The following is a 288,358-nucleotide window of genomic DNA, read 5'->3' on the forward strand; positions in this document are numbered from 1 at the left end:
TCTTTTGATAGTTTGCTTAGTGATATTACATTAATACTATGAAATTATCTGGTAGTTTTCTATTGGTTCCATTTCTAAATTAAAATGATTTCTGTAGTAAACAGAATTATTCATGCATATTTATTATTTTCAAATAATATTGAAATTATTGTTACAATCAGGCACAGAACCCTCTATAGATGTGAATGAGGAACATTTGTCATTCTATCTCAAAATAAAGATAAAGAGTATGCAGGGGCTTAGGAGGCAATCAACCTGAAATAAATCTATTCTTACAAATATATTTTCCCACCAAAGAAAACTGATTGGTGTTTTAGCAAATTCTTAGCTAGACTACTTCATCCACACTCACACAAAGTTTATTATTTAGAAAATATTATTATTGTTTTCACTGGATTTTTCAATATTATTAAATATGTGAAGTGATACTGCTCTCTCTACTTTATAAATAGTATTTTGTCAATTATATTAAAACAAGGAATTTATGGACATATCACATATTGGTTTTCAGCACTCCAGCCATTCTTTAGGAATAATAAGACTGCTGTGTTAAAAACAACAAGATTGTATCCAGAGCATGTTGATTTTATAACAACAGAGATGGATGAAAATAATTTCATGAACAAAATCTGCATCGTCGAATTTGTTTAAAAATACTAGCTAGCCTATACCAGACTAAACTTAAAATTGTGTGTAGGGGGCAGGGAGCTTATGATTCATTTCATTTTGATTAGTGAATAGATTTCTCAGATTTGTCAACAGATAGCTGCAAAATTGCAATCCACGTGAGCAATTAATTGGATGGTCTTGTCATTTTCCTACCTAACAGGAATAAACAAAGGACACCTGAAATTAGGTGGGATAAATAGGCTTCTTTTTTTAACAACTTACTAAAATTTTTCTGCTATTTTCTTTTCAATTAACATGTAAATGAGAATAGCCTCCCTAGTGCTATAAAACAAAATTTATAACAAAATAAAGAGGGATTCAGTATGTTTCTAGGTGTGCACAAGAAATATTGTAATTTTTACAACTTAGAGAAAGTAAAGGTGAGGTTATATATTCCCCAATTTTAGTACAAAGATGTAAGAAGAGATCAATAAAATTGGTTTATGTTATATTCATTCTGAAATGTTAAAATGCAGAAATATTCTGACTAATATCTTTTATTTAATAGACAAATCTAGAGCATTTTGATTTAAAATACTTTCATGAAATATTTATTGATGAGGTGTTATTAGAACATTGCTGTTAAAATATACAATAACTAGTGCCCAATTTATTTTAAAAAGGACACTTCATAAAAATACTTGTTGAGGAAACTCCATAGAAAATTAATTAGTTACTACCTGGACATAATCTAATAACTTTTTCCATTGAAATATAACACAGAGAGACATGTATCACCTAATGACTGGAATATATTCTGAGAGATGTATCGATATGTGGGTTTACCCTCATGTGAACATAACAGAATACACTTACACAAACATAGATGGTATCCCTACTACACACCTAGGCTGTAGCCTATAGGCTACCATAGATAGTATAGCCTGTTGTTCCTAGGCAACAAACCTGTGCAGAATGTTTCTGTACTGAAAACTGTAGACAATTGTCAGAGAATGGTATTTGTGTTTCTAAACATAGCTAGACATAGAAAAGGTACAATAAAATATGGTATACAGTATTTTATATGATTGTTAACAAAATAGGTTTGTTTGTACCAATATCACCAGAAACATAGGAGTTGCATTGTACTACAATGGCTATGTCTCCAGGAGATATGAGTTTTCAGCTCTATTATAATGTTATGGGACTACCATTGTATATCTGGTCTGTCATTGACCTAGATATCATAATGGGGTTCATGACTGTATATTACATGTTATAATTATCAGTATTCTAGTGTTCCTTGAATAGACACAGTTGAATATCACCTGCCAAATTAATGTGAATCTTTAAATAAAATTTTTTTTTCATTTGAATTATTAACAGTAAAAATGTACTTACAATAAACATTTCCATTAATTACGTATGCTCAATAGACAAAACTGATAGTAATAATGTTCTTGAGAATGAATCAGCCACACTTTTCTATTTTTAATATTTTCTAGGTCACATAGTATTTATATGTATGAATAGAAATTATGAGCACATTAAGAAAATATAAAACAACTTTGGGCCATAATTATAAGCATGTAGATGCCAAAAGATGAATATTTATTTGTGACCAAAACTAATTACAAGGGAACCTTTGGCCAAAAGAGCAGAACCAATTATGGCTACAAATACAGTAGCAGATGCTCTGTGATCAGAGCTTCAGTTTTAAAAATGAAACACTGGGGCTATGAATCTTTTAGTCTTGATTCATATTGCCAAATAATAGACCCTAAATAAATGTATTTCAAAGCAAGCATAAATGAGTGGATGAAAGCTTGCCTACTTTTTTCAACTATTAACATAAAATAAAGTTCCAAAATCATCACAACTTACATCTATTATTTTTTTCTGTTAATAGTTGTAAGACCAGACACATGGGAGAAAAACCTAGCCAATCTATGGAGGAACAGAGCAAACAGCCAACAGTACCCCAGCATATATGAAAATAAGAGACCAAAAATTGTAGCAGACACTGAAAAACCAGACAGCAAGGAAAGTACTTCAGGCCTCTGAGGAAGACCTGGATCCCACACCCAAGGTGCCAGGGAAAGGCACCAGACTAGCTCTAGGGAGAGTTCACCCAAGACTGGCTGAGTGAACATCAGCAAGGAAGAAAAGAACATTGGCCATTCCAATCACCCCTCAGCCTGCCCCAGCCAGAAAGACCAGAAAAACCAGTTTGGCCTGTTTGAAACCAAGAAGAGTTTTTGTTTTTGTTTTTTTAATAATCTTTTACTTTTTTAATTTTTACTATTGTTTCATTTTTCAAGACCTTTTCCTCTTTCTTGTTTTATTCCATCTTCCTTTCTTTCCAATTTTATCTCTTCTTCCTTTCTTTTCATGCCTTTTTTTTGTCAAATACCCACAAGTGAGACAAAAAAATCTGGAACTGTGAAAAGACCAGCATTGGATCTGAAGAGGGGGCATGCCAGTGGTTGAGACAGTGAGACAAATCTCATTTTGCTGTTACAGAGGACCTGCAAGTTACTGCATATTTGTATTATTATTATTTTCATTTTTCTTACATCTTTTATTTGAATAGTATTTTTGTATTCCTCTTTTTTCTGTATAGTCTTCTTTGCTTGGCTGGTTATATTGTATCATTTGACAGATTTCCCCCATTCTCTCTTTCACAGTGTATTGCTAATTTACTTCGTCCATGTTACCTGTTTTCTTTTAGCACGCCATTCAAGGTTTTATGCCCCCTATTCTTGTTATCCAGATCATATAGATTCTGTCATATGATCATTGCTCTAATATTATTATAAATAATAGCTGCTCCATACAATTGTAAATACTTCAAAACACCCCTCCTGGATCTTAGCCCACTTCACAGTTTCCTGACCTCTATTACTGTAGTGGTTAACTCTATTCTCTCACACACTACACCTATTTACTATCTTTTACTCTGACCTTACCTCAGAATCTGACCTCCCACAACCTCACTGCTTTCTAGATTCAACTCACAATCCTTCCCTCCACAACAAGAGTCTTACCTTCTTTCCATCCTTTCTAAAAAGTGGCTAGTTGAGTGGAAGATCACAGTTAACAGTAGATATAGCCAAAGGATCTCCTATCTCTTTTCTATTGGCTGCTACTGTAAATATTATAGAATACTATCTTGCTGTCTTAAATCATTTTGTCTTCCCCTCCAACTGATCACAAAAAAAGACTAGGTTGAAGTGGTGAACACCAGGATACCCAAAGGAGATTGCACACTGGATCATACAGGTATTCTACCACAAAAGTTCACACCATAAACCCAGGGAGCCAGAATAAATCAATTTAATAAGCTGAAGCTAACAAGAAGAGTGTCACAAAAAATGGGAAGACAAAGAAACACTCTGCAAATGAAAAGAAGGAAGAAGCCTCAGAAAAATGCTAGATGAAAAAGAGGCAAATCAACTATCAGATATTGAGTTTAAAGCAATGATTATTAGGAAGATCAATAAGCTCACAATGAGCTACAAGGAACTACAAGAAAATTACAATGAACTCACTACAAACTATATCATCATGAAAAAGGAAAAAGAAATTAGCAACAAGGGCCAAGAGAAAATGAAGAGTACAATTTCTGAACTGAAGAACACAGCACAAGGAATCAAAAGTGGGATAGATGAAGCAGAAGATCGGATCAGCTAGTTGGAGGACAAAGTAGGGAAAAAAACACCCAGAAAGATCAAGAAAAGGGAAAGAGGCTCAGAAAGAATGATGAGGGATTAAGAGAAATGCAAGACAATATGAAATGTAATAATATCTGAATAATAGGGATACCAGAAGGAGAAAAAGAAGAGCAAGTGATAGAAAACCTGTTTGAAAAAGTAATGATGGAAAACTTCCCTAATTTGGTGAGAGAAAAAGTCACACAAATCCAGGAAACACAGAGGATCCTAATCAAGAAGAACCCAAAGAGGCCCACTTCAAGACATATAATTAAAATGGCAAAATTCCAAGACAAAGAAAGAATCTTAAAATCAGCAAGGGAGAAATAGGAAGTAACATACGAGAGAGCCCCAATAAAGTTAGCTGCTGACTTCTCAATGGAAACGCTCCAAGCAAGAAGAGAATGGCAAGAAATATTCCAAGTAATGAGAACCAGAGGCCTGCAACCAAGGCTACTTTACCCAGCAAGGCTCTCAATCAAGATAGAAGGCCAAATAAAGAGCTTCCAAGACAAAAGAAGTCAAAAAGAATACACCTCCACCAAACCAGCTCTGCAAGAGTTGCTAAAGGGACTGCTCTAAGGAAAAGAAGGAATAGAGAGAGACAGAGAGGAACACAGGTACAAAAATGGCAATGAATAAGTACCTATCAATAATAACCTTAAATGTAAATGGATTAAATGCTCCAATCAAAGGACATAGAACAGCTGAATGGATAAGAAAGCATGACCCACACATATGCTGCCTACAAGAGACCCAGCTCAGGACAAAAGACCATCACAGACTGAAAATGAAAGGCTGAAAACAAATTTTCCAAGTAAACAGGGGAAAAAAAGCCAGGGTAGCAATATTCATATCAGACAAAATAGACTTTGAAACAAGGGCCATAAAGAGAGACCCAGAAGGTCACATCATAATACTCAAGGGAAGAATCTACCAAGAAGACACAAACATTGTAAATATATATGCACACAATGTAAGAGCACCCAAATGCATAAAGAAAACCTTAGAGGACTTCAAGAAAGACATGGACAGCAAAACAATTATAGTAGGGGATTTTAACACCCCACTGTCAAAAATGGACAGATCTTCCAAACAAAATATCAACAAAGATATTGTGGCATTGAACAACACCCTAGATGAAATGGACTTAACTGATGTATATAGAGCCCTTCATCCCAAAGAAGCTAAATACACATTCTTTTCAAATGCAGATGGAACATTTTCAAAGATAAACCACATAATAGGACACAAAACGAGCCACAACAAATTCAAGAAAATTGAAATCATAACAAGCATTTTCTCTGACTACAAGGGTCTGAAACTGAAAACCAACCCCAAAGGAAATAACCCAAAATACTCAAAATTATGGAGAGTGAATAGCTATTTGTTGCTATTAAACAACAAATGGGTCAAAAATGAAATTAGGAGAGAAATCAATAAATTTGTGGAAACAGAGGAAAATGAACTCACAACAACCAAAACCTGTGAGACACAGCAAAAGCAGTCCTGAGAGGGAAGTTCATAGCAATACAGGCTTACCTAAAGAAAATAGAAACATTTCAAACAAACAACCTAACCCTATGCCTGCAAGAACTGGAAGAACAACAACAAAGACAGCCCAGAGCAAGTAAAAGGGAGGAAATAACCAAGATCAGAGCAGAACTAAACGACATAGAAACTAAAAGCACAATTCTAAGGATTAATGAATCCAGGAGCTGGTTTTTTGAAAAGATAAAAAAATCAACAAGCCTTTAAGCAGGCTCATTAAGAAAAAAAGAGAGAGGATCCAAATAAACACAATCAGAAATGAAAGAGGAGAGATTACAACTGACCCCACAGAAATAGAAGGAGTTGTAAGAAATTACTATGAAGAACCGTATGCCAAGAAATTTGAAAACATAGATAAAATGGACAATTTTCTAGAAAAATACAATCTTCCAAAACTCAATGAAATAGAAGCAGAAAACCTGAACAGACCAATAATAGCAGATGAAATTGAGGCAGTAATCAAAAAACTCCTGACACACAGCAGCCCTGGACCAGATGGTTTCATAGGAGAATTCTACAAAGCATTTAAGGAAGAGCTAACCCCTGTCCTTCACAGACTATTTCAAAAAATCCAAAATGATGGAAGTCTTCCAAACTCTTTATATGAAATTAACATCATCCTAATCCCAAAACCAGATAAAGACACAGCAAATAAAGAAAACTTCAGGCCAATATTGCTGATGAACATAGATGCTAAAATCCTCAACAAAATATTGGCAAATCACATCCAACAATACATTAAAAAGACCATACACCACAACCAAGAGGAATTCATCCTAGGGATGCAAGGATGGTTCAGTATTTGAAATCAGTAAATGTAATACATCACATAAACAAAAGCAAAGACAAAAATTATGTGATCATATCAATAGATGCAGAAAAAGCATTTGATAATGTACAGCACCCATTTATGATAAAAATACTCAGCAAAGTGGGAATAGAGGGAGCATTCCTCTACATAATAAAGGCCATATATGAGAGACCTACAGCCAACATAATACGCAATCGGCAAAAATGAAAAGCTTTTCCACTAAGATGAGGAAGAAGACAAGGCTATCCACTTTCACCACTTCTATTCAATATAGTATTAGAAGTTCTAGCCACCACAATCAGACAGGAAACGGAAATAAAAGGCATTCAAATCGGAAAGGAGGGAACAAAACTGTCACTTTATGCAGATGACATGATAGTGTACAAAAAAAATTCTACAGACTCCACCCCAAAACTGGTTGACATAATAAATACATTCAGCAGAATAGTGGTATACAAACTTAATATCCAAAAACCAAAGGCATTTTTGTATACTAACAATGAAACAACAGAAACAGAAATCAAGAAAAATATTCCATTCAATATAGCAAATAAATAAATAAATAAATAAATAAATGAATAAATTACCTAGAAATAAACCTAACCAAGGAGATAAAAAAGCTGTATGCAGAAAACTACACAACACTGAAGAAAGAAATCAAGGAAGACACAAACGAATGGAAACATATACCGTGTTCATGGATTGGAAGAATTAACATCATCAAAATGTCCATACTACCCAATGCAATTTACAGATTCAATTCAATATCTATTAAAGTACCAATGACATATTTCATAGACATAGAACAAACACTTCAAAAATTTATATGAAACTATAAATGACCCTGAATGGCAGCTGCAATTTTGAGAAAGAAGAACAAAGTAGGAGGGCTCACAGTAGCTGATACCAAACTATATTACAAGGCCACTGTAATCAAAACAGCCTAGTACTGTCATAAAAACAGACAGATAGACCAATGGAACAGACCAGAGAGCCCAGAAATAAACTCAAGTCTCTATGGTCAATTAATATCTGATAAGGGGGTAGCAACATAAAATGGAGTAAAAATAGCCTCTTCAACAAATGGTGTTGGGGGAACTGAACAACTATGTGCAAAAAAACGAAACTTGAGCACCAACTTACACCATACACAAAAATAATTCAAGGTATAAAAGACATAGATATTAGCCATAACACCATTAAAACCCTAGAGGAGAACATAGGTAGGAAAATCTCAGATATTTCATACAGGAACATTTTCACTGATATGTCCCCTAGAGCAAGAGACATAAAGGCAAGAATAAACAAATGGGATCTCATCAAAATAAAAAGCTTCTGCACGGCTTAAGAAAGCAGTATTAAAATAAAAAGAGAACCGATCATATGGGAAAACATATTGGCTAATGATATGTCAGACAAGGGTTTAATCTCCAAAATATACAAAGAACTTACACAACTCTACTCTAAGACAAGCAACCCAATTAAAAAGTGGGGAAAGGGGGAAAAAAAGTGGGCAAAGGACTTGAACAGACACTTCTCCAAGGAGGACATACAGAGGATCCAGAGACACATGAAAAGATGCTCAGTATCGCTAGCTATCAGAGAGATGCAAATTAAAACCATGATGAGATACCACTTCACACTGGTCAGAATGGCCATCATAAACAAAGAAACAAACAACAAGTGTTGGAGAGGTTGTGGGGAAAAGGGAACCCTAGTGCACTGTTGGTGGGATTGCAGACTGGTACAACCATATGGAAAACAGTATGGAATTTTCTAAGAAAACTAAAAATGGATCTGCCTTTTGACCCGGCAATTCCACTGCTAGGATTATATCCTAAGGACCCTGAATCACCAATCCAAAAGAACCTATGCACCCCAATGTTCATAGCAGCACAATTTACAATAGCCAAGTGTTGGAAGCTACCTAGGTGCCCCATCAGTAAATGAATGGATCAAAAAACTGTGGTACATTTACACAATGGAATTCTATGCAGCAGAAAGCAAGAAGGAACTACTACCCTTTGCAACATCGTGGATGGAACTGTAAAGCTTTATGCTGAGTGGAATAAGCCAGGGGGTGAAAGACAAATACCATATGATCTCACCTTTAACAGGAACCTAAACAACAAAACAAACAAGCAAGCAAAATATAGCCAAAGACACTGAAATAGAGAACAGGCTGATAGTGTCCAGAGGGCAGAGGGGTAGGAATTTCAGGGGAAAGGGGGAAGGGTTTGCAGGAACAAGTATAAAGTACACATGGACAAAAACTAGAGGGGGTGAAAATGAAAGGGAGGTGGAGAGCACTGGGGATTGGGCTGGGATGGGAGTAAAAGACAAAACTGTATTGAACAACAATTTAAACAAACAAATAGCTACATACATACATACATACATACATACATAAATAGTTGTAAGACCAAATTTAATAAATATAGAATACATTTGTAAATTTGGAAAATAGAATTTTATCCACAAACTCTTTCTATTATTTGTTGAAAAAAGTGATGTGGCATGCTGAAGCTTATATATGCAGCAGATTTACCAAAATAATTGCATTGTATTCCAGATGAGCTATGTAAAAATACAAAAAAACGAATGAAAAAACTGGCATATTGGACAATCTCTGAGAGAGTTGTGAATAGGGGCTCTTGAATTAATATTCTCTAATATAAACATAACAAATAAGAGGTCTAGCCACTACTTGACTTAGTGGTTAGTCAAGCAGTGGTTAGAGACTTCTCATTTAGACAAGGAAATAAGAAGAAAAATTCAGAAACAGAATTGAGGTTTCTGAAGCAGCACTTGGGCTGGCCTTTCAACTGTACAAAATCTTAATTCTATTTGTCACCTTTTGATTTTGTATCTTTGATTGATTTTCCATGTGTGTGTTTGATTGACACCCAATAGGTTTTATGTGGTAGACAATAATGGACATTATGGCTGGCAATAAGATGGGTGGGGGTATAATAAGTCATAGTAATAAAAAATAACTGAGATAAAGCTTCAGCCTCAAATTAAAGGACTCCAACTATAGGGCATGAGGCATGGGGAGGAAGACAGCATGAGACAAGCTGACCTCCAAAACATCAAGGCCTGGGTTCAGGGCAAGGCTCTATTATCAAGGAAAACCAAAATGTAAATCAGAAAAGTGACCTGGCTGGTGTAGCTCAGTGGACTGAGTGTGGGCCTGTGAACCAGGGCATCCCTGTTCGATTCCCAGTCAGGGCACATGCCTTGTTTGCAGGCCAGTTCCCAGCGGGGGACACACGAGAGGCAACCATACATTGATATTTCTCTCCCTCTCTCCTTCCCTTCCCCTCTGAAAATAAACTTTTAAAAAAAATTTTAAAAAAAGAAAGGTGAGACAAGCATCAATGTCTTGTTAAAATTATAAGAAAATGGGTCCTGGCTGGTGTGGCTCAGTGGATTGAGTGCCTGACTGCAAACCAAAGGATCTCTGGTTTTATTCCCAATCAGGGCACATGCTTGGGTTGCAGGCAAAGGTCCCCAGTAGGGGATGCATGAAAGGCAACCACGCACTGATATTTCTCTCCCTCTCTTTCTCCTTCCCTTCCCCTCAGTCCAAAATAAATAAATAAAATCTTTAATATATATATATATATATACACACACAAAATGGAAATAAGACTTGAAAATTCTCTGAGCAGACAAACCCTCTCAGCCACATAACTTTATTCTGTAAACATAAGTAAAACATTGATTATTTTACGAACACTCAGAGAATCATCAACACAACAGAAAATGTTTCTCCAAACTGTCATGGAGTAACCACTTTTAAACAGTTCCCTATCCCTAGAAACACTCTGATCCTCTAGCCATCATTGTAAAGAATAAACAACGTTTGTATTTTCACTGTGTAAACTGTCCTATAATAATTTGCCTGTGAGCCTCATTCTCTGGCTGGCTAAAGAACTCCTCCTTCAAGTGATGCTCTTATATGCATGGTAAATGCTTACTAAATCCTATTCAGTTGACCTGGTGCTTTTAATTTTGCTACTTATGGATTTTTACAGTATGGATTAGGACCAGAATAGCGGACTTCAGGGCTGCTACTACCCTATGATTTCCACAGGCCCACTGGATACCTGATCTGCCGTACAGGGCTAATGCCACGTGAAAATCAAAACTCACCCAACAAAACCAGAGAGATGAGATCCCAATGCACTTCTTGCCTGATTAGAAATGTTTAAGGAGTTTGGAGTGGTAGAACCAAGTGCAATGCTTTTTGTGGTTCTAAACATCAAAATGATATTCTATAAAATGCACTTTATTTCATAATGAATCAGCAGCTGGAGTTACTAGTTAGTCCCTCTGGGATCTGTTAATAGTTTGGAGTTCAAGTAATTTCTTCTCTTCTTCACTTAGCAACACTGTATCATGAAGTAATTTTAATATAACATTGTGAATTTGCAATTTATAAAGGAAGGAACAACACTACCTGCATCAATAATAGTGTTACCAAAAACAGAAGCAGTAAAGTGATGTGAAAATCCATTCTAAAGTAACTTTCCATCTAAAAAGAAACATATCTTAGGGTTTTTCTTAATGGCCACATAATTTTGCATTATTTGTTTTTCTTACTATACTGCTTTCAAATTCATAGGAACACAAATAGGGAATGTTTCTTTCTAGAGCTGTTATTTACATAACTTACTCAGCAAGAAAATGTGAATTTGTTTTTGTGGGTCGCTATTGCTTTTTCTTTTCGTTGTCTTTTGCCATAATGGGAAGGAGTGATTACATTTTTGCCTTAACCTCTGTGTGATAGCGCTATGAGAAGAACGCTGGCACTGGGCGACAGAAGTAGTAACAGACAGCTGCCATTGCGCTCTCAACAGACCCGAACAAACCTCTTACGTAAGTACGCACCGCCAAGAGGGTGCCCTTGACGCTTACCATCCTGGAATAGCAGCGTTGTCAGCCCGCTCTCCATGCTGAGATTCTGTTTGTGAGACCTTCTAATTAGACAGTAGGTATATTTTATTCAATTACACATTGGCAATTATAACCCTTAACTCTAAGCTGGAAAAAAAGGAAATAACTCATGGATGTTTACATATTTTCTCTCTTGTTGAAAGCTATGGTCAAGATAATGATCTGAACACAAGCCTATCTTTTTCTTTCTCCTCTGGAATTTCTGCAGAGAAAAAATAATCAACAGACATTTTAAAATACTATGATCGAAATCTTATAAAGAATTGAGAAGCATGTGACCTTTTGAAATTAATTCAGAAAATAAGTGTCAAACACTTTAAAATATCTAATTGATGTTGTTAAAAGGATTCAAAACAATTAAAGGGAATCCATAGATGTATACACATGCGTGAAACACATACATACACATACTCATTTTCAGATATATTTGTAGTAATGATAATATAAATATACGAGGAAAAAAGTAACAGTATGTAGAAAATAGGAGTAAACTTGCAAAACATTCTGAAAGTTAAGAGAAAAAATTTTTAAGTCATTTTGTTTTACCTAAGATTTTGTACCATTATTCTTTAAACTAATATTATGGATTCTAAAACCTAAAGAAACTGGGACATCATAAATTTTAAAGGGATCCTTATATCAAAATGTTACTTTAAAAAGTCTCTTAGAGTCAGTTTAATACAGTAAATGAAATGTACGTTTTTCATGGGCTGACATCAACCACTTTCACTTTATATATATAATGTAAAGTATATATTATATATAATGTATGTGTATAATAGGTATTATATCTATATATTGCTATGAGAACAAAATATTTTTAGATAAATAGTTCTGAAATAAAAATTGTTTAATAAAAATGCAATGGGTTTTGAGACAGAATAACAATTAAAACAGGTTTATCTTACTAGAAGCATATATTTGATATAATGATTATAGATATGTATAAATGATAGAATAATTATAAGTGGGCACTATTACAATAAGAATAAGCAGTGAGAGGTAAAATAAAATAAAAGCAATGGTCACAAAATAAAAAATAGTTGGTATGAGAAATAGATATACAAGGAACATACCATCAAACTTTGCTGTGACGATAAATCTTTTAAAAATTATACTAAAAGTGGATTCATCCAGAATTTTAGAAGACAGTGGAAGACACTGACATAAAATTTCCTTTGTTGAGCGTTCATTTGTAGTTTATTTTCTGTGGCTAGCTATAGCAACAAACATTTCTCATCCTATATTTTATCACTCAGAATGTAGGTGCACCATGAGATAATTTGCACTCTCTTACATTATTTTCCTTTATACCTCCCTCTGTTTAGTAGTTTGCAAATTCTTTCTCATGTGACTTTCTCTATGGCGTCTCTATATCACCTCTGGGAGAGAAGCCAGGGTCAACTGAGCAGAACTCCAGATAGCCCAGCCATCTGCTTCAGTCAGAGGAGTTCTGCGTATGTCTGCTTCACACTCTCACTCAGAGAACATAGAGAAATTGACCTGCACATAAAGATTTGAGCAGTATTACTTAACAAGGCAGAATATTGGAATTCAGACTATATTCCCATTTATAGTCAGTAGTCTATTTTTAACTGAATGGTAGTCAGAAATTTCACAAGGCTATGAATTTTCATACAGAATCAAGAAAGAAATCTTGTTTAATGAATAAGCATAATGGAGGAAGAAAAAAATACTTTATTAAAAATTACAGCCAATAAACCTTGTTTGTGTTCAATATGGCAAGAGCCTCTAATGCAATGACTGTTTTACCAATTAACAATTATGGGAAAGCTGTACAAATTTAATGTGCATTGTTGCTATTGGTACATTGTCATTTTCAATATAACTACGTGAAAGCACATTCATCTTGATTTTATTGCAGTAACTATAATTTTTACCCTAAACTGAAAATATAATTTTTAAAATATTGGTAATTTGTGTCTTTAAAATAATGTCATGTAATTAGAGTTTCAGTTCACCCGAATTGTAATAAAGTATGATATTTTGAAATTGAGTCTCACACTTTAATTGAAGAACAGAAAACTAGAGAGTTTGTCTTTGTAATTTTGAGTGAGGAGACACATAATTGAATTTTGCACTAATGCTAGTGTCACCTTCCATAAAAGAATCAAACATTTACTTTAGAAATAATTTTAGAGTTTATTGCACTTAACCCATCTTGCAATTTAAAAACACGAGAAAGCACATTTCATGGAAAGACTATAAAAAGAGGGAATTTGAATTAAAAGTGAATACACGTTTCTTTGGTGACACATTTATGAGCATGGTTGACAGTTCTGGACATACAAGTACTTGCAGAGAGTATTCTTGTACCTTTATTGAATGCTGAAGTGTGTCGGCCACCATGCAAAATATAGGCAATATTTTTTTCAAGTTTTGGGCCAACCACGCAACTTACTTGTAGGAACTTGGGATTTTGAGAGGGATGAACACCAAATTAGTAAATAACAAAGTCTTTTAAATTCCCAACTCCAAGACCTCTTTGTAACAGCACAAACTTCAAATTATCAAATTCATTAACACTTGCTATGGAGGTCCACATAACTCTATGCAAAGAACTGTATTGCACTAGGATAACTGTTTTTAAGAGATAGAGTGCATTATTAGTTATAGAATACCAAGCTATAAAAAATTAACTTTAACACATATTTATGTTTATGTTCTCCCATTTAAAAAATCCAGCAAGGTTAGCATCTCTAAAATACCCATATGTGTTACTGATGCCTATAATTTAGCAATGGAACATGTGTTCTTTCCAGGGAGACAAAAATTTTATTTTATTCATTGATTTAAGCCTTGGCTCTAGAATGAAAGACCCAATGTGGAATTTAGCATATCAAGCCTCCCCTTGGAAACATAGTATCTGCAGCAGCATGCTCTATAAAATGTCTCTTTAATAGTCAATAAAACTGACAAGAGTCATTGCTTACTACCTGATAGCTACTAGGTTTTCAAATTATAGAATTCATTTGTCACACTCCACTTAGCATATCTATATCTTTCCAATAATAAATGCCATCTTCAAGCAGTTATTTTAATGACTGAAAGATTAAATGCTAAAATAAGAGGTGATAGAAGGGAAACATGAAAGGCAATTACATCCTGTCTCTTAAGACAGAAATAGGAATCACCTGGAGGTTCATAACTGTGTTCTCAAAGACTTTATTTAGGAAGACATAAAAACCTTTAAAAAATAAAGAGCAATGCAGTAAAGGCAGACATGGGTTCAGATGAATCTCTGGATAAGATTTTCACTGTGGTAGTGAGTATTTATTATAATTAATCTTAAACAGCACATAAGGACTAAAGAGGTGATCGTTATGATCCACTGAAGCAACTCTTACATCTCTATGGAAATGGCAGCTCTCGCTTTTCCGTGCGCACGCTAAAACGAATCTGCCAAAATCCTTCAGTCATTTTAAATATTACTAACCTTTGCTTTTTATTCAGTAATAATTAAATTTTAATAAGTATTAAGGCTATGTACATTTTCTCAGAGCAGTTATGTCACTCACCAGACATAAAGTGGGACAGAAATGAGTTCGAGTCCAGAGCATAACAAAGTTCTGGAAATAATGAAAGTGGTTAAGCACTAATAGTACAGTTTATTCTACATTCCTGGAGGGAATGTTCTGAGTTGCCCTACTCTGACAAAATTGTCATCTAGTGAGAAAAAATAAAATAACAGAGAACAATATGATATTAGAGCAAGCGTTGGCATTGTGTTGGAAATCCTTATCATTTTTAGGCAATGAAACAAACCAAAATCAAAGATGAACAAGTTATCTAAAATAGATCCAAAATAGGCGGTTTCTATGGACTAGAACATTCAGTAGGATCTTATCTCTGTGCATTACATTTTTAAAAAGCATTTTAAAGTTTTTATTATATATGAAAATACTTTCTTTACAATAATCACATTCCTGTCATTGAATTTTAATTGATTTTTAAAAAATTATCAGTTGTGTGCGCATTCTTTCCACCAAATTCCATTAGGCAGTGGTGGCTTTGTTCTTAGAGTTCCTCTGTGACTCAGGATTTCAGATACTTTAAGGACATGTGAAGTGTCTGAAAATCCTTCCACAAGATATAAAGTCTTTTAGTCATAGATAACTATCTGAGAACAAGTGTTTATTAACAAAAAAAAAAACATGGTTACTAATGCGTGTTTCAAGAACCCTGATTTTATTTTAGTCATCACAGGCAGGTTGTGTCTGTGGACTCAGTCACAGTAAGAAAACAAGAGAGTCGAAATAACTGATGAATGAAAAGGGCCAGTATTAGAATATTTGTTATATTTTTGGAAAATGGATGAGTGACACAGCAACTTGTCTGAGGGCCAGGTAAATGAGCAGAGTTGGAAGCAGAACACACTAAAAGAAGTTAAGTTGGCCCATACCAAAGATAGACATTTGGAAATACATTATGTAGTCATATTGGTATCATTGAACTTAGTCCCAATTATTTTTTTGACCTTGTAATATAATTACATTTCTAGTCCATGATTCTAATGCAAATACTGAACACAGGCAAAATTATTTTGCCTCTCTCAGCAATTACTACTATCACAACCTAACAAGAACATTTTCCCCACATTCTTTAATTATCATTTAAAACCTGAAATTTCAACTAGAATAAATATATAAGTGATTCTTTTTGGCTCATGAAACTTATTTCTATTACTATGGTGTTCTCTAAAGTTTTCCTGCTAGGTTGATAGATTTTCAAATTCACTCATGTACCTCCACCCACTGATTATAGGTAAACTACATTCTTTAAAATGGGTCAAAAAGAGGAATCTGAATCTCTTTAGGTTTCTTACATGTATCTTTAACAGCAGCTTAAGTTACATATTTAATATTCAAAGAGGAAATAAAAATAAAAATAAATCAAAGTTATTTCTATATATGATACTAATTTAGCCTAATACATCCAATATATATTCCTTTGAAGCAAATAGTATGTTTTTTTTGTTTTGATTCAGTTCACTAATTATGTACTCAAAGCTATCAGTGAAGGACATGTGTACCTGTAATTCAAAGGGCCTTAAAGACCCTTTATAATCAAGAAAATATCATGCTAGAGCTTATCCTCACCTAATGCAAAAATAAATTACACATTTTATGAGAAAATTGGATTCTTAGATAAACATTGCAAATGGAAGCAAATTAAAAAAAACCTTATTTCCATGCATTTTTACATATGACATCAGACTTATAGTAGGATTAATAATGTATTCATCTATACATCTAATATATTATCAAATAAATGTAATCTATTTAGTTGATATTGAATATTTTCAGTAATTTAATTAGAAATTATTCACAGGTATTAAATGTTTTATCACTCAATCTTTAAAGTAGGCAAACATTTGGCAAGTTTATTTGGAGGAATTTGTTATAGGAATTTGACCTTGCACAACTGTGGTAACTGCTCAGATATTCTCTGTGAGGTGTTGGCTCATGTCTGATGCTGGAGCCTGGAGTCTGCAGGGCAGATAGTGAAGAGAAAATGTATAAAAAGATAAGTAGGACCCCATAAGGATGGACTGAAACCCATATCAGCTTCTTCTGCCTTTGATATTGATGGTATGGCTGTCCTAAAGAACCTGTTACCCTTTCCCATGGAGCTCAACACCCAGTCCAAAAGTTGACAAAGCTGAGAAGGATCCAGGGAACCATGGAACAGTTACAGTCTTGACTGTAGCCTCATGCTAAGGAGATGAGCTGGCAGACAAGTAACAGCATATGTGAGCTACGTGCTGGCTGCTCCTTCCTCTCAGCGCTCCAGATACTGCACAAAAGTCTGCTCTGTGGCTCATCTTCAGCTGAAACATTCAAAGAGAGGAGATCTGGGAAATACAGATCACCAAAGCCAAACTGTCATACTACAAAGCCAAGTCAACTTCTCATTCTGTTTCTTAGTCCCTCAATACTAATCTTCAAATCACCTATTTCATTAGTGTCAATTTCCTATTATTGTTCCAACAAAAATGTATGCAGTAACCTATTTGCTTGCAGTTATTTTATGTTGCATGCAAAGATTGTCTTTTTCTAACTCTGAAATTGCCACCAAGTAGACCTTCACTAATATTTACTAGGTAGAGATGATTTATACAATGTTTGGGTAGGCATGAGAAGAAAGGTAATTATGGTTTTCACTGATTGGTGGGTAAGGTAGAGAAAAATGTCTTCTTTCTTGAACAAAGAACAAATTTAAATAAAAAGAATATGAAAAGCTGAGAATAATGGAGCAGAAACTTTTTATTATTCATGTCTTAAATGATCTGTAAAATAAATTTTAAAATTATGCTACTTCTTAAATTCATAATTCTATCTAAGTCATATATGCCATGATTCATTACCTATCATTTTTTTCAAACTAGAACACTTACTGTATATTTTGTAATAATTTTTATTTTCAGATGAAGTAAGTGCCATAGGTTTCTCAGTTTAAAAGTTAAAGGAGTGCTTCTAGTTTTTGAAGGGAATATCTATTATATTCTCTCAATGATATTATATTGATCTTGATGATCTCTTATATTATATTCTCTTGAATATTGACTTGATGTGAAGTATTTGACACACATCATAGAAAGTTACTGTTGAAAAAGGAGCTTATTTTTTGTGTGTGTCTCTACACCATTGAAGAAGTCTCATCAAGGCTGATGTTCATAACTTATCCATACCTGGAGAAAATTTTGAGCTTATAAAAAACGTCAAAACTTACATTGTTATCCTTGTATTTTGGAAAACCAAGTCAGAATAATAATCACACATACCAATGTTTAAATTATTCAATGTTCTCATCAGTGTGTGAATAAAACAAAGACGCAATGACATTAAGTTCCACTGTTGTCCTCCACTGAGAATTGCAAGAAGAGCTGGCAGATAAATGACAGTGTGTGTGAACTACATCTTGGCGGCTGCTTCCTCTCAGCTCTCCAGATCTCGCACACAAACCTGTCTATGTCCCATCTCAAAATGAAACATTCAGAGAGAGGAAATTTGGGGAATTAGATCCGCATAGCCAAATTGACATATTACACAGCCACCACAGCCAAAACAATTTCTGATTTGGCTTCTTAGTCTGGTTCTGATTCAGTATGTAACTGGGAATCCCCCAAAGAGACCCTGGTATGATCTCAGAAAGCAAGCTGGGCTTCTGGAGGGATAATTGCTGGCCTCAATTGCTTCTATTTTTGCCTTTCAGTCCTTCTCTGGCCTCTGGTATCTCAAGATTTTCTGTCAGCACTCAGCCTCAGCTCACTGCTCTGATTTCTGACTCCACCAAGGTAAAGATATCCTCTTCTGACCTCAACTAGAGACAAACTCAAACTGTTGTCTCTAATCTTCATGAAACCAAATGCCAGGAAATCTCTTATAAAGAACTGCAATCAGGTACAGATATCCCCATGAGATTTGTCATAGATTTTATAAAATTATATGGGTAAATTACCCAGAAACTACAAATTAATATAAGATTTAAAAAATATATTTTTACTACCTGATAGAAAATTAGTAAGGAATTAACTATATTAGAAATGCCATAATTCCAAGTTAGTTATTCCACTAGACCAAAGTTTATACAATATGAAATTTTTAGTTCTGCATGGATCAGATGAAATACAATCAGATTTTCCAAATTACTTCATATTTCAATAAATTATTTTATGTTTTACTGAAATTTATGATGTTATACATTCTAAGTGTGTGAGTACCTAATAAAATATACTTCTTTACTTTTATGAGTATTGATTATTTACTGAAGGAATTTGGATTGTTTTTACAGTATGAATTAATGACATACTATTTTGTTATTGAAATATGTATTCTCTAAAATGATAATTGTAACAAAAAAAGAAGAAACCTGGGAATAAATTTAACTAAAGAAGTATAAGAACTGTACTCAAAAAACTATAGAGGTGCATATATGACCTATGAACATATAGGCACATATATTCTTTTGAATTGGTGTTTTGAGATACATTCCCAGAAGTGGAATCACTGGATCAAAAGGCAGTTCCATTTTTAGCTTTTTGAGGACCTCCATTCTGTTTTCCACTGTGGCTGTACCAGTCTGAATTCCCATCAACTCTACACAAAAGTTCACTTTTTTCCACATCCTCACCAGAACTTGTTGTCTGTTGATTTATTAATGATGGCCATTTTGGCAAGTGTGAGGTTATATCTCTTTCCGGTTTTAATTTGCATCCCTCTGAAGACTGGTGAAGTTTAACATTTTTTCATGTGTATATTGGACATCTGTATGTCCTCCTTGGAGAAATGTCTATTCAGGTCCTTTGCCCATTTTTAGATTGGATTATTTGTCTTCCTGGTGTTGATTCATGTAAGTTCTTTATGTATTTTTGGTGATTAAACCCTTGTCTGATGTTTTTTTAGGAAATATGTTGTCATATATAGTGGGTTCCCTTTTCATTTTTATGATGGTTTCTTTAGCTATGCAGAAGCTTTTTAATTCAATGTAGTCCTATTTCATGATTTATTATTTTCCTTTCTTTCCTTGTCCTAGGAACTATATTAGCAAAACTACTACTAAATGAGATATCCAAAATTTTACCACCTATCTTTTCCTCGAAGATTTTTAGGAACTCATGACTTATAATTGTTGTGTATCCATTTTGAGTTTATTCTGGTGTATGTTGTGAGTTGGTTTTCTAGTTTCATTTTTTTTTCTTTTGCATGTACCAATCCAGTCCTCCCAACACCGTGTTTGATGACTGTTTTTACTCCATCGTATGGTCTTGTTGCCTTTGTAGGTGTTGAATATTAATTGACCAAAAAGGTGTGGGCTTATTTCTGGGCTATTTATTCTGTTTCATTGATCCATGTTTTTGTTCTTATGCCAGTACAAGACTGTTTTGGTTACAGTGGCCTTGTAGTATAGTTTGACATCAGGTGTTATGATATCTTCAACTTTTTTTCTTTTTCAAGATTGCTAAGGCTATTCAGAATAATTCTTGGTTCCACATAAATTTTTGGTTATTTATTCCAGATCTGTGTAATATGCCATTGGCATTGTAATAGAAATACTAATGTGTTAAATCTGTAGATTGCTTAATGTAATATGGGCAGTTTAATGATTTCTAATGAGCAATGATTTCTAGATTTCTAAGTAAAACCTAATGAGCAAAATAAACTAATGAGAGAAAATAGAATCAGAGGCATAGAAACATCTAAGAGACTGGCAGCTGTTAGAGGGGAGGTGAGAGGGGGGGGTTGGTTGAAAGAAGGTGAAGGGATTAGTAAGGAATATATATTAGTCAAAGAACCATGACCCATGGGTATGGACAATAGTGGTGTGGATTGACTGTGAGAGTGGGAAGCAGGCTGAGCAAAGGAGGAAAACTGGGACAACTTTAATAGCATAAACAAGAAAATATATTTTTGAAACTAGTTCCAATTTAAAGAAAAACAGATTGAAGAGGATTGAATAATAATGACATAATAATTACAGTTGATATAGTTAATTCAATCTGCTAGGAAGTGTACTAATCCAAAAGAGGTTTAGACTGTCATTTACAAAAGATAATATTAAAAGACACAGAATAACAGGGACAATAGGGTAAAGTATGTAATTAAGCTGGACTGTGTTTATTAAACAGCATTCATTTGAAACTAATCTTCCATTGTTTCTTAGCATCTAGTGTCTGTGTTTCTCCAGCATGAGTCATCATAGTGATTTTTCTCTTGAATCTTTACTAAGTTATAATGTTACAAAAGTTCTCCAAGATAATGATGAACAGTTAATCAATCACTCTATCATCACCTTGCAAGTGTAAAGAGCCAATTTTACAGTTTATCTAAGATTTGAATATGCAAAACAGATTAAACTTCTTTAAGAAAAAATCCATTATAATAACTTTTTGACTCTGTTCATATCAGGAAAATTAAAACTACTGCGACTCAAGAGCTCTATGAAAGTTAGTGTAATTTCTGTTGCATTTATTTTTGAGTTGGTGGCATAGTCAATGATTACTTTTAGAAGTAGTTTTGTCGCTATATAAAGTTTTTTAACCTAAGTGATACCTAAATTTGTTTTCTTAGAGATGAGCATCAGTTTGAGAGAACCAAAGACCATAGATATATAGCAGAGAGCTAAATGCCCATAAAATAACAAAAAATATAGAGGTTGGCAAAAGTAGATTTATAGCTGTAAGTACACAAATACAGTTTAATCTTGTATTATGTATTTATTATTGCATTATTAATATGTATTATTGGTCTTCTTAATATTATAGTTATTATTGTGTATGCTTACTTATGATTTATCTTTTAGGTAATGATGGTGGTAATGGTAATACCATTACCACCATTATTTTTGCCCATTCCTGTATTCTTCCTGTATAAAAGGATATTACACAAAAATGTAATAGGAGAGAGTATAGCTATTTATATATAATTATTTACTGAGTGGTATACAAAGTGTCATTGTAATTTCAAAGAATAAAAGGAAAAACTAATATTAGTCTAATTACTACTTGAACTGCTTAGAGTAAAGCCATTAAAAAGTCAGCAAATATATATATATATATATATATATATATATATATATATATATATATGAGAGAGAAAGAGAGCATGTTGTTGGTTTGGGTCCCAGGAGAAATCAGAATTCACATTAGGTAATTCAAACACATGGATTCCAATAAAGCTAACATTTTCACAGGCAAAAGGCAGCTTAAGGAAATAAGCAAGAGATTGTGAAGTAATCAGTAATTAGCCACAGCAGAAAGCCCAAAACTACCCCAGGTCTGAAGGGACACAGGGAAGAGCCAGGTTCACTGCAATGCTGTGAACCGCAATGCTGGTTCACTGCAACACTGGAGTCAAGGCTGCAGTCTAGGAGGGACCCAGGTGTTGCTAGAGATGCTGGGCAGGAGCAAGAGGAAACAAAAAATTTTTAAAGAAATCTTGCTTTCCTCTCTGTGCTTCCAATATTCTATAGGTACTGCTCACTGCCTGATCTCCCAGGAAGCCCCCTGGTCAGGAAATCCTCATCATGCTGTCCTCATGATGTAGCCTCTTAGGTGCAGTACAAGGCAAAGAAATTTGGGGCAAATGGGGTGTGGGGGATGACTAGCAGAGCACCCTTACTGGTTTCTGTTGCATTTAATGATTTCTCTCCCAACATTGGAATTTTGGATTAGTCACTTTGATGGTAATTTAGAAGGGACAGTAGTAACAAAGAGTGACTTAATATCAGTATGTAGGATAAGATGAATTCCCCTCCCCAACACACATATTTTTCATTCTGAAAAAAAAATGCCCTTATTCATAATTCTCTTTCTGTTGGATAGAAATCGTATCAATCACTTTTTCCCTCTGTTTTAGAATACTGCTAGAAGTACTATTCAGTAATTGATTGACATGGTTTTTACATATCACAAAGCTTCACCTGAAAGCATATATACAGGAGTAAAATTAATAAGGGTTTATATTTTACTCTCTCCCTCTTTTTTATTAAAAAGATAACTAGCATGTATTGAACATTGTTATGAGCCAGGCATATAAAAACTGTATGCCTATTATTCAATTTAATCATCTCTACAAAACACTGATGTTTTGGGTGTCCTCTTATCCCCACTTTATGGGAGAGGAAACACAAATTAACAAGTGGGTCAAGGATCCAGTATGGTCAGAGGACAAACTATTTCTTGAACAAAATCAGACTAAAATAAAAGCTAATCTTCTTAAAAATATGCATGGTTCTGTAAACTGGGCAAAAATGCTGCCATAGAACATATTCTGAGAGAAGACAAATGTGAATCAGGCTTCAGTGTTTGTTGGGAGCCGCCCTGCCTGGTTTCATGAGCTGTAACCCCCCCACCCCAGGGCTAAGGCTGAGTGAGCGACCTTCGGACCATAAGCTACTAAGGAGACAAAGCTTATCTCCCAGGCAGGAGCGCCGCTTCTGCTCCTTTTCTTATAACTGGCCTCCAATGCTTGATCAGCTTAGCCAATGACAGGCAAGATTCCCCAAGGGAGGACAACCTAAGACAGGCATGATCACGTGGAGGCCTCAGGAAAGGACTTGGGGGACTATAGAGAAAGGGGGTGATGGACACTTGCCCCTCATCTTTGACAAAGCCTGACTCCCCTGAGTCTGAGAGAAGTCTGGGAAAATTCCTTGGCTATCTGCTTCCTCTGCCTGACTGAAGCCTGAAACAATGACAGAGGGCAGTGCAGCCTGTGCTAGAAAGGGCAGGCTCCCCAGGGTGATCAAGCCTTCACACATTCTGTGAAGCCTGCTTTGCTAAGAATGTTCTTAGTTAAATGATAAAGGCCTGAGCAGGAAATGAGTTTGTTTCCCAAAGTTTTGTAGCCTTTTAGCTGATAGACCGTGACTCAGAAGGAGCCATAATAGTTCTTTGTATGCTATCTATCGTTTGATCCTTACTGCCTGACAATGATTAATGAGCTGTGCGTGTATTCCTGTGCAAATTAAACCCAATAAAAGCGTGTCTAGGCAAACTCCCCTAGAGAGAGTTGCCAGGCTGCTCTGAGGCATCCCCCCCTTTCAGGAGTAGCCTTGAGATCCCTTTTCCTCCACAGGACTCGGTAGTCATGTGAATTTGTCTCACATCTCATCCATAATGCCACAGACACTGCAGGCCAGTGCCTGTGTCACAGGACAATGAGAAACACTAAAGAATCTCTTTCAGAAAACTACAAATTGTACAATCCATAAAAGCATTGGGATGTCTATTGAGAACACACCCTTGCTACCAACACCTATGGGCGGGAAAAGAGTGCAGTGTAATACAGGGCAGGTCCAACCCCCTGTGCTTTTCCACTTCCATTACCCAGTAAGGGCATGACCTTGAGCAAGGGCGTTCCCTGTAGCTGAGACTATCCTGAAAGTTCTAATAGCTGTAGGGTGTCAGCAGCCAGGCAACACTCTCATCCTTGAAGGGCAGTCTGGGCTGTACCTCTCCATATCCACACATGTATTTATCTCCTGATGGACAGAAACTAACTTTCACAAAATTATGAGCCTTAGTATTCATGCTTCCTAAACTTGGGTTTATTTTTCCCTGGACGTACCAAGTCATGTGATATGTCTGCACTTTTTGATATGTCCATTCAACTTGTCTTCTGGTTAAACATTAATTCACTATATGCATATATATGGTTCAAATCAAGTTTTGAATTCTTAAATTACTCAAATATGTCAGTTACAAATTACAAAAGCTCCTCTTTCCTTTTTGCATTTACCAACACCAGCAGTGATAACAAAATCCATGGTGGGTTTGTGGTAAATTTGTGGTTTGCAGTCAAAGCATCATTTACTGCAGGGCAACAGAAGGCTGTTCTAATTATTGGAGCCTGAAAATACTATGCACCCCTTTTAAAACAACATGGTTTCTGTTTAGTAAAAGTTTTTTTTCACTTACTCTCTCTAGCCAGCTGAAAGAGAACACAACTGGGACAGAGAAATCTGCAGCTCAAACAAGAACTGTATTGTTATGAAGTTTAAAGGTGAATTTGTACAAATATCAAAAACTAATTAAGCAGGACAGGTGATATTTAACTATTTTGAAACTCTGAGAAAAGAAAATTGATTTTTGTCTCATTGGATTAAATTACATTTTCATGTTGATTGACACAAAGTGCTTCTGTTACTTCTTTTCCCCACAAGGTAAATACACCAGCTGCTATTTATTCATGAAACTCTGTCTCTCAAAATTTCAGAAAAAAATTATTCTAGCATTTTATTCTTTAACCAATATTTTGACAGGTGGTAATATTTTAAAAGATAAACAGAAATATACATCCATCTACTTCTATTATGTAATCTTGACCTAGAAAAGAAGGCATAGAAGTGGTAGAATGCATTCACAGGTCAATTCTGCCTGATGGAGATGAAGATCAATGGAATCCATAAAGCTTAATTAAACCTTTAACCATTTAATATTTTTGTCAGTCATAAAACTAAAGTGTTGAGCTAAGAACTTCTACTGTTTCTGTAATTATTCAATTTCCTTTACTTTTCCAAAGTTCTTAATGACTAAAGATAAACACATAAACCCCATGGAATAATCAACCTACTAGAAAGTTATGAAAAGTTTTCTAAGAAAATAAGGCAGAGAGGAGGAGAAGACTATAGAATACTTATATTCTGACCAAAAAATATTCCCCCCTCATAGAAAAACACCTGTTTTAACAGACTTGTTTATTGTACAGTTTTGTTTTGAGCAGTAAATGTTGTTAAGACTTGCTTGGGAGGAGGAAGAAAGATTAGGGAAACAATTAAAACTTAACTTTGAAGAACAAAATGATTTTTAAGACCACTGTTCTAGTGGGAAGTATGAGCTGAAAAGGGCATGGGATTTTTTTAACGTTTGAGAGGATCTGTAATGGCTTTATGGATTAAGATTCAGAAAAAAAAAAAACAAAGGAGAAAAACTGATACAACTGCAATGGTATAAACAATAAAATGTAATTTAAAAAATTATTAATCTAATGAAAAGATTGCAGCTTTCTATAGGGAACTTTATTTTTGTTCTGTTTTGTATCCTGAAACCATGTTTAAAATTTAAACATCTTTCCCTCTTATTCTGAATAAAATTTAAGATACTTAATAGGCCCTTAGAGGTAATGAATGACAATACCCCTGATTAGCATTGTGATCCCATTGCTTACCAGTGCCCTATAGTAGTTTATTCTGCTCTAGCTACACTGTCCTCATTACAATTCTGGAAATACTCCAAATACACTGACAACACCAGCCCACTGTCGCATCAGTATTCCATGCCCCAGATGACTTGCTCGCCACTCCCTTCAGCTCTCTGATCAAACAGCGAGAGGCTCTTCTTTGACGGTCCTATCAAATATCATCACCCTTTGTGATTTTTTTTTACTTTGCCTTAATTTTTCACAGCTATCATCTTTTGTTGTTTATTTGTTTATGTATTTATTCATTTATCTATTGTTATTGTCTATCTGCCCCCCAAAATTCTATCTTCTCAATGAGAGAGTAAAGCTTGTTTTGTGTACTCTTACACCCTAGTACCTGAAGGAGATTCAATATGCAATTGTTGAATGAAGGAATGGATCTCCTGACCTCCCTACGTGATTCTTAGTAAACAATAAGCTTTCATTTTTGAATTATGAAATTGGATACTCTTGGGGCATTGAATGAAGGGGCATTTAGTAGAGGCCTCAGGTCATTGTAGGTACTCTCGGCTCATAGCTGCCGCCATGATGATTGCTGAAGTGGTCAGTCAGTCACTCTGGGAGAGCAGAAAAGCACCTCACGGAGTTGTTTCTGTCTTCGTGGCAGTGAAGTACAGAAAAAAGGACCTGAAATATTGTGTGTACTGATTATTTATTAAAATTATATACTACAGAGGAGTTTGATTATCCCCATTCAATGGATACTAAAAGTATGATTCAGATACACGGTGGTTTTACAGTAATTTAATGTGACCAAAAGATAGAACCTAAGAGAACCAGATGGCATAGCAGACAAACTGTTTATCAAAGGCATCCTTTCTTCCTGGCGAACTTTATTTTTGTATGTTTTATCTGACTTTAATATAATTCTCCTCTGGTGAACTTTTCTTAGTAGTTAAAGAGCAAATGACATAAGGCTACAAATGCTGTAACATGTAGAATTGTTTTATTTTTTTTCAAAGAGCAATTATATCTGGTTTATTAGACTTTAAAATCTTATAGGTCAATAGAGACAATTATTAAATTCCAGGCTACCTTTGCTAATTTTCTTAAAGGCCCTTAAAAGTATTATTTTCCAGAATAACAATAAAAATCTAGTCTTATTTATTTATTTTTTTAATTGTAGAAGGGCAAATTTGCTATTAGACATGCAGATGACTCTCAGGAAATTAGACTTTCTCCTATGGGCCACTAATGTGCCATTGAATGAGAAAAAAAGAAGGAGAATCACTAAGAAAGGAAGGCACACTTTACGCCAGCCCGTGCGGTAAATCTTTGGTTTCAAGTATCGAATAAAGAACAGAAGTATCTTATTGTCCTGGACTGTGATGGCTTAACAGGTAAGGTGTTTTAGAACAAATTTGAAAAAGAGCTTTAATTCATTTCTGAATCTGAAGCTTAAACCAAGCAAACCTTTGGCATGTAAATATATCTGTTCCCTATTCTTTCCACATAGATGATAACAGGGCTTATCACACAGGGCTTTCAAAAGCACGCTGAACGGGGACTGAACGAACAAAGTCAATGTCTGTCTAAATTAATGACTAGGAGGGGATGTATTTTAACTTCTGTTCTATTTATATTGACAGAGAACATTCAAAAGTTAAGAGACAGGCAATGCTTTTTAGATACAACATCAAAGACAGAACCCATGAAAGAAATGACTGATAGGCTGGACTTCATTAAAATTCAAAACTTCTGCTCTGCAAAAGGCAATAATAAGAGGATGAAAAGATAAGCCATGACTAGGAGAAAATATTTTCAAAAGACACAGTTGATAGAGGACTCTTATGCAAAATATACAAAGAACTCTTAAAAATCAACTATAAAAAAACAACCCAATTAAAAAATGGGCCAGAGACCTTAACAGACACCTCACCAAAGAAGACAAATAGAAGACCAATAAGCATATGGAAAAATACTCCACATAGTACATTATCAGAGAAAAGCAAATTAAAACAACAACAAGCTACCATTACCCACCTATTAGAATGACATAAATCTGGAACATTTATCAATATTAGATGCTGACCAGAATATAGAACAATAGAAACTCTTATTAATTACTAGTGGAAATGCAAATTATTTAAACCATAGTTTGGCAGTTTCTTACAGAACTAAATATACTCTTACTATCTAATCCAGCAATCACATTCCCTGTTATTTACCCAAAGGAAAGAAGAGTTGTGTCCATACAGAACCCTTGACCTGAATGTTTATAGCAGCTCTTTTCATCTATGCCCCAACTTGAAAGCAATCCAGATGTTCTTCTGTAGGTGAATGGATAAATAAATTGTGGTGAATCAAGGCAACAGAATATTACTCAGCACTGAAAAATGTAATGAGCTGTCAAAACATGAAAAGACATACAGGAACCTTTAATGCATATGACTAAATGAAAGAAGGCAATCCGAAAAGTTCAAGTATGATGTGATTCCATCTATATGACAGCTGAAAGAGGCAAACCTGTGAAAATAGTAAAATAATCATTTGCTGAGAGGGATAGATTGAGGGGGAAAGAAACAGGCAGAGCACAGGATCTTATTGTTTGATACTATAATGATGGATATGTCATTATACTCATATATTCACCCAGACCCATAGAATGTATAAAACAAAAAGTAAGCTCTAATGTAAACTGAGGATTTTGGTTGATTACATTGTGTCTATGCAAGTTCAGTGTTGAGAAAAGAGTTACCATTCCGTTAGGTGATTTTGATAATGGAGGAGGCTCTGCATGTGTGGGACTAGGCAATATATAGGAAGTGTCTGTACCTCCCTCTCAATTTTGTTGTAAAACTAATAAATAGTGCTTATTTAAAATAAAACATGGTCTTAAAACATTAAGAAATAGTAGTATTAATATGAAAAACTAAAATTATACTGAACATTTTGAATCTTTCTGATTTAAATGAAGAAACCTGGCTTGATATCTCAACTGAAATGTCTTTAATACTTTTCCAGTGGAACCCAATTAAGAGTGGTGACTATCAAATGTCAAGTCATCAAATTTCTGCTACGACCCGGTGTCACAGTGGAAAAAATTTGAAGTAGAAAAGGAGTGTTCTAAATCAGTAACATTTCTTAAAATGCGATCTGTCGACTGCATGCATAACATATAACCGAGGAGACTTTTAGTACACCTTAAAATGCTGACTTTCAGCACACCTTACTTCTTCCATGCTGCAATATTATTCTGTGGTACACACAAAGCCCAAATCACAGTAGCTTAAGCGAAGAATGATTATTTTATTCACCTTCAAAATCTAATATGGTCATCATTTCAGGGGAGACCTCTACCAACTCACTGTGAGGGAGCACAGAGCACATTGAATTAAGTGCCACCGCCCAGCGTGTTATAGTTGTTACATCTGGTTGATGAGAAACAGTGATGGTATTACACTTTAATAGTGTAAATTTTGGTGTACCTGGAATAGAGAGAAAAAAAAACAACATAGAGGAGTACAACTACAGAATCCAAATCTTTGGGTAAGTGGACCAAAAATATATATTGGCCCCTATATTGAAAATAACAGAAAGTATATTCTGTTACTTTTAAAAAATAATTTCCATAAGCATAAGGAAATTCCGTAACCATAGTTACCAGGTCTAAATCAGTTTCACTGTAAAGGTGTCAGAGAAATTTGTCTTGAACTAGATCTTTTCATTTAATTTAGTAATTTGATTTAAGATGTTCAGTTCATCACACGAATATAATGTTCTCCTGACTCTCAATGTCTCTATCATAGTAAATAAAACAGAAGATAAATGAGATCTCTTCACTAGTTTGTTATTCTTGGCATCTACATCAATACAACATTTTCCACCCCTGCGATGGACTGTCTAAAATGATGGAATGAAAAAGTCCAAGCAGAAGAAGCTCATTCCCATTCATGAAATTCCTAAAAAAAGTGAGTTATGTGTATGGTATAGTATCTTTTGGGTGTTCATCTTAATTACCTCAGTAAGTTGAAAAAGTATCATTGTTCTCATTTTGAAACTTTCACATTTATGTTTACAGAGTTGTCTCAGGACTTTTAGTTTCCAAGAAACCAAAGTGGGTTTTTAGTTTGTTGCATCGTTTGTTTGTTTGCAGCTCTCTTAGACCTGAATATTACAACTAAATAGACCTACCAAAGAATTGAGGCTCTATAAGAAATAGGGCCCTTTGATAATTTAGTGCCATCTATGAGGTCATAAGGTGGGTCTACTAATACACAAGCAAAAGAAAACTGTGAAAAGTACCTAACGACTTTTAAAATGAGCCTGATAGGAATCTGCTATTATTTAAGATGAATAAGAAAAGAAGTAAATGTGTCATGGAAACAGCTTTCTGAAACTCTTCAGAGGGAATTACACATCTCGTGATTGGAAGCATTTCTCTTAGTGAACAGCACATTGCATCGCTGTTTTGATTGAGCCATTTGACAGGCTAGATGGCAGGTCACTCTAAAGAGACAGCTGGTGTTAGGCACCACCCATCACTCAAAAGACAAAAGTATCATGAGCTTAACTTTTCAATGCTCCAATACACACTGATTAGATTTCGTATCTAACATTGGAACAGGAAATAGAACAGGGTGTTTCAGGGAGTGAAATGGAGTATGTCAACATCACATTTGGGTTAGTTTGGTGTAGGTTGTCAAAATTAAGTTTCCCCCAATGAATTGACTAATGCTGACAATCTTTTGAATAATTCAGATACTATTTAATATGAATGAGAAGAAGATATCAAGGTATCCAAGTTAATTGATTTAATTAGCCTGATGATTGTCAATTTTCCCCCACAGTTTATTACTTTGTTTTGGCAATTTTAGCTCAGTGAACACTAATTTCTGAATAATGAAGACAAACACAAATATATTAAAAGAGAGATTGGCATGTGATATTATTTTTTACTAAAACTGATCATTATTTTTATCCTTTTCATTTTGCTTAAGAGTTTTAGTATTTTACCGCCATTGATTGGTTTATTTTATTTTTTTATTTCTAACGTAAGCCATGATGTTATCATAGCTTTATTACTATAGAGAATATTTTAGGAAAAATATATATTTTAAGAGCTGTTTGATACTTTCACTTAGAAAGGATAAAATCATAGTCTATAAAAGATAAAATGTTGTTTATTAAGCAGATTTAAAACTACCATATGGCTTGTTATGAGTTATTTCCTTTGATAGATTATCCTCACTTTGTCAAGCATAAACAAAGATAAAAAAATGGATTTTTGCAATTTTACTTTGCAGGTAGATGGTAGATAAATAAGCTGTCATATATTATCAACATTGTTAAAGTTTAGGGGAAATACAACCAATTTTATCCACATATAGATGCATGATTTTAATCATATATGGAACAAAATTTATATATATAATATTTTAGTGAAATATAAAATACTAATTTTGTAGCTGGTCTTTGCTAATATTTCAATCAATTATCAATTCAACTATTTGACATTAATTTTATGTTTTATTCATTATATAAAATCATTTGCATCAGTGCACTTGTATTTTACTTAGTAGATATATTATTATTTACAAACCTGAAGAGAGTATGTACTTAAATGCATTGATAAGATGATTCATTGAAAACTGTATGCAACTATGTTGGAAGAATTAATGTCATTAGTGAGAATACGGTAACAATTTTCAAGCCCAAGCAATTACTAGTGCACATTAAAAACACAGGTGTAAGTGTTGAATTCATAATTACTTTGAGAGTCTGTTAAAGAAATTAATCAAATAAATTTTTGCACTATGGATCAAGGATAATTTGAAATTGCTTGGAAAAGGTTATTTAGTTGTACCATTTTTTTATAATTATTTTTCCCCTATAATCTCAAGATTTGCAATTAACTTGTCTCATTATCATGTATATGGAGACTGCTCCCTTCTGATGACAGTTACAGAGAACTAGTATTGGAATGTGTACACTGAACATTGAAGCTAATTTAGGCGGAAAAAGGCACAACTTTCATGAACGACATCCTAGCAAAATTAGTGTCATGAAATTTTCTAAACAAAGGGTTGCGGTTTGATTCCCAGTCTAGGGCACATGCCTGGGTCGCAGGCCAGGTCTCTAGTAAGGGACATGCGAGAGGCAACCACACATTGATGTTTCTCTCCCTCTCTCCCTACCTTCCCCTCTGTCTGAAAAAATAAATAAATAATGGGGAAAAAAGGTTTGGAAATCCTGAGAGACACATCCTTCTATATCATTGGATTTCACTTGTGCTACCACACAAACCATTATTATAATTGTTTTAACTCCTCTTCATTAACTTGAAGGGTCTTGATATACACCTAAATTAGTGAAAAAGTTTTGTAATAAACAAGCAATAGAATAGCCTTAATCTTAAAATTATACTACCAATTGTTACTTAAAGTATTGTTCCTCTTTTGTTGTTTAAAGTTAAAATTTTGTTATTGAATTCACAAATTCTTGTTTTCTTCTTTCATTTTCAAACTGCATTGAGTCTCAAATTAATGATGCTTAGAACCTAAAAATGGAAATAATATTTAAGATTTTAGCTTTTTTAAACTTTTGAAATAAGTTTAAACTTAGAGAAAATTGCAGGTACAATACTAGCAAGCAGACAGCTCAGGGCGCCAGGCTAGAGGGTAGGGGGATCAAGCAAAAAGGGGAAAGGAGTCATGGACGTGGACAGCAGTGTGGTGACTGTCGTGGGGCTGGGGGCGTATGGGGGCTGAACAGTAATGGAAAAACAATAGAAAGTATTAAAATAAGTAATACAAAGAACTTCCAAATACTGTCATCAAGATCTGCCCGTCATAAATATTTTTTACTGTATGTGAATCATTCTTAATCTCTCTCTCTCTGTCTCTCCCACCCTCATAAATACATAAGATGTCTATTTTTACCATCATATTCAGAACCACTTGAGAATAACTCTCAAATTTCATAGCACCTTTCTACTAAGTACATCAAAGCATATTTCCCAATATAAAACAATATTTATATAATTATAATAAAACTATCGGAATCAGAAAATTTGACAATGCAATATTATTTTTCAACCCACAACTATACTCGAATCTGCCAACTTTGCCCCAATATTTTCTCTTAGAATTCTTCTGGTACAAGATTGTACACTGCATGTATATTTCATGTTTCTTCTGTCTGCTTTACTCTGGATGATTCATTGGTCATTTTTGTCTCTCAAACCTTTGATATTTTTAAGACCGTAGAATATCTGTTTAATATCCATCAATTTTGGTGTGTCTGATGGGTCTTTATTGCTTAGATGAGATATGCCTTTTGGACAGTAAAACTTCTTAAGTGATTTTTCTTTCATGCCACAAATCAAGACACATATGATATCATTTGTCCCATGTTGGTAATGTAAATTTTGATCATATATTTAAATAGTATTCTCCAGGTTACTGTGTATAAATACTAATATTAGTTGTATAATATACAATCAGAAGTGTTCAACTTTGGACATCTCTCTCTGAGCCACTCTGAAAGAAAAAGAGTTGTCCTGGGCCAACCATTAAACACATAACAAAACATAATCACAAAAAATCTTATTTTTTAAATCATTAGTTTATTGTTGTTCGAATACAATTGTCTCGATTTTCCCACCACTACTTCCCCCTCCACCTCCCACCCTACATCCTTCTCGTCGTGATTGTTGATTGTTCTGCTAATTTCTCAGGTTTTAAAATTAATGTTATAAATTTATTTATTAATTTTACTTAACCTTCTCCAAAATGAAAGCATTTATTGCAGAGCTTCTTGCTAGAGAGTTGTATATGTTTAGGGCTCATTCCGAAGGAATCCAAATGAAATGAACATCTTTGGTCAAACTAAATTCATCATTGGGAAATCTATAAACTTATTCTAGTGATTTTTTTTATTTTTATGTAATACTCTGACAATTGCACTACAAAAGACCTAAAATATTTCATTTTAAGGGTGAGACAAATAATTTATATACTTTAAAGCCATGCAAGCATTTTCAATAATTTGTGAGATAAAATCTTAATTTCTAAGCTGTAGCCTCTCCTTTCTTTGGTCTCCCTAATGGAAAACTATGATCCATGTCACTGACACTGTGGAGTTTATCACAGTAAAAAAGGAGGAGACACTTTCCTTATCAAACTAATGTTGGGCAGTGCACTGACATTGAGACAAGGTGTCTCTCAACAGATTCCTCATGTTTCTCTTCCAATCCAGGAGTTGGTTTAGCAGATAGGAACCTGTCACAAAGTGTTAGCAAAAGAAGAATACACGAGAAATTCCAAAGAAGTGAAAGTACTCTTACAGTAGCATGCTAATGTTTCAGGGAAAAAAGTCATTTCCCTTTGGTATTTAGAATAAATTAAATGCTGTAAAATGATTGGGCATATTCTGCAAAAATCAGAAAGAGAATAAGAAAGTGAATGGCAGTAAGTCTTACTGCCTTTCAAATAGATTTCTGTGAAAAAGGATAATTTTTTACTATTAAGTGATTAATCTACCAAATAGAATTCCATTCAATGACTCCAATATCTCTACATTTTATCATCTATTTTGTTTTACTTTTAATTCTGATTTCTGTCATAAACCAACCTGATTTCTAATTACATTTTGGGAAAGTCTATAAAGGTGTCTAACTTACTTCTAAATAACATAAGGTCAAATCTGTTGAAAAGCAAATTTAATTTTATAGGTAGTATAACAAGTGAGAAAAATTAGCCATTAGAAAATAAACTCAGACTTGAAATATTCATCTTAAAAAATACTAGATTTGTTTGTGCTTTGTATTTCTATAGGTAAATCTTCCATACATGTTGTCAAATTTCTAGAAAACATTTCTTCTTACAGCAGTTTATTTTTACCCCCTTCAGTTTTATAATATTAATCGTTAAATTTTTACTTCACAAGCAGAACTATGCATTTTGTGATTTAATATGCCAAATGCAACTTAGTATATACTCGAAGTTAGCTGAATAGAATTTAAATTTATGCATTAGTTTTTCAGATTGAACTGACAATATGATTTCTATGGTCCCAGAATTCCTCCAAATTCTGGAATATAAATTATGGCTTAATTTATATACATTTTGTACCCTATGTGTTAATCCATGCTAAGAAAAAAAATGAACACTAAAACAAATGGTCTCTACAAAGATTACCCTGTACCCCATATAAAAGTTTATAAGTTGTTTACATAAAAACATAGATTAGCTTTTAAATATTTTCAGATTTTTGAACTGGAAAAGTGTATTTTTATGCAAAAGGCAAGAGGGAAACTTATTCTCTGTTACGTACATTAAAGGGAAGGTCGTCTGAATGAATAAGCTGCAATTATCAATGCTGATACAACAATACTATTTTTAAACAAACAAATCACATACTGATTAGTGCCTTCCAAAAAATAGAAACTGAAAAACATACTTCAAAGTATCAGTCAAGCACAATAATATACTTTTTTCTATTGCAATCACTTCCTCAGAAAAACATAAGAGATACAACCAAGTTTTCATTTCTCACCGTCATTTATTGTAGTTAACCAAAGAGTTATACACGGGGAGACACTTCTGTCCTTATCTTTAAACGTGGACTAATCCATGCCCTTTCAGGTTCATGATGACCTACTTGTGGTTACCTTATAGCAAGAGTCTGTCTGAGTAGATGTAGAGAATAACTTAGAAAAAGTCATGCTAGTTTTAAAAAATTTCTTCAAACATAATGCTTCATATTAGCTTCTCTAATCTTGTAAAGACAGGAGTCAGTAAAACAAAAGACACCTTTGACCAACAAAGGTAAGACTTTCAGGCCTCGATGGGACAATGGAGGCCATACACCATGCCTAATGGCGTGTCTGGGTGTGACCCTCACTGAATAGGCGTTATATTTATCATATGGAAAATGACTGATTGCATGCACATGATGGGAAGTGCTATATGACTATGAGCTAGAGGCCATGAGTTCACACCTTTGTCGCCTGTTTATTATGTGGCCTTGCAAAATCATTTATCTTCTTTTTGTCTGCTGCTCAATTTTTAAAATACATATTATATAGTGCTTAATTTATTTATTTGTTTTGAAGATTAAGTAAAATAATACAAGTAGATGATTTAGAATATTACAAAACAAAATAAATATGCAGCATAATTATATAATTTTAATTCACAGAACAAGAATTTGTCTTTAATGGTGAGTTCTTCACATGCTCAAACACTACTGGTTTAAATAGTAGAAATTTCTCTTAGTTTCCTAGGACAGGAAAAAGTAATTTGTAGGAAGATTCTTGATAGAATTAGAACTGGTTTTTGATTATTTTGGTATTAATTTGCATTGCTTTGTATGGTTTCATTTTGATTTTGATTTGCCCAGGAGGAACAATGAGTCAAGAAATATTCAAAGGGAGAGAAAAAAAGTTTGTTTAGATAAAATAGGATGCTGTACCAGGCTTTTGGAGCTAACGTGCAATGAATTTATAAAATAATAAAGGGAATAGCACAGACCTTGGTTTCTGCTTAGCCGTAATAGTACTAAAATCTTACTATGTAAATGGAATGTTCTCAAAATTTGTATATACTTCTCTACTGAATTTTTTTCTCAATATGTCATATAGGGAGAATTTTAATTAATTTTGTCTGCTGGTTTATATTTTGTTTTGTTTAAATTATGAGATTGTCTTAGTCATGCCAAAAAGAAACAATAAAACAGACCTCATACAATTTACATTTTTAGTTTTTTTATTTTTAAAACTAATTTTACAGTGTCATTGATATATAATCCAATACCATAAAATTTGCACTTTTAATCTAAAATTTGGTATTTTATTAATATATACACATAACTGTGCAAACATCATTACTATCTAATTTTTAATCAAATTTATTGTGGTGATGTTAGTTAATTAGATAGTGTAGGTTTCAAGTATACACTTCTGACACATTACCTGTATACTGCACTGTGTGCCAATCACCCAAAGTCGAGTCTTCTTCCGTCACCATATAGTTGATCCCCTTCACATTTCACTACTGCCTGCTCACTTCCTTCTGGCAACAACAGTACTACTGCCTGTGTCTATGAGTTTTTGTTTGCTTATTTGTTCACTTCGTGTTTTTGGTTTTATATCCCACATACAAGTAAAATTATATGGTGCTTAACTTTTCATGTCTAACTTACTTAGCTTCATGTGCTATTCTCAAGATCTAACCATGTTGTGGCAAATGTCAGTATTTCATCTTATATTCAGTTATATACATGTGCACATCTCCTTTATCTAACAATCTGCTGAAAGACACTATGGTTGTCTCTATGTCTTGACCACAGTGAATAATGCTGCAAACAGCCTAGGGGTGCATACATCTTTGCAAATAAATGTTTTCAAGGTTTTCAGGTTGATACCCAGAAGTTGGATTACTGGGTCATATGGTAACTCTGTTCTTAATTTTTTGAGGAACCACTGTATGTTTTCCCTAGTGACTGTACCAGTTTACATTCCCACCAGCAGTGAATGAGGGTTCATTTTTCTTCACATTCTCTCCAACACTTGTTATTTTCTGGCTTATTGATAATAGCCATTCTAATAGGTGTGAGTTGGTGTCTCATTGTAATTTTGGGTTACATTTCCCTAATAGCTAGTGAAGTTAGCATCTTTTCATATATCTGTTGGTCATTTGTATGTCTTCTTGGGAAAAGTGTCTGTTCAGTTCCACTGTCCATTTTTTAAGTGGATTGTTTGTTTGGTATTGAGTTATATGAGTTATTTATAAATTTTGGAAATTAACCCCTTGTCAATGCTATTAAAAAACTTTTATCACCACAAAAGAAACTGCATATGCTTTAACAACTACTACCCATTTCCTCCATTGTCCCTCGACTCTGCTAATCTGCTTTGTTTATGATCCAATATATGGATCATATATTGTGGATATATCGTGTAAGTGGACTTATACAGTATGTTTTGTTTTGTGTATATGACTGGCTTCTTTACTTAGCATAGTGGTTTCAAAATTCACTTACAACATGCATCAGCCCCTCATTTTGTACTGCTAAATAATATACTATTACAGTATATACCAATTTTTATTTATTGATTCATCATTTCATGGCAATTTTCTTTGTTTTATTTTTGGCTGCTGTGAATAATACTACTCTGAATATTTATGTGCAAAAATTTTGTATAGAAGTATGTTTTTATTTGTCTTTGATATATAACTAAGAGAAGAATTTCTGAGTCATATGGTAAGTTTATGTTTAATATTGTGAGGAAAAGTCATTTTTGATGGTGGCTAGAATATATAAATTTGCTAAAAAACAATTTATGGAAGTTCTGATTTCTCAACACCCTTGCCAACATTTGTTATTATGTCTTTTTTTATTACAGTCATTTTAGTATGTGTGAAATTATGTCTCATTATGGTTTTAATTTTCATGATTCTTATGAATAACTGAGTTGAACATCTTTTCATGTACTTATTGATCATTCATATAACTTCTTTAGAGAAAATCTCTGTTTAAACATTCTGCTCATTTTTAAATTAGTTCATTTGTCTTTTTAATTCTGGATTTTTAGCATCCTTTTCATAACAGTTATAATTGGTGTTTTGGTGTGTCAGGGGAAATTTTGATAGTAATAATCAAAGTTGAAGTAATAAGCAACCTATAATGAAAAAATAAAATAACTACACATTATGGCAAATAAGTGTACATATTAATTAATTTATTCAACTCCATATTTAAGGAATATCTTGGTTTCCCAAGATGCTGATGTAGGTACTGAGATGACACTGGACATTTGTCTTACAAGGCTGATGTTGTAGACAAAGAAGGCAAAACAGGAACAGTATCTAATCAATTCCTGATGAGCACCTAGAAACAAACAGATGTCCTGAGAAGGGATACCTGAGTGAGCAGTGTTCTCTGACGAGATTGCAAAAGTCTAAGACCTTAAGACATCAGCCTTTAAAGAGCAGAGAAAATTGAAGGCAATGGCAATAGCAAAACAAAAAAAGTCCCCAGGGCAAAAAAATAATCGACAAGTTTAGGAAGAAAAATAAGGGGGGAAAAGGAAGTGGAAAATCAAATATTACTTGTGTCTTTCAGATAGAAATTTATATTTCTTCTAGTGACATGCAAAACTATTTAGAGAAAACTATCACACATTTGGTAAATGGCCAGGGAAAGACAGAATAGAAGCAAATAGGTTATGCAGAAGATTCTGGCCCTGAACTCTGACGGTAAGGGTAGCATGTGACAGTGTGGGCAGCTTTGGAAGTTCTTCGGGAAATAGAGCAAAAGAAGCTGCTGATGAGGAGAGAGTGTGAATGGTGAAGAAAATAGTGCGAAGGAAGGAAGGGAAGAAAAGGCCTAAATGAGAATTCTTCCTCACAAGTGTTACTCATTTATGTAATTAGATAGTAAACTTTCTAACAAAATATTCTTGCATCTGTTATGTCAAAGATATCTAAAGAATTTATGTAGAAGCCAAAATATTTGCTGTACTATGCTTAATTTGAAGCTTCTAAATCTCTTTGTGTACACTAATTACACTCTCCACAGTAGTTTTTTTTTTTTTTGGAAAAGTAGATGATAACTATATTTCTTTTTTACATATGAATGCCCCAGAGTCAGAGACTGTAAGTGACTTTGTAAAAAAAATCAATAAATAAGTTGCTCGTGTATGGACGTAAGCATTGAAAGTAAGGTTGGACACTCAGCCTGTCTCTTTAACCATCCAGCAGCTACTCCTTCAGCAGGAAACCTGGCGACCCAGGCCCTCGGTTTCTTCCCACTTAGTCACCTGGAAGCAGGTTGGACTCTGAGACCAATTACCTCCGGACGTTAGTTTTTAAATCTTACATTTGACACGTTATAAAATATCTGAATCAAGTAAAAGAAACGTCTTTACTGTATTCTGTGTTGATAAATCTATGTTAATAAGAGAAATGAAATTTAGGCAATAAACGAAACATAAACTGCCGTTGTAAAGTGTATGAGTGTCCAGAAATTGATTTTGCCCATGAAGTAAAACCTCTTTCTTGTTTTTCTGGAACACCTCTTTGGAAGGGAATGTTTTAATCACATAAATAGTGCATTAAAAGGTATCTATACAAAAGCAAACTTTATAAGAACTCTCTAAAATACTGCAACTGTAAAAGCAGACTTGTAAATCAAATCAACATTAAACAAATGTGACAAATGCATGTGTAGCACTTAGTTTACGGACCCACCTTGGCACTGTAACATATTTTAGAATGGCAGCCCCATGGACTAGGAAATCTAGAGAAAACAGTTACAGACAGTTGCCCTGGGAATATACATGAGTTTCAAATGTTAATGCAGAATTCATTCTGAACTCCAAAAATTTAATATTGTTTTTATTTTAAAAGAGAAGTTCAATGTTTATAATCATTTTCTATTTTCTGATCATGAGGAATATTTTTTGTTTGTTTTCAACTAAGACGTACCAAAATCCATTCAATTGAGGTCTAGAAAAGTTCTCATTAACATATGCTGATTATAAATGCTAAACATGACTACATTTTAATATATTTGACTATATATGATTATAGTAATTATGTATAAAAGCCTAATGAGAGAGTTAAAATATAATTTGATTTCAATTTAACATAAGCCATATTTTTATGTCGTTGAGTTGCAAAAAGTATTGATTTTGAAATTAAAATGAAAAAACACCTGTGTTCAAATTGACTCTCTGCCAGTTGTTCGCTATGTCATTTTGAGCAAATTAGTAAACCTCTCCAAACCAAAGTTTTCTGATATGCCATATGATGAAAATATGTCTTATGAAATTTTTATGAATTTGAGTAAGAAAATATATGTAAATAATTACCATAATGTATTGTATGTGGTAAGCATTCACCATTCCTAATTTTAGTCATCCTAACTGATTTTACTTCAATTTTTTCATACCCAGGAAGAAATACACAGTACCAACTCAATAAATCATCTCAACTATTGTGTTGTAACATACATATTTTGTTACAAAATAGAATTTGTATAAAACCCAATATCCCTTTTTAGGGATAAAAATGTGGGCACATAGAGACCCGAAAGAACTCTACGTGTGGAGTGCTATAATGAAGGCAGATTATGGAAAACTTTGTAATCCAGAGGCCAATATTTAAATTACATTCAGAAAGCAATAAAAAGCCAAAATATTTTCTTTAGCTAAGTTATGAAGTATGAGTTTTAAAAAGTCATGACTTAGTAAAAATAATGACTATTTTAAAATATTTTATATGAGTCAGATACCATGTAAGTGTCTCCCATTTATTATTTCACTTGTATGTGCAATACATATATGACCATCCTTCTGGAAATGAGAACTCTTTGAGTCACAAAGTTTTAAATAGTCTTACAACCATACAGCGGTAAGCCGCAAGGCTGAATCCTCAACCCAGACATTCGGTCTCCGGGACCCATATTCTTTCCCGAGCCACACCACTTAAATACTGACTTGTCAAAGTTAAGCATTTAAGAAAAGAGCAGCTATTGCATTCAATCAAGATCCTATATTCTTATTATTAGCCTTTTTTGTCACATACCTAAACTTCTTAAGAAACTTTTCATATCCCTAAATTTTTATTGTTCCAAAATGCCAAAAACTGTTTTAATCTCTCTTTTTTGCTTTTCATGTTTGTTTCTCTTTATTTTTTAAATATTGTTATTTTTTTAGATCTTTAAGAATTTTTATTGTTATTTTATAACAATTGTACCATTTTTTACCCTTTTCCCCCTCTACCCAGCCATCCCCCACCCTCCAGCTCCCACAGTCAATCCCCACACTGTTGTCCATGTCCAGGGGTCATTTCTCTCTATTCTTTGACCAGTCCCTTTCCCTCTTATTCTACCATTATCCCCTTCCTTCGCCCCTCTGGCCACTGTTTTAATCGCTTTATTGCACTATTATTATCCTCAGTGTAAGGTCAATATTCAGATATATTGAAACACAATTGTCCTGGGGGGAGTGGGGACAGTTATAAAATTTAAATATATACAATCGAAATCCAAGTCAAAACAATTTTCTCTTAGAATCTCTCCTGGTGAGAAAATGTATTTCCTGGAGTTCTTTCATTTTTTATTCCTGTGATTAAGGTGAGAAAAAGATACCTATGCGCCCACATTTTTATCTTCCTGCCTTTTATCTCCTCTCTTTTCATCACCATTTCATACTAGAATAATTATATAGTGCATTTCATGACTTTTTTCTCTTGATATAGGAAAAATCATTACAATGATTTATTTTCTATTTTATCATTATCGTAATTTTTATATCATTTGTATTTTTTTTTGCCACTACCATGATTTACATTACAATGTCCATGAGCAATTATATTTGGGAGTATTTGAATTTAAAAGAAAGCCTATTGTGACAAGCAAAATGATTAAATATCTGATTTAACTTAATTGGATAATTTTTAAGTTTAGATTGTACTTCATAATTGATACTTCCCTATAAAGATCTATTCTGTTTATGCGGAAAGCTGTTCTTTGTCTATTTGTGAATTCTATCCTTTGGATATTTTTAGATCAGTATAATTAGATAGGGCAATGTCATATAAAAAACTTTATCAAAGTAATAAGCTTCTAATATATTTTTCAAGTATGTCTTTAATATAATTAAGGTATTGAATTCTGCTCACAATTAGTGAAGAGAGAAATCCAAAATAGCATTTTTATAATTTCCTTTTAACTGCCAGGAACAGGCAATGGTATTTTCTGTCCAATTAGACAGGAGAAATTATTTGCTGTGTAACTTCATATTTTCTAAAAAAAGTGCTGTAAAAGGTCAAAATCAGCCTCGGCGTAATATATGTATCAGTGTTGTAATAACATATAATATAGAAACACTTGTTTTTTAAAAAGTTATTTATAAAGTAATACAATTAGGGAATGATGGCAGAGAAAATATTTATATGATTCCTGAAAATTATTTAAAATCATATAAAGTGAAATTACATTTTTCAAACTTACTTTGGAAAATGTGTTTGGACAAAGCTACTAATTTAAGAACATTATTTGTTAATGGACAAATAGAGTATAATGTTGCCTAAAAAAATTCAATATTAACATCTGCACTTTTAAGAACATTTTTCAGTTAGTTGTATAGTTATCTTAATTTAGAGCTATATAAAAGTTCTATAAATTCTAAGAAATTTATCTACACAAAAATTAAATATTATCTTCTTTAGCTAAATAAACATTAATGAAGGATAAATAAATTGCTTATTCAATTAGTCAAACAATATCAATGAGGTACAATTAATAAGAGCTATGAGAAGATAGCTTCAAAATAAGATTTAATGTGTAAAATGATATATGATTCATATTTATCATTTTAATCTTTTTTGATAAAAGATATGCCTTTAATTGTTTGGAAACTTTAAAGAGTCGCATGACATATCCACGCCTACTACACTGAGTAGGGACTGAGACATTTCACATGTATGTGGTAGTCTTTTAAAAAGTAAAACTACATTATGTGAGGCAAACAATATGTAGCATTGCTTTATTCTGTCTTCATTTGTTTTTTTGGTTATTATTATTTGCCATTTTACTCTCTGAAAAAAGATGATTAAAATAGACAAATGAAGAGATATATGGTAAAATTGTATGTTACTCATTCTTTCACTTATCCTTTTATGTTCAAAAATGAATGAGTGACCATTACTATCAGATAATATTATAGGTCCAGGGGAAACAGACAGTCATTTCAATCATAGAGTCATATTCTAGAGCCACAGGGAGGAGCAAACAATAAACACAGCAAGTAAAACATATATCAGATGGTAATAGTTTTCACAAAGATAAATAAATAGATAAAAACATAGAAATGGAGAGGATAGCAATTGTCCATATATAAAAAAAAGTGGCTGGAGAAGACCTTACTAGAAGTGGATGCTTAATAAAAACTGGAGGTAAGTAAGCAAATCACAGAGATGTAGAATCATAATTCTCCCAACACATAAGAAAGTAAATGCAAACATCCTGAGAAAGAGATATAGCTGTTTGTGGAAAGAACAAGTTTAGTTCAGCTCATGCAAAATAAGCTGGAAGGAAATTAATTAATTAAGAAGGTGTCACAGATGTATGTGGGAAACCAAATATATACTGGCTTTCTACTTTCCTCCAAAGTGAGATGAAAAGCATTGAAGAGTTGAGAGAAGAGAGATAACTTTCTACTGTGCACAGTTACTTTAGAATATATTGGAAGGAGAGAGATTATTAGTGGACTCTTATAATAATTCAGACTACAAGAAGTTGTGTCTTTTTTTTTTAAGATTTCACTTATTTTACTTTAAGACATAGGGGAAGGGAGGAAGAAGATGAGAAACATCAATGTATGGTTGCCTCTCATGGGCCCCTCACTGGGGACCTGGCCTGCAGCCCAGGCATGTGCCCTGACTGGGAACCAAACCATGACTCTGTGATTCACAGGCCAGCACTCAATCCACTGAGCCACACCAGACAAGGACAAAAAGTTGTGTCTTAATCCAGCATACTGCTCTTTAGAAATTGAGAAGTGGTCAATATTTTTATTATAGAACTGTCAAGACTTGCTGATAAATTAATTGTGAAATATGAGAGAAGTGAAAAATGGCTCTGAGCAACTGAAAAGAGATTTGCCATAACTGAAATGGGTATGACTGTGTGGGGAGTTTAAAAGTCAGAAGTAAGGGTGGGAAGAGAGATTAATTTTGGATGGTGTTTTTGAGACATGTATTAGGAATGCAGGAGACAATTTAAAATAGTAACCTGTTGTTGAGTTGAGAGGTATGCATCTGGGAATCACCAACACTTAGCCTACTGAAAGTCATCTAACTGCTGACAACTAACGAAGAAAATGAAAAGAGGTGTAAGCACTAAGAACGGCAGTGCCCCAACAATACGGAGTTCTGTTTAGGAAGATGAGCTTGCAAAGGAAACTCAAATATAAGTAACCAGTGAGATAGGAGGAAAACAGGAGAGTGTGATCTTGGGAGGGAAGGCATCATTTCAAAGGTAAGATAGTGAAATGTGACAAATGCTTTCTTGGGTTAGAAGATTCGATTTGATTATTGGAATTAGCAAATGCATGTTATCAGTGATTATGACAGAGCTGTTTTATAGAGCAGTATGGGCAAAAGTCAGACTAGAAAAGGTTGGAAGAGATGGTGAAAAAGGCAATATAAAACAGTGAACATTAACAAACCTATCCAAAAGTCTTACTCTAAAGCAAGAGTTCTTAACATTTAAACAAGATATATAGGGGAATTTTAATATTTACTCTAATTTCAACATGATGGTGAGTATAAAAGATATTATTGTAATGTTAGATGATATAAATGGTAAAATACTTAGTTAACAGTAATGCTATCTGTGGTAGTTTGTTCAATATGCAGAATTAAAAGACATTATGTTCAATAAGTAAAAATACAAAAGTTTTTGTAATTTTTGTATTACTGTAGATTGACCCCCTGAATTCCATCCACACTTCTGTTACGCGAAGTCTATATTGAGAATCCTGCTGTAAAAGGAAATTTACACCTAAAGAATGAAACCTCCAGGTAAGATTGGTTTATCTTTTCTGTTTTTGTTTTTGTTTTCTGAGGATATTGGCATCATGGATGGAAGAAATCAAATGTAGAAAGATCACATTTTTTATGAAAGACACTGATTTTGGGAATGGAGGTGAGAACTGTTGGAACTTTATCCTTGAGTAGAAAAGGGGGAATTGGAATAAGGCACTTAAGGGAAGAGTCAAGTTCATGGGAGCACAGATAGCAGTAATTGGAAAAAATGCAAGGGAATGTGGGCAAAGATGAAAGCTAGTGGTAATTAATAGAATACTTTTCTGATGTGGTTTATTTTCTCTGTGAAATAACAAGCCAGACAAATAGTGGAAAGTGGAAACTGAGAAGGAGGTAGGTATTAGAAATTCAAAGAGGAAGGACATTAAAAAATGGTCTTTGAAAACAATAGGAGAGTGAAAAGACTAAAGGAAGAATACAGTGTGTGTGATATTAACAGATTTAAATTGAGAATAATCTTTAGGTTTCTGTGTTTCCTTCAGCTAATTTAGGCTGCATGGAAGTCAGTGGGGAATGTTTAAAGAATTGCATTTAATCAAGGTTGCCTATTTGGAACTATCACCCAATCATTTGTTCAAGAAATACTACTTAGATACCTATTATATGATGGTTATTTTTCTGAACACTGGGCATGCTGTTGTAAAAAAGAGGATAAAGCCTCTGCTCTTATACAGTTTGTAAACTGTGGGGAAGAAAATTAGCCAAGAGCAAGTTGAAGTTGTGATGATATGAATACCATGGGAAAGCAAGACTTTTCCTACATAGTAGTATAAATATCACCAGGAGTAACAAAGATGTGAGGAAATTAAATTCTTCAAAATTTTAAAAGAGTGCATGGTCATTAGGGTAAAATACAGGGAGAGAGACAGAGGAGCAAATATATCTAGTTTGTGTACTTTTAATATCCTTCTGGAAGTTGCCATACCAACTCTTTTAATCTGACTAAATATGATATTTGTTTTAATAATTTTGAGAATTTATATAGAAATATGATAAATCTTTTACCTAATAATTATTGTCATGTAATCACCAAAACATACAATTGCTTTCATGTAATCACCAAATCAACTATCTACATTTATTTTAAATGATTTATTTGTTCTGTATATATTCACCTTCCCCCAAATATAAAATCTCTTCAGCTCTGGGGGTGGGTCTTTGAGCAAGGTCTTTGCTTATGTGTATTTTATAGCACAACAGACCTACTCATGATTTAATTCCTATGGCAAATTTATTAGTTAAATTTTCTATCTTACTTATTTGATATTTGCTATGCTTATAAGTTATTGACGTACCGTCTGCCTCCTCCCACTGAAATGTAAAGAACAAGAACCAAGTCTCTCTGTTTCTGACTGTACCCTGAGTTCCTAAAACTATTCTTGACATAAAATACTTAGTGTCCTTAACATCTACTGAGTGAATAAATGAATGACACAATGATGAATGAATAAGTGCATGAGTGAATGAGTGAACAATATTCAGACTTGGTATTGGTGAATATAGAATCAGATATTAGTAAAATTACCTTTCATCCAGCTGAGATGAAGAATTTGTTTTGTAGAAAAAAATTAAAAACAGAGTTCGTTAAACAAAATGAAGGCAAGTTGTTCCATAGGATTGTTTGTTTAGGCTGCAGAGCTTCTGTACAAGTGGTGGATCTCTGAGAGAAATACAAGTTTGTAAGTATGTGAATGCAGGGGTTGGAGCACCTACTGTGTGTCCACAAGCACGTACAAGGAGCGTTCTTCCACTTATCCTTCAGTGATATTACTGATGCTCTAGCATTCTTATAAGTACTCAAGGAGAGTTACACAGAGCCATTGGCTTTTAATATCATGCTGTTATTACTATTATCCTTGTTTCCATGACTATTCTAGGTATTGGTCCATTTAATTTTGTTTGTGGTTTTTCTCTTATATTTTGTCTAAGTGTATTTGTTTTCCTAAAGATAATTTATCGATATTCTGAGTGGTGAACATACAAACATTTGTATGGTTTTCTGGAACTCTTAAGGGAAGATGTTTCTCTTGTTGCAGTTTATTACGTCCTGTTAATATCCTGTGAACAACTACTCCACTACACCTCCTTTAAAGACTCTCAAATCCTTAACAATAATCGTTATCTCTTGTATATACATGCTTAGAGAGAAAAAGCAATGTATCAGAGCTCAAACTAAATTAGTAAGCCAAGGCACTATTCTTTGTCATTCTGTCTTGTTATATAAATGCTTCCGAACAAATGCTGTTTAAACTGCTCTAAAAAATCTAAACATGGCATCTCTAACATGTCCAGATCTTGTAGCCATGAAGAAATTCGGACACTTGGAAATTCCCAAGCCTAGAGAAATGAAATGTCCTCTTAATAATCTGATAAGAAGTTCTGTAAAACTGCATGAAAGTAGTAGATTACAAATGACTGTGCAAAAGTATGGAGTAAATAATTGATGCAGAACATACTACTAGCCATGCAAAAACATCAAGAAAGGATGCATTTGTCTGATATCCTCAGCTTCTATGAAATTTTAATCTATATAGTAACACATGTATTTGGATACACTCACCGTTATGCAAGCATCCCTGATGCAGGAGCCATGGCTGAGCATAAAATTTAAAAAAACCAATAACATCAGGTGAGAAATGTAGATTTTGAGGAATAAGAATCATTTGTTTTGTCAGTGTTATACTCTAATGGTTTGTACCTACATTTAAAATTTAGTTTTATCTATTGCAATGATATTTTTGTATATTTTGTACTAAATCACTGCTTAGAACACTGAATTTGCCTGAAGAGGTTGAAAGCTCTGAAGGTCATGAACTTTTCTCGTGGAATTATTTACTCACAAACGACAATTAATTGAGTTCATAAATGCTCAGTCTTTGAACTGATATGCTTACACATTATTTCTTCCTCAAATGCTTCTTTACTTTAAAACGTAGGTGTACAAATAAAAACATGACAAATATAAGTAACTATAATTATCTAAATAAATCAGAGAAAAAAATTTTCATAAGTGGAGAAATGCAAACGTTAAAAAAATGGGAGAGATTATAGAGGTTAAGGAGACAGCAACTAAAAATAAATGGAAAGAGTAAAGTTGATCAAAATAGAAATGAAGGAAACACAAAACGATGATATATTGTATAAAAAGATGACCTTTTAATACTTAATAACACTTTTAGTGTTGTTAAAGAAATACTCCTTTCTCTGTAAGCTACACAGGGTTTTCACACATCTGTACCTCTGGACTGAACTCTTTAGAAGAGGGGAAACTTAAGTGGGAAAATTACTCTTTGGTCTAGATTGGCGTTGAGTCCATTAAAATTCCTGGTTACTCTGCCATACTTCTCTTATCTCTGATTCTTCCTTTTATCCCTTTGAATAGTATTTTCTTTTTAACTGGGAAGCAAATCTGAAGATCACCCAGCATTTCCTGGAACACTTCAGACATTTTTTGGCTGCCAATCACTCTCCTCTCGACCTGGCAGAAAAGTCACCATTATTGCAATGCACTTCAGTCATTGCAGTCCTTTCATGAGGCCAGAAAATTCAAGACAAACGGTAAATAAACCCTTAAATATTTTAAGCCTTTGTGATCTGCCTTCACAGCTTCCAATAAATTTTGCTTTAAAGAAGCTTGTAATCTTTCTGAATACCTTCAAATCAATGACAGGCCATGGGTTATAAAATGCGTAAAATAATTACAATTTTATATAACGATTTAACTGTAACAAAAGAGAAAAGATTGAATACTAGAAAATAGTTTTTGAGACATTGTATTTGTAAATAAGTTTAAAGTTTTATTTTGAATAAACTTCTCACTCTAGTTAGTGGTTTTTCTACTGTCGTTAGTGAGCTGTACCTTATTACAATTATTATCAATACCCACGTAAATGTCTACTGGAAACTACAGTAAGTAGAACAGGTGTGGGCGGCATTTTTGCTTTGTTTGAGCGTCCGAAAGTGCTGGAGCAGAGCTGACATCTAGTGGAAGAAGGGCAGCACTGGTAAGACAAGGACCATCTGGTTGAGGATGACAGCTGTGCAATTAATGTCCAGAGAACTTCCACTGCTGAAATCTATGAGAAATCACGATAATACTAATTAGACAGTATTATCGCTGTGTACCTTATTAGACGATCTGTCTTCTTCGAGATTTGTGTGTGTGTCTGTGTGCTTCTGTATGTTTGTAAGCAAAACAAGGGGGGGGGATGTGAGAATTATGGTTATCATTGAGATACGTAGATTCAAATTAATTGGACAGGTAATAAGTATTTTGTCAAGTAATAAATTTAAAATAACACAGTATCCTATTTTTACTTTTAGCATTTTTATCTTTGTCAGAGAGTAAAATTCTTTTAAGATCCCCCCAAAGAGTGAAGTCTAATGTACAATATTGAAGAGCCTCTCTTCTCATCTTAATCATTAAACGCCCCTACCTACACTTTGAAGGGAGTTTTGTTAAAGAATAAGGTGCTCCTTTCAGAGTCTGAAAACGAGTGTGTGGACCTGATGGCAGCTCCTCAAGTGTGGGAGGTGGTTTATTCACCTGCAGTCCCAGGGCATACAGGTGGGAAATAGGAAGTGATCACTGCTTCAAGAGGCTTTATAAAATGCATATATTATGAAACAGCACATCTGAACATCTATATTAGTGTGATTTTTATAGATGATATGCCAAAGCCCGTGTATTATCACTTCTTTAAAAATATAAGATTTCTGGTCATTTGTCCGATTTTAACAGCATTTCTCCTAAATGCTGTACAATTATGATGTTTCATAATGACATGGTGAACAAATATCACAATTGTTATAGCTACAATAAATCATATAACACTCTTTGGAATTGTGTTTGTTTCGTTAAGAATGATTGTACCTAAAAACTGAAGAAATCACATGCTAAGAAATTTTCAGGTTAAACCACTTGGGAATTTATAATGTTATTCGGTATCAATAACTGCTTGTGAATTTTTGACTCTTCCAAGCCATCAATTTTATTATAAAATGCAGTTACTTGAATTAAATTGTATCTAAAAAGAAATGCAGACTGCTGTACCTTCTTGCTATCACTATGATTCAATCTTTTGTAACCCCACCTGGATGTTCTATACTTCATCATATAATCTCCAATGGCCCTTCATTTTGCATAGAATCAGGGACACAGTTTTTGACAAACCATGCAAAGGTTCTCATCACTTGACCCCAAATTGAACCCCAGCCCCCTAACCTGCCCCAACCCTAGCCACGCATACCCACAATTCAGCTCACAGAGAGTTCTCTTCTTTAGACCATGCTCCATCTCCTGCTGTGCATTGATCCTAGTGCTTTCTGTGTTCTTGACCCTTGTCTCTCCTCTTTTGGGAAAAACTCAGGATTCTCATGATAGAAAGAAGAGGGGACATTGAGATCAACTCAAAAGGAAGCAGGTTCTTATCATCGCTTGACTTTTTGTAGTGATGTGTTATCACTGTCTCAATTTCCTCATAATGTTTAAACCATTGAGAAAAAATAGTGTTTATAAAAGGCTCGGCAGAAAATAGTTGCTCAATGAATAATTTTTCCCTTGAAAACCTTTTTTTTCAAAGACATTTTCTTTGAAAACTGTCCCTGAACTAGCCAGGATTATTAAATTATTTGGCCACACATTTACTATGACACTGATTACATTATATTATACTATGATTCTCAGAATTTTTTAGCCTAGATCTGAGCTTGAGGATAATATCTCCAATCACTTATTCAACACTTTGGAAATATATAAAAGGTACATCAAACTTAAAGTTTACAAAACATAGTTATTTATATCTCCCTTCAAAATACGCTTACTTCAAATTTTATCTTTGTAGTAGATGTGTTCAGTATTCATCCTGTTTCTTAGATCAAAATTCTATTTTTCCCTTAGGCTCTCCAAAAGTATTCCATCACCAAACCCTTTCTTCTTTCTGACACATACCTCTAAGCTCACATTTACTAACTTATTCCAAGTCATCATTAGGGTTTTTTTTGTCCTTTTTTATTGGTGTTTGAATACAGTTGTCTCCATTTTCCCACCACCACTTTCCTACACCCTACCCATGTCCGTCTCCCACCCTCAGTCCCACCCCTCCTTGGCTTCGTACATGGGTCCTTCATTCAGGTTACATCCCTTTCCCTTCTTTCCCACATTATTTCCCTCTCCCATTCCCTTTGGTTACTGTCAGTTTGTTGTCTATTTCAATATCTCTGGTTATATTTTGCTTGCTAATTTATTTTGTTAATTAGGTTCCACTTACAGGTGAGGTCATATGGTATTTGTCTTTCACCACTTGGATTACTTCATTTAGCATAATGCTTTCCACTTCCATCCATGTTGTCATGAGGGGTAGGAGCTCCTTCTTTCTTTCTGCTCTGTAGAATTCCATTGTGTAAATGTACCATAGTTTATTGATCCACTCATTTACTGATGGGCACCTGAGCTGTTTCCAGCACTTGGTTATTGTAAATTATGCTGCTATGAACATCGAGGTGCATAGGTTCTTTGGAATTAGTGTTTCCAGATTCATAGGGTATAAACCCAGCAGTGGAAATCCTGGATCAAAAGGCAATTCTATTTTTAGTTTCTTGAGGAAATTTCATACTGTTTTTCACAGAAGCTGCACCAATTTGCATTCCCACAAACAGTGTTCCCTTTCTCCACAACCCCTGCAGAACTTTGTGTTGATTTGCTTATGGTGGCCATTCCAACTGATGTGAAGTGGTACCTCATCGTGGTTTTAATTTGCATCTCTCTGCTGGCTAGTGATGCTGATCACCCTTTCATATGTCTCTGAGCTCTCTTGTCCTCCTTGTCATCATACGTTTTTGACAAGGATCTTGTATCAACATCCTCACTCCTATCCCTATCTACATTAACTACATCTAATTCAAACAGCCCACCCCAATTCTTGTGAATTTACTAACTCATAAATTATAGGACTCAAACCAATATCTGGCCATTCACTACAATAATATCCAAATTTCTGATTCTAGGCAAAGTCAACATGGTTTGTCCTGCCTCCTTTTCTAAACTCCTATTCTGCCAGACTCTCATTGTCCATAATCAAGTCCAAACAGTCCCCTTAATGTCTTTTTGAAATGTGTCTTAGTTCATTAAGACTGCTAGAACAAAATTACACAGTCTGGGTGGTTTAAACAACAATAATTTTCTTGCTTAGATTTCTGAAGGATCAGAAGCCCAAGAGAAAGGCATGGGCAGACGCTGTGTGTTTATGGCCAGCTTTCTGGTTCATATATGGCTATCTTCTCTTTGTGTCCTCACGTGGCAGTGGGCCAACGAGCTCTCTGGAGTGCCTCTTGAAAAGATACTGATCTCATTCCTGACATCTCCGCATTGTGACCTAGTCACCTCCAAAAGGCCCCATGTCCTATTATCATCAAATTGGAAAATAGAATGTAATGTTCAATATATGAATTTGGTGGGGGACACAACATTCAATCCATAGCCAATCTCATTCCTAACTTGGCTTTTGAATCTGTTACTTCTTCTGAAAGGAACATTTTCCTACAGATATTCAAAAAATTTACTCCCTCAGTTCTCTGCTCAAGTGGAAATGGCAAATCACTGCCTGCTACCTTATTTCACACACCTAAATCTATTTGTTTATTTATTACTTAGGTATTTTTACCACTCCACCCTTCAAATACAATATAACCTGCTTAGAAAAACCTTGAATGTACAATTTCTATCCTGTTATCAGTGGTTAACAAATGTTAGGAGCTTAAAAAGATTAACTTTCCTTTCCTGTATTCCTTTACAAAAATAGTGCCTCCATGTGGCAAGAGGTGTTTAGAAATACATTTTTGGAGTATTAAAATTGGTGATGAACTTTGCTAACAACAATATGAATTATAATAATATTATACAACAATAATAGTGATTAAAATTGTAAAAAACACTAAAGGCTTTACTTTGTGAGAAAATTTGAAACAGGTAGATCACAAAATCAAAGTGTACTTGAACTTTGAGACCGGCCTGGTGCACCCATTGCCCCACGGAGCTTCCACCTCTAATGTTGAATAACAAACATCATTTGTTTACAGAACAGTGACCTCAGGCTCCACTCACTGCTTTTCTCTTTCTTATTATTTTTGTCATTTTAAGTCAAGCAACTTTTGATTCCCAAGTATCAGATCCCTATTTCTTTTTAGAGTTGTGTTCCTATAACATTAAATTTAGTATTTATATCAGCTTTCTGCCTCCTGTCATCTAACTTCTCTTTTGAAAAAAAAGTCCAGATCATGTGTTTACAAGACTAGCTGTCCTCATTCCATTACACTTTTTGTTGTGTTTGTGCCTCTGGAGGCTAACGATTTTTATCCTGATCTACGATCAAGTATTCTTCGCAGAGGCTCTTGTCATCTCAAGGGCTGGCATAAAAAACAACCAAGTGTTCTCATTAATATATTTATACTTTAAGGAAGAACCCTGCGTGGTGGGTGAAGCTCTCAAGTGGAGAAATAGCACCTCATTGTGGTAAGAGCTTGAGCTTTGCTAATGGTACATCATCTTGTTATACCTTGATGCCACAAATTAAACAATAAAAAATACATGTAACATGTATTGTATAATGCCTGGAAGTTAGTGTGTACATGGCTAATGTTTGACAGGGTTATCATTTAAATTTTCATGAGTTAACCTTAATTTTTATCTTAGAAAATATGTATGTTAAAACATAGCTTTTAAAAACACCATCAAAGATTACTTTAATCATTTCACTTGTTTAATATTACAGAAGATAAAAAGATTTTCAAGATGTTAACAAATTTCATGATCACTATATACCCTGTATTAAGTAACTCATGAGATAAGCTGAGTACATAGTAATATGCTATTAAAATTACCGAAAAAAGAGAGGTTTAAAACAACCTAATTATCTTATAAAAAAATTCCAGGTCAACAGTAGAACCTAATTTTTTATACTCTTTATAGCCTAGTAGCTCAAGTTATTAGATTTTTTTGGTGTGTCTTGATTTTTAAAAAAATGTAACGTCATTTGATGGATAAGATAATGTGTATTAAGCAATTATTCTTTCTGGCAGTGTTCAATATAATTTCAATATATGAACTCATTTATTCTCATAAAGTCTAAATTACAAAGTAACTGGTTTTGTTATCCCCATGTTATGGGTTGAGATTCTCCAGAGGTTAAGTATTTTGCCCAAGGTCATAGAGCCAATATGAGGAAAATATGAGATATGAGCCAAACAATCCAACTGTAGAACTCAAACTTTTAAGTATTATATTTGGCAGCTTATCATAAACACATGGAAATGTTATTTCCCATGTTAGCATTATTTGAAATGAAACATTAAATAATAGAACTTAAACCAAAACATTGAATCATTTGGCAGTCTACAACAAAAACAAAGCAGTGATAATTTAAAATAAGCTATTTTAAATTGCATGCGCAAACTATGAGTTTATGATTATAGCCCCCATTTGAGAATTGCCAATTTACAGATCTGCGATATGCTTAAGTACAAGGCTATCTTTAAAAGTAGCTAAGTATTATCTGCCTTTTCACAGTGGCAATTACTAACTACAATAGTGAGCAGTAATTCAAATGCAACTGCAGGGTTATCTCATGATAACAAAGCCAGTAATTCAGGTCTTCAGTCACTCGGTGGATTAAAAAACAAAGAATAGAGCGAATACTCTGGGGGTGTCTTGCATGTGCTGTTGTCTAGAAAAGAAAAGGTAGAAATGCTGCTTATGAACCAATACCATTCATTCTATAAATCAAATGACTCACCATTTTGGGTTTGAATTATGCAGTTCATAAGTTTTCACTGAGTACAAACCTGACAGGAATGGAAATATGCTTGAATCTGACAATCAGCAGTTCTAACTTGTGTTTCCATGATAACTGACAGAAAGTGGAAAACAGTTCCTATACATGGATAGAACATCGCTATTAAATATATAAATTTTAGTTCACAATTATCAGAGTTCTTAAGTGACTCATATGAAGAATTTACTTAGTATTCACCAACTATCCCCCAGATTACTATCTCTGTTTTCTGGAAAGATAAATTATGTCTTCAAATAAGAAATAATACACAACAATCAACAACAAAACTGAGGTCAAGCAGCTGGTAAGTAACAAATATCTGACCCAAATCTGTCTTCCTGTTTGAAGGGCCACCTTCTTTGTCAATGCCAAGTACTATCCAACCCATAGGAACTCTGCTCTGCCACCCTAACAGTGACATCCAAAAGATGAGGTGGCTGCGTTGAGTATCAGTGTAAATGATACATTGGTCTTTAGACCTTAAGACTTTATATTTTAATTGACTACAAGTTTAGTAAAAGCTTGAAATAATTGTTTTTGCTTCATTAGTTATCTTGAATTCTTGAATTTTTATTGTGTTTTATTCAGTTAATTAATGAGAATATTCTTTGGTTCGCAGGCCCACGCTCAATCCACTGAGCTACACCAGCCAGGGCTAATGAGAATATTCTAATGCCAGAATTCCCGGAGTAACAAATTAGGAATAAAAATTAGTTTCCATCAATATATATATATCTGTCATATATATATGACAAAAATAATGCTAAAAAAGTTGTGTATATATAGTTTCTATCTTTCATGTTTCTCTTGAACAAACAAACATCAAAGTTATTTAAAAATACATTTTTAAATTCTGTCATCTTCCAGATGCCTCATACTTAGTAACAATCAGCAAAGCCATAGACCTTTCCAGGATATCTGCAAGCATTCATCTGAATTTTTAAGTTAAATGTAGTCAATCAGTAAAAAGCCAAAGGAAGAATATATTCCACATGCAGATGAAATAAACCATGAATGGTTTTAGTTCGCACCTATTTGCATGAGGTGTGAAATACTCATGTGATTGGGTTGGCGGGGGTGGGGGGGAGTGGGGGTGGTGGTGGTAAAAGATACTTATATCAAGGGAAACAAAGATTCCTGTCTCAGTGCAACAGGATTTGTATACTAATTCATGTAAAGCATAAGTCTTAGTTTTCAAACACAGAAATTGTAAACAGAAAAATAAAACATTTGGGAACATTTGTGCATTCTAAAAGGTAGTAAAATTTTGATGAAAGAATAAAGCTTTGAAGGTTGCCAATGATTCAAATATAGGTTCTGGGACAAATGGGTTTTATGACATTGAGAAAATAATTAAAAATCTGTGAGTCTCATTGTTTTCATCCCTTAAATGGAGATAATAAGTTTCATAGATGGTTGTTGTATAAATTAAATAAAAACAAAGTTTATAAAATGAGCATACAATGCAAAAAAATTGTTATTTTTTTCTTCTTCCTGTCTTAAGAGTTGAGTTGTCTGGATATAAAAAGGATTGCAAAATGCTTCCTAGAAATTGAAAATTAACATCCTTCTTCATGGTTAAATCTATAGAAAATGACTAACTAGGCAAAATTAAATACAGTTCCTGAGTTTTTTCTTCCTGAAAGGAAGGGCACCACTTTCTTCACACAACAGGCTATGAAGCACTTAGAACATCTTTTTCTGAGATAAGAGAAACTTTAAGAATAATTATATTTAGCTTTAATAACATGATACACAGAGGCATCTGGGCAACTAAACACTGGACAATTACGCACTAAATTCACAAGGCAATTTCTAAAGAAAAAAATAATAATAATAATGAAACCTATACAAATTTGCTGAAGGCTTATCATTTTCTAGATGATCTAATTCTTCTTAAAATATTTGAATTATGTTTTTCCATTACCATCTGTCCCCCTTGTATTTCCTTCCCCACAGCAGTCACCACTCTGTCGTCCATGTCCATGAGTCCTTTTCCCTTTGTGCTCGATCCTTCGGCTCCCTAACACCCGCCCCTCATAGATGTCGTCTCTGAATTTGCTCTCTGAGTTTCTCTATTTTACTTGTTAGTTCAGTGTGTTCACTAGACTCCACATATGAGTGAAATCACATGGCATTTGTCTTCCTCAGACTGGCTTATTTCACTTAGCCTAATGTTCTCCAGGTCCATCCACGGTATTGCAAAATGTAAAGTTTTCTTCTGCTTTTAAAGCTGAGTAGTATTCCATTGTGTGAATGTCCCACAATTCTCTTACCCACTCAGCTACTGAGGAGCCCTTGAGCTGCTTCCATATCTTGGTGATTATAACGCTGCAATGAATGTAACAGGGGGCTTATGTAGTATACCATTAAACTAATAATATTATAATAATGATAAAATAGTTATAAAACTGATTAACACAGTTTATATCTTACAAGATAGTAAACCATAAGCTTTGAGGTTATATTTTCTGCTATATATAAGTCATTTACCAGACAAAAGTCTATAAGTAACATGCAAATTCACCAATTCTGAGACCTTTAATAAACAATAAGCAGGGCATATAAGCACATTTTTAAAATAATTAAGTTGCCCTTTGGTGGGCTGCTGTTCATGTATATCCATTCACCTTTTAGCCTTATTTTTAAGTTCAGATAACCATTCTTAACAGTATTATTACATCCAGTGTTATTACATATTTCAAGTAGTTAAACTGAAGTTTAGATTGTTTAGGTCAATTTTTCAAGGTCTCATACTTTATTAATACTGATGCCAAGTTTAAAAACTAGGTTTTCTTGATTCATAACTTAACTGTTTACTCTCATACTTATTTTATAAGCTATTGGTAGAATTATTCATTGATGCGCTTTAGTTTCCTCTGTCTCTTACAATCCTCCTTTTCTTTCCAGTCCCAATGGGGCTATGCATTATTATATACTCATTAGCACCTGGTAAATAAAAACAGAAACTTAGCCTAGTGTTTCCAAGCTGTGCTCAGTAAAATAGTAAAGATGCTAGTTTTTCTATAACTGTTGAGTGAAAATCTTGTCCTAACTCCAAAATACATGGCATAACAATCTAACCTGAGTTAACATAAAGTTACCCACAGATTTTACTAATCTCACTTACTGTGAACTGTTTGTTTTGCTTTACTATATAACTCTGTACAATCAGATTAGAGTTCTAGTTGCAATACTGAGTCTCTATTTCTAAAAAAGCAACAGAAAATTTGGATTTCAAGACCACATCTAGTCCCAAGGTTATAGGTAAATATCTGTACTATAGTATGGAGATATTAAAAAGAGGGGATTTCCAGATGAACTGTTTTGCGACTTCCCAATAAATCATAATCTCAAGGAGGCCATTTCTTGCCCACTCTATCTGAAATATCAGTCTCTTCTCCATTGCCCATGCTCTCACTTTTCAGCTCACTCTATTACACACACACACACACACACACACACACACACACCTATTGCTATCATCTGTCTATCTGTCAACTATCAGTCATTGTCATTATGGTCTGTCTCAGGTTGGAATAGAATCTTCATGGCAATAGAACATTTTTTATTCTTACTGCTAAATTCACAGGAACAACAGACATAGTTGTTAAACAGTGGTAAGTGATAGAGTCCATAATAGTGTGTGTCTTTCTTGAAATTGATCAATGTAATCTGTTTGATTTATTTGCATGAATTTGTTTATAGTATTTCTTTACTATATTTTAACAACTCTTGTGATGACAATGATATTCCTGCTTTTCAAATTTGTTTCTTTTCTATTTTTTTTCTGGTCAACCTGACTAAACTTTGTCAATATTATTGAACTTCTTAAAGAAACCAGTTTGGTTTATTTTGTTCTTCTGTTTTTTTTCTTTTTCTCTTTTCTATTTTTGTTGATTTCCATTAAGTTTTTTTTTATTATTTCTTTTCTCCTACTTACTTTGGGTTTCACTTGCTCTTAATTATTTCAGTTTATTAGCTGGTGTACAAAGTCACTTATTTTGAGGTTTTTTCCCCTTCTAAAATAGGTATTTAGTGCTAAGTTATATCCCTACTCTTCTAGCTGAATTCACTAGTATCAATGTCATGCTTTTATTTTCTAATTTCTGTTTTAATTACATGTGTGAACCATAAGATATTTTGTATTATGTTACTCAATTTTCAAATATTTGGAGATTTTGAAGTATCTTTCTATTAAATTCTAATTCAATTCAGTTTTGTTAAAGGCAGACTTTTGACTTTTTTTACAGATTCTATGACTTTTTAATCTGCTTTCTTGACATTTTATCTATAATTATTTCTGTTAACAGTCATTGCAATGGTGTTTTTTATCTATAACTTTAATGTGTCATGGGCTACTCCTAGGGCATATCACAGTATTTCATATATAGTGTGAGAACCTTACAGCCTACACTTTGGCACGGGAACTGTTGTTGACATATATATTTTTCTTGGATCCACTGTTTAATTGTCCACTTAAACTTGGAAAATATTCTTTAATTATTTTTTAATATTCTTTCTATTGTCTCTCTTCTTCTTTCTTTTTTTGAGTTCCCCAATTCCAAATATATTAAGTCACTTGAAACTTTCTTAGAGCTCAGTAATGATCTGCTTTTCATTTTGATATGTTTTCATTTTTTTCTGTTATTTTTTTGCAAAAGTTCTCTTTTTATGTATGTCTTTAAATTCACAAATTTACTAGTACATTCTTTAGCAATTTCTAATCTGCTGTTAACACCACTCAGTGTATTTTCAGACATTGTAGTTTTAACCTATGGTAATTTAATCAGAGGCCTTTTTATATCTTCCATATTTCTATTTAACATGCACTTAATATCTTAAGCATATAGAATTCAGTCATAATAATAGTTTAATGCATTGTCTGCTATTCTACCATATCTGTTATTTTTGAGGTTGGTTTCAATTGGTTAAGAGTGGGTTAAATATTACTGTGTTTTTATATAACTGGTCATTTTTATGGCATATTTAATAATTTTAATTATATTTGATAGGCACTGGACACTTTGTATTCTCAAAATAGTAATCTTCATTTTTGGCCACAGTTACGATCATTTTGGACTTTTAAGAATTATTATTGGGGTACAAAAATGCTTAGTTTAAAATATCTCCATTACAGAGGCAAACTGGGAACTCTAATTTTCCAAGAATTGCAAATTCTGAGGCTTTTCACTCTATCTGATGGCAAAAGGAAACTATTCTTGGCCTTTTAAGCTATAGATATTATTATCTCTACTCTTTTGAAACTGCCAGATACATTATTATTTTTTTAAATTGTACTTTGCATTTTTTGAATTTTACTTGTGAATATCAGTCTTCATACTTCTGTTAGAGTAAGAACAATTCTGGGTTAGGTATAGAAATAATTACATATTTCAAGGTAGATAAGAAGTGTAAATAATTATAATTTATTTTCCATAAGCATATACTTATGAAGAACTTCTCTAAACTGTTAAAATTGGATGTAAGAGAAGGGGTTTGAAATCTTTGATATATAAAACACACATTAGTGGACTACTTAAAGTGAAAATAAAATAATCAAATTTCTTTTGCATTATATTGTCAAAAATAATTTTACTGCTTGAATGATGCATCTTAAGTGTTTTTCTTCAAATAATGAAAAAGAAATCATAGCAAAACCTCTAAACTATTTAGCACACTAATTTTGGGTGTGTTTGTTTACTCGTAGGTAAAATGAAGAATGAAGCCTCTGAGACTTTGAAAGATAGGTAATTAGAGCTTGCTTTTTAGAAACCAGAGTCTTGAGAATTGAAAAGAAAAAAATCACAAACCAATGTTCTTCTCTTTTGTCTTTGTTTCTATTCAATTTCCTTTTTTTCTTGTTCAGATGTATTTTTGTTTTTTGTTTCATTTTATAACTTTCTATAGGCTTTAAGTGTTTTGCCTTCTTTAAAAAATTGTTCCTCTTTCTGCCTCTGTCCTTTTCTTAATTTCCTTGCCTCCTGTCCATTCTTTGAAGATCCTCATCCTATTTTGTCTAATTACTGTGATATCATCATAAAAATCAATGAACTATTATCAGAAATAATGCACTGCCTTAAACATTAGCTCCAAATATTAAGAATCAGATTTAACTATTTTAGTGATAAAAATGAACCCACTACAGGAAGCACATTAGCCATTATCTCTTCGTGTTTGAGTTAATGAACCTGTGGTAAAGTACAACTTTAATTATTAGCTCTTTCAAGCATCAAAAAAATTATCAATTTAAAACAAGGCAGTAATGGAATCTTTACTCAAAACAAGCAAGCCAAAGATAGTAGATTTAATATTTACCCCAGAAGTTCTTTAGCTATTTCTTATTTGTTCCATTCCTACAGATGGCGGTATTCTCTTGTAATCAGCCAAATTTAGGAAGAGTAATAGAAATGATGAGAGTTTTAAGCAATATTCTCTGACAAAAGTAATTTTAAAATACATGTAAATTCCAGGATGAACTAAGATCTTTGTCTTTTTATAGAAGAATTCCTACCAGTTTGGCTGTATTGGGAAGTCTTTTTACCATATATTCAAATACTAATAATAATATCTAAACATTATAATAGCCATAATAATAAGGGATGTGTCTTACTCTGTTAAGGCTGCTATAATAAAATATCATAGATGGGTGGCTTAAACAACAAATGTGTATTACAGTTCTTGAGCATGGAAGTCACATAGTCAACTGTTGACACATTTGGTGTCTGGTGAGAAACCTTTCCAGATTTGCAGATGACCATCTTCTTGCTCTATCTTTACCTGGTCAAAAGGTAGAGAGTATCTTCCCAGTGTCACTTTTTATAAGGAAGGATAGTAACTACTTTCATTCATGAGGACTCTGTGTTCATTATTTATTTACCTTCCAAATACCCACCTCCAAAGATCACCATATGGAGATTTGAATAGACAAAAACATTCAATCCATAACAAAATACAATTTAGTAACAAGTTAATATAAATTTCTTCTCTTAAAAATAAAATATTTACATATAAGATGAACAAAAAGTTAAAACAAATTAACAGAAACAACATAGAGAAATTCAATTTTTGTTATTGTTTCCTTATGCACACTTGCCATTTTCATGCTTAGATACAACAACAACAAAAAATAAGTTAGTTCCTAGGTTTGATTCACTGGCATGTGTTTAACTTATCTCTTTTGTTCCTAGATTATACTTATTTTGAATTTTTCGAAAAGTCATAGTGAGAAGTAAAATAAATAATTATTGCTCAATGAGTGATTATATTTCAGTTAATACAGGTAAAATCTTCATCTCATTTACACCTACTACAAAGCTAAGTAATTACTCCTTTTTTTTTAAAGATTTTATTTATTTATCTTTAGAGGGGAAGGGAAGGAGAGAGGGAGAGAAATATCAGTGTATGGTTGCCTCTCCTGCGCCCCCTGCTGGGAACTGGCCTGCAACCCAGGCATGTGCCCTGACTGGGAAACGAACCGCGATCCTCTGGTTCGAAGGCCTGCGCTCAATCCACTGAGCTACACCAGCCAGGGCTAATTACTCCTTTTTAACTCCCAGATTACTCAGGACAAATGCCACGAACTCCACCTGACATGAAGCTATGGAATGTGACTGTATTATATGGGAGACCCATGAATCAAGACTTGAGCCATATGGGATAAGAGAGGAAGTGAATGGGTTGTTTTCACATTCACAGTGTTTCTTAAGTTTTAAACTAGGAAGATTTTGAAATTTCAAAATCAAACTATTATGACTTGTAGTATATAGATTTTTATATGAAGCTTTGACTAAATAAAAAAGAAAGAAAGAAAGAAAGAAAACAGAATTATCCTAAAAGCAGTTCACCCGGAACTGGAGTTGAAGTTCAGGATTAGAGATGACAACACAAGACTCTTCACCTCTAACAGGAATGTGTCAAGGAGAGGAAGAGAATCTAGAAAGTAGGTTTAGAATGAAGAATGAGGGTATGTATATTTATAAACAAACATTGAAGTATGTTCTGAGAATGAAAGCATATTTAATAGAATCAGAGAAGAAAATAGAGAAATGTGGTGGCATAGTCATTCACATAAGACACATTGGCAACATTTGTTGAGTTATGTAAAATAATTCACTTTACTCTGGAAGACTTTTCTCAACATAAGGAAGTGTAGCAGACCTGACTAACACATGTTCTAGACACTCATAAGGAGAACAGAAGATAAATACTCTTTTAAGGACTAAAATAAAATTTACACCAAAAATAAACAATAATTTTATAAACATTACCTGCTTTTTAATGTAATAAATAGTTTTTTAAAAATTTTCCCTTATTTTTATTGTTGACACTATTACAGTTGTCTCCACTTTTCCCCTTTGCCCACCTCCACCCAGCACCGGTTTCCCCCTCCCTCAGGCCGTCACCACACCATGGTCCATGTATGTAAGACCTGCTTTTTAAAGACAACTTGATATTTAAAATTTTTTAGGCCTTGGTTAAAATATTGAGTGATTGAAGGAAGTATTCAGTCAGTCCCTTCATCTTGCTGAATTACCACATAATGATCTCTGACAGGATTAGCAAGTTCTTTCCATTTCTGTGCCACCATTATCTAGAAGAGCCACCTGGAGGACTAGATCATTATCAGAATAGAGAGAAGAAAGAAAAAGAAGGCAGGAGTAGACAGAGAAAAGAAGAATGTGCACATGGCAGGGCTGGGGCCCAGGGTCAGTTCCTGAGGGATTATCTAGCTCTGCTCTGTGGCAGAGCCGATGCTCCTTCTTCAACACTGGCTAGCGAAAGTGTTCACGGGAATTTTGTTTTACCTTTCTCCTGTATGTTTTTATCGGTGTCTCATTCTAATGAATAAAACCTATACATATTTTCACCAATATCCTTATCAGCAATAAAAGGAATGATAATCATCCTACATTATATATATTAACATTTAGTCAACTCAAAAAGTAACTGCAATTTAAACAGTGAGTAAGACTGATGACAAAATCTATATAATTTCCCTGAGCTACTGAATTAAACTATGCAAGATCATATCACACTATTTATTGTATTCATAATTCTCAGAAAACTACATTAGCATTAGCGTTCAGGTGAGTGCATGATTTTCAAGGTAGTTAAAATCATGAAAACAGATTTAGTTTCTGTAACAAATGATCTGGATTAGCACTAGTTTTGAAAACAATTATCCTAGGTCTTGGATGCATAAAGGAAGAAGCCAACTCAAGAATTTCAAAGGTACTTTTTGAAATAATATGCTTGGCAAATGTAGTCACTGGAACTATAAGCACGGTTTATCCCTAATACTGATAAAATAAAAAATTAACTGACTGACTGTTGAGGATGTTCTTGATAACGTAGGGAACAACAAAAGTCTGTGTGTGGTCAGCTTCGACAAACCAAGTATCTGTCCTTCTTCACTATTCATCTTGTTGGTGAAGAGAAGGGCAGATTAGCTGAAGAATATCTTGGTAACACCTACAGGAAAAATTTTGCCTCTTCATGGCTCAGGTGGTTGGAGCATCATGCCACACAGCAAAACGTCTCCCGTTTGACTCCCAGACCGGGTACCTGCCTAGGTTGTGGGTTTAATCCCCAGTTGGGCCACGTACAGGAGGCAACAGTTCAATTTTTCTGTCTCATATAGATGTTTCTCATACAGATGTTTCTCTTTCCCTCTGTTTATCTCTCTCTTTCTCTCTTCCTCCTTTCCTCCCTCCCTTTCTCACTTCACCTCTCCCTCAAATGAGAATAAAATAAATCTTTTTAAAAAAACAAAGGTCTCATTGCTTTCTTTTTCCAGCCATGCTTATTTACATTATGATCCCTGGAAAAGTTTAGTTTTGCTGGGACTTCTAAAACACTAGTGTGTATTGATATTAATTTTCTCTTATTTTATAAGGACATGGCAGCAAAATGACAGTTCGAAGTTTAAGGTTTTGGGGCCTATTTGCTAGTGTATAAACCTCAATATATCCTGAAGTTCTTTGACTATACTCAAATGCAAAGGGCAGATAAAATTCTCTATGTGGTAGAAGAGAATTACATGAGATTAAAATCGTATTTTGGACTTACACTTTCAAAAACATGTCATACCAGCTACTCTGAAGGTCCAGCCCATAAAATCATAATTTGATTCCCAGAAAAAAATACAACAAGCAATTTTAATACTTTCAGGTCTCATTGGAAAGAAAAAAAGGAAAAACAGCTCACTTCTTCCATACCAATTATTGTCTTGGATACATTACTCCTGAAGTATCAATAAGAAATATTTAAGGTGTCATGTTCTAATTCATCCTACAACAAACATGACATCTATTTATCAATCTAGGTATTATTTATCTACTTATCTGCTTATCTACCTTAAAATCATAACATCCATAATACTGGAATAATAACAACTTGCTATCAAAAATATCTCTCCTTCATTTTCAACATTCTTAATAACATGAAAAAGTAACAATACTTTTATTTTTATTTTTTTTAAACATGTTATTTTTTTAAAGATTTTATTTATTTATCTTTAGAGAGGAAAGAAAGGAGAGAAGGAGAGAAACATCAATGTATGGTTGCTTCTTGTGTGCCCCCTGCTGGGAACTGGCCAGCAACCCAGGCATGTGCCCTGACTGGGAATCGAACTGCGATCCTGTGGTTCTCAGGCCTGCGCTCAAACAATACTTTTATATGCCTGTGTCCGGTCCTTTCTAATTTGCATGCTTGCTTGAATGAAAAGAGAAGAAAGAGAAGTTCCATATGTGATTAAGTCAAAGCTACATCACATTGTCAGGGTGAAAGGGCTTTACATTTCCTTCATTCAGACTGACACATTTTAGGTACATTTGCTTAATTTAGTATTCCAAATCCATTTTTTTAACTTTGGGATATGCATTTTATTCCTGTCATTCATAAATGACTAATAGCAACATTTGTTCATCCTTACCACATACTTATTAAGTCTAACTTAACTTAAATGGAATCATTTAGTAATTCCTTTATAAATAATGCACTGTAAAATAAAGTTAATTTAAAATTTATAATCCCCGTAATTATCAGTGACATAATATTTCTCTTGACTTTTGTTGGTAATTTCCATAATGCCATTTAAATTAAATATTTTAACAACAGAATACCTTCTCTTTGTATATAGGGGTAGTTCAATGATTACCAACTTCAACTCAACACATAGGACCTTGAACCTTAGGTAATCAGCTTTATTTATTTAGCATTAATTGATGTCCTTTAGGTATTACATACATCAAATTTTGTCAAATATGCAACTTGGAATTCAGTTTTCAAGCATGAAATAATATTAGTGTGTGTGTGTGTGTGTGTGTATCCTTAGATGTACATATCTTTATCTATTGTGCCTTCATAAGATAATTTTTCTATTACTTGAATTAGACATAAATGTATAGGATTCTTTTTCACAGCTCAAAAATAAAGTGCTAGATATGTATTTTTCACTTTTATATGGCCATATTGTCATCTAACTTTATATCCTTAAATAATCTATTATAGCTAATTTAAGGCTTACTAGAAACATGAACTGTAAAAGAAAAAATAGTTATAATTATTATTTAGTTGCCATTTTAAGTTTAATAATATTCTCATGACTTTTATTATATATTTATCAACTATATATTAATAAAACATGAGGTAGCTTAAAAGATTGTTAACACAAAACAACCTGGTCACTAGAATTTTGATAAATTATTAAAATATTAAAATTTTAATTGAAGTATTTTTGCTTCAGTATTTGGAGAATGTAGTATGTGTCTGAATTCAGAATAAAAGGAATGAGATCATTTACAATTGTTTGAGAAGAGATTTTTTGAAGTATTTTTAATGGATTTTATGGGTATTAAATTATTGTGGCCTTTAGACCTACATTACTGCATTTAAAATTATGATGTACAGGATTTTTGTGTCTATTAACAATAAGTTCATGAAAATTTTTGTGACTGTTTAAATGTGATAATTAAAAACTTTAGCTGCACACTTAAAAATATACCACCTCATTTTAAAGTAAGGTGTTAACCTTTCTAAATATCTTGGGGAAAAGCAATAAACTATCTATAGCTAATTTTTTATCACTCCCCAAAGAATGTGGCCTGACAGAAAAAAAAATTAAATGCATCCGCATTGGCTAGTAGGAATACTGGCTGCATAGAGGACTAATAAGAAAATGTGACATGCGGTTCCCTAAAACCTGACAAAACTGCCTGACTACATACAGTTCTTTGTCACAGAATTGAAGACTGATAAGTATATGTTGAAGAGCATGAAATAAAAATGAATGTGCTGCAAAAGCCCCCATGAGGCTTTATCTCTCTGCTTCAATTCAACACTAGGGTACGTGAAATCCTGTGCTACTTGGTATATAAGTGGATGAATTTTGATTGCCCTGAATTGAGAAGCCTGTTTAATGCAAAACCGTGGAAAGAATGGACTTTTTTGGGGAAGTATGAATATTTGTATTAGTTTATTGGGTAATTCTAATTATGTTTATTTATATAGATATGATACCAAGTCTCTAAAATCAAGCTCCTGTATTCTCTATTTGTAATAACCTTGAACCTTCAAGCAATCTCTTCTATAGGACTGACCTAAATTATCCTGAATTATATCACTGGTCTAGAATCGTACATGAATTATAAAGATATAATTATGTGGCTGTGTATACTTGGACATATTCTGTGTAAGGTTATTGGCAAAAGAATATGTTAAGTCAATAGAATCAGAAAAATTAAATAAAATCAACAAGATATAAGGAGAAACATTCTAAAAATAAAGCTGTACAATGTTTACATTCTTACAAATAAAGTAAATAAGATTAAACAAGTAGCTGATATTTGACCAAGTAGAACAGCCTAGTTAGATCTAAACCACACAGCCACTAACTGACTCCCAGCTGATCTGGTTAATGATTTTCTCTTCACAGATATGACAACACTGAAAATACTCCCAGGGGGATAAAGACAAGAGACCCTGGCTGAATTCTAGGAGCCTAATAGCATTAACACGGAGGAATAATTGTGCTGAAGGTACAAAGAAGTTTGAGCAAAGAACCAAGAGCAAGACTCTATGATATTGGATCCCCTTCTCCACCTCATTTGCAAGCTTCTAGACACCCTGGCCTCCTTTATACCCATCTCTGACATCTACATTTTTTGGTCTGTCTGTCTCCATGCTCTTCCTCAAAGATTTCTTTGACTTTCTTTACAGTTTTTAGCCCATATGTTGAGACCTCCTTTGAAAAGCCTTTCCTCATGGCACCATCTAAATAAATACAGCCAATTTCTAATCCCTTGCCTTGCTTTTTTCATAGATCTTATTACTGTATTTATGTATGTAATTATCTACCTGACTCTCTATCTAAATATCTACCATCTATCTATCATCTATCTATCTCTATTTCACTAGAATTACATTTCAGGTGAACAGAAATCTTGTCTACTCTGTTCGCTCCTATAATTATAAACTCAGTCCATAGAACACTGCTTGTATAGAGAGGGCTTTTGAGAATTATTTGTTTAATGAATGACTGACTATGGTAGAAAACACAAATAACTTTCTAAAAAGATTTTTATTTATTTATTTATTTTTAGAGAGGGGAAGGGAAAGGGAGAAGAAGAGAAACATCAGTGCGTGGTTGCCTCTCAAGAACCCCCCACACTGGGGATCAGGCCGGCAACCCAAGCATCTGCCCTGACTGGGAATTGAACCAGTGACCTTTTGGTTCTCAGGCCTATCTACTATCTACTGAGCAACATCTGCCAGGGTAGGAGTTTTAACAAGAAAATGAAAAGAATATTCTGTTAACTCAAAACCTCTATCAAATAAAGGAGAAAGGTATCATATATATTACATATACATATATGTATATGTATATATATGCATATATATATACATGTATATAAATTTTAGATTTAAGTGGATTAGGAGAAACAGGATGAAGTAAAGATTGTTTTCACTATTTTAAAAGCATGGTGTCAGCCCTGGCTGGTGTAGCTCAGTAGACTGAGCACAGGCCTGCGAACCAGAGGATCGAGGTTCGATTCCCAGTCAGGGCACGTGCCTGGGTTGCAGGCCATTTCCCTGCAGGCCAACTCCCAGCAGGGGATGCATGAAAGGCAACCATACATGGATGTTTCTCTCCCTCTCTCCTTCCCCTCTAAAGATAAATAAATAAATTAAAAAGCATGGTGTCAGACTTTTTATTAAACATAGAGGGTGTTTGAGGACAATGAGAAATGGACAGCATTTGTATATATACCACAGAAATCAGTTGCCTTTAATGTTAATTAAGAATATTGATAATCTAAAAAAGTCTTAAAATCATAATAAGCAAAATAAGAATATAGAAAATGTAGTTTTGATTTTGAGAATAAATTACATTGTTTTTACATGCCTTATTTATTATATATTCTTTTTTAAATTCACTTTATATTTTTTAATCCTCACCTGAGGATATATTTATTGATTCCTCTATGAGTCTTATGGTTTTGAGTCTTACATTTAAGTTTGAAATCTATTTTCAGTTTGTTCTTCTAAATGGTATAAAAGATAGTCTAGTTTCATTTTAACATGTATCTGCCCAATTTTTCTAGCATCATTTATTGAATAAACTGTCTTTACCCCATCGTATGTTCTAGCCTCCTTTCTCTACTCATTGGATTTAATAGGCATAGATTTATTTCTGGACTGTTCATTTTGTTACATTTATCTATATATCTTATTTTATGTCAGAACCATGGATACTATGGCCTTATAGTGTAGCTTGATATCAGGGAGCATGATTCCTCCAACTTTCTTTTTTCTCAAGATTGCTGAGGCTCCTTGGCATCTTCCGTAGTTCCATTTTTTGATTATTTGTTCTAGCTCTGTGAAATACACCATTGACATTTTTATAGGAATTGAGTTAATCTATAGATCACTCTTGGTAGTATGGATATTACTATTTAATGATGTTAATTATTGCTATAATAAACACAGTATGTGCTTCCACTTAATTGTATCTTCTTCAATTTGTTTCTTCAGTGTCTTATAATTTTCCAAGTACAGATCTTTTACCTACTTTGTTAAATTTACTCCTGGACTTTATTTTTAATAATTGTAAATGGACTCTTTTCTTAGTTTCCCTTTCTGATAGTTCAGTATTAGTGTATAAAAAGTCAATCAATTTCTGAATAAGACGTTTATATCCTGCTGCTTTGCTGAATTTATTAATTAATTTTAGTAGGTGTTTTTTTTCCTGGTAGAACAGTTAGAATTCCCTTTTCTAAAACTCTAATATGTAGTCAGGAAATGAAGACATAAAATTGGACATGGCCACATAGTGAAGCGGAGACAGATATTAAACAGAGAAGCAAAGTATATGAAAATATTGTACTGTCCTAAATCTCGCATTTATGAAGATATTTTAAGTCAGATTACTATTTACTCCATCATTTATTATTTCAATAGTTTGTTTATTTGTTTGTTTGTTTATTTATTTATTTCCTAACATATTCCTAGATTTATTAATTTAATATGCTTTTTATGACTCCCCATGTGCATACACTGAAATTCCCACCAGAATGGCAAAACAATATGAGTCATCATATTCAAACTGTAAGACACACTGCTATAAAAAGAGAGTTTGGTGTGAATGAGTATTATAATACAGATAAGAAAATAAATGATTTAATACACAAAAAAGTAATGATGTGATGGAATCTGGAGGATTTGGCAAACTGTTTGTAAAGAAGAAGGAAATTAAGTTAGATACTGAACAGTGACTTCCATTATATGAAAGCCCCTAAAAATTTATATCTTAAAAATCTGATGTGTGATGCAATGATCAGAGGTGGAGACTTTGCAATGTTGTTAAGGCATGAGCACAGAGCTCTCATGAATAGAATTAGTGCTTTATAAAAGAGCTCCAGGGAGATCCTCGGCCCTTCCACCATGTGAGGACATAGCAAGAAGCTCTCATTCTGCAACAGGTAAGAGAGCTTTAACCAGAACCCAACCATGCTGGCACCCTGATCTTAGATATCCAGCCCCCAGGACTGCAAGGAAATAAATTCCTATTGTTTATAAGTCATCCAGTCTCTGATATTTTGTTATAGCAGCCTGAATAGACCAAAACAGTTACTTTCTATGTAACATTGTGAAATAATAAACCATGTCAAAACTTAGTGTCTTAACAGAACCATTAACCATTATCACCACCACCACCACCAACAAAAAAAAAAAAAACAATAATCAACGACCAAGATCTTGAACATGCAAGTTGGGAGGTACTCACTAGGGAAACCTCATCTCTGCTGCCCATGACGTCATTTCGGTGGTTTGACTGGGAACTGGAAGAATCACCTTGAAGATGATTCTCTCATATCATTTTCAGGCTGCTCTTGCCTACCTTCTACATTGTGTCTAGGATCCAAGAGTGAGCATCCAAAGATAGCCAGGTGGGTAGTATTGCATTTTATTGTGTGACCTTGGAAGTTGCACAATATACTTCAGCCAGAGGCACAGACCTGCCTAGATCCAAGTGGAATGCAACAGGGCCCACTCCCTATAGGAAAAGCATATCACATCTTTGTGAAAATAGCCTGCAGAATGAGAGAACAGGCTTTTGGGAGTCCCGGAAAATAAGTTCTGCCACACAGGAGCAGCTGAGGTTTTTTATTGTTGTTGTTGCTGTTTTGCCTTGTTTTCAGATAAATAAGGTAGATAAAAATTTCAAGCAAATAGATTAGCATTATTTGAATGTAGATATATTTGGAAAACTAGATTTGTCAAAAAAAATATTTCCAATGTTTTTAATCATTATTTGAAGACACCCCAGTATTTTTTCTAAAAAAAAGAAACCTTCATATAGCAGATGGAAGTATAAAGAAAAATAAGCAAATATAATAAAATAAATGTATTCACCCTCTTTCCTAGTAAATGCATACTTAGCAATTTTTTTCTTATTTTACAGTGCAATTTTATTAAGGGGAAAATAAAACTTTGATGAAAACCCAAAGGAAAAATGGAAACAACTCTATTTAGTAAAGAAGTATGGATTAACCTGTTTCAAGCATGGATTTACTTTAGAGCAGTACAAAAGACAGTTAGCAAAGTGGAACATTTGGAAGTCTGAGGAAGTATAATTGGACTTAGAAGAGAAGCAAAAGTGCTACTGATCTTCCTCAGTTCACGTAGAAAGGGCGTCTGTCTGTAGAACACGTGCTACTGTTTGTAACTGCACTCATTCCCTGGGTAAGCAACGCACGGAGGGGGTATTCGATCATACTGTGGACCATATTTATCCAACTTAAAATTTGAAAATTATGTAGTTAATGATGCAAGGAATCAGCCAATTGTTGGCAAATTTACATTTTCTTTAGTTATTTAGGACATGGTAAAATGTGGGAAAGAAAAAAATAAATTAGTACTTTGGCTTCTTTCCCTGTTTTCTTTTTTTTTTTTTTAATTTTAAAAAGATTTGAAATGCTGTGAGAGGTTGAACTACATTAGCTTACGTTTTATTTTTACTTGGCAATCATTTATATGGTAAACCTGTCAAAGGATTGTTTTTTCGCATATGTATTGTAACAACACTGCACTAACACACACACACTCATGCAAGTAACACACACTTCTGTTCAATGGCAGAGCTTCTGTCTGAGTCCTCGAGGGCTTCCAAGATAGGATTATATATGATTTCACTTATGTGTGCAATCTAAAAAACAATATAAACAAACAGAACAGGAGCAAACTTAGAGATGCAGAGAACAGAATGATAGCTGCCAGAGAGGAGGAGGGTTGAGGAACTGGGTGAAAAAGACAAAGGGATTGGGAACTACAGATTAGTAGTCATGAGGAAGTCACAGGGATATAAAGCACAACACAGGGAAAATAGTGAATGGTGGATTTTATACATGTAGCTACTGGAAATATCAGGGGGATCGCTTTGTAAAATATATGATTGTCTAAACACGATACTGTATACCTGATATTAATACAAAATAATACTGAACATAAATGGGAATTGAGAACATTTTTAATTGTTTAAAAATTTAAAAAGAGACATTGAAGGAAACTGTAATAAAATGTAAAGAAGGATAGCTTTTAGACTCTAATGCAGGCCTGGTATCTGTAACAGAAAAAGATGAAAAATTGAGTGGGAAGCATCTCAGACTTCAGCACGATTCTGAAAAGGTTGGTGCTGCTGATGTGGAGACCAGAGCCAGGGTTATCCGTCATGCAGGTCTCCTGGCCACCAGAATGAGTCAACACGAGCACTGCGGCTGCGCTAAATTACTGGCTCCGAAGAATGAACAAATGCCCTTGTGGATCAGGAGGGGCAGCACCTGGAGCTGCCAGTCATCTCTGCTGTAGAGCAGGAGATCTGAGCAACGCACCTCCACAGTGCCACTGGGAAACTTAATAAGCAGACAAATGGTAAATGTGACACTAAAAAGTCCACTCAAAACAACATTATGACTGTTGACTTGCCCTCTCAAATTTAGAGTCATCTGTTTTTTTAACCATGCCCCTACATAAGTAACAAAATATCTGAAAATAAAGATATAAAAAAAGAATGACCGCCCTGGCTGGCGTAGCTCAGTGGATTGAGCACGAGCCTGCGAACCAGAGGATCGCGGTTCGATTCCCCGTCAGGGCATATGCCTGGGTTGCAGGTTGGTTCCCTGCAGGCCAACTCCCAGCATGGGACTCACAAAAGGCAACCATACATTGATGTTTCTCTCCCTCTCTCCTTCCCCTCTAAAGATAAATAAATAAAAAATCTTAAAAAAAATTTCTAAAAAAAGAAGGATAAATATTCTAAAGTAGGTATTCACAATAACTGAGTTCCAGAAACATTAACAAAATCCAAGGACATTTCTGGCAACTAAAACATACAAGGATAATGGCCACTGTTAGTCGTGAGATGGGGATTCAGTGCCATGGTGAGAGTCATCAGTAGCTATGAAACCTCTGCCCTGCAAAGCTGGCAGCGAGCTATAGAGTTTGGAACCAAAGGAACTGTGAGCAGAGATTGCCAGGTGGACATGAGAAAGAAAACCAAAAGATATTAAAAGGTTTCCCTCGGTTCCATGGACTCTGCAAGACCGAGAAGTCTTGAGTTACAGACTGGCAGTAGCAATGACCTTTCCTGAGAGAGGAGTTTAGGGAGGCTGTGTCCTGATTGTAATTGCTGAAACAATGGAGTTTTACTAACTGTGAGGAACAGCAACAATTAGAGTTAGAACAATTTTAGAATGTGTCTCTTCACACAGAAGGTTTTGCCAAGGTACCCGTGCATTTGGTTCTGCCTCCTTAGTTGCATCTCTTCTACTCTGAGCTGTCTGTTTCCGTCTCATGAAACTCATGATTATGCTGCGCCATCAAGATAAACTAGGGTAATCTCACCACCTCACCTACAGAGTCCCATTTGCCATATAAGGTAACACATTGACAGGTAATAGAGATTAAGAAATAGGCATTTAGAAAGAGGGCCATAATTCATTCTCCCTTCATGATTTCCAGGTAACTTGAGTGCAGACCAGTACAAAGCACAAAAATATTTATATGACTACGAAAACATCTGGTGACCAACAAAGAAAACTCGACAGTTGCTTACATCCAACAAAAAATTGCTAGGCATAATAAAGCAGAAAAAAATACAGCCCATAGTAAACCCATGTGGACACATCAATCGAATGAAATAAATCTAGGAATGAATAGCATGTTAGAATTATTAGCAAAGCGCTGTAAAGCAATTATTATAACTCCATTCAAAATGTTTGAGAAGTTGAATGAGTCTTTGAGTGTGTTTAGTGAAGATAAGTGAAAGAAAAACTCATATTTAAATAATAGATATAAAATCTCTAATGTCTGAGAGAAGAGAAATACACTGAATGAGATTAATTGCACATTAGACCTTTTAGAAAAAGATCAGTGGTGTCTAAGACATTATAAATTATCCAACATAAAACAAAGGAAGAAAGCTGAAAATAAACGAGCATCACTGACTCACTGAAACAAGATGAGAAACCATTGTTCAGGGGAAGGAAGAGTGAGTAAGGAAAGATGGCATTCTGGGCCCTGGATGGCTCATGAGTCCCCATCGCCCATAGTGAGCCGGCAGCTGCACTGACTTCAGTGACTGCAGCGAAAAGTAACCAATGCATTGTTTTTTGTTTGATCACAGTCTATAGGGTAAAATTAAAAAACAAAAGTAAGCAATGAAATGTAGGAATGACAGGACCAACTCCTGAGAAGTTGGCTCATGGGTACATAAGGAAATAAGAAATAACAAGACACAAGCTAAGCAAACAAACCCTTGGTTATTGCATGTCTAATAACTGAAAAAAAATGCAATTAAAAGAAAAGTGTTGGGGTAATTCCTGTCACTGAGTTAAGCTTAGATTTCGATGAGTCGATATGCTAAGGCTTCTAGCCTCAGGGCTCCTTTCAAAGTGAAAAATTAAGTTGAAATCACACATAGTATCACTATGACTTATTGTCATTCAGACCATATTCCACGGGGAAGGAGGCTAGGGAGAAAAACAACAACAATAAGAAGAAATTCCTGAAACCACAAGACACCATGCAAAGGAGTTGCCTTATTTGTAAACCAGTGTTATCTGCTTTGTAAAGTACTTCATTAAAACGGATTTGGAGAGTGACTGAGTTAAGAGCAGTCTCCGTGGGTTTGAACAGTGCAGAATGGAGGTGTGCATTTGGGCTGATGCAGAACCCAAAGATCACTATTGAACAATCACAATCTTCTAACCATGATCCAAACAAGCAGTAGGCTGTTCCCCAGGAGACAGTGGCATGGTAGACCGTATAAAAGCTTGAATAAAGTTTTCTACCCTGAGAAGGGAAATTAGTCTTTCCCTCCTTTGAAAGCCAAGTCGAAATTCCCGGATGAAGCAGCTGACCTGCTGTGCAGGCAAGCCATGCTGGGTTGACTTTCTGATGATACAGATGTTCACCCACTTATCACGTTCTTTTCCCAAATCATAGTAAATAGTGTGATTAATGGGATCCCCTTTGCAAGGGCATTCCATGTGTATTCGTTTGCTAGGGCTGCCATAAAAATTACCAGGGACTGCGTGGCTTAAACAAGAGAAATTCATTGTCTCACATTTCTGTAGGCTGGAAGTACAAAATCAAGTTATTGGTGGTATCAATGCCTTCTGAGAGCTGTGAGGAAATGATCTGTTCCAAGACTTCCTGCTTGGCTTATACGTGGCTGTCTTCCACACATGTGCATTCACATTCTTTTCCCTCTCTGTGTCTCTGTATCCAAAGTTCCCCTTTTCATAAGGTCCCTAGTCCTAATGGATTAAGACCATCCCCAATGACCTCATTTTAACTGAACTACCTGTGTAACCACCCCGTTTACAAATGAGATCACAATCTGAGGGACTGGAGGTTAGAACTTAAACATACACATTTTAGAGGGGAAAGACACACACAATTCAATGCAAACACCACGTAACCTTAATACTGAAAAATCAAGCCTTGGTCTGAGAAAACCTATCAGACTTGTTGTCTCTGATCCCCCTTTTGATTATTTTGCAGGCTAAGAAAACCGGAGTGATTTTACAGAGAATGAGAAATGGCAATGTAGGCAGTCATAAATTTCGTTCCATTTGGGTGGCAATTGTTAAATAGTTATGAAATGCAATGAGTAACATAGTCATTGATGGGGTTGACACAAAGGCCTAATGCAATATTGTTAGAGGTTTGCTGAATAAAGGGATTCCCTTCTTGGCTCTTCAAGCCTACATTGAAATCATTTCAAAAGCTGGGAGGCAAAGAGGGCAATGAGAAGTCTGACTTCAAATTGCTGGGAATTATAGATCAGTAGATTATATCAGGATGGAGACTGAGAAAGGGGAAAGAGTCACCGGACTGGAGCCCAGGCTATTTGGATACCTGTGGCTAATATAGCCAAAGGGTGGAGAAGAAACTGTGTGGCTCCTCAACACGGGAGCTCAGTGCACCGTGATTCCAAAACTTGTTGGCCAAGACTTAACAGATACTACAGTCAGATTGGGAAGATATAGGATATATCATTGATGGGATTAAGAAGTAAATTTTATGGAAATTAAAAAGTTTGAGTAGAATTTATGTGAAACAGTTGATTCTTCTTTACCTAAATGTATTATTGTCATGGATGTTATGTCTGAATAGGGAACACATTCCCTAACAGTATTGTCAAATACAAGGCATGTACGTTTGCCCTTAGGCAAACACTGTATAAATTGGACATGCTGAAGTAGAGCCTGTAGAACTGCCCCGACCCACACAGGCTGTTAAAGTGAAACAGCAGAAAATACTTGCTGGACCAAAGGAGGTCGCCATTTTAATCCATGACGTATAAGAAGCTGGAGCATCACACCAACAAATTCTCAGTACGGCAGCCCCAAATGGCAAGTGAAAAAAGGTAGGTGGCTCATAGATATCTAAGAGTACATTACTAAGATGTGAGTAAAGCATATTTAAAATATTCAGCTCCTGGTTAAAATATGTATGTGATTTTTTTTAGACCTGACCACAGGCAGTCACAAAGGCTTACCCGTCAGGCCTTATGGGGAAAAGCTGCCCTCCCCACACCAGGCTGGGTGTACTACTAATGCAAAACATAATGTGCCAAAACACTAATCACTCAGAAACATCAATAATAATGTCACACGACAATTAGGGGATAATGAACCCAGGTGCCAGAGTCTCGATATGCAGGTCCAGAAGACAGCATGGTGAGCATGGGGGAGGTCAGTATCTTGCAGGAAAAGTCTCCGGAGGCAGGTGGACACTGGAGCAGAGGAAATCTTCAGTCCAGCAGGACAGAGCTTCTGGTGGCCAATGCCAAGGGACATTGGCATGGTGTGAAAAACACTCTGGTGTGTGGAGCTCAGCTGTCTCAGTAGTGGCCTGAAGCCTGCCTCAGTTATACCCTTGAAAGTGATGGACTCCACATCCCTGGGTTTTTTGATAAATGTCTTGGCACCCCTGATGCCAAGTGGGGGATTTCCCCAGAAGCCTATTAGTGGGTGGCCCTGTTCTACAGATACGGCTGTTCTGGTCACACACGCAGATGTATTAGATGTGTCTCCTTGCCAGATGTGTCTAGCATGACTTAGGTAGTTTCCCTCTTGAACCAAAGCGTCATGGCTGATTGACAGCCATCTTGGTTGACATGACTGACTCCACTTTGTTTTATAGACTTTATGCTATTTTGAACAGAACAATGACATTTTATTGGTTCTGCTCTCCACAGGCTGCTGGGCATGTGGCTGGTAAGGCCACATGCCTATGGAAAGAGAACACATGCGTGCACAGTGTGAGCTCATTCCCTAGTGGGCGAGAGAGAGAGAGAGAGAGAGAGAGAGAGAGAGCTTCTTTTTCCCTCTGGGATTATATTAGCTTGGGTTTGGGATAGACCAGGTACTTTTTCTTAAGAATGCATCAATTTACCAAGTTTTTCTCGGGTTTTAGATGGGTCTGCACCCCATCCGTAGAGCTTTGATATAAGGCCTCTATGGTCCAGCATCTCCCCTTGTGTTCCCCAACAATCCGGCAACAGAGAGGAGGAGGAAGGAGAGCTAATGAATTGGGCCAGCACAATGCTGTAACTCTGGGGTGTGAAGTTGTAACTTCCTAGGAAAGCAAACAGGTTCCTATTTCCCAGTTTATTAAACTCAGTGTCTGCTTTCTTTTGTTTCTCTTTTCTAACTAAATATAGAGGGTGATATCCACACAAAGAAATATGTACATTAATATTCAAATACATTTTTATGATAGCAATAACTGAAGACAATTTAATTATCCAATAATGATGAAAAATTTAAAAATATGTAGTATATTCAGTCCTGGCTGGTGTGGCTCAGTGGATTCAGTGCTGGCCTGTGAACCAAAGGGTAGCCAGTTTGATTCTCAGTCAGGGCACATGCCTAGGTTGCAGGCCAGGTCCCCAGTAGGGGACATGCAAGAGGCAACCACACATTGATATTTCTCTCCCTCTCTTTCTCTCTCCCTCCCCTTCTGTCTAAAAATAATAATAATAAAATATTTTTAAATGTTAAGAAATACATAGTATATTTATACAATGAAATATTACTAAATAATTTTAAAAGCAATATAACAAAAACAAAATGGCTGTTGATCAATGCAACTACATGTATTAATATTAAAATTATGTGGAGTAAAAGATGCCAGAAATGAAAACCTACATAACATATGATTCCATTTTTATAAAGTTGCAGACAATGTGCTCTAACATAATAATAATAAAAACCAGATCGGTAGGTGCCTGGAGCCAACAGGACTATGAGGAGACAGGAGGGAAATGATGGAAATAACCGAATCTTGATTTTGAGGCCTCTTAGATAATAAAAGTCCAACGATCACTTTGATTACTAAGCACAGTCTCATTTTAATAATTAAAGTGTTCAGCCCAGAATCCTAGTAACATGATTCCATACACTGGTCTAATGGAAAGCTTCTTGGCCCCCTGCTGTGCCTGCTCCAGGCTGGAAAACCAGCCGCGGTAGATAAGGACGTGGGCAGCTTCTTTATTTTCCTGGCAAGCATATGCTTCTCCTTTACTGTAACATCACAGTCTGTTTCTGGCTCCTCTGGGATAAAGAGGGGAGAAGATAAAAGGTAGGAAAGAACTTAATTGCTTGCTGTGCAGCCTAGCAATTTGAATGTAGCCTAGCATGGTTGGCTCCTGGGTCAGGCAAATTCTCAATGATAATTCTTTTCAGACTGATTCAATGGGCTCTTCTAAGCCAGCCCCTCTGGGTCCTCGATGGGAGACTTTGATTTGGGTAAGCTTTGATATGGGTAATGCTGCCCTTGAGCTGGCTTCTTTAAACATCGCTCTCAGCTGTGCATGTGATACTTGATCACCAGTCACCTCTTGGTGAGAAGGCCTTCTGGACTTGTGGCTTTTTTCAAAAGAAAGTGGAATTCAAGAAAGCGGCAGTCTCGCCTTATTTTCAGAGGATATATAGTAATTGAAGTGCAGAGACAAGGAAACTAAGCCATAGCCTTCACTGTTCATTTTGGGTCCATTCTTTTTTTTTCTATTATGTTCCATACGATAGCCACTATCCACATATGGTTATTTAGCACTTGAAGGTGGCTAGTGAGACTGAGAAAGTGAACTTTTTAAAAAATTATTTAATTATTTTTAAAGTACATTCTTAATACTAAGCCTCTGAGATTCCTTAAAATATTGGGGAAGGTGTAAACACTCTCCAGTGGCTTTACATTAATACTCTCTTACTTGTTTTGATTTGAAGGAGGTATGTCACCATCACCATTGTGGAAATGAAGGTATTAAAAAAGCATAAAATCTTATTAACCATCTCCAAAGAAATCCTCTTCACCTCTTTAAACGACCCTATTTTAAGACTTAAAGATGGACTTCAGGCACAGTTAACAGGCTGTCTTCTTAATTCATACATTTGAATATGGTCGCATTTGAATGTATTTTCTTAGGCCATTAGAGAATTGGCCATAATTAACACAGTAGCCCCCTGCCACATACACAGGAGATGTTTCAATACTCCAGGTGGATGCCTGAGACTGGGTAGTACTGAACGCTTATATGTGCTATGTCCCCCCACCCCCCAATACACACATACATTTTCACTTCGAGGAAAAAAACTTCCTTCTGGGAAGACTTTGGCATTAACCCCTGTCACAAAATCTCATACAGCAAAATGGGAATATTAGGGGCTTCCAAAGCCTGTACTGAATTTTCAAGAAATTTTTGCACATACCTATCTGTTAAAAATCGTTCTTTTAATTTTTAGCCAAAGTAAAATACTTATTACAATGTTAGCCCTGCAATGCATTTAAAATTTGTACATTCTATCTGGAGTTTTAATTATTTTTTTCAGAGAGAATATTCAAGACACTTAAAAACAAGTTCCCATAATACAGTATTTCTTTTCTGTGGTGTTTGTCAGCGAAATTTGCTGATTATAAACTTTTCTTTCAATTCAGTAAATAACATCATAGGAGACAATAACAAAAAATATGAAATGTGAGGCGAAGTAAATTATATAAAATTTAAAAAATCCTTCTCCAATTTCCAGGAAAAAAACAAAATTATTTTAGACCTGCGGAGAATTGTCTTGATCTATTTGAGATGCAACAGTATTACAATACCACCCTCTAGTGGATATAGGTAGGTATTTTATCTTATTTTTTTCTTCCGTAAAACAGTTCACACCCCATTTATTATTTAAAAATACTTTTGTTATAAAAGGGAAAAATACAATGCAGTATAAAAGATTGACAGCATCATCAAGTTTATTACACAAATTTCAACCTATCAGAAAGACAAACAAATCACCGACAACGGGGTATTTTTTCCTTTTGCTTGGAGGTGAAAAAGTAATGATTTATATTGAGGTTAAAATGTGTTTTTCAGTTCCAGCTATTTGAATTTACCCAATACAAAATATTTTTTCTTTTTATTTAATTCTATATTTAAAAAGCATATTTAAATACATATGCAAACATTTTGCTGAATAAGTTAATTCACATGAGTAATAAATTATTTTCAGAGTTTTAACCCATTTAATACTTTTCTGGTGTTTGCAGTCCGCAGTCTTACTCCTACCCCAGACAGCTGACCTTCCAACTGCCAAAAAACTCATTCTATGAATCACTTCTGCTTATTCTGTTAGATACACACTATCCACAGAAAACTTTATAGTAACTCTCTCCATGGAGCGACATTTGTTTACCTGCACGTCTTATTTTCAGAGCTCTGTTATTAGATACGAGGATAGTAATTAAATCATTATTAATGAATTCACTGTGTGCTATTTTAAAGGGGAGATTTTTCCATTTTGATCATAATGCCTTAGTTTAAAAAATCAAACTTTGGAGTTTCTCAATTTGAATAAAATGCAGTATGACTTAAATACGTAAAGAAAGTATCTGTGTATGAAGTGAAATGTCTTTAAAGAAAATAATTTATGAAACAGAAATAGGAAACTCAGTAAAGTGAGGACATGTCCTGCTATTTTCTAACTGAATGTTTTTGGACAAGATACTTGACAGCTGAATTTTATTTTTTGTTCATTTTTGGATTTAAAATGTTGATGATATTCATCTTAAAGGGTTATGAGCATTAAATGACATAACACATACAAACAACCTAGTTCAGTGCCTAACACAATCTCCTCCTCCTTCTATAAAATCGAGATCGGCTCCCAAAATAAAGACTGTTTGGTCGTTAGATAGCCACAAAAAACCTTTGATTACAATTCATAAGCCTGAAAAATGAGGATTCCTCGTAAAGCCTTAGAAAGGTAGAAGAAGCTATCTACCGCAAGTGATGTCTCAGTCAGTTTGGTCTGCTCTAGCTAAATACCACAGGTTGGTTAGCTTACATACAACAGAAATTTATTTTTCACAGTTCTGGAGATTAGGGAGTTCAAGATCATGTTGCCAGGAGACTCGGTGCCTGGGGACGGCTTCATAGTTCATAAATGGCCCTCTTTGGGCTGTTTCCTCACACAATGCACCTGGGGACCTCTGTGTGGTCTTGTTTATTAGGCACTAGCCCCGTTCATGAGCACTTTACTTTCATGATTTAAGCATCTCTCAGAGGCCCCAGCTCCTAACACCATTAAAATTAAGGATAGGGATTTCAGCATCTGCCTTTTGAGAGGGATATAAACATTCAGACCATAACAAGTAATGTGCCAGAATTTGAAACAAAAAAAAAAAAGCCTAATTAAATAATATATGTTGAAGCTCAGTATATTTTTAAGTTGCATAAAGTTAGTATTGTTTTTATGCTCTTATTTTAATAAATTATGATAAAATTTTAATAGCTTTCCCAAATAGAATGACTGTGGACACAGTAACTAAAATTCCAGACATTTTTAAAAATGGTCATTGTTTTCAAAATCAAAATCTTTTTCATTTTTCCTCATAATGATCTATATAATAACATCTAATGTAATGGTGCTTTATAATTAAGTGTATTTTATTAATAATGCTATTAGAGTTGTCCCATTCTTTTCTTCCTTTTATTCCCCTCTGCCCTGCACCACCCCACCCTCCAGCATCTCCCCCCTTAGTTCATGTCCATGGGTGGTACATATCAGTTCTCCAGCTTCTCCATTTCCTACACTACTCTTAACCTCCCCCTGTCTATTTCATGCCTACCAACTACGCTTATTGCCTGTAACTTTTCCTTCATTAACCCCTCCCCCCTCCTTGCTGATAATCTTCCATATGATCTCCACTTCTGTGATTCTATTCCTGTTTTATTTGTTTCTTTTTTTGTTTTGTTTTTTTAGATTTAGTTGTTGATAGTTGTGAGTTTGTTACTGTTTTAGTGCTCATAGTTTGGATCTTCTTCTTTTTCTTAAATAAACCTCTTTGACATTTCATATAATAAGGGTTTGATGGTGATAAACTCCTTTAACTTGACCTTATCTGGCAAGCACTTTATCTGCCCTTCCATTCTAAATGATAGCTTTGCTGGGGGGAGTAACCTTGGATGTAGGTCCTTGCTGTCCATGATTTGAATAATTCTTTCAAGCCCCTTCCCGTCAGCAAGTTTCTTTTTGAGGAATCTGCTGATAGTCCTACGGGAGCACCTCTGTAGGTAACTCTCTTCCCTTGTTTTTAAGATTCTCTCCTTATCTTTAACCTTTGGCAATTTAACTATGATGTGCCTTGGTGTGTTCCTCTTTGGGTTCAAATTCGGTGGGAGCTCTGAGCTTCCTGGACTTGTATGTCTATTTCCTTTTTTAGGCTGGGGGAGTTTTCTTTCTTGCTCTTCTTCTTCTCCTTCTGGTACCTCTATGATTCAGATGTTAGACTGTTCAAAGTTGTCCCAGAGGTTCCTAAGTGTCCCCTTATATTTTTGAATTTTTGTTTCTTCATTCTGTTCTGTTGAATACTTATTTCTTCCTTTTGGTCCAAATTATTAATTTGAGACCCAGTTCCCTACCCTTCACTGTTAGTTTTATATATACATGTATAATTTTTATTTTTTAATTTTATTTATTTATTTTTAGACAGAAGGGAAGGAAGGGGAAAAAAGGAACGAAAAATCAATGTGTGGTTGCCTCTCACTCACCCCCTACTGGGGCACCTGGCCTGCAGCTCAGGCATGTGCCCTGACTGGGAATCCAACCAATGACCCTTTAGTTGGCAGGCCAGCACTCAGACTACTGAGCCACACCAGTCAGGGTATTTTTCTTTATTTCACTGTGTACAGCCTTCACGTCTTCCTTTATTTTGTAGCTATATTCAATCAATTCTGTGAGCATCCTGATTACCAGGGTTTTGAAACTTCTTCATCTGATAGGTTGGCTATCTCCTCATCACTTAGTTCTTTTCGTGGGGTTTTGATCAGTTCTTTCATTTGCGCCACATTTTTTTCTGTCTCAGTGCACCTGTTATGTTGTAAAGGGTGGAGCCTTCGATATTCACCGGGGAGGGCCAAGCCATTTGGCCAGGCTGTGGAGCTGTTGGGGAGTGGTCAGAGAGGGAGCAATATTGCTTGATTTTCTCTCACCCCTCTTTCAAAAGACTGACAGTTTCTCTCACTGCCACAACCCCCACAGGTTTTTACAGCCAAAGGTTTTGAGGCTTTATTTTTCCCACACTAGAACTCTGGGTTGTGCAGCCTATCTTGCTTCCCAGTTATTCCTCCCGGTTTATCCTCACATGAATGTTTGGTCACCCAGTCCCCCAACTTGTAGGGCATTATCTCCACCCTAGCTACCCATTTCCATTCCTCCTATCACTCTGGATGAATGTTTTTTCTTCATCTCCTTGGCTGTCAGACTTCCATACAGTTCAGTTTTCTGGCAGTTCTCATTGTTTTCTTGTTTTCAAAATGATTGTGGTTTTTTTTGGCTGTGTAAGGACGCAAAGCATACCTACCTAGGCCTCCACTTAGCTAGAACTCCTTAGTGTAATGGTTCTTTCAAATGCTGAAAAGTTTTCAGCAAAAAGTTTCTTTAAAATAATAATAAAACACTGGTTTAAAAAAGCAGTTCACTTACAAATAACTCACAGTTTTCAACCAATGTTTATTAGTCTGTTATGACTAATGTGAGAATAGCAGGAGCTAAAACAAAGCACATTTGGTAGGGGCATCTCAAAAAAAACCCTTTAAGCATATTTCCAAGCTCAGTTTAAGATTAAAAAATACTACACTGGATTTATCATTTCCTGTGAAAATATCTGTAAATGAAACTTCATCATATTTTGACCAAACCCAATAATAAATTTGACACTTAATGAATACATTCATCCTTATTACATATCATTGAAAAGGGCAGGGAACTGTCCACATATTTTATTATCATTGATTGTGTTAGCATTGTCTCAATTTCCCCCTGTGCCTTTTTCTGCCCAGGCCGCCCCCCACTCCCACAGTGAATCCCCACACTGTTGCCATGTCCACAGGCCATCCACACATTGTCTTTGACTGACCCCTTCCCCTTCTTTCTGCCATTGCCCTCCTGCCCCTTCACCTCCAGCAGCTGTTAGCCTGTTCTGTGTTTCCGTGTCTCTGGTTCTGTTTTGCTCATTGGTTTATTTTGCTCATTAGGTTCTTCTTATGAGTGAGATCATATGGTATTTGTCTTAAGCTAGCTACTTATTTTACTTAGTATAATATTCTCCAGTTCCAACCATGCTGTCACAAAAGGTATGGATTCCTTCTTTCTTTCTGGTGTATAGTATTCCATTGTATAAATGGAATACAGTTCTTTGATCCACTCATTTACTGATGGGCACTAGTTTGCTTCTAACACTTGGCTATTGTAAATTGTGCTGCTATGAATGTAGGGGTGCATAGGTTCTTCCGAACTGGTGTTTCAGGATTCTCAGTGTATATTCTCAGCAGTAAAATCACTGAGTCAAAAGACAGTTCCATTTTTAATTTTTTGAGGAAATTCCATATTGTTTTACTCAATGACTGTATCCGTCTGCATTTCCACTAGCAATGCACAAATCATCCCCCTTTTTTTTACATCCTAACCAGCACTTGTTTGGTGATTTATTAATGATAGTCATTCTGACAGGTGTGAGGTGATATCTCATTGTGGTTTTAATTTGCATCTCTCTGATGGCTAGTGATGCTGAGCTTCCTTTCATATATCACTAGGCCATCTGTATGTCCTCCTTGGGGAAGTGTTTATTCAGGTCCTTTGCCCATTTTTTAATTGGATTGTTTCTTTTCCTGGTGTTGAGTCATGTGCATTATTCATATATTTTGGAGATTAAACCCTGATGTGTCATTGGCAAACATGTTCTCCTATACAGTCAGTTCCCTTTTCATTTTGCTGATGGTTTCTTTAGCCTTTCAGAAGCTTTTTAGTTTAATGTAGTCCCATTTGTTTATTTTTTCTTTATTTTTCCCTAGGAGATGAAAGCTGTCCATTTTAATACGAGGAATCTAAAGCACAGAGGATTTAGAAAATAAACCAAATAGATATTAAGTGATATTAGTTGATAGCGCTAGAAAAGTCTGGACACAGAGCATCTACAGCCAAATTGGCTTGCAGCCCAATTTTAAGGTGGAGTTATCAGCTCTCTATTATTGAATAATCTCACACTGAGTTTTCAAAAGAAACAAGAATGCATTAGACATTTTAACAATTTTTATCTGCAACATAGACATTTTTTATCTGACAACTATGGTAGTTGAATACATAATAACAAAATCCCATACATTATTTACCATGTGTATCGTTCAACAACACAAACTGTTTCTTTAAAACAGAACATGATGCTTTGTTAATATCCTCAAGGACACTGAAATAAACTTGTTTCAAGAGCTTAGAATGTATTTCAGTGCTATGTTTTTTCTTGCTGTGTTATACACGGTCAGACCTGACTAACAAATGTATTCATATGTATTTGTCTTGGTATTTATTCTTATTTTAAATGAAGTAGATAATTGCATCTGGTTTCATTCTATTTTGGATCCACCCACGAATTTTGTAATCATGTAACTACATTGTCATTGGGATTAAATATTTCTGTATGGACAGTTTAACCATTGTCGAGATTTGTGGACTCCATAATATTCTGCTTAATTAAATAATTCTATGACTACATCTTTAACTGGAGTAAAGCTAACTTCTATTTTAAAACCTTTCAAGTGAAAAATGGTAACTTTTAAGAAATTGCACAATTTAGTCTAATAGATGGGAAGATATGTAGACATCATTCAAAAAGTGTCAATGTCACCCTCAAACATATGTAAAGGCAAGTAGCCTTTATATGTAAACTAAATAGATAGTTAACTTTGTAAATAAAATAATAATAATAATAATAATTTAAAGAAAATCTATAGAGGTTAATGCATACATTGATTTTAGAAAAAGTTAATAATCCCAAAGCAATATTATTTAAATTTAGAATCTAAGGATTATGCAATATCTCTTTTCTATAAGAAACCAGTATTTTCATGAAGTGCTTAAGTTATATGCAAAACAGTTCAAAAATAAATCCTTTTTCTGTTTATATCATGCTTGGTGTGATTATTAATCCGTTATCTCCTGCTTGTTCCCAAGTCACTTTTTTCCTGTCTATACTTTTCCTTGAAAATTCAGGGCTATATTTTTTTACTTCCTTTCAGTCATAAAATGAGGTAGCAATGTTAAAATTATGCTTTCAGGAATCTTAAATCTTCCTCTTTTATCACCCTGTGAAGAAATCCAGGATAAAGGTGACCCCCAGCTGCCTCAGCTGTTCCTACTGAGTGCAGCGCCTATTCTGCACAATAGCACAATTAAGCCCAAACAAACCCCTTCAAACAACTCAGGCCACCCATGGGGTCATGAGAAATAACAAATCATTGCCGTTTTAAGCACTTAAATAAACAATATGTGAGAAAGAAATTCTTGTTTATCGTTGTAACACACGGATGATGTGTGTTACACCATTTCTGGGTGATTTATTGTAAAGCATTATTGTTAATATATCTTATTTACAGAAGTTGTCACAAATGTAACAAAAATTTAAAATGTGTATTAATCGACTTAAGGAACCAGTTGTAGACAGCATGACAAATGCTAGAGAAATTTGGAAAGTTGTTTTTCACGTTGAGTACTGGCAAATATTTGATGACCCACCTACCTTAACTTTATTTTTATTTTTATTTTTTGCTGTTCAACTACAGTCGTACCCATTTCCCCCTATTACTCTGCCCTGCCCTGCTCATCTCCCTTCTCCCACATTAGAAAACCCATCTGGCTTTAGTGCTGGAGGAAAACTGTGTGGCAGAATGTTGAAAGTCAGGTTGTTAACTGACTGTATTTGATAAAACACTAAAGAAAGATATAACGCCACTGTGTCAGCAGAATTTAGTGAGCATACAGAGTTCAGAAATTGCATAAAAATTGGAAAAAAATTTTTTTCACTAAATCGAACATGTGGTCGTTAGCACACAGATTTAGGAAAAAAACCAATTTAAGCTGCTGCACTGAAACATGGTGTCAGAGCAGAGACCCAGACACACTTAAAAGAAAGATTTATTTATTCATTTCTCTTTAGCAGGGAAGGGAAGGAGAGAGAGAGAGAGAGACATCAATGTGTGGTTGTCTCTCCTGTGTCCCCTGCTGGGAACTGGCCTGCAACCCAGGCATGTGCCCTGACTGGGAATCGAACCATGATCCTCTGGTTCACAGGCTCGCACTCAATCCACTGAGCTACACCAGCCAGGCCCTAGACATACTTTTAAAAGAATTCTGCTAGGGTCAAAATTGCACTTATTAAATCTTTTTAATTGGAAATAAAGGTTCCTGCAAAGCTTAAAGCTACAGTCTCACAAAAGTCAATTCACTCAAGATACATACGTATAGAGAGAAAATCATATTCCATATGCATTTGAAGGGGACAATTTATGCGTAAAATTAACTGCAATCACATGCATGAAATATCCACAATTTGCCTGAGACAGTGATATTGCAAATCATTTCTAGTTTGGAATGTAAGAAACCAAGATTATTTGAGGTATTAAAAATATTTATGGATCTCCAAATTTCAGTGGACAGAAAATGATCTGAAAAACCTACTAGGCTGCAGAAGAATGGGGAGGGGTGTCCTTGTGCAGTTCCCTATTTGGAAGTGACTAAGTGAAAAGGTAGAAAACGCATCTCCAAACAGCAGAACCAAGAGGTATGGAGACGATGGGTGGAATAGGGGTTCGCAGGAAGCAGAACTGGGGAACTGTGGCTGCGCAGAATTCCACGTGTGCTGTCAAGTACCGTTGTTCACTCTGTGTCTTCTATTCTTGGTCTTACAAATACCAATATCTATTGTTGCTGTCCTACTCTTCTTCTGCTCTCGTATAAACAGAAAGTAGGAAAGAGTTAACTTGCTTATCTAAGTAACTGCTGTCTGAACCACAAGAAGTCATGTGGGGAGCTGATGTAGTGATGATCACAAGATTCTCTAGCTTGAGTCTGTTGCAGTCATCAGATGATGCATAGAAGGTGTGTTGAGTAAGCGCAAAAATATGTGCATTTTACAGAGAAAAATGACATGACAAAGCTGTGCATCAGGAAGAATAAAGAGACTGAAAATAGTGATGTGCCAGGATATTAATTGTAGTGAAGCCCAACGAAGGAGGGAAATGAAGGCAGAAGGGTGGATGCTTCACGTGGACCTAGGATTAGGAGATGCAGAAACCTGAAAGGGAGGTTTTTGTGCTGGTACAGTATTGACAATGACATGACCATCAAGAATATAACCATGGGCCCTGGCTGGTGTAGCTCAGTGGATTGAGTGCAGGCCAGCAAACCAGAAGATGGCGGTTCGATTCCCAGTCAGGGCACATGCCTGGGTTGCAGGCTGGTTCCCAGCAGGGGACACATGACAGGCAATCATACATTGATATTTCTCTCCTTCTCTCCTTCCCTTCCCCTCTAAAGATAAATAAATAAAATCTTTAAGAAAATAATATAACCATGGGAGACGATGATTATGGGTTTAAGAAAATAAAATTAGAACTAGGTACCTGAAAGTCTAAGGTAGATTTTGGCTAAAACCACCAGAAGTAGTGAAGACTATAAATGAGGAAAAATGTAGAAAAATTGCTAGAGTTTTTCAGGAATGAGGTGTATGACAGATAACTATAGATGACAGTTCTTACCTTATATATTCGCTCTTGATTTTGAAAATAATATTTTTGCAAGACTCTCTGGGAAATATTCCTAACTTCTAAAAACAATGAACTATTCTAATATGATTTTAGGCAAATGCACAAACATTTATACCCACACAGAGAAAGAAACAGAAGCTCATAAGATTTTTTTCCTATAATACAATAAAAAAGTGACTAGAAAGCAAAGAAAAAATGTTACTTACTTGCTCTAATAAATTTGTGATATCCTCTAGTGACTCAGGTAAAGTATTTTTTAAAATCATTTTGAACTCTGTTATTCATTTGAATCACAGGTAAGTTAATAATTTACTTTGATTTCCAGAAGAGAAAAGTTTCTGTTTTAAGAGAAAGACAAAGGAAAACTGAATTTTTCTAAATCTCTAAAACTCATGTACTCTAACCAGTTTACTATAACTTTAATATATTATGACACAGACATGTTACCTAGGAACATATTGAGGACTCTGGTACTATTTAAGATTCTATTTATAAATTTTATTTATCAGATTAATTTGTTAATGTATTCTATCCTTTATATTTCACAATTATGTTACTCTACTAAGTTTACTTGGAAAATATTCAAAAGATAATATTTTATTTATGGAAAAAAACAAATAATTCATCCACTGATGAAAGGATAAAGAAATTATGGCATTTCCCCTTAAAAAAGGGAAATTGTATAATAACATGAATGAACCTAGAAAAAATTATGTTAAGACAAAAAAAAGTCATAAAAAGATGAATACTGTGTGACTCCACCTGTATACTACACCTAAATTAGTAAAACTGATACAAATAGAAAATAAAATGGGGTTATTAAGGACTGGGGAGAGAAAAAGTAGGAACTAGTTGTCAGTGGGTATAAAGGGATAGTTATAGAAAATAAATAAGCTCTGGAGACCTGTTGCGCAACATAGTACACATAATTAGCAATACAATCTTGTACACTATAAACTATACTAAAAGGGTAGTTTTCATGGTGTGTTCTTACTACAAAAACAAACAAAACACGCAAAAAACACAAGAAAATTTTGGAGGTGATGAATATGTTTAGCACCTTGATTATGGTGTGTACACTAAATATGTTCATTTTTTGTAAAAAATTAAAAAGTAAGTGCATTTAATATTGTATGATCGAAGTAAAATGTGAACCAAATGTTGAAAGTTAGACTGTAATAATGTGCTGTTCTTACCATCATTAAGCACATTGGTATCTATTGCACAGAACAAAGATTTGATCAAAGTAGATCCACTTGTGAAAAATCAGACGAACAAGTGAAAAAGCAAAAGGGCCATTATGAATGTTCAGTAATTGAGAAGCCTCTGGGTTTGTGCTTCCTGACAATTTATTCCTTTCTGGGAACTATGGGTGGTCCCCAACATTGAAAAGCTGTGAGAAGAAAAAAGGAAAACCAACCAACATACTGCTACCCATCAAACAAGGTATTTTATGTTATAATGCAAGCATTTTAGAGCAATCATGTTAAGAGTGTGATAAATACTGACTAAAATGGAAAAGGAATCAAAGAAGGCTTTGCATTTAAGCAATCACTAAGAGGAATTCTTCTATTAACACACTGGAAACCAACTTACCCTTTGTCCTGGGGAACCCCAGACCTTCTCGCACTCCTTGTTTCCCTTTATTTCTCACTTAGGTCTGGACACTCCCGTAGCTCTCAGCTTTCTCACAAATCTGTTCATTTTATACTTTTTAGGAATTCATTAACATTTCATTCAGTCTAAGATGACATAAAATAAAGGAAATTTATTTTTACTACAGAATTTATTTATGGAATACTGTGTATGAATAATTTCTCTTTATTTGGTACAATGCTGAGGAGGAACATAACATTTGGTTCAAATAAATATTTAACTTAATGTTTGAAAATTGTATTGTTAAAATATTTGAAATGCTTTTAACACTCGTCTCATTTTTTAACTTTTATTTATTTACTGTTAGAGAAAGGTGAAGAAGGAGAAACAGAGGCACAGAAACATCATTGTGAGAGAGAAATGTCAATTGGTTGCCCCCCGCATGCACCTCACCGGGGACAGAACCCACACCACAGGAATATACCTTGAAAGGTAATCACACCAGTGAACTTTTGCTCTGCAGGGTGATGCCCAACCAACTAAGCCGCACCAGTCAGGGCTGCTGTTTCCATTTTTAAGGCACTATTTTCTCCCCCTTTACAGTGGAACAAAGAAACTTACACAGTGAAAGTGATGATAAACTATGGATTCTTACAGAGTACTTGAGGTATCTTCTTGAGCAGTTCAAAGTTCTATGGGTATCATGGTCAATATACAGTATACAGGTGGTATTTGAGCATGAAATCTATACCTGTAAATTTCTCTTAAAAGATAAAATTTTTGACCCTCTAAATGTTCTTTCTGAGAAGATATCATACTGTGTTTGATATTTTGTTCCTTTTCTTTCAAAAGATGTTCAGTCTTTATCTTTCAGTCATATCGTGTGTGTGTGCATGCATGTTTATATTTCAGGCTTGAACTGGTTAACTGAGATGCCCAGAAGTTGACCTTCAGCTTAATGGGTAATTATGTTCAGATTTGAGATTGATTGAGTCAAACGCAAATATAGGCAAGAAGGTAAAGGTAGGCTAAATAGGCAAAGTAACATTAATGATCTAAAGAGTGGTTTAACCACTGCAAAACACAAAGAACAAAATCATAGAAAGTTGTAAAACTCACTTCAGGAAGAAAGCAAGTTTCTAATAAAGGGCTGAAGACCAAACGACTTCGGTATACAACGTCATTAAAGGTAATGCATGTGGATGCAAAGTCACCACTTCCAATTATTTTAGTAGCAGGTTGATGACTATCCTCTTAACCTGTGGCTTCATAATGAGGATCTTTCCACCTTTAAGATAATCTTGAGCCAATAAGTGCATCTGCAGATAATAACATTTGCAAGGTAAGATAAAAACATTCCTGGAATCGTGGAGGTTTAATTGAGGAGTTCCGCCATTAAATACCCATTACTGTGCAATGAGGCTCTACAAATTACCTAGAAGAAAATGAGTCATTTCAAGGTAATGAAATAGTACATTTGATGGGTCTTATCGATATTAACATAATGGATTTTGAAAATAGACATTTAATTAGGTAGATATCTAGAAGAAGAAAAATAAACTTTATCAACAGAATAATATATGTCATATATTTGAAGATTGCCTTCGTATGGTAATTCCTAAAAGCTTTAGATCTATTTGAGGGTCTGTTTTATTTTTTTATTTAATTTTTTTTATTTCATTTTTTAAAATTATTTTTCAAGTACAGTTTTCTGTCTATTACTTTCATCCCATCCCACACCCTGTTTTAATGACTAATAATTTTTACAGATTAGAGTAAAATAACTAAAAATCTTTCAATGTATCTCTGAGTATAAATTGTCGATATTATCTTTCTAATTTTTTTAAGCTGCAGTGGCAGAAAAAAATACGTCTCTCACAACTCAAATCCACATCCTAATGCCTGAATCCTGAGGCTTCCTTACATGACAAAAAGAAGACTGATTACATTAAGGGTGGTGAGATGGGGAGATTATCTTGGATTCTTTGGTTTGACTTGTATTCTCTGGCTGGGCCTAATGTGTTCACAATTGTCCTTATAAGAAGAAAAAAGAAAGATCGGAGAAGGAAATAAAAGGTAGGTAACAGATTCTCTCCAGAGGGATGAGAAATAGTGTGGTTCTGCTAACCCATTTTAGACTACAAGTCTCCACAACTATAAAATAATAAATCCGTGTAATTTCTTACAATAGCAAGAGGAAGCTAATATAAAATTGGATAAGTAGAATATACTTGAGTATGTATATATATGGACATTTATATGTGTATTTATGCAGTAATATATAACATATATTATTTATCATAAATATATATACTTGTCTCTAACACTTAAGATATGAGTATAGTGAGAGCTTAGTATACCCTTTAAGTATGTACACATTATAGGTCTACTATGTATCATGTTGACTTTTGTATGCAAATTTTAATGTGTATATTAATAGTTTCTCCTCCATAAAATACCAGTTTTTATGGTATTTTATTAGACTCCCTGGTGAGAGTCTAATATTACTTCTACAGTGACATAGATACATAATTCCATTCCGAGATGTGAGAAACTCATGTTTTTCTATTGATGGGAAAAAAGGAAGTTTTTCTCTGACCTTTTCTTCCTGACCAGGTAAGAGCAGGCAACTCTTCAGATTCATGGTTAGCTTCCTGATCTTGTCCAGGGGATGTTTCAAGGACTAGGACTTGGGAAAGAAATTGAGTCTGGAACACCTATGCTTTCAGATGGGGGAAAATAAGCAAAATAAAAACCCTGAGCAGTGAGTGAAAGATTTAAAGTGCATGGAATTAATAGCTGTGGAATTTGAGTCTTCCTGAGTTCTTAGTCAATCCCCTTGATCTGCTTGCCACTTACATCAAGAGCCATACTTCTTTTCTCAACAACCCGCACTACAACTGAAGCAGTCTGTCTGAGCTGCTAGAACTAATCATAGAGACTGGGTGGTTTAAAAACAGCAAAGATGTATTTCTCACTGGTCTGGAGGCTGAGAAGGCCACAGCAAGCCACCAGCAGATTTGGTGTCTCGTGGGAACTTGCTCCATGGTTCATTTACTACTATCTTCTTGCTGTGTCCTCACAAGGTGGAAGAGGCAGGCAGTTCTCTGGAGTTTCTATCTTAACATCACAAATTGAATTATGAGGGTTGAACCCTCATGAGCTAATCTCCTTTCAAAGGTCCTCATCTCCTAATGGCATCACACTGGACATTAACTTGTGAATTTTGGGAGAACATAAATATTCAGTCTATAAAAATTATTCAACTGTGAGTTCTTCCCTAAGCAACACAGGAGCATTCTCCTTTTCTCCACTGACAACCTATATAAAATAATTTAATATATTCTTTTTATGGACAGTGAATTAATCTATTATTTCTTGATGAAAGTTAGTGATAAATATAGACAGACATTTGGAACTACACAAAAGAATTTTAAAAAACAGGAGAAATGGGAAATATGTGGGTAAATACAGCTTTTTAATTTTTTAAATGGTCTTTAAAAGACAACTGACTGTTTAAAGAAGAATGATAATAATGAATTGCCATAGTGTAAAGTATAAAGAAGTAAAGTGCATGACAAGAAGCCAAGGGGAAGAGTAGCATGAATAGAAGAATGTTGTTTTAAATTGTTACATTATAGTTCTAAATTGTTATATCATATGAAGTGGCTATGATATTTAGTCAAGGTAAACTATAACAAATTGAGGATGCAGATTCTAACCTACAGTGTAATCAAAAAGTAGAAAATATGCACAAATAAAATGAACATAAAAACAAAATTAAGCACATATAACATGATAGAAGAAAAATAACAATAACTGATGCAAAAGGAAGAAGAAAAGATGAAGGAACAAAAACAGATGAGATAAGAGAACACACAGAGAAAATGTCAGACTGAAACACAACCATATGAAATACTAGATTGAAAGTAAATGGAAAAACACAACAATTAAAACCAGAGACTCCTGATTTGGATTATATGAAAAATGAATCAACAGTTCTTTTCTGTAGAAGAAAGCAGTTTATGAGTCTAATATTATTTCTGTGATAATACACACAGAGATTCCTACAACAAGATGCTAGAATTTCAAGCCACTTTTAGGAAAAAAGAGTACATGATATTTTTCTCCCTCTAGACTCTTCTCAGGGTGGAGTTGCAGTAGAAAATTCTGCAGGTTCAAGGCCCTGCCTTCTCCCCTCGTTAGCCTTGAGTAGGGGGTGTTTCAACAAATAGTGCTCCCCCCAGGGCTAAGACAGATGTTTGTTTTGATAGTTTGGTGCTCTAGGTTATATTGGAGGTCCAGTTTCAATATAAAGACCCAGACAGGTTAAAAAGGGAAAGAGGAAGGGTTGCACCGTGCAAAAACTAATCATGGGAAAATCTGAGTGGCTGTATTAACAATATTCAAAAGTAGATACCAAGACAATGGAGGTCATCAGAGAAAAACAGACCATGTAACAGTGCTTCAGGTTCTCAAACATTCTTTAGAACGATAATTCCTGGGCTCCTAAGAGTGGTGCCGATTCACAAGGAAGTAATGTCTTCATAGAATGCAGTATTTAGTTAGGAACTTTCAGTGTTTAGACAGAAATGTAATTTGAAGTGTCTGATCACACAAGTTCTAGTTATAATGTTATCTGCTATTCTAACTTATAGTCTAACACAACACTTATTGCAAAGCTACATGTCTTACAGTACTTGTGGCAGCCTTTGTAAAGGTTAGTGTTGACCTTCAAGAGCCACATAAAGAGTTCTGGTCGCACTTGATATCTCCAGAATCCTTTGCAGTGAATTATTAACTTTGGGTTGGACTACTAGGTTTTCAATATTCTATGATGATGTACAGTACTGCTTCTACTACTGTGTAATCCATTTTGTCTTTTAATGAGGATACTACTTAATCCATAAGTATTCAAATGAAGTACAATGGGTAAAAAATTGTTTTGATATCATCCAGGTGGTATAATAATTCTGTCTCCCTGTTTTCTATTTCATTGGTGAGACTTTAGTAGCGATAACATAGTGATGCTCTAACTAAAGCTTATATTTAATCTCTTAGCTTATGTATATTATAAAAATAATTTTGCTATTTTCTCTAGCTTTTTAACACTATTGCAAGAATCATACATTAAAAAGCAAGTGCAGCACCTTTGTTGAGCTATGTAATTAGTACTGAACATACATTATATAAAATCTTTCAAAAGGTACAGTACATCATACACAGAGTTACTTTTATTTACTGCTATTTTAACTAATTTAGTTTTGTGACCACTCTGATATTTCCCTAGAGCATACCTAGTATGAAAATGACACAAATAATTTACTACTCATTCTGGACAATATAAAACAGCTAAAGTGGCTAAAATGATTTAAAGACACATTTTACAATAATAGAGGTAGTAAATTATGTTACAGGTGCATGTCTATAATGTTTGAGTAACAATGGCAATTGGCATTCTGTGTTTTTTCTTTGGTTTTTGATAAAGAACCATAGCCTGTTTAACATATGTGCCCTCTAGTGATTTAAAACAATAATGAACAGTAATAATTAAAACACCATGAAGTTCAACCTTCCAAACTCATACTAGTGTTTTATTGGGGAGTCTTATAAAGAGTATAAAGGTTTTTGGATGATTATCACCAATGCCAGCCCATATTGGATTAACACGTAAATGAGATTATAAATCTCTTGGGGATGTTCAGTGAACTGATGCCCCTTGCAGGTTTAACTATTAGAGAACTATACATAGACACTGATGAGCCTCACAAATTACTGGAAGTAATTTCAGGCTCTTTATAAATATAAGATAAAATTCCACTGGAGCAAGTTAGCAGGCAGCAGAGTTAAAACTCATTAACTTGCTCAATCATAGTAACAGGTTTCATAATTTATAAGAAGGGTTATTTATAAAAACCCTTATAAGAAGGGTTTTTGTGTAGTTCAAATGTTTTCAGATAGTTTCAAAGGCACTAGTGAAAACAAATCTCCATCTTGCATAAGTTATCCTTTCCATATAGTTTCCTAATTTCTCAATGTAATTTTGAAGGTCAAATCATCAACTAAGGAGGTTATCATATAATATGAAGTGGATTTAATGGTTAAAAAAAGTGTCTATTTACATGAAGTTATTTCAACAGGAAAATGGAACTCCTTAGAAATTATTTAAAGTAGCCAAAGTAAACCAGTAGAAAACTGGGGAGTAGTGATTAGATTAGGTTAAATCTATCATCAAAACTATTTGGTTAAATGGCTGCCTTACAAATAATCTGTTGATGATAAGACTAACAGAAAAGTACATAAAAGATAGGAACATTCACTTTATAAGTAAAAGTATGTCATAATCAGGATTCTTAGAATAAAAAAATGACAAAACTTCTGCTAATGTTAACTGAGGAGGATTTATTTGAAATATAATGGAAATAATTAGTATAATAAACAATTAAAAATTTTCCAAAGTCAAGTTTTTCTCATTAATTAGCAAATAAATTTTATTTAGCACTAGTCATAATCGGTGACACATTTTTTCCGAGTATGGTTTGTTTGCTAATTGTCTTGAGGTGAAATTCCAGTGTTTTATGTTATTTTATGTTACCAGTTTTAAGTTAATAATTTTGTACATTTCTGTGTGAATGTAAAAAAGTACATGCAACTGTCTTTAAGATGATGTATTCTTGTGCCAGGAGCTATGCATTATAATACAGTTTAATAAGAGAGTCGTAAATCTGTAGCCATTATTTTTCATAACCTAACAAGGTTATTTTGCAGGCAAGTTGGGACAGGCAAGAAGTATTCAAAGTGATGAAAAGCGAGGACCCTCAACCAAGATTACTCCAGCAAAGCTGTCATTTAGAATGGAAGGACAGACAAAGTGCTTCCTAGACAGTGTAAAGCTAATGGAGTTCATCATCGCCAAGCCTTTATTATATGAAGGGGTTTATTTAAGAAAAAGAAGATCAAAATTATGAACATTAAAATGACAACAAACTTATTACTACCAACAATTGAATTAAAAAACAACAGCAATAAACAATGAACAGGAACAGAATCACAGAAATGGAGATCACATGGAGGGTTATCAGTGGGGAGAGGGGAACAGGGAGATTGGGGGAAAATATACAGAGAATAAGAAGCATAACTGGTAAGTACAAAACAGACAGGGTTATATGAAGAAAAGTGTAGGAAATGGAGAAGCCAGAGAACTTATATGTACAACAAATGGACATGAACTAAGAGGGTTATTTGCTGGAGGCAAGGGGGGTTCCAGGTGGAGGGGTGCAAACGGAGAAAAATTGGAACAACTGTAATAGCACAATCAATAAAATAGACTTTGAAAATTAAGCGAATTTTAGCTGATAGAACAGAAAAAGAAAACAACCTCCACAGAGAAAAGAAACATTCTGGTAATTTCGCACTTAGCATAGCATGATAGCCAGTCTTGTTGCAATCTTTTGGTGTGGTTGCACTCTTTGATAGAGGAGATTAGATGACATTTAATTTTCTCGGTTTTTCCACTAGTAGTAACTGTTTAAGGCTTGTGTTCATTCTTGTTCTAAATCACTTATTGAAAGTAGCCACCACTGAGTCAGCTTCGCCTTCACTCTAAAGCTGTTTGATTCAATCTTGCTCTACAGAAATATGCCCTGAACAAGCATGCTTTCATTCTGATTCGAGTCCTCTACATATTCTTCTGAAAAACGTGATTGCATTTATGAAGTAAAATTGGGTTTTAGAATTAATTTACGTTATTAATTTTGAAAATTAATGAGATGTTATATGTAAATGCATTCTAAATGGAACTTGCAAAAACCAACTGGGTTTCTCTCTCTGTTAAAGACGGTAAAGGCTCCCTATTGTTTTCTCTCTCTTCCTTTGTTTTTCTTCATTTCTCCTTTCTCACTTAGTTTTTCTTTCTCTTTCCTTTTTCTTGCTAGCCTAGAAAACCTCACTCTGTCTTAATTAATAGTTGTACATGATTTAGTATTTTAGTAGTTATTTGTTATTTCTCTAACCTAAAGAACATTTTTATTTAGGTTAACCACAAGCTAAATTCAATTTACCTACTAAATACCCCAACTTTTGCTGTACACATGAAGATCTCTTTTGAAAAGAGACAATTAATTCCAATGAACAAAGTATGTGTTAAAAATGGATGTGCAAGGACAACTAATTTTAATACAGGACAATAATTTGCAAAGTTATTAATATATAATAGATTATTTTTTAGTGTAAGGTGATATTATGATCTCAATGTTTGGAAAACATCTAATTCTTCCAACCAATCATTTGATATTTTTGATAAAATAAAAATTCAGACCTTTGAATTTTCTCAAATGCTACAAGCATATTACACAATTACATGTCTTGTATCCTTTTAGTGTTACCTAGGCTAAAGAAATATTATTCTATCTTAACATATTTTCTTTTTTTTAAATATTTATTTATCTTTAGAGGGGAAGGGAAGGAGAGAGGAAGAGAAACATCAATGTATGGTTGCTTCTCGTGCATCCCTTGCTGGGAACTGGCCCTTGCTGGGAACTAGCCTGCAACCTAGGCATGTGCCCTGACTGGGAATTGAACCGCGATCATCTGGTTCGCAGGTCCGCGCTCAATCCACTGAGCTACACCAGCCAGGGCTTTCTTAACATATTTTCTTAAATAAAGCATGCTATTCTCTGTGAAACATAACAGGAATATAGAAAATATGTCTTCCTTTTAAATTAAGTATATATTAACTAACACCAGAAAATTCAGAGAATCAAATGGTTATGTTATTACTTCAGTTCTGTTAAAAAAGACAACTTTCCTGAGGAAAGACTACTGAATTATTGTTTATTAATAGTTATACCCCAAAACTTTTTCTTAAATTAATGGCAAGTAAAATGAATAGCTGACATGATTAGTTCCCAAAGAATCAGACTCACAGCACTAAACGCACTCACAACATCAATAATACATACCGTACATCCTCACTGACCAAAATTCCTTCACTGAAACCTACCTATTTATAAGGATACTGGAAAAAATAGACACCATTAGAGAAAATGTTACTTCATTCTCTTTTTAAAAGTTTACTCTTCAAAATTTTGGTGAGTCCTCTAAAGGTCTTATCTACTATGTACTAATTTGGCCTAACTTATATTTTATATGTGTACATATACAAGTAAGTAAAATATGTGGCTAAAACAAGTAGCTAAGAGTGATTCTGCATGAAATCCATATTGAAATTATTTAAATCTCTTTATAACTAACTATAATTTTTGGTTGCAAAGTACTACTTATCACCTGTATGATATCATCAAAGGAAAATGCCATAACACCTCCACAGTATGCTTATGCAACTTACAAACCCTTTCAAAAATAGAAATTCTGAGCAGTCACAAGAGGGCAGTAGTGTAACAGTAAAGTTAATAACATCATTCGTCCACCAGAAGGAAACAAAAGCTTTGAGTTTCTAAATAGTGAAAATACCTTGAAATATTAGCTATGGGAGTAATGCCTAAATATAGAAAACAATCAGAAAAGTAGAAAAATGATATAAATATAATATATTGTGCCTCGGGGAGGCAGCCTAAGTGCCATGATTTTTTTAAATATCTATTTATTTTCTACTGATTTGTGTTTTTCATGAGGAGGTGACACAAAAGAATTTCCTTTGCTTTCTGCTTTCCTGAAAGCTGGCTGGAAAGAGAATTAATTCTTAATTGATTCTTTACAATTTATTTTTTACAATTTTTTTTACAATTCAAAAAGGCGTCTAAAATTACACATGAACCCAAAACATAAAAATTATATAGATACATTTTTCCAAATATTGATAGACTGTAGAAGTGAGCAAAATCAAACAACACAGTTATTGGGATTACACAGACCCATATATTTACAGTGGTTTCCTCGCATTGGACTTGTATCTCAAATTCTCTAAGCCGTGTTTCCACAGTCATAACATGAAATTAGCAGGATCCCCCTTCAGAAAAACCTTGAGAAACAAATTGCACACGACTGTTAGTACTGTCATTGCCATTAATACTTGATTCATTTGTACAGAGGACACATATATTGAAGCATTTTCTATCAGTTTCAAATCGTTTCAGCAAATATAGGAACCATATTCCTATATGGTTGGGGCCCCAATCCACTGCATTTTCCCCATGTGTTGTCACAAGTGGCAACACTTCGTCTTTTTATGGCTGAGTAGTACTGCACTGTATATATGCACCACATAGTTTGTCCAATGATCAGACAAGGAAAATTAAAGTTGTTTCAGGTTTGGGGCTGTTGTGAATAATGCTGGTTGTCTTTTCATTTTAGATATTCTGCAATTCAGTATGTCCACAATCGCAATTCAGTATGAGTTTTTTAGAATATTTTTAATAAAATATTTCAAACGCTTAGAAAATTGGAAAGAACTATACATGTAACTCTCTTATAGTCATTGCATAGACTCTACAATTAATATTTGGCAGTCATTTTCTTCAAAACGTATCTATACACCAATAAATCCCTATAACCATCTATAAACCATTCTTAATTTTTTTAATGTTATTCAAAGTAAGTTATGAACATCATCTTACAACCCCTAAACACTCTAGCAAGCCTATCACAAACTGGAGTTTGCTATTTGTTTATGTCCTTTTCATAGAGAAAGTAAAAATAAACCAAATCTATACCTTAAGTTTATCGATGGATAAATTTTGACCAATTTAGGTATTAGTCAAAATCCTATAAAGATACAGAAGACTACAGTCATTCCATAAAGTGCCCTCATCCCCCTTTCCAGTAAGTCCAAGTCCTACACCATCCCATAAGAGTCAACGATTGGTTTACCCACTACGGAATTTTAAATAAGTGGAATCATATGGAGAATATTTTTGTGTTTATCTTCTTTGCTCTAACAAAGTATTCATTAAAGCTTTACAGATGTATAATTAATATAAAGAAATTGCACATAGTAAAACATAAAACTTGGTAAGTGTTGGCATATTCTCTAGTACGTATTTACAATTGCTCCCTCTTTCCTCTCCCAAATTTCCATACCTGGGCAACAACCAAATTTAATTAAAATGGAATCATACAGCCTGAACTACTTTTTTACTCTGGCTTCTTTTACTCATCATAATTATTTTGAGATTCATTCATGTTTGTGTCTTTGTTAGATTTACTTATACGTATTGATGATGGACATTCCATGGTATACATATACCAAAATACATGTATTCATTCACAATTGATGGGCATTTGAGTTGCTTCCACTTTTTGTTTATTACAAATGAAACTACTATGAACATTTATGTACAAAGCATTATACAAATATACTTTCATTTTTTATTTATTCATTCTGCATGTGGAATAGTTGAGTTTTAGGATAGGTGCAGATTTATTTATTTATTTTTTATTTATCTTTAGAGGGGAAGGGAAGGAGAGAGGGAGAGAAATAATGTATGGTTGCCTCTCGTGCGTCCCCTGCCAGGTACCGGGAACTGGCCTGCAACCCAGGCATGTGCCCTTGACTGGGAATCGAACCGCAATCCTGTGGTTCGCAGGCCCGTGCCCAATCCTCTGAGCTATACCAGCCAGGGCAGGATAGGTGTAGATTTAAATAAGGACGTAAAATATTTTTCAAAAGGATCACAAAATTTTAATTCTAACTAGAAGTGTATGAGACTGGTTGCTCCACAACCTCACCAAACTTTGGTATAGTCACTCTTTAATTTTAGTCATATATATACACATGTGTGTGGATATATATATATAGTCATATATGTATGCATATATACATACATACACTGATAGGGAATTATTTCATTTTTCTAATGATTATTAGTGATAAACATGTTTCCATGTGCTTATCTGCCATATGATAGCATCTTTTTTACTCGCTTTTTAAAATTTATGATTGACAAGTAAAAAGTTGGACACAGTTATGTATACTCAATAAGTCTGACAGTAAGTAGCATCATAAAAACATGGCCGTCATAAAGGTCATGAACATATTCATGACCTCTCAAAGTGCTCTCCCATCATCCTGATGATGACGATGATGATGGTGATGATGTTTGTGGTAAGGACACAACACAAGATTTACCTTCTTAGAATTTTAAGGACACAGTATAGCACTGTTAGCTATAACTACTATTCTGTATAGCAGATCTCCAGAGCTTTTTTATTTTCCAGAACTAAAAGTTTGCACCCTTAATCACGTTCCCATTTTCTCTTCCTCTACCCCCTGGTAGCACTCTACTTCTATGGATTTGACTATTTTAGATTCCATATATAAATGAGACATGCAGTTTTGTCTGTGTTTGGCTTATCTCATTTAGCAGAATGTTTTCTAGATCCATTCACTTTATCACAAGAGCAGAATGTCCATTTTTAAGCCTGAATAATATTCTCTTGTATGTACATCTCAGATCATTTATGTTCAAATCATGTGTTTGTTTTTCTGTTTCTATATTTTTGTTAAGTTTGAAATACACTTTAAATATTCTAGAAACTCCTTTTTCATCACAACTTATAATATTGTATCTCAGTTTGTGCATCTTCAATCTATTTGTCTATTTTTGATGCCAATACCATACTGCCTCAGTGTAGTTTTATAGTAAATATAAAGATAGTATAAGTCAAAAGCATTTCTTCTTCATTTTGCAATATTGTACCTGTTGTAATTTAAAAAAATAATGAAAATTTCAAATCAGCTTCTCAGTTTCCAAAAACAAGTAGAACTCGGATTGGAATTTAACTGAGTTTATGTCACATATTTTGGATAATTGATATGTTAATATTACTGATCCTTCAGGTAATTTAACATGACATATGTCCACTTGCTTAGGTCTTCTTTAAAGTCCCCGAAGATTTTTCTATAGTATTCAGTATACAGGTCTTAGACAGTTTTTTCAGACATTTCATAAACGTTGTATGTTTTGAAGCAAATATAAATTATTAGTTTTTGAAAAATTCCACGCTCCTGGGCAGAGGGAAGATGGCGTGACGAGGAGGTTGGAGAGACTGCGGGATGCCGAGAAGACAGCCCTGCTGCAAGACAAGAGAAGGAAGGTGCTCTATTTGTTTACAGATGGGAAGGAAACGGCTGGAGAATGTAATGAGAAGACGAAGGAACTCCTCCTAAGAAAATGGCGTGTAAAAAGTGCCCTGGGAGCCTTGGGCCAGGGGCAGATTGAGGTGGGAGGGCCAGCACCCCTTGGAGCAGGGAACCTGGGGCCTGAACTCAAGGAAAGCAATGCAATCCCATCTCCATGCGCAAGGACACCAAGGCGTGTTTCCAGTGGCAGATTCGAAACCTCCCCTACCCTAAGGATGTCTATCGTGTCTCTGTGGACAGGGAGGAGCGCTGCATCGTGGTCAGAACCATCAACAAAAAGTACTACGAGAAGTTCTCCGTTCTGACTTGGACAGACACCAGCTGCCATTTGGACGATTCTTCGCGGTGCTTTGCTTATGCTAACTGCACCTGATCACCTCTTACCAAAAGCCAAAGGAAGTCCTCGTGGCCGAGTCGGAGCTGCAGGAGATGCCGAAGAAGGTAAAGATGATCCACAGCAGGGATGGGACTGCAAGACCCAGCAGTGGACCCTGAGCCTGCACCTCTGGCATGAAAGGTGGGGAGGCTCTTTTTGTCAGAGGGCAAGATTTCGCAGCCTGGGCCTTTCCTACTCAGGGGCGGTCTCTTCACGTCCAGGCTCTGCAAAAACTGGACCTCCGGGAACTCCTGGCCCCGGTCATGCCTTATCTCCTGAGTAAAGTTATTCTGATTCACACACACACACACACATTTCATCCTCTTATGTGTTCAATGCTAGTATATAAATACACAACTTATTCATATATAAATGTTAAAACTTACAACTTTGTTAAATTCATTACATGAGTCTTGCAGATTTTGTCTCTGTCCAGTGAATTTTTCAAAAAGATCTTATTTATTTATCTTTAGAGGGGAAGGGAAGGAGAGAGGGAGAGAAATATCAATGTATGGTTGGCTCTCCTGCGTCCCCTGCTGGAAACTGGCCTGCAACCCAGACATGTGCCCTGACTGGGAATCGAACCGCAATCGTGTGGTTCGCAAGCCCGTGCTCAATCCACTGAATCACATCAGCCAGGGCTACTCCAGTGGATTTTATATACAGATAAATTTGCAACTGTAAATATAGTTTTATTTTTTTATTTTTCAATCATGATAGTTTTTTTTCTTTCTGCTTTATTGAAATGGTTAGAATCTCCAGTATAATACAGAAAAGAAATGTTAATAGTAGATATCCATGCTTTGTTTCTGTTCTTTGATAGAAAATACTCAGCTTTCATCTTAAATATAATGTTAACAACTGATTTTTATAAGGTGAGGAAATTTGCTTCTGTTCCAAGTTTGTTGAGTTTTTTTAACTTGAGAATCCATATAAGATCAATGATATGTACAGGGATGATCATATGGATATTCTTTTTTAGTCTGATAATGTGGTGAGTTACAGAAAATGATTTTTCTGTAACCTTACCTCTGCAACTACCCCTCCCTTCATGGGATACTACCCACTTAATTTAAATATACTGCCGCTTTGGTAGCTATGTTGTACAAGTTCAGTGTGAACAATGACTTAGCAGATACTAAACCTTTGCTGCTAGAGAAATTGCAGTTAGGTTCCTGTGAGCCTCTGGTCACAACATATACATTAACCCATCAACACATGAGGTGTGTCCAGAAAAAAGTCCAACCATTGTTAACATAATGAGAACAGTTTGCATGACATCGATGTAACCTGACAGCCAAGGAGAGTGGACCAGAATGCACATTCACGAACAATAACAACTTCATTCCACTAGTCAGTGGGGAGCAGTAGAAGCTGTTGAATAAGCATGTGCAATGTATGGATGTCACATTCAAAATGACTGAGCGAGTAGAGTGACGAATCTGCATCAAATTTTCATTCATGCTTGAATGTTCCACTGCGGAAACTATTCGGATGATTCAGAAGGCTTTTGGGGATGACGCAATAAGTGCAGCACAAATAAAAGTGTGGCCCACATGCTCAAAGGTGGTCAAGAATCTGTCGAAAGTGATTCACATCTGGAAGGCCTGCACCAAGCCAAACACCTAAGAATGTTGAACAGGCTGCAATCAACAAAGACCAATGACTGACAGTGTGAGAACTAGAAGCTGATCTGGGGGCTCAAAAACTACTGTGTCCGAGATTTTAATGTAAGGGCTAAGCATGAAACGCATTGTGGCAGTGGATGGCAATTCCAACAAAGGATTTAGCGGAGTGTTTTCATTTGGGAAAAGGTGTTGGAAGAACTGCGTGAGATCCCAGTATGCTTATTTTGAAGGGGACTAAGGTGTTGCTGTTCTATGTACAATGTTTCTTGTACCTTCTTCAATATATGTGTCTGTTTTTCATATTACATGGCTGGATACTTTCTAAACAGGCCTTGTATAACCTTCATTAGTGTTTGTGTAGAAACACCTTGTTTAATATATATTGTTGTTATATTAACATTGAACTCATAGCTAACAGCATCGTAACACACACCTTAATAAAACTCATCTAATACATGCATCCCCCCAACTTCCTTCTTGTAGTGAAGGACCCAAAACAGTACTTCAGTACTGCCCTCAAGGTTTTTAAACAACAAAACCACCAATAAAAATGTTAAAAATGTAGCAGTAAATAGACCAAGTGTAACACATGTTTTTACATTATAAGAGCTTAAGTAAAAAGAGTATATCCTTATTTAATATCAGTAATGTGTCAGGTGACTCAAAATATCACTCACTCTGTGCATGTCTGCAAATTACTGTGATAATCCTACAAATAACAACTTTGAGGTTACAAGTAAATTTTAACTGATAGAAAAATTAGTAAATATAAATTCCATGAATAATGAGGATCGACTGTATATAATTTTCTTTTTTGTTTGATTTTATTCGTTATTTCAAAAAAACTCTGTCATCTTTAGATATATTTGTAATGTAATGTTTTAAATATGTTTTCTTAACTATGCATCAGAGTAATATTAACACCATAAAAGGATAGAAATGTGCCCTCTTCCTCGATTTATGAAGCATGTGTGTACCATTTGTGTTATTTCATTTTGTAAACAGATGGTGCAATTCCAGAGTAAAGCCATCGGCCCCTGGAGTGTTTTTATTGTTTTTATGAAGGTTTTAACTACATACTTCATTTCTCTAACAAATGACCTATTCATGTTATCTATTTCCTCTTGAATGAGATTTCATAGTTTATGTATTTTAAAATACTGCCATTTCATAAACGTTGTTATGTATTAAATTTATAAAACTTCATAATATTTCTTCTCAGCTTTTTCATACCTGCAGAAACTATAACAGTGGAAACGTACCTGGCGTGGGCAATTTGCATTGCCTCTTCTCTTCTTTCCCTTCTCAGTCCAGCTACTAGTTTACGGATTTTGTTGTTCTCAAATTACAGGGCTTATTTTTCGAATTGATTTTTTCATTATTTCTATTTTCTACCATATTGATTGTCAGTCTTGTACTATTTCTTACTTTGTTTGGTAATTTAGGTTTCTTTGTCCTTTCCCCCCTTCTATTGCTGGGAATGGAGGTTGTTTGAGAGCTTTCTTCTTTTCTGATGTAAGCATTCGGTGCTATCGATGCCCTCTAGCCGCTGCTTTAATGATTGCCCATGGATTTGGGTGTGTTATGCTTTCATTTTAATTCAGTTCAGGTGCTCTTTCATTTTCTTTTAAAATTCTAAAAAGAAACATGGTATTCACAGGCTGATTGCGTCGAGCCCCACTGGATTTGTGTGTTAAAACCCCTAACCCACTCCCCTGAACCTCAGAATGTAGTGACTGTATTTGGAGACATTAGGAGCATTGACAGTTAAATGAGATTATATGTGTGGGTCCTATTACAATCTGGTGGGTGTCCTTATAAGAAGAGAAATGTGTACACAAAAAGAGACACCAGGGATACGTGTGCACGGAGAAAAGGCCATGTGAGGACACAGTGAATACGTGGCCATCAGCAAGCCACAGAGACTGTCCTCTGAAGCACCCAAACCTGCCAACACTTCATTCTTGCATTTCTAGCCTCAAAAACTGAAAACATGTTTTCATTTTCTTTAAGCTATCCAATTTCTGGTATCTTTGTTATGGGTACACTAGCCAATAGGCAAAAGTTATTTAGAAGTGCATTCTTGAGCTTCCAAATATTTGGGAATTTTGTAACTATCTTTTTTGTTATTAATTTTTTTTTAAATTTAAGTCCTTTGGAGTCAGAGAATATACTCTGGATGACTGGAGTCCATTTAGGATTATGAGTGCAGTTTCATTGCCCAGCGTGTCACAGGTTACGACAGCAATTTTGTTTTTCAATGTGGAGGAGAACAAGACATGTATTCATATTTTATGGGGAGTACTTCATAAATTTCATATAAGCCAGGTCTGTTGATAGCGTTGTTTGGTCTCCCATATAGATGTCAAATCTCTTTGTACTTGTTCTTTTCGTTTGAGACAGAAACGCTGAAATCTCTTACTACAACTATGCAATTGTCTGTGTCTTCATACCGCTCCTTTGGTTTATGCTCTGTGTACTCTAAAACTCCACCCTAGATACAGAATACGTTAGGATTATTACATTCTCCTAATAATTTGCCCCCCATTTATGATATATTATAGGCAATTGACCTTGTCTATAAAACAGCTTGCTATATACATCTATTACTTTGGGATCTGCTGTGAGGTGTAGAATTCTCAGAATTTTGTGGTTTGCTACATTGCCATAGATCAAATTTAGTCAAAGAAAACAACAAAATTCATCAAGTCCAAAGTGCAGATAATGTGCTGTCACTTTATCATGACAAAGTAACCACTTCAACCACAGTGATTTTTTTTTTTTACTAAAATCTACCTCATATGATATTAATAGAGTCTTCAGGTTCCTTTAGTTTGATGTTACCATAGTACACCTTTTTCATTTTGTTTACTTTTCTGACATTTATGGCTTTATTATGCAAAATAATTTCCCTGTAGCAGCATATAGTTGAATTTTGCTTTTTAGACCTAATCTTAAAATATCTGCCTTTTATTATATTTATATTACATACATTAAATGTGATATTTGATACTATGAGTTTAAAACCAAGTTTCTATTCATTTTTATTTTTCCAACTATTATTTGTTTCCTTTTCTCTGACTTCTTTTGAAAACATTAAATTCATTTATCTCCTGCTTGTCAGTAATCACTGTTCTTTCTTCCTACTAGTTCACTGCATAAGAAATAGTTGTTTTCTAAGTCTTATCCATTTTTCAGTTGTTTCAGCTGAAACAACTAAATAGGGACAACTATATATTCAGTCCCTATTATTTTATCTTGTCAAGAGGTGTATGTCTTCCCCGACAATGATTTAAAGCATCTGTTATCAATATATTCAAGGATCCCAATTGATAAATGACTACTATGAAAGAACAGATAGAAATCATAAGCTGAGAAGTGAAAGCTCTATAAAACAACTAAATGAAAAATGTAAACTTGAAAAATTCAATATCTAAATTTTAAAAATGAACTGGGTGAACTCTAAGCACTTTGGAGATGACTGAAGAATGAATCCAATACATTGATGCTAAAATCAACATACATTAAGCAATCTAAAAGACAGAAAAAAATGTTTGAAAACAAAACACATTTCCTTAGAGACCTGAGGTGTTACATCTAACAGGCCTAAAATATCTGTGGTTGGAGTCTTAAGAGGAAACTGATGTATGGACTCACTTTCACTGTCATGTTCATTAGCTGCTATTTTGGATACACTTTTGTGAAGTTCATATTTAGGTACCTTGGCACCTAGCTAGGTTGTCTCTGTTTGCTTATTGATTTAGAAATCTTTATATTCACTGATACAGGCATTGGATTGGTTATATGTGCTAAAAGCAGTTTCTTCCACACTGGTTTTCTTTTTCACTCAATCTGTTATAGACTAATAAATATCTAACATTTCAATAGGTACAATTTATCTCTTTCTCCTCATATGCTACTGTGTGTGTGTGTGTGTTTTTTTTTTGCCTTGTAAGACTGTTTTTACTCCATTGATTCCTCGAAAGTGTTTTTCTTCTCAAAATTTTATTTTTTTTTACTTTTAGATATACCTTTCACCCTAATGTGTTTCAAATGCTGTGAAAGGTGTCATTTATTGAAAAAATATTTTCCCCTATTTTTGTATCATTAATCAAGTGTCCTTGTACATATGCACCTATTACTGTCTCCTATGTTTCCCCATGGGCCTATTGCCTATCACTAAACTAACATTAAGTTAGTTTAGTGATAAAACTTTAAAATTATAAAACTTCTTTAAAGTGATAAAACTTTAAAACTTTAAAATGAAACCAAGTTTAAAATAAGTCTTGGTGTGTGATAGGGTAAGTCCTTTAGTTTTGCTCATATATTTTCAAGATGTTACCTATTTTTAGCAATCTGTATTTCTACGTAAACTTTGATTTGGAGATATAAATTTTCACCATACAGATTCCTTGGAATTTAAATTGACTTTGCACTAAACTTTAGATATATTGGATATAGTTGCTACCTTTATAGAATACTGAAAATTATTGTTTCATTCTGCAACATGGCGTATCACTTTTAAATGTGTTTTGAGTTAAATACTACCATTATCAAGGGAATAAAATAAAATGTGAGCTAAATTAAGAATAAAAATATAATTAATTTTATGAATTTGTGGGTTAACAAATATTCTTATTTTTCAATTTATAGTATGTCATCACCTATATTATTTTTGCTATGATAATTTTATGGTAATATTTTCTTGGACAAAACATTAGTTAAATATTTAGAATTCCAATTCCTCAATAGTATGCACATTGCACATTTTATTCATGATTCTCTCTTTCTTATATAAATACTACGCACACATATATAAAACAGTTATGAGGCAAATAATAAAAAAAGAGTGTGCTCTCTTAGCACATACTTATGTTTTTTCTTTTACCTCTGAAGTTTTTATTTTAATTTAGTTTATCTGATATGTTCTCTTTAAATTAAATGCAGTACTATAATTGTTCCCATAATTGTTTCTGAAATTCTACAATTTCTATTTCATTTTGTGGGGGTTATAATAAAGAGTTTTTCAGGATCATTGGAAAAGTATCAAATTGTATTTTCACATTTAATATTCAATCCAATTTTCATTTCCCTATTCCCATATATTTCTCTCATGTTGCACAGATATTTCTACCTGAAGTGGTCTCAAAGGAATCAATTATTCTAGATAATATTCTTGGAGACTAAATAAAGTGGCCGTCATGTCTTCTCTTGGTATTTGCACATGTTAACATACAGATTCAGATCAATATCCACATTAGAAAAGCCTTACTAATTGTTAATATATATTGTGTTAAAATTGATGGACTAATTGTGAAAGCATGGGATTCTTATTTTCTCTTTTATTTATTTTCATTCAGAAAGTTTGAACTATTATTGTGATAAATAAAAAATGTTGGATCTTTTTTGTAAAACCACAGAGTGGCTCTGAAATGATCTGGTACATTTTTTCAAGTGCTTAAATTAAAATCCATCACACTCTTCTTCCATGTTTTCTCTACACCACTAACAAGATGAAAACTTGGCATCAATATACAATTAAAATTATTAATGATAATAATACCTAATATTAAGAAAATACCTGCTATGTGCCAGGCACAGGTCTAAGCACTTAGTATGTATTAATTTACTTAATTCCCACAGAAATCCCATTTGGACAGCAGTAATATTATCAGATTACCAATTTTACTTCACCGATGAGGAGATGGAGACAGACCGCAGGAAGGTAATTCCCCTCAAGTCACACAGTTTGAAAGTGACAGAGGCATGACTCAAACCCACTCTTATTCTCTGTTTTCTGCTAGGTTTCTGAAGTTTTTAATTATATTAACAGTGACCCAAAATCCTGTTGTTATATTGAAATGTGAATGATAACATGCCATGTCGGAAATTGGCAGCGACTTTGCTGTTACATTTTGTACCAGACTGAGATACAACATGTGGATTTTTTACTGTGAGAAAAAGAAAAGTTTCTGTTGTGTATTTTTACTATATACCTTCAGTTTCCAGAGAGATTATCTTAATTGAGAATTGTTTTTAATAGATGTACACTGATCATCCCAGTAAAGAAAATAACGAGCTACTTGTACAATATTTTTGTTTCCCCATCATGCTACTCAATTATACCACAGTATTTTTTTAAGAATATGATGCTATAAAATTAAATTCTCTACTTCATATTTATAATAAAAACTGATAGTTTCAGATTTGTCCTCAAGTGACCCCAAAAAAGATGGTTCAGTAATGAAAATGGCCTATTTTATAAAACAATTTATAATGAAAAAACACACCCATCAAATTGAATTGTTTTTGCTCCTAAATCATTAAAATAACTCTGTTTATATGGGTGGGGTTTCATTAATCCATTGCCTTCAAACTTAACAATTGAGTTTAAGATGTTTGTTTTTCAAGCTATACTAAATGTCTGATTTAGTACTTTGACAAAGTACTATAATGACAAATGACAAAACACTTATATACAATATTATTTATAACTATTATTGTATTCTTTCTAAAATTTTAATTTATTTTTTAAAGATTTTATTTACTTCTTGTTAGAGAGAGGGGAAGGGAGGGAGAAAGAGAGGGAGAGAAACATCAATGTGTGGCTGCCTCTCACATGCCTCCTTACTGGGGACCTGGCCCACAACCCAGGCATGTGCCCTGATTGGGAATGAACGGGTGACCCTTTGCTTCTCAGTCTGGTGCTCAGTCCACTGAGCCACACCAGACAGGGCTCTAAAATTTTATTTACATAAGGCAGTCAAATACAAACAGAAACACTAAATTGACATTGATCGGGCAGCATGGTTGTGAGGAAACAGTTCTGAGCTACATACAGTACATGAGTTTTTGTTTCCAGTCAGTTTTGTCAATCTCTCTCCATGTAGATGTGAGGAACATGGGTTAAACTCTGATCTTCCACTTCCCTGTTTAATAAAAGACCTCAGGTAAATACTTTCTACAGTCACTTCAAAACCTAAGCTATTATGATTTAGTATTCTAAATTTCCACAAGGTTATTCATCCACATCTTGTTTTTAGAGCTCAAAAATGTATTTCCTTATACCCATACATTCTAAAACAAGAGCAACTAAACATTGTTTATGTCTATGTAAAATTTTAAGCTAAAACTGAATTGCTCATTCATATCTAAAACAAAATCATCTTCCCATTTAACTGAAATCCCACTATCAGCGATCTTGTCTGTAATTTGTTATCATTATTACAATCTCTCTTATATAAAACCTGAGAAGTTGCCTCAAGTTTGTTTCTCAATTTTGAGTTACCAAGTCTTGTCGGTTCTTTATTCTATACCAGTAGGTAGCTTTCCCCTTTCCGTCAACCCGCCGTATCTGCTCATGCTTCAGAACATTGTCCCATGTTACATAGGTTCTATCCCTGTCACTCTACCAAACTACTTTGGAGAATATGCCCAGCTAAATAAAACTTTTGTGAATGTATTGGCTTCATAAATTCTAAAATCATACATTTCCATTTTTCCTTCCTCAGCTTCTCTTCTTATATATTTTATAACACTGGATAAAACGTACAAAATAGTATTTTTATGTTTAATGTAGATTAAAGGAACACAGATATTTAGGATATTTCAATAATAATATAACATTCATACAGATGTACATTTTACAATAATTTTATGGGGCAAATTTCAACATTTCACTATGCATCACCCTTGCAAATGACCACAACCCTTCTGCATGTACGCCTAAGATGTTGCTTCAGGGTCACTTTCAGAATGATTAACTCTGCGGCTTTTTAAAATCTACAAGCTTCATAAAATCTACTTTCCATAGAAAGTTGATAGCTTTTAGAATAAAAGGACAACTAACATAAATGATTATATTCTTCCCAAAAAACTTGGGGGCTATTTTAACTTAAAAACTCATATTAATAATGTATGCTGAATGATAACTATTTTTCAACAGATATAATTAATTTAACATAAAAGCTATGCTAAAATATCAAAAGGAGGCATTTATTTCTTCAATGATGCACTAATGTTTCAGGTTTATAGCTATAAATAATGTGAATGTTTTATTTTTAATCAGTGGTGATATTAAAAATAAATATCTGTGACCAGATCATTTACATTATAAGGAGTCATATATTTTATGTCATTATTTTTCACTTCTAAGAACAGAACACAGTAACTACCCAACATGTTAACCAAATGAGATGATTGTATAAAACACCCTGACAATCTATTCTTGTTCACAATTTTAAATTAATAGCTTTGTATTTTTAATTAAGTGTAAACAAGTATGTATTGAGAACTTACTATATTCAGGACAATATGCTAAAAAAGTTTAAGAGTTGATGTGTTATCAAGATCTGACACAAATGTGCTGCCCTCTTGCAAACATTATTTAAAATTGAAACCCTATGTCCATGTTAGCATGGAGATGCTTTTTTTTCTATTAACACTGAGAAAACAATGTATTGTTCTTACTGATTTTTACAAAGATAAGTATTTTCTAATATATTTCTTTAAACTATCTTCTTATTTTTAACAATTTTATAGAGGTCTTATGTGTATATTATGTTTATATCCTACATAATTTGGCTATTTTTAATATAAATAGTTACGTGATTGTTTAGGATTTGGTATACATTCACTAGGTCATATTTAAAACCATAAAGTAATACTTGTTATGTACTTGTCTACTTAATTACATTAGATTTTCAAAGCCTCTCATGGTGTTTATCTCATAAAAGCTTTTGAATATTCCAGTTTTGACTCTACCATCACACACACACACACAAAAAAACCCCACACTCTCATGGTCAGAGTGCATTCAGCCTTTGTGAGTAGGTGGTCTTAATAGTTGTATGAACTTATTTTGACAGAAACGTTTTCCCTCTTGCTTTTTCACTTTATAGAAAGAAGACATATTTATATTTGCAAAGCAGATATAAATTAGTGAATAAATAAAATTACATTGCACGCAGGACCTTTTATGTAACAAATCTCTTTAAACTTTTATACAGTGACAAAGGATAGAAAACATAATGAACCAGAGCAAAATAACAGCTTTCTATTTAACTATAGAATATGTGGAATATATTTGAGTTTGTCAGGATATGCCTTGTTCCAGACTTAGAAAATTTGAAGGGTTTTCCTCATTCTTTAATTTTCCAGGTGTAAATTCCAAGGTTTAACAAGCACAAAGCGTTGAAATGTGCCACAACAGTTAGAAGTTATTTGCCACAAAATTATTTTTGGAGAAAAATAATAAATGTTGGTCCCATAGTCCTTCAGTTTCTGTTGCTTAAGAATTTCTCAACATTTTATAGGCCCAAAGAGTCTGATTTAATTTTTAATTCTCAGTCATTTTGCATCGATATAGTGATTTGTATTCAGAAAATGCACACACACAATGGTTTTATTATACAATTAAATTAACATTTATTTAGGAAAATATTTTTTTCATTTGAGTTAAGTACTTCAGTGTATAAATACATTTACCTTTTAAAGAAAATATTATTGGTGACATTCTGAAAATTTTGTCCATCAAAAAAACAGTAATCTTTTCTCTCATAAATTTATCCAGCTACAGGAATCTAGGGTTACAGTTTGTTTTCCTCAGACTTCTAGACCCATTTGTATATTCTTCCTTACCTTTCAATATTGTAATGAGAAGTCTGTTAACATCTATAACTCACTTCTTCTAGGTAAAAAAAAATTCTCTTTCCCTGAAAGTTGTATGTATAGCACAAAAATCTTTACTAACAGATATAAAATTTTAAATATTTTTTATGACAAATTGTCTTTAAAATAATCCTTTGAGAGTTATCTTTAAATATAAATTTATTCCAAATTTAAAATTTAGATTAATATTTTGTTCATTCTGCTGGTATTATTTAGCAAAAAACACAGCTTAACTACTTATATATTTGCTCCTATTCTTATATTTCTATTAATGTAATAAAATATGATTTATGCATAATTACTATAAGACTAATTATGATGCATGTGATTTTCTGTATCATAATTACTAAAATGATCAATTCAAGAGAACTAATAAAAATTAAAATATAATTAAGAAGTAAAATATGAATTGATTGTTTAATCTACAACAATTTAGAATATAATTTTGGATGATAAGGTGGGCACTCCTTTTTCTTTAATTAATCTTCATTCAATGCCAGGCTTTACTTTCAGAAGAAGCATAGGTGAGATTTTGAGGTTATATTATTTTGGACAAAAATGAAGCATAATAGAGACTTGCTGGAAGGACAATAAATGCAAATTAAGAAAACATGCATTTTTGTGAATGAAACAGTATGTTGACTTTTGGTTTTATTACTATGTTTTATATGTTTTCAGCAATATAAATTCTATTACTTACCTTAGTTAAGAAAAAACAGAAATAGTGTAATTATCTCATAGCTTTTGTTAAGTTCACCTACAGACCAACAATCTTCTTAAAAATACACTCTGGTTGGATGTGTTAGTGTGATTGCAAAGTATATAGAGATCTGAAAAAATAGTTTAAAATTCAGGCAGCATTAACTCATCCAAACTTAGTGTTTATTACATGTTTTTAATAACATTGTGTGGAATTTCGGTGATGACTGAAATACCTCTGTCTATAATGATTCCATGACCTACATTTTGACAAAGTAATGTATAAAATTTTAAGTGAAATTATTCTCAGTTTAAAAGCCATATACAAACATAGTAAAATTTTTGTATTTTTCTAACATAATATGTACATTTTATGTAACATAAAATGCAATAAATGCATTTCTATAAATGCATTTAAATTTTATTTAAATGTCATTTTAAAGGCAATAAATTTACAATTGCTATCTTGAAGCATAATTTAAAAATGTATGCTTATTTTACAATATTAACTCTTAGTTGGGATTATAATGGATGGAAGTAATTTAATATCATAGCTCTTGCTGTGTAACTATATCCTATACATCCTTTATTAGGAAATGGTAAATAATTGCAAACTGCAAGAGTCTGAATATGAGACTAGATCTGAAGGACTTTGGGACTTTCCACCGCTATCATCCAGATTGCAGTGACATGAGCTTGGATGCAGCCACCTGCTGGGAGGCAAAACGGGGCCAACTGGCACATGTGTAGTGTGGGCATTTGAAAGTTCATTAGGAAGGAGTTGGTGAGCAGTAGCAATTTTCTCTGATAAAAATCTCTTGATCTTTTCAGAGGGAATGTCTTTTAATTGCATCTAGGTGTTCAACTGGACCACAAACCACCATAGTATATCAAGTCTCTACACAATCTTACTACTGTTTAAGTGCAGCATTTTCATTACATCTAATTTAGTTAATTACATTTTACCTTCCTAAATCCTCATGGTAGTTTTCATTGGATGCAACATTTAATTGCCTTGCTCCAAAGAGGCATTATTGTGAGCTGTAAAACTACTACTGTTCCTAATTTCAGAATGGTTGCTTTCATTCTTGCTTCAGATAGATTACTGGGTCAGTGTCTTTGAATCCACTTAAGGGAAGAGAATATATATGTATTCAGTTCAATTTTTTTTTAAATTTTTATTTATTTATTATTTATCTTTAGAGGGGAAGGGAAGGAGAGAGGGAGAGAAATATCAATGTATAGTTGCCTCTTGTGCATCCCCTGCTGGGAATTGGCCTGCAACCCAGGCACATGCCTTGACTGGGCATCAAACCACGATCCTTTGGTTCTCAGGCCCATGCTCGATCTACTGAGCTAAGCCAGTGAGGGCTGTATTCAGCTCAATTTAATGCACCAGTTATGATGTATGCTAATGTGTCAGTTTTAATGTGTCAGTTATGATCCTTAAAATGTTCTATCTATTATCACGTTTTATTTACTAAGGTGACGTAAATTTCACTTCTGTGTGTGTATTCAAATAACTGCAATAAGTGAGCAAAGAATTATATTAAAATGATAGTTTATTAATAGATTAGAATGTTGAAACGATGTGTTTTTTATAACAATGATAATCTGACATAGATATATTTTATTGCATGGCAATGACCACTAAGAATTAATTGGTTACACTTCATGTTGTAAATGATGATTATTTCATCTTCACATAAAAATTAGAAACAGCTCATTTTGAAAGTCAGGTGTAAAGGAAAAATTGAACTATGCCAAAAAAAGAACCCATCACTTCCAAGATTACTTATAAAACACACATGCTAACGTCAGTGAATGGTCTTCTCTACCCCTTCATCAGGTAGTGTGTTGGAACATAGGGGCAGGGAGTGGCCAACTGTTGGAAGTCTCGCCCACAAACTGATGCTCTGCCTTCTTTTCTAAGGCTCCCAGATATTCCAGAGGGTTGTAGCAAGCATTGTTCCTCTTACCACCACTAACTAGACACTAATTTCTTGGTGCTTGGGACACACAAGCTTCCACAAACACAGCGCAAAGAAGATGACAGCTTCAGCAATTAAGGAGGAGGTGGTATTTTGTTTGAGGCCCAAGTAGCTAACCTATTGGGTATCCCAATTCTAAATGCCATTTTGGATGTCAGCTCCCATAATAAACCTAATGACCAGTCCTGTCTCCTGTCATTGCAGCTCTTCCTCCTCTCATATTCTTGCTAATTAATTTTAAATTAATATGGAAACTTTTACCTCAGCATTCAGACAATTAGAAACTTTTCTCCCTTCAACCTTATCTGCTACATATGTGAAATGTGATAGAAGACCTCTTTGGATCTTCCAAAGAGGAAGTGATCATTGTTCTCTCTGACTCTTGTTTAGTTATTTGGATGTTTTATTATACTGGACAATCTTCGTCTTTTGATATCTATGAATAAATTGAACATCTATTTCTAGGTTATATAGTTTCACAAGCCAAGTACTTTTTCACCTCCTTTCTACAAATCATCAACAAATCATATTAATAAATAAATGATGAATAACTTTCTCAATTGTAGTTGAGATTATTTAACTGTATCCCTCCATCCAAACCATAGACTAAATTCTAAAGCTGATGTCTAGCAACAGACTGATTTGATTTGTGAAATGTATATAACCTTTCACAGGTTATGATTATTAGAATCATATATTTTTGGTAAAGAAGTTCACTCAAATAGTATTATTTTATTAACGCTTTTGATGGGTAAGTAGAGACAGGTTTATAGCCAAAATTAAAAGATTTAAGTCAAAACCCAAACTGAGAATTCTTTCAAACCAAACCATTTTCTTAGGCACTCTCCCATGAATTGTTCTCTTTCTTCCTCCTGTGAGAACCCTCCTGTGAGGGTTCCTGGGACAGAGATGGAGACTGTCATGCAATAAATACACTGGGGCGTGCTTTCTGAAGAAGAGGAAATCCTTGGCAAAGAGAATAAGTTAACTTCAATTCAGCCCAATAAAAGTCTCAGCTGATCCACAATCCTTCTTGAACTGGGCTATCTCTTTAGAGTCGTCCTAACTTAAAGGAAGGGGAAAGAGATTTCGTACTCCCAATTCAGTCATTCCAAAGATAAGTATAGCATTAAGCAAAGAAACTCTTTTTTTCAGCTGGAAGCAGGCAGTGACTTAGGAAGGACTCAACAGCCAAAATCTGGGCAGCTGAAGAGAAGAGAACCTGAACTCTGAAGCGCTGACTTTGGTGGTAGCCCACCACAGCATCTACTACATGCATTTCTCACTACCCACATCAGTCTGCCTCCTCCCTGAGATTTCACCTCTTCCGGATTGCCGAAACCTCATGTACCTCACATCCTCGTCAGTTCTGCAGTGGGGAGGAAGGCCCTCTCTTGGACCACTCAGCACTCCCTTAAGCTGGAAATGACCTGTATGAAGATGATAACAGTTAAAAAGTACCTTTGCTTAACAACACCCTTGGTGGGTGGTGCAAATTAAAATGAATACATTACATTTCTTCTCTTATATACAAATGATTCTTCACTAACGAGAATTTCATTTATTTACAAACGATAATAATTATATTTTTCTTTAGTTGTATAAGACATATATACCAATTTATAAAGATGAAGAATGAATAAACCTGGTGTATAACACATATACCCCAATTTATAAAGATAATGAATAAACCTGTGCTCTTTTGCATTCCACGTGCAAAAAGAGCCTGGGTATTTGAAATGGGGTCTCTGGAGAAGCAGAGAGGCCTGGGAACGTAAGGGTCAGTGACTTTTGTGTGAGTGACTAAGCCAAAATGTTGAAATAACAAGACTATTTGAGTGAAAATTACATTTCTGAAAGCCTAAATGTTTATTTACAATTATGTAATTAAAAATTTGGTTTTTAGCAAAGTGAAAATGCAGAGGAAAATTATTTATTTAAGTAGATAATGACAACTAATATTAAGCTAATTCAGACAGTATGCACATTAAGCATTTCTACATAAAAGCAGCAAACCAAAGAATACCACAGGTGATTATTTTTCATAAAATATCAGATAAAAAGGTATCCAGAAATACAAAGGTGCAAATTTAGGCAGTGGCCTCCACACATAAGTGTGCTAGTAACATGATTTCTTGAACTAAATACTCTCTTTAGTGGTGATTTAAAACATATTTTAATTTGTTTCTTCAATGGGGTGAGTTAAATCACTTCTTGAAAGAATTTTACCTTGGGTTACCTGCACTGTTTCTGTCCATTTTTTTCCAATTTGTTGTGTATCATTTTTTTCCAGCTAGGAGGCTAATTTAATCCTGAATGGTTTAATGTGGCAGTGAGCAGAAATGTATAAGCAAAGGCCCCTTAAATGGACCGGTCCTACCTCCATGTGAATGTACTTAAACTTGTTTCTGCTTTGTGAGACATGGTGTTTTGCTTTCCCATTCTTTGATATCACATTGAACACCCAAGAGTAAATGTTTAGCCCCAACCATCTGGCTGCCTAACAAATAACAAACCACACTTTGTCTTTGATTCTCTTTTAAGGTCAGACATACAGCCTGCTTGAGTGTGGTTGGTAGGGTAATAATGTAAGTGTAATAATTTATAGTTTTAATTTGAACATATCACCTAAAATCTTATATGATGTGCTTGAGTGTGATATTGTTATGTCACAGAATTACATGATTATAACTGTGTAATAAAAGATTTTGTAATAAAAAGGAGCATTATTTGTGCTAGACCCTGTATTTTAAAAATTTTATAAATATTGTAATTAATATGCCATGTATATTTTGTCCCAATAATGTAAATTGCAATAACAATATATACTCTATGAGCTTAGGTAAAGTCATTACTTATATTTATAGTCTTATGTTGCATTAGATCACATTATAAAATGTATTCAACAACTTTGGAGACAAGGCTACAGGAATCTACTTTGCCTTATGTGCAAGTGTGTATGTGTATAGTAGCAATAATTTACACTATTAAATTTCAAATACAGTACATCTAGATGTGATTTCCAGTGCTAAAATCACAGTTATTTAACAGAAAACTTATTATTAGATTTATGTTATTTTGATTATTTTTTAAAGATTTTATTTATTTATCTTTAGAGGGGAAGGGAAGGAGAGAGGGAGAGGAATATCATTGTATGGTTGACTCTTTTGTGTCCCCTGCTGGGAACTGGCCTGCAACCCAGGCATGTGCCCTGACTGGGAATCGAACCACTATACTCTAGTTCACAAGCCCGAGCTCAATCCACTGAGCTACACCAGCCAGGGCGATTAATTTTTTAATAGTGTCAGATAGCCTAGGTATCAGAAGATCTTGCCAGTATTTAAGAAAAACAAAATTTCATCAATATCTATACCCTAATTTTGTTACCCTATCTTTTCTTATTGAATCAAATATTGTTCTCTAAAAATGTGTATATTTATCTCTCTATATTTTAACATATACCAGGGTTTGTTGCAAACCCCAGAGGAGTCTGACCTGCAGCCATAAATCCATCTGCTCTGATACTAATCTTTGCCATTTAAGCCACTTCGCCATTGCTATGCTCTACGCCTCTGGACAGGTCTCTAGTCCACTGAGTTGGGCCGTATCACCACTGTTCTGGATGGACACATCAGCGGGTAAGCCCTGCACTGCAAGGGCATGTGAATACTTTGAGGGGTAAAGCTCTGCTTATTTGCTCCAGTAACAATATTACAACTCATGATGTTTGAGGCTTCCCAAGGATCACGGAATAGGAATACTTCTTTCCCTATTCATTATGAAAGGGGGGTACTCCTTTCCCAGGGTTAAGTTCACTGGTGGTTGTGTGGGTGATTAAGATAGTATTTCAATAGTAAAGCTGGGCACTGAAATGTTGAATTTATTGAACCAGTTACCTCAGTACACACATACAGACACACAACTACCTTTGCTAGTGTGAACATTCTGGCTCATTTGTTTTTATTTTATTTTTTAAATTATTTAATTAATTTTTAGTTGTGGGGAAGGGAGGAATAGAGAGGGGGCAGAAACATCAATGTATAGTTGCCTCTCAGGCACCCCTACTGGGGACTTGGCCCGCAATCCAGGCATGTGCAGGCCTGCACTCAATCCCCTGTGCCACACTTGCCAGGGCAATTCTAGCTCATTTTAGTAGATTGGTTGCTCTGTGGTACACAAGATCATGACTTCACTTCAGCTTCCTTGACTTATCGTGTCTACTCAGCATTGCTTGAAGATAAATTGTTTTTTCAGGGACTATGTCCTAACTGTCTATTTGCTTTCAGATCTATTTCTCACTCTACTTTTACTTTACTCTGTTATGGGACAGAGAGAGGGTCAGGCTGACACATGAAAGATTAGGTTTCTCAAGTACCTTTTTTGAGCTGACTTCCAGCTGAATTCATCCAATAAAAGACATGACAAGAGAATGTACATCAAGCACATTTATTGTTCACTTCCATCTATTATTTCCTTTTATTATCATTTTATTATCAAAATGCAGTCTTGGGGAGTTACCCTAAATGGTTCAATAACTGGCTCTTTTTTTGTTTGTTCATTTTCACATTTTTAAAATTGCATTAGAGGTCATACTTTCTTGTGTACCTCAGGTATCATGGAAAAAAAAAACTATTCTCACTTTCCTCAGAGCCCAATTACCTGAGGTATGTCCCATTAACAGCCTTAACCTCTTCAAAACAAAACAAAACAAAAAAACTAACAATGCACACGAAGTTTATGCACCCATGGCTCTCAGAGCATTCTGCTTGCAAAGACTATAAATGCTTTACCATTTAGAGTCTGGCTCTTCTATTTGGAGTGTCTGGCAGAGGTTATCATCAAGGTGTGCTGTGGCATCCTTGGCTCTTTCTAGTCCAAATTGGATGGGGAAAGAGGTTCCCTTTGTATAACCAAAGTACAGTTTTGTTGTGTGACTTCCAGATGGAGAGGAGCCAGCAAATGTGCTCAGGTGGTGTTCCTGACGTTCACAGCGAGCACCAGAGCATTTCTTTCAAGGAACAGCTCCAAATGCCACTAACCTGCTTATGATATAAGGCTTTTATCCTGGCTTAGTAATAATACTCAAAGTGTCGGTGTTTCCTTTTGTAAAACAGGAAAGCTGGCTACATCTTATTAAGATTGTTTCCCTGCAGATCTGTCCTTTGCTGGGGGGGCGGGTATGTGTAGAGATAATATGACCGTGTTAAAAGGCAAATTTTAAATACATTATTATAAGGTACTGACGTGTTTCTTTTTTAATAAAAATAAAAGCTTGTAGGACAAGGCTTGGCTTTTCATTCCACCTCAGTGGAAATCTGATCACATACAAACCTGGTTTGTTGATTGAGTTGTTTCATTAACAATATGAAATGAGACAAGTGAAACACTTGGGAAAACAGTGAGATTTAGAAGCAAAGTGTAAATTCAAAGAGATGATTTGAAGGTTGTGTGGTAAAAGTTCAGTTTCTCCTACTAATTAGGGCGGTTGGGACTATTATAATGTTCAGCTTCTAGGTCAATTAAATTCAGTGGCTTATTTTTTAACCAAATGAAACCCTAAAAGTTAATAAATATTTTAAATACAATTATTTTCCCTTGGAAATACTTCACCATTTATTATTTCCTTTTTTCTTTTTATTTAAAATTTGCATACAGAAAAGCAGGTGGTTAAAAATTAAATTATATGTGCATATTTAAATAAACATTTTAAGAAGTTCATTTAATAAATTTTTATGTATTACTTAAATGCTAACTGTACTTTAATAGTTAATAGCTAATTAAAATACCTGCCATAAATTCTTTGACACTCAAAAGGTCTTCAGTAGACAACAGGTTCTTAGCGAACTAAGCCTTGAATTGTCTTATCTAATAAACTTATATCCAGAGTAGATACTATACTAGAATTATTTCACTGATTATGATTATTAAAAATTATTTTGCTTCTACCACACACATCAATATTATTTTTACGGACATTGTACATTAACAAATTCCCAGTCACTCTATTTCTTTTATCTAACACTGTCATTGTATCAGGGAATGGACATACAGAAAAAGACATTTAAAAAGTATAAATATGCAGGTTAACAAATTATGTTAAAGCAAACACCTATGTAAAAACCTCCTGATTTAAAATACAAATTTGTCAGAATTCCCGATTTTGCCCACAGTCCTGACAGATCTCAATACCATCCCCACCAGAAGGAAGAAATCATAATTTGCCTTTTTGGTGATCACTTTCTTTAGGCATCTAAATATACATTCTTATACAATGGAGCTTGGTCTCATATTTGAAACTTCATAAAATGTAATCATACAATGTGTAGTTTTTGTGTGTCTGTCTTCTATACTGCAACACTTATTCAAGTGTTTTGCACTTATTTTCTGTGGGGTTGACTATCTACAGATACACAATGACCTATGGGTGCTTTATTAATTCTGTGTATAGGTTCATTGACACACACACACATACATATATATGACAAATACATTTGCTTGCTCTTCAATTTGTGTTTTTTCTCCATAATATATTTTGCAGAAATTTGCAGTAATATATGAATACTGCAGAAATACAGTACAATACAAATATATGCAGAAATTTGTATTGTGTATCCATCATTGCTTGATAGTGAATTTTGTTTTATTTTAAATGTTCTCTTTTAAATATATAAGTTATATATATATAAAACATAATAAATTATATATGATTTTAAAATACATAATCAGTCTGGAGTTTTAAAAAATATGTTCTGAGGAACATGTTTAAATGATTTTTATTGCCTTTAAAAAGATAACCAATAGTCCCAGTGTTATTTATTGAAAATATTATTCATGTTTTATTACTTCATAGTTCTACCATTTTAATAAATTTTGTGTGTACTTATATTTAGGTCTGAGTAGGGATATTCTGTTCATTTTGTCACTGTTTTTTTTTTATACCTAGAAGAATATCTCCTCCCATTTTGTATTTTCTTATAAATATTTTTTAAAATGTATCAATTCCATAATATATGGTTATCCGAGATTTATTTCAATCCCTAAACTTATTTAGGAAAAATTAAAGCCTTTACAACATTCAGTCTTCCAATCCACGAATTATAATATCTCACTACACTGGAACTGTATTTAACGTCTCTCAATAAAGTCTTATATTTATCTGCAAACTATATCCTATCGTGTTTACAATATACACAGAAATTTCAGTCTTTATAATTTTGTAAATGAAATGTTGGAAGTTTGTTTCCCCCTAATTATTTGTTGGCAATGTAAAAATATAATTGATTTTTGTATGTTGATTTTATACTTGCAATTTTAATTGAACTTTCTTATCAATCTACCTGGTTTTTATGTGTAGATCTTTTTTTCTTTTTTTTCAGTCATCAGGTGAAAAGGGTTCAAGGATACTTTCTTCAAGGCAGTACAGCGATTCTGGAGAATGTCATCAGTCTTCGATTTACTGGGTGTTAAGTCCCACCATCAGTGAATAAGCATAAATTCTTCATGATATTTTGGAATAAATAATATTTTTCCTTGATACCCTGCAAATCCAAAACCTCTAATATAATGTCGAATTCTGAATTAAGATAATTATAACATGCAATTCACTTAATTTAACAATTGGAACATATGTTGTACCATATGTTTCTTGCAGGTTTTGGCAAGTTACACACTGGAAAGTTTAAAGATGCTACTTTACATTCATTTTTAAGTCATGCTAGATAGTTAATCTGCCTGCTACTTATTTTGTGCATCTATTGTAGTGACTGAATGATGTTTCTCCTTAATTCTGCCAGACTAAGCTGGAGTTCTGAAAGTATTCGGTCAGTATATATTTCCTTTTTTTATGTATCAGGGGCTTGTTTTGGTAATAACCTGTTTTAATAACATAAAAGTTTTACATTTATGTTCATAGAGAGGTTTTTAATTCCCTTTATCTTTAATTTCCTGTTAGATTTTGTTATGTTAATGATAGTATCGTAAACTAATTCGAGAGATATTACCACTTGTTTTCTTAGTAGAGTTTGCATAATAATTGAAGTTATTTACTTTTAGATGCAAAAAAGAATTAACAAACCCAGCTGCGGGCTCTGAATTCTTTCATGTGGAAAATATTATAACTGTGGATTCAGTTCCTCTGGATATACAGATATATTCAAGTCATTTGTTGCTCTTGTATCAATTTAATAGGTATTGGGGAGTTTTTCATTTTTAACTAAATTTACAACATTGTGGCACAAGGTTACTAATTTTATCATTTTATTATTTGGAAAGTATATATGTGACATTTATCATTTCTGATATTTCACTATTTGAATTATTTATTTTGTTGTTCTTTATCGATTTTTTCAGAGGTCCATCCAGTTTGTAGGTTTTTTCCAAAACACCATGTTTAAATAACAGAGTTAGATAAACTCTATTAATGGTTTATGAAGTTAACTCTAGTAACTCTATAAACTCTATTAATGGTTTCTACTTATCTACTTACTTTTTTGAAATATTTTACTTTTTAAACTTTGAACTATTGCTTATTTCATAGGCATTCAGCATTTCCTTTTTTCTTAATAGTTGCATTTTACTCTCTAATTTTTTTAAATATTAATTTAACATCATCCCAATTTTTATACGCACTGTTTATCACAGTTCAATCACTAATATTTTAATATTCACTATTTTATTTACATATAAACTGAATTTAAATCTACTCCTTAACTTTGAACTATACATTCATATATTATGTTAATTTTTATATATAAATTTGTAGTCCTATCACTAGTTTGTACTAATTCCTGATCTCTCCCTTCCATTCTTTGCATCATTTATTATTTTGTTATTATAAAGTACTTTTACTATACCACAACAAAGCAGGATTTTCCCAGGTACATGAAGCTGGTACATCATTTGAAATTCAATTAACACAATCCATCATATCAACAGAATAAAAAAATCACATAATAATAACAGTACAGAAAAAGCATTTGATGAAATACAGCACCTATCATGATGAAAACTACCTCTCAGCAAGATAAAAATAGAGGCCAGTGTCCTCAACTTGTTTAAGATTAGCAACAAGGAAACCTAGAGTTAACAGCATACTTCGTGGTGAGACACTGTAATCTTTCCCAGTAAGACTAGGATCAACGTAAGTGTGCCTTGCACCACACTCCTTTTCAACATCAAACTAGAAGTCCTTGTTAATGTAACAAGGCAATAAAATTAAATAAAATGTGTACAGATTGTAAAGAATCATAATAAAGTCCATCAAATCTCAGATACTTTGACATTGCAAAAGCTTTCTATGTTAATTTATTTTCTGACATTAGTAATCTTTTTGCATAATTAGTAATAAACATAAGTGAATTCAAATTAATTGCATTGTGTAGGGCTTTAGAGTGCTTCCATGACGTAACTAGTGCAAGGGTGTTGTTAAAAATATTTAATAAGCAACATGACATGGGATCTTTTGTTAATCCAGGAGAGACATAGAGAATATTAATTCAGATTAACAACTATACAAGTGGAAGAATTTTGTTAAAAGTAAAATTTGTATTTCCAAATTGCCTTCCTTTTTGTCAGTACCTCAGAAGAATAAAGGTAAGTGAAGCCTGAAAATAAGATTATCTCTATCAAAACTATGAGTTTTATTGTTTGAAGTTTATAAAGTATTTTAACGTAATTGTTTAAAGTGATTGCCACAAGTTTTTCTTTTTTTGTAACCATATTGTTATTTCACCAGATTACCTCAAAGAATTAAGATTGAGAAAAACTACTATATATTTGTTTGCTTATAATATCAAATTATTTTCAGTTGAAAAATTTAAAATAAATGTTTTAAAAAGATTTTATTTATTTATCTTTAGAGGGGAAAGTAAGGAGAGAGGGAGAGAGGAAGAGGGAGAGAAATATCAGTGTATGGTTGCCTCTCATGAGTCCCATGCTGGGAACTGGCCTGCAACCCAGGCATGTGCCCTGAATGGGAAATGAACTGCGATCCTTCAGTTGGCACGCCTGTGCTCAATCCACTGATCTACACCAGCCAGGGCAAAATAAATTTATTTTTTATAAAATCATTGTGATATATACATATTATTTTTATATATAACATATATATATGTCTTTTGATTGATGTAGATGGACCATTTATCTAATAGGTTTAACCAAATTACCAAGTCAAATTTAGGGGGGAGAAAACTAAATATGCACTTCTAAAAATCATTATGTTTTTGCTTAACTAAGATTATGTGAGTAATAATTTTGCTTTTGAATTTACAAATATCTTTAGTCTTTAAGTTTCTATCTGGCTCAATGCACAAGACAAACGTAACATAACTGCCAGTGACCATACTCACAATGCCTCTACAGACTGACTCCCACATTGCATGTTTCTTTTGCCTGTGTCAGTGGCATTCAATTGTCAAATTGTGCTAACTCAAGGGCATCAATTTGCATCATAATCTGCATAAATAATTTAGTCAAAAGCAAAATCAACTTTGAAATCCATTTACATCTTCATGATAAATTGAAAAAATTACATTGAAAATGTGCAGCCTACCGATTAAAACTAGCAATTGGTCAGCATTATTTTTTCACTTTGTTTTTCCAAAGGATAATTATCGTGACCAAGGGTAAGGGGACAGGAGGTTAAGTCCTACAAATAGTCATTAAAATATTTAAAACCTAATCATTAAACATTGCTAATAAGTAGCACTGAAATTGCAAGTCATTATTAACTGTAGTATAAATAAAAAACTAGATTTTATTCAAAGATAGCTTAACACTCTATTTTGAGGATATATATTATAGCATTTTAGAATATAAAAGGAAGAAAAAAATTTTAAGACTATTGCTATTAATGTCTTGCAGATAAAAATACGTCAGCAGTATTTAATAATGCCTGCAGTTTATAAAATAAAATATTAATTCATTGTCCATCATAAAATACCTGTTTTCTATTTACATGCTTAACTCTGATCTTTCTACAGCTTTACATTATAAGATGAATAGAATCTACAAAACATGTGCCACTAAAGATATTCCAATTTCAAACTGTTTTAAAATGGCAAGGAAACAGGTACTGCAAAATTTCATATCAAGTTTATGAGACTAATATTTACTTACAATTTGTCACACACAAAGTTTGAAAAATTCATAAATATTGATATTTTATAACTTCTTTATGCATGATATTTTTAAAAATTATCTTACTGTAACTTTGAGCTCTTGATGTCTCATTTGCCAGCTCTGTCATTAAACTAATCATTATTGATTGACAATAAATTATGTCCCTATAGAGTACATAAAACATTTTGTTGATTTAAGCAATTTTACTGATGATTTTGTAAATATAGAAAGACTTGCCATTATTCATTATGTAACACAAAATCACATTCTTAAGTAACATTCTTAATATGGACAATTCTCACGACCAGACAATGTATGGAAATTGGCAGAAGAAATAATAGACTAGAGTTATCCTTAAAAGTAAGTTGCAAAAATAAATAATGAACATATGCACACTAACGCATTTTAATCTGTGAATGTAAACATAAAATATCTTGAATCATAATTTCAAGAATTAAAGTCTTATAGCTATAGGTTTAAACAATAGTATGTCACTTATTTTTTTAAAAAATCTAGTCAAGAGTGTTCCATAGAATACACCAAATAAGGGCGAAAATTTTGAGATAAACTATGTATAGCTCTCCAAAGTTAAAACTCAGTATGTGCCATTTCATGCGACAATAAAACAGCCCCTCGTGGGGCTGTTTTTCCATAGCACATGCTATGGAAAGAGTGCCGTCATTCAAGAACAATGGTTAAGAGAAAATTCTCTGGAGCCTTATGGCGTAGATTCTAATCACAGCTCTAAGGTGTACTAGCCAAATAACCTCAGGGAGTTTAATTACTCAAGTTACGCTTTCTTGTCCTCCCTATACTCATCTGTAAAATAAGAAATATAAAATTATATAGACCTACTTTCTAGTGTTATTAGGAGGATTAAATTAGTTGATTCACATAAAATGCTTAGAAAACTGCTAAGAGGATGATGGCCACTTTGTTGGCTGGTGGAAACAACCCCGTAGTGAAAATCAGGAGCCCTTCTTTCCCGGGTTAGTTCTGTCTCTAAAGGAGGCATAGTTGGACGGTCATAGAAAAGCACTGTCTGAATTCGGATTGCCTTGTCTATGAAGTGGAAGATTTACGATGAATTGGTGGTTCTCACCCTTGTACATAATCATAGTTTTTCAGTATTCTTAAAATTAAAACAAACAAACAGGGCCATGAACATACGTGAAATCAAATGAATTGAAACTGGTTTAGAGCCTAGTCATTAGTGATTTTAAAAACTCTTTGTGATTCTTAGGAATATTCAAGATTTTTAGCCTAACTTAGATGATGAGTACAGAGGATCCAGAGACACATGAAGAGATGCTCAATATCACTAGCTATCAGAGAGATGCAAATTAAAACTACAATGAGATACCACTTTACACCGGTGAGAATGGCTATCATAAACAAAGCAATAAACAACAAATGTTGGAGAGGGTGTGGGGAAAAGGGGACTCTGGTCCACTGTTGGTGGGATTGCAGACTGGTACAACCATTATGGAAAACAGTATGGAATTTTCTCAGAAAACTAAAATTGGACTTGCCTTTTGACCCAGCAATTCCACTGCTGGGATTGTATCCTAAGAACCCTAAAACACCAATCCCAAAGAACCTATGCACCCCAATGTTCATCGCAGCACAATTTACAATAGCCAAGAGTTGGAAGCAACCTAGGTGCCCATCAGTAAATGAATGGATCAAAAAACTATGGTACATATACACAATGGAATTTTATGCTGCAGAAAGAAAGAAGGAGCTCCTACCTTTTGCAACAACATGGATGGAACTGGAAAGCATTATGCTGAGTGAAATAAGCCAGGTGTTGAAGGACAAATACCATATGATCTCACCTCTAACAGGAAGCTAAACAACAAAACAAACAAGCAAGCAAAATATAACCAAAGACACTGAAATAGAGAACAGGCTGACAGTGACCAGAGGGGAGAGGGGAGGGAATTTCAGGGGAAATAAGGGAGGGATTTAGAGGAACCTATATAAAGGATACATGGACAACAACTGAGAAGGGTGGAAATGGGAGGGAGGGGGGAGGGTGGGGGGTGGGATGGGATGGGAGTAATAGACAGAAAACTGTACTTGAAAAATAATTAAATTAAAAAATTGAAAATAAAAATTAAAAAATTAAAAAAAATAAAAAAAGATGATGAGTCAGTTTTCTTTCACTTCTCAAAATGCATCATTCTAAGTAATTTAATTGCTTCTTACCTGTGATTCTTTAACTTGTAAAATATTATATGCATATATTGTACATTTTCAAAGGTTTACTTGCCGAGGATAAATTGAAAGATAAAAATAATAATAAAGTAATAACACATTTATTAAGTATTGCTAAGTAGCATGATGTAAATGATGATATTATTCCTCCTGTTAAATTCTATGTTCTCCAGGGAGATTGGTCATCAATACAGACAATAAGTATTGTAATCTCTTTTTCTGAAATCTCACTTCAATACATTTTAGCTAGCTACTGATGCATTTAACCTTTTCAAAATAAATGTCTGAAAATGTATTCCCTAAAGAACAGAGCTAGCGCAGAGGGCAAACTGCAGAACAGATTCAGGGGGCATCAAGTAGTATAATTACCAACATTCAGAGCTCTGTAGCACAGTATATTAAAGACACAGGCTGCAGACAACCTTATACTAACACACTGGAATTCATCATTTGGTAGGTGCTCTAGGTAAATTTCTAAATGAGCAGGACACTGTCTCATTTTTACAGATCTCACACCTCTGCACATGTGTCCCTTGCACACAAACACACGCTACTATATTTGAAGGCCTAACCAAAGCCTTACATTAAAAAAATAGTTTTGTAGTTGTCTAATAAAATCGTAGCTCATATTTATTGAGCACTGTTTATATATCAAATGCTACCCTAAGAACTTTATAACCACTTAATTATTTCTTCCTAATGACAAAATTTACTAACTCCTCTTTGTGCTGGTAGTCTGCTGATGTGTGGTTAAATAAACATAGCCACAATGGGTCATTTTGCATGCTGTTACCATCCTTATATAGTGATGATTATGTCTTTTCATTAAAATATTAATATTTTATTTACTTATTTCCCAAGACTGACTATATACTGAAGAAAATTATAATAAATATATATTTATCCTATACTGAAAAGAAAGATTTTTGCAAACATAAAGCATTTCTCATGTCATACCATTGAATTTCTTCCTGAAACAGCAAACTCAATGAAGACTTAAGTTATAAACTCATTATTTTTTATTTGGTTTTGTTTAATAAATTACTAGTTATGTAAAGAGTCTAACAATGATCAAAGCCCCATTATTTTTAAATATGTAGGTGCAAGGGATCAGAATATGCTAGTTTGGCATAAGGATTATTTTGAACTGAAGACAGTTAAGAAACAGCTGACACCTCAAAGAGCTCCTGCCCTCTCCTCATTTACCCCTCACTTGTTCCAGAGGATGGATAGACTGAGAGGAATCTACGTAACAAACCACACTAAAACAATTCTTATCTACCATTAGTTTACCCCCTATATTTACATTTCCAGCCTGCCACTTTTCAAAGTCTAAATCCCCTTTCTTTTCTTTCATCTCTTCTCTAGAAATTGCATTGTCCTTTGCTAAAATGCTATATAAACCATATCTCTAAACACCTCTTTGTTATTCATCACTGGGTTTCTCCTGCATGTGTTAATAAACTCTGTCTTTCCATTGTTAATCTGTCTTTTGTCAGTATAATTTGCAAGTCTCCAGCCAGAGAACCTAGGAGAATAAAGAGGAAAGAAAATCTCATATATATGGGTTTAGCTTTTTCTTTTTAGTTATGAGAAAATGACATTTTCTTTTGAAAGTACAATGGAAGTCCAAGTTTTAGATGTTTTAAATGCATCTAATGATTTCTCTAGGTGTGGCTGGCATTCAAACTGTTCCTCATGTGTTGTTCCTCAAACATTGTTCTCTGAAGAACAGCCAGCCTAATGTCTGAAATCAGGTCGAGTGGAATCTCTGACTGAACACACTGACATTTTCAGTGCATCTATAATCCTGTTCTTGTTTTTGTTTTGTTGGTTGGTTGGTTGGTTGGTTAGTTGGTCTTCATGTAGCTTGTCCGGTCAGAATATTTCTGTGACTCTATATCACGCAGGAGAGGGGGACCTTATTCTGCTAAGAAGTCTTCTAACGTTAATAAAAAGTTTGAGTTTAAAATACACTCATGCTAAGCAGTTTAAAATAATGGTGCTGTCAGAACAAGCCTCAGGTACTGTAGAAGTACTCTATAATAAAAGTGAATATCTCAAATGATAAGGAGAAGTAAAGATATTTGTTGTGCTAGAACGAACAGAAGACTAACATTAGAAAGGGTCAGATTTGAATTCTTATTTTGATAAAAAGGTGCGAGCCTTAAAAATTATCTTATTTCTCAGAAATGTAGCATTTTTAGCTTCAAAAGATCAGGGTCAATACTGACCCTAATGCATTACACATAACACGTCATATATCATGGTATCTAGTTCCTACACGACGGCGCTGTCAGTACTCTGTTTCATTCACTGTGCACTTCCTCAGGATCCTGTTCTTTGCTTCATCAGCCTTTGGTTTCTGAGATCTTTTACACTAAGTACCAAGTTATGTCCCTCTGTCTATCATACTTACAAATCAGAATAGTAAATAATTGTGAGAGCGGCAGGATTTTTTAAGACAAAGCATATATAAAGTTCCAATTAGCCAGATTTATTCAATGAATTATTCACAGCAACAAAATTGAAAAAAATGTTGACCAAGTTACCAAACACTTTGAAATATGCTAAGCCTGCTCTAACCTTATCACATGCACACATTATGTATCTCATACAATAAATAATAGATAGTACTAGAAACAAGTGGATTACAGCTTTATATTTTTGCATGTTAAAATTAAAATTTGAATATGTAACCATGAGGATAAATATAAGTTTGTCTTATTTCATATGAATTTTTCTCCCATCGCATATCGAAAGCAAATATGAAAATTATTTGAAAGATATATAATTAATTATTCTTTTAATGTGTAGTAAATTACAAAAGTAAAGTAAACATTACTTACTAAATTTCATGTGGATCTACTCTTAGCTCTAACTAGTTTGTAGTTGTTTATGGAAAGAAACAATGACTTTATTTATTTACTTTTTCCCAATTTTTTTATTTAATTATTTTTCAAGTACAGTTTTCTGTCTATTACTCCCATCCCATCCCACCCCCCATCCTCCCCCCTCCCTCCCATTTCCACCCTTCTCAGTTGTTGTCCATGTATCCTTTATATAGGTTCCTCTAAATCCCTCCCTTATTTCCCCTGAAATTCCCTCCCCTCTCCCCTCTGGTCACTGTCAGCCTGTTCTCTATTTCAGTGTCTTTGGTTATATTTTGCTTGCTTGTTTGTTTTGTTGTTTAGCTTCCTGTTAGAGGTGAGATCATATGGTATTTGTCCTTCAACACCTGGCTTATTTCACTCAGCATAATGCTTTCCAGTTCCATCCATGTTGTTGCAAAAGGTAGGAGCTCCTTCTTTCTTTCTGCAGCATAAAATTCCATTGTGTATATGTACCATAGTTTTTTGATCCATTCATTTACTGACGGGCACCTAGGTTGCTTCCAACTCTTGGCTATTGTAAATTGTGCTGCTATGAACATTGGGGTGCATAGGTTCTTTGGGATTGGTGTTTTAGGGTTCTTAGGATACAATCCCAGCAGTGGAATTGCTGGGTCAAAAGGCAAGTCCAATTTTAGTTTTCTGAGAAAATTCCATACTGTTTTCCATAATGGTTGTACCAGTCTGCAATCCCACCAACAGTGGACCAGAGTCCCCTTTTCCCCACACCCTCTCCAACATTTGTTGTTTATTGCTTTGTTTATGATAGCCATTCTCACCGGTGTAAAGTGGTATCTCATTGTAGTTTTAATTTGCATCTCTCTGATAGCTAGTGATATTGAGCATCTTTTCATGTGTCTCTGGATCCTCTGTATGTCCTCCTTGCAGAAGTGTCTGTTCAAGTCCTTTCCCCATTTTTTAATTGGGTTAGTTGTCTTCTTAGAGTGAAGTCGTGTGAGTTCTTTGTATATTTTGGAGATTAAACCTTTGTCTGAGGTATCATTGGCAAATATGTTTTCCCATACAGTTGGTTGTCTTTTTATTTTAATGCTGTTTTCTTTAGCTGCGCAGAAGCTTTTTATTTTGATGAGATCCCATTTGTTTATTCGGAAAGAAACAATGACTTTAAATCCAGGACTAAGTAATTAGTGTATCAATTTTAAATATGGGAAATATTAGATTGTATCAATTAATTTTAAATATTTGCATTATTGTCATTCAAAGATGAATAATCTTTCTATTATTGCTTCATCATAAGAACAATTTTCCAATAGAATAAATCATAAATGGAAATGCAATTTTCTCTAGGCTCATACAGAATTTGATTTTAAAACTGTATTCTTTCTGTTACTGTAGCTGATTAACTAGTTATTAGTAACGGAAAAAAGAGAAAAGGGAATTACGATGTTGAGTTTAATAAACTGGGAAGCATGAGCCTCCTTGCTTCATCAGGACGCTGTAACTTCATACTCCCTGGGACCATAGCATCGCTCCACCAGGGGATTAGCATTCCTCCCTTTCTTCTTCCAGTTCTGGATTGTTAGAAGGGTCTAGAGGCAGGTGCTTGACCAAAGAGGCCTGTCAATCTAAGTAGGTTGTGGGACTATCAAAAGCCCACAAAAGCATGGGAAGTTGATTGGTCATTTTGGAAAATGCAGCTGATCAGTCCAAACCTAAGCTGGTATAATAACAGGGGAACAAAGAAGCACTTTCTTTCTCTTATCCATCCTGGAATGCACTCACCAAAACTGTTTGCACCATCTCTCTTGCTCAATAGCATGTAACCACGTGAGTCTAGCAGGTAGCAGAGCAGACTCCAAAGAACTAAGTTTTAATATGAAGCAGAAACACTAGACACAAATTTGTTTCGGCTTGTTGAGAACGCAGTTGAACTTTTTCCATGACAGGATGAAGGGAGATGGGAAATTGGAAACCCAGGGGAAAGCTTCCACATGAATAAACCAAATTACCACACCACAGCCTCCCATGCATAGGTCCTTGGAATACTTCCTCACAATGACGTGGAAATGCCTGATTTCCACAGACAACACTTTCTTCTCCAAGCATATCTTTTAACTTCACAAACAATGTGAATGTTTACCCATTTTCTTTGAGTCTTTAATAGCATTTACAAAATATGCTTTGACTCATCTTTGGTTAATATAACTTCAACCATATTACCCTGAAATTTCTTCTAGGCTAAAACAAATGAAGATCTGAAACGTGGAATTCTTAACTGATCTGTTTTGTTTTGCTTTTTTAAGATGTTAATCAGGACACTTTTTTTCCTCCTTAGTTTTAATATTTTGCTTTCATTCATTTTTTGTATTATGACATTCATGGTAAACTCTAAATTTAAATTTGTGTCTTTCTATAGCCAAGTCTAGGCAGTTAAATGAGCAAAGAATGCAGTATAAACATCATGACCAGCAAATACTTTTAATAATATTTATGACTTTAACACCTTACTACTAAAATTAGATTTTTTATATAATTTTTTATTTAATTCTTGTTCAAGTACAGCTTTCTGTCTTATATTCCCAACCCTGCCCGCCCCCCACCCCATGCTCCCCGCCTCCCTCTCATTTCCACCCCCCCACCCTTAGTTATTGTCCATGTGTCCTTTATACTTGTTCATGTGAGTCCATCCCCTTTTCCCCTATGTTATCTGGGAAAAATAAACTTAATTATATATAGCTAGTACATGGTATAAATTAACTAATAAATAGGCATGTTATGCTTCATAGAATAAAAATTAAATGGAAAAATTTTAGACTAAGGTTTATTTTATAGTATATTTCTTTCCTTTGCTATCACTAAACACTGCGGGAGCTCCACTGAAACCTTAGTTACAGTAACAATATTTATAGAAGAAATCAAGAAGTACAAGCATTATCATTAATAGGAAAAGACAAAACTACAATTTTATGAGTGTGTTTTATTATTAACAGTCCTACAGTGTTGAAAAGCTTTCTGTGAACAAATATCAAATTTGAACTCCTTCAACAAATAAAATGTTTAACTTTATTTAAACCAGAGTTTTCCAGATTTATTTGTGGATGGCAGGGTTCTTTCAAAACATTGATATTTCACTGGAATATTTGAGATTGGATAACTGAAAAAATTATTTTAGCAGTAGTTGGAATCCCATGTTTCAATGTCATATAATTATCAAATAAGCACATGTTTGGAAATTTAGAACTAAGCATATATATATTTTATGAATTTTGTGATACATATGATGCAGAAAGCAAATATTTAGTTTTGAAAGGGCCACAAATTCCAACAGACTCTATACTATCACCTACCACATTAACAATAGTGGGCAAAATGTAATCAACTGAAAATGAAAATCATTTACTTTGTTATTCTATGAAACATAGAATAACATTTACTTTGTTATTCTATGAAATCGAGTAAATTTTTAAATATAATATGTTGACAAAGAAAATCTAAAATTAGATCAGTAAAAATAAGAAAAAAGCAAAAGAATCCTAAGACCTCCCTAAATGTTGTGAAAATCAACCAGCATTCACCATTAGTTTTCCTTCTTTGTCAAAGGGAACAATAACACATTACAGAGATATTTCAGGCTGCTTGGCTTTTGCATAATGTATGACGAAGTAGAATTCATCAGTGTGCATTCTTTGCCAATCAATGGACAGTTTCCCATTGTGGAGTGGTATAAAATGAAGCCTGTCCAACTGGAAATAAAGAATAAAGAAAAAGTTAAATGGATTTATGTAAAACATTTATCAAAAAATAAAAGTTATGTTTCTTTTTTTAAAATAATATCAATGAGTTTGATTTAGTTTTTAGCCAGTGTAGGGCTAGGTATGATTCAGTAATCTTGATCATCAACTCAGGAAGTATTTTAATATTTAATAATGCCAGTGAAGAAAAGCTTAGTTTTTTAATGACATAAAATTAAAAAGAACTTCAGTCAAAATATTTTTCATGATAAATGATGAATAAAAAGACTCTAAAGTTAATCCTGCAAAAATGAAAACCTGATATTTTAAAAATATATCTTTAATGTTAAAGTGTGATTAGTTTTCTAATTTGTATATTGTGTCATGATAAGTCATTAAGAGCAGAGAACTGACATGGAATCACATAGATGTTTTAGTCATATAAGTTTAATGATTCTCTTAAACAGATTTCCGACCAGGCTTGGAATATTGCTTTAATGTTATATATTGCTACCATAACTGTGTTCTTCTATGGCCATTTGTATATAGATTTTTGTACTCAAGATTATGGATACATATAAAGTCCCAAGAGATAAAGTTCTTTACAGTATTCCTTCCACATGGAGGTATACTTATTTTCCCATTAATATTAATATTATTTATCATGGAACAAAACCAAGCACTCCTTCAATTTTTCCCTAAAATCAATATGGCATAATATAAATACAAACGTAGATAAATGTAAATGATATATTTTTGTTAGTTTTCCATTCTACTTTGAATCTGAATGATTTTTACCAAAACCCTAGGTGATTCTACATAGCATTGTGAAAGAAAAAAAAAGGAATCTTAAATTCAGTGTCATGAAAACTCTTTATTTTTTTTGACTTTTAGTTCACACTGAATTTTAATATTTTCTTCTCCAAAAAAGATTCTTCTTCTTCTTCTTCTTCTTCTTCTTCTTCATCTTCTCCTTATAAATGGCAGTTTGTTTCCTCTTGAGAAAATATATTTTATTACTATAAATTTATGATATAAAGTTTTCATGATTCAAAGTTCAATCATTCCTAGAAGATAGTAAATATTAAATTAAAGTTAAANTGACTTTTAGTTCACACTGAATTTTAATATTTTCTTCTCCAAAAAATATTCTTCTTCTTCTTCTTCTTCTTCTTCTTCTTCTTCTTCTTCTTCTTCTTCTTCTTCTTCATCTTCTCCTTATAAATGGCAGTTTGTTTCCTCTTGAGAAAATATATTTTATTACTATAAATTTATGATATAAAGTTTTCATGATTCAAAGTTCAATCATTCCTAGAAGATAGTAAATATTAAATTAAAGTTAAAGTAAGTTTGTCTTTATATTTGATGTTATGAATTCTAATTCAATGTGATTCAAATCCAAACTTTATTATTATCATTTGATTAAACAATGAAGTTTGATTGTCATAGGCTGAATATAGCTGCATAAAGCTTACAACAAATTAATAATATAATATTTCAAATGTAGAGTAACAGAAAGTTTTTTTTTTTTTTTACTTTGGAAGATAAAAAGTGACTCTTAAATGTGGTAGCAATTACTCTTCAGTTACAACTGGGTAAGAAATCATAACAGGGTCTATAAAATTAAAAATTCATGGTCAAAGGGTCTTTAAAATACAAGCACTTCGCAAGGAAGTTATAAAAGACACAGAGGACTGTAATAATAAAGATAGACATAACCCTAAGTGCATAGAAATTTAGAACTCAAAAGAGCAAAGCGATCACTCAGTTGCTAAGCTCTATAACATGCAGAAGTGATGTTAATATTCAGAACTTTCAATTCCAAGTCCACTCCCATTTTGAGTGATGGATCCATTCTGCCATATTAGATAAATACGTTTTAATTCCATAATTGGGAAAAACTTGTATTAGATTAGACCACTGGTTTTGAATCTTTTTATTTAGATTATGCATAGAACAAAACAGCAGAATGAGCCTGCACATCAGAATTTTATGACAATTCTTTTTTGCTCATTTCAACCCTCTCATTCAACTTTTAGAAGACTTTAAACATCCATCAATGGTAATGTTGGCCAAAATACTTTCAAGTATTTCTCTGCCCATTATGAGTTAAATCGCTGATCCCTACATACAAGACTCCATTTATCCATGTCACTGCTATATATCAGTCCTCTCTGTCAATTAAAGTTTTACATCTGGGTCATAGCCTTCTCTACTCGGTATCATGCCATCATTATGAACATTTATTCAACAACTGAGCTTTGTAATTTACCACTTCCTCAACCTTAGTGATTTTCTATATCCCATTTCATCTCCATATTTGCATGCTTATATTGTAGAAATTATTACTTCTTAGAAAGTACACAACTTTTAAAATAAATATAGACTTCAAATTCTCTGATACAAAAAACCCTTGCTATTTCTAGATTGCTCATTCAGTTTCTCTTATATTGGTAATAATAATTGGTATCAGGAGCAAGAGCTGTTAAAATATGTAACCCTTAAGTTTTTCCCTGCTCAATCCATATCTCTTCTCCATAAGATTATTTTAATTTACCTGCCTGAGATTAAGTTTTGAAGACCTGGTAAGAATGCTGATTAGAATACTTATCAAACTTTGTTTCTTTTTTAATTTTTAAATCTTATGAGATGATATTTTTATTTATGTTATTTTTATTTTTTAAATATTTTATGTATTTTATTTTATAGAGGGGAAAGAAAGGAAAAAGAGGAGAGAGACACTGATGTGAGAGGGAAACATCAGTTGGTTGCCTCTTGAGTGCACCCCACCTAGAACCTAACCAACAATTCAGGCATGTGCCCTGGCCAGGTATCATATCAAACCAGTGACCTTTTGCTTTGTGGTACAACACCGAACTACCTGAGCCATAGCAGTCAGCACATAATTCTTTATTTTATAATTTTCTTCCTTATTGTGTTCGATGATGTGACTGTTTCAGTTACTTAGTCCTCATTCACTATAAGAATATTGCATACCTCTAACTATTGCCATGTGACTTATATTTTTTCTGTGGTAGGAATATTCTTCCCTCACCAGAGTCAGATTTATCTACGAGTCTTGTTGTGGTCACTATAGCCTCCCATCTGTGTTCTATATTATCCTGTGGTTTCACAATGATAACATTCATCATTTTATGGTATATTCATTCATTATTATTTATATTCAATAAACTTTTAGTTAATTAATATATTAGTCAATTAATTAAACAATAATATCTAAGAGCTGTATCTAAGGTAAAGGGCATATAGACTATAATAGAAAAGCAAGATAAAATTGAAAGAGCTCTTTTATGATTATTTCTACTGAAGGTACCACAGCACTGCTATTAGCAAACGGACAAGAGTAATTATATTATTTATTTTAAAGGCAGCATGGATACCTAAATCTGGATATTAGAAGTCACTGATTAAAATTAATATTTTAGTACATAACAATGTCTTTGTACGTCAGCAACACACATGCCATTTTTTAAGGAAAGCACCTGTAGACATCGCCAAGATAACCCGAGGAGGAAATAGGAAAGTGGTATGAAGCAGCTGCCGACCAAAGGGCGTGTCGGCAGAATTGTGACGTAGTCACGTAATAATTCCAGGATTCTTGGGATAAATCAGCATTGGGCAAAAGGAGTTAACTTCTCACAATTGGATGAGTATAAATGTGTTGCTTTTGATACTTTGGCCCCACTAATATCTCCATTTTTGTGTGTGTGGCATAGGGACAACTCAGAATGGGGTTCTGCTGAGGAACCAGCCTCCTGTCAGTAATTTTTCTTAATCAACACTTGCTGGAACTTGGATAAGGACATTAGAATATATTATTAAAGTTTATGTTAAAATAGGCAGACTCATTATTGGAGCTAAGACCATTTTCTCTTTTAGGGAGCTATTAAATAAAAACTCTCCACTTTTTAAATTTTATGTCAGTATTTATAAGTATTGTCACCTAGAAGACAAGAACTTGATTGAATTTAGCTTCCAGATTCACCAAAAAAAGTCTGGCCAACAGTTCTACTGGGATTTACAATAAATGACTAATTGAGGGAAAAGCATACATCTACCTTTAGGCAGGGTGTAAACTCTCCAATTAGGTTCACTTGATGCTTTTTAAATTAATTCTTTTATAAAGGAAACTGAAATAAACCAACAAATAAAAAATCAATACTAATTTTCTCTAAGATCCTAACAGTGCTACTTAAAATCTTTACATTTTAATGTCCAAATCTGTAAAATGAGTTCTTTAAATGAGACGAGTAGCTATCAATCTTAATCACTCCATGAAATATTTCATTAATAGTGTCATTTGCTCATCTACTCTCAGTAACTTAAGATGCAAACCCCTCTTTATGAATACTATACTGGATTATCTCTAAAGTCCCTTCCAGATCTAAAGTAACCAATGATTTTCCTCCACAGTAATAAATTGGAAATATTAATAGAAATACAAGTAATGCATGTATAACTCCTTCTTATAATATAAAGTGTTAAAATATTCTAAAATATACATGTAACATTACTAAGGTAGAGATACCTGAATCTATAGAAAATAAGTAAGAAGCAAGAAGGAAAAAGGCCACTATCAAGGAGTAAGAAATATATTCAGATAACAGGAAAACAAACAAAAAATGCAAGATAAGGAAGTGTTAAGTTCAAAATAAATAAGGTTATCACAATTTAATTTTAACAATTATATTGCAAACACCTCCTCCCAATAGATTCTGGTCTGTTCCAGAAGTACTCCCATCTCCGTAGTTTTAACTGTTACATGTACAAAAAAAAAACATTGGTTGGAGATGAAGAGAAAAAAGGTAATGATAACGATGGTAATGGTGTAAAGAAATAAAAGGAGCACAGACAGAATAAAGAAAAAAGGGGAGCCTTTGAATTTTCCAGGTGCACAATCCATATCTCTTATATACAGCTTAGTAAAATACATGATTATAACATAAAGGAGAGAAATTAAAAACTTCAGTTTTATGTAAGTAGTGTCACTCAGGAGTGGAGTTTTAGGTAGAGATCATGCAGAAAAGAAAATGAAGTAGCAAAGTCCTTGCAGGAGTGAAAACCTGACTCCATGTCCAACGTAGGCCTATTCTATTTCAGAAAATACAGTTGTGAACCTTTGGATCAGAGCACAGACTACTGGGAATGGAAAGGAAGGGCTTTGAAAGAGCATAGGGAAGTCAGTGGAGAACTCATTGCAGATGATTGTAGTAATTTAAAAATAGAGTAGATATTAGTCAATATTACATCAATGTTAAAATCCACAGGTGTGATAATGTTAGTGTTGTTGTGTAACAGAATGCCCTTGTTCTAGGGCAGAGGTCTTCAAGCTTTTCTGTATGTGGCCAGATAGTAAATATTTACAGTAGCGCAATGCCTTGTGTGCAACTACTCATACATCTGCTGCTATAGCGTGAGAGAAGACACAGGCAATACATCGGCACAAAGCTTCATCCCCATAAAGCTATTTACAAATACACCGAATACAAACTAAGTCAGTATTAAAGATACTGGCTTTGTCATTTATGCCATTTTAGCAAGCTCCATGAAAGTAGGGATCTTATCTGATTGGCACGTTTAATGGCTGCTCAATAAATAACTGTATAAATGGCTAGGGGATAACTGTCTTTCTCTTAAATTCAATATTATCATTTGTATGCTACAAATTTTTGTTGTTTTACTAATAAAAATAATAAGGCAACTATATTTTAAAAAAACTATTTACAAATACAGATGGTGAGCCAGATTTGGCCTTTGGATAATAGCTTGACAAAGCTAAATTATTTAGGAAGGAAATATCACATTTGCTAAATATATCCCAGTGATTCTTCCAGCCTTCACAAACCACACACACACACACACACACACACACACACACACAGGGACATTGAACAGTTTCTATGTTTTACTTACTGAGTTAGGCACTTAACACGTTTCAGTTCATTTAATTCTCAGAACAAGTGATGCTATAGATATATAAATTAAAAAGTAGATTCCAAGTTCATTCCCATTTCACAAGAATGAAAACAAAGACACACAAAAAGACTTTATCAGCCTATTGGAAGCCACAGGTACAGTTAGAGGGATATTCTAAACCTAGTCTGTAACATTAATGACTTAAAGAGTTCTTTTAAAGCACATAGGTGTAATTTCAGTTCTATAATCTAAGATGGGGCCATAAGCCTATTATATGTCTTTCTGAGCTTTGTTTCATTGACTTAAAATGAAAGATTTGATGAGAAATACATATATGTAAATTTATTTCTATTCTAAACTTTTAAGATTCTCATTACCAGTTCACACACATTTTCCTTTTTGTATTTAAGTCCATTTTAGCCCAAGTTTCAGTTATATAAGAGGGGTACACATAATAGCATCTTGGTTCTTTTAGGTCAAAATTGTATAATTCCATAGAGAGTTATTGCATCCTGACCCACTTACTGAACTGAATGTGAATTAGGCCATGGCTGTTTAATGGACTGCATTCTCTGTAGCAGCTCTTGCTTGTATCACGCTCCAAGGAAAACATCCGTTCTTTCAGATGCGTCTGATGCCTTATCAAGATTATTGCACTCCTTGTTATGTACTCCCTCACAGAATGCGTGCCAATAGTTATGTTTAATGACTTTACTCAAGAGCACTAAAACCAATAGCCCTTGCTTTAAGCACATGAAAATCCATAGTCTATTCAGAAACAGGGCATTACCTGGCATTCTGTTTCAATGAGGATATGAAATAGTATTAGAGATGTCCCTCTCTGGGGCCTAAGGAGAGGGGAAATAGCTTCATCAACGTCTAGGACGATATTGGAGGTAAGGCTGCTGCCACAGTGAAATTTTCATCTGTAGTGCCATTTCTCTGAGCTGCTGAGTTAATTTAATTTAATACATCAGTAACATATAGCATTATGTTCTCTAACTCTCTCAACTAAGAATGACAAATTATGATTAGTCAAATTAGTCTCATGAGTTGTGAATAATAGCCTTAAGTCCAGAGTTCCAATCACACAATAATTGGAACAACTTCGTATGTCTCTTATTTCCATTGTCTTATCTTACTTTGATACTGTTCTCAAAGTTCACAGTACAAACCTACTTTTTGTCTCTACAACTTGATAACTGATAATACTTTGTGTTAATGTATGTACAGTGTGTGGGAGAAGTAGGTTTACATTTGTATGTGAAACAGTGTATACTTGTATTGTTATTTATCAATTATTATATCATTTCATGCAGACACTAAAAGCATCTACTTTCCCCACCCTGTATACATATATATTTCTATTCATATTGCAGTCATTTTTATTTTTTTAAATCTCTGCTTTACAAATCTTATGACTAAACAAAATCAATAGTAGGATTTTGGGCTGTGGTTCCTCATGTTCAAGAATAAAATCCAGCACCATATTTAATTTATAATCCATATATTTCTAGTGGGTTTAAAAGCCTAATGAATACCAGTATCTTATTACATATTAGGCATAAGTACCATAGGCATAAAACACTACAAATCTTATTAGAATGAACCATCAGTTTAATGACACAGAACTTCAAACTCTCATAGTGTGACTCTTCCAGGCTCTGGAGTTGATCTTCCATGGGTGGAAACTTGAGCTCACACTGCAAAATTGCATTCAAAGAATGTTCCTTAACCCAGCAGTTCCCAACACTAGCCCAAGGGATGCTATGCTTTTCTGGAACCAAGCAAACCCTCTTCACTAGAGCTGAGAGGGGAGGGTTCTTTGTAAAGCAAAAACCCTCAGTAGAAAACGATTCCAGTTATTACCTTCCATATCTTATAACTATGACAAGGCCATTTAGCATTTGGGGATAATCAAGTTTTCACACACTATTCTTCTATGCCACCTTCTGTTTTCCTTCACTTTATATAAAACAGCTGCTCCTTCATGTGCCTCTTAAGGCATTTGGAGCATCAAACAGGCATTTCCATTTGATCTCACAGGCTGGGTACTCCTGGGCTTTGCACTAATTAGAGATGATAAGGTGATTGTGAGACAGAGAAGGTCCAAACTGTTTATGTAATAGTAAGAGTGTGTACTTCCCAAAATAAACAAATGCTACTGTAACTTTAATGTGCTCCCATACACACACACACACACACTGTCTCTCTCTAAAGAATCTCTGGTACTGGCAAGCCTAAAATGAGACCCAAGACGGGCATTAGCATATCAAAGAACACGCTTCATTTGCACTGTGAGGACTCTATTTGAAGTTGTGTGCTCCAAGGTGTGGTACTCTGGAGGCTCCTGAAGTGCATGCTGTTATTCCAGATGTGCACCGTCTCTGTAGAAATACAGTTTCACAGACAATAAACATGTTACTCCACCAAGAGATAATTATAGCAGAAAGCCTGACAAGAATGCTTTAGAATCTTGATGGAAGATTTTTCTATTGATCAGCATTTTGATTTTTATTACCTTGATATCAGATTGCTATTTATATGTATGGTCATACTCAAAGTAATGGATTAGCCATGGCCAAACCTACTATTGAATACTACACAGAAATGTTTTTAGTACTAAACCTCTGTGGCAGAATGCCTCAGTGTAATAATTGCAAATATTAACTGAGTTTCTTTTTTCTGTAATATATATTTAGGTAAACTATAATTAAGAAATATAGTGTGCTCAGAAAAAGCAAATACATGCTGGCACACACAACTCTGTGTTTGCTAAACATTTTATTTACAGTAGCACTTGCCTTGCATCTTTAAACATGATTGCTATCTGAATTAAGTAAAAAGCCTAAGAATTTAACAAGTGAGCTTTTTTTTTAATGCAAAGAAAAACATATTTTTAAAGACTTCATTTATTTATTTTTTTAGACAAGGAAAAGGAGGGAGAAAGAGAGGGAGAGAAACATCATTGTGTGGTTGCCCCTTGAGTGTCCCCTACTGAGGACCTGGCCCATAATAACCCAGGCATGTGCCCTGACTGGGAATCAAACCAGCAACTCTTTGGTTCACAGGCCAGCACTCACTCCACTGAGCCACACCAGCCAGGGCACAAGTGAACTCTTAAAAGACAAATACAGAATCATAGGAAAGTTATCCTTCAACCAGGAGACCTCATTTTCAAAATTTGAAAAGATAAAATTAATCTTAGAAACTAAGGGAATTCTCAATTCTTAAAAATATATAAATAAAATAAATTATTAGAAACAAATTTAACATAAAAGTTAATTTATGAAGTCACAGGATAAAACAATTTCATTAATAATGTTATGGTATTTAGGAATTTTCTTATCATTTTTGAGTGAAAGATAAATTCTTTTCTGTTAAAATTAATTTTATCCACATATAGCATATTTCTATGGTAAAGACGGGATGAAAAAATTCGGCATAATCAGCATTTATTTTGTATTACTTTCTAATTTTATGATGGCAAATGTGCTATTTCTCCTAGATGTCATTGTATAAAATTTTGGAAAAGTTTTTATCATACCTCTTGTCTGAATATATTTAGAAACAGAAAAACCTAGATCTCACTCTAGAGAATTTAGAAAGTATAATGAAATGTACATAGGACCGCTATTTAGAAAGGAATGTTAGCATCATGGTCTCTTTTTGTAGTATTTTGTTTTTAAATATGTATATACTTCTTATAAATTTCATGGTACATGATGTCCATGTTTAATCTTAATTTTCATTATTTTTTAAATTTATCAGGACCATTTTCTCATGTCTGTGAAGATTTATCTAATAAACGATGCACCACCAACTACTAATATATGATGTTAATTTAGAGTTATTTTAATAATTGCTTTATCATTAAATGTTTGGTTGGTTTTAAATTTTTAATATAACATATGAAGTTATACTGAATATACATATGCAGGAATCTTTTATCATATGTCTATTCATATTTTCCCAATATATATTATTAAATAAGAATTGCTGACACCAGTTTGGATAAAAATAAACATGTTATTGTACCCAGTTGTCACTATCATTTCTCTTCAATCATCAAGAAGCCATCAGTTTATTTAATATAATTTGAACACTATTTTCATTGTCTTCAGGCATCTTTTTTTAGTCTTAAATGTTTTCTCAAGATTTTACACTTTCATGACAACCTAACATTTACCTGTCAATGAAATAATCTGGCATACAAAATGAATAACATGAGTATAGTGTTAATGGATTTCTGAGTGCTTTTGACTTGGAATGTTAGCATAGGCAGCTAGTTAGATATTAATGAAAAAGAAGGAACTCAGACATCTAATTAAGCCGGATTAACTAGGAAGCTCTGCCAGTTCTTCCACGGGATAGCAGCAACGCCCTACCAAAGGGACTAACTGCACTCAGCTTCCCCAAACAGGCCGGAAGAGCTGGCTTTCCAATCTCCCTGGGGGACAACTGACACCTTGCTGTTGATTGCCTTGTGTCGTGGGTGGGAGGGAGATGAGAACCAGTAGAAGGGAAATTCGTTTGCTATGGCCTGCGCAGTAGAAGCCGAGACGGTGCATCAGGGGATGTGCAATGGGAGCTAAAAAGGCAACATAAAAATGAGGAGTCTAACCTTGGAAGATCTGAGAAAAAGACTGGATAGGATAAAGGCACAAAACCCCTGGAAGATCCAGGAGAGGAATTAGATAAGGCACAAGCCTACAAAGAGCCAGGAAAGAGATCAGTTAGTTGGAAAGAAAGTTTGCTCTTTCCCAAGCCAAGATAGTATTTAAAAAGCTTAACAAAGGTCTAAATATCAGTTTAGACCTGTCCATGTACTTCTTTCCATAGTAGCCATGCAGATCTGGAAACCAGGCAGGCACAAGCCAGACTCAAGCATGGGCCCACGTACAGGGCTGGTTGTAGCCTAAGCACTGCCTGGTCACCAGATGTACAAATGAGGAAATGAGATACAGATGTTCTACATCTCTAGGTCCTAGCCTTGCTGGGCCTGATAGGCATGGGTGTGGACTTGCAGCCCCAGAGGCTGGACTTCTTCCACAGCAGGACATGGTTGTTTTCATTCCAATAGACATTGCACTATTCCTCGAGTCCTCTTATGTGTGGGTCCCTGAAATGCTGTGCTTGTGACTAAGTAGAAGAATCCTGTTTCCACCATCAATAAAACTACGGTCATATATAGCACTAAGAATTACACAACCAAAAGTCAAAGGTGCGGCAGCATAGTCAGATGGTAGGAAAATTCCTTGGTCAGTGGAATGGGGAAACTGAGACAAAATAATTAAAGACAAATAATTTGAAAAATTTAAAGACAACTAGTGAATTCAAGATCTTATCTTTCCTAACCAAGTACACTTAAGAAAATGGTTTATACCACTCTACCCTAACCAGAGAATAAATAGCTTAAATCACCCTAGTCAGGAAGATAAATAATAGAGACCCAAATAGTGCCATTTGTGCCAGCACAACCCAAAGACAAAGGAAGTCAGGGAAACAAATAACAAAAACTCAATTAGAGCCAAACAAATCAGATATAAAACTACAGCAGTGAAGCTGGCCAGAGAATGATCCAGAACTTCACATATGCTCATTTAATTCATCAGCATATTAAAGAATGCACTTGGAAAGCTGATGAATATTCTGCTGATACTCTCACCTAAGACCTCCCCAAAGATTTGCACTCACAGAAGAGAGATAAAAGCCCTCTAGACAAAGGAAACCAATGCTCTCTCTCTCTGGCTCACTCCTGTCTTTCTTCCCTCTCAGGCATGCATGTTCACTTTTCTCTCCTAAACTCTAAGGGTTACCACCAGACTCAGCAGCAGGCAGCAGCAGCTCATCCCAGACTAACTTCCTAAATCTGTCTCCAAGGCCCCTTTCCTCTTACTTTTCAGGGCCCCTTGGCTCACTTCTTTCTCATAACCTTTCTAGAGAAGCCAAGCAGAGCACCGCCTAGGCTCTCTCCTGTGGCTTCTTCTACTCTTCCTTTGTTTCACTATTCCCAGCTTCAATAAACACACTCTCAAAATAACTTAGACTCATGTTGTGAAATCTTTCCTGCGTGAAGTAAAGAACTCACACACTACAGGCCAACTGGAGGCAAACCCAATTGGCCAGGTCCCTTTCCAGTGACAGAGGGGATTCTTTCCTGCTGCTTACCTTTGTCCTTAAAAGCATTATTCCACAAAGCAGTGTTAGTGACTATCAGAGAAAAGCTTCATGTAAAATTTTATGGTATGTAGTCATCTCTCAGAATTCACAGGATTGATTCCAGGACCCATACCCCCAAGTCCACAATACGCAAATCCTCAGAGCCCCAAGTCCCTTGCATACAATTTAGTGGTATTTGTATACAACCTATATTTGCATCTAGGCTACAGCAGGGTATGCCTAAAACTCATTCCTTTTGTGTGGATTCAGCATAGTACATGGTACCCGGCAAACTCAAGTTTCGCTTTTTGAAAATTCCTAAAGTTTTTTCTCAAATATTTTCAATCTAAAACACAGATAAAAAAGGCCAACTGTAGCCCTGGCTGGTGTAGCTCAGTGGATTGAGCGTGGGCCTGCGAACCACACAATTGCGGTTTGATTCCCAGTCAGGGCACATAACTGGGTTGCAGGCCAGTTCTCAGCAGGGGACTCACAAGTGGCAACCATACATTGATATTTCTCTCCTTCTCTCCTTCCCTTCCCCTCTAAAGATAAATAAATTTAAAAAGTAAAAAAAAGTTTTTTTGAAAAAAGGGGCAACTGTACTATACTGATCATAATGCAGAGTGCTAAAAAGTATATTTGCATACATTTATGCAAGAAAATAAAATATACCTGGAAAGCAATTTCTCTTGATGTTAGTATAAAATACAAACAACATTTTCGCAATATCCTCACTGAGGACATTTTATTTAATTTCTTTCAGATACAGTGGAAAGGAAAGAAAGAAATAGCATGCAAGAAAAGCATTGATTGGCTGTTTTCTATAGAAGTGTGGACCATGGAATTTATGCATCTGAATCTGGGATTGAACCTGCAACATAGGTATGTGTTCTGCTCTGAAATTGAACCAGCAACCCTGCAGTCATGGGACAATGCTCCAACCAACTGAACCACATGGGCCAGAGCAATACTATCTGTCTTTTGATTTAGTGTCTTTTGGTTTTAACAGTGCAGGATAAATTTAGTTTAAGCCTGTTTATTATATTTGATTATAGTTATGAAAAAATTTAGAATATGGGAAATGCCTCGTGTAACAGGGAAAATAACATGTGAAAGTCAACTCCTTTTTCTATGCTTACCTGGCAAGTAACATTACCAAACTCTTTTATTATAGTAAAATACTGCTAGGATAATTTGCAAATATTAATTTGCTTCTCAGAATCTGTTTCAAGTAAACTTTAGGTCAAATGCCATTGTGTTTGCTCTCAGGATATGGGAATAAGTATTTTAAACGGAAACCTTTACTTTTGAATATCATTTTCATTGAGTATCATATGGAATTTTTCTTTTATGCTTTTTTATTTATTCAGTTAGATTTAAAATAGTTCCTTGATTGAGCCTTAAGTGGACAAATAAGTTCAATATTTAATATCTATATGAAAAACTATTTTATGTAACAACGATTTTTCATTTTAACCAATTCTCTTATTTAAGCAACATATCAACTGATATATTCTTAGCACCACTTCAATTCCTTAGCAAGTAGACCTATACCTAACTGTGAAGCTGTAATTGGATCTGATAACTTGAAATGGTCATTTTTATGGGAACTGCTGCTGGTTTTCCTTCTTTAAGCCTCAGAACACAAGTCTAAATTGAATGATGAAAAAAAGGAGAAAAACATCTCTGATGCTCTGTAGTAGCATTCAAGCAGAGAGCTATCTTGCTGTGTTCACCACTCTGTCTCAATTAAAAAGAAAATAATGAACTATATCAACCAGAATCCAATGAAAGTAGTAAACATGACCCTGGCCTATGGAGTTTTAGTGCCGTTTAAGATCATTCATCCAAGTGTAATGATATACAGCCAGCCCCGTCAAAGATGGGTTTGTAATGGGGGTCCAAAACTCCAGAACTCCGGAGTGCAGGAAATACAGAAATTTGGGATATCCCGATCCCCACAAGTCTGGACTGGAGGATGGGAGACATGAAGCAGGGCCATTGGAGTTATTTTGCATATCTACAGCTGGCCAGCTTCATACCTTATATGCAAATTGTGCATATCAATAGCAGATGAGCTAGGGAGATGGGCTTGATGTTGACAGGTGATGTAACTGGGAGGCAGCTCCCCTTACAGTGCCTGCATGAGAGCTTGGAGATGGTTGGCTCCAAGCCATGGGGCCAGGCCTGCCTAGCTTATTATGGCAGCCAAGAAAGGCTGAAAACTGCAGGAGTACTGGCAGGTGTAGGCAGTTGTGGGAGGCGTTGGAAATGGGGATCCAGAGGAAGATTCACATGGGATTGAAACCCAGGCACAGCAGCTAAGCTGGGTTCCAACCATGTGGTTTTGAGGGTGGAGAAGGGGCTCCCTTGGCCACACAGTTTAGGAAGCAGGAAAGCAAGATGTAGCAGTCAAGCAGAACTCTCTCTTAGCAGTTTGAAGGAATGCAGAGAGACAACGCAGGACTATGCAGGAGGACAATGTGAGGGTTGTATGGAAAGAAAAGGGGTGAAAAGCCTCCTGCTGGTGGGCCATGAGAAGATGCCACATGGTTTTGGATTAAGAACTGGAGATCACAGAGGTGACTCAGCTGATAGCGCTGGGAACCACAGGAGGCCTGCCAGCTGAGCATGGACTACTGGGAGGAACCAGGAGTCTAGCCAAGTTATGGGCTTCTATTACTTTCTCCTGAGATACGGTACCCTTGACTGACCTGGGTGGGAAAGGGGGGAAGGAAGGATTGTGTGTGTTTGTGACTTTGAGATTTTTAACAACATTCTGCCAATATTCTGAACCCGTGTAACTTTTTTTTAAGTATCTTTCTTTTCTTTTTTTTTTAGATTTTATTTATTTATCTTTAGAGGGGAAGGGAAGGAGAGAGGGAGAGAAATATCAATGTATGGTTGCCTCTCGTGTGTCCCCTGCTGGGAACTGGCCTGCAACCCAGGCATGTGCCCTGACTGGGAATCAAACCTCGATTGTGTGGTTCACAGGCCCGCGCTCAATCCACTGAGCTACACCAGCCAGGGCTGAACCTGTGTAACTTTTGAATAAAGAGTTCCTTTCCTTTTTATTAAACTCTGGTACTGAGAGACACAATTGCTAAGGGCAGAGGGCAAAGAACCATAATCACCACAGAGACCCCAGGGGAGGAAGCTTGTTTTGGTAACAATCTGCCCCCAACCCTGACAGGTCCGTTCTGTAACACAAGTAGAGTTAAAAGAGATGAAGCAAAAACAGACAGTTAGGTTAGAAGTTATTTTAAAGTATTTAAATATCAGGGACATTGATTAGGGACTATAAAATTCAAGTGTCCTAGCCATAATATAATTTTATGCATACTATTTGAATAATATAATAATCTGAAATACATTAATGTATTCATTAAATATTTTTAATTTTATTGTGACATTCATATGGATAGAATAAAATGAAGACCTAAGGCTCAGATAATAGTTGCTGTCCATTAGAGGACTTAAAATGATAATGTCCATTCACTAAAAATATAAATTCTCACCAAAAATTTTGCTTTCAGAAACTCTCACCACTTGAGAAATGGAAAAACACGTTATTGTGTTGTTGTTTTTTTTCTTCTGATACCCAGACACTCATTCTTCTTCTAAGGAAGATTGATTAACTAAAGCTCAGCACATTTGCAAATAGGTCTTCTAGAAGTCTGTTATTTCGGTAGTGTACCCTAGGCTACTTCAACTAAGGTTCCCTCATCTACAAATTCAACATACTGTCTTCTTCAATTAACTAATCACATTTGAAGAAAGTATATTGGGAATGATTTCTCTTCTTCCTAATCCTCTACTCCCCAACCCACCTGCACTCATACTTCATGACCCTCTCACATACCACATACAATAGAAAACTTTGGGCACCCAGCATCAAAACTCATGGACAGAGGCTTGATCTGGAATTGGTCCTCTTGCTGAAGACGTGGCACTCAGCTTTCCTACAGGGATGTGAGCACCAGTGATGAGAGGTGACAAGATAACTTTCACCTAAAGCCCCTTGCATCTTGCCTGGTTTACTAATGACAGGTCTGGAATTTCACTTATCATTCTGGATCTATGGAATATCCAGTCTTTGTAAGTCCACCTCATGGAAGTACTATGTCTGATTCTAGTAGCTTGCATATACTTAGATCAGACAATATCCTATGAATATTAGGAGCTTATAAATATTTTGAACAGGGGAATTATGTCATCATTGTAATATTTAATGCAAGATGATGATTGTTGAAAGAAGAGTGATTTTAAGTAGCAAATTTGCAACATGACAAATGGATAGATCATTAGGACCATTTCAGAAGATACCATCCTTAGAAATTGGCCAGAAAATGAACACTTCTTTTCTTAAAGATTTTACATATCTACTTTTAGAGAGAGGGAAAGGGAAGGAGAAAGAGAGGGAGAAAAACATCAATGTGTGGTTGCTTCTCATGGGCGCCCTTCCTGTAGACCTGGCCTGCAACCCAGGCGTGTGCCCTGATTGGGAATGGAACCAGCGACCCTTTGATTTGCAGGCTCGTGTTCAATCTGCTGAGCTATGCCAGCCAGGGCCAGAAAATGAATACTTCTAAACAACTAATAATACAGCATAAAATAACAACAAAGATATTAAACTGTGAAATGACACCCAATTATGCTACATTTCTTCACAAGGGTAAATGTGGGTGGTAAAAATAATTTCACTGTGTTAAAGACAAAACTCAGAACACTCTGTCACAGAAAATTGGCCTCTGCTTACATATACTATTATAAGTGCCTAATTAAATCAGTGATTGGTATTGGGGAACATAAAGAAAGAAAAAAACCTTAGAGTCATAAACATTATTTATATCAAGACAAAATAGTAATAAATGGTGTAAAGATAAAGTTGGGAACAAAAGGTTGCCATTGGATTGTCAATTTTAAGTGAAAAAAGTTTGAGGACACAGCTTATTTAGGGAGAATTCATCTCAAATATGCTCAAATATGGTATGATGGAATGATGGTGAGTTATGAGTGGCTAAAGGGGTTGAAAATCAAAAGAAAATGATAGTTTCCTATAGCTAAGTATCTGATACTTGACTAAGTAGCATAATATACCTGGAGGAAGAATAAGGACCTGAGTTAACTGGAGTTCCTGTCTCAAAAAGTTCTATGTCACCACCAGGATAATATAATCTAAAAGTGAGTACACATGCGTCCACTCATGTCATAGAAGAATCCAAGCTGTCGTAGCAGGGTGAAGGGTGAAGCGTATGTAATTAGAGTGAATTGACCACCACACTATGACCACCTGAAAGAGCAGCAGGGCCTTAGAGTGATGACTATTAAATTATCCTTTGTTAAGTAGAGCACAAGGTGTTAGATGTTGAGTACAGTTCAACAATAGATCACCAGAGAACTGTAACATGAATGTTTATTATTTCCAGGGCATAGAGGAAGCACACAGCACACCCAAGGGGCGAGAAAGGAAAAGTCAAGACAGAGCGAAGACAGAGAAAAATGACCTGGACATATATTTTTATTAGAGTCTGTGTATAAAATACTTTGCAGTTCTCAGTCTAAGGCCAGACAGTCAATTCCAACCATCTGAATGGGGTTTTCATAAACCCCGAGGGGATCTTCCTGAAGAGGTGTAAAGGAAAAGGCACTGGAAAGCAGGAGAAACTGTTGATCACAAGGGCTACTGGGGAAGTCATATCAGGAACTTACATATTTACACGTGACTCGGCTGGTCATTATCTTGGGCATGTGTTTCACCCCATTATCTTGGGCTGACTAGTGTCAGCTTAGGGTCCCTGTAGGCCACTTGTCCGAACAAAATAGATACTGAAACAATATTACTGTGGAGTAGCTCAGCTAAACTTTTTGCCTAGAAAGAAGCTGGCATTATGCTGACAGCAGGAGAAGAATCAGTGAGATATCCCTACTAAGATGCTAAAAGTAAAAGGATAAAAACACTCAACACACTAGGAGTACAGGTAAATATCATCATCCTGATAAAGAAATTTATTAAAAATCCCACAGCTAATGTCTTATTCAATGATGAAAGACTGGATATTTTCTCCTAAGATCAAGAACAAAATAAGGAAGTGTCCTCTTATCACTACTATTGTTCTATTCAACAGTGTGCTAGAGGTTGTGGTTAGAAAAATAAATGAATTAAAGAAAAATATTAAAGCTACTAATATTAGCAGATAATGCGATCTTACATAAAAGCCTAAGAAATCAACTAAAAAACTATGAGAAGTAACAATCAAGTTCATCAGGATAATAGCATAAATGATCCCTTGCATTTTATATACTTGAAATGGACAATCGAAAATAAAATTAAGAAAACAATTATATTCACAGTAGCAGCAAAAGAAATAAAAGACTTTGGAATGATTTTTATTAAAAAGCATGTAACTTACAATGTGAAAATAAAAAAAATTGTCAAAAGAACTTAAGCGTCTAAATAAGTGGGAAAACATTTCATGTGTATGAATGAAAGGTTTAAGATAGTTAAGATGTCAATAATCCCCAATCTGAACTGCAGATTCAATGTAATGCCTATTAGAATTCTAGTTGAATTCTCTGTAGAAGTTGAAAAGCTGGTTCTAAAATTCATATTGAATTGTAAGGCACCCTGAAATCTAAAATAATCCTGAGGAAGAAGAATAAAGTAGGAAGACATACACCCAATTAAAAAACTTACAATAAAGCAATCAATACTTTATAGCACTGGCACAAGTATCTACATGTAGATCAATGCAACAAAATTGAGAGTCCAGAAATAAACCCATACACCTATAGTCCACTGATTTTAACAAGGTTCCATGATTACTGAATGGGGAAGAATCGTTTTTTCAGTAAATGGTGCTACAATAACTAAATAGCCACATTCAAGAGAATGAAATTGGACCTTTACCTCACATCAAAAACAAAAAATTAACTCAAAATGAATCAATGACACAACCATCAGAACTAAAATTATAAAACTCTTAAATGTAAGTCTTCATGATTTCAGATTTAGCAATGGTAACAAAGCACACACTAAAAAAAGAAAATAGGTAAACTCAATTTCATGAGAAATTTAAAAAATGCTTCAAAGGACACCATCAAGAAAGTTCAAAAGCAATTTCAGAATGGGAGAAAATATTTGCAAAAATATGTTAAAGGATTTGTGTCTAGAATGTATAACTCATACAACTCAATCCTGAAAGGAAAATGTAATTTAAGAAATAAGAAAAAGAACCTAAATACATTTCCTCATCTAAATAAATGCACAAATGGCCAATAAGCACACAAAAGATTCTCAATATCATTAGTTATCAAGGAAATGCAAATCGAAACCACAATAAAATGACACTTCACACCAACTAGGATGGCTAGAATTGAAAAGTTTGATAACAACTATGGGAGAGGATGTGGGGAAATTAGAATCCTTATACATTACTATTGAAAACGTAAAATGTGGCTGCTTTGAAAAATAGTCTAGTAAGTACAGAAATAGATATTGTTACCGTTAGACATAGAAATTCCAACCTTAGATATCTACCCCAGAGAAATATCCACACCCATTCATCACCATTCTCTTAACCCTTTATCCTGCTTTCATTTTAAAGATTTATCAAAATTAGGCACGTAAATGGTTTTAATCTACCCCTATAAACTGAAAACTTCCCATGGGGTGGGTGGGAATACTTCTTGAATTCACAAATATATTTTAGTACATAGATAGTGTTTGGCATAGAGGATGTCCTTAATAAGTATTTATTTAATTAATGCAAATATTATCCTTTGTAATTATAAACAAGTTACAAATAATTACACAGTTTGTGTCATAGTCTAGATTATATTTTAAGTGGTCATTTGTTGTTGCTTTTAAGAAATGCATTTCTATTTTTATTTCTTTACATAGAGCATTAAATTTTTATTTTATTTAATAATTTATAATGTAAAATATATTAAACATTATATTTAACATTAACTTTTATCCCTATGTGTAAAATATTAATTTCTAATTTTGTTACTATGTATAAAACATTCATTTTTATCTTAAATATTTAATTCAAGTAAACATTTGCATCTGATTCCTGAGGGAACCTATTAAGGTAAATAATTTGCATTACATTTTGTCAAATTCTAATCAAAAGGGAAAAAACTTACTCAAAATACTAATTTGTTTACTCAATAAATATTTATTTGATGCCTAGTATATATGGGGGACTATATTAAGTTCTGAAGGTTAAAAAGGTGAGAGATGGGATGAGGCTCAAAGCACATGAGTTCTCATGAATATCTCCTGGAGAGAGCTAGAATTTCAAAAACTCTTTTTTAAAGCCTATAATGTTGATGTTTTAAATAAATTTATCAATTTATTGTCATATTTGTTTAAAGCTAGAGTTTCCAGGGGAAATAAAGTATTGAGTTTGCTCTCATGCTCAGCTTGGGAGACTCCATTTCCATTACATGTAGTTGAATTTAAAGTGATCATCACGCTAGTCACCCTCAAAAACCACATTTCTACTCTTTCTACTCTTCATAACTAGTAAAAATGGCCCTTGTTATTTAATAGATTAATAAAGCATCTCATTGTTATTTAATTTGTGTTTATTTCATTGGAATCATATGTGTGCTATTGAGTTTATTAACTATTTATATTCCTTTTCAGGAATATCCTTTTGTTACCATAGGTCATTAACTATTATTAACAAAGGGAGCAAAGGAGGTTAAGACATCTATTTTAACGAACTGGGGAGCATTAGCCCACTTACTTGGCCAGAAAACTATTGCATTGACAGACTCATTCACATACTCTGAGGGATGGCTGCTGGGGAGAACGGACCCTAGAGGCACAGGGAATCTCTGCGGAAGCACTGTCTGCCCTCCAGCACCCGGTGACTGGGGGACGCAAGGGGAAGTGCTTGACCAAAGCACTAGTCCTGTCACTCTAACTAGGACATGTGGATCCATGTAAAGTCTGCAAAAACTTGCAAAGTTCATTGGTTCTATTGAAAAACACCTGGTCTGTCCTAAACCCATGCTAGTATAATCCCAGTGTAACAAATAATCTCTCTCTCTCCCCTACCAGGTGATGCACTCGCCCCACACATTCACGTGACCTCACCCCTGGGAGCATATGACCATGTAGTGCTACCAGCAACAGATACCCACAGCAAGGTGTGTTGGCTCCAAAACCAAGCTTTAATACAAAGCAGAAAAGCTGGACACTTATTACAGTGTGCAACCAAGAGGGAGGCCCCAAACAGGGATTCGGAATGGGGTCCAAAAGTCAAGTTGTCCAGGAAATATTAGAAAGATACATAGGATGTCCTCACCCCTACTTCCCACAGGTGTGAACTGGGGGAAGAGGCACATGGAGCAGGAATACGCAGAGCTGTTTTGTACAACAACAGCTTTGCAGCTAACCTCTGGCATGGTCATTTAACGTATCTATAACCTCTAACTAGTTGCATAGATATATGTTCAATAGATGTGGCCATGCTTTTAGCCAGGGGGATAGAAGTGACTTCCACCCAAGATGTAACTGAGGGGCAGCTCCCCCTGGTTACAGTGCCTGTGTGAGAGCTTGGAGAAGATTGGCTCCATGATGTAGGGCCACACCTGCCCAGATTCACAATGGCAACCCAGTAAACTTGGAATAGTGTAGGAGTGCTGGCAGGTATAACTGATTGTAGGAGGAATAAGAACAGGGGTGCAGAGGAAGACTGGCACAGGGATTTAAACCCAGACCCAGAAGCCATAGAGGGAGGGCCACGCAGTTTCGGCAGAGTGGAGACCTCTGCAGCTTTGGGAGAGTGAGGAGCATGAGGCTTTGGGGTGCTCCCTTTGGCCACATGGCTTAGGAAGTAGGAGAGACTTTGCCTGAAGAAAAAGGATGAAAGGACTTTTACTGGTAGGCCATGAGAAGGTGCCACATGGCTTTGGATTAACTGAAGACCCTGATGATGACACAGCTGATGGTGCCAGGAGCCTGTATCACAGACTTCTACCTTTTCTGAGATAGGTACCCCAAATTAGGGCATAGGGAAAAGGAAGGACTGTGCGTGTCTGTGGGTATCTTAAAGGACTGTGGTATCTTAATGAAACCATTAGGTCACTACTTCAAATCTGTGTAGCTTTAAATAAACATTTCCTTTCCTTTTCACAAATCTCTGGTATTGAGAGAGTCTTTCCTCTGGCGGGGGACAATGCAAACCTAGTGGGGGGTACTTTCGGTAATAGTATATTGCACACCCCTTGGCCCTGTTCTGTAACATACTGGCATTTGTTTTGGACGTGCTGAGGAATAAAACTTACTTACATAATGAACCCTCTAAAGTTAGTATTTATACCTAATACTTTGTTGCTAATCTCAGTGGAACAATTTTTGGCCGCCTGACAAAAGAACAAACTATTTACATTCCTCTTTCAACCAATCCCACACAATTTATATGAATATCTGTATCCAGCCCACTTGTGACTTTTTACTTCTGGCTAAATGTAGTTAGGACATAAGACTCACATGTCTTTGGATAAGATTGTTCCCCAAGGAATTTTGGCATATGTAGATTCTCTAAGTTTGAGAACGCTCTGGTAATCTATGTACAACTTTTACTTTTATCCAGCCTCAAATAATTATCTGCTTCTCTTGTGAGTACTAATCCATTGTCATGTGTATTTTCCCAATACACATGGCATGCATTTCCCAATACTTCATGTAGATGCATTTGTATTAATTCAAATAATGTTACACTGCAGGAGTGAACATTATAAAAACCGCATAGTTATTTAACTTGTTGACCCCTAACAAATAGATAGCCAGACATTTCTCCAGCAAAATGGGTTGATTCCAGAACAACAAAGAATTGCAACTCATCATGTGTAGACCAATAGCAAACCATGCACAAATCCAGAGGAGCAAAGAACAGATATGCCTTTTCCCAAATTGAGTTTAAACATTCATCAAAGGGGAAAATGCAATAAAAGTACTAAGTAACAGCAAAACAAAAGAATTAAGTTGCATTTTTAGTCAATGGATTGGAAGCAGGTGTTAAACATAGAGAAGTTCCTCCTTTTATGTCTGCTAGTCAAGAACCATGATAATAAAAAGAGTAGCAGTAAATTCACAAAGATAACTATAATCTACTCCTCTCAATATCCATTAGGAGAAAACAACCACAACATCAACACTAAGATTAAAATTGACTTTGCAATGCCATGTTTTTGTTTCTATGAAATAAATGCAAAATTCAAGCCAAGAATAATTTGAACATTTACAGAATACATCAATAATACATCATTACCCAGATCTTCTTTAATTCAGTGTTTTTAATTTTCTGTTGAACAAGTAGGGTTTATCAGAGAACTTAGCATCTGAATGTAAAGGGGAATTTGTAAAATGCCTTCTTTAAATTTGCATGTCTTTAGCTCCTGAATAGCCATCAAAGTAATTGTTTCTTAAATGCTATGCAAATTTTTTCTCCTGTGTTGACCCTAATCAAAGCAATTAATTCCATAATGAAGTCTTTCTTCACAAACACCATCTTATTATTATCTTGGTCTAAATTAATAATATCATGATAATAATTAGTAGATTTGAAATCATCTATTTTTTTCTTACAGCATGTGGACTCCTTTTAAAAGAGCAACAGGGATGAAAATTAGAGTAAAACATCGCAGCTGTGTTGATTAGCATGCCCTCCTAACCCTAGCATCTGGGACGTGGGCCTTATTTAAATTTGAATGTGATGCGGCTGTGATGTGCTTTCACTCACCAGACACAACTGCTCAGTACAAGTGTATATATATATACTTGTATATATATACATGTGTAATTGTAATATATATATATATTACAATTACACATAGCCTATATTTACTATATTATAAATAAAAGTATATATAATGATTTATATGTAACTCTATTATATAATATAATATAAATAAGACTATATATGTAACTATTTGCAGCCAGTGTACACACATATACACACATCTCTCCCATATATATTTATATGTATTTGTCCTGTGATTGTTGGAATCATCCTTGTATTTTCCTAGTTTTATTCATTAAAAAGATGTATACCTAACTATATAGTTTTTATATTTATTAAAAGTTATAATTGATATGATCCTAGTCAGTTACATCTAGAGAAGGTAGGGAGACAATAAGATGTTTCAAGCAATTCCATTTACATATATCCCTAGTTTAGAAACAAGAATGTCATTAAGTAGATGTCTATGCACTTAATCTCATATCCTTGAAGTAGGTTTACCTGGATGATTTGTTTACTTTGATATCATGTCCTGATATATTTACCGAGGTTCAGGATTTATACACAGCTTTTTCTTTAATCTTATATGGTCTGTCATCTTGATATTGCCATGAAGGGATTCTTTTTTATGAGTGTTCCCAGTGTATAGACCTTTCTCAGAAAGGTCTAGTTTTCCATTTGTACCACTTACATTCGAAGGTGCATCATTTAACTTATTCCAATCTGATAAATAGATATAATGAATCAGATGAAATATATATATATATATAAAAATATATAAATACATATATTTCATCTGATTCATTAATTAGTACAACTAACAGTTATTACTGCAATCGTTTGTACATGTCCTCATGATGTTCTACTTATATTTAATATTGTACCTCAGTAAGTAAAATACGGAAACATTACACCATTTGGGCACATTTCCGACCCTTAGTTATATTGTTACCATCACTATTTAACTAATTATTAATTGTTGAAAAGGGTGGGGACGAAGAGACTTAGACACTGAACTTAATAAAAAGGGGAGCGTGAGCCTGCTTGCTTAGCTGGGAAGCTACAGCTTTAAACCCCAGGGCTCATAGCACCGCTCTGCTAAGGGGATTAACGTTCCTCCCTTCAGTACCAGATTCTTGGTCGGCACAGGGTAGCAGCTTGACCAAAGAGGACTGTCCATGTAACCAAGGAATGTAAACACTTCTAAAGTCTGCTAACACTTGGGAAATTGACTCGCCATCATATAAAAGCTCCTGGTTTTTTCCAAACCCAAACCAGTACACTACCAGGGGAATAAAGAATGGCTCTCTCTTTCTCTGTCTCTCTGATGACCTGCACACACCCCATGCATTTGCACATCCTCTCTCCATAATGATGCGTCCTTAGTTAGCAGCTGCATGACTGAAGGCTGTGCAGACTCCATACCCAGGCTCCAGGAGGGAGCCTGAACACTGCAGCACCGCAATGGACTGCAGCTGGAAGGATGCTCTAAGCTAGTCTGATGCTGGACTGGACTGTAACGTGGAGCAGAAACCCTGGGCAGTGGCCTTTACATTGGCCCTACTGAAGACAAGACTGGAAATTTCCGTGACAAGAGGAATGAGTACGATATATTGGAAAGTTCAGAGGGGATCCCCTTAATTTTACATCATCAATAAAGTTTACCATGGAATCCCTTCCTCCTGTAAGGGCCTCAGGGAATTCTTTTCCTGGTGTTACCATAAGAATTTATTTCCCACCGATAACAATATAATCACAATGTGTATTACAATTTTACAAGATACTATTATAATGTTTCTTTAAACTATAAGGTACTTTAAAGACAATAAGAAAACACACTCTTTTATATTTCTGACCCTCTTCATTCATTCCTTCTTGAAAATCCTCATTTTATTTCTTTTCAGATTATAAAAATAACAGCATTTTTATTGCATTGTTGTGGCAATAACTCTTATCTGAAAACATCTTTATTTCATTTACATTTTTGAAGGATATTTTTACAGGATACACTGTTTCTGAGTTGACATAATTTTTTTTCTCTCAGCATTTTTAAACTTTTTCTTATTTTTTAATTACAGTTGACATTCAATATCATGTTCACTTCAGGTGTATGACAGTCTTTCAGCCTTTTAAAGACCTTATTACACTGTCTTTTAGCACCCACAGAGTTTCTTGAAAAGTCACATATTGCCTGTACAAGGTGTCATATTATTAGTCTGGCTTCATTCAGGATTTTTAAAATATTTTGTCTTGCAGTAATTTGTCTCTGACATTCCTACGTGTGTTTTTTACATATTTTAAAACGTGTGTATGTTTTGCTTTGAATATATTGAGACTCTTGAAACTCTACATTTATTTCTTTTACCAAATTTAGAAAGTTTTTATTCAATACTATTTCTGCTGTCTTTTTCAGGAACTGAAATAATAAGTATTCTAGACATTTTGGTATTTTTCTCTGAGTTCCATGATCCCATGTTAGTATTTTTCAGTCTTCTTTCTTTCTATTCTTTACATTGAAAAAAATGTATTGATATATTTTTTAATTTCACTGATCATTCCCTTTGTATCCTCCATTTTCTTGTTAAACCAATCAATGCATTTTTATTTCAGATATTATTTTTGTTGGAGTATTTCTATTTGGTTATTTTTAATTGTTTCTGCCATTACATATATTTTCACTCATTACAATAATAAACTTTCGTGTTATTGAGTATGGTTATTCCTGGGGTTATCAAGCTTTTCTTTAGTGATAGCATCATCTGGGTCAATTTAGGGATCATCTCTGTTTTTTTTTTTTAAGATTTTATTTATTTATCTTAGAGAGGAAGGGAAGGAGAGAGAAAGAGAGAGAAATATCAATGTATGGTTGCCTCTCATTCATCCCCTGCTGGGAACCGGGAACTGGGAATTGGCCTGCAACCCAGGCATGTGCCCTGACTGGGAATCGAACTGCTATTGTGTGGTTTGCAGGCCCGTGCTCAGTCCACCGAGCTACACCAGCCAGGGCTGATCATCTCTGTTTATAGGCTTTTATTTTTGAGAATGGATCACTTTTTCTTGATTATTTGATGCTGAGTAATTTTGGTTTACCTTTGAATATTCTAAAAATAATACCATGAACATGAAGGAGTCTTTTATATTGCTTTAAAGAACTTACTATGTGTGTTTAATAGGAAATTAACTGAAATAGATTCAAAATTCAATCTCTGTGTCTTTGAGAATTGCTAAAATCTTATTTCAGTGTCTTCATCCACAGTTTGGTTGCTTGAAGGCTACCCCATGTATGTGGTACTGAAAGAAGCAGTAAGATTTTGGACAGTTTGTATGGAGAGTGCAGACATCTCCTTTTTTTGGGTCACCTCACTTGGACATTCACTCTGCAATTTTCTGGGCTATGATTTTATTGAACTCCAGTTCTTCATACCATAAAAATGAGTTTTATCTTCACCAAACCTTCAAATTCCCTACACAAATTTTGGTATAGACTTGCCTGTGGCTAAAAGCCATAAAACAGAACACTCATATTGTTAATCTTGGCTTCTATGTACCAGTTAATCTTCAAAATCTATGTTTTTTTCATGCTACAAAACATTTGAGTGGTTTTATTTTGTATCTTTCATCTATCTATCTTGATATATGTAGTATATTGATATATATTACATAGGTAATAGGTAATTTATTAGGAGCCATTATTATAATATCAGTCACACAAAGTTTCTGATCGATTACAATAGCTGAGTAGCCAGCACCAAGGGCCATATTGGTGCACTCCATGAAAGAGATCGCATCTGGAACAGCAGCTGCAGTGTAAGACACCACTTGGTATAATGCGCACCAATTCACTGTCTTCTTCCTACACCCATCTCTCTTTGGTAGACACTGAAAAGTGTTAAAGGAGGGTATCATGAGAATTCCCATCTTTGCATTTTCAAAATTCTATTGAATTTATTGGGATGACATTTTTTTGCAAAACCATGCCGGTCTCAAGTGTGCAACTCAACAAAGCGTCAATAAAACACTGCATCGTGTGCTCATCACGCCCAAGCAAGGCATCCTCCTGTCCCCATCCCTCCTTTTTGCCTACCTTCCCCTACTCCCCACTCCCCTTTCTCTTTGGCTACCGCACCGTTTTCTTTGTCTATGTGTGTATACACCCCTTCACCTTTCACTCAGTCCCTCAACACCCTACCCCTCTGACAGTCTGCTCCATGTCTCCATGCCTCTGCTTCTATTTTGTTTATTAGTTTATTTTGTTCACTAGATTTCACATGTAAGTGAGATCCTACGGTATTTGTCTTTCTCTGACTGGTTTATTTCACTTAACATAATGATCTCCAGGTCCATCCAGGCTGTTGCACAGGTAAGATTTCCTTCTTTTATAGTCAAGTAATATTCCATTGTGTAAATGTACCATGTGTCTTTCCTTTTGTGACAGCACATTCAAACTTTTGAGGGTGACAATAATTTCTTCAATACCACAAGGGATATAGTTCTGCATTTGTCTTATAACTTCTATAAAACACCCCAAGACCTTTCAATACTCATCTCTAGTACCATAATTCTCACTCTAAATACCAGGGAGCAAGGAGAGATGCTCCCATGTGCTGAGTGTAATTATTCTAACTACTACTATATAGGAAGAAAATAGGAAAACATATAAAAACAAGATAGGTCTATGGACACACTAGTGTCTTGGAACTACAGGCTTGGGTCAAAGTCCACTTTTTACCTAAACACAATGTGTATCCATTTTGAGCAGTAATTGGGTCATAGTGGCATGCTGGATTCAAAGCATGTGCGTTAGTATTCGATTGGAAATGGTGTACAATAATCCATAGACTCCTGCAGGAATATTTAGGGCACCCATTTATGATCTTATCATACAGATGTTCTTCATGCTTCAAGTACTACCCTTTACTTCACGAACTCTGAGTCTGCAATCAGTCCTGAAACTTGGAATGGAACAAACTCAGTGATTTTATTACAATGGCTCAAGTGAAGCCTGTTCTCAACAGAACTAGATTTTTTTCTTATGTTAAAATATATATAACATAAATTTTACCATTTTATTTACCTTTAAATATACCATTCAATGACATTATGTACATTTACATTGTTATGCCTCCGTTAGTACCATCCATCTTCAGAACTTTGGTCATCTTTCCAACTGAGACTTCATATCTTTAAAAAATAAATCTCAATTTCTCCCTCAAACCATCCTTATCAACTACCATTCTACCTTCTGTCTCTATGAATTGGACTATTGGGTCGGCCTCATATACGCAAAGGCTTAGGTCTTCTCAGGCATTTTCAGGACACAACTTTCCCGTGGGCCTGTGCGTGCATGTTTTTCCCCTGACTCCCTTATACGTACAGCTGCTTTTAAACGTCTTAATTTTCCTCAGAGTCTCATTCCTGCTATTTCTCAGGGCTTTAGTAATCTCCTACCCCAGACATCTGCTGGTTTGCATTTCCCTTGTGATGTCAGTTGCTTTCCGCAGCTTCTCTTAAGCATGAAAGTTGAGTGTGAACTCTGAGGGAGGTAACAAAGTCCAATCACGCAGGCAGCAACTAGACAGGTCATGGTGTCACAAATTCTGTGTGCTACACTCTTTCTAGTTCCTGGAAAGGACCTGTGGACTGAACTGCTGTTGTCCCCACACCATATTGCCCATGCCAGGACAGGAGCAGAATAAGATGAGAAAAAACACTGCAAAATCTCCTACAATTTTGAAGGAAGCTTTCTCTTCATCCAGCATTGCCTGGTTGCTGTAGATCTTTGACGGATTTTCAGAACTATCAGGAGGCTATTGTAGCCAGTCTCCAGTTGTTTATTTAATGTTTCCATGAGGAAGGAGAGCTGGGAGCTTTCTATCTGCCATCTTGCTGGTGTCACTCTTCGCAGACTTATATTTAAATTATTATTGTAACTGTTAATTCAGATTAAATAGAATTTAATTAGCCTTCTTCTCCATATCGCTCCTAGAAGCTCTGTAATCAATTAGCTCATTGAAAATTAATTTAATTTTATCAGTCTCAATTACTTCTCCAAACTTCTGCTTCTTAGAGTAAACTGGAATTCTTCCCCTGAACAGGTAATGTTGCTACTATCTGTCCTCCTGTCATTTCATTTGGTGTCTTTCCCTTCATCTCTGTAGTACAGAAAACAGCAGTTGCAGTCATTTTACGGAATTCTTGTTCTCTTGTTATCAGCAGATTTCTCAGTACCTTGATGAAGGGAGTGTCTTCATGCACCACTGAGATAACCTTTGGAGGATCTTTAAGAAGATGATATGCTAAATCCACTTTACATTGTTTACTGACATGGTTCTGGATTCCTCACTCTTCATTTCATCAAGAGATTTGTGGCATCACATCTGGGTCTTGTGTCATCCATGGTAGGACTTCAGTGTGTCAGCTGCTTCAGAGAGCACCAGAGTATCTGGTCACAGACTTATACACTTCACCCGAACAAAAACAAAATCATGTTCATTATTCTCTGGTGAAGTGCCATTGGATTTGTCTTGGCCTAGTTAAAATTATAAATGGGTTTTCTTCATGTTGATGTTGTGATTGGTCCTTAATAAAACCTCTTAGACTCATGTGAGAGAAAAAATAAACACGTTTATTAATTGCACTTATGATGGTTATCTGTCATTCTCAGATGAACCTAATACAATTTAGAATAAAATTCCTATATAAAACACACTTGTCACTATTTGTACCAATTTCTCAAGTTATTACATTATTTTTTAATTTCTTATTTATTATTTTAAGATTGTACTTCTTTATTTTAGTTAGGGGGAAGGGAGAGAAATATCAGTGTATGGTTGCAACTTCACTGCTCTTCTGAAGATGATATTTTTGTCAAGTTGGCAATAAGTTAAAGGGAGGGAGGGAGGGAGGGGAGGAGAGGAAGAAAGAAAGAAAGGAAATTTGTATCCATTTATTTTTAGTCCTGGTACATGTATTCCCACATCCATCCCACCCCCAGACAAAATCCATTTAATATGTTGCTGTCAGTTTTTTGTTCCACAGTGAAATCATGTGTCGCTCCTTTCATTTGTAAGTATTCTAAGAGATGGGAATCTTTCTATTTTTCTTTTTAATACAAAAAATGATGTTCACATCAAAATGTCCATACTACCCAAAGCAATTTACAGATTCAATGCAATACCTTTTAAAGTACCAATGGCATATTTCACAGACATAGAACAAACACTTCAAAAATTTATATGGAACCATAAAAGACCCCAAATAGCAGCTGCAATTTTGAGAAAGAAAAACAAAGTAGGAGGGATCACAATACCTGATGTCAAACTGTATTATAAGGCGACTATAATCAAAACAGCATGGTACTGGCATAAAAACAGGCACATAGACCAATGGAATAGAACAGAGAGCCCAGAAATAAACCCAACTCTCTACAGTCAATTAGTATAAGACAAAGGGGGCAATAACATAAATGGAGTAAAGATAGCCTCTTTAACAAATGGTGTTGGGAGAACTGGACAGCCACATGCAAAAAAATGAAACTCGAGCACCAACTTACACCATACACCAAAATAAATTCAAGGTGGATAAAAAACTTAAATATAAGCCATGAAACCATTAAAACCCTAGAGGAGAACATTGGCAGTAAAATCTCAGATATTCCACACAGCAATATTTTTACTGATACGTCCCCTAGAACAAGGGACATAAAGGAAAGAATAAACAAATGGGATCTCATCAAACTTAAAAGCTTCTGCATGGCTAAGGAAAATAGTATTAAGATAAAAAGAGAAGGAACTGTTTGGGAAAACATATTTGCCAGTGATACCTCAGACAAAGGTTTAATCTCCAAAATATACAAAGAACTCACACAACTTCACTCTAAGAAGACAACTAACCCAATTAAAAAATGGGGGAAGGACTTGAACAGACACTTCGCCAAGGAGGACATACAGGGTCCAGAGACACATGAAAAGATGCTCAATATCGCTAGCTATCAGAGAGATGCAAATTAAAACCACAATGAGATACCACTTAACACCAGTCAGAATGGCTATCATAAACAAAGAAACAAACAACAAGTGCTGGAGAGGTTGTGGGGAAAAGGGGACCCTAGCTCACTGTTGGTGGGATTGCAGACTGGTACAACCACTATGGGAAACAGTATGAAATTTTCAAAGAAAACTAAAAATGGATGTGCCTTTCAACCCAGCAATTCCACTCTTAGGAGTATATCCTAAGAACCCTGAAACACCAATCCAAAAGAACCTATGCACCCCAATGTTCATAGCAGCACAATTTATAATAGCTAAGAGTTGGAAGCAACCTAGATGCCCATCAGTAAATGATTGGATCAAAAAACTATGGTACATTTACACAATGGAATTCTATGCTGCAGAAAGGAAGAAGGAACTACTACCCTTTGCAACATCATGGGTGGAACTGGAAAGCATTATGCTGAGCGAAATAAGCCAGGTGGTGAAAGACAAATACCATATGATGTCACCTTTAACAGGAATCTAAACAACAAAACAAACAAACAAGCAAAATATGATCAATGACACTCAAATACATTACAGGCTGACAGGGTTCAGAGGGGAGAGGGGAGAAAATCATGGGGGAAAAGGGGATGGACTCACATGAACAAGTATAAAGGACACATGGACAATAACTAAGGGTGGGGGGTGGAAATGGGAGGGACGTGGGGAGCACTGGGCGGGGGGTGGGCAGGGCTGGGAATATAAGGCAGAAAACTGTACTTGAACAAGAATTAAATTAAAAAATGATAAAAAAATAAAGCACTTGTAACAACAACAACAACAAAAAAGATGTTCAGATTTCTTTGGTAGTGATTTATGTACCATGAGCATTTCCATGATTAGAAAACAAAGAAATAGATACATTATTTTTCTTGAGCAAGAAATTGTTTATTATTTTATTTATAAAATATATATTTAATATATTTAAATATATATAATTTTTAAACCCAAATATACATGTACTTTTGTAATTGCAATTCTAGCAAAAACTATTTACTTAATATTAATGGAGAAAACAAAAATTGGATCTTTGATTTTTTCCATAGTTAATAACTTTATTATAATTTTATTTGGGGGTCTGTCATGATTTATAATAACAATATACCATAAATTTGTCTGGCTAAGCAGCTTTTGTAAACAAGTTTTTTATACTGACATGTAAATCCTTACTTCAAAAAGCAACCATGGATATCATTAAGGCCAACCTATTCATTTTCCAGAATGAATTTTTAAAAAACAGGAACATGGAAACTATTATGTTCTGTGCCCCCAGTAACTAAATCCTGAGTTGGGTTTAGGGATTGCTTCTTGTACTCTAAATTTGTGATTTTTCATTGCAAGTAACACCACCATTATTAAGAAATTTGTGATTTTGGGGGGAGGGTTACTACAGAAATATTCATTTGATGACTCAGGAAAACCATCATTCTCCCATCCTACTTTATAGATGGATAAATTAAGATTTATAGAAAAGAAGCTAACAATATAATTAACAGAAAACAATAAAATAGAAATAGAAATGCATGAATATTGAATTTATTTGCTAGAGCACTTCTCATGGACAAAATTAGTCTAATTACAGAAGAGCAATTTCAAAAGAATGGAAACACTTAAACGATGCACTTATTTTTCTACACCTGCTAACAGGTGCTGAAATCTGTTTGGATTCTCTGAATACAGATTTCTGTGGCCAATGTCTCATTATCATAAAACCCAAGATCAAAAAGACTGAAATATTGAAGCTGATTTAGTTTTCAAATGCAAAGCAGCAGCTGGATTAAAGCACAAGGCTACTGGAGAAGCCCTGAGAGAAACGACTGACATCTCTCGTCACGGGCTGTGGGCTCACACAATGCCCAGATTGATTGGACACACCAAACTGGCAATGTTCATCATGTTCTTATTCTAATAAGTTTCATCTCAGGAAACTGACATGTGGCGAGCTACAGCAGGTTATTCTTTCACTCAACAAAGTAAAAAGAAGGTAATTGATACTTGGATGTCATAGGTAGAAATAAATTGCTTTTGCTAAGATTATACTTACTTTTGAAAATAACACCATTTATAAAAGTTTTTAGTCCAAGTAAAGTTTTTCTACAACATTATATATACATATGAAACTATATGTATATATGTATGTAAATATGAGTAGGTACATTAGTTTATAGAAAAGAAGAAAAATAAGAAAGAAATGAAAAAAAAGAAGAAAAAAAGGAAGGAAGGAAGGAAGGAAGGAAGGAAGGAAGGAAGGAAGGAAGGGAGGAAGGAAGGAAGGAAACTCTTATAAGGCCAGTCATTGATATATTACCTTAATAATCTCATAAATGTCATTCTTCATTTAATATGTAGTTTTCTTTACAGGAGAGTGCAAATTCACAAGAAAAACTAATTTACATATCCATAAACATTTGTAAGTTTATGGCAGGAAGCAAAGAGAATTCTGAGCTAATTCTGAAAATGTATAATACCAAAGCAATTCAAAGAAAGCTTTAAAAATTGAGATGAGATTGATGTACTCTCAGCTTTGATAGAAGTCCACTATAAGAAAAAAACTATCGAAGGATAATTACATTGTGGCAGAAGAGTTATTAATTGCATTCACTGTTATAATATTATATAGTTTTTAGTTAATGTTCATCATTGAATTTATTTCTGACTTCTTTTCTCTCAAAGCAGGATTAGTTCTATCAAGCTATGGAATGTCCTAGGGAACAAATTATACATTTTGTTATTAAAGAGAGAGAGTGACGAGTAGGAGAAGGAGGAAGGGGAAAGAAGAAAGAAGAGGAGAAAGAAGAGGAAGGGAGGGGGAGGGAGAGGAAGAGAGAATCAAATTGATCCACATAATAGCAGACTCCAGGGTTGTTGTTTTAGTGCCTTCCTCCTTCCCCTCCCCTCCTCCCCCTCCCCTCCTCCTCCCCTCCCCACTCCCTACCTCTCATCCATCTCCCTCTTCTCTTTCTCCTTCTTCTCTTCCTTCTTCTTCTTCTTCTTCTTCTTCTTCTTCTTCTTCTTCTTCTTCTTCTTCTTCTTCTTCTTTTCTTCTTCTTCCTCTTCCTCTTCCTCTTCCTCTTCATTTTTTAATTTAAAATAAGATAACTAAAGTGTGGTTGTATATAAGGAAGTAATATAAGTTTAGTACATGGCAAATATTATGATAAGATTGTAGAGCAAGAAGTAAGACTGGCCAAACAGAATAGCTAAAATTATAAAACTTTCATGGGTATATATGAGGGTAGAATAAGTGTCAATTATTTTCACTAGTATTGATTAATAATATGAGGACTCCAACAAAGAAGATTCATTTGGAGTCTCTTCCTAAATTTTATAATGATAATTTTTTTCATTAACTATTGTCTTCATGTTCCCAGTAATGCTTAGTAATCGCTTTGCATTATTTCTTAAAACATTAAGAAATACTAAATAGTATGTAGTCTTTATAAAAAATAGAAAATGCCTTAAAGTGTAGATTTTTAAATAAAATTACTAATTGTTCTAACAACCCACAGAGCACCTCTGTTAGAATGCATTGCATATCCTCACAGCTATTACTTTATTTCCTCCCATAAGCAATGACTTCAAGTACACACACCAGATAACCCATTTTCCTCTACTTCCTCATCTGTGATCTTTTAAAAAAATTACCTTCACCATAAACATATAAAGATAAAATATAAAAATCTTTAGAGCAATGAATGTCCACGAATAGCATTCTGTGATCAAACACTAAATATTAAATATATATTTTTTAAAAACTATCATATCCCAATTATTTTTCTAAGCCAGGGATATCCAGTAGAAATAAAGTGTGAATATAGCCACATTAAAAAAAGAAGAAAGATTTTAAATAAACATCTAAGCTTATATCTCAAGGCACTAGAAAAAGAGCAAACGAAAGGAAATGTAGAATAGAAAAACAAGAAAAATCAATTGAACTAAGCTTTAAAAAAAATGTGACCAACCCTTAGGTAGACAATCAAAAAAAAAAGAGAGAGAAGATTCAAAATCAGAAAAGAATGGGGAAACATAATAATGACACCACAGAAGTTAAAAAGACCATAAGGAAATATGAAAAACCAATTGCATGCCACCAAACTGAACAACCTAGAATAAATGAATAAACTCCTAGAAACATATAACTTACTAAGACTGAATCATACTGATATCCTGAACGATGTCTTACAATGATCATGGAAGAGACCGAGGGAGTAAGTAAATACTCCCAAGGACATTTTTAGCTCACGCCCAATTATGTGTAATGACATCCAGTTTTTCAGAGTAACATCACTGAGCTTGATGTCCAGGACCAAATAAGTACACTCTTTCAGTAGAGATGAGGGGTTGGTGTGAACATTTCTAAACAACCATCTAACGTACCGGGTAGATGAGAAGAGGGTAACATTTTAGAGAATCTTTTTGCACTCACTCAAAGGCAACCCATGTGTAATTCATTCTGCCTTTGCAATTTTAACTGCAGCTTTACTACACAGGGTGAAGAACTAGAATCTCTGAACAGACCAATAACAAAGGAGGTGATTGATTAACTAATTTAAAATCCGCTCCTCACAAAAGTCCAGGACTGGATAGATTAGATTCATAAGCGAATGCTATCAAGTATTGAAAGAGATAACACAAATACTTCTTAAGTAGTCCCAAAATTAAAAAAGAGGGGATACTTCCAAACTCATTTTGTGAGACCAGGAGCACCCTAATACTAAAGTCAGACAAAGAACACCTCTAAAATAGAAAACATAGACCAATATTTCTGATGAATATAGATGTAAAATCCTCAATGAGATATTAGCAAACCAAATTCATCAGCACATTAGAAGGATCATGCACCATGTCCAAGTAAAATGAATCTCTGGGGTGCAAGGTCGGTAAACATATGTAAATCAGTTGATGTAATACAACAGATGAGCATAATGAAAGAATAAAAATTACATGATCGTTTCAAGCACCCTTTCATGTTGTAATGCAAACCGTTGATAGGTTCAGCATCGAAGAAATTTACCCCACAAAGTGAAGACTACATATATATATATATGTGTGTGTGTGTGTGTGTGTGTGTGTGTGTGTATGTATTTAAAGTACTTTTACCTGGGGTCTGGAATAAGTCAGAGACACCCACTCTTGCCACATCCATTCAGCATGTACTCAAAGTCATAGCTAGAGCAATTAGGCCAGAAAACCAGAACTGTCCAAATTAGTAAAGAAGTAAAATAACTATCTCTGTCTACACATGACATGATTTTATATGTAGAACTATCTAAAAATCTCCATCTCTCTCTTGAGAGAGAGAGAGAGAGAGATTTCACATACACACCCCACATATGCACTGTTAGAACTAAAATTCAAATTTAGTAAAGTTGTAGGGTACAAGATCAGAATTCAAATAGTTGAATTTCTATACAACAACAATGAACTATTCAAAAAGGTATTAAAACAATTTCTTTTATTTTAATTACATCAAAAAGAATAAAATATTTAGAAATAAACATAACCAAGGAGGTGAAAGACATGTGCATGGAAAATTATAAAATACCACTAAAAGAAAGTAAAACAGATACAGATAAATGGGAAGACATCCACATTCATGGACTGGAAAAAATTAATATTGTTAAAATGTCCATACTACCCAAGTGATCTACAAATCCAATGCAATTCCTATCAAAATTCCACTGGCATTTATTTTACAGAAGTAGGAAATACACAACCCTAAAATTCCTATGGAATCCCAAATAGCCAAAGCAATCTTGAGAAATAGCAATATTAGAGACATCATAGTTCCTCATTTCATAATATGTCACAAAACTGCAACAATTAAAAAATATAGATCAGAATGAAAATAGACATATAGATCAATGAAATGGAACAGAGAGTCCAGAAATTAACCCATTTACATATATGGTCAGCTAAGTTTTGACAGGATGATCAGAAAACACCAAGTGGACAGGATACTTTCTTTAGTAAATCGTACAAAGAAAAGTGGATATATACATGAAAAGAATGAAGTTGGACTCCTACCACACAAACACCAACTCAAAAGAGAATAAAACATAAACATGAGATGGTCTCTGCCTTCAAAAAGGATGATACAGAAAATAAAAAAAAATAAGCATGAGAAATTAAAATAGGATAACATGGTACATAGTTACTAAGCTAAAGATATTTCTTTTAGCTTGGACAATAAATCTCATGTAAGACCACACTACTTAAATGAAGAATTAAATAATGAAAGAGTGCCTCTAAAATATTCAGGGAAAAAAAGATCTGCTCAAATACAAATTTAGTTCAATGCTCCTGGGTGGGGGAGGAGGGAAGACATTTAATATTTTTATTTTGAATGGTATATATATTTTTATTTATTACTATTATTTTTCCTGTTTTGTTAGTTATTCTATCACAGTTGTTCCAGTTTTCCACCCTTTGCCCTCTTCTGCCCAGAGCCACAAGGAAAGGGACTGGTCAAAGAACATCTATGAATGACCCATGGGCATGGGAAATGAAGTGGGAATCGACTATGGGACATTTAATAGTTCTTTTTAAAGGAGCAGGGGAAGTTCAGCAATGTGCTGGATGACGTGGAAAGTGGAAGAGGTGGGGAAAAGTACTGAAGGCCTGTTCAATAGGGCCTTAGCACTCGGGGTGAGATGTTGGGATTTTATTCTGTTTGTCATGAGAGTCAGAAGCAGGGGAGTAATACGATCCGCATTCTGGTTTAAGGGGAAAAAAAGAAAGCAAAAGATATCCAGCAGGATAATGAACATGCTACACTGTGCAGAGTGGGAACACGGAAATGGGTAGCTTCAACAACAGAAACCACCGTCTCCCAGATCTGGGGGTTAGACATTTAACATTACGATGTTCGCAAGTCGGTTTCTTCTGAGGGTCTCTTTCCTTGGCCTGTTGGCCAAATTTTGGGTGTCTCCCCGTCATCCTCCCTCTGTGCCCATGCCCTAATGTCCTCTTCTTAAAAGGACACCAGTCGTACTGGTCAGAGTCCACTCAAAACATCTCATTTTATTCAGGGACTTTTAAAGGCACTCTCTCAAATACAGCCACATTCTTAGGAACTGGGGAGTTGAATCTTTAACACATGAATGGGGGGGGGAGACATGATTCAGCCTACAAGTATCAGTACATATTTCAAAGATTCTGTGTGGATCACAGTGTGGCAAATACGGGTGTCCTGACAAGAAGAATGTGTTCTTTCCAATCAAATCGGCTCGTGTAAATATCCCCCAAATATACTTTCCGTTTACTCACATCTACACTTCCTCATTCCTATCAACTTAACAAAATNTGGGGAGTTGAATCTTTAACACATGAATTGGGGGGGGGGACATGATTCAGCCTACAAGTATCAGTACGTATTTCAAAGATTCTGTGTGGATCACAGTGTGGCAAATACGGGTGTCCTGACAAGAAGAATGTGTTCTTTCCAATCAAATCGGCTCGTGTAAATATCCCCCAAATATACTTTCCGTTTACTCACATCTACACTTCCTCATTCCTATCAACTTAACAAAATTCCACCTGTCGTTCAAGGCCTGACTAAGTATTGTATGCCCTCTTCTTCACAATGATTGGGTTCAGACCTAAATTGTAACAGAAATAATTTATCAAACTCCCTGGTGCATTGCTTCCTCTCTCAGGTCTCTTCCATTTTCTCTCTCCTTTCCCCCTTCCTCTTTGTTCTTTTTTTTTTTAAATTTATTTATTTATTTTTAGAGGGAAAAGAAAAGAGAGAAAAAGATGGGCACCTATTGGGCACCTGGCTTGCAACCCAGACATGTGCCCTGACAGGGAACCGAACCAGTAACCCTTTACTTCACAGGCCTGAGCTCAATCCATTTAACTACACTAGCCAGGGCCCTCTCTGTTTTTAGGTCTCCCTTTTCACTTCCTTCCTCTCTTCCCTCCCCTTTCATTTCTACTTTCACATTATACTTCCCTAATGTTTTTCTGGTTTATAGACATTATATATCAATTAAAAATAGCTTGCCTACATAATAAAAACAATATAATTACTATATGTGTCCCAATGTATATCCAGTGAATGATAAGGGAATCGTTTTTTATCTCACTTTAAGGATGCAGGCTTGCCATAAATGTTAAGGGAGGCTCTTACTTTGTTTGCTTAATATGCTAGAAGGAATAGGAGATTCTCTCTCTCTCTCTCTCTCTCTCTCTCTCTCTCTCTCTCTCTCTCTCTCCCTCTACCTCTCTGCCTCCCTTCCCCCCTCTCTCTCATTCACAGCACGGAGCTACAAGTCAACTGAGAATAATTTGTTATCAATTCAACTACTAGATCCTTGACTGTTTACACACAGGTGAAATGAGAGGGCAGTTAGGGAGGTAATTGCAACTAATGAGGACTTATTTTTAAAGTGATGTTTGAAGTGGAAGTTAACCAGAGCAGCTAATGGAATGGATTGATGTATTAANTCTCTCTCTCTCTCTCTCTTTCCCTCTATCTCTCTCCCTCCCTTCCCCCCTCTCTCTCATTCACAGCACGGAGCTACAAGTCAACTGAGAATAATTTGTTATCAATTCAACTACTAGATCCTTGACTGTTTACACACAGGTGAAATGAGAGGGCAGTTAGGGAGGTAATTGCAACTAATGAGGACTTATTTTTAAAGTGATGTTTGAAGTGGAAGTTAACCAGAGCAGCTAATGGAATGGATTGATGTATTAATAGGCTGAATGAATCATTCCTTTGTTCATTCAAAAATACTTAGAGAATTCTGTGAGCCAAAAATGAGATATAGCACAGAACAAAATATAGGGCTTTACCTTCATAGAACTTAAATTCATTGAGGCTTGTAGATAAATTAGTGAATAAGAACATTGAAATTAAAAGTAATAATGTTATGAAAGAAATAAGCATGTTGATTATATAAAGGAGTATTTGGTGAGAGACAGAGTAGTCAGAAACTAGTCTCTAAGAAGGTGACATTTATAGACACCGCTTCTGTATGACTGAGTCCATTAGATTTATTTTCCATGTGGAGACAGTTATCTCTAAAACAAAAAAGCCACAGACCTGCATACAATAATACATCTTCACTTCACTCAGAAATCTCCGAAAGTTGAAAGTCAAAAAATGTAGGGGTCCTGATCAGCAGAGGCAGGCATTGCTCCGTTTGTCTCTTACCTTCCTGGGACCAGCACACTGGGCCGAACGATATCTTACGATGATCATGGAAGAGACCAAGGGAGTAAGTGAATACTCCCAAGCACATTTCTAGTTCGTGCCCATTATGTGTAATGACATCCAGTTTTTCAGAGTAACATCACCGAGCTTGAGGTCCAGGACCGGATAAGTACACTCTCCCAGTAGAGATGAGGGGTTGGTGTGAGCATTCCTATACAACCATCTAACGTACCGGGTAGATGAGAAAAGGGTAACATTTTAGAGAATCTTTTCGCACTCACTCAAAGGCAACGCATGTGTAATTCATTCTGCCTTTGCAATTTTAACTGCATCTTTACTACACAGGGTGAATGGGTGCAGATACTGTCCTCACAAGAAGCAGAGGACACCATATGAACCGTAGGCGCCATCGGAGCTAGAGTTTGGGCGCATAGAACTATTCCTGTAGGACTATTCTTTGTTCACATTCCTGGACAGATTGCAAGAGCACAGCATTTTGCCTTCATCAATGAAAGAATTGATTTTAGCCAAATTAGTCCTGCCAACTACCTCAAAATTTCAAATTTGTAATGAGGTTAAAGTGATACTGTGAATTTTCCTAATCACTTAGTGTGGCTCAGTTGTTATCCATTTTCCATTAAGTGATAAAAAGCTAATATATATTTGACAAATGGTTTTAAGTGTTACTGAATTTAAACTGAGAAATAGCTGACTTTAGGTGATATATTAATATTCAGAAAATCTGTAATATAATTTGTGACACTGAATAACTAAAATAAGTAATTGCTAATATTGAGGAGTTTCTTGTAGTTATTAGGCTGTTACTATAAACTCTTAATTGTAAAGCTTCATTAAAATAATTTAATGGCTTTAAACTGAGATAATTAGCTATTTAATATCTTAGTAAAGATGATGTACAACTTTAAATAATGGTTAGTGTTTTGTTTTTTAAGGTTTCAAATCTGAAAGGAGGTATTTGTAACCTACTCTTACTGAACACCAAGGACTCAGGTTCCTTATATTCAAAGTAAGGCTACACTACTGTGTTGGCAAAATTCATAAGTATATTGTCCAAGTGACTTTGAGCTGTCAAGTAGACCTATTCCAAATTCCATTGTCAGGATCCAGACCTGAATAAGGTATATAGGTGTAGTTCCAATTTGTGCCACAAGAGGGTAGTCTTCACACAGAAAAATTGTATTTTTGTGCACTTGAAATTCAGAAACTTTGTGAATTGAAATTAGAATATGTAACCTACAATTTTTATAACTGCAAATATTTAAATCTCTCTTTTGTGAGATAATATATATAAAAGGAAATATGTGGAGATCAACCAGTATACATTAGTCATTATAAAATGCTATTTTAGTAATTATTATATCTTCTCTAAATAAGTAATACTTTCTCAAATACAACCACTTTTCAAAAGATAGTGTATTTGTGGGAGCTTTGTGGAGAAAAAAAGCAGAGAATGTCAAATTACACATGGATTCTATTAGTTTGGGTAAATTACCTCCTCTCTTTAGACTGCACCCAAGTATTTTATTTTATTTTTCCACTAATTGAAATATGCAATTATTTTACTTTTTATTCCACTTGAATGCTTGGTTTAAAATATTTACCAATATCTATACCAAGAAAAAATATATATTCTTCTGTTGTCTTTAAATGTAGGTGGTCCAGTATATGAAATCTCTATTGCAACATAAAATAGAAGCAAATTCTCATCCTAGATTTATTACTAATTAGCTAAGAAGTATATTTTATGAAAACCAAAGCATTCTCACTGATTGCCTCAGTTGTTTCTTCTGTAAAATGAAGACCTTGAATATCCATACCTGGAGATGGTTCCTTGACTTTTTCTCTGGTCTTTTCTTTACTATCGGTAATATCCCTTTTATATTAGGCAGGAAGTCCTAAAGAGCAAAAGTTAATTCGTACTGTACCTGATTCAGCTTTATTTTGGCATTGATAAGGCTATTGTTTCTCTGCAGAGCAGATTTAAATGCCAACTGATTTCAAACTGATAATGTTTAAAAATCCCTTATGTTAGTTGTTCACTGCTCCTTAAACTTCTCACTCAAATCATGAAAGGAATTAGGAATGAAGACTTTAGATCAAAGATAAAATGAGAGCTTAACAATCACTTTCCTTCTGGTGCAAAACCCATCCCAAGAATTGCTTGTAGTAGGAACAGTAGGAGCAAATCATGGTAGAATCTGTAACTCCAGCTTCCAGACTTCCGCAAATTCTATAGTTAGCACACTAATCAATGACTGTCTCTTTAGGAAAAGCTGGGTGAGAGGACTGCACTCGGGGACTGTCTGGTTGGGGCATCCAACACCCCACCCTTACTGAGAATCTGGACAACAGTTTCAGGGACTGTCTTCTCTAGCTAACAAGTGAGGTATCAACAGAAGACCATGAGAGAAGGACATTTCCAGCCCTAGCGACATAATTCTTCAGTCACAAATGTGCATATACTTGGGCTTCTCCACTGGAGCTTCAAAACAGTATCTCAAGCTCAATTCTAATTAGCAATAAAAGAGCTATTTACTTGGAATTATGTTGTTGCACAGGTGTGTTGTGCCTGGAAGAGCCATTCCACCACTCAGCTCAACAATGTGCATATGCTCATCTTGTTTGACTTGGTTTATGGTTCTAGGCACTGGAACCGCCAAAGAAATTGTTTGCAAAATGTTACCTACCTTATGTAGAGGAATGGCTTGCTATTTTTTTAGTATATGGCTTTGCTTCATTTGTTAGCTAACGTCTGTCCTTTAAGCTTTTCTGGAGACAATCCCTCACTCCCTGTGAAGCAAGAGAATGGTGAATCCAAACACAAAAAGGGGTGGGAAGAACCCTTCCTTATGAGAGAGAAACTTTGCTTCTCTGTTAGGCTCATTTCCCTTACCCCTTATGGCTAAGGAGGCAAAGAAAGGAAGGGGGACGCAGGAATATAGGAATGTGGTACATCAGGCAGGCTGCTAAAGCTGTCCTAAGACACTCGATGGATTCCCAGAATGAGAAATAGATGCTGACGAGCAGAGAATTACATTGCTTTGTCTACTGACAGTAACCGCGAGGGGTAAAGAAACTACTGCAATATCTTTCAGCCTGTTTCCTCACCAACAGGCAAAAGACTAAACACCTAAGAAAGGGAATTGATGTTTCCTTGATGCTGCCTCTATGCCAGGTGCTCGCTTACAGCTTCAGAACAACTATGAAAGGTTGACGCTGTTACCTCCTTTGGTCAAATGTGGAATCAAACACTTATAGAGAATTGAATAATTTGGTCTTATTAGTGTCAGAGCATACATTTAAACCTAAGTGTCTCTTATTCCAATACCAAGTATTTAAAACAGTTTTTCAAGAACCCTAAGTTGCTTCTCAAAAATAACCAACCAACCCTCACGGACCTACTCTCATCTTTCCTGTACCATTTCTCTGGGCCTTCTTCTTTTGTTGCTGATGGAAATAGCACATTCTTTGTCTGTGAGGACCACTCCTGAATCGGGTTACCTGAGTTTGAATTATGTCTTTGTCTCAATAATATATTTTTATTTTCTTTTCTTCCCGGGGGACATTTTAAAAAAAGGTTTCTTGAATATTCAAAAAGAGGGATGTTCTGATAGCTGCTAGCATTTACCAAAAACAATACCGTATAAAAATAAGGACCTATAGCTTCCTGAAAATCGCTGAAACTGTGGGAATGCAATTCCAAAGACACCCAATCCATCGAATTAACATTCGGAATGCCTGTGGGCTTTAGCTCAAACCTCATTAATGTATAATATCATGTTTCAGATCATCACTGAATAAAAACCTCTGATTTAGAAAATACGGTTTTGTCAAAAAAATTTTAAAGTTTAATAACAAACTAAAAGAAGTCCTGGTAATAACAGCAAAAAAATCGACATTCGCCAAACCCCTTGATATTGTTCTCTTCCCAAAGCAATAGAGAGTGGTTACAACAGACACATAAAGACGAGGCCATTCCTGAGATACAATGTAATGACCGAAGGAGCAAGCGTGGGAGGGGATGAGGTGGGCGGCAGTCAGCCTGCCCTTTCCTTTTGCTGAGACCATCAGAAGGGAAGTCCTCTTCAGTGGTGGTTTGCATTTTGCTTGGACACTTGCAAAATATGACATTTACATTCTAAAAAAATGGAATAAATGCAATTTATTAAAAATGCTTTAGTACTTTAAATGAAAACCACACATGTTGTAGATAGAATGGACTTAAAAATCTTGTGTTCAATTCTGAACATAGTTCAGGTGTTCCACACTAAAGTATCTTCAGTGCTTCTCCACACGAGGTGATTTTAGCCTAAAAGTTTGGAAGGAAGAAGTATGGCTCGTCTCTATTTACCAGTAAACAACTATCCCCATACAACAGCCACCTCTTGAAAATTTTGGTTCAGAAAAAGAGATTTTCTTTAATCATTCTTAATATGTTCATTAAATTACAAGATCCCACTAAAGTGTTTAAGGATGTACATACACACACATGCACACACAACCAGAGTTTAGCATTTAACGTTACAAAGGCCTGAAGTCTAGCGTACCTTCTAACAAAGCAGGGACTTTTTGTAATGAGGTGGAGGCAACCACCAATTTTCTATTAAAAGGGCTATCAGGCAGAGGCTTTAGCAAATAATTAAAACATAGTTAAGATAGTTGTTTTTTCATCCAATGATTCTAAGCTTCCATTGGACATCTGAGTAGCTTTTTAAAATACTGAGTCCTGCTGAGTTTGACTCTCAGTACGGGAACTCTAAGACTGGCTGTGACCAGTTATCTCAATTCCATCCCCCTAGGTCAGGGCACATACAAGAATCAACCAATGAATGCATAAATAAGTGAACCAACAAATCAATATTGTACTCTCTCTCCCACTCCCTCTCCCTCTCTCTAAAAATCAATAATTAAAAAAAATACTGCCCTGGCTGGTGTAGCTCAGTGGATTGAGCGTGGGCCTGCGAACCACACGATCGTGATTCGATTCCCAGTCAGGGCACATGCCTGGGTTGCAGGCCAGTTCCCAGCAGGGGACTCACGAGAGGCAACCATACATTGATATTTCTCTCCTTCTCTCCTTCCCTTCCCTTCTAAAGATAAATAAATAAAATCTTTCAAAACATAAATAAATAAAATACTGAGCCCTGGGTTCTATCCCAAGAAAACCCTACATAATTATCCTATGCTATATTCTGGGAGTTAAAAAATCTCGTGTGATTGCAATGTGCAGACATTGAGGATCACTGACTGAGCCTTGTGCTCTGTGATGATCAAGACTCCTTATTTCTCCTGCCCATGGCACTTGCCACAGCTGGAGGGCATCTCACACTTTACCTAAAGTACAATCAAATGCTGGAGAGAGATGCCTCTTCCTACCTCTTACCATGTGCAAACACAATTCTGGCACATGGTTTGACTGACTAGTGAGAGAGTGGCCAAGCCTCTCTGAGTTGGAGGCTTTCAGTCGGCAGAAACAAAGAAAGGTCAAAAGTACCCAGTTGACCCCACTCACATCGGTCTCAGCATCACACTTCCCTTTCATTTTCTGTCTCAGACTTGAGTTGGTTTGTCATAGATTTCACCACAAATTCCAGTGGTTTGATGCATCTGCTCGTTCATTGGACTGAGTGTCCTCTCTCGTGATGCAATGCAATCCATCACAGCAAGAACTTTTTTAAAATTTTAGCACCCCAGCACATTGCCTACCACACAACAGGCCTCCAATAAGGATATTTTGTTTGCAAAAATAAAGAGAAAACAATTAGTTGAAAACGTGATAAACTAAGAGACAATAGGTGGACAGGCGGCGTTCCCAGAAGAACACGGGCCTCTGGGCACCTTCCGACCTGTATACATTTGAGACCGGAGTGTGCAACAGTGACAGGAAGAAGGAACTGGGAGGGCCGACCCCGAGGAAATCTGCCCCGACAGACGGGAGCTTACCCTATCCCGTGGGACTGTGCGGATCAAATTTTAGGTTTAATGTGCGTTCTTTTAATGTGTTCTGATTTAAGTAGCAGGTGGTTGAGGCTATTACTTTTGCTTTAGCAAAATTCACGGGGAAGAAGAGTCAACCCTGCAGGTATAACACTAGGACGGAGATGTTGCCCTGCAGCCTGTCTCCTCTGCAGCAGGAGAATGGGCTTGGGCTCTTCAACAGACCCTCCCACGGGGTCAAACTCTGGCGCTAATGGTCTGATGCTCTTACAGATTTTTTCTAGGGATTTTAAGTGGCAAGAATTTCTATAGTAGAGATATTTTTAATATCCCAATGCATAACATAGAGACAGAACTTTTAAAAAATTAACATATATATTATTAAGCAGTGAGTGGTGGATTTGTTGAATGAGTATGTGAGTGTGCTATGTGTTGGTGTATGTAGTGTGTGTATCAGTGTATATACACGTATATATGTAATTGTTTACATATATATGTAAACAATTTTGCTTTGATTTATTAATATAATATATACACATGAATCTATGTACATACAAAATTGTATATGGATATGTATGTGTAATTATATCACATATATACAATTAACTCTGACATACCATGAATCTTCACGTTACCTTTTATTCATATGATACAAGTGAGGAAACCAAGGTTAAAAATATTTGACTATATCGCTTGATGTTACTTAGCTGATCATGTGATGAGTCAGAGTGTTTGCTCAGAACTTCAGTTATAGCCTCATTACGGTATCTCATAGTTTCTTTGACAATTTGAAGAAGAAAATAACTCAAAATATAATTTACCAAAAATATGTCAAATTCTTCATTGATGGGCAATGAAAATATGAAAAATTTTACTGCATACCCATCAACATAGTCTAATTTCCCAGAAATAAATCCAGATAAACACAATGAATTAAAGTTTAATCTTACTGGTGTAAAGAAATATCCAAGAACAAAGAAAGAGTTTAAATTTCCATGAGGTTTTTATATGTGGCATCTCTGTTTATCACAGTGAATTTTGTTCATTATAGTAGATATTATACAAAGTTAAGTGAGCAAAGAATTTTTGTCCTAAAGAAGCACTTATTCTACTGTATTAAGGACGCCTCACACTGACAAATGCGTGGCTCTTGGGCAGTACTGTGACCCACTTGTGACCTCTTGGCTTTTCTTCTTTTAAAAATTCCCTTTCGTCACATTTTCCTTGAAGTTTAAGAAGAGAAAATTTCATGTTCAAGAATTTGTTTCATTTTGATATAACTATGGCAATTGTGCTTATATTTTAAAATCATAATTTCTTTATTCACTATTACAGATTGTGTACTTTAATTAGTATAAATGTTATTTTGAAGTAATATCTGAATAAAACAATTGTGTGTAGTTTGTCACATGATAAAATCATATATAGAGAGATACCAACTAAAATCGCCATGAATGATCGAATGATATCAACTGACCTCCTGTAAAGTAATATTGAAAAATTAGTTTAGCCCTGGCTGGTGTAGTTCAGTGGATTGAGCTCAAGCCTACAAACCACACAATTGTGGTTCGATTCCCAGTCAGGGTACATGCCTGGGTTGCAGGCCAGTTCCCAGTGGGGGACTCATGAGAGGCAACCATACATTGATATTTCTCTCCTTCTCTCCTTCCCTTCCTTTCTAAAGATGAATAAATAAAATCTTTTACAAAAAAGAAAAATTGGTTTAGAATAGTCGGTGTTTTGCTTCAGGTTTTTGTGAGACAATGTTGATACTGGTGTGGTTTGCGATGAAACAGGACAGGGAGCTGGAGTCTGGGGCACAGTGAGTCATTAGGCACATGGTAGCCTAGGATGTGGATTCTTGTGCCTGCAGGGCTCCTGTTCAGACTAACAACATGCCAGGCAGTTTTCTAAGCCTGTGAGCCTTTTTGGCATGGAGCATCTTCCTTCCATCTGGGTTATATCAACAATGCAATTATAGGCTTGCTTGCTAGAGGAACTAAGCTGATGTAGGGAGGGGGATAATTTTCCTCTGAGTTCTCTGGCTGGTCAAATGATTACAATGACACAGGACAGATTAACAGTAGAGAAGAGCAAAATATAATTACTGAAGTGCATAGGATGGTTCCAGAAAGATACAGGGATGAAGACAGACAGAGCAGTTAAGGTTTACCCGGCATGTTGAGCAAAGGAGAATGGAGGTTTGTGCTTTGGGACTTCAAAAGGCAGAAAGGCAGTTCACATAAAGACAGAAAGCGAATGTTGTGCCAATGAATGTTTGCTGCGCCATCTTCAACAACAGAACACAGAGAGAACTTTGATCAAAAGGATTGGCTAGGCTCCTTCCTGTCCATCACACACCAGTTATATTAAACTCCAGTTACCTGTGGCCGTATCTCTGTTTCTTCCTGAAGCAAATCTTCTGTCTAAATTATTTTAGGCAGTTAGGGGGCACATGAAAAGTGAAAGGCTTTACTGAGTCTTTTACTTCTTAAAAATAGCCATCTTGAAGTACTCAGTACTGGCCCTGGCTGGTGTAGCTCAGTGAATTGAGTGCAGGTCCATGAAACAAACAACCACAGTTCGATTCCTAGTCAGGGCACATGCCTGGGTTGCAGGCCAGTTCCCAGTGGGGGATGAACAAGAAGCAACCGTACACTGATATTTCTCTCCCTCTCTCCTTCCCTTCCCCTCTAAAAGATAAGTAAATAAAACCTTAAAAAAAAGAAATACTCAATACCCTCAAAGACATGTTTTGGGGAGGCAAACCCTGTTTTCCCTCAGTGGCACTGAGAAACTTCTATCAGTCAATTACATGTTTAACAATATCCTAAAATAGTTTTACTTTTGTGTGCTCAGAAATATTTCCCCAAAACTACTAAGCAAGGAAGTGCACGTTATATATAAATATACACACATACATATATACACATATGTATATATGTTTCTTTAATTTTCCTTTAAATTTAAATTTTCCTTTAAATTTAAATTGATTCCATTTTGTAGAGCAAAGAGTCTATACAATATTTTGAACTCTTTTAAAGAAACACAATAAAATTGTAAATATGTAATTAAATATGAAGGAAAATTTATATAAAATAAGAGAACTCAAAATGATTTGCAATTTTTAAAAGATTTTTTAATTTACTTTAGAGAGAGAGGAAAGGAAGGAGAAAGAGGGAGAGAGACATTAGTGTATGGTTGCCTCTTACACACCCCGTACTGGGGAACTGACCTGCAACCTAGACATGTGCCCTGACTGGGAATCGAACCAGCAACTCTTTGGTTCTCAGGCTGCTACCTAGTCCATTGAGCCATACCAGCCAGAGCATAATTTGCAAATTTTTAAAAGCTAACAATACAGATATCAAAATATCTAGACACATAAAACATTTTTATTAATATACTGCCTGATATTCATGTATACTTTTTTGTTCCTGGTGTTTTTTGGTATCATACTTTTTGAACATGTCATTTTATAACAAAGATTTTGTAATACCTTCAACAAAGAATAGAGAGATGATGGATCTCACTCAACATAGTTTGTTGAAACTTGTTTTCTGTTATTTTGGTTCAGGTATAAAATACATGTGACTTTACAAAGATATGTACTTACTATGTATAGTACTGTAGAAGGATTACCTTACACGCCTTAGAACATAAAATTTCTATATTTTCTGACCCTCCATGCCCCCCAAATTATACGTGTTATGGTATATTTCTAATTGTTAAGACTGCATTTCTAATTATCAAGTACACTCCTGAGAAGGGAGAACTTCTGTTTAAATTAGGCATGAAGAAGAATCCTCTACTAACAATTATATACATCTAATAACTAGAAAATGTTTTCTGAGACCAGCCTCTGGCCCTCAGTGTCTCAAACTTTTTTCTTCTCGATTATCCACATATTTCAAGTGCTCTTTGACAGTGGACAAGCTCATATCACTAAATGACATCTGGCCAATATAGATAAGTTGTCACAGTGACTGATAAGACTACACATGAAGGACATTTTTACCTTAGAACAGCTAGTAATAATAGCTCTATTCAAAGTGAATATGAAATGTATACATTGTTAAACTCAACTTGTATTAAATGTATCTTCAACTCAATTTTTGGGGGGATCACAAAATTCCCCAAGGCTGCTTTAAAATCTTATGTGGAAGGGATATGGTGAAGGCTAAGTCTGATTGAAATGTGACAGAGGTCTTAACCAAATGCAGTTAAGGTAACTCGTTTTTGAAAATTTAGTAAGTACATATGGCCTCATAAACACATTGTTATAGCCCCTTCCAACCCCGGGGAAAGCCAGTTCAAATGAAGGGACCTGAACTTAAGCCTCATGAGTTCCACAATAAACTCTGCCTGTAATTGCAAAGACTATGTTTTTTAGCATATTGCACGTAAAGACCCTTAGATGTATCTGAAGGACTCAATATCATGATGATTCAATACTACCACCATTTACTTTAAAATATATAAACAAGCTCTTCTTTAAGAGACTACACTTACAGTGTTTATTTTCTCCTTGAACTTATATTTTTTTCTCTATTTTCAAGAGAATTTTATCCCAGAGAAATATACTCATTGTTGAATATTATTTTCTGGAGTGTTGTCTAATACTTCTCCAAACTATAAATGTTCTATACCAGAAAATATATATTTTTCAAATTAGTTTATATTTAACTTTCTGTTTCTGTAGTTCTTATGTTGAAAATATTATGAAGGCTTTTTTATAGAATGAATAATTATTCATACACAATTACTTAAATTATAAATATATTACCTATTTTAAAAATATTAAATTTTATAAGTATCTTTTTTCATGAATCAGAGAAATAAAATTATCCATTTTTAGAAAAGAGCACTATTTAGCTTCTAATTATTTCCTAGTTTTCTTCTTTATAAATGTAAACACTGTGAAATCTTCACAATAAAACAAGATGAGGACAGAAAAGATTTGGTTATTGCAATGCTAATGGTTGAATTTTCTCTTAATTTAATGCTACAAACCACAAAATGATCTGTTATGCAATTATTGTATATATTTCATCCATAAAGTGCTTTTTCAGTTTTAGTAAACGCATCCTAATTTGAAAGAGAGTTTGTTTTACAGTTATTCAAGTCATGTGCCTTCCCAGTTTCTGTTTTTGCTAAGTAAACAAACAACAAAAAAATATTTCTTGAGAGTCTACAACAATTATTATTGTTTTATTATTATTCCCTCTATTGGTTAAAAGCAAGTTTTTAAAATATATTTTATTTATTTATGTTTAGAGACAGGTAAGAGGAGGAAAAAAGAGTGGGAGAGAAACATCAAAGCGAGAGAGATTGACGGATTCCCTCTCTTATGCGCCTCACCAGGAACTGAACCACAACTCAGGTACATTCCCTGGATGGGAATCAACCTGTAACCCTTTGTTTTGGTGAATGATGCCCAACCAATTGAACCACACCAGTCAAGGCAAAGGCAAGTTTTAATGAAGCTAAAATTATCAGCACAACTTCCATTAAATTGGAAATGACGTATTTTAGGTATTTTAGGATATACATTTTCACAATAATTTACAGGAGAAAGAAAAAAGTTGATGATTAAAATGATATCACCCTCCTCACCTCACTCTGTCATTCATCTAAATTCTAACATCCAAATGATCCCAGTTCAAATGCCAGGTTTTCCCTGTTACAGAAATGCAATAAGATGGGAAAAACACTAACCTTTACTTTCATTTCCATGTACCTTCTCTAAAGGGATTTTCTCTGACATCCAATTTTATACCATATGTTATTACATGCACTTGACTTCGAGAGTGAGATGGTTGAAGGGTATGTCTGTTTTATGTTTTTTTCCACCTAACTTTTTGCAAAGTAGATTCTTGAGCAGCTGAGGCATTAGGCATGCTGAGTGTGTGCAGTGAAAAATCCACATAAAACTTTCTATTCACTCAAAACTCAAGTTGCCCCCTGGTATTCACAGGCGACTGGTTCTAGGCACCCCACCCATGGATGTCAAAATTATCTGACGCTCGAGTCCCCTTTATACATCTAGCATCTATTTATGTCTATATCATCTATATCAGGTGTGTCAAACTCATCGTCACTGGGGGCCACAACAGCCTCGAGGTTGCCTTTAAAGGGCTGAATGTAATGTTAGGACTGTATAAATGTAACTACTCCTTAACAGTTAAGTGAGAGCTTGGTGCTGCCACCGGGTAGAAACAAGGTGCTGGGCTGGGTAAAACAAGGTAGAGGGCCAGATTTGACCCACAGGCCTTGTATTTGCCATCTGTGCTCTCTATCTATCTATCTATCTATCCATCCATCCATACATGAGTAAAACTTACTAAAGCAATATATCATTACTGGGAGAATACACACTTTTAAAAAGAATTAGTTTAACTAATTAGTTTAACTAAACTAATATTGAAATAAGTGAAATGAGCCAGTCAGAGAAAGTGAAATAAGTGAATTTGTGAAATAAGCCAGTCAGAAAAAGACAAGTATAAGGTTTCACTCATGTATGAAATCTAACAAATGAACCCAACTAACAAACAAAATAGACAAAGAATAATAGATAGCGAGCAGGATGAGAGCTCTGGGGAGGATTGGGAAGTGGAGAGATTGAGCAAAAGAGGAAATAAACTGATGGATGCAGACAATAGTGTGGTAATTGTAAAAGGGTCCGGGTGGGTGGAAGTGGAAGATGGTATGAGGGTAAATGGTGATGGAAAAAAGACAAGTAAAAATAAAAAATAAACAATGAAAAAAGTTAATCAATTTTTTGACAAAAATAATAATTGTAAAAATATATTCAAGAATTTGGCCATTTATTCAAGGAAAGTACTAGACCAGTACTTCTCAAACTTCAATGTGCATGTAAGTTATCTGAGTGTCTTGTTAAATATTCTGTAGGGGGACTGGAAATTATGCAATGTCAAGAAACACCCGGGTGGTGCTGATGTGGTACTTTGCACAGACTGAAGACACTATTTAAACATGAGATCAGATATACATATATATATATATATACACACACACAAATGTAAATAGAAGTAGATATAATTATATACATATATATGTGTAATATCTTCTGTGAGCTCTAGGTTCAGGTGTATGAAGCCTTTTCTCTCTCTTTTTTTAAATTTATTTATCTTAAGAAGGGAAGGGAAGGAGAGAGGGAGAGAAATATCAATGTTTGGTTGCTTCTTGTGTGTCCCCTTGTGGGAACTGGCCCCTGCTGGGGACTGGCCTGCAACCCAGGCATGTGCCTAGATTNATGTAAATAGAAGTAGATATAATTATATACATATATATGTGTAATATCTTCTGTGAGCTCTAGGTTCAGGTGTATGATAAGCCTTTTCTCTATCTTTTTTTAAATTTATTTATCTTAAGAAGGGAAGGGAAGGAGAGAGGGAGAGAAATATCAATGTTTGGTTGCTTCTTGTGTGTCCCCTTGTGGGAACTGGCCCCTGCTGGGGACTGGCCTGCAACCCAGGCATGTGCCTAGATTGGGAAGCAAACCACGATTTTTTGGTTTGCAGGCCCGTGCTCAATCCACTGAACTACACCAGCCAGGGCTTTCTCTCTCTTTTTTATTGAATTTACTAAGGTGACATTGGCTAATAAAATTATATACTGTATTTTTCCATTTACAATGCACAGTTTTTTGCCCAAATTTTTGAGGGAAAAATAAGAATACATGGGTAATACCTGAAATATCGTGTATCTGTTCTTGGGTTTTGTAATTCTTTGTTACTTAAAATTTCTTGTACCATAATACGTCTAAAAGTAAATGCCAAAATTTTTTATACTGCAAAAATAAGTATGTAAATAGAAATAAATAAATAATTGAGTTAAAAAATTAGTATGAGATATTTTTCCCTGGAAGTTTGAGCTAAAGACATGGGTATGCATTGTACATGGGACAGCATCATGCATGAAAAATTACAATCGGTTTCAGGTGCACAATTCTGTGATACCTCATCTCTGTACGATATTGTGTGTTCACCTCCCAAAGTCAAGTCTCCTCCATCACTATTTATTCTCCCTTTACCTTCTTCTATCCCCCTTCAACCACCCTCCTTTCCTCTATTAATTGAAATACTGTTCTCTGTGACAATGAGGGATTTTTTTTTGCTTATTCCCTTCACTTTTTTCACCTCACTCCCCACCCCCTCCTTTCTGATAGCTGTCATTCTGTTCTCTGTATCTGTGAGTGTTTCTATTTATTTATTTATTTATTTATTTATTTTGTTTATTAGATTCCACATATAAATGGAATCACATGGTCTTTGTCTTTCTTTGACTGGCATGTTTCATTTAGCATAATCCTCTCCAGGTCTATCCACATTCTGTTGCAAAAGGTAAGATTTTCTTCTTTTTTTATAGTTGAGTAATATTTTATTGTGTAAGTGTACCACAGCTCATTTATCCACTCATCATCTTGGGCTACTTTCAAATCTTGGCTATTGTAAATAATGTTGGGATGAACATAAGGGTGGGTATATCCTTTAGAATTAGTGCTTTGGGTTTCTTTGGATATATTCCCAGAAGTAGAATAATAAAATTGTGAAATAAAATGAACTATTACATGCTTCTATAACACTCTGCTATTACCTACCACTTACAGAGAGAATAAGACAGTATTTTCAAGATTAACTTCTAAGTTATATCTCTACACTTTTAGCAGCTTTAGTACAAATAGAAGAGCCCTGGTTGGTGTGGTTCAGTGGATTGAGTGCAGGACTGTGAACCAAATGGTCTCTGGGTCAATTCTCAATCAGGGCACATGCCTGGCGTGTGGACCAGGTCTCCAGAAGGGGGCACTCAAAAGTCAACCATACATTGATATTTCTCTCTCCCCTCCCTTCTCTAAAAATAAATAAATAAAATATTTAAAAAATACAAATAGAAGACAACATCTTATTTAATAGCATAAATTAACCTAAAGGCAATATTGTTCACTGAAATCAATTTAAAAAACACAGCTGGATAGTCATTTTGACAATGTAAGATTGTCGATCATTTGTTCCATAATTAAAATGACTTTATTTTAAGGGAAAATAAGATATAAAATGTAATAAGCATGTTTACAATTTTAAATATGGACTATCATGATAGGTCACTGAGCATGATTGCCTTATCCACTGCATTAAATTTTTGTGGATGGTGCAACAAAGGGGAAACAATTCAAAAGGCTAAATAAAATTCTAAATCTAATATTCCTGCTCTCGTAAGGTATTTGCATAGGTTATGAAAAATCTACACACGTAATGACTAAGTTTAGATTATTTATATCATATTAATTTGCACATCTAGATTAACAAACAAAAATCCCCTGCTCTCTCTACTCTCTTTTCAGTCCAGCAAGGTTGACCTCAAGGCTCGTTCCCATTCATTGACTGTGCCCTTCATGTGTACCTTTCAAGCTGCTTCCTGCTATTGCTACAGTGTGGATTTTCCAGAGAAAATGTACATTAGCCTGCCAGGGCCTAATTCATAAAATATTTCTAACTGCACAGATTAGTTTGAGCCATATTATAGCACTGAAAAGTCTATACCATAAAGAATGCTCCCTCTCACTCCAAAGCCATTTGAATTTTATTTGTGCCTCAGAGGAGGAACAATCCAAACTGATTAGAATCCTCAGACACTGTGCATAATGAAAAATTAATTGCATCAATCTTTTCACTGTAGTGGTCTTAACAACTCATTTTCAACTGGTCATTTTTCCACCTGCTCACCAGGGCCCAGGCAGCTGAGGCAAGCATAGCTCTGACACTTACAGAATACCAATGAAGCTAAGGTCACCAGTACATCAGGCAAGCGGGAGCTGAGAATCCTGAAAGAGACGCAAGCTGTTTGGATGAGCTAAAACTATTATGTGAGAGTGGAGGGCAAATGTATGCTATGACAACCCATCTAGGCATGGTTTGGATTAACAAAATAGGAAGGAGAGAAGAAAGTCTAAATCACCAACAGGGAAGGTCAGAGGAGCTCTGCCTCACCGGAGACACCGCGTTCTGTCCTGCGGACAGCGGCCATGCATCAGTGATTGCGTGCCAGTATCAGTGCGGGCAATTGGATAGGGCAGGTGGCAACAGTCATACAATGCACATACATCGAAATGAGGCTTTTGCTTTTGACATAGGGCTGTAATTCACTGTATATTGTGAAATACACTTTCCAGTTCTCTTTTTCACAATACTCTTCACATTCTTATTGACAAAGTTTACATCAAATTCCTCCTCCATGTGTAAGTTCTATGTCTTTAAAGGGGTGTGAAATTCATTTTCACTGGGGGCCACATCAGCCTCACGGTTGCCTTCGAAGGGCTGAATGTAACTGCAGGACACTATAACTGCAACTACTCCTTCACTAGGGGCAAGGAGCTTGGCACCGCCACCGGATAGAAACAAGGTGGCAGATAAAACAAGGTGACAGGCTGGATTTGGCCCTTGGGCCTTGTGTTTGCCACCTGTGCCTTAAGCAGACTCTTATACCTACAAGTTTTCAATAATTTTCCAACAAGTTTCTAATAATTTTTAGGTCTTTATACCAAAATAAACACGTTGTTTTCTGGAGTTTCTCGGTTTTAACCTCCAAACAAACACATAACCAACAAATATACAAGTTCAAGGCAGTGTCCTAGACCAGATTAATCTCAGCTATTCACCTTGGTCCTGGCTCTTCAGAGTGAGGTCCACAGAACAGTGACAGGAGGTGCTTAGAAACGAAAAAACATTGGGCCCAGTCTCAGACATACTGCATCACAATGTGCATTTCAACAAGATCCTCAGGGGGTTTAAAGCAGTGCTTGTCACAGTTTAGGGAGGTAATGCTGTACCTAACTATAGGGCCTGTTGAAACCCAGCTTTCCTATGCTCGCCCCTGGCACTCCAACGCAGTGGGTTGGCCCAAGAACCTGCATATCTAGCAAGCTCTCCAGTGATGCTGGCACGCTGGGGCTGTGGAACACATTGCACTGCACTTCCTTAAGAAAAGTTACGGACACCAATAAGTAAAAGTCTCATTTTGTTTATTTTTATTCATTGTTGAGGAGGTGTTACTTTTTTTCTTTTCTGTATTTTTTGGGGGATTGCGGTGGGTATCTAACTAATATGGGAAAACAATGGAGAAGAAATTTTAACTACGCACAAAAAAGTTTTCAGGTCTTAAACTTCAGGGTTTCAGGCTGGTGAGGGGAGGAAAACACCTTCCCTATAACACACCCTGATGTGCTGGGGCAGTGGGAGAAAGTCTCATCGACCCCACCGCAGCCCTGAACAAAGCTTGTAAAAGAAAGAAAAATAGGCTTAAAAAAATAAAATAGTGGACCTTAACTTTGATGAAGATATATTTTAGTTGTAAGCTATAAAAAATTAACATAAAAGATTAACCTAAAGAATGATATCTTGAGAAATATTCTCCTTCAATAGGTTAGTTTTATCTTCAGTAGGTAAAGATATAAATGTGTGTTTATTTTAAAAAGTACCTGTACCAGCATCTAGATAGAGAGTATTGTCTCTTCCTGAAAACCTAGTTAATTGGTATAGAAGAGAGTTTGTAACATTTTTAAAAGATTTTATTTACTTATTTTAGACAGAGGGGAAGGGAGGAAGAAAGAGAGGGACAGAAACATCAATGTGTGGTTGCCTCTCACATGCCTCCCTATTGGGGACCTGGCCTGGAACCCAGGCATATGTCCTGACTAAGAATAGAACCTGTGACCCTTTGGTTTTCAGGCCCACACTCAATCCACTGAGCAGTATCAGCCAGGACAAGAGTGTATAACATTTAAAGAGTCATTAATCAGGAAAGGCATATTTACAATGACTCAGTTTACAACTTTATTTTATTTTTTAAAATATATTTTATTTATTATACAATTACAGTTGTTCTATTCCCCCCCTTCATTCCCCTCCACCCTGCACACCCCTCCCCCACCATTGCCCCACTTTAGTTTATGACCACGTGTCTCAAGTTCTTTAGACTCTGTATTTCCCCTACTATTCTTGCCCTCCCCCCTATCTATTTTTTACCTACTGTCTATGCTACTTATTTTCTGTATCTTCTCCCCACTTCTCCTCCTCCCACTCTCCTGTTGCTAACCCTCCATGTGTTCTTCATTTCTATGGTTCCACTCCTGATCTAGCTGTCCTCTTGATTTGCTTTTGTTTTAGGTGTGGTTGTTAATAATGGTGAGTTTGCTGTCCTTTCACTGTTCATATTTTTTATCTTCTTTTTCTTAGATAAGTCCCTTTAACATTTCATATAAGAGCTNGTTCTGTGAGCATCCTGATCACCAGTATTTTAAACTGTGCATCTGAGAGGTTCGCTATTTCTTGGTCGATTAGAGTTATCGGCTCTGGGGCTTTGTGTCGGGGCCCGCCAGGCCGCAGGGGATCACGGACAGAGCCCCCACTGTGAAAACAGTGGCGGGACTTGGTTTCTGGTCCCCGGAGCCGGCGGGTATCTTGACATCTTCCGGACCTTCTCCTTCTCAGCCTTGAAGGCCGGAACAAGGTCTTGGCATGTGCGTCATGTTCCAGGAAAGAGATAATCTTGAGGACACTGCTATCTGTGGGCAAATGTTCTCAGGATGTGAGAACATCTTGCCCTCTTGATAGCCTTCGGGAATGTACAAACTTTTGTAAAACAGCATTGTTCTCAGGCCACTGTAGTTCTGCATATAAGCCAGCAGTTTCTTGAATAAATTGGCCATTTGCCGCCAGGAGCACATGGACCTCTCCATTATTTTAATTAAGTTAAGTCCATCGCCTCACTTCGCGACCACCTTGCTGCCGCGGGCGGCGGCAGCTTTGAGTTCTTCTTGAGCCATATTTTAGACTGTTCATGCCTGTTATGTATGAGGAGCAGAGTTTACAACTTTAAGTCACCATGACACTTTTGCTTTCTTTCACATTTCCTTTCAAGATTTTTTCACGTGTTTAGTCATCAATCTCATGCCAGAGACAATTTCAATTCTTAGTAAATAAATCATATGTGTAAATGCATAAAAACAATTAAATTATATCAGTAAATGCAAATAATCAATGGTATGCTTCCTTATACAATCTTCTTTACTTTGCTTTTGAATTGTGACTAATAGCTTATTACCTTGACTCCAGTGGTCCCTGCACCATTTACAGCGGCATGCAGTGCAGTATCCATCACATTATAAAAAATGAACTCTTACTTTCATAGCCAGAAGCTTGAATTTTACTCATGCATTATTTATTAATAGTTTTATCAGAAATGTATACCCCTATTAGGGTACAATAGAGATTTTACATTCCTGAACAATTTTATTTGCCTGCTAATAAAGTAAAAATTTCAGAAAAGTAAAATATGATGTTCTTACCAATAAGGGGTTTCTTTAGCTCATTAATTGAGAAGGAAAGCATAAAAGTTTAAGACAAGTTCAAAGGATAATCTATAGAACATGCATGCACAGAAACAATTAATAATGCCAATAGGAATTTGCTAATAAATGAGAAATTGACTCATAGCCTAAAGGGAAATACAATGTAGTATTTAGAATAATCCTTTTCCAGATCTGAAAAATTAAATCTCTCCCAGACACAGTTTATTAATATTTTTATTAACAAGCATCTTTTACATGACCGTTGGCAACTTATGGAGTTATAAAATAACCCATTAGAAGATAATCAAATAAACACACACTTACAGTAGCAGCTAAAGCTAGAGAGTTTGCTGAATTGCCCCAAGTAATGTCAGCGCCCATGTCAAAGCCTTCTATAATGTTTCCTAAACACGCAAAGTATTTTGAGAAAATGTAAAGGAAAAGTGTTTATTGTTTTACCCCAAAATGAAACTTCAGCACAACTCTGGACCTAAAATTTATGTGGAATGTAATCAAATAGTAAAATAAAAGCCTTCTAAAATGTCAATATCTTGGATGAGAATCTTACATGTGTAAAATTTAAAACCTAAGTTTGCTTCATTCGTTCTTTGAGAATTTGCCTACCCAGAGTGAGCGCTCCTTTGGAGAGATCATATACTTTTTTTTTTACTAGTCTGGAATTAAACTCCATAAGTATGTTAAATGTGTGTAAGTAAGGGATTTTTATAACAACTTAATATAAACTTATCTAGTTATGATATGCCTGTAGGTGTTGCAAATACTTTTGAGAAAAGAATCTTCAACTATCCATTTACAAAGGATAAATCCTGCTGATATTATCTAATTTATGAGGTTCCAAATATGGCCTTTTACTCTTTAATTGCAAGCCTTTCCTATTCTTTTTAGAAACAACCTGAAATAGTACTACAACTCACCCAACAGAAAAACCTCGTCACTTAGGTCAGTTAGCAGCTCGAGCCATTCATTGGTTGCTGTTGTTGAGGTTGTTGCTTGGGGGCAGCAGGGGAGGAACGAGTGAGATTCCTTCCTTTCTTCCTCACTGGCAGAAGCTTGCTGTGAGAGTAGCTGCATGCATGACCTCACCCTTCTAACTGACAGGGACTCTAAGTCAGTGAAACAGGGTCAGGTAAGAATAAGTAGAGTTTTTTCTTTGCTCTTTTCTGAGTACCAGGTCACACAATACAGGTGAAACCACACAATGGCCATTATTATTCCTCCTCCACTATCCTGAAGTGCAAGTTTCTGAATCTCCTGAGTTACTACCTTTTTTTAGTCATGGGAAAAAAAAAAGATCCAGTCAGAAAGCTGGAGAGTTGGAGAATTCCTCTTTTCTTTCAAAGGAGGCAATAAAGACTGAATACAGAGAAAAAGAGGCTTGTCTCATAAAACTGAAGATGGTGTGGCTGTGAAGTACTTTGATTTCTGCATAAAATAATACTCTTCATAGGTAGCATCTGTAAACTTGTTTCCCTTTCTAAGCTTGAAACACATACTTAATTAGAATCAGCAATGAAGATAAGGGCTCTGGGAATTAGAAGAAGACCTTTTTAGGAACATGTACTTGAGGATTAGTATCTCCTACGTGGTTATATTTTCTCCTTCATTCACTTAAATTCTTAGTAGCGTAGTACATAGAGTAGTACATGGAATATGGTCTTCAAAAATACCCATAAAAGATGATATTTAGAGAACAAATGGAGAAATTAACTTTTCACAGAAAACAGCATTTAAAAAAAATAATTGGAATTCAAATGAGTGTTAATGGTGCATATATATTTGTAATTTTGTTAACAAAAATGGGAAATTTATTTCCACTTGACAGATATTTTATTTCTGGAAAGTGAGAGATGTGCTTGTTTAAACCAAAAGATAAGAATAGCATAGGAGTAAAAAGGGTAGGATTCCTGCCCCCTCCAGCCTTGCTAATTGACTCTGATTATCTAAGTTCTTCTTTACATCACTACAAGTTTTCTCAAATCATCCTTTGAATGTGCATTTTCCAAAGGAACCCCTTTGGGATGCTTAGTAAACAAGAAAGTCTTGGTATACATGAGAATTATCTGGACAGCCTTCTTGACAGGCATGTGAAAATAATTCTGATTTTATGCTCATTTGGGAACCTGTGACATTTCCTGTATTCCCAGGTCACTCCAGCCTCTTCTATGCCTTGTGCACATGTAAATTAATACAAAACATAGTCAAAGAGTGAAAAGTCCTGAGCCAGATAATTTGGCAGGATAGGCACAAAATTGATAGGTTAAATTTAAGTTTTCTTCTTTTCATGAATAAATAATCAGTAAGTTAATAGAAAAAACTTTTAAATATTCCATATGCTGTTCTGCATTAAATTTTGCAATGCCAACCTTGGCCAAAATCTCAGGACATAGGTGTGTAGAGGAGCTTCAACATGTTTCACAAATGATTCATTTTTCTCTCTCCTCTCCGCTCCGCTCTATCTCTTCTTCCTACTCTCTTTGAAGAATAATTTTTCTAAATCTGAAGTATGTTCTGAAGATCAATTAGGTTAAGGCTCTGTGGTGTTACTATTAAGTTATTTAAAGGACATGTGCACATCCAGATCTCCTTTTGTTGCATTGCAGTTGTAGTTGTTAGAGACACATGACTAGGTTCTAAAGAAATTTCATGAAGACCTTGGTATGTATACGCCCTATTCACTGTGGCCATGCAGTTTGCCAACACATATATTCACACCACATACACTAATGGTTGCACATAAACCATAAAATCCACCGAGCAATAAATCTACCTTCTAAGTGTGTTTCATACACTGCCTGACTATGGAAACCTTTGATAAAACACAAATGTGTCTGATTGCACAAATCATGGGTTATGCAAAAATTACCACTTTAGTGCTCCCAGAATGATTGTTTTCTATGCTCTAAAAACAAAATAGCCCTGCCTTAGTTTTTCTTGGTATTTTAAATAGTTTGAATGGCACATTTAATTCTATACATTGTATTATAAGGACATTGCTGAAAGTGAGTGCCCAACTGATGGTGATTAGGATGGTGAATGTTCTAAAGCTACCTTATTAAAAAATAATTAAAGAATTTGAGGCCACCTGCCTTTGAAAGAGAAAACCTGCTTTCTGTATGTGGGAGGAAGTAGGCACACTGTACAGCTGCAAAGGCAGAACTGTAATCGTGGATGAAAGTGAGATACAAACAGACTTTTGCAGTCTCAGCTTAATGAAAGCTTTGTCACAAATTGAAATACCCAGAGATAAATGGACTAGGTGAGTGCTACCATGGTCAGTGACCAAGCAGAGCTGATGATGAAGTTTTCGTTTCTGTTTTTGCATACCGAATAACTGATTAATCTCTGAGCTAACCATAACATTCTTTTCTTCAAAAAATCTTGCCTGATGTCCTGCTTTTCTCCTCAGTTCTTAATCACAATGCTGTTTAATGTTCTTTATTATACTTATTACATTGTTTGTTTACTTGTGTGCTTCCCCTACTACCCACAGTTCTTTAATCCTAGTGTCTACCATAGTAGTAGATTTAATGAGCATTCACTGAAAGGACTCCTATGTCGTGATTTCTGAGAGCACATAGATTAATTCCTGAGGACCCAACAATGAGCCACCTGGTGTGGCAGCTGGGGACAGATTCTTTGTTTCTCTTTGAGATCTCATGAAATATATGTTGATCGGTGACACAGTCACATATATTGGTCTTGCCTGTTGAGCCCACATGGCAGCATCTTTCTCTGATGACTGGTGAAGACGCTGACCCATGTCATAAGAGAAGAAAGTTTTGGTCTCCATAAACCAATGTCTATCGACTCAGCACAGTGATTAATCTTTGAAAAGTGCTGGGTAAATACTGACCTTTGACTAGCCTTTTGAAACAGGCCTACCTTTCTGAATAATGCAAGCCTTTTCTTTTGTACAAATCACAGCCCTGACTTTTTTGATGTAGCTGCCAACTTGGATGCTCAATAGACTCCAAAATAAATCTCATTCTTATTTTTGCCTTGGGCTTTCCATTGTAGCAAAGACCATGACTCCTAGAAGTCTTTCTTAATTCTTTGTTTGCTTCTATTTCTTACATTTGATCTGCTAACAAGTTGGATCACCACCATGTCCATGCATCATGGGTCCATCTTCTTTTGCTCTTTTTCTTTGCCATTGCAGACCAACCCATCATCATCTCTCACTGGTTTTATCCCAGTAGCCTCAGATTGAGCTTGAATTCTTGCATGTCATTTATCCCATTGTCTAAAAAGCTACAAAAAGCTACTAAAAAGCTGATTCCTTTGAAAACTTCCCATTGGATTTTGATAGACATATGCACTTTCTTACCTAACTAAATCACATTGAATCCCATAACCCCTATTTATAAAACTGTATTTAAATTGATTGAAATTAGTGAAGATATGATTTAACATTTTGCAATTTCACTAACCACCTGAACCTAATTTTATCATTATAATTTAGTAATCCTTTCTAAAAAATATATAGGGCTCCCAGAATTGTATGAACTTTGAGCCCCAGCAAACATTTCCCAATCAGGCTTCTCATCATTTGTTCTCAGCTAAATGTTTATCTTTTCAGGAAAAGGTTATTCTCCATTTCATGTGTTCTTCTCACATCCTTCACTCTCATTTCATCATATTACTAAACACAGTCCATAATTGTTAAAATTTTAATGTTGAATGGTTTAATGGTTTTGTTCATTAGACAACTGGTTCTGAAGATGTCTGCCTTATGTACTACTTTTGCTCCATTGCCTAAAATATAACAATGTGTAAATTTTGCTAAATGAATTAATGAATGAAAAGATAAATATATACATTTAGGATTTTGTATAATATGTAAGACTTTGGATTTATAACAAATGGCATTCACCCTTTTATACTTCTGGGTTCTTACAGAAGATGAAGATAAATAACTTTAAAATATTAGTTAACAGCTTTTGAAAAGACTTTAATCATCTATATTCAGATAAAGCAAACAAAGAGCATATTTGCCTCTATTTTGATAATCAAACTATTGAATAGTCTGAAAACATGTCTCCTTAAAGTTTAATTAAATGTTTAACTAAAAGTTAAATATAACACTAAAGTTTAACTAAAGTTTACCTAAAAGTTTAACTTCTTAAAATAATATCTTAATTAGTGAGAACAAATTAACACATGGGTGGAGAAAACGTATAACCAAACATGAATATTGTACTGGAAAGTCATATGTTTTACTCATAAAGTAGCTCTGTAAGAAGTGTGATTTTTATGTTTTCTGTAAAAGAACATTGACAGAACTTTGATACCTGATTCTGCCCTGTGAGAGAAACTTCATCTCAATAAATTCAAGTTTTTTCTCTTTCTCTTTTAAGGTGGCATTAACACCCAGTTGTTTATGGAATGCTCTTCCATCTAGGGGCTATCTGGTCATTTGTCTATCCTGGTGTCCTCTGAGGGAATACCATCCCACCTGACCCTGTCCATCAACCTCTTTGACTTTTGGCCATCAATATACAAGGCCACAACATTGTTTTTCTTTTTCTCCTCTTTACCAGTCCTCTCCAGATTTGGCTCCATTTGAGCATCACTGAGCCTCACTTAGGCAAGGAAAATCATTGAATATTCCCCTTTGGTCTGCTTAGTGGATATATCTGATGTGTTTCCCATTGATACAGGGACACAGGTCATGATGGTAAGTGGGACTTCTCCCTTTACACTTTGGTAGACATAGCATCTCATCTCCCTTTCTATTCTTTATAGGATAACTGTAGAAATCTACTGGAAAATTATTTTTCTGTTCTCAAATCTCAAATGTAACTGCTATTCTATTGTAGAAAATACGGCTGATGAAATTGTTGGTTTTCCTCTGCTTCCCCCCTTCCTAAAATTTCAGGCATTTTTATAAGTCCTGTAGTGGAGTACTATTTACCTATTGATAGTGCATTCTTTATATCCTCTGGGAAAATATTTTTAAGGGCTCAAATATAGAATTATAGATGTTCAAATAAATTTTAGTGTCTTTTATGCTATGTTTCAAGAATTTGAGATACAAAGGCCAAGATTTAGCTCTATTATTCAGTTAGTTATGCATTTATTCTAGAACAGCCTTCTTCTAAATGATAAAACATGTCTAATTACTGGGAACCGCCCTGCCTCGTTTCAGGAATTGTAAACCCACCACGGCTAAAGATGAGTGAGTGACCTTTGGACCATAAGCCACTAAGGAGATAAAGCTTATCTCCCTGGCAGGAGTGTGGCTTCTGCTCCTTTTTCCGTAACTGGCCCCCAGTGCTTGATCAGTTAGCCAATGATGGGTAAGATTCCCCAATGGGGGAAACACCTAAGACAACCATGATCATGTGGAAGCCCCAGAGAAGGACTTGGGGGGCTATGGAGAAAGGGGGTGATGGACCCTCGCCCCCCCAGCTTTGACAAAGCCTGAGTCCTCATTCTGTCTGTGAGAAGTCTCCAAAAATTCCTTGGCTATCTGCCTCCTCTGCCTGACTTAAGCCTGAAACAATGACAGAGGGCGGTGCACTCTTGTGCTGGAAAGGACGGCTCCCCTGGTGATCAGGACTGAGAAAGAATATGTAAAATCCCGTGAAGCCTGCTTTGTTAAGAATGTTCTTAGTTAAAACGATAAGGTCCAAGCAGGAAATGAGTTTGTTTCCCAAGTTTTGTAGCCTTGTAGCTGATAGATCCTGACTCAGAAGAAGCCCTAATAGTTCTTTGTATGCTATCTATTGTTTGATCCTTACTGCATGACAATGATTAATAAGCTATACCTTTATTCCTGCAAATTAAACCCAATAAAAGCCTGTCTAGGCAAGAGTCAGCACGCTCTCCCCTTGAGAGGGAGGCAAAGCCCCTCTGAGGCACTCCTTGCTTGAGGGAGTAGCCATGCCATCCCTTTTCCTCCACAGGGCTCAGTAGTCTATGTGAATTTGTCTTGAATCCCAACCATGATGCCACAGGCACCATGAGCCAGTGCACGTGTCATCTAATTGTTTTAGACTGTTAGTATCAAATCAGTATGCAAATTAGTATCAAGAAATACCAATGGGTGGGGAGGTTAATAATGTAGCTTAAAAATGACTAAAAACTTTCTAGAAAAAAGTTACTCTCTGATTGTTTATATATAGGCCTTGCCTTAGTAGCAGAATGGATTACCTCTCTCTCTGGCTCTCTCTGCTCTCCCTCTTCCTTTCTCTCTCCCCTTCCTTTTCTCTCTCTCTCTCTCTCTCTCATTACACAAGTTACCCAGCAAGACTCTTCTAAGTGTATATGAATTGTTACTTTCTATAACCAGTATTTTAAAGAGCCATAAAGACCCTTTGAATACCAGGACTCTGAAATAATACAGTTTTCATTCTAAGGTTCACAAATCTAAATTTTATGAATTTCTTAGAGGATAATTTATTTTATTCCAGAACATTTTAAATCTCAGATCTGTGGCCTATTCTAATTGAAGTACTAAAGCTAATATTTTGCTAGAGAAAGCCACTAAGTAGAAATGACTTAATGTTCAATGGACATTAACACTATGGAAATAGGCCTGACTGTGATGAGGAAAGAGCACATTAGGTTCTCTAGCTATTCATTCATCTGTAAGTTATAATGCCGCTTATCTCAGTTATAGTGATCATTTTATTTCTAAATCTTCTTGGCTATACAAGTTCTTGCTGTTTTACTTTTCATTCTCATGTCAAATAAAATATTAAATTTCCTTGTAATGAGAACATTCAATACTTCTGATTTGAAAACTTCATTTTGGGAACACTTCATTGTATAATTATTTTCTACATATTAAACATATGAGAAAACACATTTTATCCTTGTATCATTTTAAGACAAAAACAGGGCATCAAGAGTGCTAGGAGTCAAAAAGACCAAATTAAAAAAAATAGAAGTATGTCAGTTCCTGAAAATGCAACCATGTAGCTGCATACCATATGTATATGTGAAATACACCAGTTGTATGTCATTAGAGAAGAAGTGAGAGAATATATGTCTAAACCAGTGAAAAATTGTCTTAACCAGTGAAAATCACCTTGACTTAATAGAAAACTCAAGAAGTAGGACCAACACTGATTGAAATCAGAGAATTAATTTGTCATTATTTTATGTTGGCTTAATTCCATTGATTCTTTTCTGCCTGCATCCAATAGTTTGAAAACATAGAAATACCATAAAGCACAATTCTTTAGAGGGGTATGGATATAAATTTTGAAGTTTAAGAATTATAATTTTAGATTTTATTACTAATTTTTCCTAATAAATCAACATGAACTTTGTACCTAAAGTGTTGATTGAAGTAACATATTTTGTTTTTGTTTTGTTTTTCTATAGGTTATGCAATTTCTGTCCAGAAGGTATCCAGCCATATAATATAAAAAATAGAGACATATATAGAAGAAGGTACAAGATGCAAGAAACATTGTACATAGGGCAATGATGCCTCAGTTCCCTTCAAAGTAGGCAGCTTGGGACCTCACAGTTCTCCCAATCACCATCATCTGTCCCATCATATTTTCCTGAATCTCATAGACAACTTGAAATCTCTTCCTTTTTAAAGGTGATTTCAGTTTTGGGAAAAGCCAAAAATCACAGGGTACCAAATATGGGCTATAGAGGGGCTTAGTCACTTGGGTGATTTGTGGTTTCGTAAAACCATTGTGTGAGAAGTGAGGCATGAGCCAGTACATTGTCGTGATAAAGCTGCCAACCACTAGGTGACAATAACTGGGGCCTTCTGAATCCTCTGAATAGTTTCTGCAGAGGAATGTTCAAGCTTAAAACAAAATTTGATGGAGATTCATTGCTTTACTTGCTCTGTCATTCGGAGTGCGATGGCCACACAGTACAGATGCTCACTCAACAGTGTCTACTATCCCCCTCTGACTAGTACAGTGAAGGCGTCATTGTTCATGCCTGAGCATTCCAGACCATTCTTCTTGACTTCCAGGTTACACTGATGTTGTGCAAAGTGCTCTCTTTATATTAAACAATGGTTGAACTTTTTCTAGGCAGACTTTGTATATAGTCTTAATTTGAAAAAATATTAAATAACAAATACTTTACTAATACAGGCATATCTCTCTTTACTCTCCTTCATTTTTTTTTTTTGCATTTTTGCAAATAGTACTGGTTCATTGGCCAATACATTAACTTTCTAAAGACAAAATGCTACAAACATACATTCTGAACCAAATACTTGGCCATGTATTTACATTTAAAATAATATTTTAAAAAACAAGAGAGGATAAAAAACTATATTAAAATTATTTTCTCTTTTGACCACAAAAGTTTGACATTTTTTGTGGTCAATTTACTCACACAGACTACTTCTAGTTCTAGCTCCCCAAACCACTTGTCTAGGGATGACCAAAACGTTCATTAATTTTTTTTCCATAAAATAAAAGACACATTTTTTGTTTTCACCAATAACTTTATTGGTTTGGATCTTTTGAGTATGCCAGTTATCTCCCATGTGGTATAACACTGATTGTTCCCAATTAATGTCTTGATTTGATCACTCTCAACTTCGGCTGGTCTACCCAACCATGGAGCATTGTCCAGCAAGAAATCTCTAGCATCAAATTCCACAAACCACTTTTGACACAGTTGATTAGTCACTGCACTTCTCTACACACAGCCCAGATGTCTTGTGTTCCAGTGGGGTTTTTATCTTTCTTGAAATAATAAATCATAATATATTAAAAATGCTGTGTATTTTCTTCCATCTTCAATATTAAATGGCTACACAAAACTTATCAATTTGGATAAGTTCTTTTTTTTAATCACACTGTTATGACAGCTGCCACAATACAATCTAACAAAATTGTTTAAAGTGAAGTTAAAGACAACTAAGCACCGCTATAGCCATATTATAAAAGATACCAAACAAAATTTTTGGCCAATCCAACAACTAAATTTAGAAGGCTTTACCAATTGACACTTAATGTTAATATTTGGCTTTATTTTTAGATGTATGAATCAAACACAAAGAATAGATATGATTTCAATTTATACTTAAGAACAATAAGAGAGTTCCAAAATGTGGATGAATATGAAATATTATATTGAAAAAAGAACTCTTTTGTAAAATACAAATTTATTAAACTTTTAAAAAATTATCTTACAATTACAACAAACTTATAAAGTACATTAAAATAATCACCACAAGAAATATGTGAGATTATGGTTAAAAAGATAAAATTTTCTCAAGAATATTAAAATAATTGAAAAAAATATATATATGTTCATGCATGGTAAGATTCAATATTGAAAATACATTAATTTCTACAAATTAATCTATTCATTCAATGATATCCTAATCAAAATCCCAATACATTTTTTATGAAACATTATTCTTGATTTTAAACTCATGGAAAAATAAATGCACATAAAAAAATAAAAGAAATGTGTATTTGTTATTTTTCTGAATTAAAATAGTGTTGCATTTGTACAAGTTGAGTAGAAGACCAATGTAATGGAATAAAAAATCCAGAAATAGATTTCATATAAATTTCCTAATGAGCCTCAAGTCCTGTTAATGATGCCCTTATGTAGTTCCCTGCTGTAATGAATACTGGTGACCTTAGTAACCTACAGGAAATTGAGAAAATGGTGCGTAACTTCTGAGGCTAAATCATAAAGACTTCGGGCATTATGATTTGTTCTCCCTTAGATTACTCATTCTGGGAGAAACCAGAACCATGTCTTAGGGATATGCAAACAGCCTTACAGAAAGGTTCACATCATGAGAAAATGAGGCTTCAGGTGAACAGCCTGCAGTAACTTGACAGGAAAGTGAACGAGACATTTTGGAAGCAGGTTCCTTAGTACCAGTCAAGCCTTCACATGATAACAGCCCTAGTTGATATCTTAGCTGTAACTTCATGGGAGAGTTCAGTACACCCAAGTACACTGTTCCCAAATTTATATCCACAGCAATTGTTATACAATAAATGTGTATGGTTATTTTAAGCCACTAACTTTTGAAATAATTCCTCACATAGCAGTCAATAGCTAATACAATTTTTCTGTACCTGGAAATAAGATGCTGTTATAAAAATTAGTGTGGAACAAATGACTTCATCTTGTGACATTACATTAAATTGTGTGATGCCACACAATTTCTGTGATGAACACAATAACTTATCAGTAACCGTTAAGGTACATTCAATATAAAGAGAAAATACACAAATACATGAATAGTGAAAGGCTCATTATGTACCATTTTGGAGGCTGGTTATCACTGACTTTCAAAAATTAGCTACATAATGCCTTGGCTGATTTGGCTCAGGGGATTGAGTGCCAAACTGCAAAACCAAAGGGTCACCGGTTCGATTCCCAGTTAGAACAAATGCCTGGATTACGGGCCAGGTCCCCAGGAGGGGACTTGAGAGAGGTAACCATATATTGATATTTCTCTCCCTCTTTTTCCCCTCCCTTCTCTGCTCTCTAAATAAACCAAATCTTAAAAAAAACAAAAAAAAAATAAATAATAGCTACATAGTATAAAATTGATCATGACATTACATTGTTGGAACACTAACTTACTTGAACTACTCTTGGCCAATTGTGTGTGTATGTACATTTATGTAATTTAATTACACTTTTAAAATATTTTATTTATTTATTTTTAGGAAGTAGAAAAGAGAGAGAGAGAAATAAGGAGAGAAACAACAATGTGAGAGAGAAACCTGATTGGAATGGAACCTGCAACCTAGGCGTATACCCTGGCCTGGAATCCAACCAGCAACTTTTTGTTTTGATGCCCAATCAAATGAACCACACTGGTCAGGGCATAACTACCTATTTTTATTAATGCTAAGTCTATGTTCTATTTATTTCTCTTCCAAAGACATTCACTTTTGTTTATTCACACACACACACACACACACACACACACTAATGTGATTTATTCTGTTACTCATTCAAAGGCTTAAATGTGTGGATTTAAGATACACTCATTTACACTTGATAGGTGTTTATTTTCTATGAATATATCTCATTCACTCTGGATCCACCTTCTAAAGCTCACCACAAAAAAGCATTGTCTACTTTAATCAACTTGGCCTTCATAAAAACTGCTTTTAATTATATTTAACATTTAGATGAAGACAATAGACTAATGGGGGGGTCTCGCCAGATCCCTGGGCAGAGTGGAGGGATCCTTGAGACAGCAGGAAGGGTTGCACTCTCTGAAGTAAGGGAGGGGTTTCGGGAAACCTCAAGGCTGCAGACTAAAGTCACCCTGAGAGCATGAAAGACCTCCTTTCACCCAGGTGAGGGTGAACAGCCAGCATGACTTGCGACACACCAGAGGTAGCTTGCACAGGGCATGCATGGACTGAAAAATCAGAGGACATGTGTATTGTGGAGGTGAACATGATGATGCCTGCCCTGGGCAAAGACATTGTGCCCCTACACGAGGCTAGAAAACCCTCCTATTTGCTTCGGGATTATGGTGGCACGGGGAGGGGCAGAGAGGCCGTGCAGGCTGATGCATGTGATGAATGTTAGTCCAGAATGACTGGCAAGCTGGATGCTCCCACAGCATGCTGGATCTGGGGCAGAATGTTTAAATGGAGGGCATGCAGAAACTCACTCTCTATCCTCTATCTAGCCCAGTCAGGAGTTAGAAGTCCAAGCACTGCTGAGCCAGTGAGACCTGGAGACAGTGTGGCCAGGTGATAAGCCCCACACCCCTCCCTGCAAGTGACAGCAACAATGGTGACCCTCACTGCTCTGTGCAGTCCTGTCCAGCCAGGCACAGGGATGCAGCAGCCAGCCAAGCGCTGGAAGGATGGGGCAGAGATGCTTCACTGTCAGGAAGCAACCAGAAAAAAGGGCAGTGCACAGTGAGTAAGACACCAGCAAACACAGACACCAAAAAATGCCTGGAGCCAGACTGTGACCAGGAATCAGCTAAGCTGCCTGGATAATCGTGCAGAACCACTTGGGGATCACAAACTAGAGTATTTTTAAAGAGTTGGGAGAAGGAATTTCAGGTGAAGCCTTAAACCGAGCTGACAAAGGGTGGAGGGGCAATTTTCCTTTGGGTGTTTTAAGGGGAATGGGCATCGGGGCAGAAGACTATCATTCTTTCAAAATTATGTAGCTTTTAAATAAAAGACTCCTTTCCTTTTTCACCAAACCTTTTCCTCTGGAATTCATGGGTGGAGGGCAGCAGAACCCCACATGACTGTAAGATAACAATAGCAAAACCGTACTTCCACGTTAGACATAGTAACCAGCTCTCATATAATTGAAAGCACACAAATCCTCTCCCCCAAAGATGATTCAAAGGTTTCATACTCTACTTTGTCCATCTTTGAGTGGTGACTCATTTATTTCTAGCTGAATGGAATTCCTTTCTTGATATTCTGTAACTTAAATATTGAACCATGTTAGTGGGACAAGAGGTGAAGGGGGAGGCTGTGGAGAAAATGAGAACATACTTGGTTAAATTTAAAATACAGAAAAATGCTGACATGCCCCAAACTTATCATTCCTCTAGCTGTTCACTGGGTCATAGGTAAAGTGATATGTAAAATTTTCTCCAATATCTATTCCATATTACCTTGTTTCTCAATATTTGCTTCAATTGGTCACAGTAGCTTGCCTAGTATAAGCTACCATCATTCCTAAAGGGTCTGTATCATTTGCAGTCTTGACTGTTTTGAGATTTTGAATGATCAATTAACTTTTATAACTTAAGTCATCGTACTTGGGAGCACTCGGACCACTGTAAGATAAGTCTAAGTTAAAATTCCATTAATTCTTTTGAGCTGTATAAGCATCCAGTCTGGTGGACCACAATGGTGTTTTGGGGGTCACCGAGAATTACAATCACATTGGAGTCAGTGTCTAGTAACTTCTCCAAATCTAGTAAATAACCATAGGTCACTTTAAGGAAGGCTAAATGGAAAATTTTAAACTTGTCTGTGCATCTTTCCTCTGAAGCACACATGCTTTTCTAATTTAAGGTGCGTAAGATGTTTGAACTGGCTCAATTCTGAGAATTGTTTAAGTAGTCCCTTTATTGTGATTCTCATCAGACTTCTGTTCAATTGCCCTGAGCTTTTCAGCTTTGTACTAATCAATGCAAGATAGTAGGTTGCCCACCAATTGCAGTCCAGGGACATCATGATCAATTAGCCGATGCAAATGATCTCTGTGTACTCATTATGGTAATCACAGGCACCTTGACTGTAGTGAATAAATGTGACCACTTGGCCCTGGCCCATTTCAATGACAGCATTTCTCACTGTTACTCCTGGTGTGCAGAGACTAGCCACTAGAGAAATGCTAAAGGATGTCTTTCCTTCATTTTTAGCATATTTCTCAAAGCCTTTGTTAAGAATGTTCTATGCATTTTCCTAAAGGATATAATTAAAAAGATTTGTAAATCTTAGATAATACATTTACTCCAACTTTTACTTTATCTTAGTCTTTGTATATACCTTCCTCTACAGAACACCAAGAATGTCTGGCATGCCAACAGCATTTAATATAGATCACTTTCATATCTTGGCTTTATCCAGCAAATTACCAACCTGTTGGATTCCTTTCCAGCCAGTTTAGCTAACACAATGAATCCACAATTTCTGCCAAATGCATACATGTAAGAAAACAAAGGCTTGTGGCTAAGTCTCTGGGAAGCTGGCAAATAGATGCACTACCCAGAATTAGGTGGTAAGTATGGGAACAAAATTTGTCTACATGGTCAGCAATAAGGAAGTGAGAGATGATATGGAGAAAATGAGGTGAGGACAACCTGGAAACAGCCAATACTTCTGCATTTCTCTGTCTCCACCCATTACTACACTGACCTTAAGAGAGTGATAACTACTGCTTTACTTATGACTTCTAACTTTTAAGCAAATTTCTCCCTTGGTCAGGTCTAACTTGAAGCTTTATACAAAACTGTATTCAGTTACAGCCTAGTTAATTGACATAGTACAAACCACCACAAAAGGCAATTTCTTTGACATCAAATAATCCATATAAAATAAATCCAGGTCAAACAGCATATTTAAAGAGATACATTACAAGTATTTCCATTGATATTGAAAAGGCAAGGACTATCATACTCACCACTCTTATTCAACATAAAAATCCTGCTCAATGCAAATAAAAATTTAAAAATATGTAAAAGTGGGTGAGCCAAGAAAATAATCATTTACACAAAAAGCCTTAGAAATAAATAACACATTAATAGTTTTGATGAATAGTGGATCGAGATATATTCATCAAGGAACTTTCTCGTCACTGTAGTAGCCAATTAAAATATAATAAAAAACCTATGTTATCTGCAACTGTGAAAAAAATATATAAAAAATCTAGACATGAACCTAACCTTAATCCACATAACATTGCTCTAAAAAATTGTCATACACTTGGTGGCTTTAAAGAATACACATTTATTCTTTCGTACTAGGGGAGATCAGAAGTCCCAAATCAGTATCACTGAGCAGAAGTCAGGGTGCTGACAGGACCATGCTTCCTCCCCAGGCACTTGAGTAGAATAGGCTCCTTCATCTTCCAGCTTCTGGTGGCTGCTGGATTCCTTGACTTATGGGGTGCTATTTCAGTGCTGGCATTCATGGTCACATTGCTTACTTACTTCATATTAAAATACAAACTCCAGAAGTGTTAAAAATCTAATCATGAAAAACTATAACTAGAAAACATGAAGAATTTATGACACTGAAATAGAAAAGAATTTCTTAAAGATGATGCAAAAGACAAAAATCAGAAAGAAAAAGTGATAAATTCAATTACATCACAAAGATAGCTCTTTAATGAGTCATACATAAACTTATATAGTGCATGCATTAATATACAGGAAAATATTTAGAAGGATAAATAAACTTTTAACTGATAAAACTGATTTTCAGGGTATGGTTTTTCAATGATTTGTGGTGATTGCAGTGATTTATGTAATCATTTTTAAGTGTTTTGGTGAAGTGTTTATATATTATTGCTTGAATAAAAACACATAAAACTAAGACAATTATCAAAAAATACCCGTAAGAGCTGTTACCATAGGTATCCCTCAGCTGGAGCACAGACTGCGCTGACCACTTCAGAGGGGCAGGCAGAGCAGAGACTGCGCACAGGGTCAGCTGTGCAGGGGTCCAGGGGTGACCCTTGGGGCCTCTAACCGGCTCTCCGGATATGTCGGCACTGTGTCCGTGGTCGGGAGTCAGGCTGAACGCTGCAATTTCTTTAAGGTTCCTGATAGCGTGGGTCCTGCAGCTCCCCTCTCCCTGCTACCATAGACAATCCAGTGCCCAGGGGAGTCTCTTCCATTGGCCAAGATGGCATGGGGAAGGTTCTTACACTGATTGGGCCAAAAACTAGAAAGATGGTGGGCACAGCCAAGCACACCAAAAACCAACAAGATAATTGGAGAGAGGGGGGAAAACACCTCTCCTCCTCATCCCTATGAGAACTGCTGGCTTCAGCAGAAAAGGGAGTTAGTCTTTGAGAGGAGGGTCCACAATTTTCCCAAGTTGAGGCACCCGACAAGCCTCTTTTCTTTGGGGCCAGCACCTGTCTCGTAAATTTGACTTTCCTGCCACAGGCACCCAAACCTGTGTTTTTGTTACAGACCCACCCAGTATTTGTGGGTTTCAGAAATTTGAACTAATTTTCCTTTCTTTTCAATGCCTTCCCTAATTTTTCATATTTCTACAATGAATGTGCGTTGTTATAATAAAAGATAAACTCCAATTTAATTTAAACAGAAAAGAATGCCTAGTTTATTTCCTTTATTGTCTCACTTAATTATCTTACCATAAAATAAATAGAGGTAGTTTTTGTAGCACTAGAAATTAATACAATTCTCTCACATCATGACTGGCCAGTTTGAAATGATCTCTGAACTACTATAAAAAACATCACTCAAACCTTAGATACTGTTGCAACAACAAAAGTAATCTGATTTGCGTATATTTTAAATATTTTTTTATAATATTCTGCATTGAGGGGTATTTCCAAATTGTATATGATCACAAATAAGTCTCTATGAACTACCTATCATATTGTGTATCAATTTCCATTACAGCAGCCGAGCTGTAGAGTCAAATATGAAACTTGTGAGGAGGAATACAATATACAACTGTCTTTACATTAATACCAATAATAACCTACAGTTTTGAATAAAGTTTTCTAGTTATTTGGCTCCAAACCAGAACTATATCAAACCAGTGAACTTTTATTAGGCTAAATGAGATAATCATGTCTCAGGCCTATTCCAGATGACATTCTTTTCACACTAATTCAAGGTCCCAAATAAAATTTTAATTAGCTTCTTTAATGGCAGATCTATCAGAAGGAATGAAAAGAAAATGAATGTGCACCTTTGGTAAGTATCAGTGCAAGTTCAGGTGTCACTGTTTTAAATTAGTTCAGGGGCACCTGTGTCTTTTTTAAACATCTCACTACACAGCTGTCCTTTACTTATAAGGGAAAAGAGATAATTTAGACATTTCAAATATAAACACCCACCCGATTTCCTTTTTGTTCCCTGAAGTATCCTTTATTTCTTCTCTTTGTGTTAATATGACCATTCCCGGCAAAGTGTTTACTCTGATAGTCAGAATAAAAGGACATAGAAAGTTTTATCTGCTCAAATATTCCTATACCATTAGGGCACATGATATTTTGAATACCATCCCTGGATTTACTCCTTCAGGGTAAGTAAAATAAGATGCATTCAATATTCATATTTAGTTTTAAATGCCTATAAATATTTAAAAAATGATTTTTTACAATGTTTTTGTTCTCCAAGAGGTAATGGGTCATTCACATCAAATTAAAGTGATGTTCAAGCTGCCTTGCTCAAGGTCATAAAATTACAGAGTGATTGGACTCTTCTAACTCTTCGTACAGAGTCCTTTTCCCTCTAGTTACAGTGCTTCCCTTTTCCGTAGTGATCATACTTTCAAGAAATGTAGGATCTGAATTTTTGCAGCTGTTGTCTTTCTCAAGTTATTTGAAACTCTAGAAAGCAAACAGGATGACTATTTGACATTTTCACCGTCAAATAAGGTAATGTTTCCTATCACAGCATAGATTTGCTTGTTTTCAAACCATGAAGACCAAGAGCTATGACTGTGTGGAGCCCAGTAAATGAAAGAGTGCTGACAAAATGATTTAATACAACCGTGCAAAGTGTCAATTATTAAATGTTTCATACCCCATTATAAAAGACAAGGAGAGATAAATTACCACTATGGTGACACATTAGAAAATATGCTCAGCTGAGATGAGGCACCTGAATTGTCAAGTTAGAAATGACCTCATTAGAAGAGTAAGAAGCATGGGAAAAGAAAGAAACAGACAAATAGCCACATGCTTTGCACTGAACGACGGTGAGAGGCTATCTTGATTTTCCTGGAATATTTAGTAAACACAGGGTTCATTCTTCATCAGGATTTGGGCTCTGTAAGTTTCCCCAAGTCTCTTAGAGTCTCTCATTTTTTATAGCCAGTATACTCTCTCATTTTTTATGGATTCTTAGTAGCACTCAAACTAATGATAATGATAATATTTCAAATTAGATTAAGGTAGATAGCACATAAGCATGTTATCATCTCAATAATTCATATAATCCAGTGATCAATACTCTTTATGTATATAATAAATAATCTTATCTGTATTTAGTGGTTTTAATAATTCTCATTACCTTTTTTTATATGTTTGTATTTTATGGAGTGTCATATAAAGTCAATTATTTCAACTTGCCTTTTTCTCCTGTTTCATGTTAATGCACACACAGAAAGAGAGAGTAGAGGGTATGGCAGATTGACCTTACGCATTGATCTGTATGGGAGGTAGGACAGGGGCACCAGGACCCACTGTCAAGTGCTACTTATTCTTTCAGTCTTCTGTTCTTTTCCTTTCTCTTTTACTTTCGTTGTTTTTAAATGCAAATAGACCTTAACAAGAACTGCATGTTACATATATTATATATAATACGTACATACAGTTTATTTTATGCTTTGTTTAAAACTTTTTTAAAAAGCTAGTTTTGATTAAAACTTGAGAAAAACACAGTTTTTCTCCTTTTAATTAACAGTTGTGGACTCAACTTGAAACTCAAAGACAGAAAAATACAGAGTAAGAAATTGAGAAAACAAATTTTAGCATAGATTCAGCTTTTCTCTTTTTCAGGTATAAATTCTCCTTAAAAAGAATAAAACACACCAGTTTTTAGAAATTCTACTATACAGTAATATTGTATTTACTATTTATTATGTGTTAATTGTGGCCTAATCAAATTTCTGATTTTTATAAAATTCTACCAAAATTGGTTTTTTATTTTCTTTTAATTTATATGACTAGGTAGCAATTTTCCATGCAACTAACTCAAAGCGTTATTTCATTTAAAAAGTGATTATTTTCTGAAGTGGCTTATTGAAGCGTCACACACAACGACCTATCAAAACAATATTTCTGACCTATGTATAGATTTTTGTGTATCCATGAAAGCCTGGCCAGAAGTATCCAGCCATGTAACGTGCAAAACAGAAACACTGGTTGAACTGAACGAAATACAAGAAACATTGCACACAGGACAATGTTCCCTCAGTTCCTTTCAAAGTAGGCACCTTGGGACCTCACACCGTTCTCCCAGTTGCCATCAGCTGTCCTGTTGTATTTTCCTGAATCTCATTGACAGTTCGAAATCTTTTCTCTTTCAAAGGTAATTTTAGTTTGGGGAAAAGTGTGAAGTCATAGGGCCAAATCTAGACTGTAGGGGAGCTGAGTCACCTGGGTGATTTGATGTTTCACCAAAAGCTCTATATGAACATGCAGCGTAAGTGGGTATGTTCTTGTGATAAAGCTGCCAATCACCTGTTGCCCATAGCTGCACCTTCTGAATCATCTGAGCAGTTACATGAATGTGTGTGACTCTGCTATAGATGTTTTATAAATAATACAAAGGACATATTGTTACTATCATTTTGAAGGTCTCAATCTATTTAATATTAACCATCTGAAAATGTATCCATATTGTTTTTTATAATTTACCTTTTATAGCACTTTGAAAGAATTTTTCTCATTTTGCTTTTAAAATTATTGGGCCAAAAATAATTTATTTATTGTGAATTTCTCGCTTTTATGAAAATTAACATGTATGTAAAAATTCCTATACATTAAGAAAACTAACTTCCAAGTGAAAATACATCATCCTTCTTTAAAATAAAACATACTTTGTTTTGTTTTTTAAAAAACCAGCAATTGTACTATCTTATATACACCCAAAAGAACTGAAAACTTATGTGTGCATTAAATTACATCTACATAGATGTTTATGCAGCTTTTTAAATAATTGATAAAAACTGGTAGCAGCCAAGCTTTCCTTCAACAGGGAAATGCATAAGTAATCGATGGTGCATTCCATACAATATATTCTAATTTCAATGCTGCAATGTTATCACTGTAAATTAAAGCTTTCTTCATGATAAATCAACCCCAAGGTAAACTGGGAAAGATTTTTAAATTAAACACGTAGTTAGCACACAGAAAGATAAGAGTGAGTTACAAAAGTAGTATTTATTGTGTTAATACAGTATTTGGTTGGCTTTCCTTTCAGATAAAGGCAAGTGTTTATCTCTCTTACTATGGTAGTATCTCTCTCTCTCATTGTGTTTTACAAATGTTCTTTAGTATAAGCTTGGATATGATCAAAACCAGGAAAATTTTTTGCAATATTGAGTTTGGGGTGTAATATAGATCAATGGTAATTATGCTCGCCCTGTTGGTGGTTTGTTTATTTACTTATTTAGTGATAGCATGCAATCTTTACTATGTTTTGTTGCAGGATATCTAAGGGATGAAATGTGATATGTAGATTTGACAAAGAAACATTTGGAGGCAATTTTGTTAAAAACACCTTTCATGTGGTGATGTTCCTTCTTTTATTCTTAAAATGTTTTTTAATCACTGTGGCCTTAATGGTTTAAAGTACTATATGTAAAAAAAAACTTTTTTGAGTGTCATCTCAAACCTTTAATAAAGCATTTAATTGTTCTGTAGATACATTTATAAAGTTCATAGTCATGGTTCTTTGTTTTTTCTATGAGGAATCTAGTAGATTCAATGTGCTGTCAGTTAAGTATCTTAGAGTACTGACTGAGAGTGTAGTGAAAGTAATCTGATGTAACTGGGTTTAAATTCTGGCTTTTCCAAATACCAACTAGTGTGTTTGAAAGATTTGGCTAATTTCTGTGTATCTTAGTTTATTAAAAAATCACAATTAAAATATTAGAACATACTTTAAGATTTTCTGAGAATTAAATAGCTTCGTATTTATAAGATACTAATTTTAATGTCTAGTATATAGAAAGGATTCTATCGATCTTTGTTACTATATATTTTTTATTGATATTACTAGTCATGTTGACAGTGCTCAAAGAAGGAAGTTTAATAGCTGACTCGAGGGATTGAAAGGAGAAATGGCTGGAAATTAAGTCTGGATGCATCTGCATCTTTAGCCAGCACCACCTCAGCGGCCATGGCCAAAGGCTACCCGAACTCTAAACAATGTCTATGTCCATCACCAAACAGTTTATTCAGATCAAACAAATGGAGACCAAAGATCTTCTCCATAAATCGCAATCAAGGGAAACTATATCAAAAAGCCTTTCTCTACAAAGTTCTAGCAATATTACATTAATCTTCACTTCAACTTTAATTTTACCTCTATTAAGATTTGAAAACAAAAGACTGAAATAGCTTTCTTTCCCCTTTCTGTTGGCTTAGCACAGCCTCCTACCTCAGCAATAATTTAAATAAATTATGTTATAGAAACTAGGTAATAAGGATGATAGTTCTTTCAACTGCCACTTTTATTTTTTCTGTGTTTTTTCCCCATGTTTGAAGCAAATTTTTTAAGGTGTTTCCAACATAGGAGCAGAAACGACAACATGGTGTGTTGGAGGCGATTAATGCCTGTCTAGAGAACACAGTGAAACATGAGTACCTTCAGTGTTACCCAGGCAATCATTAATCAGTACCTCAGCACAGCCTGAAGTGACTTTTTGTGATAATAAAAAAGAAATTTTTCTCCAAAATGTATGTCAAAAATGTGTTTTGCAGGTATTTCTCTGGAAAGAAACAGTTTTAGATGAAAGCATTTCTTTTCATGTGAAATGAAACACTTTCTGATTTGACACACAGCATGTCGGTTCCGTGGTGGTTAGGAAAATATACTGCTTAAAACTCAAAAAATGAACAGTGGTGGTAAATTATATCAAAACCCATCACACAAAGAGAATGTTCTTCAAGCTAGGTAATACCACATATATACATAAGGGTTATCAAAAACCCATTAAATTTGACCCTTTTAGGTTTTCCAGCTGAGATTAATTTCCCAGTGTAACATCCCCCTTTTTCAGAAAACCTTCCTTTCTCAGCTCTCGTTCTCATGGGATCTTCCCACCATTTCCCTGATAGCCAGGGGCTAACCAGCAATCCTTCAAGATCTCGTAAGGCATTTCATTTAAATTTATATTGAGAAATTTACAGCCTTATTAAATTGTCTTCCCCTGAGATTCATTTTTGCCGTGTTTCATTGGTATGTCATTTTAAATAGGTGCCATTTAAAAGCTTGCCCCATATTTTTATGGGCCACACTGCAATCAAATAAGGTTAAATCAAAACCTGAGCATCTCCTTGTGGGTAACCAGAGAAGACAGTTTTCAGTACTTTGGTTTTATATTACTTACTCACATGTGCTGCTTAAAGAATCTGTGATTGCTCAATATATGTAAGCCTAAATCATATAATAGAGGTAATGATTATAAATGATTACTAATTGTGTCCATATTTTAAAAAAGTAGTCAAAGACCTCATCATTTAACATTTTAACAAGTTTTTGTCTTGTTTTTCATTTCAACGTGGTCCACAGGAATCAGTACTGCTTGATCCTGGTTGTCAGTTGAGGCCTTCCTTCCTCTCTTCCAAAGTCATGTCTCCCTGGAAACCTGAAAACCCAGCAAAGACCCATAGCTCACCTCATCTGTAATAGTGAGTATTGACAATTTCAAAGCCACCTGTACCTGAACAAATTACCTTTTCTTTCTATCCCGGTGAGAAAGATTAAGTTACTTTGGAACAACTGAGTTGCCTCCAATCTGACGTGTTAGGTGTTCCCCACTATAGGAGCTTTCGGAAGCAGCTAAAAAACACTAATATACCGCAGGGACCTTTAGCAGTCATCCTCAGCAACAAAACTGTTCAGGGGATGATGATGAAAACGACTGTGTTAGACTCTCAGGCCTGTTACAAAGTACCAAACTGGGTAACCACAGAAATGTAGTTTCCCGCCGTTCTGGAATTCGAGGAAAGAACCCTTCCTAGCTTCAGGAGGTGGCCAACAACCCTTAGCATCTGTAGTTTGCAGCAGCCTAACTCTAATCCTCCAGTTCCCCCTCCCCCCGTAGTCCCACCCCCCACCGCCAATCCACTTTTCTATCCATCTGCTTCCTTTTTTGCTTACTTTCTCCATTTTCACTGAATCTTCCGGTGTTATCAGGAGAAGAAGTTATGCATGAGAAATGAAACAACTAGTAAGAAATAAATGTACCTAAAACATCTGCTAAGTTAGAAATAAAAGACTAAATAAATTTTCACATCAAGTAATTGTAATGTTGAGCACACCAGTTAATCACCTTGAGACTAGGTTTTCTTTCTCATTAATACAATAAAAAAGATTATGCAGTCATCATGCATATAAAGCATGTATATTTCTAAAATACATATAGAAAAGATGTTAGTGAAAATGAATGTTTATTGTAAAACTGTCAGTAACATAATGCTATTAATTCCACTGAATAAATTCCATATGTGTGTCCTTAAGCAATTAGTCGCTCTGTTTTTAATGCAGGAAAGGTACATACATCAAAAGAAAATTGGAAGACAAAACTCTAAGTAAACTGTGGAAAGAGGAGTGACCCTAAAATTAGAAGGGTCATATTTAAATCATGCGTAAATTAAATATTGAAAAATAACTTATTTTAGATATCTTATTATTCTAGTATTTTTAATTAAATTCATTAGTAAAATTTCTGTATTTGAGAATTCTTAAGCTTGTTTTTTAACATAATTTAAAGATTTGTTTATTTGTATTTTTGAAAAGTGAGTCAGAATTCCTCCAAACTTACCTGGTACCGATATTTATAGCTTTTTTTTTTTAGTAAATATGAGTCTAAAAAGAGCACTCAGAGAACTATATAGTCCGTTCTAGAACTATATAGAACTGTATAGTCCATACAGTCTGAACTTTACTGAAGGGCTCTTCCCCACGAGGATCTCTGTTAGGGGACTCACGTGCATAATGTTACTTAACATTAACCAAAGCTCTGTAAGTGGTATGTGAGTATGTAAGTGGAGCTATTGGGGCTTAAAAAGTTGAGTCCTTAATAAAATTACAGTTTAAAAAGGATGGACATGAACTACAATTCTTGTACAGAATTTGGGTACAGGTACAATACCTGTACCCAAACTTAATATCTCCTCAGTATGAAGGTACCACACAGACAACAGCCAAAACCTATGGAGCATTCTTCTTGTCCTCAAGCTGTCTGTAATGTTCTTTGCAAAAATTAAGTATGTAAAGTTACTCTCCTTCACTTTTCTCCGTGTTATAATGCCAACACCCTAATTGAAGTCACTATCCCCTTCACATAAAGGGTTCTAATAGGCTACTAAATAGTTTCCTCTGATCAAAATGTTTTCCCTTCCAATCCATCTCTTATAGAACAGCCATGTGATATTTTAAAAAATATGAGTAGGACCCTTGTTTTAGAATCCTGTAATGACTGCTCAATGCTCTTACAATGACATTCTGCATGATATGGCTTGGGCTTCCCTCTCCAACTTCTTGGTGAACACCTTATTTATACCACTTAAACTGCATGAATAGTTTTGGAGCTTAATGCATTTATACATGTTATTTTTTTAATCTGGACAGCTCATTGCAGAGTAACAGCTATATACCTTACAAGACTCAGATCACATATTATGTGTACACACTAGCTTGTTTTTTCCTTTAAGACTCCTAATTCTAGGTTATTTTTAAATATCTATATTTCTTATGTGAATAAGGAAAACTATGAGTTCTGTCTGTTTTGCTTATTGTGTTAATCACTGTACTTAAAATGGATTCAGTGCACATTAATCCAACATTTATTTTGAATGTCTACAGGAAGCCAGGCATCATTGTAGATACTGAGAATATGTGACTAAACAAAATACAGAAGAAGTCCTGTGTTTGTAGCACTTCCATTATAGTGTACAAAAGAAACTTATTTCACAATAAACTCAGTAAGTATGTAAAGTGTGCTATTTCAGAAGTTGATGAATGCTATGAAAATAGAGAATAATGAGGATCACAAGTATAGGAGAGGATTGCAATGTTAAGATAGGCTTCACTGAGAAGAAAGTGAAGTGTTTGATAAATATTTCTGAAAAGAATGCATGAACTTCACCAAAAGACAGTTTAACACATGCTCCAAAAGTTGCCCAGTAATGTCAAAAAATTTGTAGAAAAATAAGTATATCAATGAGGAATACTATAAATGGTTTTATATAAAGTAACATTAGAGTTATGTTTTGAAAATACACAGGTTTAAGAAATTTATATTAGCCCTGGCTGGTGTAGCTCAGTGGATTGAGCTTGGGCCTGCAGACCAAAAGGTCTCCAATTCAATTCCCAGTCAAGGCACACGCCTGGGTTGCAGGCCAGGTCCCCAGTGGGAGACATTTGAGGGGTGGCCACACATTGATATTTCTCTCCTCTTTCTCCCTCCCTTCCCCACTCTCTAAAAATGGATAGGTAAAATATTTTTTAAAAGAATTTATACTAAACATAAATTAACAGAAAAAGCTTTTAGTAAAAACAAGTGTGGCAAACAAATATAAGAAAGCACAGAAATACTCAGGGACTGGTCAGTTTGCCTGGTAAATGAGTGAGGACAGAAAACACTCACAATACTTGTTGAAAAGTCCCACTAATATCTCATGGCTGAGAATCTAAAGGTTATAAAAGGCAAAGTGTAATAGTAAAAGCAGTGAGAACAATTAAAAATTACTTCAGAGTTTTGACTTCTGTGGTGTGCCAGTAAGAACTGAAGGCCCAAATGCCATTTAAGTAACTATTTAAACTACCCAAGAAAAATGTTATAATAAAGCAGATCGGGGTAATGACAGTTTCACAGACAGCAGAATTTACATATTTGGACAACTATTAGAATATATCATGTGAGAAACTTAAAAAAGTAAGATAGGACTTTTAAATACTAATTCTGGAAGATTGTAATAGAGAAAATTCCAATTACTGAAAGTAGAATAAAGATGTTATTTGCAAGAAAATGACAAGTTTGGGTATGATTATTCTAAATGTGACATACCATTGTATATTTAGGTCATTAGCTTCAACATATTTTGGAATCCACTCATAGAATTTGAAAAAAATTATTGTGAATTATATATATATTTGTTACCTCCAACTAGTATCTCTATGGAACTAAGGGGCTGATGAAATATCTCAGAGAGAAAATGTAAAGAGAAGAATAAGTACTTAAAACAAAACCCCAAAGAATTCACAGTGGATTAGGAAAAGAGTAATATAAGAAGGAAGAAGATATCTCAAAGAGCCGAATAAGAAAAGGGGGTCTAAGAAATAAGAAAACTACAAGTGTGTAAATATTGAAGCCAAAGGACGAAATAATTCTAAAAATAAGAGATAATTTAAATACCATAAGGAAAGATAAGAACTAAAGCACAGTCACTGATAATCTGGAGGGGCATGAGGATATTGATTACTTTGAGAAGAGTAGTTGTTGAAATGTGGACTAGGGTGGTGAGAATAGACTTCTGTGATGCAGGGCTAAAATATGGGAAGAAAAGAGACACGAAGACTATGGACTGCCCTTTCAAGAAGTTTATAAGTTACCGTAAACACCAGAGAAAATTAAGTAGTTCGTAGTAGGTAGTTGAATTCAGAGAAATTATAATGAAATTAGTTCAGGAAAAAAGTGGGTATAGTTTTATCTATGGGAGGAGAAGAAAAAAGGTCAAAAAGATGGAGAAGAGAGAAGAAAATAATTTTCTAGGGAAGAAAAGAATAATAAAAACCTGATATTAGGGGAAAGAATTACCTTTAAGAGATGGGAGGTCACATCTGGAATAAAAGAGACAAAAGGAGAAGAACAAAACAGAAGTTGAAAGATGAAACAAAGTATCAAGTAGAAAGTCATGAGGACACAAAACAGGATTGGCTGTGGACTGGTGCGTCCAGTGTCCGGGAGCAGAAGGTCCCTGAAGATCGGACAACAGCCAGGAACCAGGGTGATAACCAGGGTCAGGAAGGTATTAAATCAAGCAACAATCAGAGGACAATGTCAGCATATATTAGGCACCGAGTAAGTCTGACAAGTAACCGAGACCTAATCAAAATAAAAGTTTATGGCATTATCTAATCAATGAACTACTGGAAGAAGGTAGATATGACTTTGGTCCCAGAGAAACTGGTAGTTTTAGACAGATCGTTCAAACATCACTAAACAGATGGGGTCCATTTTCTAAAACAGAAAATGACCGTAACAAAACTAGAACTCACACACTGGACACTGAAAGTGGGAATGCAAGAAGCATCATTTCCCTTTTGATTTTCAGCCTCTTCGTAGTTTGAGATGCTTCTTAGTTCTGTAGTGAGATAGCAGGATTTTCCATCATCAGGAAAAGAATCTCTAGCTGTAATCAAGATAACGTAGTTCAATATGCAGAAGGGGGTAAGACTCAGAAGAGCGTCTGCAAGCAACAGTGCAGATTCAATTGATTCCAAATCCAGAGTATAGATTTTTTTCTGTCTTAGGTTGGCCATTGAAGTGTTTGAAAATATTTGCTGGTTTATTTTCAGTAATCTGTATTATTTGTATTCTTGCTTGCTTTTTATTTAATTTTTTTCTCAAGATGATAAAACTTCAGTATCATCATTTACTTAGGTAATACTAAAGTACCAATATTGGGTGTGTACTTCTCTAAAATTAAATGTCTTTATGAAAATAACAATGACTTCAGGAATTAAGATATTAATAGAAGCACACTATACTACATTGTCATTCCTTTAAAAAGGATTTTGATCTATAACTGGTCACCAAGTAGACAACATGATCTGTTAAACAGAACCTATTTTTAAATAAGCAGTTCAAAAAATTAATACTATTTTGTAGTGAATTGTTTGTTCAATGATTTTAAAATTAGCAAACATTATTACCCTAGTGACCTAGGAAGACCTAGTATAATTTTGAATATGGACATTCAGAAAGGAAAATGCGTAATGTATTTCAGGAGAATAGGTTTGTGTAATTTGTAGCAATAACCAGCAGCTTGACAATAGAAAGAGGAAGCAGATAATAGTAATTTCTAATGTCTGATCATTATCAAGAAAGCATGACAGAAGTTAACTTGGAAATGTAGTTCTAACTTATTGATGATAACACCTACGAGAAGCCTAATCACAGGGTTCTTCTTGATACTGATATCAAAGAAATGAGGCAAATTGATAGAACAATAAAGTTTGTCTATGGAAGAAATGGGGGTGTTGAGATTTAAAAGCAGGTAAAAAAAAAATTAAGCCTGGAGAGAGTAACTCAGAAAATAGAAACCATAGACATGGGAAATAGGGCAAAGTGAAGATTTATAGGATGAAAATCTTGGTGATAGCGAACCTCTCAGATATGATATATTCCAATGCAATTATTCATTTTTTCACTCAGCAAAATTATATTCACAGCTACTATATGGGTGTAAAGCAGTGTACAAAACATGGAAAACCCCTGTCCTTATGGAGGTTACATTCACATTTGAAAAGATAGACAATTTAAAAAAGAAATAATTAGTCATGGATATAAGATGAAAAAAAAAAGAGTTATAAAGAAAACTACTGCAAACTAAGAGTTGAGGAGCCAGAGTGTTGGGCAAGGGATTGCTGTTTCCTGTTGAGTGAATAGGGAAGGCCTTGTGGATATGTGGGTTACTAGGAGAAACCTGAAAAAAGGGAAGAGTGAACAGTGTTGAGAGAGGAATATTTCAGAGAGACAGAATTATACATTCAAAGGCCTAAGGCAAGGCCTTACTTTGCATATTCTAGTAATTGAGTAAGTTGGAGGAATGGAGTGGGAGAGACGTTTAGCAAGTAGAGGGACACATCGCCAGATCCCTTGCCAGACACTTAAGACTAGTTCCTTTTGTCCAGAAGAATGTCTCCACATTGGAGAGTTTGGGGAAGATGGTTGAAATAATCTGACTTTCATTTTAGATCACTGCTGCTTTTATGGGAAATAATTGAGTATGAGGAAGGAAATGAGCTAGAAAGCTATCATAATAATATAGGTCTGCGATTTTCAAAATTTTTCGTCTCATGGCACACATAAGCAAATTAGTAAAATTTCGCATCACACCAAGAATATATTTTTTGTCAATATGACAAAAATTGTAATTTCAATTCATTCACATTGGACAGCTATTGTCATGTTAACTGTTGTTGTGGGGTTTTGTTTCATTTTGTGTTGTGTTGTTTTGACAATCTAAGAGAAAAGAAGTCAGTGTTCCTGACTAAACAGTCAGGTATTGCATATTTTAAAATTTCTTGCGACGCACCAGTTGAAAATCACTGAGATGGGTAAAAGACAATAATGCTCTGGACCACAGTAAGTATGGTGAGAAATCAAATATGATTTGAAGCTTAAGCTAAAATGATTCGTTAATGCATTTTACATGCAGTTTGAGAGAAAGAATAGTGAAGGACAATTTCAAGGTTCTGGAATGAGCTTTTAAAGGAAAGTAATATCCATACATTGAGTCTTTCAAAATTAAAACTCTAATCCTAGATTTAATTTTGAAGGTTTCTTATGGATTAGTAACTTTCATATTTAATTATCATTATTTCATTTAAATTTCAGGAGGGAGCAGGGACAAATAAGCACATTCAATCAGTCCTCCTTGTTTAATGAGCATTCCAATAATTCATGTCTATTTACTATCTACCTGGAATGTGTGGGGAATTTATTTGGTTTATTAAGTTAATGCAAACAACCAAAGTAATGATGCAAAAGTTTCCATGAAACAAATTAATATTTTGTTTGCTTTAAGTTATTTTAATTATCCCTATCTAAATATGTCTTAAGGTAATATTTAAAGTCATTTATTCAATTCATCTCTGTGAAACTTATTTTTCATTTTTATTTTGCTTTTAATGTACACAGGAGGAATAATGGAGGAGGAAGAAAGAACAAGTCAATAAACAAATAAATAAAACTTTAAAGCCCTGGCTGGTGTAGTTCAGTGGATTGAGCATGGCTTGTGAAGCAAGGGGTCACCGGTTCAATTCCCAGTCAGGGCACATGCCTGGGTTGCAGGCCAGGTCCCCAGTAGGGGACATATGAGAGGCAACCATACATTGATATTTCTCTCCTTCTCTCCTTCCCTTCCCCTCTAAAGATAAATAAATAGAAAAATATAAAAATAAGATTTTAAAGAATAAAGACATAAATTTTGCATGCACATATAAGTGTATAATTAGTGGGTGTTGTCATTTGGTAACTGACCTACAGTTGATAGGGCTATTTTTATATAAAATAAAAAAATATAAGAAAACTGCAGTTCAAACTGGGTGTTCTACAATGATAGATGACTATGTGTGTTTCAGTGCTTTGGAGATAGATTAAGCTATTGAAAAAGCACACAACATTGACTAAAGAACAGTAATATTTGTGCCATTCTAGTTAATGCATCATTAAATAATTTGCTACAATTCATTTATAGGTCCAATGCACTACATTGTGTCAATATAACAGTGCAATATAATAAATGATATAAAAATATATACTCCCGACACTTCTGTATCAGTTTAGCTTGGCACTTATCTGAGTACTGAAGGCACCCTATTGTTCCCTTGATAATACACACAGGCTAATGGCTTTAGTCCATTGGCTGGCATTTGCTGAATCCTGATGTCTCAAGAAAATTACCTGACTTACCATAAAGTACTAAGAAAAATGTCCAGTTCCACTGATGACAATAGCAACTGGTAGATTTTTTTTTTTAGTTCGTGTACTTATAAAGAGATTTAGCTTTTGTTCCAAGAAACCTAAAATCTAACAAAACTTACCTCTAACTTGCACACTTTATTGCTTACCTGGCAATAAGCTTTTGCTGCTATAATAAACCTCCCAGACCACTGTGGCTTATTTAACTCAGGATTTTGTGGCTTAGTAATTTGATTTTTTTTTTCAGATGGGCAATACTCTGCTCATAAAAGAGCCTCTATTTCTGGATGTTGGATGACTGCTGGCTCGGAGACATGGGGCTAGTGGTTGGGGGCAGTGTTACTGAGCCACAGGGCACTGACCATCAGCAAGCTCGCCCAGGGCTTTTCACAGGAATGTGCTTACAGGGCTTCCATGAACAGCAGCGAAGGCAAGCCTCATGCACCAGAAAGTTTCAAATCTGCTTACATTATGCTTTTTTAATATAGCGTTGGCCAAAGCAAGTCAGGGAAGGGCCTTCAATTCAGCACAGCAGAGCGATCTGGTTACAGGGAGAGTGTATGAGTTTGCTAGAGCTGTCATAACAAAAATAATACAGACTGGGTGGCTGAAACCACAGAAATTTATTACTTCTCAATTCTATAGCCTAGAAATCGAAGATCAAGGTATCTGTAGGTTTGGTTGTTTCTGATGACCTCATCTTTAGCTAATATATGGCCATCTCTTCACAGGGCATTCTGTGTGTGTAAGTCTGTGTCCTAATCTCTTATACCCCAGTCTTAGTGGTTTGAGGTGCACCCACATGAGTTTGATTACTCTAAATTTCCTACTCAAAGGTCTTTTATTTAAATAAAGTCACATTCTGAAGTACTGGGAGTTAGAAGTCCAACATGTGGATTCTGGGGGTACACAATTCAGCCCACAAGAGAGAGAGAGAACCCATGCCCATTTTTTATTCAATTTACCTTTTGCCCCTCACTAATTGGTCTACAATAACATATACCTATAGCTGCAACTGCTTATGAGGATCTCAAGTTTCAGATGTGAAGATACCTTTTTAGTAGCAATATTTCCAATTTTTTAGATGAAACTTTCGGTTAAGGTGGGGTTTCTCAATCTCAGCATGACTGGCATTCTGACCAAGTAATTCTTTGTGGTCCGGTGCAAAGTAGAATGGTTCCCAGCATTCCTGGCCTCTGCTCACTAGATGCCAGGAGCACCCTTTCACCAGTCATGACAAATAAATTATCTCCAGATATTGACAAATGTTCTCAGGGAAGTAAAAGTTCCTTCCGTTGAGAATTACTGGGTTAAGGAAGAAACTGAAAGCAGGAGAAAAGTCATTTCTTAAACTGACATTTAAGTTAACAAGAAGAAATAAGACATGAACTTTTAGCATCTGCCACTATGTTTTTTGGAAAATAAATTGATTTATTATATTTCCTATCTTCTATTTTTGAGAACAGGATCATATGAGCATGAAACTTCGAACATACCTAGTTTGAACTAAACAGAACAACCTTGCTAAGATTTAGGTTAGAGTACCACAGCAAAACTTCCTGAGAGTATTGACCCCCAAACAAAGATGACCTTTAGTCTTGTAAGACTTTATTTCTTGCCTATTCTGGAAAAGAATATAAAAAAATATCTGTGAAACATTAAGATATAAAATATTTTTAAAAATAAGTGATTGAAAACACTAAAAAAAAACCCTTTGTCAACAAGTATGAATGAGTTGGGCTTCTCTTAGTAAAAAAAAATGCTTTAATTTAATACAAGAAAATTTAATGATATAAGGCTTATAATAACACATTTATATCTATATTTCATAGAGGATGAACAGAATATATTATGCAAATACAAGCAAATATGGAGGAGGCAATAACAATCTCTGGCATACTAAATTTCAAAATAAAAATTGGTTGATTCTATAACAAAGAATTTAACATTACAATGTAAATCGGCACAAAAAGAGATTTATTTAAACCTTTATATGTGAAATTATAAGTCAGCGTATTTAAGTCAATCAATATAGAATATTCCAAAACTTAATTTTACTTTGAGCTATTGTCACGTCCCTGGCACACAAAGACAAAAATGTAAATTAAAACTAATCAAGTATAGAATATTTGAATAATATATATAATATGATTGAGTTGTGTTTGTGTGCATATAACTCAAGATTTGGTATAGATTCCATTCCCAGCAGGGGCCAATTCCCAGCAGGGGACACACGAGAAGCAACCATACATTGATATTTCTCTCCTTCTCTCCTTCTCTTCCCTTATCTTAAAAAAATAAAAATAAAAGATTTGGTATAGATTCCTAAAAGTTATAAAATTTTGCATCCTTAAATTACTGTACCTTTTTAAAATAACTACAAAACATTACAGATTTATCCTGTAGTAGACAAATATGATACAGGATTTAGTCTTTGATCATAGCTTAAGAAATTTAGAAACTCATTACTAAATAGTTTTTAAAATTTTACAAAAATTTCTTATTTAGTACAATATTGGTCTCAAGAAGACTAAGTGAGAAAAATAAATAACTTTGCAACAGCTCTGAACAGGACAAAAGCCAAAAATGAAAGTAAATCGAATTCTGGGAAGAATATCAGCTAACTATGATATAAATGGACTTGGGGTAAGAAATACTTTACCTCTGATCTTGCTAAGTGGCGTGCTACAAAAAATTATATCAACTTTGACCTCTATAAAAATACAAGAACCTTTTGCCTGGCATGCTTTATGTTCACGGTCACCACGTATGTGAATCTTTCTTGGACTCCTTACTCCTTCTTATGTGCACTTGACTATAACTTCACTAAAAACTTTTATCTGTTGCATTCTAATGGTCATGACAAAACACTTCAAAATACTAATCACAATATTATCTCCGGCCTTCTATTCATCAAATGCCTTCACTTGAATACTAAAGATTCCTTCACTCAATTTCCCAGTCCAAACAGCCTGATGTAAATTATTCACTGTTCTTTGAAAAAAAAGACAATTATGATGCAGAAAAAAAGGGAAAGAGTTTTTGATAATTAAAATTTACAAATATGCACCTAAATACTGGACTAGATTTGTATGCATACTTTCTTAGTATTCTTTTCTGCTCAGACTTCATTGACTATAGAATAGAAGTATAGGAAAGACCACACAACAGAAGTAGTACAAAAAACACAAGACTCCTCGGGAGCAGACAGTCTTTTACTAGCACCCAAGAATTTTAGGAAACCAGAGTCCTTGCCCTCATCTTTCTCCACTAACAATCAACATTCAACAGCAGCCAGCATGTTGCCTGGTCATTTTCTTTTTGGTGTCATGCATCAACTATATAATCCAAGGCATTCAAAATAATCTGAGATTTAAAGATTGGGATCTATAAATTTCGAGATATTTTGGTGGCTTAGAAAGACTCCTGCATCTAAGATGGATTAGATGGACTATAGCCAGAAAAAAATAGTAGCTAACACCTGCACGATAGTGTATATTACTCTCTGTTAACATACGAGTTCCCTGTGATTTACCAGGATATTGACTACTTTCTTATCTAAAAGTGTCTTAAATCAGATTTGGCTAGATGACCATTGAGTTCATAAGCAACAGGTATCTCCAGATTAAGTATTTTATAGTGAGATCTATAATATTTAGATACTAATTGCAAGCTCATCAAAGCTGGTATTAAATCGTGGAAGTCCGAGTATAATTCTAAATTTTTGGCCTACGAATGGATCAGACCACTTCATCACAGGTATATAAGAAAAATTGTACATAAATCACTAGGTCCTGTACCACCACGAAGATTTATTGTGAAACTGAAATGAATTTGAAATATATAGTGCCTAGAAGACTATGTAACACATACTTGTAAGAGTTACTACCACTATTACCAATCCCAGTCAGCATTTCAAATGCAATGATATGAAATATCAGCTAAAATAAACAAACTAATGGAAAATAACAAAATAATTGTGGCAGACTTATGGAAATCAAAAATCACTAATAAAACAAAAAAATAAGAAAAAAAGAAAAAGTTTTCTTCCTAGGGGGATTCTGAGCTCTCTGGAATTGAAATTTCCCACACAATTTCAATTGGATATTTAGGGGCACACAGAGCCATTCTTGACTCTCGTAGGTATTCAGAGCATTCTCCTGTCTTTCCTCAGACACAGCCTTGAAATCAGACTGCTGCTTCTACATTCTGTTAAAAAGAATTCATGGGCCCTGGCTGGTGTAGCTCAGTGGATTGAGCTCTGGCCTGAGAACCACAAGATTGCAGTTCGATTCCCAGTCAGGGCACATGCCTGGGTTGCAGGCCAGTTCCCAGCAGAGGACCCACGAGAGGTAACCATACATTGATATTTCTCTCCCTCTCTCCTTCCCTTCCCCTCTAAAGATAAATAAATAAAAAGTATTCTAAAAAATAATTTGTGGGAAAATTTCTCCCTGGATACAACTTCTTTCAGGAATTTAACATTAGTTACTTCAAAGCAAATTAATGACATGATCATTTAAGTCTTCACTTTCTTTTTATAAGGCTCCCTCCCAAAATGCAGCCCCTTTCTCCTCCATTTTTAAAGAAACTATCATGCTAATAGTATCTTAGTTCTCAGCATTTTTATGACTTGTTACTTCACAAAATATTTTTAAAACTAAAGCCTTGACATAAAGAACACAAAATGCACAAGAAAAAAATGAATATTTTGAAAAGCACATGAATAGACACAACACATTACAATAAGTACAACCACAATTGTACAGCATATGATTTTTCATAACTGGAGAAATATAAATAAAAAAATAAAAGATGTCACAGTTTCCCCCTAACAAATTGGCAAAGGGAAAGATTAAAAGGGCCATCATATTCAGCTCAGACCATATAGAAGATGTACTTACATATTGAAAATATATATTTTTGATAGAACAAATTGGTCATTTCTATTCAAAGAATATGTTGGATGTAACTTAAATTTGTAGAATACATTCTGATATATTTATGAATAAAAATATATAAATGATGTGGCTTGTGACATTGTATCCAGTAACAGGAAATAACATAAATAACCTCAGGAGGAGACAGATGAAGGAAGTGATATTGTATCCATGAAGCTGAGTGGTGTAATGTATTAAAGAGAATGAGGTATAATTATGTTGATATAAGTATATATCAACATACATCTTTAAGTGATAAAATAATTTTCAGTAGAGACATTGTGATCACATTAAATTGTAGTTATCGTAAGTAAAAATGTTAGTGGGGGGAGTGTGGGCTGGGGTCTTTTTTCTATACGTATTGTTTTTCTTAATTTTTGAAATTGTCATCATGGCATTTTTACATGTATAGTAATAAACTTTTGTAAAGTTATGATTCTGATTCTAGAAGTGTTGATAAATAAGATGGTAGCTACTTATTTAATAGCCAAAAATTTGAAAGCAACATCTAGATGAAAACCGTTCTCCTGCATTGGACACTTCAGCAAGTTTAACAATCTTAGAAATGCGTGTTTGGCAACATAATATGGATATTCTAGAAATTACATTGATGCTGAAGCAATATACTTTAAATTTTAAATAATAATATTGGAAGGTAGTTGCTTCCAATGCTTCCAGGGCTACAAAGTAGCCCTGCATGTTCCTGCTCCATGTGTCCCTTCCCCCAACTCCCACCTGTGGGGGAAGGGGTGAGGACATCTTATATGTCTCTCCAATATTCCTATATACCTTGAGTTCTGGACACCATCCCAAATCCCTTTTTGGGGCCTCCCTCTTGGCTGTACCCTGTATCACTATTTGTTTACTGACTCCAGACATTTATTAATTAAAATTAAGAAGTAAGACTACTGGCTTCTTCTATACTTAAAACAATGACTTGCCTTAAATAATTTTATCTCAGATGAAACAATTATAATCAAAATAAGTGGAAAACAATACACATTTTTTAAAAATGATTTCTTTCTTTCTTATAGAGTGATCTGGTAGCTCCAGGTGCTCCTCTTAAAGGGCCCACACGTGGACTTACTAGACTCACTTCCTCTCAGTTCCAGCAATGTGGCAGCAGCTTGAAAGGCACCAGGGATGTACAGGGAGCAACTGAACTGTCTGGCATCAGGACAAGGCTAAAGGGGTGACTTTCTCCCACACAGAAGTGCTGACAGAAGCCATTGTTCTTTTGCTGAGCCCTCCCCGCAGAGAGCTGGCAAACTCACCATATTTGTGTCTCCATCAACCTGGATCACACCGTGTGCCCTGTTTTGGTGACTCCCTGAGACCCTGCCCTGCCCAACTTCCAGGCCCACTCAAGCTGTTTTCAGTGACCTTTCCTTACAAATAGCTTCTCTTAGGTCATTCTGAGGACTTTCCTGAAATCTCTCAAACAAGCAGCATCTGGCCTCAGTGTACCCCATACCTCTTGCTAAGTGGCCCTAGGCCTGACACTAGCAGCGGCCAGCTTCTCCCAGCCCCCTCCAAGCCAAGCACAAATAGCAGCCTGGCGACCTGCAGATCACTTGTAGCTCATGTCAAGTGGTCCCACCCAGGACACAGGTGATGGTTGACCTTACAGTGCCTGGAAGGCTGCAAAGCCAGTGTACAGCTTCAGCCCATGCTGGATTTCAACCCTACCACCTCTATGAGTAACACACTCAAGGGGCAAGCTCAGCTGGCACCAAAGCCCCACTGAAGCAGATTCTACCCTGTGAAAGTATCTAAACATATGAATTGGCATTTACACAACAGTCATGGGGATGTAAAGTACAGCACAGGGAATATAATCAATAATATTGGAATAACTATGTATAGGGTCAGACAGACACTAGATTTATTGGGGGATCACTTCATAAGTTACATAAATCTCTAATTGCAGGGTTGTACACCTGAAATTAATACAACATTGTACATTGACTATAATTAAAAAAATAAAAATAAAAACAATTAAAAAACACTGCTGCAATACAAATTCATATATGCAATTTTGTTATTGTGAACATGTATTTCTAAGATAAATCCCTAGAGACATAGAAAAATTAGGCTAAATAGTATGTGTTGCTAAATTTTAATAATTTTTTTCTGTATTTCTTTTGAAAAATAAGCAGACAAAATTTTTGTAAAATACAAACTTTTATGGATTTTTGAACAGTTCACTACTTACCATTTTCTTGGTTAGGTGATAATTCAGTTTTTAAGTTTGTTCTTCATAGTCAGGGAATTACTTGATTTTCTGACGGCGAACACTGTGTATAAACATATTTGATATGGATGCCATGATTCCATCATTGCTGACTGGCAAAACCTTTAAGTATACAATTAAATGGTCTTTTCCATTATGCTCGGTAATCTCATTATTCATTGTTTTATTTCCCTAAATGGTACTCTGGGATTTTTTTATATACTGATTAGCGTATGAATAAAGCGTGCCTAAAAATTAACAATAATAGATAAAAATGATGAATCCATTGTTCTTTTTCATATACTCACATTTTGGAATCTGTTTTTTTTTTCACATTATTTCTTGTTAGTTCTCATGTGTTATGTAGCTCTGGGATGTCAAAGCATTTTAGTCTTTCCATCTTAAAAATAATTGAAGAAATTTACTTTTGCCAACATAAAAGCTCTTTGTCCAGTGACCCATTTTGCATAATTTTATGGAAAGGCTCTTCTTCAATGCTGCCAATCTCAGTGACTTTTGTCTAAAGCATCTGGTGTAACAGCTGTTGAATTCTATCTTTTGCTTGTCTCCTTCCCTTTCCTCCTCGCTCCTCTGTTTCTGTCATATCCCCTGCATACGGTGCTTCAATATCTTTGTCTTTTATCCTAAAATGACTCTTCTAAAACACTCTTGAGTACTATTTCTACTTTAATCAGATTGGTGTTTTTTCACTTCGAGAAATTATCATAATTCATTCACTAGTGTTAAAAGGCAGTTACACTCTATCACTTAAGATAATTATATATGCATATGTATGTAATCACATATAAAATAGTATTTATATAAAACATAGGTAAAATCATAGTCATGTTAATCACTATATTGATCTTCTAGTATTATAGGAAAGTGTCATGGAATATTGACTGTCTTCTTAGGAATTTGAAAATTCATATTCTTTCTTTACCATCCCCAACTCCCCATTTTTCAACTTGACGTTAACAACATTATGAAGGTTATTTTGAGTTGGATATAATATGTGCCCCTTTTATTCTAAGACTTTAAATGCTTTTTGAGGATGATGAAAATAGTAAAATTAGACTATATAAATATTAACAGTTATGTTTACATATTTATAGATATTTAGATACACATATAACTTTAGCGAGTTGTAACTCTCATCTTACATTTCTCTAGAAATCGTATAAATTCAACTAAAAAAGATGCTTTGTTTAGCATCTTCTCTATTTTATATTTTATCACACTGGATTATTCTTACTGGTTTTTGGTATCTCTTGCCTACAGTCGCTAAGCGAGCATTTAGTTGCTGATGGCAAAAGTGTGATGGCTAATATTTCACTTTTTGTACCAAAGACACTTGATTTCTTTTTATTGCTCTTCTTCATCCTGACAGGTCAGTAATCTGTACTAGAACTGGTTCCTGTTGGTTTTGTCACTGGTTAAACGGGTTTCAAATAATTCATCAGATATATGGAATAGAATAGTAAATGTTCATGAAAGTTTTCATTCACCATGATATCAAAGGATGTGGCTGGTGTTGCAGGAACCGTGTGTCTCTCTTTATGTTGCCAGAACATCATTCCTTCCTTATATGATAGGGTTGATATTTGCTAGTTCTAATTATCTATAGGAAATGTTTCCGACAATATGTCAAGTCTAACACTTCTTGTGAACATGTGAAAATACAAGCTCTCAGAGGTTACTACATATAATAGGTACAGGTTAACAGGAAATGTTGGAATGCTGAACGTCAACTGAAAACAAGTTAAAGCTTCAACAAATAGCACTACCCTTAACAAAAGCACTGTCTGTGAATGTGGCAAATAATAAGCAGCTGGCTTCTGAAAAGGTGGAAGCAAGTTAGCCAGGCTCAAACACACAGCCCATAGGTAGCTCCATTTCAAAATGTCAATTTACAAAATTGTTTCTAATTAAATTAATTAAAGATGGGTTGGATTCCCCCCAAGGTGTGTCTGAAAAAGAATTGAATATGCTGTCGAAAGCAGTTACATGAACTCATATTAATCCTTGGTTAAATGCCTGTTTTCAATAGCTGAGTTTAGAAAGAAAACAGTCTGGGAGTGTTTGTTGCTGTTCATTTCTTTTCTTTTTTCTTGACAGCTTACTTGAGTCCATGCTAGGAGCAGCACATATCTCCCAATAAAGCTGAAAATTAAAACTTACGTATTGACATATGAGTATATTACGTGTGTCAATGGCACTATGTCTGTGGCTTGTGCGTATGTGTTATCTACGGATTGGACTAACCATGAGCAGCTCTGACAGACAACGGCATGCTTTACATTCATAACCCTGCCGAGGTGATGCTCCAATTAGCCAGGGAGTTAACCTGCGGAGCCGAATAATCACTCAGGATGCACTTACTCTGCACACTGCATGAAGCAGCATGTGGCATGCAAGAAGTAAAATGATGAGCACAAAGTATTATCTTCTCCGTTTTTCAGACTTCACTGCCTAAAAGAAACCATCCTAATTGTATCCCTGCTGTTATCTTGCATGCATTCCTCCCGTCATGTGAACTATGCTTTAAAAGGAAGGCTTCTTGTTAATGCGAGTGATGGAAATGATTTCCAAGAAAATGGTGATATATTGGGAATTCTTGAAAAATATTCTTAGTAACTATTAATGTTCTGTTGTATTACTATTGTTAACATTCAACTATCAATTTGTTGAGGTTGTTTACCAATATTGTATCATGAAGCTCAGAGGGCAAGGTCAAAGGGAGGAGGTCAGTGGTTGGAAAACAGAGGGAAGGAAAGCTTGAGAAAATACTAAAAAATAATACAAAGTCTAGAGGAATTCTGAGGGTGTGCAGATTTCTGAGGTGGCTTTCCACGGTCTCCTTTGGGCTCTGTGGAACACAGACAGAAAATTATCATTTTAAAACACTCCGAAATGAGATACAGAATATCAGGATCCTTCAAGTTTAATGTAATCTACCATCTTGTATTTTGACCCAAGGCCCCTTTATCTCCTCATGTAACCATTGGTGATACTGCCATTGACACGTTTGTGCCTTATGTGATATTTGCTTTGATGTTCGATTCTGAATCACAGCGTTTTCTGATACCAAGCAAACTATTGTCCTTCCTCTGATGCGTGAATTCTTTTTCTGCAAATGCTACCCAACCAAAACAATGACTAGAACTAATCAAGTGTAGGCAATAGTAGAGTTCATTAGAGTTTCAGGGCTTTGCTGAAATTAGGTTATAAATTGATATTTATTTTTTAATTTATAAATATTTGCCAGCAGGAAATTAAGAATGGTTACAAGTATATGTGATATTAAAGCATCTTCATTCACCAGGACTTTCTCTTATGACACAGCATACAAGGTGCGTGCCATGGGGGCTTGAAGGTATGAAAAGCAAAGAAAGTATCTAAAAGCCTTTTGCCTTTGTTTTCTATGTAAACTTTTTTTTTCCTGCTGGACATACTATTTTTTAGAACAAAGTAAAACCTTAGAAACCTTTAAATTCATTGTATTATTTAAGAATGTATGTTGACCATATGTAATGTGCCAGAGAATTATCTGTCGAAAATAATCCTTTCTTCGGGTTCTTTGAGATTAGTGGAGGAGACAGTTAACAAACAGTAAACAAAAAATGACTGATTACATATTGTATTAGATCTCTAACAATGTTTTGGAAAACACATAAGAAGTGGCATGTGGCGTAAGGAAGGCTTTTTGGACTGAGGGCTTATCCTGGGGAGCCAATTGCTGCATTGAGTAGCGTGACTGTAGCAGGCCATATTGAGATCGAAAAGATGCTAATAAATTGTAAATTTGATACTTTACAATAGAAAAATAGGAAAAATGGTAGAATATGTAAAATTGTTCTCTAATCCAACAATCATCGTGCATTATGCATTTCCTTGAGTTTTTCTATACCATTTTTAACGTCGGACCTGGCTTTGAGGAAACTGCCAAATAATGTTTCTTGTTAGCTTTCATTGACCTATCTATCTTAAAATTGAATAAAATTCAAATACAGCTACTCTTTGCAAATTGAATATATTCAGCACTCTACTTAGGACAATACATTTTAACTAAGACATAAATGGCCAGCCAATGCACCCATCTGTCTTCACAGGGGGAAAAGAAAAAAAAGAAATCTGTGTTGGAGAAAGAGCATGCCCTAAACAAAGATTTAAAAGCGTAAGATAAAATACTTCAAAACAGGAAAGAATAAGAGCTCAGACCTTACTTTAAACCCCCTCCTTTTAATCCTGAATGACAGATAACCCTAGTTTATTGTTTTTTTTTCCCTGTGGACTTATTTTTTCTATACATATAGTCAAATTCAGGCACTAGATTACCTTATAAATATTAATTTATAGTTAATTATTCTTTTTATTTGAATGAGTACTGCAAATGTCTGATCTGTCAAAGCATGCATACTGATTATAAACACACGCACCTTCACAATCTTGGTAAGAAAATGATAGTTTAACCTAAGGACTGTCACTTCTTATTGCGATGGATGATGTCTGGCAGCTCTGTGTCAAAACGAGTTGTCAGAAGGGAATACTTCAAAGGCTCTTAAGTTCTTAACTGACAAAACAGTACAGCAGAGAGTCAATCCAAGTTCAATGGATAACCCCATTTACATGGGGTTTCCAACACTTTATTCTGTATAGTTAGTTAGTGACTATGTAGTTGAATAGCAGAAAGCCTAAATTATAGGCCTGAATTTGGGTCAAACTTCAGAAGTTCCTAAGGGTACATGCTAAGGCAAACTTGCTTACATTCAAATTGTGTTAATTACTGGGTAGCTTGAATAAAACTACAGTTTACTCATTTAAAAAAATCATGCAAATTCTTGTACTTCAAGAGTGTTGTAAAATATTTAGAAAAAACCCTGGTAAATAAAAGTGGCTAGCTGACCTTCTTGAGTCTTACCATAGACTACTGGGCCCACATGGGTGGGGGGGGAATCTCCTTTTCTTATATAATTGTTTAGATTTATGAAAGTTACTAAAGTACAGCTCTGTAGGAATATTTAAAACATATTTTAGCCTACAAACTAATGTAGTTTGTCTAAAGACAAACTAATGTTGTCTTTAGACTTACAGAGCTGCCACTGGAATATGCTAAGTATTATAATAACTTTTTAATTAAATTTTATTAGTATTGTTTATGCTGTTATAGTTGCTCCTGCTGTTTGTCCCTTTCCCCACCTCCGCCCAGCCCCCACCTCCTCAAGCCAGTCCCCATAGAGTTGTCCACGCCCATGGCATGTGCATAATGTTCTTTGGTTAATCACTTTTACATGCATATTAACTCATTTAATCCTCACAGCCACAGTGTAAGGAATGGGTTATTATATTAACTTTTTGAAGATAAAGTCACTGTTTTCGAAAGGTTATATTGATTGTGTGAATCTCACAATACGAAAATAGCAACGACAGATTTCAACACAATTTGGCTTGTGCCAGGAACCCACTGTCTTCAACACAGTGCAATATTGATTTTTAATGCCAGATCATGCACCTTTTTAAAGAATTTCTGGCTTTCTTTGTATTCAAAAAGCTGCTGAGCTTTGGAAATTCTTCACATGAGAAGTAAGCTTTTTATATAAAATATAAAATTAGTAAGGGTATTTGGAAATTTCATAAGACAAAGCAATAGTTACTTGTACACATTTAATTCCAAACTAAAATTTTGACTGAAAGTCAAACTCATCCTTTCTTAGATACGAAGTGCCTTTTCTCCTATATTTCTTGCTCCTCTACCACTCTTCCTCTCTCTCAGCTTGCTGCAGTCACATTGACCTACGCTTCCTGGGAAAGACCAGGCTTGTTCTTGACCTTAGGAACTGGGCTGGAGGCGTTGGTTTGCCTTTCTTGAACCTCTTTGTGTTTCTCCACCTTTCTCAGTGGTCCCTGTGCCCTCTGGCTTCTTCTGGTGGGTTCAGCCAATGCAGGTCATTATGAGAGGATCCGGAGGAGGGCAGGGAGAGGTCCACATGGCAGTACCCTGGCTCCTCCTCTGTTGAATCACTGCAATCAGACTGAATTCCTTAACCAGAGGCTTTGGAGCTTCTGTAGGTAGACTGCTTTCTATAATTCTGTATTGTCTTCCCTTAACTGCTCTCACCCCCCACCCCACTGCACCCCATTCTATTTCTAGCCCTGGGATCCTGCACTCTTCCTGGTGACTTCTCTATATTCTGTCAACGTTGGAAATAGCCCCTTTATTAAACTCTTCTCCCATTACCCATTTTGAATGAACTATGTATTCTCTACTAAGATTTTGATGGATACAGGGCATATGCACTTATTATTCTTTTTTGCCAGAAGGAACACTTTCTCCCAGATATCCTCATGACTAATTTTTCATCCCTTTCAGTAATTGTTCAAGTGTCGCTCTCCCAGTGAGGTCTAACTTGACACTTCTATTTAAAATTGCAACCTTTATACCTATCCTGGTATTCAGATTACACTTACCTGAACCTGTTGTCCAAGGTGATCATCACCTCTTAATAATCTACCTGATTTATACCTTATTATTGTTATTGGATTTGCTCATTATTCACATAAATAACCATGAGAAGAAATATTTGTCTATTTAGTTAATTTGTGTATCACAAACTCCAGCAGAATGTCTGGTATGCAGTAAGCGATAAATAATTATTTGTTAAATGGATTTGAAAAGTTAATGCAGTGGAAGTTAGTCTGATAAAGGAGGAGACATGGTGTAGTGCTAAGAACAGAGTCTTGAAATCAGACGTATCTCCTTTTAAACCACCTCTCAACCATTTGCGAGCTCTGCAAATTTAATATAATTCTGCTAAAATTCAGTCTCCTTGTCTCTAATGTGAAGCTAACAATGCCTTGAAAGCTGCGGTGAAATTATAAAATGCCTGGTGTTCTCTATCTGTAGATATTGTTGTGCCCCACCTCATTTAGTGGAGCTATATTCCACCCATATTATTTAAGTCCAAAGAGTAGAGGCATATAATTACAATGCAAGTAAGATGACTAAAACTGCTTGTATCACTCTGTTTCTTCTCATCCTACTAGTCTTTAGTTTATTCTTCATGTTGTGGAAATTCCACATTAGACAAAATATTTATCACCACACAAGCTCCAATGCCAAAGGCAAAATATTCCAAGGTACACTTAATAGATTTGCATTCTAAAAAAGATAGAATATTTTTATATAATTTTATATTATAGGAAAGACCTTGAGAAACTGGGGACCTCCTAATTTGCTTAATTTTCATGACAATATAAGAAGAAAAATAAAGGATTTAGAAATTATGTTTTTAAATAACTCTTTCAGATAAAATCAAGAAAAATTTTACTGAGGTTCTTAGCTCACAATTAGTTTCTGCGATGCAAGTTCATATCTCTTTCTTTTGAAATAGACAGGATATTTTCCTTCCCTGATTAATGTAATCAGACTTGAGCTCTAATGGACAGTTGTGATTTTGTTTCTTATCAAAACATATCCAGATCCTAAATCTTTTTTTTTGAACCCGGAAAATCTACCAATGTCAAAATGACATCTTCCCTCTGATGAGGATACTGAAAGCATCCCAAATTCAATTTATCTTCCTATCCCACAAATCAACTTTTTTCCTTTATCATTAACTGAATTGCTTAATTATTCAAACAGTTGCTGAAGCCGAAAGTGTAAGACTCATTCCTGTTTCCTCTTTGCTGGCTCCATCTTCTACATTGATTCATATACTCATCAGCAAAAATTTATTGGGCACATTCTAGATTCTGTGATATATAAAGTATCCCTATAATGTAAAATTTACATTTTAGTGAAGTAAAGACCTCATAAACATGAAAAGCAATCAACAAGCAAAAACGATTTCAGATGGAAATAATTCCAAAGAAGGAAATAAGAGTGCTGTGATAGAGAGCAAACAGAAGGCGGTAGAGGAACCACTGAAGACAGGTCTCTCTGAGATAATATCTGAGATGAAAGGATCATTGTTAGGGGAAGTTAGGCACCCGTAGTGAGGAAATGGGGATGATTCCAGGAAGAAGGAAGAGCTATGTACATATTGAGTCTGGACACAATCATAGAACAGAAAAATTAATTCTGGTGAATCACCACCACTCACAAGAGAATATGTTAGATAAAGCTCGATGTATTAGCAAGCATTAAGTGAGCCAAAAATTTCGTAAATTATGTCAGAACTTTGAGGTTAATTCCCAGCATGAAGACAAATGATTGAGGGGCGACATCCATTTTCCCAATTATTAATATCTTACATTAGCATGGTTCATGGTTGCAATGAAGGGCCAATTTTCTCCTCATTTGTTTCTATGAATCCCCTGCAGAAAAAATGTTCTTGAAGGAACTCCTGTAAGATTGAATATTACTCTGTCCACATTGCTTTTTTATAAAATAAGTAAATTTAATTCATCAAAAGTAACGTGTTTGGCACTTTTAAGATATAACATGCCATGGAATACATGGAAATACAGAATAAGTTTCAGACAAAAGAGGGAGGCGTAGAATGAGATGATAGAGTATATGGTATTCATTTTGGTATATATGTGGTTGACTTGAAATCCAAGAGTTGACTTTAAATGAGAAAGGTTAAGTTAGATCTCTCACTAACTGAAAAGAGAATCGCATGGAGGGTTAGCAACAGGAGAGTGGGAGGAGGAGAAAGGGGGAGAAGGTACAGAGAATAAGTAGCATAGATGGTAGGTAGAAAATAGACAGGGGGAGGGCAAGAATAGTATGGGAAATATAGAATCTAAAGAGCTTGTGACACGTGGACATAAACTAAAGGGGGGGAATGGTAGGGGAGGAGTATGCAGGGTGGAGGGGAATGAAGGGGGGAAATAGGACAACTGTAATCGCATAATCAATAAAATTTATTTATTTTTGTCAATTATGTATTTTTTTTAAAAAAGAGAGAATCAGAGCTGTAAGTAAATGGCCCAAGAGTCAAGATAGTGTTTACAAAACCAATGAAATCTTGACTGTGTCACAATATAAAGCAACAAAGCAGAATGATGACCAGTGGTTGGAAACCTGTAAAAAACTTTTGCTTATCACTTTGAGAAGGTATAAAAACAAATACAAAGCATATACAAGCAAATGTAACATGAACAAAACTTGTGAAACAAAGTGAAATAAATGTTCCTGATTTTAGCTTAGAGCTTGTTTTATTGTTTCATTGTTGCCATTTTGTCTACTGCTTTTTAGAATCAATGATTCAACCACTTAATTTGCTTATATGGAGACATTTGAATTTTAGCATGGTTCTGCCAATTCAATGCAATAAACGCCCCTTAGAAGAGAATAAGTAAATAGATGTTTACTAATTTTTTTCACATTTAGATTTGAACAAATGTAAAATTGTTTTGCAGGCCTCTTAGAGAATCCATTTGTCTTCATAAAAAGTCCACTAATAAATGAATAGGAAAGTCTGGGAATGAGGGTGGCATCTGGGGTGAGAAGCAGGGCAGGGAGAGACAGTGAGGTTCTGAATTTAAATTTTGGAACTGCTGGCTTTAAATGGAGTTAACAGGTCTTTATTTTGCTTTATTTTATTTTGATTTGTTTCAAGACTTCAGTAGGTCACAAATTTGTTAATAAGTGCTGTGAATTTTTAGGGGAGATGTGCAGTATTCAGTTCTCTCCACACTTACTTGACCAGAAATTAACAAAGGCATTCACTTGATACAGCCGTGACCCAGGTAGGCATGCTCCCCGCCTGCGCCGTGCAGAGCTTGCTGTGGTCAAGAACTAGAGAGATAATTACAATGTTACCTCAAATAAATGGAAATTTGGAAGCATAACACAACTTACGCAGAATTGCTTAACTTTAAGTGTACCTGACCTCAAAATATCATGTTGCATTAAAAAATGTTTATTTGCCCTGCAGTTGAGAATGAACACATGCTTGGAAACATTTTAATAGTTCCTTAAGGGAATTAGCTTTATTATAAACAAATTTTAAGCCTGAAATGTAATTTTTAAATCATTTAAAAAAATAACTTTTTTCACTTTTCTTCCTTTGGACTATGAACTGATGCCATCAAAATAAAACAAAATATAGCCCTGGCTGGTGTAGCTCAATGGATTGAGCGAGGGCCTGCGAACCACACAATCACTGTTCAATTCCCAGTCAGGGCACATGCCTGGGTTGCAGGCCAGTTCCCATCAGGGGACGCATGAGAGGCAACCATACATGGATATTTCTCTCCTTCTCTCCTTCCATTCCTCTCTAAAGATAAAGAAATAAAATTAAAAATAAATAAAAAAAACAAAATATAAAAAAATAAGAGCATTAGGACATTATGCAGATGTAAGTAAATGAATAAAGCAGCATACTTCTATTCGTTTGATGTAGAAAATGATTAATTACATTATTGCACTACATAGCAAAAACCTGGTTAACAAATGATGAACATAGTTCTTTTATTTCTGATCTGAAGATTACATGTTAAGACTATATTCTTTGATAAGTATTTCCATTTGCAGTCTCACAAATTGGAATTGGACTTCTGTCCATTTCTCTCCTTTCTGTAATGTTACTTGGATTAATGAGGTAAAGACCATTCTAAGTTATTTGTTTTGGTCAAGATAAAGTATGTGGAAAAATGTTTTTCTTTCTATGCAATAGAGTTCTTAATGCAAAGAGGAAAAAAGCAAAATGTGAAAAATAGAAAAAAATGGACATGTTAAGATGCTATTCTGATTCATATTGTTTTAATATTTACCTTACTGTACTATATTTTCAAAAGCCCAAATATTGGTATGTTGTCTCAGTATCTTAAATCTTATCTTATTTTGAAAATGTTCTGAATTCCTTCTTTAATTATGTGAATGTCATTTGAAGACTAATTTGTAAGTATATTTCACCGATTATGCTATTACAGTTGTCCCAATTTCTTTCTCCCATTTATCTCCCTCTTCCCAGCACCCTCCTCCCCACCAATATCTCCCTCACCTTAATTAATGTCCATGGGTTGTACATATAAGTTTTTTGGCTTCTCCATTTCCTGTACTATTCTTAACCTCCCCCTGCCTGTTTTGTACCTACCATTTCTGCTTCTTATTTCCTGTATCCTTTCTCCTCATTCTTCCCCTCCCCTCCCCACTGATAACCTTCCCTGTGATTTCCATTTCTGTGATTTTGTTCCTGTTCTGGTTGTTTGCTTAATTTTTGCTTTTGATTTTTAGGTTCAGTTGTTGATAGCGCTGAGTTTGTTGTCATTTTACTGTTCATAGTTTTTGATCTCTTATTTCTTAGATAAGCTCTTTTAACATTTTATATAATAAGAACTTGGTGATGATGAACTCCTTTAACTTGACCTTATCTGGGAAGCACTTTATCTGCCCTTCCATTCTAAATGATAGCTTTGCTGGATAGTCATCTTGGGTGTAGGTCCTTGCCTGTCTTGAGTTCAAACACTTTTTTCCAGCCCTTTCTTGCCCATGTTTTCTTTTGAGACATCAGCTGATAGTCTTATGGAATCTCCTTTGTAGATAACTGTCACTTTTTTTCCTCTTGGTGCTTTTAAGATTATCTCCTTATCTTTAATCTTGGGTAACTCAATTATGATGTCATTTAGTATGCTCTTCCTTGGCTCCAATTACTTTAAGACTCTGGGATTCCTGGACTTCTGGAAGTCTATTTTCTTCACCAGATTGGGGAAATTTTTCTTCATTATTTGTTCAAATAAGTTTTCAATATCTTGCTCTTCCTCTTCTCCTTCTGATACCCCTATGATTTAGATGTTGAAATGTTTAAAGTAGTCCCAGAGGTTCATCGGCCTCTCCTCTTTTTTTCTTTTTTGAGTTCTTGTTTCTTCATTCTGTTCCAGCTGTATGCTTATTTCTTCCTTTTGTTCCAAATCATTAATCTGAGTCCCAGTTTCCTTCTCTTCACTGTGATTTCCCTGTATATTTTTCTTCATTTCATTCTGTATAGCCTTCATTTCATCCTTTATTTTGTGACCAAACTCAATGATTTCTGTTAGCATCTTGATTACCAGTGTTTTGAAATCTGCTTCAGATAGGTTATCTACCTTCTTGTCTCTAAGCTCTTTTTCTGGAGTTTTGATGTGTTCTTTCATTTTGGCCATATTCTTTTGCCTCAGCACACCTGTTACATTGTAAGGGACGGAGCCTTAGGTATTTGCCGGTGGCAACCCTCTTTGCTGCCTGGTGGTTCTATCTATGGAGGAGGGGTCAGAGAGGGAACAATGCCACTCGTTTGCACCACTCTAGCCCCAGTTTCCATCACTTCCCTTGCTCCCCACAAGTGAATTGTGCCATTTCAGGTGTTGATTCCTAGATGGATGGGTTTGTGCACGTGCTAGGATCTTGGGAGCCTCTCCAATGCACTCTCCTGTGAGACTGGAGTCTCTCGCACCTTTGCAACCCCCATAGTAATTTACAGCTAGAGGTTTTGAGTCTTTACTTTACCACTCAGCCAACCCCACCTTGTCAGTGAGGTTTGCTGCTTTGCCTTGCATCCTCTCCACCTGGCTTCCTGTGTCCTCCCCTCCTGCCAGTCTGGATAAATGTTTAACTCCTTGGTTGTTAGAGCTCCATGCAGTTTGATTTTATAGCAGTTCTGGTTGTGTGTTTTTTTTTTTTTAAATTGGTTGTTATCCTTCTTTTGGTTGTGTGAGGAAGGAAAGTATTTCTATCTATACCTCTATCCTGGCAAGGACCCTGGAGACTAATTTTATTTTTACACCTGAAACCCTACTTTTTGTCTAAGTAAGCTATATAATACCTTTATTAATTTATGTATTTTATTTATTTAGTGTGCTTTTTTCCAAGCTTTAGTCTTAGTCTTAAAATACATGCAGATTACTTTCAATGCTCAGAGCATTGATTTTAGCTCAGAACTTGTTTTATTTTCTGTAGGTTGGCATTTCTTGTTGCCTTTTAGAATCACTGATTTATTCAATAGATTGACTTACTTATATAGAGACGTTTAAATTTAATGATAAATATTCTGCCAGCTCAATGCAGTGAATATAGATATAATTGTATCTCTTAAAAGATAATAAGTAAATAGATCTATGTTAAGATAATTAAATAGATACTTAACATTTGTTAAGCATATTATAGCATTTAGTTAATCTGCCCTCTGGGATGTGCTACTCTCTAAAGGCATATCCAACTAGGTATTTAAATTTGTTCAAATTTCAATTTGTCTTGGACACCTAGAAAATACATGTATCTTTTTTGTAAAAACTCAATGAAAAAAATTTAATACATTAGAATTTTTCTGATAATGTTATCTATGACTTTTATTTCTCCCGATTAGCTATGAAATAGAAAAAAATAAATAAAAGGTACAAAAATGGTAATTATTCATATATTCAATTACTCTCATGCGAGCAAAATAAATTAAGCTGGTCATAAAACACTGATCCTAGAGTAAAGAAGTTTAGAGTTAGACAGAACTGAGCTTGATTGCTGGCCTTTCCACTGATAACCTGAGCTCAGCCCTTAACAATGTAATTCTTTATTCAGTTAAAAATCTATAAGACAAGGATTGGCAACTTTTCTAACAATAAATTTTAAAAAATACGAAATCTGGGTTGGAATAATATCTAGAATATTAATCTGTGTGCTTTCTCCTCCCCTTGGACTCAGTATTTTAAAAAAATATAGTCCCTATACCATTTTTCCTACTCTGCATGCATATGTTTGTACCATCTCTTACAAAGGAAGGCTCAAAGACTGTGGATTCAAGTAGTCAGAAAGGTTTACATGTATGTTTTTATGAAAAGTTTTGCAGATGCTGAAACTAAAAGTCTATTTGAGAAAATAATAGAAAAGAAGGAGAAGGAATATCAAGGCCTTGGAAATTCAGCTTCTCAGGAACCAGAACACAAAACAAAGTAAAACTGTGCCATTTAGCTTTGTTGAGTATGACAGGGAGGAGACCAGATACGAATTGGTAGGTCCAAGAACCAGGAATTTGTGCAGAAACTACTTCAGGATCAAGACACACATCACGTCACTATCCTTTGGCCAGCACCCTGCCTACTGCCCACTGGCTGTTCAGCTTAGAGTAATGATCGGCTCATGTTGTTTAAGGTTTTATTTAGTGCATTAATAATTTAATAAATCTTCAAAACCAAGAGAATAGAGGTTGAGATGACATGCGCCTGCTTTTGTAAAACAAAGCATGCTTTTGTGGTATGAAAAAGGAAAGGTTGGCTCCAAAACATGGGAAAAAAACAGAAATCATCTGAACTCCTAATCTAGGCTGCAGTAGAATAGAAATGTGCTTCTGCAATGATCAGTAATGAAGGACCTATTTTCATCCCCAAATATATTATAAATTGATAACTTTATAAAATATCGTAAAAACAAATTGCAGTATGCCCCTTATGACCAGAAGTAGAAACTATTGTTGGTTTTAAAGTATCAAGATACATATTTATCCCAGTGTGGAATTTTTTTAAATGTATGTTAAAAAATAGTTTTTGCTCATTGAGTATGATGCTGGCAGTGGGTTTGTCCTATATGACCTTTATTATGTTTAGGTATGTCCCCTCTATTCCCACTTTGCTGAGAGTTTTTATCATAAATGGGTGTTGGATTTTATCAAAATATTTCCTGCATCTATTGATATGAAATGCACTTTTTTATCCTTTCTTTTTTTTTAAGATTTTATTTATTTATTTTTTAGAGGAAGGGGAAGGGAGGAAGAAAGAGAAAGACATCAATGCATGGTTGCCTCTCACATGGCCCCCACTGGGGACCTGGCCTGCAACCCAGGCATGTGCCCTGACTGGGAACTGAACTGGTGACCATTTGGTTCACAGCCCACATTCAGCTCACTGAGCTACACCAGCCAGGGCTATCCTTTCTTTTTTTTATGTGATGAATCACATTTATTGACTTGCAATTGTTGTACCATCCTTATATTTCTGGAATAAATCCCACTTGATCATAGTGTATGATCTTTCTGATGCATTGCTGTATTTGGTTTCCTAATATTTTGTTGATGATGTATAGAGAGATTGAGCAAAAAAGAAAAGGGACTCATGGACATGGACAACAGTGTGGTGATTGCTGATGAGATATGAGTAAATGGGGCTAAATGGTAATGGAAAAATATAATAAAGATTATATATTAAAAAACATACAGTTATCTAAAATAATAATACAATATCACTTAACAAAAAGAAATTAAACTTTTCATGTATAGTATTATTTCTTGATAGTACTCCAATGTCATTAATTATGGCATAATTAGTTTTGAAGGAATTGTATTATGTATATTCAAGGAGAGTAGACTATTATATAAAATTAAAATGTGTTCTATAGATTTTTATAAAGAATATTCAGATTTCAAAAGAGCAGTTGAAAGATATATGAAGTTAATTTCAGCCTCATAAAAAGCAGCATAAAATCAGGAAGGTAAAACTCCTCTTGTACTAAGAGTTTTAAATGATTTATTTTTATGAAAATTATTAATGCATTTTAGAAATGAAAAATTATGCAATAGTTAGACTTCTGAGAGGATGGTTTTTTAAATAAAGGATCTTAATCTCCCTTCTCATTGCATTTAGCAGGTTTGCAGTACACATGATCTTTGTCATACTATGTCATGGGAAGCTGATTCAGAACCACAATTATCCAATGACATTGCCTCAGTTTAGATCAGTTTGGCAGTGTATCTTTCTAAGTTTACTTCAGGTTATCTCTTGAGTAAATGAAAAAGCATCTTATTAGCTTATTCATTCCCCTAGTTTATGTTCTTTCCTTGAAAAAAAATTCAGTCACAGTTGCCTTACAGGATTATAAAGGAGCTTGTAACAATTCAGGATTTGTGAAGTGCACTTGAATAAAAGATGTCTGCTTTTATCGACTGATGTGCTTGGGTATTTTAATTAAGTGAAGATATAGAAATGTTAGGAAAAGATTATTTTAGAAACGTAGTTGACTGTCAGGTAGCACAAGTCTACTCTCAGGATTCAGAACTCAGGAGTATACAGATGTATTTACTAAGCTGACTAAGGTACGTTGTACAAACATCATGTTGACTGGAGTCTGACATGTTGGAAGACTTTGATACCTATTTGGGGTTTTTTAACAGCTCATACCTGAAGGTAAGTCAACAGAACTATCAGATAAAATATACTGTTAGTTGTTCAGGGAGACAAATATGGACAACCTGTTCTGAGGAACCAAATGGCATAACCATATTTAAGAATGATGAGCGATATGCTGTCAGACTTTAGATTTTAGTTTCCTGATGTGTCTTAAATGTGAACTAAATCGGTTATTCTTTATTGACCCTCAATAGCAAAGAAGAGGGCACTAATTTTTAGAGGTAACTCTGAAAGGTACTATACTATATATTTCATTCTCCTTAAGTATGGCTTAAGCCAGACTTAATATTTGCTGTAAAAATTTTCTATAATTTGATGTGAATTATTTTCACCCCCATGCATTACCTTCTAGTGATGTTAAATCTTTCAGATGCTGACAACATAGAAGAAGAAGAGAAATTCCTATAAACATATAACCTACCAATACTGAATCATGAAGAGATAGAAAATCTGAAGAGAATGGTTATTAGTAAAGAGATTAGATTAATAATCAAAAATCCCCGCAAAACAAAAGTCCAGGGCCAAACAGCTTCACTAGGGAATTCTACCAAACTTTCAAATGAGAATTGATACTAATCCTTATCAAACTCTTCAAAAAATTTTCTTTTAAAAACTAAAACTTCCAAACTCATTCTAGGAGGCCAGCATTTCTTTGATACCAAAATTAAAGAAGGATGACAGAGAAAAAGAAAATGACAGACAAATATTTCTAGCATACATGTGTGCAAAAATCTTCAAAAAATGTTAACAAACCAAATTCAACAACACATAGAATGGCTAATATGTTATTATAAAAGGATATTTATACCAAGGATGCAAGGATGGTTTAATATATGCAACTCAATCATTGTGATACACCACATTAACAAAATAAAGGATAGATATATGAGCATCCCAGTAGATGCAGAAAAAGAATTTCATAAAATTCAACATTAATTTATGGTAAAAATTCTTGGCAAAATAAGTATGAAGGGAAAGTACTCAACTCAACAAAGTTCATATATGACAAGCCCACAGTAAATGGTAAAAAGTTGAAAACATTTTTTCTAAGATTAAGGACAAGACAGTGATGTCTGTTCTTGTTACATTTATTCAACATAGTATTGGAAGTTACAGCTAGAACAATTGGGCAAGAAAAAGAAATTAAGAAGCATCCAAATTGAAAAGAAAGAAGTGAAACTGTTTCTATTTGTAGATAACATATATAGTAAGAACCCTAAAGAATCCACCGAAAACTGAATTAATAAGCAAATTCAATGAATTTGCAGAATGCAAACCAATGAACAAAAAAATCTATCACATCTCTATGCACTAACAACAAACTATCAGAAAATGAAATGGAGGAAACAATCTAACTTATAATTGTAAAAAAGAGAATAAAATACCTAGACATAAATTTAACCAAGGAGGTAAAAGACCTGTACTCTAAAAATTGCGAGACATTGATGAAAGGAGTTGAGAAGACACACATAATTAAAAACATGTTCTGTGTTCATGGATTGGAAAAATTAACATTGTTAAAATGTCCATATTACCCAAAACAATCCATAGATTCAATGCAATCCCTATTAAAATTCAAATGACACGTTTCACTGAAATAGAACAAATAATACTAAATTATGTATGGAACTCAAAGGCCCCAAATACCAAAACAACCTAGAGAAAAAAAGAACAAATGTAGAGTAATCATGCTTCTTGACTTCAAATTATATTACAGACATAGAGTAATAAAAAGAATATGGTATTTGGCATAAAAATAGACACACAGATCAATGGGTAAGAAGACAAAGGCCAGAAATAAATCCACTCATATATGATCATTGATTTCTGACAAAAAAGCCAAAAATCAAACAGTGGGAAAAGTACAATTTCTTTGATAAATGATGTTCAGATAACTAGGCAACCACATGCAAAAGAATGAAAGTGGACCATTATCTTAACTCATAGACATAAACTGAAGTCCTGAAATCACAAAACTCTTAGAAAAAAATCATAGAATCATAGTAAGTTCCTTGAAATTGGCCTTAGTGATGATTTTTCTTTTTCTTTTTTTTTTTCTTGACACCAAAAGCAAAAGCCTTAAATGCAAAAATTAACAAGTTGGACTACATCACACTTAAAAGCTTCTGCACAGCAAAAGAAGTCATCAAATTTTTTTTTAAAAAAGTGAACCTAGTGAATGGGGAAAGACATTTTCAAACGATATATCTGATAAGATATTACTATTTAAAATATATAAAGGATGCATGCAACTCAATAGCAATAAAAATTTAATTAAAATTGGGAAAGGATCTGAATAGATAAATTTCAAAAGAATACATGTAGATGGCCAATGGGCACATGTAAAGCTGCTCAATCTCACTAATTATCTGGAAATGAAAATCAAAATCATAATGTGATATTACTTCACACCTGTTTGAATGGCTATTATCAAAACAACAAGAAATAACAGGTGTGGGCAAGTATGTGAAGAAAAGGGAATATTTGTGCGTTGTTGGCAGGAATATAACTTGGTGCAGCCACTATGGAAAAGAGTAAGGATATCCCTTAAAATATAAAAAATGAAAGTATCATCTCCCTGGCTGGTGTAGCTCAGGGGATTGATAACAGGCCTGTGAAGCAAAGGGTCACTGGTGAGATTCCCAGTTAGGGCACATGCCTGGGTTGCAGGTCAGGTCCCCAGTAGGGGACACATGAGAGGCAACCACACATTAATGTTTCTCTCCAACTCTTTCTCCTTCCCTTCTCCTCTATCTAAAAATAAATAAATAAATAAAATATTTTTTAAAAATGAAAGTATCATCTGAGTAAACAACTTTACTTCTGGGTATTTACCCAAAGAAAACAAAATACTAATTTAAAAAGATACACGTATTGCCATGTTCATTAAGCTTTACACCATCTAAGACATGGAAACATTAAAGTATCCATCAATGGATGAATGAATAAAGAAAATGTAATACACACACAGTGGAATGTTATTCATCCATAACAGAAAAAAATCTTACTATTTATGACAAAATAGGTGGATTCTGAAGGCATTACATTAAGTGAAATGTCAGACAGAGAAAGATAAATATTGTGTGATCTCACTTATACATGGAATCTAAACAACAAAACAAAACAAGTAACCCATAGAGTTCACAAGCACAGAGAAAAAATTGGTGGGGAGAGGTAGTGATGATTGAAGGGAGTCAAAATACACAAATTTCCAGTTATAAAATAAATGAGTCAAAAGAATGTAATGTGCAACATGGTGACTATAGTTAATAATATAGTATTGTATACTTGAAAGTTGCTAAGATAGTAAATCTTAAAAGTTCTCATTGCTAGAAAAATAAATTTGGAGCTATGTATGTGGATAGATATTACCTAAACTTACCGTGGCTATCATCTCAGAACATGTACACATATCAAATGACATTGTACATCTGAAACTGATAAAATAGTATATGTCAATTACAGCACAATAATCTTAAAAGCTTATCGTTAAAAATATATAGGTGGTTTTATTTAATTTTTTCAAGAATATTTCTGTACTGTTTAATTATTGACTATGAATCCACAAATGCTTTTAAAATGAATATGCATATAGTGGCATATATATATATGTGTGTGTGTGTGTGTATATATATATATATATATATATATATATATACATACATATATATATATTTTACAAAGGGCTACATAGTTTTGCAAGCCTGGAGAAAAAGCTGTAAAGAAGAAATAAAATCCCAGTGTGGGCCATGCAGCCCCAGCCTTATGCCTGTGGTGTTGGAAGGCAACAGGACCAGTAGTGGGGATTCTCTTCCACTGTGTGCTCAGCATGACAACCTTCCAGAGCAGATGGAGGGGCAAGAACCAAGTTTAGAAGCAAAGTGAAAGTCATGGAAAAAAAGGAGCTGCCTGAATGACCTACACCTACTAGTGCACCAAAGAGAAGCAATTCCAAGAACTGAATAAGAAAGAGGGGATATTTGCAACCCCCCATGAATCCTAGAGAAGAACCCAGCCTTGGCCCTGGGCTCCTATACCACCATTGCTTACCTCCCTGCCCTCTGCTGCTGCTATTTTAACTGCAATTATTTTAAGAGCTGCAATTATTTTAATTTTCAGTGTTTGAGGAGACACTTGGGGAAGCAAGCAAGCCTGTTGCCTAAGTTGCTAATTTCAAAGCACATCATTAAAACTTAGACACATGTGTTGGAGAGGTTGTGGAGAAAAGGGAACCCTAGCACACTGTTGGTGGGAATGCAGACTGGTGCAACCACTATGGAGAACAGGATGGAATTTCCTCAGAAAACTAAAAATGGAACTGCCTTTTGACCTAGCAATTCCACTGCTATGATTATAGCCCAAGATCCCTGAAACACCAATCCAAAAGAAACTATGCACTCCAATGTTCATAGCAACACAATTTACAATAGCCATGTGCTAGAAGCAACCTAAGTGCCCATCAGTAAATGAATGGATCAAAAAACTATGGTACATTTACACAATGGAATACTATGCAGCAGAAAGAAAGAAGGAGCTCCTACCCTTTGCAACATCATGGATGGAACTGGAGAGCATTATGCTGAGTGAAATAAGCCAGGCGGTGAAAGACAAATACCATATGATCTCACCTTTAACAGGAATCTAATCAACAAAACAAACAAGCAAGCAAAATATAACCAAAGACACTGAAATAGAGAACAGACTCACAGTGACCAGAGAGGGAGAGGGAAAGGAATTTCAGGTGGAAAGGGTGAAGAGTTTGCAGGAACAATTATATGGGACACATGGACAATAATGGGGGGAGGGAAGGTGGAAATGGAAGGGAGGTGGGGAGGGTTGGGGTGTTGAGCTGGGGTGTGGGTAAAAGGCAGAAAACTGTACTTGAGCAACAATAAAAAAATTAAAATAAAAAAGATACAGTTTGTAACCAAATACAGCTTTGACTGCCTGCCACAATGAAAGACAAACTTGTGAGGCATATGCTGGTGAAAAAGGAAGTGGTTTATTCAGACGCCAGCAATCTGAGAAGACGGAGGACTGTTGTTCGCAAAACCCGTCCTAACATCACAGTGCAGAGAGAGGTTTTTATAAGAAGGGAGAAGGAGAACAGGACAAGGAGATCAAGCAGAGGGATTTGAAAAGTTCTCTACATGCAGACCAGACAGCCCATTCAAACAAGCATCTCGAAACTGCTCTAGCGTTGGTCTGGTGTGCGTCATCCTGGTTTACATGGTTCTGGTTTTATGTTTGGAGGTGAGAAAATCCCCTTGAGCCAGAATGCCTGATGGTCAGAGTCTTTATCGTTTCAAGTTAGTTCCTAGGATTCTTACACAAACATGCTATTTTATTGACAAGCTGCATATTAATCAGAGTCAGCACTTAAAGAAACATTTCCCCATAGTTATAAATTGTGTCCACTATCTCTCCATGGGCACTTTTGATGCTCCCAAATACCCACTCCATGGCACCAAGAAGGGGGTGGAAACAGATGGCTTGTTTCTGGAGCCAGTAGTCAGGGAGCCCTTCCACACGCAGAGCAGCACCTGGGTGCTCCCAGGAGGAACAGAGGTGGGGATACTAGTGCTTGGGCAAAGTTACCCGCTCTGGGGCTCAGTTTCCTCATCTTCATCAGCAACTGGACCTATTTCTGAAGTCTCCTGTCAAGGGCCTTGTGAGTCTCCTGCTTTTTTCTCAACTCCAGCAGGTGAGGACTGACTCCTCCTGCAGCTGCCGCCTCACCTTCTCCAACCCCCATGAACTGCTGGTCATAGAGTAGTTCCTGTTCTCCAAGGAGGGCAAGCTCTCTCTGTTGAACCTCAACACAGAGCCTAAAAAGGTCTTCACTGCTGGGCCATAAAGTTTCAGCCCATGATCTTTCCCAGCTTTGCAACTTTGCCAGATTCAAGTCAAACTAAAATGCCCTGCATCTTCACTGACACGACCAGCCTCGGCTGAAGCCCTTGCGCTTCTCCCTTGTGTAACCACTAGGCCTTTCCTGCAAGTAGGTGTTCCCCTCCCATAGGTGCTCCAGCACCTGCTCCATTTCGTGCAGCCACACCATTAAACTGACTTCATGCTCTTCACAAGCACAGCATTCAGCTCCTGCATTAACAGCTTCAGCTCAGAATCCTATATCCTGGGCTCCTGGTTGCCTGCACTTCTTGGCTGACCTGAACAACCTGAAATTTCTAATTGACTACCTTCTATTTTCTGTGGTGCAAGTCCAACTGATCCTCCAGCTCTTACTTCTCAGACTCTAGACACTTCACCTGCATCTCCTGGTTCTGCACCAGGTCCTCCCCGCATTAACATATAGATGATCTTGTAGGGTTGGGCCAGAATGTCTACCTTTTCTCTCAGTTCTTTGCTGCTGGATGCGTCCAGGTTCTGCTTGCACAATATGTTGCGCTCTAGCTGCTCCATATTTTCCACCTGGGCCTTCTGTTTCTGAAGCTACTGAAAGGATACCAGGAGCTTGTGTTTATGGTCAGGCTGGAGCTGGTGCATGAGTCCTCCTTTCCTCCTTTCTGGTTTCTTTTTTCTCCTTTGCCAAAGTTTTTTTTTTTAAGATTTCATTTGTTTATTTTTTGAGAAAGGAGAAGGGAGGCTAAAAGAGAGGGAGAGAACCATCAATGTGTGGTTGCCTCTCATGCGCCCCCCAGATGGGGACCTGGCCTGAAATCCATGCATGTGCCCTGACTGGGAATCGAACCAGTGATCCTTCGGTTTGCAGGCTGACACTCCATCTACTGAGCCACACCAGCCATGGTTCCTTTACTGAAGTTAATGTCATCATACTGATTTTTCATTCTTGCTTCTTTCTTTCATCAGTCCCACAAAGAAGGCTTCTGGGGGCAACTTATTATCTGTTTCTTAATGTGCATGCTGGTTACATTTGTGAAAATTTATAAAAGTAAGAATTACCATTTTTAACTTTTCTCTACGTAACATTTCAATTAAATATTTTTAAAATAATTCTAAAATTCCTTCACCATTTTAAAACACATCTGTTTTCTATGAAAGCTAAGTTCATCTTTCCTCATCCACTTTAATGAGTATATTCTCAAATCTTATTTTTGATATACTCTCACTATTTATTTTTGTTGGAATTATTGTTGTTTTTATGTATTTTAAGAACAGATTCTTATAGTTTAACTTTTAAAATAGTTTAAATTTATATTGCAAATTAAAAATGAAGCTGTACATGAAAGTCTTTAAAGATTCATTAACAATTCAGACATAAGCAAAATTACCAAAAAGGGACATTATTTTGTAAAAACAGCAACAAAACTCCTCCTGTTACACAGATAATGTGGACAGTTCAAGTTACCTAGTGGAAGAGCACTTAGCAGATACTACTTAGCAGATACAGTTTTTTCAGTTCCATTCTTTTTCTTTTCTTTCTTTCCTTCTTTCTTTCTTTCTTTCTTTCTTTCTTTCTTTCTTTCTTTCTTTCTTTCTTTCTTTCTTTCTTTCTTCTCTCTTTCTTCTTTTCAAAATATAGGAGCTAGAATGAGATTCATGTTAGGTATTTTTGGCAAGAATGCTTCATTGAGCGGCTTGTGTGGTTCCATCAGAAGATACATATTAGCTAGTTGTCTTTTTATGATTCAATGGCTTTTGATTATCTAATAAAGTTCAAAATTTCATTAGAAGTTCAAAAATTTATTTTATAAGATATTTTTATTAGCCCATGGAAAATATTAGGAAATATTAGCTTCAATATTTCCAAGAGAAAAAAACACCTCAATAATTGATTATTTGTGATATAGATGACAAGATAAATGTCTGACAAGTTTATTTTCCAGTTTTCAAATGGCAAATTAGATCTAGATATTCCTCAGAAGGGAAGAATGAGAATTTAAAAATATTTCTGTATCTCTTTTTAAAAATATTTTATTTATTGTTTTTTTTTTTTTAGAGAGCAGGGAAGGAAAGGAGAAAGACAGGGAGAGAAATATCAATGTGTGGTTACCTCTCACATTCCCCTTACTGGGGATCTGGTCCGCAACCCAGGCATGTGCCCTGACTGGGAATCAAATCAGTGACCCTTTCATTCCCAAACTGCTCTCAATCCACTGAGCTACACCAGCTATGGCTATTTTTGTATCTTGATAAACTCATGAAATTAGACATACTGTGTTTTAATATATTGCAGTGGTTATTCTTGTTAATGCTCATATTTTTCCACTGTTGACCTACGAGAGACTTTTCAAGGGAGGTCATGATACAACTCTAGCAGTCTTTGATGGCGTGCTTGCTTTCATGTGGGCAACATATTCTAGATTTACCATTTGTTAACATTTTATGACTTTTGCTTTATCTATCTACCATATAGAGAGATTTATAGAACTATATGTTATTATACTTATTAATATTATTTTGCTAGAACATTTGATAGTAAACTAAAGAAGCAATTACTTTTTTCAACCTATGTACTTCACCATACATCTCCAAACCGATATTACCATTCATCTTTTGGAATTCCGTATTTTTCCCAAATATCTTAAATCTTACTTATGTAGAGTCTGTCTCCACACAGAATATTGGTTCCTTAAAATAACAAAAGGATTATTCATTGGCATTTACTTTTTTTCTTTTTGTGTCAGAGGTTTTTAGTTTATTTTTCCATATTTATTATTATTATTATTTTACTCATTTTAAGATTTATCAAGCCAATTGAAAAATCACAAAGGTAGTAAGTAACCTTTAGAAATTTATACATTTTAAACATTTTCTAGCACCTGAGCTTGTTCTGTCTCTCTCTCACTTCAAATCTTATTCTGCAGTTTCGTGTCAGTTGCTTCTGGTTGGGTGACAAAACTGGATGAGGTTAAAGTTGCTCCAACAGCACTTCATAGGTGACTTCTGCACACAGCTTTGGAGAGAGGTCTTTCGCTCATCTAGAGCATCTGATGCTAATGTCTCTCTGTCATTTCGTGAATTCAAGCAGTGCTTTTTAAACTTGGCATACATGCATATCACCTAGAAATCTTGTTAAAATGCAGATTCTGATTGAGTAGGTCTGGGAGGGACCCTGAGTGTTCTGCGTCTCTAACAAGATCCTGGGAGCCACTGATGATACTGGTCCCTGAATCACACCTTGAGTAGCAAGACTTTAAGGTTTGCTGGACTAAGCTATTTTTTTTTCAGATGATTGATGTGCTACTTTTCTTCCCTTTGTCATCTTGTATGTAAAGTTTTATAGATATCAGGGTAGGTAACTGAAGATAAAACAGTGGCAAAATTGGGGTGGTTGTTTTCCCTGGGTTCTATTTTCTCCATTTTCCTTGTTTTCTTTATTGATGCTTTCTCTAGGCTGTCATTTGTAAAGAGGCCCTCTGCAGAGTGGTCATCCATAGGCTTAGTGTATGTTCTGACTTACTGTCTGCTTTCTTTACCACGGTTGTCAGCACTTACAGGGACTCCACACCTAGTAAGGTGACAGTCACCACCATTTTTAGTAATGTTGGCATTATTGGGTGGCTTTTCTGGAGTTGCCTTTGAATTCCCCTTTCTCATTCCTATTTTGTTGTTGGTGCTATCAGTAATTTGGGGTGGTTAATGCCTATAGTGGCTGTGACCTACTGTGTATTTACTGCCTTGACCTGGAACACCATCTGTAACATTAGCCGCAGCTACACTGATCCCCTTCAACCAACATCAAACTCTATAGACTCTTCACCTCTAAGACCGCAAGGTTGAGCCTTGATTTACCTTCTTTACAATAGCCTCTGGATAAGAATAATTTTCACTGTCTCATTCATTTGATTATATCTTAAACATTTTTTACAGGAGGTGCTCCATGAGATGTCCTGAATTTGAGGTCACTGAACTGACGCCTCCTCTGCCACTCACCTCTGCCTGTGGCGCCAGAATCAGGAAATCAGGAGAGACCCAGGGGTCTCTTTTCCGAAATCAGGAGAGACCCAGGGGTCAATAGCAGTCGCTACTATAGTGACATGACTAAAGGTGGCCATCACACTTGCAGCTCCTTTTTATGGAAATGTTGGCCAGGCCAGTGATGGTGAATCTGCAAAGGGCTTTCTTAGGCCCACTCCTTATCCCCAGGGCTAATCAGACTCAATCTTAGTTTTCTTATCTGAAAAAAAGGATAATTATACCTACATAATAGGATATATATATATATATATACACACCCATACACACACATATATATACACCCATACACACACACACACATATATATATATACCCGTACACATAGTATTTGCCTAAAAAGTTATATTGAAATTTTTATGAATTCAGACAAATAGGTCTGTGACCTTAGATTAGTTGCTTAATAACTAGTTAAAACTTTCCTTATCAAAGTGGTCAAAAAACCAAATTATGTTTTTCAGAATAAGGCCGACATTACACTTTCTATTACTGGACTCCCTAGACATGTGAAAATAAGTTCATGAAGACAGAGATGATCATGACTTGAAGCTCCTAGGAGATTTTGTTTTCTTCCAAGAGGCTGTGATCTGACACGCCCATCTCAAATGACAATATTATATATAGAGAGAATATATTTGTATTTTAATAGTTATAATGTATAAACACATATTGATGCATTTAAATTATGTCTACAGATATATATTTTATATATTAACATATAAACATTTAACACATTTATAAACTATCATATATGGCATATTGTATTATTATAATGAAAAGTTCTAAACATATATAAATATGACTTATTTTTAAAAATATATTTCACCAGGGTAATATTTATTATTTAATACGCATTATTTAATATATTTATTTAATACACATATCATGCACATTTAAATATTTTTAAAATATTTAATATATTATGTGTATATTAAAAGATATCTTTCTGAAGTGTAATATTTTACAATTTTGTTTCAAATTCAGTTGTCTCTCATATCATAAAGTTTTTCACATATCAAGAGAAATGGTTGGGGAACATTATTCGGTGAGACACAGAGAGTATGCCAACCTGTACCTGTGATTTGGAAGTGCTTATCCTTGAATGTGCCCTTCTTTCTTCTAAATTTTAGTGATATCTACCTCATGATATTTAACACTTTCCACATGCACCTAGAAGGACATCTCTTCAAATGGCAGTAGAACAAAAGAGAGAAAGATGGATATAAGTGAAAGGAAGTTTATCTCTGGATATTTAGAAAATCATGGGAGTTCTTGAATTTATTTTCTTCTATATTCTCTGTTGGCCTTGGGATATAAGGCCATATACTGTGAACGAGGTCCCAATAGGTTCCAGAGAAACTTTTAAAATCATGCACACTGACTTTTGGATATGCACAGAGAGGCTACGTAAACAATTTGTGGCATTAAACATACAGCAGCTTGCTCAACAATCATTGCAGAAGTAATTGCTGTGAAAACATCTGACATGTGAAAATACCTTCAAAGATAAGGTTTAAACGTCCCGATAGTAATGTTCATTTTGTTGTAACAGGTTTTGGGTGAGTCCCAGTGTTTGTGATAAAGGTGAGTTTAAAAGTTAAAAATAAATCATCAATGCAACTGGTTTCAAAAGTAACAGTTCATACCCAGCCAGTATTCAATGACAGAGGTGGCTTCAAAAAATGATTAAAAGAGCGTTCCATTAAAGGCGCCCATAGCTACAGGATCTCTGGGAGGTGAACGTTCATGTTGCTCAGTTCATGTTCCTGCCATCAAAGAAAATATGACTAAAACATTTCTAAAAGCAATCATAAAAATACCTTGTTTCCTTCAGAGGAATTTTTTTGAGATGTTCCTTTCTGATAATGAACGATGTTGCTTTCAGTAAAAGCACCACTGTGGCCTTCCAAGCTTTTGCCTCTTCAGTATTCTAGGCTGATAGTGGAGAAACAGCACTGGATCCCACCTTGCTCTTTTAAATTCACAACAGCAACTAAACCGCCTTGGGCCAATTCTTGTACTTAGCACTTCCTTAGATTACAGGGTGGTGTCTGCTGCCCTCTGATAGCTTTGTGAAATTCAACTTGTGGCTGTGTGTAGTATTTTTCCAAGGTTGGTGTGCTGATTATTTTGCCATAAGTGACACGGACAAACTTTCTTTTATCTCTTTCAGCATAACTACATTCCATCTCCCCAGAATTATAATAGATGCATGCTTATCCAACATCTGGCAATATTTTTCTGGTATTTGGGGGGAGAAACTTGAGAGAGATGGATTCAATTAGGAGGAATTTTAGGAACAGAAAAATTCACCTACTTGTTTGCAGTGTTGCATTAGCCTTTCCAATGATGTCCACAGCTTCAGCGACCTCCTTTTCCCAGTTTGCTTACCAAAGTCATCTTTGCAGTATGCAATTTGACCATGGTAGTCCCCAGCTAAACCAACTAGCGAATGAATAGACACGGACTGTTTTAATGGTTCTCTATTGCCAACGAGTGGAGTCCATAATATTTAGAATATTTGTTCTATTGTTGCTACCTTTTTTCTTACCACGGCTTCCTAAACTCCTCCCTTTGGCAATACACCACCGTTACCCCAAACACACACTGTACTTCACTTTAATGTGTAACTGTGCATTCTGCCCAGACCGTCACTAAACAAAAATGGGGGTTTGGGTGCCTGCCACTACAAAAGCCAAACTCGTGAGTCAGATGATGGTATAAAAAGAAAAGATGTTTTATTCAGGTGCTGCATGATCTGGGAGAAGTGCAGAATCTTGTCTCAAAGCACATCTCTTCAGCAAGGCCAAGACATTGTCCAGAGGGCCTGCTCCAACTTAAAATATAGTGCTTTGAAGTCCTTAGGCTCATCAGTGAAGCCTAGCTTGTCCCAGCTGCCGTCCGTTTCCGGCTCCCTCCTGGAGCCTGTGTGTGGAGCCGGAGTGGTCTGGACTATGCAGCTGCTAAGGGCTGTGAGTTCGCACTAACATGGCAGCTAGTGTATCACCAGGTGGGCAAAAGAGTAGGTTTTTTTGTTCCCCTGGGACTGTATTAGCCTGGGTATGGGACAGAGCAGGTGTTTTCTCATGCTTTGGGAGGGTCCACTTCTTAATCAGGCCCTTCTTTCCCCTGGCTAGACTTCCAGGACTTTTTGGTCTAGCACCCTTCCCTCCAAATTTTGACTTCTATGGTGCACATGCCTGCCTTCCTCCATCCCACCCCGAGTATGGCAACAAAAGGAGGGGAGGACTTTTCTCTCTTCCAATAACCTTGCTAGGCTTGCCTGTGCTCAGTGTAAGAACCTCCCCCTGCCATCATGTTGACCAATGGGGGAAACTCACTTTTCACTCTGTCAACTCTACTCCTCCTCACACCCTGGTGTCTGGGAGCAGTGAGTGGCCTGAGCTTGGGGCCCACTGACAGAGAGCAGCTAAACCAAAGGCCTAAGCAAAAGAACCCTGGTAACTGTGCACAGCTTCTCAGGTAATGCCTAGGGTGGCATCAGTGAGACAGGAATGGCACCTTCACACAGTGCCCAGCTTCTGCACCCAGGGTGGAGCGTCCACAAAGCACAGTTCAGTAATCCAGTTAACCAGTTAGCCTCACACCCCCTGAGAACATGCAACCTGACACTGTGCTTTGAAACTCGATGTCCTGCCAGGATACCAGGTGTTTCACAAAGGCACTATTTAACCAGCTCCAGCCGTGGGTACTCGAACCTTCAACCTTGTCCCCGAGGAGCATGCTCAGTGCAAAAGTAGCCCCAGGTCCCATTCTCACGGCCTAGCTTTAATCTCTCGGCAGCCCCTCCTATCCTCTCCCCTCGGCCCACTCCCAGAGTTACTACAAGCTGGAGGGAGCCTCCCTCCCTGGTGCTCTGGATGGCCTGTCTAATGGGAACACAACTTGCAAGAACACCATTTTCATAATACACGCCATGTGCATTGTCACAGGTTAGCACACTGTGGCTTTATCCTAGAATAAGCCAGGCAATTCCCTCTTTATGTCACAAATAGGTATATTTATTAAACCATTTGATTATAATCGATGCTATATTCTTTACCTCCTCCCATCCATTACATTAGGTGCTTTCTAAGGGCAGAAACTGGCTTAGTAAAGACTGTGGAGTTCAAAAAAATAAGAATCATTTGTTCGAAGAATTGGGAAAAATATTGTCAGTCTGTTCCTTTTAACTAAAAGTACAATCAGACAAATATGTTTTCTGGATTTTCACAAATGTCCAATAGACTTCTGTGATGATGGTTGCTGGCACGAAAATGGTTTCCTCTTTTCCTGGGTAACTCTTCTGCAATTCTGTGTTCATTTTAGCTTTCTGAAGTATTTACTTCTAAAAAGTATGATAGTCAACTATTATTCTTATTTTGAAAGTTATTTTTCAGAATTAGAGTCAATAATAATATAGAGCTGTTCTTTTCCCTTTCTCCCAGGGAGAAAGAATAAAAATAATATATAATATCTTCGTATGATAAAAAGAATATATAATTATTGGATATCTGAAGAAAGTTAAACACTGCAAAATTACAACTTGGATTGCTGCTAAGGATGTCAGGTGAATTAGAGATCCCATACTTTATTGATCTGGACAGTTTAATTTTACAGACATCTCTGGGAATTAATTTGTACATTTTGAGAATTTTAGAAATTGGTCGATAAAATAACATACAAATGGCGAGGTAGGACATGAACAAATTTCCAATGGCTAACTAAAGAGCCAAGCCTTATATTCTCTAAACACTTATTATTACCAGCTCGAAAATAAATCAGTGAGTCATGATGATGCATGAGTGGAAAAGACTAATCCTGGGACAGCCACCAGAGTCCCTTTGTAAGAGGAAAAAACAGACTAAATAGCGTGTAGGAGCACTGACAACATCAGAATTCCCTTCTCTTTGTCACCTCTCAGCATTTTTATTGTAGTTTGGTTTGGCTCCAGTTCTCCTCCCCCGAGTTTTACTTTGAACAAGGCCCAGGCTTTTTAGCTCCAGGGAAGCTCATTGTGGTATTGAAATCTCACTTTCATTTAAACAGTGCTAATTGCAGCCACAATCACTAGTTCATAGACCATGGGAATTAGTGATTGAAAAGATGTGTTAGATTATCTCTTTCATCTGGTTTTGGCAATACAGGATTATTTTTTACATTATATCCTAGGGTGTTCTCCTGATTCATTGTAAGTGACTGAAATAATGGGGCTTTTATCATTTTCCTGGGGAGAGAATTGGATAGCCTAATAAACTTAGGACATCATTCTGAAGATCAGCCTAGATTTTCTTTTTACTTCATTTCATTCTGTCACTCCTAGCTACACACCCTGCGTCACCCTAAACAATCTCTTACCCTTCTCCATTCAGTGCAACAAATTTCTTCCTACCATTCTACAAAGACTGCCAAAGATGGATTTATTTGCATTTGTGGAGAAGGAAATGATCTTGGTTAATGGTAAAGCAAAATGTAGCTCTTTATTATTTATGAATCATTCTTGTCCAAAAGTGAGTTGGTAAAGGTTTTTAAAAAATAAATTTAAAAACAACCCGTAAGAATGTGACTGCCTGCATTATATTTGTGTATTCCTTTCATCAGCTTTAAAGGTAAATTGAAGGTAAATTTTTGTCTGACTATTTTCTATGATCTCTCAATTCATTACTTCTATTCAGATTTTCAACTCCTTGAAATTGTGACAGTGATACCTGTTTCTGGGTTCCGTGTTTCTCCTTTATCACAGTGTTCACTTGTTCTCTTATGTGTGAAGCTGCTACTTTTATTTATTCATTCAGTGTATGCTAGACCACGTTTTTGTATTATATATCTAATTGGGCTATTTAAATGAAGAACATCTGATTTTATTATAAAGTAGTCCATAGTGTAACATAACATTTAGATTTATGATTGAGGGGAAGATATTTTGTCTCTATTTATAAATGATAAATAATGAAAAGAAAGCATTACTACTATAAACGATACACAATAAAAGGAAAATACTGTTGCTGTTATTGTAGATTTATTAGCAGAGTTGCTAGATCCCCGTGATTTGAAAAATGGCACATTTTAAAATCTTGCAACAATTTATCTTTATGTGTATTTTACATGGCACTGATTCTAAATGAAAGAGTTATGAGCTAGTTACACAATACTCACATCATAATAGGCAATAAATAAGAATCATTATTTTTGCAACATAAACTTATTTAAAATAACATAGTTCATAAGAGTAAGTTACTCACCCATTTAAGTAAAGTACTTGGTCCTGCTCACCAAAATGAGGAAATAGATGTAATTTATTATAATCAGATTTCTCATGGGAATTTAGTGTATGGAATTTCAATATATTTGAATCATAGTAAAATTTTCAATTGTTTTTAAAGGTTCATTTGTAATTCCTATTCCAAATTAGAAAAGCAATAGAAATCAACAATAATTAATTTAAATAAGTTTTTAAATATGCTGCAGATAAATAATTTTCTTGTATCTTTTTATTTTCAATTTCAATGAGAAATACTTGGACTTAAGTATTTAAGACTAAATCCAATGATTTAATTAACTCAAAAAGAAAACTACTTCTTTTTAATGTCTATCCATATTGTGTTTTGTTGTTCAACAGTCTTCTGTTTCATATGAATTTTCAGAAATCTTAATTAAGATGAAAATCAAATTAGAACATCTTTTTTAAATTTTTAATTGATACGTTTTATTTAAATAACTTAAAAGATATCTGTAAAAATAGATAATACCATAAACAGAGATAAGGGGCAAGCCAAAAAAATTGATAAATGTTTATCATAAATAAATAAGTAAAAATCAACAAGAAAAATGGACAGTATATGAGCAGGCAATGACCAGGAAAGAAAGTAATGTCCAGGAAGGATACAAAAACACTCTGACATTCCTAGAAATCAGAATAATTCTCTTTAAAACAAGTAGAGATTTTATTCCAGTCATTAGGTTGAAAAAGCAGCATAATTTACAATAGCCAAGATTTGGAAACAGCCTAAGGGCCCATTAGTTGATGAGTGGGTTAAAAATCTGTGGTACATTTACACAATGGAATACTATGAAGCAGGAAAAAAGGAAGTAATTCCTACAACTTGGAGCAGCCTGAATGGATCTGGAGACTGTTACGATAAGTGAAATACAGCTGGTAAAAGGCAAATACCATATGATCTCACTGATAAGGGGAATCTCATGAACAAAATAAACTAAAAACCAAAAGTGGAATCAGAGGCATAGAATCATGGAATAGACTGGCAGCAGTAAGATGGGATGAGGGAAGAAGGGACTGGCGGAAAGAATGTGAAGGGATTGGTCAAAGAGCCTACGAAGGGCCCATGGGCATGCACAATGGTGTGGGGATTGACTACGGAATTGAGGGGTGGGCCGCGTGTAGTGGGTGAAGTGGAAAAACTTTGGGACAACTGTAGTAATATAAAGAATAAATCATTAAGAAAAAAGCTATTAAAAGATGAGCTATTCCATAAAGAGTTAAGAATTCCTACATTCTCTCCTAGTTCCCAATTTTGGTGTGGAAAGCCGGAATATTTCATGGTTGGTTTCAACACACTTTTAGTTTGTATTTGTTACTTTGTAAATAAGCCTATTTATCTCACTTAAAATATTATGTCAAGACATAAACTAAAATCTGTTGTTTGTTTTTAGAGAAGCATGAATTTATTTCACATAGTAAAAAGGTAAAAACCTACATGAATTCTTTTTGATAAGAGGGAGAGATAAAAGCATCCCCCTTGTAAGCACTTTTTGTGTTTTTAATTGTGTAGGGACGCCAGTGCTTCTTCAATGTTGAAAAATCCATCTTCACAATCTCACTGATAAATTTGAATAATATTTACATGATCTGTTTAATAGAATATGAATCGTGTGGAAGATTTTTTCTTTGTATAGGAGGACAAGAAAAGGAGGGAAGAGGTTAGCATAACAACTGTGTGCAAAAAAAAAGTGATAAAGAACCAAAGTAGAATTTAGCTGCCACCAGAAAGCAAACCCTAGAGGCAGACTCTGGTGAGAAAGGAAAGAGGTTTTTTATTTGGATACTGAAAGAGCTGGGAGAATGGGGATCTCCCTGTCTCTAAGCTCATCTCCTCCGCGAAAAAACAGACAAAACTCAGCTGTCTTTATCAAGACCAAAACCGAAGGCAGTGCCCAGAATTCCCACTCCATTTTACAGTACTGTCCTTTGGAACCTGAGGCAGTTGCTGAATAGCATTCAGGTGGAGAGCTTGTTCCCAGCTGCGATCCAGCTTCTGGCTCCCTCCAAGAGGCTGTGTGTGATGGTGGCACTGCCAGTGGCGGTGGGGCTTCTAGGGGCACAAGGTACTGACTCCCAGCTGGATAGCACACTAACGCACTGGCAGAGCTCCACCAGGTCAGCAAAAGAGAGAAAGAGAGACTGCCTCCTGGAAGCCATAGGCCATGTGACTGCTAAGATGATATGGCCCGTATGGACAACAGGCCAGTACACATCTGAATGCAGGTAACTAAAAGTGAGCCAGAAGCAAGAAAGACATTTCTTTATTCCCCTGGGTTTATATTAGTTTGGGGTGTGGAAAGGATCAGGTGCTTTCTTAGAATGACCTATTAACTTCCTAAATTTTTGTGCACTTTAAATGGGTCTACCTCCCAACCAGTCTATTCTTTCTCTTTTCTAGACAGGCCTCTGGTTTAGCGACTCCCCAGCCCCAGTTTTAGCTTCAGTTGTGCATATGCCTTCCTTTTCCTGGCACCACCCACAATCTGGTCTTGGAAGTGGGTATTAGGGCTCTTATCCCCTCTTATGCAATTATTCTGCCAGCCTTGTGCCTGTTGCATATGAGAACTTCTACCTGCAGCTTTCTTGCCTGGGTGCAGGTGGAGCAGGTGCTTGGTTACCTGGGCAACATGACCCCTCTGCTGGACCATCCGCCACCTCATCCTGGCTCTGGGTTCAAAATCTCCCCCAATTCTTGTTCCCTGCTCTCAGCCCACTCCCAGCAGTTCGAAAGACGATCTATGGGTATCAGATACACAGAACAGAAGACGTGTAACTAATAAGATATTCCTTTAGAAATAAAAAAGGGCATACTGTAAAATGCCAAATGGCTCGAAAAGACCGCTGAATCATAAGGATTATAGATGTTATATGTGTCTATTTTCCTATACTTTAAAAGATAAATTATACATTTAATGTAAATGGATAAACATTTTAGTTATTTACTCTCCCCAAATTATTCATTAAGTTGTCTCTTTGTTTCAAATTAAGTTTATGTAAGTTTTAAGATCTGAGCAAATTTTTCTAAGGGTTTGCACCCTCCCGGGGTGGACTGTTCTAGTCTCAGACATGTTCGTCATCGAGTGGTCCGGGATTACGGGGCGCCCATCAGGTTGTCACGCTGGCAGGGTCCAGCTGAAAAAGACTCCCAAATCACTGACTTCAGTGTCACCAGCTTATTTAAGTCAATGTATTTTGTATTCCTAATTTTAAAAAAATGAACGATAATTTCTTGTTAAAGGCAGAATTCTACAAATGCTGTACAGCTGATGCAGGTTGCATAATTCCAAAATTATAATATTACCAAGAGTATTGTCGAGGTAATACTTTTGTAGTAAACTAAACTGTTTTCCACCCGAGGAGCCCTCTGTAGACTTGATATTCAGAGGTCACAGTAGTGAGGGTCCTAAACAAATAATCAGAGGACGGATTAAAATATGTTTGAATGATTCTGGACATAGCTGGAAAGTGCTGTAACTTTAAGACCTAAAGGCTGTGACTCACTCTTTTAGAATGTTTTGTATATTTTATGCCAACTGTCGGTGTTTCTGCAGGAGATCAGGGGTAAACATAGAATACAAGCTTGAACTCTCCTGATGTCCATTCAAGATGAACAACAACAACAAAACAAACAACATAAAGGGAAGCCGTTTGTACAATGCTCCTGAATCCATTTATCTAGCTCTACAGCTACACAAATACTGACTTCTATTTTTAGGTACTGTAAGAAATAAGACAAGAAGTAAGGTCTTCAGAGACTCCTTAATACCATTAGAAAAATGTTTCTGGCAGATCTTATCAAAACAGAAGAAATAAATAACCGTTGTCCCTGGGACTAGGATTCCTGTTGCTTTGCAGCCCCATTTCCAAATGATGTATCACGCTCATTACACTCACCTCTGTAGGACACTGTGTACACAAAGTGTGAGAGCCTCACCTCCCAGTTCAGGGTGTTTCCTGATACATGGACCATTTGTCCTTGTCAGATTCTCCAAGGTGAAAGAATAAACTTTAAAGATGAACCACTTCTAGCCATCACAAATATAGGGAAAGATAATAGTTTGTCTTACTTTCTCTTGCCACAAGGTAAAAAAAAAAAAAATAAACTTCAAGGAAAAATAGAGTAAGTGATAAAATGCCTTGAAATATTACTTGTTTTATTTTTAAGTTACTATTTAATAGAGATAATTGATAAACTCAAAATACACAAAATCTGCTATTTGCAGGAGGTTATGCTTAATAATAAAGAAAGACATACTAGAGATTTGTATCAGAAAGACTAAAATAGTCTGTGTGGGTAGAAAAGCTTAAGGAATGTCATATTTATTTCTTTATTAAAGTTAACATTGCCTGTGTGACCTAAGTGAATTTATAAATGTTTGCTAACAAATGGATATCAGTGGGCATTTTTCTTTGAGGAATTCCAAGAAATTATAGCAGAACAGAATATTGTATTTTGCATTGCATTTTACTACTTATATATATAATATAGTCACATATTAAGAACTACTTACTAACTAAATTTTATTGTAAGTATTTTGATTCAACCTCCTAGTTGTCAATGAGGGAAATTGGCTACGTCAGCTCAGGTCTTTCTCTGTCAGAACAAAGCAGTACCTAGAGGTTATGTATCATTACCAGATTTCTACTATTTTCATTAATCCCTTTTACTTTGTTTTTTTATAACTTGTTGCAGTAAATAATATTAACATAATGTATTTGCTTCGCTAGATTGTCATTTAACTTGCTCATTATCAATGAATGGTAGCAGTTTCAGACAGTGTCCAGCAGGAAACCAAAAGAATACCACGTAATTGAAAAAAGATGACTTATGAAAGAGATTTAAATACAAACATGCCTAGAAATGCGAGACATGCAAATAGTAGATAGTGGAGAAATCAGGGATTTAGCAAACACAGAAAACAGCAATCTTTTGGAGAGAGAGAAGAATACATGAAGGAGATAAGGGGACCAGAGCTCAGAACTTGTGGTCACTCAGCAGACACACAGGAAACCTGCTGGGAAGAGCTGGAACTAGGGATGAGAGTCACCACACAAAATGCTATAAATATGGAGAGAGAAAGGGGTGGAGGTAATTTGCTTTCTTTCTTACCCATACCTGCAAGCTCCAATCTTTTGTCAGTACCTCTCAATGGTAGAAGCATTGTCCATTGACAAACTGAATGGGGAAACCTATTTGTTTGAGCCAGCCACTAGCGAAGCGAGGAGACATGTGGACGTAAGAACAATCAGAAAATAACCAGGCACAGTAGTAAACTCTAGGACTCTACATTTCCAGGAAAGTACCTTTACCAAATCATGCCATAAGTATACCTTTCAATGAATTCTGATTGTGAAGCAAAAGTGAATCTTACTACAGTGAAAAAACAGGGGCAATTCTATGAAAAGATAGACTTAAAATGGGTCTTTTCATCAAATTGATCAACATCAATAAAACACAGGCACACATATGCACCAATGCACACCAACATACACATGTGCCCACGTACAACCACACTTTTCTGTTTTGTCAACCTGATATTGCTTTAGGTAAGACTCTCAAAAACAATAATTTTATTTGCAAAAAAATTATTTGTAACTATTTGGAATTGTTACACTAAGGAACTTTTGCATTTCCCTAAAAAGTGTAACTACTTCTCTCTTGGAAGCATTCAACTTGGCAAGGTTAGCAGAAGGAATGTCTACCATGGGAGACATTCCTTCTGGGAATGGGACAACATTGGGACTAAATATTTGTAAGTTGCCTATCACTCTAAAATTTCTTGAAGGCATGTATAATATTGGTAATAGCTCTGTTTTATAACATTAAACTTGCATAAAGATTCCAAAAAGCGCCTGTGATATGATTGGCAGTTTGAATTTAGGGAGGTAAATCATCAACTCATTCGTGATTGTAGGGATTTTGAGGTAAAACTAATAACATCAGATTCTTCTTCAACTACTGAAATGCTTTCTGAAACACACATTTCCCTTTTTTCTTTATCTTGAGCCTACCTGGTTTGAAGATCCTGTTTTTTTTGTTTGTCTTTTTGTTTGCTTCTTTTTGTGTATGTTTTTGCTTTTTTTTTTGTGTGTGTGTGCCAGAATATTGTCAGAGTCCTTACGGGCCACTCTGAGACATCCGTTACCGTGATGGGGGCACTGGCTGCCACTGGCACTTTCATAGCTCACACTGGAAATTCTGCTCCTCGTGTTTTTTCTCCTGGAACCATTTAAGACATTTTAGGACAGAATAATTTCAGAATGTCTACTGAAGAAAGAAGCACAATTTTAAAAAATGAAAAAAGATAACTATCTTATAATACTTTTTTAGTAGCTCTTAAAGTAACTCTCAAGTGCTAACCCCCTGGTTTTTGCCACATGAACCTACTAATTACAGAAATTGACCTTTCATAGTGTAGACTTGAAAAATAAGTCTACCATAAATTTAATTAATCAAGCATTATCACTTAAAAATTCCACATATTGCATATGTCTATATAATCATAAGATGATTTTCTCAATTTCCTAAGTATATATCCAGACTACTACATAGTTTACTTTCAATGTGCACTTTATTTCATCAGTACCATAAACATGAAAATTGTCATTGAAAATTATAACAAAACTGAATGTAGGTGTAAAATAGATGTAAATAAAACATATTAAGGCTATATGTTGGTCCATATAACATTAGATTCTTCTAGATATTCCACTGAATATGGAACAATAGCTAAAAAAATAATACATTTCCATGCGCTTTTTCTTCAAATAAAAGTTAATATGAGGCAAAATTACTTAATATTCTCTATAAACATTTATTTTCAGGATTACACATCACAAAAATTTTGCATCTCATATCTATTTGCCAATGAGGGTCGTGTTGCTTATTTTACATTTTTTCCTGACTTCCAGGAGGCTCAGAGCTATATTTGAGATGTATTTGGAATAAGTATGTCTAGCTTATTTGTAGTTCTAATGCCAGGAGTCTTCTTTACATGGTGCATTATTTTTAATCCTTGTTTTAATGTGTTTTGGTGTATATTTTAAGTATTTAAATTCTTTTTGGACAACATAGCACAGAAACAAAAAATAATTATTTTAGGCATATCAGCAAAGCCCCTCAGATTTTCTGTACTTAGCACTTTATAAGGGGTACTCACACACCCTTGGTCAGTCCTCTGATAGCCTTCCCACCAGGGACCATCACTCTGGGCTATGTGCTTCATCATTACTGTGGTTATTGCGCATCTCTCTCCAACAACAGTGGTGTTCTAGCTTCTTATTTTGACTTGTATTGTTTTTCTTTTAACGGAGATTGCAGTGCTTTCCTTCTCTTCACGCTGAAGACTATACTGGCACAAATCAAGCTAAAGAGGCCTTTTAGTATCAAACCTGTCGAAAACAGTGACACGTTTTAATTTGCTGCCCTTGTTGCCGAATCAGCTTTTGCATCCTTATCTAAGAGTATTTCTGCAAGGTGTATAACCTCAACCCAACCTACCCTCCTCTTTCGAACACCCTTACACTGAGTTTTCTGAAATAATGCTACAAATTCACAAAGGTTACTACTTGCAATTGACTTTGAGAGTAAATATACCTGTTTGGATGAAGAACCTGACATCATCTGTACTAAACAAGCTTGCTTTGGTTCCAATAGCACAATGGGAGGCTATTGCAAAAGCCCCCACCCCATTCCTGGGCAGAATAATTAATCTGAGATTGGCTTGAATTCTTTTATAATTATCCCTCTCACCATGCAGTTGGGCTTGAGAAGTTAATTACTACCATTTTCATGCCTATAATGCAGAAATGATCTCTCTGTCATGTACAGATTTGACAAGTTCTTTAGAAGAATGTTAGATGATGGTTCTTGGCTATATATATTCCCTCCCTTGACAGTTACCAAATGTCTATGATAAACTTTGTAATGTTTTAGAAAATATTTCAATAATGTCTCCTGATAAACAGAGGAGAAACAGGTGGAACTATTCAAACACTGGAGTTTCACAACAAAGATAATAAACATAAGGCTAGAAGTTTTTCCAAGTCATCACAGGTATTATTACTAAATGCATAACACTTTGCTGTTTTGAAATTGCTGTATATTTGGTCTACTTCACAATGCAGAAAAATTTAATTTAATAACTTTCCTCTCAATATAATGTTGCATTAACCTTTACTGTAAGAATGTCTAGTTTCAGAAATAAGTATAAATTCCCTAATATACTCTGAAATTTCCATTGAAAAATATAGATGATGATAAATAAAGAATACTTATATTTTTAAAGTTAATTGTTTTTAGAATAAAAAAATAATAGTTTTAATGTATTTTCTCCTAAAAGGAACAGCATATCATACTACTCTGGTATGACACTACATTTGAAAAATCTCTGGATCTTGACAGTGATTTTTATTTAGCATACTATATTTCTATGTAAGAATTTATGCAACTGATGTAGATTGAAAATCAAACAGAGCAGATTAAGCTTAAAATACAGCTCACCAATTTATATAGTTGTAATATGCAATATTACTATAGCAAAATTATCAATTTTGGAAGGCTGTCTTCCAAGCCTATACAAATTTCATTTTTAATAGTATGCACCCCTCCTATAAAACTAAGGTTTGATAACATACTTAGTGGAAATGTGTTTACTTTCTTCCTTTTTAACTGTGGAAAGTCAACTTACACTCTTTTTAAATGTATCAGAATTCTGCTTCATTATGAACAATATGTCCATGCTACTTCTAAGGAAAAACCTCAACTACATATTTAGATTCGTCTGGGAAAGAAGGAATCCCAATTCAAACTTTGACCAGAGATATTAGGGTTACTGTGAAGTTCTCATAAACTTAATTTTTTTCATAAGTGAATAAGAGAAGTGAGTCACTCACACTCAAAATACACCGCTCATGCTTTTTGAAGATCGCATTTAGGCCTTGCATCAATGCCTTCTCATCCAAAGAGTTTAACTACTTTCATAACTGGCTCACTAATCATTTTTCTTAGAGCCTGAATGATATCTTCATACAGACTGTTATCTCAGGCTCACAAAGATTTACCAAGTGAAATACACTTCTAACAAAATTATGATGGCCAGCTGTCTAGAATACTTGGGCAATGAACCGGTTTATATGTGTGTAAACTTTAATAAAACTGGGGTGATGGATCTAAAAGGACAAAAGTTTACATGGAAGGTTGCTGTTTTATAGGAATAGAAATAGGGGTCATGGTGATGCCACTGTGGTAATAGTGAGCTCAAAATGGAGAAAATGGAAAACATGTAGTTGGCCTTGCTCTGTCGCATTTCTGAGAGTCCAGCGAACATCTGTCACGGAGCCTTTCTGCTTGGAAGCATGAACGGTGAGTGGAGTAGGACCATCGGTGCTCCTTGGCTCTCTGCCCCACTTTTTGAGATCATGACTCCAGTCCTTCTTCCTGATCCTTAAGAGATAGGCCACATAGAAGTTTCTTTTTATTTTAATATTTCTTTACTGCTCTCTTCCAAATTATTGGCACGTTGACAATACAAAGCTCTTTAAAAACATCAGGGTTTACTATGAACGTTACTCCGTTTTGAATCATTAGACAAAAGCTGTACTCACAGCTAACTTCAAGGCATGAGGCTCTTTATCTTGGGCTGCCAGTCAAGCAGCTGGGGATCGAGGCCCATGTGATTTTTAGAAGCACTTTAGATTGGAATGGATGTCTAGGAGGCATTGCTTTAGATCTTTCTGATATATTAACAGAAAGTCTTACACCTCTACCAGGGATACAATCTTTACCCTCAATTTCATTGCTGCCCTAAGCAATTTCTTACTTTAAGAACATTTTGCCAGCATAATCTTTACCCACAAGTTCACTGCTGCCCTGAAGCAATTTCTTACTTTGGGAACATTTTGCCAACTAGCAAAGTTGAAAGAAGAAATAGTTTTATTTTCTAAGCAAGCAAGTCCTTAGGTAGAAATGTTTCTCTAAATTTTCCTTGAAATTGGACAATTCCTTATTTCTTATACATTTCTCTTCCGCCAAATTTTCAAAGAGGCATTTAGCACTGTCTACATTTTACCTGGATCTCTCCACAGCCATTTCCACAAGTGCATGAGATATATTTCCAAATTACCCACATTAGCGTAGGTAAGAGTGTCACGAAGTAGCCTGCCGCTTTATAACATGTCATCGTTTCTGCGTTCAGTAAATTCATTACTATTGTTTAAGCTTCTAACTAGAGTGTCCTTGATGCTTTCAGGCTTATTGTGCCTTCTAGTCTAAAGCAAATGCCAACTATCTTAGGTTTGGTACAATTTTTAAGAGAAAGCACAATTTATAATGTAGCAATAGGTAACTGAAGCACCTCTTCATTCTATGACTTTCATTCACATGCCAACTTCATGTACATACAGCCTGGAGTAAACAGTAAGTGTATATTTTTTTTTATTGAAAGAGTACCATTTGCCTTAAATTCCCTAACTAGTAATTTAATTTTTGCTAGAAACTCTTTAGCTTCTGGCTAGTACTGACTTGTGAATGCTTTCTATTACTTTCAGGAGCCATCTTTATTTTTTTTTTTATTCAAAACCTCTCTCAAAGCACAGAGTGCAGATAAGGATAAAATAAAATAAGTATAAACACATGAGAAATATGTGTGGTCTATGAACATTTGAAAACAGTAAATCTATAAATTTCCAAACATATATTCTCATTCTATTTGACTATCATTCCGATTAGTATTTGGAAATAAAGCATGTTTCATTGCTTCTTCAAATCAGGATTCTTTTGTACGTTGCGCCTATTCTCTATCAAATCAGTAGATGAGGCATAAGACTGGCCTGCCACTACCTGAGAGTTTCCCTTGTTAACATCGTGCCCTCTGGGAGTCCATGTCTAACTACAGATTTCCACCCTTCCTCCATCTTCTGAAACTGTTCTGTGATCCCATTAATCCATGAAACACTTTATTCTAGCCTAAAAGAAGAACATCATGATATTAATTTTTCTTTGTCGGGATTAGATATCACAGCTGATTATTTGAACTTCTATTCCTCCAATCCTCTAATTTCCTCTTTCCATATTTAGGAAGTTTGAAGAAACCCCAAATTATAGCATTATGATTAACTATTTGTGTTTTTAAGACTTTTTAAAATATTCAGTACATTACAGTAAAATGAGAGCTGTATCTTAATGTTATCTCTCCCTGTAACTCTTCCAATTTTTCTGTGAGTTTGTCAATGAAACGGTATATAATTCAGACTGTAGTTGATATCCATACCGATACTCCTAGTCTCTATGTAAGACCTGTGTTTTTCAAGGTTTGTCAAACCCAATGTGAAAAAGAGAGACTGAAAATCTTTTCTCAGTAAATGATGAATCAACTTTATTTTATGGTCTCTTAAAAAGTGGCTCTATTATTGCGGCCGTCCAGGATTAAATGCTTGGAATCCTTTGAATTTAAAATCTAACTCCTTCTAATATTGACTCCCGATCAATTTAAAGCCTGACAAATCTTTTAAAGAGTGTTTGCAGGTTTTTATTACATAATAAATGTTATAATTATCATTATCATTGTTATTAAATCAACATAGGCCCATAATAAAAATTTGCACAGATAATTGAAAAATATAATACATATAAAGTTATAAGTCCCTCTTCAATCATGCTATATTATAATAATTATTGATGAGTGTATTGTTTGTATACCCATTTATAATATTTGTAGATATATACAAGTATATATATTTATATATTTATAGTATACATGCATATGGTGCATATATACATGCATATATATGCATATGCATATGATTGTATATATGCATGTATATATGCATATGGTGCATTCCTACATATATATATATTTTCAGAATATACATATATATGTATATATGTGTATATACATATATATATGCATTCCTACATATATATATATATTTTTTCACTCATACATATATATATGTAGGAATGCACCATAATAACATTCTGCAAATTGTTCTTTTCACATAACATATGGTATTCATAATTTAGTTTTAATGAATTTTTCAAAATGGTATGATATATTTGAGTCCCTAATTGATGAATAAGTCAATATTTGTAGTTTTTTCTTATACACAGTGATCAACCAAGACCTTGGTAGAGGTATTTTTGTGAACATATTTATTTCTCTATATTAAAATCCTAGAAGGAAACTGCTAGTGCACACATTTAATGGTGAATGAAGAGCACCAACCTGTCTTTGGAACAGGTGGAATCACTGTTCACTGTCAAATCAATTCCCAAGAGTACGTGTGTCTACACAATCTCCCAATATTGGCAAAAATTCAAACCTCTAATTCTTGACAATTTAATGGGATAAGAAAAATGGAGCTTTAATTCAATTTATATCTCTTTATGAACTAAGTTGAAAATCTTTTCGTGTGGTTGTTATCCATGAATATTTCTTTCATTGTGAGCTGTATGTCATGTTCTCAGATCAAATTTTTCAATTAAATTTTAGGCCATTTTTATTGATTTATAAAGTTTATTATAGATTAAGACAGTTAGCTCTTTGTTACAAGTGAGAAGAAGATAGTATGACTTCATTTATGGTTTATTATGTATTTTCCCCTCTATAAATTCAACATTCCATGATAATTATAAAGTATAACATTATCATTTTCTTTGGCTTTTTGTCAGAGCTTTTGCAAGGCTTAATGATCATTCTTAACATTTAAAGCTTGATTAAATCTGAATGTATTTTAATATAAAGGAACGAGTTGAAGAATGTTTGATTTTTCTAACAAAACTGATAGGTGAACAAACCAATACCATATATCTAATGACACATCACTGTATTCATTTAAAAGGCTTTACATTAACTTTTTCTATAAATGTATTCTGTCTTTTTTATCATTCTAATTATATTTATTGTGTTACTAAATTTTAACCATTAAATATATTAATACTTCCCATCATTCTTATTTTCTGAATAGTCTATTTGTTTAATTTTCCAACTGAATTTTTGAAACTTTTTCTACATGTCCTCCTTTTTCATTGCTTAGCCTCAAATTTCTACTGGTATTTTGATTCTAATTACTTTGAACTTAACTTAAATAACATTTAAATTATGAGGACTTCTTCTCTAAGACCAAGGTATGGCTTTCTAAGTATTTGAATCTCTCTTTCTTGAGATGGAATATATGAGGTCTGTCCAGAAGGTATCCAGCCATGTACTATGAAAAATAGTGACATTTACTGAAGAAGATATGAGGCACTAGCAACATTGTACATAGGACAATGATGCCTCGGTCCCCTTCAAAGTTGTCCCATCATATTTTCCTGAATCTGATTGAGGGTGTGAACTCTCTTCCCTTTCATAGGTGATTTTAGTTTTGTGAAAAGCCAGAAGTCACAAGGCACCAAATACAGGCTGTAAGGGGGCTAAGTCACCTGGGTCATTTGATGTTTTGGCAAAAAACTGCATGGGAAGTGATGCAAGAGTAGCTGCATTGTTATGATGAAGCTGCTAATCACCAGTTGCCCGTGGCTGCAGCCTTCTGAATCACCCAAATAGTTTCTGAGGAGGAACGTTCAAGCTTAACAGAAAATTTGATGCAAATTCATTGCTCTACTCACTGAGTCATTTTGGATGCTATGCCCACACAGTACACCCGCTCACTCAACAGCATCTACTGTCCCCACTGACTAGTACTGTGAAGTCATTGTTCATGCATGTGCATTCTAGTCCATTTGCCTTGGCTGCCAGCTTTCATCAATGTAGTATAAACCACTGTCATTATATTAACAATGGTTATAGTTTCTCTGGACATATTTCTTCATATATAGTATATATATGCACAATGCATGTGTATATACAGATATGAACATATCTTTATCTATATAGATCTATCTCATTATTCTGTAGAAATACTATTTTCCTAAAATGACTTTCACTGATGATTATTCATCACTTAGATAAATGTATTTATTCTTTTTTTCTTCCTTTAGACACATGCAGATATTTATACATTTTAAATGTTGCTACATTCTTATTTGAGTTATATATGTGTCTGTTTTATATCAAATCTAATTCTAATATCCTTTAGTGAAATATCTGCTTTAGAGCTAGGTTCACTGTCTATTTTAGCCACTATGGCACATTACACTATCATTTACTTAGAGAGGGGTTCTTCAATATTTAATGCTGAATACATTGAGATAATGGTACATTAAAATCCCAGACAGAATTATGGAAAAACAGCCCTGGCTGGTGTAGCTCAGTGGATTGGGCGCAGGCCTGGGAACCAAACAACTGCGGTTTGATTCCCAGTCAGGGCACATGCCTGGACTATGGAAAAGCATAATATATTTGAATGTTTTCTTTTTCACCAATGAGCTGCTCATCTTCACAGGAAAAGGCTACACCCCTCAGCTGATAACAGAGCACCTGTGCTTCCCCAGGCATCTGCTTTCTGGCCATTGCTTCTTTTCCCTCCTTTCTTCCTCCCTCCTTTCTCTTTGTGTCAGTTTGACTTAACAGAGAATTCCCATGCAGTACACAGATAATTGGTCTCTATTGTCATCACTTATCTGAACCAGACATTATCTGTTTAGCATACTTACTTTGTTATCCAGAAAAACAGTTTCAAATGTTTTCCCTCTGCATCACCATTTCTCTAAGTCAGAACCAACATGAAGTTCTATATTTCCTTATTTATTTTTAGTTTTTGAGCTTGATTCTATAAGAATCAACACTTCCTGGCTGGCGTAGCTCAGTGGATTGAGCGCGGGCCTGCGAACCAGAGGATGGCGGTTCGATTCCCAGTCAGGGCACATGCCTGGGTTGCAGGCCGGTTCCTTGCAGGCTAACTACCAGCACGGGAGGCACAAAAGGCAACCATACATTGATGTTTCTCTCCCTCTCTCCTTCCCCTCTAAAAATAAATAAATAAATAAATAGTCTTTAAAAAAAAGAATCAACACTTGTGTTTTGTATTCATGAATCTGTTGTTTTGTTTATTCTTTCAATTTTGTTCTTTAGAATTTGCATATAAATGAGAGCATGTGGTATTTGTCTTTCTTTTTTCTGAGTTACTTCATTTAGCGTAATACCCAGTAGGTTCATCTACGCTGTTGCAAATGGTAAGACTTCATTCTTTTTTCCATTTCAGTGTTTAACTTTATGTATGTACCACAGCAGTTTTACCCAGAGGGGAATGAGGTTGGGGGGGGGCTGAGTGAAAAAAAGGTGAAGGGACTAATAGGTACAAATTGGTAGTTACAAAATGGTAATTAGGATTTCAACTACAGAGTAAGGAATACAGCATATATGGTAATAACTAAATATGGGGCCAGATGGGTTCTTGAAATGTCAGGTGGATTACTTTGTAAATTATATGATTGTCTAGCCATCATGCTGAAACTACTATAAAATAACATTTGAATGACAACTGGAATTGAAAAAAATAAAAATTAATATTTTTTACTTTTAAATTATCTTATTAGTTAAACTAGTTCTTTCTCAATTAAGCTATAATACACCTTATAAAATTTGTGTGTAAAATGTAATAATATTTGTATGATTTCTTGAGATGAATATCTACATCATTTATTTTTCTTTTTATTAATGAAACATATATGGTCACATTTTTCTAAAGTGAAATTTTAGAATTGTCCTAAACATTTCATGATGAAATTATTTTATCATTTTCTACATAGTTGGCCATTCAATTCTACTTAGTTCTAGTGGTTAAGAATATTCCTTTATTTCAAGTTGCTAGCTTGGATTTTTAAGCATTATCCATTCTGAATCCCCTTTTGTTGTGTCCTGGCTGATGGTGGCCACAAAAGCAACTATTTTTGACCCTGGTACTAGGGCCAACTACAGAGACATGCAACTTAGTTGCAAAGACCCCCCCCCCCCCATCTCAGAAAGACTTCATGTTTGGTTAATGCTCAACAACAGTCTTGAAAGTCTCAATTTTGAATAGGAGACCCACCCTGACTTTTCATTTGAGGGGCTTAATACCTTTTGTTTTAATTACTGCCCTGCTAACCTGGTTAAATTCCTCTAGTCTGAACGAAGTGATTCTCGTCCCATCCATTGAAGGGCTGTGCAGTGCTAGTACCCTGCAACCTCTCTTCGTTTTGTCTCTTTTTAAGCAGACATCTGTGCATCCCATAATCCCAATATCAAACATTAATTACAATGAACTAGCATTGGATATTAAAGAAATGTTCTATAATCTTTTTCAGTTACAGTTATATTAATTACGTTGTTTCTGAAATCTTGTAATATCCATATGCAGTTGATGCATACATGTTGCTGAGGCTCTGGTGTGACCCAACTGGCTTACCATTGATCTTTAAGGTCTGCTAACTGCCAACCTACATAGAGCTATTAGCAATTGTTTATATTATACATTGGCTCACCTAATTAATTATTTTGGTTTAAAAGTCACTTTTATCAGAAACCTCTGGCTGACCTCATAGAACCATCTGGATTAAAGAAATGCAATGCCGAAATATATCATAAACACCAATTTACTATGAAGATAATGTGACTGCAATCCCTGCATTTATATTTGTTTCTTCTAAAATTTATTTGCTTTTTAAACAAATTTATGTAGTAAAATAATTAAAAATAATTAGAAATATACTCCGTATGTCCACTGTTTAGGGCATCAGTAAACCTTTAAAATAAGGAAAGTGATACAATGTAATGAGATCTCAAAATTGTAAGTTACACAGTAACTAATCTTTGAATTACTTGGTAATATCAAGTATAATTATCAAGTAATTTGTAGTAACATGTAATTCCCTTGTAATTATACAGCTATTACAGATGTCCTACAAAATAGGATGCTGGTACAGCCTTATCAATCTAAAATCACTGCCTTCTTTTAACATTCACTGACTGCAATATTCATGAATGAAACATCTGACTTCTAAATGAAAAGCTCCAGATGCATTATGTACAATAGCCATTCTTTCAATAAAAAGTATGATTTATTCTCATCATATATAAAAAGAGATTCCTCCTACCATTGATGAGGAAAACATTATTAATTGCTATTCTGCATGCATAATTATTGTATAAAATGGCAGAAATGAATAAAAATGGTTTACAATTTTATATTTAGTTTTACCTTTCTCAAAAAATAAACCTCTACTTTGAATATACTCTTACAATTCTCTCATCTCAAAGAATATTTGGAGCTAACTGAGCTAGTATATCTCGGCAGAAATATGCAAAGAAAAGAATATATTTTCAATAAGTGCTTTCAACAAAGTGACAATAATGTAACATGAAATAAAACTGAAAGTTAGAGCATTTTGAATTCGTTTTAGAAGTAGACATAAGGTTTCTGTCTGTAAGATTTATTTGTGTGTCCATGCTACCTTTTCACTGAGATCATAGCCTGTCATAACTTCTGGTTTTTTGTGAGAGACACAACTCTATCCTCTTACTTCATATGGCCCTATGTCTCATCCTTCATTTCCACATCTTGGCAGTAAAACTAAGAATTGTGTTTCTTGAAACTAGAAGCCACCAGCACTACACAGAACT

General features: G+C 35.0%; 1 protein-coding gene and 1 non-coding gene across 2 annotated transcripts; one reads left to right on the forward strand and one right to left on the reverse strand.

Annotated features, from left to right (window-relative positions):
* The first annotated feature begins 11,483 nt into the window (after positions 1-11,483).
* On the forward strand, positions 11,484-127,461 carry LOC118975795 (protein DPCD-like). Its single transcript, XM_037029930.1, is given in 7 exon segments — positions 11,484-11,568; positions 104,523-104,573; positions 105,456-105,752; positions 105,755-105,979; positions 105,982-106,052; positions 106,188-106,328; positions 127,351-127,461. Coding segments are annotated over 7 exon segments (981 nt in total).
* Positions 127,328-127,418, reverse strand: LOC118975837 (small nucleolar RNA MBII-202). The gene has a single exon (XR_005064151.1). It is a non-coding gene; the product is annotated as a small nucleolar RNA MBII-202 (small nucleolar RNA).
* Positions 127,462-288,358: the final 160,897 nt, after the last annotated feature.

This window comes from Sturnira hondurensis, unplaced genomic scaffold (assembly GCF_014824575.4).
Source record: "Sturnira hondurensis isolate 20B ecotype Veracruz unplaced genomic scaffold, ASM1482457v3 Scaffold0020579, whole genome shotgun sequence".
Lineage (NCBI taxonomy): Eukaryota > Metazoa > Chordata > Mammalia > Chiroptera > Phyllostomidae > Sturnira > Sturnira hondurensis.